We start from the raw sequence: 288,358 nt of genomic DNA on the forward strand, positions 1-288,358 counted from the left end.
TCGGGCTGGACTGCCCCTTTTGGGGTGGGACCAAGCCTGATTTGCATATGGTTTTTCCCTTCTGTAATGGCTTGGCAGGCGAAGAACGGTGGTCTGGAGGGTTGCCCAGAGCATTGCCAGTGGTTAAGATTAATTCTAAAACCTTCCAGCCATCACCTCTTTGTTTTTGCTATGTCACCCCGAGTGGGACGGGTATGCCCAGACGTGGGTCCCGTGCCTGCTGGGCCTAGAGACCCAAGCTACTCCTCACTGATGAGCCCCAACAAGGGTGAAACATGTTTGGGGATGCTTGTGGTCTCGTGCAGAGGGGATGTGGCCTAGCAGTTCGGGCTGGACTGCCCCTTTTGGGGTGGGACTAAGCCTGATTTGCATATGGGTTTTCCCCTTCTGTAATGGCTTGGCAGGCGAAGAACGGTGGTCTGGAGGGTTGCCCAGAGCATTGCCAGTGGTTAAGATTAATTCTAAAACCTTCCAGCCATCACCTCTTTGTTTTTGCTATGTCACCCCGAGTGGGACGGGTATGCCCAGACGTGGGTCCCGTGCCTGCTGGGCCTAGAGACCCAAGCTACTCCTCACTGATGAGCCCCAACAAGGGTGAAACATGTTTGGGGATGCTTGTGGTCTCGTGCAGAGGGGATGTGGCCTAGCAGTTCGGGCTGGACTGCCCCTTTTGGGGTGGGACCAAGCCTGATTTGCACATGGTTTTTCCCTTCTGTAATGGCTTGGCAGGCGAAGAACGGTGGTCTGGAGGGTTGCCCAGAGCATTGCCAGTGGTTAAGATTAATTCTAAAACCTTCCAGCCATCACCTCTTTGTTTTTGCGAGTTTTGGCTGGTGGCAGTGGAAACTACTTGTTATGTTCGACCCCGAATATAACCCTATGGGATTCTTCCCATTGTTGGAGATTGATACTGTTTCTCGTTAATCTCTAACGTACCACCGGTCCACTTATCTTAAATAAGTTTATCGGATGGTATTTTCTGCCAGAACTCGGTTATTAAAATGGCGTCTGTGTTCGTCTCTGTGACTCCTAAACCAAAGGTTGAGCCCTTTGTTCCACTTTTGGCGGGCCTCTGTACAGAGACCCTCCAAAGTGGTGCCATTCTGTCTGGGTTACCACAGGGGTGTGGGAGGGGGTTTAGGCACCCTGGACCGAGTTGCCTTGCCAACTCTGGTCGCACTCTGGTGTGATTGGCCCAAGTGGTGAGCCTCCCCGCTCACCACTTAGCGTGTGTTGATTGACAGCTAGACTGAATGAATGGGGGTTTTCTGCATAAAAGCAGGGCTTTTGGGACTGGATCTTCAGAAGTCGCCACAGGACCTAAGAATCCGACAAGGGGAAAAGTTGAGCCGGACTGCAACGACGACACCTCCGGTGGAGCCCTGCTGAACCGACTCACCACTTCCCGACGACAGAGGAGATCTCCCTGCCAGAGAGTCTCTTCCCCTGACTGGTGGGAACAACCAGTCCCCTTTGCTTTTTCTTCACCCCAGGACGCAGTGGTTGAATTGCCCGTGCAGAGCACCTCGGCAACCGGATAGCCACTACCCCTGTACCGTGACCAAAAGGTGGTGCCTTGTGATGGAGCACTCCGCGGCTGGTCTCTTCCCTGGTGGTGCACCGGACTTCACTTTTTCGACGACGAGATCATCTCTACTCTTGGCAAAGACCCGACGTGCATCCACCACCAGGAACAACTGCCCCCGCCTGAGCTGTCTCTCCACAAACAAGGTACCGTGTCTGCCTGGCTTCCCTTTCGATCGGTTCGTGGGAGGTGTCTTAATCCTCTCCTTTCCGTTGGGTCGCCTCCAAGCTTTCTCACATATTGTTCTGAACTGGTTCAATCTGCCGATAACAATTTGCTACAAAGACTCGAACACATTTCCACTAAGAGACTTTTTGGGACATATCGCCTTGCCTCTCTCCGAGTGGGCCTGGCCTCTGAACTTTATGATCTATTGTGGTTCTTGCCTTCTTGCCTTACATTTTTTTTTCCGTGAAGTATTGAACTGTGTTGATTTCGTAACCTGCTTATTTTCTCTCCCGTCCTGACTAATATTAGAGTGCCATCTAGGTTGAGGCATACACCTCTGTCTGTAAATAAGTGGTGCTGGTAGAACCTAGATTTGTCGAAGTATTGTTAGGGGGATTGATCGTTTCTTCTTCGTAGAGTAATTGTAATTGAAGTGTTTGCCGTGATAGTGCCAAAGTGTTTTCTATAGATGTGCCGTTATAAATAAATACCTTTATATCTTTACACTGAAGCCTTGTTGCGTGTTTGCTTGTCTTACTGTGAAGAATTGCCCTATCTTGTATACTCCACATACTGCTTAACTCTTCTTGAGGGAAGTCTGACTGCTCAGCCACAGCTACCAAGTGAATATGTGTGGTACAGACCGCTACCAAGTGGGTTTACTGCCAAACACCTGTAGTCCTAAATCTTTTGCAGTGGTCCCAGAGGGAACTGCACAGGTTTCCGCCTAACAGGGGGGCCTTTAATTCGATTTTTAAAATCATGCTACTCAGAGTACCCCCTTATCTGCAAGCTCTTCTTTGCTTCTAAGTAAACAAACCATTTGAATCGTCCCTTTCATTTATCTACAACTTCAAAATCCAACCTCTTCTGAATTACTATGCCCTTGTGTTCTGAATAGAAACCCTTTTGTTTCTACCAGAAACCAGTCAATTTCATTTTGATATGTCATACAAATACATAGATTTCCTAATAGCCTTCCAGGTGCATCACCTGTTCAATTAGTTTACCATAAACTAAACTGTTTAGTCCGAATCATCTGGTATTTTGAATCAGAAAGTGGAGTGTTTAGCTTTGAGGAGCTCTTGTTCCTTGTGGGTCAAGGCCTTGCACACGGGCCATGCTAAATGTTCATTCATTTGTACCAGAGAGGAGTGGTGGAACCCAACTCTCCTTACTGCCACCTTCCTTCCTCTCCATCATACAAATGCTGCTGCATTGCGCTGGCATGGATGTTCAGCGTGTCGCAAATGCAGGGGATCCCTATGTGGTCCGCCTGCTTTATGCACTAGCAGCAAAAAGCAAGAGGACCCCATAGGGATTCATTGTGCACGCTGCCTGCCATCAGAGCATGGCATGCATCTCTCACAATTAAAAGTAAATTCTGCCTGGCAAGCGAGCATGCAAGGCAGCGTTTATTCCGAGTGCAAAAGTGCAGGGCAAAATGTGGCATACAAGAATTTGCAGTGCAAACGTAACGTCTCCCCACCGTTAAATTACCCTTAGGAGCAAATTCTGCTCCTCAGTGTTTCATTTTGAATCTCCATATATTACTCAAGAAAATACTGATACAGTGTTCTCTTCAAAACAGAAGTATCAAGCAATATTTAAGTCATAAGTTAATGTAATTTTGCATTGATAATTGCTTTCCCATGTTGATATGCATCTGCATTAATTGGATTTTGCCGTGCCTCCTTTCTTCCTGGCAAAGTAGAACTGTTGACTATGTTTACGAATTGGATTTACCTTGAATATTTAAACTTTGCATGGAGAATTGTATAGTGAATGGTTGGATGTTTGTGCAAATAGGTTAAGTACATTTAATCGTCCTTGGTAAATGAAAATATGAGTGACACAAAAGCAGGTGGGCCATGTGATCATTGTAGTCTGAATTCAGCTGCATCGTTTTGTAGGTGATTTGCGAAGCGCTGTGGGTTAGGGGACAACCTATAGTTTCACCAAGTAATGTATTAATAAAAGAAAAATTGATAAAAACAGCCCGTTTCTTGGCCACATTGTAGGGCGGGATACGCGTTCCATCCTTTGTTCTGAAAGAGCCATTATACAATTAGATCAGCATCGAAAAGTAAAATAACCTGAAGAGGGCCACTTAAGACTAAAAAGAGAGAGGTAGTGCATATTGCCATCCATGTAGAAACGAGAGGGAATTCAGGACCCAGAGAAAGAGAAGTTTAAGGAGCATTAGGACATGAAGGCTGACGCACCTTGCAGGATAGGAGCAAAGGTGAAAAACTGTTGTGATCATCTATATACCGAGAAATTAAGTTCGAATCTCCAGATTCTGAGAAAAAAAAACATGTTGTTGTGGGAACTGCTGATGTTCAATGTAAATTCCCAAAGCAAACTACTTCTTGGTAAACCACCAAACTGAGGAATCCACTTGTGAATCTGCTGCATCCTGGGATCTTGAGTTCAAACTCCCAGAACGAACTACGACTTTCTATGCAACTTCTGCACAACAGGATACCGAGTTCAAAATCAGAGAAAATTACTCATTGAAAAACTGTTGCATGTTGAGACATGAAGACCAAAATTTAAGAGGATATTGAGTTAACTACTAATTGTGAAACTTCTACATACTGGCAAATTGAGGGAAACTCCCAGAGTGAGATGATGAAACTACTTGATCTGAAAGTGCTGCATACTGGAAAATGTGCCCAAATTCTGAGAGTGAATTATGGAAGCTCTTGTTCCGATAATGAATCGTACTCCATGAGCTTCCTTCTGAAAAGCTTAGATAAAATTGGACACTCAACTTCAGCACTTGGTTGCCTCGCACAATCTACTTGGAACATGCCAATTGTGCTTTTGCCTTATGCACAGTACAGAAACATCTATGCTAGACATTCAATCCAATATACTGGACATTCATGAAGGAGGCAATGCAGGGATATTGATGCTTCTAGATCCTTTAGCCCACTTTGACGTTCTGGATCATAACATTTTTATGGTACGTCGGTCTATGTTTAGGTATTTATAACGCGCACCTGGTACCCGAGGGCTAACGGACGCAGACTTACAAACAAAAAACAAAGAAAACAGGGGGAGATGGCCAGAGTCCAATTTTTTTTTAAAGCAGAGCGTGTGATATATGGATTTTAGAGAGCTCTCTAGGCGAAGAGCAGGGTCTTCAGCTGTTTCTTAAAAAGTTCTGTTGAAGCTATGGTTCTTAGCATGGGCTGAAGGGCATTCCAAGCCATTGGGGCTGCCACTCCAAAGGACCCCCGCCGTGCCTTATTAGCATTGCTGTGCGGAACCATCAAAAGATTAGCATTATCGGATCTTAAAGCCCTGATATTGTGTTTCATGACAATAGCTTCTGTCAAGTATGTTGGCATTTTTACCTATAATGCATTTGTCTAGTGATCTTAACTTGAGTCCACTGTATTTTAATTGGATTAACTTTCTGTGAAGTAGATCCGCCAAACTAGTGTTGGGCCAATCATCATCTAATGCTCACCCTATCTTGCAAGAAGTCCCACAAGGCACTTCTCTGTCTCCCTTACTATTTAACTTGTATGTTAAGCCGCTTCACAATTTACTTCTGGAAAATAAAATCATGTTTCAAAACTATGCCGATGATACACAACTGCTGATAATTTTGTCAGGCAACAAGGCTTGTGGCACCTGCCTGATTAATTACACATTCAACCGAGTTAGCAGTTGAATAAGAAAATGTGCTCCGTCCTAACAATCAGAAAACAGAGTTACTGTTGTTGGCCACTCCAACCATGTCAAAGAAACGGGGGGATGCCGATGACTTCGCCCATTCCATTCCCATTATGAAAAAGTTTAAGACTTTTGCATTTTCCTTAACTCAGATATGAGCATGGATGCTCAGATGTCCGCCACCGTCAGTGCCTGCCATTACTACATCCGGTTGCTCCAACAGATCAAGCACTTTATTACGGATACCAACGCTGCCATCATGGCTAGAGCAGCTGTAAGTTAGACTAGGGAAATGCCTGATTGTTAGGGGCTCCTGCTTATGGAGTTGCACGACTCCACTTGTGCAAAAGCGCGGCCCCTGGATTAGTGTCCAATGCTGACAGGCATTCTAACATCTCGCCTGTATTGAAAGAAGTAATTGGCTTCCAATTGTGCAGAGGATCAAATTCAAAATGTTAACCATCACACACAAATACTTATATGGCAAAGCACCCGATTATCTCAAAGAATGCCTTAAATTGTACAAGCTCATCCATGCCTTACACTCTTGCTCTCAGCACTTATTGTTCAGTAAGCGCATCAAACGCACCGGAGCGGGTGACAGATCTCTTCATGCTCTCGCATTATGGAGCAAGTTACCAATGTGCGTGAGATTTGACTATACACCCTCTACTTTCAGGGAAAAGCTGAAGACTTTTCTCTGCATTCCTCACGTAGATGTTGACTGGTCCTTTATGTATTAATCCACGGTGGACGACTTCTTGTTTTGTTTGGTGTCTCTTTGTTTTGTGTTACAGCACTTTGATGCCTACAAAGTGCTGTAACAAAATGCCGAATTCCAAAATGCCGAAAGAGAATCAAGAAAACTACTACTTGTGCAACCTTCTACATGCTGAAGTATGCAGTCAAAACTCCCAAAGAAAACTATAAAAAGTACTGCCTGGTGGTATGTTGACTCCAAATTCCCCGAGTTAACTGGAAATAAAACAATTTATTCTGAAGCAGCTACCTGCTGGGACAATGAGTCAAATATCTGATAGCGCCCTGAGAAATGGAATTTGTGCGGAAATTCATTAGATTCTGGGAGACTGACGCAAATGTCATAGAACGAACTGAGAAAGTTGAATCTGGCAACTGAACAAACACAGCCCTGACCAGTCAACTTCACAAATACCTTTTATTTTACTCAGCAAGCTGCGCACAGAAATCAGAATGAGTGCTCAACTCACTGTGCTATCTGAACGGATAACTGTATACCGGGCACAAAAAGAATGGGTTTCGGCATTTGGATGCAGCATTAAGTGCAGGGGCAACACTGATTACTCGCCATGGGTAAATTGGTCAAATTTCCTACAGCTTTAAGACACAACAATTGCTCCTTGGTTCCCTAATCACTCACGCACCTCTCAATACACATTGGGAAACATGTTAATGCTCTATACTTACCTCTATCATTATTCCAAAATCTCAGTAGCCAATGCAAGTAGCTACAGCATTGGGAGCCAACACTTTGATCCATGGTTTCCAGAAATGTAGCTTCCTAGTCGCCCCTCGGTCACATCCATCTCTGGTGTTCACCGACACATGGCAAGGGAGCCTTTGCACTCACTTTGTGCCAAGGAATCCTTTACACTCACTTTGTAGAAGCGTGAAAAGAAGTGTGAGCTGATTCTGCATATTTGTTGCGTGCATTGATTGAACTATGTAGGACATTGCATTACTAAAGACTCATCCTATACTATTCCATCACCACTGCACAAGGTAGAGTGTTCGCACACAGGCATGAGACCCACAACATGCAACAAATATTCTCTTTTTTGCATCCCATATGTTTTGAATCAACATAGACCTCTAACATGTCCTGCTTGCCAATCCATGTTAAACTTTTTAGAATATACAAGGGAGGGAATTTCTAATTGCATGGCTTCTCAACAGCTCCAATTAGCCAACCAGTGTCTCCCGCGGATGGAATTTCACTGTTGCTCAACACACATTCACCCATGCATTCAGTCATTAAATCAGGTTTTTATCGAATCATTAAAAAAAGTGGAGGCAAAACCAAGGGCAGTGCAATTAGGATACATTATATTTTACAGTTCCCCGAAGAAGCAACACAAGAAAATGTTAGACCATGCATGACTTGCAGTGATGACACAGGTCACATTTAATTTATTACAAATCTAACAGCAGAGTGAAGTTATATTGAGCAAGGAGGGATTGTTCGAAATCTTGCCATGGTGTCTCTCAATCAATGACAATGACCACTTTAGAGTTTGAGACACTAATGGTTTGGCAAAAGAGATATTGTTATCTTTTGATCCAAGAGACCCATTCATCTTCTCTTTAACTTGTGTTACAGGCCAGTTGACTGGTTAGGATTGCAATTGACTTTTGAACTATATCTCTTCTTCGAGAACATTTTGACTATCCTTACTCGAATCTGTTTCGTGTTGATGCCATAGACAATTGGGTTTAAAACTGGTGGAACCAAGAGGTAGATGTTTCCCATGTGAATGGAGATGTGAGATATGGTGCTGGGTCCAAGCCTGTGTACCACTGACAGGCCAATCAGCGGGACGTAGAATAAGACCACAGCACAGATGTGGGCCGCACATGTGCGAAATGACTTGAAGTTTGCTTCTTCGGAGGATAGACATAGTACAGTCTTGATGATTAATACATAAGACAAGGAAATGAACAGCAAGTCAATTCCCATCACTGAAATAATGACAAATAGGCCGTAAACAAAATTGACTTGGTTATCTCCACAAGCTAGCTTCATTGCATCCTGATGTAAGCAATAGGAGTGGTTAAGAACATTATGGCCACAGAAAGGCAGTATTTTAAGGAGGATGGGAAGTGGGACCATGAGCGTCACACCACGCACTAGAATGACCACTCCAATTCTTCCACTCATTCTGTTGGTTAGAATTGATGTGTATCTGAGTGGATGGCAGATAGCCGTGTAGCGATCAAAGGCCATGGCCACCAGAATCCCAGATTCTATGGCAGATAGAAAATGGATGCAAAATATCTGGATCAGGCAGGTGTCAAATGAGATTTCTCTGGAATCAAGCCACAACAGAACCAACATTCTAGGCATCGTGGTGGTGGCCAGGAGCATGTCAACAACTGAAAGCATGCAAAGAAAAATGTACATGGGTTCATGAAGGCTTGGTCCTGTCTTTATGATGAATAAGATGACGAAGTTTCCAAACAGCGCGATGATGTACATTGAGCATAAAGGGAAGGCTATCCAGAAATGGAAGTCCTCCAGGCCTGGAACTCCACTCAGCATGAAGGTGGCTGAGCTGGAGTTGGTCACATTGTATGTCATTGCTGCTTCTTGCTGCCCAATCTGGTTAGAACACAGCCTCCATTTTCTGCAAAACAAAAAAAGAAACTGGTTAATAAAAGGGTCACTGCTTTGATGCTGAATAGATTTATATAGGATTGTATGAAATTGCCTAGTATTGTTGTAGTGTAGGAATGGCTCCATATGCATAGGGACTCCCAGCAGATTATTGATTCATGTATTGATTGATTTGGAACATTTGTGTAGTGCACCAATTCCCCATGTGGTCTCTGGGCACTATGCATCAAACTGCATATGGGGACAGCTGAGTTTTGCATTGAAACCTATAGGAAATCATAGATTGATTAGGCCATACTTCTAGCAGCAGGGTGCTTCAGATACGTTTCCTTGTGCTTCCAATAGCGGGTGCCATGATGTATCGTACACTTCTTTGAAAGATAGAATCCAGCTTTTGAGTGGATGACCTGGTGGCAAGGCATCCTATAGCCCGAGCAGAGACTAGAGGATCATTTTTGCATAGTGCACAATCAAGCAGACCTCTGCATAGACCCCTGCATTTTGGGCTCTCCTCTTGGCAATGGCACAATGACAGCCATTTGCACAGTCCAACCAGTAGTTGATGGCTCGCCTACCACTAATGTTGTATTTTTCAAGGAGGGCAGGATACGACGACTCCTTAGATTTCTGACATGGAAATAGGACAAGTACTCACCACCCTATTCACATTTGGTGAACATGATAGACTTGGGAAAGAGAAAGCCAAGGTGCGTTACCTTTCTAATTAGCAGGAGTGTCAAAGTTGTGGATAAGATGGACACTCAGCACTTTTTTTGTCAGCATCTATGCATTGGGTTAGCATTTTATTAAATACTAGAGAGAAGTATAGCCACAGCCCTTATAGAAAATAGATACAATATGGGACGTTGGCTAGCTATGATGATAGCAACATAGTACCCACTTTAAGGGTCACTGACGTAGGAAAAGCTCCCTTATAAATAATTTAATAAAACTATAAATCAACTGTTTTTTGTAATACACTGCCTATTTATGCAATATTAAATTGGAATGTTTTTTTAGAACTACCAGATATGTGTATACATTTTAGGATGAATATGTGGTTTATTTTTATGAAATTGTGTGTATTATATCAATAAAATATGAATATATAACGATTATCACTGACCAAGCTTACCCTCTCTTTCACTAATAAGAGTCTATCATATATACATCACATTTGCTTGCTGTTCTGTGAGACTACCTCCCTTGGCCTTTTGATAAAATGGACTGCAACCATATGTGACCTTGTCTCAAACAGTGTGAGTTCTCTATTTCAGCTATTGAGCTGCAAGCCTTGATCTCTCATCCAGGATTAAGCAGGCTGGAGACCTTCTTGGAGGGCCTCAATTCCTGAATTATTGATGTGAATTTGCATTTGGTCTGCATACAATTGCATAGTCACATAGATAGTTTGAGCGAGATGGGCATGAGGGAACCTCTGCAGGACTCTGCAAATTGTGAATTTGATGACTGGGGAAAATTGGATATTTAATCTCCGAGTCCTACCCAGCAGAAAAGGGCAAATCCAACTATGGGTGCCACTGGACACGTGGACGAAAAAAATACCAAGTGTTGATGAAAATGGCGTGATCAACAAAAGGCAGCCCGTTAAACTGCCCACCAGCGCCCTATTTCTCTTGTCAACAGTGGTCAGGGCAACCGGACATGGCTAGGTACGGTGGTTATTCTGGCAGCCAAAAGAATGTGTTTCATGCACACATACACACACACACACATACATACATACCTATAATGCCACGTTTTAAAGTAGCAACCATGAAGGATTCCTCCCACTTCTAAGCACTGTAATATCATATAGAACAATTACCCCATTTATTGATACTCAGTTTATGGGCCTACGAAGAACGAAGGAATAAGTGAGTGCTGCCAGGACTCGAACCTGTGACTGTAGGTTGCACACAGACATCCTGGGCAAGCTTATAATGTGCTGAGATAACACATCAATATTCTCTTCCCCTCAAAACTAGATACTGCCAGGCCATGCCAGGTGCAGCTTTTATATGGGCAGGTACTCTTCAGCTATACCAGGTATTGTCGTTGCATGCTCAGGGAACGGCAGAATACGGACTTGCCATTCCTAAAAACAGCAAGCTCCAAGACACTCATCATAGGCCCCTACACGAGGCTTGGTTGTTAGACTTGTGGCAGTGCTGGAGCTGTGCTGTGGAATGACCTGCAAACGTCACCCAGCTGAAGATAACCAATGGCCTTTCAGTAAGAGACTGAAGGACCCATCTCTTCAAGAGGCCCATCTATGCCTAAACCAGTCTCCCACTTGGACCGGATGTTTGAGCTAACTGAGCTTTGACCACTCAAATTGTGTAGCACTCTTGCTAAAATGGACCATCTGGTGCTGGGTTTTGCAGCTCCAGGCCTTGAGGGCCAGATCCATGTCAGGTTTTTACGATACCTCTCATTAATGTTCATGAGATAAATTTGCATATAATGATTCTAATTGTATGCACATTTTTTCCTCAGGAATATTAATCAGGGATATCCTGAAAAAACGTCAGAATCCCAGCCCTCGAAGCCTGGAGTTGGACAACCCTGATGGGGTGTGGCACTTATGATTTTGTACTTATCACAATATATACACACTTCTCCGATTGTATTGTACTGATCTGTACACATTACTATTTATACCATGTTCTTCATATACACCATCCTTCCTGAATTTTACTCACCTGGCATGTAATAATGCTGTCCATAAGATTACCTCTCTCTTTTCTCCTGCACCTCCCAAACATTCCTTTTGGGGCTCTTCTAAGTGACTAGATAGCAGCCAGTGCCTTATACATCAATGATACTAAGTATTGCATATGGCCCAGCCTCAAATGGGAGGTACTGTATTTGGTTGTTTGGTCAGACACGTCTACCAGAAGTGTTGTGCATATTGGAGGCAGTGGAGACAGCTGGAATGTTTTCAATTAATTATATATAACCTTTGGTGGTATTCCTTCTTGCACACAAGGTTTCGAACCTAGCATTCCAGACTGGACTTCCCCCCCTTTTCCCCAGATTGTATGATGTAGATTAGAATAGTTTTCGCGAGGATTTCAGATTGGAGGGGCAGAAGAGAGGTAGGTCTATAGAAAGACAGGTTGTTTGGGTCAATGGTAGGATTTCCTATGACCAAAGCCATCTTGTAGCAAGCTCGGGAGATGCCACCTGATAGAGACAGGTTGAAGACGGAGGATGGGTGAGCAGGTGACAGGAATACGTACTTTGGGACATTTAAGAGTGAAGGAAGCGTTATCGGAGAGGAGGTTGGTTTCCAGATCGACGTGGGAAGTAGAACAGAAATGGGACAGAGAAGAGCAAGTGGGGATAAGAGTACAGGTAATAAGCTCAAAGGGAGCAGGGATAGAAGAGTGGGCATGCTGTCCCATAAGTGATATGTTTAAAAGCAAATTTGGAGAATAAGTCACGAGTAGAGAAGGAGAAGGGTAGGGATTTCCATTTAGGTGGGCAAGAATGGATTGGTGGGTCATGAACATCTTGTGGGTGTTTGAGTCAGAGATGAAATGAGATCAATGAGCAGTTCGGAGGGCAAGGAGCAAGTCCTAGTAGGCTTTAAGGAGTGGTGAGGAGCAAGGTTTGTGCCATAGTAAGGAAAACGGCAAAGTCGTCTACAATTATTGCATAAGTAGGGAGATCCATGCTTGAGTGTGGTGGTCCTAATCTCTATAAGGACAACATGGGAAAGAAGCTTCTTAGAAAATATCTAATCGGAACCTCAAAACTGACTGTAAAGCACTGTGATTGAAAACAGTCCCATATTTGAAAAGATTAGTAATGGTGTCCTGGTTTAATATTTATTTTAAAGCTAAAGCTGAAGAATTCCACAGGGACCAACTTCTCATAAACAGCTCAGGTACTCATGTCCTTCGGTACATGGGATAATGCAGTGGGAAGCCACTAAAATATATTTTGTTTCCACATAGATGTCAGATTACAGTTTTCTCTTACACATTGTTCTGTGTTTTAAGCAAAAGAGTGTGTCTGCACCTCAATCAAGCTGGCGTTTAAGAATGTCCCACACTATCGCTATAGAAGACAGTTTGTTGCACAGTAAATAAGGCCATATTTTGAGGAGAGAATATTACCCTTGTCTTTTCTGACCCTGATGAATGTGAAACATTTAGCAAACGGACAGAAACATGTAGGGTTAATTACCGAATACATTAAATTAAAGTGGTGTATCTTGTAATAGCAAACATTATTTGCATTGCTTGTATGTGTGTTTCACAATGCAATTATACGTGTTCATTATATGCATATATGAATATGTATGTTGTTTGATTTCCTTATTGAGGATCTCGGGTGGCTGTCAAAAACTATATATTTGTATACACTTTTGTTTTGATGCATATGTGACCTCCAATGGTCAGGAGGGTGATGATGAATTGTTTATATGGAAGCATGTGGGAATAGCTTCCTTCCAACAAGTTATTTGATTCTATAATAAAAATTAATACAAATATGTTTTTTGTACGTGAAATGGACTCTGAATCTTAATCAAGGCCTACCTCCATCGAATGGCGTTGTGTCAAATGGAACTGTACCTCCATGGGGATGTTTCAAGCCCTAGTTAGGCCCTGGCAAAATGTGAAAGGGTCACAAGGACAAAGAACCGCAACACAAAAGTGCAAACGCCAGAAAACCTGAAACAATGAACTAACCAACTCTGATAACACCTGTAAGCTGGGCGAGTATAGCATAAAAGGGGAGACAGGACTTCAGAAACCAAAGGAAACCAAAGAAAAGAACCGTCCATGGTGTCTCATCACAGGTCAGGTTTGTTGAAGCCCGTATTCTCAGGCTCGGCTTTCCTGCTGCAAAAAACCCACCATTTAGACCCCCACTATTATTTCAGTCTCCCACATAGCGCAGGGAAAAGCCTGGTTCTTCCCCGACCTCGCTCAACTGCTCTAGCTCTTGTTGTGTGCAGGGGACATCTTGTGCATCACCCCATTGCATTCCCTCCTGTGCACGCTCCAGAATTCGCCCCAACACGTTCTCCCCACCCTATATCTCGCCCCTGACCTTATGCCCCATCCCAGACAGCACATCCTGCGCCTGACCTCACCTCATCATCGCCCCTCTGCCAGCCAGTGTCTGCTTATCACCCGCATGTACAAAATAGCGCGCATGCACCGTTTCCAAACAGGCCGCAGTGCTGCAAAGGTGCCATGTTGGGAAGTAGCCCATGGGAAAAGTAGCCAAAACGGAAGATACAAGGCCTTCCATTCAACCCCAATAATAGAAAGGGGTGCTATTCCAAGCAAGACATATTTTGCCACACTAAAGACTCTTGGAAGCAAGTCCTGTCCCAGCCTGTCCGGTCCGTGTCCTGTATTAGCCAGTGCCGGATCTGGATGGAAATGCAGAGATATTCACGCGCCACATCTAGAAAGATTGTGGAAATCTTAGCACATATCACGTCTAGATAGCGAGGCCAATAACCAACCCACTAACATATTCCACCCTCTGCATACACCTCCCAAACCCTAACCAAACAACCACAACCCTAAAGCACAACAGACCGCACAAACTTCACTATACCACAAAAACAAAACAAAAAACACACATAGCTTTGCACAACATCACACGACGGATACTGACCAGAAGGCACCCCCAAGCTCAGCGAACTGTGTAAACCGAACTGAGGCTGCCAACAGCACATCACTGCTCTCTTGCACTTATTCTGCTCGTTCCCACTAACTCACCCCCCCCCCCAGCCCCTTTCCTTTTCAGATCCGCCAGGGCACCACTCCGGTGGTGATAGTGCATGGTACAAATATCCTTTAACATTAACTAGATTCCACCAGCAACCCACGAGAAAGTACCCTGAAACCTTCACAGAGAAAATACATTTCCTTTAAGCTGTCGGTCAGTCCAAAAGTACCGTTTACACAATAGTTGTCTGCTTTGTTAAATCCTCTGGTACTGACTTTTTTTTATCCTTTTTCTCCTTGTGTACACAGACCGAGAGATGCAAGGTTAATTTCTATTCGATCTTTGCAAGACACGCAAGTTACTCAAGTAAAGCACAGTCGCTGAAACCGTTTTCTCACACCTTTCTTTATTGTGAAAGTCACAGAGGTGCTTTCCTAGGTTGGCATTTCTAGTGATGGATATTACACATGTTCCTCTAAAAAAAAAAAAAGGACTACAATTACTTTTTCTTTCCTTCAGCAGAACCATGTATCCCCCCCCCCACCCCGCCTGCAATCTAAACCTGTCAGGGCTTTTAATGCACCCCCCTGGGGACAGCTCCTAGAAAGTAAGTCGGCAGGAGCAGACGAGATGCAGATCGCAATCCCTCCACCGCCCCAATTCACAAATGGGGTTAGCTTTAAAATGCATAGGAAGCAAATACATTCAACTGCACCTGTTTGGAACAGGTGCACGCATGTGTTTCACTGAAAAAAAGTGCAGAAAACATCACAAAGCAACCTTGCCTGTGCAATAGGAGCGAGGGGATCCGTCAGGCAAATCAGGGTCATTTCAGCTCCTCCATTTGTATTTGTTTATTTATAACGCGCAGACCATCAGGCATCAGGGCGCAATTTGTACAACAGTTGCAAGGACAAACATACAGGCAAGGAGGTTACATCACAAAAATTTAAACAATACCAGTAAATAACAATCATACTAATTACATATATTACATAGTTTACAATGCACTAGGATTAACTGAGGAAGTATCCTAGTGTGAGCAAAATCGTTAGCAGAATTAGCAGGCCAGGAATGGAGTCAAGGGGGGCAAGGCCAGGGAAAATAAGACAGAGGTGTCGGGCATGTCTTAATGCTGGTCAAAGAGCCAGGATTTGGTTTTAGTCTTGAAGGTGTTGAAGGAATCTTCAGCTCTGATAGTATCAGGGAGGGTGTTCCAGAGTTTAGAGGCTAGGACAGGGAAGCTGGTGCCTCCCGCTTTCTGAAGCTTGAACCTGGGGATAGTTAGGCATTGAGTCTGAGCAGTTCTTAGTGGTCGGGTAGTAGAGTGGCGTGAAAGCCGACTACATAGATAGATCGGGGCCTTGTTGGTTAAGCATTTGTGCGTGAGGGCAAGAGTTTTTAGGGAAATTCTCTGCTTCACCGGTAGCCACTTTAGGCTGGTTCTGGCGTCTGAGATGTGATGGTTGCGAGGGATGTTCAGGGCCGCTCGAATGGCATTGTTCTGGGTAGTTTGGAGTTTGGAAAGGTTCTCTTGGCTGGTGCCTAAGTAAAGAGCACTGCAGTAATCAATTTTTGCCATAAGTGTTCTGGCCAGTGTGACACTGTTGGGGGTAGTAAGAAATGGTCTGCAGGCAGAAATAAGTTTGCACGTGGAGGTAGACCTAACTGCATTTGTTTGTCTCGATAGGGATAGGGTCGAGTCTAGGTAAAAGCCTAATGTTTTGGTGTCTTTCGAGACACGTATGGTATTGCTGTCTATGGTGAACGACTGATAAGACGGCTCGAGTTTGCTCAGGCATTGTGAGGTACCCAAGATAAGGAGCTCCGTCTTATCGTCGTTCAGACATAGCTGGTGCTGGGCCATCCAAGCTTGGATAACCAGGTAGACGTCATTGAGGGCCTTGGTGTCTGCCAGATAATCACCTGAGATGGGAATGAGTATCTGGGTGTCGTCCGCATAATTGGTGTAGGAGACACCCAGATAATAAAGCACATCAAAGAGTGGTTTCGTAAATATTGTAAAGTGTCGGTGACACGCAGGAACCCTGAGGTACGCCGCAACGAATAGGGGAAGGATCCGCCGCTGCAGAGGGTGCAAAGACCCTCATGGATCTGTTGCTCAAGAAGGATTTGATCCAGGCCGCAGCGGACGTTGAGAAGTTGGCAGCCGAGTGGAGGTGTCTGCAAAGGATTTGGTGGTTAACCCATGTATTTGTTTTCAAGTGAAACAATGGTGGTATGAAGCATTGCTGTCCCATTTTCATTTCCATTCCCAAAATAGACAATTTTTCTTCCATGTTTTATTTCCTACAAGCAAAAAGTAACCCTAATGCGCCCGGGTTCTGTAGACAGACATGAAAACATTCATCAATTGTTGATAATCAATGATCCTGTAGGTTGCTGTTCCGAGTCGCTTATCGCTTGATGTGCTTTGCACTCTGAAGTAAACTGCACTGAGAAAGGGCGCGTGTGGCTGGCTGACATACCCCAGAACAGAAGAGAAGGGGAGGTGAGAATTGGCATTCTGCAGCATACAGGGACCTTCTGTGCTCTCTCCCCACCTGTCACCACACCCTGGCACGGTGCAGTGCATCGGAAATCTCAGATGAGGTGCATCCTACGGACTTGAAATGCATTTGAGTTGTGTTCTTCATGTGACGCTTAAAACAAGCTGTCTCCGGTCCTTCTACGACCCAATTGATGTTTTGCAGATTTCAGTCAACCGTTTCATGTGTGAAGGGGCTAAAATACAGGGAAAAGGGAGGGGTGTCCACGTGTCATGTAGTCAGTAATGTCCGGAGGGTCCCAACAGGTAGCTATGCAAAATTTGGTGCAGATCGGTCGAATGGTGTGGAATTGTATAAGGAACAAACTAACAGATTTTCCGCTTTATATATTTATAGATAGATTTCAAAATGGCGGACACCTAAATGCATTCCCACCCCCGTTGGTGCGCAGAGCTTTTAATACTTTAGTGTTGGGAGTGCAACTATATGCAACGGGGCAGGACAGTTAACCATTATTCTGCTGCCCAGACCCCCTGAAGTATGTAGATTACCTTGGAAAATACTGGAGAATAAAGTGACGTGTGCATTTCTCAATCTAACAAAAAAAGTGCAACTTCTGCACATTTTGTTATTGTATTTGCTTTTGATAATTTAAACAAGTTTCTGCTGTCCAAGAGTTGTTTGCAAAAACTAGAAAGATGTGACTGAGAGATTAGAGAGTTTAGAAAACATAATGCAGGGGTTTCTTTCTTTAAATGGCCGTTCCAACGTTGACGTGTTCTTGGGACCACCCCAAACTACAGCACTTGAACTGCGGCTGTTCGACTGCACAAAGCACCCACATTGGACCCTGCACAATGCCCATTTGCTGCAAGGGCCTCTGCGATCCCACATGCCCGGCTGACCCTGATCAGCTCTCATCAATGTTCAACCCATGTCTGATGTGTCAGCCCACCCAAGAACTGTGACACTGAACTGTACCCTCCCCAGTTTACTTGGCCCTAGAGATTCGTTAGGTTATTATTCTCTACGTCTTCACCAAGATATCCTTTTTATCCTTTTTGTTAGTACCTTACCCACCACCCCTGGTACTAAACTCGAACTGCTACTTTCTCCAGTCTGTCACATCTACCCGGTCTTTCCTCTGGAGTTGTTTTTTATCCAGTAATCTCTTTTTGTTCTACTTGCAGATGGTGCATTTTATTAATGTGTTTGTTTATTTATAAAACAATGACTGGGAATTCCCTTTATTTGTAACTGTAATGCTTTGTTGTTTAGGTCACTTCTTGTTCACCTTCACACATGTTTTGGGAGTATAGCCTGTACTCGGTCCGCATTACCCCCAAAAGGCGAAGGAGGTATAGCTCTTAACTGTCCCTGTTTTACCTTTATGATTAGATTGTGTTTTGGTGTGTGCAAGGCAGAATCCAATTCGTCACACCCGTCTGCACCGGTTTGCTCTAAGACCGGCCAAGATCGATCTTCAACCCCAGTAGTTGCAGTAGATCAATAAGCTATCATTACGGAGATCCTTGATACATTCTCGCCTCACTACTCTCTGAATGAAGAAAGTGTTGGTACTTTATGAGAAGAGAACCTGTACCACACTATCCCTTTGTGAAAAGCTTATTGTTTACGAAATTCACTCTATAAATCAGTCTACAATTAATACAACACATGCTCAATGTAGCTAGATATCTTCAATGTTTTCTGGTGAAGACAAGACCAGCGGCTACATTCATACTAACTGATGTCATACGTGATTATGACTTGGACCTGATCTGAGTTACTGAAATTTGGTTTGCTGATTCGAGTGCCTCGATCTGTAATGAGACACTACTCGAAGGGTTTAAATACATCTCAAAACCCTGCACCGTTAGGCAGGGTAGTGGACCTGCAACATAATAAGAATTGGATCTAAAACGTACAATCCTGCACACTCTATTACCTCTGCCTGCTGAAACTCTAGTTGTTCATCTTCCATTGGACTCTTTAAGAGCCCTAACTATAGTATTAAATGATAGGCCGCCTGGTGTTAAAGGTCAGTTTGCCCATGACATCTTGGAATTAATATGCGACTTACGGATAAAGAACGAGAGCCGCTCAGCGACTAACTTTTGGACTGAATGCAAGAAACATAATAATACATCTATATTATATTGAGCTCCTTACATGATTTCAATTTAATGGCTCAGGTGAATTACCCCACTCATAGAGCAGATCTTATACTAGATCTTTGCCAGAACTCATGACCAACATGTTAGCATTCCGATTAAACCTTTAGGACACACTTCCTACAATTACAAGCCTCCTCCCTTTATCCTGACCTCTAAGGAAGCACTCCTGGAACCAGCTATCCACTGAAAGTGTTAAAATGAGATTAGTCACCTCTCCAGTGCCTCTGGACTCCCTTAATGTGGACAACCCTAGCACATTTTTGAATGAGTTAGACAATCACAGGCAAAAAATGGTGGACTAAGTGTCCCCGATGAGGATACCTAACACTCGTATTTGAGGAACACAAAGTAATAAATGGTTCACATCTAATCTGAGCATTCTAATGTGTAGGTAGGAACTCAAAGACTTTGGAATCAAATGACCAGCAAAGAGGTCCTGCATAACCTTAAAATTATGCAAAGGGATACAAAAATTAGGGCTTTTTTTTTTATATGGTCGCTAAATTTCCTCTGCAGCCAACATGACAAAGAAAGTCTTAATGTGGATGAGATCAACAATGGAGCATTAATATTACTGGTACATCCATGTCAACAATTAGTGGATCAACTAATGCATTTTTGAGAAAATCAGAAATGATCTGCTTACTGTTAATGGATTCCATCCGTTTAATCCTGGATCATGCAACTTACACAGCTGACTCTTTAGATTAATTTAACCCTTATATAAAATTACCTTAGGAAAGATTTTATCCAGATTTACATTTTCAGGCTCACCATCGAATATACCTCCTCCAATAGAAGTGCACAATATTTCACCTTTGTTTTTAGATGATATTTTGAGACTATGGGCCTCATTACACGGAAGGCGGTAATCCAGGGTGCTATTAGCACCCTGGACCATGCCGGTAAATTACCGGCACCGCCTTGGCGGAAAGGGGATTTACCGCCCCATTCCAAGGTTGGAGGGGCGGTAAATCCCCCTTCCGCCATTGCCCTTCCCCATTCCCATTTCTGCCCCATAGGGCTCTATGGGAATGGGGAAGGAGCTAATTACGGCACCGCAATTTTGCGGTGCCGTAATTAGCTCCGAGGTCCCTTAGCGGGTTGGTACTTAACGCCTGCAAGAAGCAGGCGTTAATTCCTCCAACCCGCAAAGGGACCTCGTAGTACGGCGGTAAGGGTTAACGGTCACCGTTGCCATTAACGGTGACCGTTAACCCTTACCGCCGTCCGTGTAATATGTATTGCCTCACTTTCATCAGGTGTTGTGCCTTATAAATGGAAAAGCTCTAATCAAACCTCTGCTTAAATAAAAAATTAAAAAATAAAATAAAAATAAAAACATCTAGACTCCTCGGTCTTAGGAAAAATTAGGACAATTTCACGGGTCCCTTTCTTCTCTAAGCAATTGGAAAGATCAATAGTTTCACAAATTCAACCTTTTGAGAAATCCAAGGGGATCCTTGATAAAAGCCCAGTTAGCCTGCAGGATCACATAGCTAGTTACTACCTCTGTGCTAGAGTTAATAAGAGAGAAGTTCAGACCCGTTTGTCAGGGGATGTGTTTGAGGCCTGCCATTTTCTTTCAGCAACTCTGCACTTGCGTTTCAGAGAGGGTACGTCAAAAATCATACCAAGAGTTCCGCTTGGAAGCAGGCTTCATATAGATCCTCATGACAGGGGCAAGGATGTCAAGAGTGTTGAAGATGGAGAGGTGAAGTTTATAGAGGGCTTTGTCAGTGGGAGTGTCAATGGCAGGGCTGTAGTGGGATGAATGCTGAAGCTGACACTCGCTTCTTGAGTCGATTAACAGAGAAAGAAACTGGCAGCGGCTTAGCAAGGGAGCCCAAGAGCTCAAGGTGAGAGGAGAGAAGAGAACTGTCAGACCAGGAGAGAGGGGTGGTGGTTAGATAGAGAGATGTCTGATGAGGCGAGTGCATCCAAGGTGTGTACACCTGAGTGGGTCAGACCAGGGGGAGCAATGGTGAGGGAGGAAGTCACAGAAATCAGTACAGTGGGCATGTCTGAAGAGTCAAAATGAATGTTGAGGTGGAGACGCTTGGGAGGTAGAGGTCATGAGACAGGAGGTGAGGTTATCCCATTCAGAAAGGTAGAGGGGAAACCAGGCCAAGGGGTCTGTAGATGGTGGCTAGGGTAAGCAAGAGGTTAGGAGAAACACTACGCCTACAGACGAGGCATTCAAAGGAGGAATAGGATTGAATGGGTATGTTGGTAGCAGGAACGCATTCAGGGAAGATCAGAGCCACTCCGACTCCAGTTCGGTTGTGGCCTGAGCTTGGAGATGACCTTCTGGCCCTCAGGGAGGAGAGTGTCAAGAGCAGTGAGAGCTGGCATTGAACCATGTCTCTGTGAGGGTGAGAACATTGAGGTCAACATTCTCCAAGGGGACAGATGTCAGAAGAGTGTTTAATGGCGGTGCAAGCATTGAATTTGTCTAAGTGAAGCTGGTTACCCCTTTGAAGGTTTTCTATGGAGGGGTACAGGGAGAAGGTACAACCATTGGTGGTGGTGAAGGGGCCAGGGGGGTGGCAGAAGAAGGAAGGAAGTTGATGAGGGCGGGAAATCACCTATCAAGATGGAGGAGATTGGGCTGGGAGCCCTGGGTCATGACAGTGCCATTTTGATAGACATTAATTGAGAAGCCTACCAAGAGTACTTCCCATCTAGTGCCACCATTGATAGGGGAAGAAGAGAAAGGGGAGAGGATTCAGACCATATGGGAGTCCATATGTCCAGAAAGGGGATGACAAAGAGGATGTCAGTGAAAGTCTTCCTGGAGGAAGCATTTACGGAGGTGCCATTGATAGGCAGGCCTGGGTCAGAGACCAGGAGTGCTTTCTTAAATTTTCCTTCCAGGCTTCGAGAAAGCAGTAGTATAGGTGATAGAATAGCAGTTGGAGTAGATAGGGGGAGATGGAGAGCACCATGGAGGCAGGAGGAGGGGAGAGCAGACAGCAGGATCTGCACAGTGCACAAGGAACACATCAGGCACCCTAGTAGCAAGACCGGCAAAGACAAATCAAGTTAACCATACCAACAGTGTCCAGGAAGGTTATAGTAAAAAGAAAACCTCACAGAGGTGCTATTGCGCAGCGAGCCAAGATAGTGGGCCGTGTCTGAGCTCTGTATCGCGTGGGGACTTCTACACTTAAACTCAGTGTATACGGATAAAATAACATCTTAAGGTGCATGCAGGCTGGCAGACAAGGAAGCTCCCGTAGCGCTCCCGAAGGAAAACTGTGCTCCAGTGCTGAAATAGATGGAATTCTACACAGAGGCCGAAAGGCAGTGGAGTGTTGGTGGAAGCACCTGGGAGAGGGATCCCCCACACCCCCAGGCATCTGACAGAGGCAGGGATGCATGTGGTTGTCTGAAACCCCCTGGAAGTACACCATTGACGGGGGATCACCGCCGGGATCGGAAATACTGCGGATACAATATGGAAGCATCTTGGAGTCCCGCAAATGTGCAACCAGACTGATCCCATACTGCAAGACAATGCAAAGGGTCATGGAGAACCAACCGCCACCGAAGTATCAAGAGAGTGCCCCTGACTGTATGCGAATGCTGCTGTAGAAACTGAACGACCTTACAGGCGGGCCCAGAACAATAAGCCTGCTGGCACCTCATGGGCTGAGCAGTCATTTTAGTGAAGGCATAAAGACTGTCAAGTGCCTGCCCACTGTATGAACATTTACATTTTGAGGACTTGTTATTATGGAACGTGCAGCAGCCCAGGCGCTAAAGCGGCTGTGGTGGATTGATGGGGAGGAAACTGCACTGACCCATGACCGGTGGAGAACACACCCAGGGTCCTACCTGGGCACATTAACAAGCTGGTGAACCCTGCAGAATTTACTGAGCTCAGAGTCCCAGGGTGGGCACTGGTGGTGCGCCCGAGCCACATGGGGAGGAGGACGTGGGAGCCATGACAAAAGGCTCTGGGAGCAAGAAAGGGGGGCACGATGGACCGATTCACCAATCCCAGCCCGAGACCCACTGAGGCTGCTGGCAGTTTGCCCAGTGATTCAACATCAGCTGGGGAATATCAGGTATCGGTGCCCATTGACTTACAGGTCATGAGGGTTCACCGTGATCAATGACAAGCTGGATGGTAACCGCCAACTGCACCACGATCCACGCTCAACTAGAGAAGGTAACCCAGCATGTAACCGAGGCTGAAAAACGCAACACAGAAGACACTGTGGCGTTGCTGCAGGTGGCGGTACCAACACTGACCAAAGACATGAAAGAAGTAAAGGCGAAGTGTGAGGATTTAGAGTCTAGGTCACGCAGAAATTATGTGCACTTCATAGTGGTCCCTGAAGACACACTCAAAGGTAATATGGAGAAAGCAACTGAAGACCAGTTGAGACCTGCTGGGTGATCCTGGGTGGTCCCCACCTTTTACAGTTGAAAGAGCACACAGAGCACGGACAGTGAAGCCTAAACCTGGAGATCACCCGAGGCCAATAATAGCTCACCTCATGAACTACCGTGACAGAGACCTGGTACAACGAGCTGCTTGTGAGAAACAAGAACTCAAGATTGGCTCAAGTGTGGTGCGTATCTTTCCAGACTATACTGTGGCAGTCCAACAGGAGACACAGACATTCACCGGAGTGAAAAAGCTACTGAGGGAGCACAACACTGCGTACGCCATGCTATTCCCTGTGAGACACCGCATCCACCATAACAATAAGTCTAATTCCTTCACACTCTCGGAGGAGGTGACCACCGTTATAGAAGCACAGATTTCAATGCCGTCCAATCGGAGAGTACACAACACTTGACATTGCTGTCTGCCAGAATGGATCCGACTACGGGCTAATGATATCTACTGACCGTCCCAGCCGCACGCTGAGCAAATAATGATTCATTGTAGCGCTTGGCCACAGGCGGTATACTTACACCCCATTCGCTGCAATAAATTTTGGCCTCTATGGCAGTGCTCTTGCAGTGTTTGACAGTTTTGTTGGGTGGTGGGGCGGGGTGTATACAGCCAAGGTTAGGGAGGCTATGAGGGAGGGGATGGGTGTTAATGGAAAAATTCACAAAAGGCACTTGGTGATGAACTGGAGGATGAAAGACACACAGGTCGATAAATTAGCAAACATGGTGACATTCTTTGATTCCGGATTATGCAAATGGGTGACAACAACTCAGGCATCAAACTACTGAGTTGGAATGTCAGGTGCTTTGGGTGCCCGACGAAGGCGCGTGAGATTATTGCATATGCGAACAGGGTTGGGGCGTATGTATTATACCTGCAAGAGACACATGCTGAGCCATCAGGCAGACCCACTTGCACCTGAGTGGGGGGATTATACATGTTCTCCTCCAAATCGCATGGAGTTATGATACTGGTGCATCGTTCGCTCTCATTTGAGGATCTGGATTCTACAATTGATGAGCTGGGCCAATTTCTGAGAGTACATGGCCAGTTGTGTGGACAGGAGGTCTAATAAATGTATGTGGTCCCAATATAGATGACCCTGAATTTTACGATGACATACTTATCGATGTGCATTTTATCCAACTGCCTCAGTGATATGTTGGGGGGACTTCAATATCATACTTGATTTGAAATTAGATTATTCATCAACTATGACTAGACCCCTTACGAATGCAGCATGCTCCAGTCTAACACATTGAGGATCTGGGTCTAGGGGTTGTGTGGCACATTCTGAACGTGGCTGGTCACTGCTATACTTACTACTCAACAGTACACAACATGCACTCATGCATAGACATGTGATTGATTGCTAAGACATTACTGAAATGAATCGCCAGGTGTCAGAACCTACCCCACACATTTTTGGATCAATCGCAATCGTATTAGCCATACAAATGGCGTGACACACTAGGGAGAGGGCACACTTGCGATTTAAACCAGCGGCCCTGGTAGACCTAGTATTTAGGTTGAATATGAAAGAGCATATCGCGCAGTATTTTGACATTAATGAGGGCTCCATTTCGTCACATGCGACACCATAGCAGATGTTTAAAACCTATATTAGAGGAATAGCTTTTCAGCTGAATTAGGGGTCCTATGGAATATCAGGAGAGAATTAAAACAATGTGAATTAGAATTGTCTCTACTACAGCAGCAGTACGCCAGAGACCCCACCCCACTATGGTGAAGCAGACATGCCGGGCAAGCTACTAGCATGCACCGTCAGGACAGAAAGGGGTTTCTCTCTCTCTCCCCCACCCCCGCATATCCCAAGTGTTATGCGGGTCTATGGCACTGTGGCAAACCTAGATAGGGCAATAAATATGGTATATGTATTTATTGCAAACATTACAGAGTGGTACCTAACAGAGTGTACAATACCACCGGAAAAAGACAGAAAAGATTAAATAAATGAGGAGCTGAGAAACAGGGTGAGTGATCTATCTATCCAGCAATTGTCTGAGTCGTGTATGCCAGGGCTTTTTATGAATTTTTTATCTGATCTGGCGGAGCCTGCTTCGCGGAAACCCCATAAGATCCATAAACATTCTTTTAATGATCAAATCATTGCCCAAAAGATCAAAATGAGGTATCATAGATCTATCCTAAAGAATTCGGGTTTATGTAGGAAAGCTTATAGGGCAGGAGTAGTAAAGCTAAAGAATAACTATAGGAATTGGCTTCGTGCCCATAAGCATCTGGTGCTACAGCAGGATGCTGAGAGAATGCTTTGTACTTTATCTCTCAGGAATTCCCGAAACTTCTGGTTAATGGTGGGAATGAATGAGGCAATCCATCATCAGAAACAGGATTCCATAATTCAGGAGGGGGTGTGGCTTGATCATTTTGCTAAGGTTTACGACTCTGAGGCTCCAGAGTGTTTGACAATGGATTTAACGCCCAATTGGGATCTTGAATTTAATGTTTTGGACCTAGAATTGTTAATTAAGAAATCTTCAGCCTCTAGAGCGTCTGGTCCAAATGGTTTGAGTAACTCGATTCTGAAAATGGACTCAGGTCACCTGGGCAAAGGTTTTAAAATTACTCTTTGGTAACGTTATTACCCAGAAGAGATTTCCAGATTCCTGGAAACATTCCATAGATATACCTATCTATAATCGCCCTATTTCTTTGCTAGATGCTGACAGTAAAATCTTTTCAGGCATCATCTTAGGGGAATTGGAAGCCTGGGCAAAAACAAAGGGTATTATCCCTAAGCAGCAATCTGGTTTTAGGAAGGGTTTATCTACCTCACTGAATGGGCTTGTTCTAAATTGCCTTGCTGTAAAGTCATTTACCAAGGGTGGCCCTACCCTTTTTGGAGCCTGGATTGACCTTTCCCAGGCATTTGATATGGTTGATAGGAATTTACTCTGGAGAAAAGTTGATGCCTTGGGAATTCCTGCTGGCTTACTTTCTATACTGAGCGAGTTGCACTCTAATAATTACATGCGGGTCAGACTCAGTAGATCGGGCTTGCTTTCTAATCCAATTAGGATAACTAGAGGGGTACGACAAGATTGTTCACTAGCTCCTTTGCTTTTCATCCTTTTTATGGTGGATCTAACTAATTGGTTGCATGATATTGGTTTAATATCTCCATCTATTGGCAATGCTAAAATAAATTGGCTATCTTGTGCGGATGATATAGTAGTCCTGGATTATTCGCAAGTGGGGCTACAACGTCTGCTAACCGTCCTAGAATCTTATGCAAAGGAGCACTACACTAAAGATTAACCCCTCAAAATGTAAGATCCCATTATTCAAGAGACCAAATATAATAGTAAAGAATTTTGCTTGGAAGCTGGATCAGTGTCCAGTAGCGGTTGTCTCAGAATTAACATATCTTGGAGTTGTACGAAGATCTTTCCCTACAAAGAGTAATCTGCTGTCATCTATTGATCTAAAAGTAGTGAAACTGGGTGCTCAGATGAAAAAAATCAATTTTAAGTTTGGCAAATTTTCTATCCTCCCACTTGTAAGATTCTACATAGGGAAGGTAGTTCCCATAATTCTATATGGTTTGGATTATAGCAATATTGCTTTGGAGATAGATTGGGATGTAATAGAATATAGGATTTGGAAATGTACCTTGGGTTTGCCAGATTGTGTTCCCATTGTATGTTTGAGCTATGAACCTTGTCTTTCGTCACATAGATCATGGCTAGAATGGAAGTGGCTGACTCTCTACAGACTAATCCTAGATCCCCCAAAGAATTCCTTATTTGAGGAAACGGCCATAGAGCTCCAACTAGGGAACAATGACTTGTAGATTGTTGCAAAAATGCTTAGAACTTTTGTCTGGCTGTGACTGTGATGTTGAGTTGCTTCTACATAACCCACTAAAAGTGAAAGAAAAAATGAAATTGGGTAATTGGATAGACACCATTGATGACATGCAAAAAACCAAAAGATCAGCCTCTCTGACAGTACTGGATAAACGTCTTTCAAGTATGCCGACTTACTTAAAGTCGTCCCCTAATCCTCGGTTTAGATCAACTTTTTTGAGATTTTGTTTAAACTTCCTCCCTACCCTAGAATTACTAGCTACTAGAGATAAGGGGGGACTTTACCTATCTGTCATAGGTGCCCTAGTAACGAAGTCCAGACCATCAAGCATTTATTATCTAGTTGTTCTGGGACCTGGAGTACTAGGGCCGGTCATTTTAGTAGATTTGTTTATGAGTCCTATCTCAATACCGAAGATTTTTGGGCAAGATTATCTTCTGGTAATGAGTCGGATTTATCAATCGAGGTGGGAAGGTGTTTAAGGGAACTGAAGTTAGTAATAGATTGAATTATCAGTGATTTGAATTCTTGCTTCCTTTTTTTTTTTTAGGATGTTTGCTGTTTTTGTATTCAGGATATGTACATTTCTGTTGGATTTTATATTGTTTTATTATTTATTGAAATGTGTTAAGTCAAATTTTGGCTATTGCACAAATAAATAAAAAAATAAAAATATATATATATATAAATGGAAGTGGGTAAGGGGTTAAAAACGGTTCGGGATGGGGTTGGTGTGGCATTATAAGGGTAGAAAATGAGCGGGCTTGGAAGGGAATTGCGATGAAATGTACCATGCTGTAATTGTGGACGGTAAAATCACATATAATCATAAATAGAGTATTCTATGATTTTTACTCCACCCTCTACGCTCTGAAGGGAGACACAACAACTCCTGCATTAGATAATTATCTGGTGGGGGTACCAACGACACCATTATTGAACAAGGCTGGGTTGACCCTGGAGAGACAGATTAGCATTGAAGAAATCATTAATCCATGAAGGACCTTCCTAATGGGAAAACACTGGGGTCAGATGGGCTTTCCTCTGAGTTCTACAAGGAATTCTGGGAGGAGCAGGCCCCTTATCTAATGCGATGAAGTCGGAAGCATTGAGTCATTGCCCGGCTGTGCGAGGCAATTATTCTATTGCTCAAATCAGATAAGGTGGCTAATGAATGTGGATCATCCAGGCCTCTATCGTTCATCAATAGCAATACTAAGATATTTGCCAGGGTCCAAGCAAAGCAGTTAAATTCAATGATGTCATATGGTACAAGAAGAGCAAGCAGGCTTTATACCAAACAGTTCGACATCACTAAACACTTGCAGATTTCATAATATCCTTGCGCAGACTCCACAAGACAGCTACTCAGTTGCTGTAGCCTTAGACATGAGGAATGCATTTGGCACTGTCTACTGGACATTTCTTCTTTGGGTTCTGGCCAATCATGGGTTTGACCCCAATTTCATAAAGTGGGTGCAGGAATTATATGCATAGTGAATAAGGGGTGATGTCTCATTGTACGGTTGAACAGCCAATTAGTAAGCAGGGACTCGTACTAGTAAAGCAGAGAGTAAGCTTGGTCAGAAAATATCATGATGGATACATATTCAGAATTTTATTAAAATTAAAATGAAATTGTAAAACATTTTGAAAACATTCTAATTTGACACAAATCTGATAAAAAATCATCTCAGAGAATTGATATATTTTTGTGATTTTTTTACAAGAGAACTCTTCTCATACTCAATACAATCAGTGTGAAAGACGCAACTATTGCTTCAGTAGATCTCGTTTTTGACATATAACAAGAGTATGGTCCTCTATTTTGTGCTAATTAAGTGCTAAACAAACACTAAAGTGCTGCTAGTCAAACATGCTAAATGTCAGAGATGTCCTAGACCAATCAATATTGATCACGGAACCAATTATCCTTTTGAAGTAGTTTCGACAATAGATATATCTAGTTATTCAATCACAAACTGATATTCATCTTCCTCAGGACAAAAAGCGAAGAGCATATTGTGAGGGACCGGAGGGGGGGGTGTATGTACTTCCACTCTCTATTTGGTAGAGGAGAGGCGCAGAGGACCCACTCCTGCCAAGATTCTCAATATTGGTACGTGGTCGAGCAATCAAGGCCTAGCTTCTCAGGAAGGTGATGCGGGCTGATTCTTAAGCACAGTGTAGTCCCAAGCACCCACAAAGGAATGACCACACAATGTATCGGTTAAAACACAGTCTTTATATAATTAATATTCAAGGTTATATACAATATCACGATAACGCACTTTGTACTCGGTTATCTATAATGGCAAATATATACGGTACCACAATTACGATTAGATCTGCATCAACGTTACGGTTCAATGGCACACAAATCAAGTTGTAAAGGAAACCCACAGTAGAGAAAAGAGGAAAGCAGTTGATAAGAACTATGGCAGAAATACTGGTCACTACCGTTAAACACAGTTCTGTGTGGAGATCCCCCCCACCTGGGCAACCTGTAGAATAAAGATACAAGCCCAGTCCATATATTGTTCACAAGAGACTTCCCAATAGTTCTGCAACCCCAAAGTACCTGGCGTTGTAGCGTTCCTCGTCGGGGAATCGAAGGCCCTTCATGAGTGTCCTCCCTTTAAGGCAGGAGTCACGGGTCGTTGAACGTCCGATGGAGAACAGGGTGAGCTACGACAGTGAAGTGGCAGCTTCATTCCTAGCAGTGCTCGTTGACTGGGAAGCGTAAACGTCCTGCAAGGAAGAGGCGTGCGGGGCACCTCAGTGTCGAAAGTTCTGTACCGCAAAGAGTTTGAAGAACTGTGGCCCAGCAAGGGTGTAGAGTCATCGGCATCTCTGTGGTCTTTGGGTGGCGGGAAACCCACCGGTGGATACTCCTTGGCGCGTCGACGGTCAGGCCTTCTCCAGCAGGATACAGTGGCGACGGTGCGAACGAGAGCGTCCTTGGATTCGAAAGTTCTTACGCAAATTGGAGCACGGCGGCTCCGGTCGGCAACAGCGGTCATCGACAGTGGTGGACAACTGTCTGGGCGCTTCTCCTTGGGATTCCGCAGCAGTCCCCGTCTCGGGTCGGCAGCCTGTCAAAGGTCTGTCTACCAGGGAGCTCTGTCAAAGATTGGCTGGTGCACGATGGTCCCTCGTAGCTCGGGAAGAGGGAGCCTTACCAGGTCCTCTCTGTGTCAGTCCTTGGAGACACAGCAGCTTTCAGATTGTGAAGGAGAGCAACAGCAATTCTTCTCGTCCAGCATAGCTTCAAGGTCAAGCTTCAGGTTACTCCAGTTACTCGTCGTAGTGGACTTCAGCTTCTGAACACGATTCCTAGCTGTGAGAGGTCCCCAGATATACCGTTAACCTCCCATTCATTCCACTGGGTCATACTCAAGCATCCAATCACAGCAGAGGGCATTCATGCAGGCAGGCAATCAGGCACACGGTGCATTCAGGCCATTCACTTCTCTCTAGACACTCACAACAAGTTATGTGTATTGGGACAAGTACCCAGTCATTCAACACTCCACACTGCATTCATACCAGTATCAGGCAGGGCTGTCAGTCATTGTGTCAAACACCAGATACTAGACACCCACAACACAGAATGCGTATTCGTCACACTCCATTCACCCAGGTCCACCCACAGGTGTACCCACAACATACGGTCGTTGGGAAGGCTCCAGCCAGTCTGATCAGCACTTCCCCACACTACCATATATGGAACTGTCACCCAACAGCCAGTCAGGGGGAAGGCACAGAGTCAGGGCTTCCCGGGACTTCGGGAAGATCAAGGTAACAGGCGATGGAAGGCAAGAGGCCATGGGGGCCATCTTGTCTCCATAAGGAATCTACCAATTCCAATGACAGGGCCTGGGCATCCCAAAATGGAGGATGCTCAGGGCACCAGTCAATTCAGCACGGAGCTGCCACCAGCCCGTACCCTGCTATGTGGGCCACACACAGGTGCCCAAAAACATACCCTAGGGGCACAGGGTTTTACCCCTACCCATGGGCGCCACAAGGGTATCCCATGGGTCTGTTCATCAAAACCAAAAGAGAGCTGCACCACCAGGAGTCACACATGAACTCCTGCATGGAAAACATGACAGAACACATGATAAAAAGCAGTAAAGGACAAGGGTACAGAAGCCTTGTCCCTCCGATGCATTTCCAGCATCACACATATATCGTCAGTATATAAACCACATATATTACACTGCAATGGTATCCAAACTTGTTCTTATTCATCAATGTTCTTGTAACACCATTCCAAGTTGAATGTAACCAAAATGCTCCTCGTCTCTTCCAATGTAGAGGCGGAAAGCAATTGCTTCAAACTCCAGCCCAATCTGAAAAGTTAGATAATACCTAATTTATCTCAATTAATAGATAACGTCTCTCCCAGAACTAGTTTTCAAACAAACAGTAGGGGATTGTTATGAAATCCATGTATTCCAACTTTGATACCTCCAGTAACATGGCTGAAACAAGACCATATTGCTAGGGTTTCCTGTCCTTTGCTCCATAAAGTTGTCCTCCATTGTTGCAGGTTGGTTTCATTTTGGGCTTAACGCTTGATGTTAACCGGCAAAAACGTTTTTGCCGGTTTAACGTTGGAGAAGTGTGACTCCAGAAAGCTTGGTCTGTTACTACTATGAGGTCAATTACCTACTTTGGTCATGTGCTTGTACCACATGTTGTTAGACACTCGAGCAGTGTCAGTAAGATATAGGTCTACTCCCCTCAGGTCTGTCAGCACTGCGCTTACCTCTCCTTAACTTGATTTCAGTGCTCTCCTGTCCACCCATGGTCGTTCCACCTGCTGGGGTCAGGAAAATGTTAGTAGAGGATACATCGGTTTCACTGGACATAAGCGATAGCCGGTAAAACAGCACAGCGAGTAGAGCACTTGCTTTGACATCTGTGCAGAGCCTGCCGATGTAGGTTTGAATCCCAGCAGGGCCAAACTCAGCCTTTCATCCTTCTGAGGTCGATAAATGAGCACCACACACCGTGGGTAATATTAAGCAGCACTCCGATGCCTGAGTGTTTGTAGCGATATATAAATGCAAATTATTTGTATTATTATTCTCCAGAATATGAATACAAATACCCTGATGGAAATAAGAGACATGACAAAATAAGGACATTTTTTATTATTTAATTCATCTTTACCTGTGCTGCTGGATCTTTGTGCAGCTTGAACATATCAGTAGCCCGCCATAAATGCGCATAATTGGGTTGTCAGATTAGTTTTAAGCCCTGTGGACCATGTAATTGCTCATGGCGAATATGAATAGCTGTTCCCACACAGTTCTAGTTCCAGGGATTCTTAGTACAGCAAGAACTGAAGGGTTTCCTTGTTCAAAGTTTTGGGTAAGCTTTGCCAAATAGGCTATGAAAACAAGGTAATATACCTTAGGTGGACGTGCTCGGAATTGGTTGGGTCTTCTAAAAAAAACTGGACAAATTGGCCCAAAAGGGTATCAGGGTGTACATCATTGGACAACATGAACAAACATCAAATATTACAGTTGCGTTTTCATGGAGAATGTATGTAGAGAATAAATTAAACAGTGTATCCTCACTCTGGATGTGTAGGAAGTCCTTGCCCTAGCTCTGCTGCCTCGAGCGAGTAACCATTGAGTGTCTTCCACTTGGCAGTGTAAGTTCAGAATTATCTTGTTGCTCCTCTTGCTAACGATTGTTGGCCCTGTCAATCTCATTGTCAGGTGAGGCCACAGCTTTGTAGGGCTTTATGTCTTTGAGCTGGTTCCAAACAGCTGTCCCTTCTAATTTCACAGCTCTTGGCCACCGCCTCAACTGTATATAGGCTGGTGAATCTGGGTGCGTCCCATTGATGGATGAAATTTCTTAAGGAGGACATGGTCCCTGGGACAAAAAGTTGTTCCGTCAGAGAGTCATTTGGGTCGTCAACGTGGTTTGCTTCCCCGCTGGCTTCAGGGCTTCCCTGTTGTCATATCTGGCGAGTGATAAAAGAGGCACTAGCAATCAAGGAAGTAATGTAATTGAACATTTCTTGTCCTAACACAGGTTCACTACTGTTCACGTCTTTTAGTGCCCTAGTGGGAGGAGCCAGGGGAGGTTGCATGCGCCGTCCTTTCACCACTTCATGTGGGGTGAAATGGTGGTCAGACCTGGGCTTGTTGCGCAATGCAAAGAGTGCTAAGGGTAAGCAATGGAGGCAATTCATATTGGTGCTCTCCCTTAGGAGGCAGTTGAGGTGTTTACACATCCTGTTTGTCTGAGGGTGATAAGCACAGGAGAATTTGTGTGGAAAACCCAGCAATATTGTAATGTGCTTGAACATTTAATTGGCGAAGTGAGGGCAATTGTCAGACCGCAGGACCGCACACATTCCCCATCATGGGACCACTTCCCGGACCATACATTTCGCTGCCCTCAGGGCGTCAATATGGGAATAGTGGCCTGCCTCAATCCACAGAGAGGATGGGCAAACAACCGCTATCATGTAGCTGTACCCTTGGCAAACTTGGATCATGTCAACATAGTCAACATGGAGATGTTGAAATGGACCCGCTGGGCGAGGTATGGCTCCTCTCACAACTCTCAATATATGTCCTGCAGTAAACTGCAGATTAGGCAATTGGCCATAAATTCATCCATGTGTTCTGCCAAATTAGGACAGAACCTTGTTTCTCCAATGTTGTGCGGCAAGCACTTCCTTCCATGTGTGTGTTGGATAATGCAGCTGAGTCAGTGATGTGTGCAATAATGCAAGTGGCATGACCACTTTCCCTGTTTTATTCTGCAGCCGTAGGGCATCTGTTGGAGATACTGTACATCCCCTTCTAATCCATAGGTCTTTCTCCTCCTTCGGTGCAGCTCCCTGAAACTCAATTTTTTGTGTTGTTGGTAATACATTGTACCCCTCCTTCAGTATAATTGTCCTTGCATAGTCACAGGCATGTGACAAAGCCTCCATTTAAAGGAGCTCCCCAAAATATGCGGCACACTTTGCTTCTGCGTCTGATGCTTCATTTCCCCTTGAGACAGGGTCCCCCACCTGCGTGTGTGCTTGGGATTTCACTATGGCTATTTGCTTGGGATAATATATGACTTCTACTAGCCTGCCCAACAAAAGTTATTGCTGTACTGGGTTCCCGTCAACTCCCCTGAAGCCCCTCATCCATTGTGACAGTCCTGAGTGTACTGTAGACATCACATACACGGAGTCTGAATACATGGTCACCTCCTTCCTTCTGCTGCGCTCCAATGCCAATTAAGGCTACGAGTTCTACTGCCTGTGCTGAATAATCTGATGGCAAATGCGCACTGACCACTACCTCACTTGTCACTTCCTCTCTTAGCCTCAGCACTGTCGTTCCTGTATATCTGATCCCATCTGTCTGGTCAATTGTCAAAGATCTGTCAATGTAATGCACATCTACCTCCTCAAGTGCATCCTCCTGTACCTTGGAGGTGTCACTGAATTCCTGTATGTTCTCTGTGTAGCCATGTGTGTGTAAGAGGTCAGTGAGAAAAGTTACTGGGTTAACAAGTCTGCACCTCACTACCATCTCATACCCTGATGCTCTCTGTGTTGTCAATGTGCTCTTTGGTTTCTCCAGTATTGCAAAGAGGGTGTGGTCTACATAAAGAGTGGTGGTGCACCACATGGTAATACTTGCTGATTTGTGCACTGCGAACGGGGCAACAGCCAAAGTTTGTTTGCAAGGATAGTGACCTCTCATTACGGGGACAAGCTTCCCATTGTAATATGCTAGTGGCTTGAGCCCCAAGCTTGTCTTCTGTGACAGTCCTGCGGTCATCACTACTACATCGGAGTGTGAGAACAAAAATTACTATTTGTTGTAGTCTGGATAAAATGCCATGACCCCCCCCTTTTGTTTTGACTGGGTACACAACAGTGTTGCATGGAAGTTCTGATGGAACTAGAATGCCCCTCTCCACAAATGCTGCAATTGGTGTTTTCTGCACCATCAGCATCCTCTGTGGTACCTCTCTGTAGTGTATCTTTGACCAATATGTCACTCTCATTTCGAACACCAGCTCATGGTCTGATCTGTTGTCTTTGAATAGTTCTTCATCTCTCACTGTGGTCAACCTGTACCCTTCAGCTACAGCGATCACTGCTTGCCATGATCTTCCTGTGTTATCCATCCCATGTACTGCTATCCACTCGTCTCACAATAATTGCCTTGATCTCCAGAGGTATTGTCTCTAGCGCCTCAATCAATGGCATTTCTGGTCTGAACAGATACTCATTTGGAATATGGCACATCTTCCCTTGAATCCCTGGGAGCCATGAAATTGCCATCTCAGTCCCGTATTGGAGCAACTCCTCGTCCACTGGCACCCCCCTCTATACCTTCCGTCCACAATAGGCTTGAATGATTTCCCTTACGTTGAGAAAGTGTTTCCCTGGTGTAGATCAAACTACCCCTTTGTCTTTGAATGAAATTGTCATGTTGAGTCTGCTCATAATGTCTCTCCGCAGGTGTCTGTCGAGCCTGAAGTAAAGGCAAAGATAAATCGTGATCCCCTATAGAAAGGGAGATATTTTCTGTAGAAGGAACCACTTCCATAGCCCCAGAGAATCCTTGACTATTCATTGCAATGCCTGACAACCTATAAGTTCCCTCTCGAATGCAGGACCTAGTCACCTCTGTGTCTACAAGAAAGGAAAATGTTTTGTCGTCCATCACCACCTCTAAGCGTGGTTCCTCTCCAGGGTTGGGTTTGATCGACAGGATAGAACAGATCAAGTCTGTCTGTGGGCTGTCCTATTGAGGGTATAAGGACATCTTGTTCCCTGAAATTGGGTTGTTCCCCACCATGGTAACCACACAGGTTCCTAACGGGGGTTGTTGCTATGTAGTCTATTTGTGACATTGTTCCGTCATTTGGTTGTGTGCTGTTCTGTATCTATGGTACCTGCTGTGTGTTGCTTCGAGTCTGGGTTGATTGCAAATACTGTGGTATGGGTGCTTACACCTGTGGTATCTGTCATGGGCTGGTGTGTATGCGGGTGTGCACTTAGTGTCGGTCCTTGCTGTTGTGTTTGTTCCTGTGTGCAATACTCATCCTGGTCCCCTTGATATGCTTGCTGGTACTCTGCACCCCCATTCTGTCGCACCCCCTCCTTCTGCACACTCTTGAAATGTGCCCCATCTGTCTGCATGGCCAGCACTGCGGTGGCTCCCTCCCTTGCCCTTAGAACCCCCCTGCATAATCCCCTGGGCCCTGCTGCACCTGTTGCCCATATCCTCGAAACCCTCCTGGGAAACGCCCCTTGGTTGTGATATATCTGTGGCCCATACCCACGTCTCCTGTGCCCCCCCTTCCTCGAAACCCATGCTGCATTTTCCCCCACCCCATGAATCCTCCCATTGCGGGCGGCGGTGCATACTGATGCTGTGGTACTTCTTGTGCTCCTATGCTTGTCGGTACCACCCCTTCTAACGCATACTTCAATAATTTCTTTTGTACTATCTTTGCTTCCTCTTGCTTCCTTTCCTCGTTATTTTTCCTTATTTTCTCCTGCAATAGCCTACAATGGTGTATTATCATGAGCTGTATTTCTGGCCAAGGTTTTGCATTCATACCCACACATTTTTTACGCTGTTTCTGTGCCGGCTCTGGCAGCCTATGGTACAATATGTGGTAAAATAATGCTACTGTTTTGTTTCACGGTTCTCGCGTTTCAAGGAGCCAAAGCTCTTGGATTGCCTGAATATAGTGTAAGTGTTCTTCGTCCTCCACCATCTTGCGGGCCATAATCACACTAATGTCTGACGTGTCCTTAAAGCTTGCTATATGGCAGCTCTGCAATTGCAAACATTGAACCATTGTCTGCGATGTCGTGGAAAGTCACGCCTGGCAACCCAGCTCTTTTCCATGAGTCATCAGAAGCTTCTCCGAGGATTGCCACTAGTAGTGCCTTTATGTCCCTCACTGCTAATCTCTGTACCGCTGTCATTCTTTCCATTTTGTATATCCCGCGGTCAAAGTAGGTAAGTTGCATCTCACGTGTTCCTTGTCAATGTGTTTCCATGATATATATTGAGTTTGCCCCCCCCCTTTTCCAGCAGTGGCATTTGTGTGAACCCTACCTCCCCACTCGCTCCTCTAGTCAGTCAGATCTGCCTGTCTGCATCCCTAATGTCAGTGTATATGTCTATTCGCTCTCCTCTGGGAAGTCACGCACAGTTGTCAGACCCCCCCCATTATTCTAGTGTTAGAACATGCTATAGCTGTCTCCCCCTTCCTTCATCATGGGAGGTCCCTAGGTCTCTCAACGTATGGGAGTACACTGTCAGAGTTGTGCGATGTTGCACTGGTCCGTGGTGTCTGACCGTCCCAATCCTTCGTCCCTGTATTTCTGCCCCCTTCCCATGTCACACTCCTTTCCGTGCTGTTCCCCGGGACCTATACCTCGGTCGCCCTCTTTTCCCATCCCCACTTTCCCCTCTACCCCCCACCCGCGTCATCTTCTGATTCGGTCTACATATCACTGCAAAAATAGTCCACAAAGCTCAGTCTCCTAGAGGTTGTGTCTTCCCCAGCCTTCCCCCTTGGATCGATCAAGTCTAAGCCACCCTTATCTCCATAGGAGCCCATGCCTTCTGCTGCTGTCATGGCCCTGCTTGGCAGGGTTGTACTGTCTGGCTATGTGCGCCTACCTCCTCCACCCATGCTCATGCCATCTCCCGTGCCTAGTGCCCATCGTGCTCTTCTGTCTTTAAGCTCACGCTCCTCCTCCTCCTTGCGTGCGTGCTCTTGTGCTATTCGCTCTGCCACTTACTCCGTTCCCTTTCTACAAACATTTGTTTTTCCTTCTCATCTGTTTCCCTCTCGATCTATTCTTGCTCCTTCTTCCTCCTTTCTCTTTGCTCCTGCTATTTCTCTTCCTCTCTCTGCTCTCCCTCTCTAGACTCTCCTCTCTTTCCCTCTCCCTTCTGTCTGTTTCTGCCATTATCTCGGACCAGTCCTTTGCTTTTCTGCTCCCCTTAAGGCCCTCTATTTCTTTGGTTGCTGCCTCTGCCTCTCCATTCGTCTTCCCTTCCAGCTTTAGAAGAATTTTGTCCCCCTACCCACTCGTTCGAGGTGATGCCCCCTAGCCCCTCCTTCGTGCCCTTCTGCACCTTGCTGCTCGCTCCTTTTTCACTGCTCGGTTGCCCCATTCCCTTCTGTCCCTCCTCCTTGGTATACAGTGGCAGTTTGCATATCGGGTTAGAGTACCCCTCTTCTGCTTTTAGATCTTGTAATGGTTACATTCCCTGCTCATCGTCTGTGTCCTCCGAGTTCTCGCTTGCAGGAGAGGGTGCGGGAGCAGCGGGTGGGGGCATGGGCCCATGCGCCTCCTGCTGGCTCAGCAACCACCGACGCCTCGCTGCGACCACCTCATCCTCCTGAAACATCCTCCACAACTCAAATATTGCCATGCAGCTTGCTAGCTTCTTCCCCTTATAGGTACCCTGTAAGTGTGTCAGTAGTTATTGCTGCACATCCTTGAAGAACTTCTGCATGGTGGCCATGGTTTGGTTAATTTTGCCTCTATGCTTTTAGTCCTTTCTACCCTATATTTGCAAATCTTGCCTTTATACGGTGGGAGGGTCTTACACAGGTGCTGTAGGGGCGTGTAGGGCTACAGCTGATATCCCCAGGCCTGGGACTCAAATCGGTTCTCAGCTCTCTGTGCACCGCCTAAGGTGATGTGAAATGATTATGTGTCTGTATTGTAACTGGTAGTGTACCACCTTTGCCGATGAGTGCGCTCCTACATTTGCAACACTTGTTTCATTCCTCATCTGGTTTGCTCAGACTGGCTCTGCTTTCCAACCACAGGTGAATATGCCCATTGTCTGACTCGGCTGCATCATGTACTTACAGACCACAAAATCAAGCTCTTAAGCCTGCATTTATGAGGATTTATTCAATTTTTCTGCAGCTGTTCTCTTGTCGTCTAATGTTTGCAATGCAACCGTGTATCTCTGACCTTGGCTGTGAGCCTGTGCCCTGTGCAGCCTCAATCAGCTCTTCTCATTCTCTGTGGCTTAAGGCCTTCTATAATTGTCCTTAGACTTATATTATTTCTACATGCTCACGTTATGCTAGATAACCTATATATTATTCACACATTGCCCTACCAGGCTCCATATATACTCCTGCAGTTCCATAGAGTCATTTGCTTCAAGCATCTGCAACCTTGCTCTGGATCTTTTGTTGCCTTGCGCTAGTACATTTGACTAATGAAAAAAATAATAAAAGCTTTGACAGTATGTATATGAATCCGTCCTCTAGCTATAGAACTGTAAGCATCTTCTTCATGTGTGCGAATGTGCGTTAGTGTAACGCGGTGCAGGAGTACGAGTGTGCTCCCTGACTAATGCTGCTATGTCGTGGTGTCACTAATGACGTCAGCATCATGGCTTCTTGGTGCTTAATCAAGACTGCCCATTAGGGTATTCCCATCAACGATCTCCATTTCTTCCCCTATATCTGTGCAGATATGTACTGGATTAGGTCTGCATGGCTGGTTTGGAGGTTACCTTTCTGTATATCAGTAACCAATCGTGCACTTTGGATGAAGAGCCAGAAACACTTGCAGCCGGTCATGTTTCTGAGGGTGAGGAGGGGCATTCTTGGGACCCTCTATTCAGTGGTAAGGCCAGCTTGCCTCAGAGCGTGGGTGATTTCATATAAATTAAACAGGTGCTCCACCCAGATTTTGCAGTGGATCACGATGTTGTCCAGATAGACAAAGCCGAAGTGGGAAAAGGGTTGCAGTATCTGCTCCATCAGCTGCTGGAAGGTCGCTTGGGCCCCAGGAAGTCTGAAGGGAAGGACTCTGAAGGGAAATAGTCTCCTGGGACTGGAGAAAGGTGCCTTCTCTTTATCAGAGGGTTATAGTGACACCTTCCAATAGCCCTTCATTAGATCAATACTGGAGATATAGACAGCTGATCCCAGTCTGTTGATGAGGTCTTCAATCCGAGGTATACGATAGTTATCAAACTGGGATACGACTTTCAACATCTGAAGGTCTATACAGAACCTCCACAACTGATCCGGTTTGGCCACAAGCACTATTGGTGATGACCACGGACTCCGATGGGTCAATTATATCTGCAGTAAGCATTTTCTCCACCTCTTGGAGGACCACCTCCTTCCTTGCCTCTGGAATTCAGTAAGACCTCAGGTTAATCACCTTACCTGGGGGTGTGCAAATGTAATGTTTAATCCCTTTCACTCACCTGGGTGCTCTATTGAAGACATCTGGGAATTGATCTATTAAATCCTGGATATCCTGCTGTTGTTGCTCTGGTAGATCAGAGAGGACTAGACCATATTCAAATATCTCCTCTGTTAATAAGGTGACCATTAGGACAGAAGAGGATTCTACCAGGTCCTCCTTCCACTCCTTTAGAAGGTTTATATGATCTATTTGGGTTTTGAGTCTTCTGTCTGTAGTTATAGGGACCTCTCCTCTAATATTTCACAAGGTGCGTACCATCATGAAAGCATTTTGTGCTCTGAGGAATGGAAAAGGAGCGTGGTTCTGCCTTTTTGACATAATGGGTCTTTTGGCTTTCTTGGGCCTGCCCTAGATGTTTTTGGACTTGGTGCCGCACAATCGCAATGTGAATGATTAGTTTGGACGTACTGCTGACCCCTTAGGCCCAATAGCCGTAGCCAAGGTAGAATCACCGGAACCTGCCCTGCTTGCACCCTCGTGTCTTCTCTGGGTCTTCTGTACCACCAGTAACTTTCGCTAGGGCTTCGGTACATCACCAGGGCTCCCTGGGATTGACGCTTGTCTCTCAAGCTCTTCAGGCTGCTCTCCTCTGCTCTTGCTGCACTGCAGTGTCTCGGCATACAGCTCCACTTGGCTCTGCTTCTCCTCGTGCATGGTCCTTCCAGCGAGGCCACAGGAGGACTTCTCAGCAGCTCACCGGCGTCCTCCATTCTTATCTTTCTTGGGTCTGCCGACCAGGTTCAAACTGCCATGCAGGACAGTCTCTGCCTCTGCTGCTTGCAAAGTTCTTTAGTCCATCAAAATCCTTATACATAGTGGCGAGCCTCATCCTGGCAATTGTTACAGTCCTTTGTTTCTTTTGACTCCTTGATCTCTTTGCCTCCTCAAGGCAACCTGGTACCAGCACAGTCAGAAACCTTTATGTCTTCTGTGCTCTTCTTCATCCTTGTTATTTTCTATTTTGTATGTATCCCAAGTACTACAGTAATACATTTGTCTACTCTCAAAGAAGTGACTTGGAATGGAAGAGTTAGGAAAGGTTAGCGTGTGAGATTGTTCAATGGGCTGTACCCTAGGTAATCGTCCTTGTCCCATGAATGGGAGTCCCTCTCCATGAGGTCCTCTGACATTAAACCAGTCCTGGGGGCACCGTTGGGTAGTGGCTTCACCTCCCTAGCCTCATGGGAAAGGGCAATCCATGGGGAGAAGTGACAATAGCTGGCGAATCGTCTCAGCAGTGACAAAAAAGTGGAAAGGGTTGGGGGGAAGAATGTGCCGTGCCACTATGTACATTTGATCGCCCCCAACATGACGTGCCAGGGAAAAGGTGTTGGCCTACACAACTAATTGACAATATTGAGAGGGGCACTATGACAAGATACCAGGTTTCTCTCAAAGCTTGAACCCTCCAGACAAAATAGATGTTGGCCTTCATTGTGAGGTTTCGAGTAGGTCACCTGTGCTACCGGCAGCCTACCGGAACCTCTGCTTACCGTTTCCACTGCATGAGAATACCGGGATAATCCAGGCAGCGCAGGAACGGTAAGTTTCCATTCCTGCTGGAATGGGAACACTGAAGCTAGTTAGTAACGGTGCTGGTGCTTCTGTGAAAGATCTGCTGGTAGGGGCTTTAACTGCCGCAAGGTCAGGCCTGCCCGTAGTTCACTGCCCCTACCGGCAGAATTATAGTTTGCCGGTCACGAAAAGCTGTCAGTAACTGTTATTACCAACACTTTTTTCCAGACCTGCAAACTAATAATGAGGACCATAGTGACTGACCTGAATGGAAAACGGAATAGGAATTGGGCAATCACTTTCCATAAACTCAAAGAACAACCCTCACCACCTCCTTGAAGTTTATGGTCTGATTAGTGACAGAAAAAGTGGAAATTGTTGGGGGAAAGAATGTTCAAGGGGTTGCAAGAGATCACACATACATCTACCTCTTCACCCTTTCCCAATCCTAAATGTATGCACCAAAGAGGACTCTGCACAATGACCTCATTGTGAGGATACTAGACACATTGTACAATCACTTCATAGCTCGTAATTGGGTAAATCTGTTGGCTCCCAGCTTAGAGAAGAGGTGAAAGCAGCTAATCAAAATCAAATATATGTAGAGGATCCCCCATATCTTCCAATTATGCCAGAAGCTCTCCTTAGACAGATCAAGGGGTAAACAGAAATAGGACACCTTCATACATGCTCCACAAAAACAGGATAACAATGCCAAAATGGTACTTCTTAGAAATAATGCGACAACAAGGTGCACACAATCAAGCCCAGGCATACGTGAGTGTATGGAAGCCCTGGAAATGGTGGGGAAAGGGAGTAAAATAGGCGAAGAAGGAGCGGGAAAGTCCTAAGTGAAGCAGCTCGAGGCAGACTAGTTAAATTAAAAGCAACAGTGAAATGCTTAGCCCACCCCACATGAGCATCAATTAGGGAGCAAAATGGTGTCTCAAAGGAAGAAGAAACTAGAAGATAGAAGAGTGGAGAAAGAGCCATATTTGGCCCATGTGTGGGTTTATCTGTTGGGCTCTCTGTCTTTAGACATCATGGTTCTATGTATATCGATTGATAAATTGAAAACCTCTTATGAATTACAAGTTAAATAAAGAGTGGCGCCGGATGGCAAAATGTTAGAATGAGTTATGGATGAGGCAGTAGATGCAAGCAATGCAGCCAGAGTGAATAGGTAGGAATGAAGTGAAGAGAAGAGATAGATGAGACCTGTCTAGGGTGTTACAAGTATTAAGATTGAGAGCTGAGTGCAGAGGGAATGGGAGAGCATTTCAAAGTGTTTAGGCTGGTAGGGAGAAGGAACTGAAAAATGATTTATCACCGGGTTAATGAGGAACAGTTAGGAGATGATAGAACGATGAGCACAGTGAGTGTGAGAAAAAGAAAAGGGGACAAGAGATGAAAAATAGGGAGGAGAAAGAGCGCACGCACATTTAACTGCAATACAAGATTGTTAAACCAGAGCCGACTAGGAAAGGGAAGCCAATAAAAATTGCACGCTAAGGAGAGATATGGGAGTGTGGTGGGAGTGGCGGGAGTGTGGTGGAGTCAGGAATTAGACAGATGGCAGAATTCAATTTTGACTTCAAGGGGGATAGTTCAAAAGCAGGGAAACTGAGTAAAAGGTAGTCTCAGCAAGAGGATATTAAGGTGTTAAGGGCCTTAGTGGCTGAAATATAAGATAACAAAGACCACTGCAAAGGTTGTAGAGCTAAGCCCGACAGATATGATCAAGAGAGGAAATATAAATAGAAAGAGACAGATGTAATTTTTAAAAAAATAGTATATTTGGTTAAAAATAAAACCTTTATACAATATACGTTTTCCAATGCACTCCTAGAAAAAAACAGAATATGCATATCAATGAATTCCTTCATTAGGATTCATTGCGTTCCCAGGCCTTATGGGGCCTGGGACCACAATACCTTCAACTCCTTCTCCCTAAATATCTTCCTTCTCAAGCACTTCGCTCATCCGCCTCCAACTCCCTCAGGGTTAGTCGCTTCTCCAAGCAGCGAGTTGGTGGTAGATCTGCATTCTGCTGGGGCCTCCCTCTGGAACAGCCTCCCTGCCTCTTTGAAACTTGAGGAGAACCATCGCTGGGTCTATAAGCACCTCAAGACCTTCCTCTTTGCTTCCGCTTTCTCTCGCCCTCTCTCCCTTGCTGATCTCCTGGCCGAATCTGATACTGCACTGGTTTATCTGGCTAACCTCTGATCTCGGGCCCAGGTCCCCCCCCCCACTCGCAAATTGCACACCTGCACTGCCCCCTTGCCCCTGGCAACTCTTGCACTTAGGGACTGTTTCTGTATCCCTACAGCCCCTACTAGCACTAGACACCTGATGTCTGCACTTACGCTTGCACTTGCCACCAGCTGGCTGCACTTCTTATCCTATTATTCTATTTATTATCTTTATTTAATTCACTGTCATCCCATGTACTGCACCCCCCTTGCACTTTTGCCCTTCGCCCTCCACCGCACTCGCGCAATCTCAAGGTCACCTGGCCAAGTAGGATCGCTGTCTCTGTCTTCCCTCCGTTTCCCCTCCCTTGCCTCGTTGCACCTTGAAACACTTATGTATAAGCGCGTTATAAATGCCATATCATATCATTAATACAATAAAAAGCATTGAAAGTACATTACAATGGAACAATCAATAATTCAGATATCATGATAACTTAATTCTAAAAATGCATCACACATAGTTTACTTTGATCCCTCCAATAATAATTAGACCTGATTCCCCTATAATTGAATCGTCATTTCACCAAAATCCATGGGGTAGCGGAAATGAAATTATATATTCGATAACATCCTAGGAAGTGTAATCACATAACCCTTTGATCCCCAACACCACAGGAAGTCCTGCAACAGGAATGTGGATGCCAGTTGCTGTGCAGGAAGAGACATCTCTGACAGTAAATAAAAGCTATGATTTTAGTAAAATGAATCAAAATAAGAAAGGTCACTAGTGAAGAAAAATAGTCATTTTCTTTAGTGCCCTTGTTAATATATGGTTGATGCCCAGGTGCAGCAATCAATTACCCTGGCTATGCACATCAGGGCAATACAGACTAACAGATGGCTACTGCCATTCTATGCCATGCGAAGCCTCAGAAGCCAGCAAAATACAACCTCCCCTGCCCATGTCCTGCCATCAAGGATGGTTCAGCCTCCTAGGTCAAGGTGCTGCCATCATCATGTATCACATGCTACCTCAAATACCAAAGTACTGCCGCCTTATTCCAGGGAAAGCCTTATAAATCCAGGATAAGCTTTGTATGAAAGGTACAGTGTTACAGACCCAAGCCCTGCCCTCTGATGCCCAGACACCACAGGCGAGATGAAACTTCACACCCCAAATGCAGTCATCACAAGTAAGGTACAGCATCACCTAATCAGGTGCCAACATCACATACCAAGTGCCCAATGAAATGCCCAAATACTGTCATCTTAATAGCAGCACTGCCTCAAGGCATTGAGATTCTGTAGCCTATAGAACAGCCAGAGACCCAAAATCGATCGCAGCCAATACTGCCCTCCCTCCTCTGCGCAAGGACTGTTCAATCCTTAGCATGCAGGTCTAACTCACAGTGCTTGCTCAGAGTGTTTGAGTAGCTATAACTAAACAAATAGCAGCACAGCACCGATCTCATTACAACCCCATGCCCTTCCCAGCACGGTCCCCAGCAAATCTGACTGAACTATGTTGAGTTTGTAAAGTTACATCTGATTGTCCCAGCTCCTAAGGTACCGGCACATAATGTACTGGTGGGGCTTGCACCCCAATAAACGGTATAATCTGAAGCCCATGAGGCTACATCTCTACTGGGGGCAGCCCGACTCCATTTACTTCAGTTAAAATGTGTAACGAAGGTCAATAGGTTCAATAGGACCATTGTAGCAACACAGCATGCATGTGTGCAGAGCTATTGCTCAATGCAAGGTTTATTTCCAAATTCTCGGTCTTGTTCCTAAGGGGCCTTTTTGCAAGTTGTCCCAGTATACACATTCTGTGCAAAACACACATCTTGCAAATACAAGACTTCTTTGAGCAGTTCTGTAGATGTACAGCCGGGGTGCACTGCTATTGTAGGACAGCCCCCATTCACTAATCCTCACACTGATGAGCTAAGTGAACAGTTCTCCCCGCCACACCCCCTGCTGCTGTTCCAGCGGCCACCCGGCAGGAGGAAGACTGAGCACCCTGGAAGAAACTATCAAACAGGACTTAAATCTAGAGCTTCCATCATGCTCACAATGTAAGTACACAAATGGGGTGGTAGATTATGTTGATTTATACCGTGCACTGCTACCATCCCTGAACCTAGTATGATGGCCACCTCGTATGTCTCCCCCCTCCAGCACTATCTGAAATGTTGTCAGGCCTAGTACGATAGTCGCTTGTTTTGTTCCTCCCCTCCCTTTCTGCACCCCTCTCCCTCACCTCTTGTTTTTCTCCGGCTCTACCAGAAATGTTGTCGGGCCTAGTACGGTATTCGCCTGTCTGTTTCCATTTCCTTCCCACTTTCCCCCTCCCTTCCTTATCAATGTCTTAGCTCTTGCACTATATGAAATGTCGTCAGGCCTAGTACGATAGTTAATTTCACATCCTTACTGTTCATGGCCTGTAAGGTCGTCATTGGATTTTCCCTTGCTCCCTCCTTTGCCTTGAAGTGCTTTGAAACACATGGTGTATAGGCTCTATATAAATTAACTATCATATCACATAATATCACCCACGGGCAGTCTCCAGGGTATGTAAAAACAGTTATGAAAACTAATAAAAATGCACATGTACTCACATGAGATGAGCAAGACGCTTAAAAATATGAAAAGGCAAGTAGCACGGCTCATCCAAAATAAACTTGTGCACAGCAACATTATAATAATGTTTCTAAAGAAGGCAGTAACCGTAGATCATGGATGTCAATACTGTTATTAGTGCTTAGTCTGCCGCTTTTTTTTTCTCCATCTAAATAAGCGATTTTCCTTTCAGCTCTGAGGTTTCTAATGTACATTTATCGCAATAAACACCACGCAGTTCTTTTAGAGCGGTTTCCTTTCTATCTTTTGGCACAGACACTGCAACCACTGAACCAGGGGTCGCAAAGGCATGTCGCAGAGGGAGAGCCAGGGGTAGCAGCGGCTACCTCTAGCAACCTACAATGGACGTCCATGGGTCTGCATGAATCAAGTACTGGGACAAGGAAAAGTAGGGGTCGGTGTAATGAAGATTACTAGAAAGTAATCATGTCATTACTCAGCATCCCAAATGTGCTTCTGTCACTGTGAACCATCCTGCTAGCTTGAGAGGATAGCTCAAGGGCAACGCAGTCTTGCAACACGGGTTTGATCCCTGGGTCCGCGCTTAGAAACCTCTGGGTATTAAGTGCGTTATAAATAACCAATTACAATTGTGTAGTCAAATGTTTAAAACAGTATGAGAGAGAATTGGCTGTAGGAGAAATTCCAATCATTCGCAGCTACTACTTATGTCTTCAGAAATCATTTGCCTCCGTCTACTCTCCTAATTTTGCTTGGTGGATTCGCGGAGTCATGTCCCTTTCGGGTATTGAGGTCTCCTTGTTCCGATTCATTCTTACATGGGTGGCCAGGGCTCAAAAACGTCTCTTTCTCTCTCTAGTGGATTCCTTCAAGACATTCCCAGATCAGCTGATTGGTCCAGTGATTCCACTTTCAAGACGTTTCACTTCAAACGGTGGCTGTCGAGGCGCTCTGAACATGCACAATCGGAGACTCTGTGCCTTTGACCTAAAATACTGATTTTCTTAGCTAGCTTTATATGATATGATATATGATATGGCATTTGTAATGCGCCTATACACAAGTGTTTCAAGGCGCGACGAGGCAGGGAGGGGGGGAACAAGGGGAAGGCAGACAACGATCCTACTAGGCCAGGTGTCATTCAGACCGCGCAAGTGCAGGGGTAGGGGGAAGGGAAAAAGTGCAAGGGGAGGGGGGGGGGGAGTGCAGTACAAATAAGTAGAATAGAAATAAAATAATAAATAAATAGGGCCAGCTGGTGGCAAGTGCAAGGTAATTGCAGACAAGTGCTGGGGGGTGGGGGGGCTGTAGTGATACAGAGACAGTCCCGCAGTGCAGGGGTTGCCAGGGAGGCAGTGCAAGTGAAGAGTGACTGGGCCCAGGACCGAGGTCGGTGAGAGTGGCCCAGATTGCAGAATCAGTGCAGTATTGGTGAAGAATTTAGCAGGGGAGAGGGAGAGAGAAAGCAGAAGTGAAGAGGAAGGTTTTGAGGTGCTTCCGGAACCAGAGATGGTTCTCCTCAAGTTTCAGGGAGGCAGGAAGGCTGTTCCAGAGGGAGGCCCCTGCCGCGGAGAGAGATCTACCCCCAGCTCGTTGCTTCGAGAAGCGGCTGACCCTGAGGGAGTTGGAGACGGATGAGCGTAGGGCTCGGGAAGGAAGATATTTAGGAAGAGAGAGTTGAAGGTATTTGGGCCCCAGGCCCCAGAAGGCCTTGTGGACAATGCAGAGGGTTTTGAACTTAATCCTCGCAGCCACTGGGAGCCAGTGTAGAGATTTCAGTCCTGGAGAGATACGGTCCCTGGGCTTGAGGCCAAGGACAAGTCTCGCAGTTCTGTTCTGGATGAGTTGCAGAGGGCGGAGAGTGGAGGCAGGCAGATTAAGATAGAGGCTGTTACAGTAGTCCAGCTTCGAGAGAACCAGGGCTCGGGAGACAGTGAGCTTCTGGGGGAAGGAGAGGAAGGGAAGAATACCTCTGAGGAGGTGCAGCTGGTAATGTGACTTCTTAGAGACGTCAGATATATGAGGAGAGAAGGAGAGTGTGGAGTCAAAGATGACCCCGAGGTTTTTTGCCTTGCAGGTAGGAGCAGGAAGAGGGCCAAGAGAGGCCGGCCAGAGAGCTGCAGGGAAGGAGGGAGTGGGTGTGCCGATGAGTAGGATCTCAGTCTTACTAGCATTAAGGCAGAGGTCATTGGCAGCACACCATTCCTGGATAGCAGACAGACAGTCAGAGATGAGGGAGGGAGAGGAGGAGGCCGAGGGTAGCCTGAAAATGAGCTGGGTATCGTCCGCATAGCACTGAAAGTTGGGGCAGAGGGCGGCGATGCGGTGGGCAAGGAGTGCCAGATACTGGTTGAACAGCCAGGGAGAGAGATTAGATCCCTGGGGAACGCCACAGGTGGAGAAAAAGATGTCAGAGAGGAAGGACCCAAGTTGGACCTGGGAGGGTCGATTGGAAAGGAAAGAGGTCAGCCACGCCAGAGCCTGACCAGTGATACCCAGGTTATCACGGAGATGCAAATAGCAATATTGATAAAGTCACAGAGGTGTAGATTATCTCACGGTTGCTCCCTCCCTTCTTACCTCTATTCTTTCTTTGTATTATGCAGTATATGGAGATTAGTGAGGAGTTTCATGGGAAATAGCTCTATGTTGCAGGCTGTTTGATTATATTCTGCATATGTGCAAGGAAGTCCAGCTGGAGTGGCATGATTTTAAAGACTCTGGACAGTTCTAAGCACTGCCTGGATTAACGTTATGCATGTTTATTATGGTCTTTTTATTCTGAGTTTATATACTATCCTGCCAGGTACTCAGACTATGAAGATTGAATCCCAGACTCACCTTCGTGATCCTCCCTCATCTTCGCATTCCGCCAATCTTTCCGGTCTCTCCGACCTCTCTGGAGAGCTTACTGATGATTTTCTGTTTGTCTGGGCTTCTGTCCTTTACTGATTCCCTTTGCTGCTTCCAGGGATTGTGGAGTCTCTGCACGGACTCCTGGCCTCTGAGCTGCGTGTCTCAGCTTCTGCGCATGCTCCAGGCTCCGCAACTGGATGGGAGCTGAGGCTTCTGCTTCTCGCCGGTGTTAGTCTGCAACAGAGCTTTTGGGAACACCTTTACCAGCGAGTAAGCGTCCCGTTCTTGCTACTGTCAGTGTCCCGTCTCCTCTACAGCTGCCGGGATTCGAATCTCCTACGAGGGTATCTCTTCACAGTCCCTCTTCCCAGTTTATGACATGAACGGCTTTGGCCGCTCTAAGTCATCAAGTCCGTGCACCTTGGTTCTGAAGAACCTGACACATCGCTCTGTGCCTCTTGCTTGTCCCAGAAGTGAGGTTCTCACTCCTCACAAGGTTGTTGCTGCTCATCCTCGTCCCAGGAATGAGGTCTTCACTCCTCATTAGGTTGTTCTTCCTCGTCCCAGTATTAGAGTCATCCCTGTACTCAATGTTCTTCCTCGTCATAGTGTTTCTTTGGAAAGTGACATTCTGCAGACATACATGGAAGTGTGTGAGGTTCTCACTCCTCACTAGGTTGTTGTTGCTCTTCCTCGTCCCAGTATTGTAGTCATCCCTGTACTCAAGGTTCTTCCTCATCTCAGTATTTCTTGGGGGAAGCAACATTGTCTATTCTGCTGACATACATGGAAGTGTATGGGAGTCTTGTGCAGGATAACAGGGTGAGGGAGGTTCGGGTGTAGGGGAATTATACTGTCTATCTCTCAAAGTGTCATCCATCATCCCATAGGGGTATTTCCCTCCCCTTCAGATCAACCGGCTGAGTACCATCCACAGGCAGACTATCGGGTAACAACTTCTCCTCCCTAGCCTCATCGGAAGGGGCTTCCCCTGGGAAGTAGCGACGATATCCTGGGAATCTTCACATTTCCCAAAAAACGAAACAAACTGAAAAACATTTGTCTATGATATGGAAATAAATTAAATAGTTTGAAAAGGGGGCCAAGCGTCACTTCCTGAATTCTGGTAGTCAACTGGAGGAGCTGTGCGGGAGCTTCCAGATGCAAACCTCCCCAAATTTAAACCTTCTGCGATTCCCCACTTTCTATCTGACCTACAGTTCTCACTCTCCTCCTTCACACCATATGCAACTTCCACCAACACTGTTTTCTCCAGCTTCCAATCCCTACTATACGACTCATTCTCCTCTCACTGCTTAATTGCACCCCTAAGTCTCAGCATCCTCAGCCATGTATCACCCCCATTCAGACGCTCCCTCTGCACAGACGTGTGTTGGCTGCTGCGCAAATGGAGGTGTACCCACATGCATGAGGGCCTGAAACTATACCTCACTGCCCGGAACTCGCTCAAGTCCACTCTTGATGGTGCGAAAAGGGAATTCTACTTAACCCCTCATTGAGTCTCACACCACGCTTCCTCGTCGGCTACAGGGCACCCTAAACTCTACAATGCAGAATGCCACATCCCATAGAAGTGTGAAGACTCAAGGGCTTAATTAAGCCACACAAGAGACCTGTGTTGGTAAGGATTACCCCACTGAAATTCTTCAAGGACCTATAAAGTTGTGTGACAGCGATTTGAATGTTGGCACTGAGCCAGTTGGTTTAAGAATTTAGAATCTTAAACTGCGGATTAGACCATGGAACTAAGGAATAACAAATATAACTATTGATGGAATTATCGAGAATGCTTTGGAGAGGTGTGAGGTCATAGATCAGGAAGAACTCAAGTAACAGTACAATTAATCGTGTGGAAGAGATCACTTGGAACAGTCTAAACATCCTGAAGAAGACTTGTGTTTTCAAGGTCGAAACATGTGTTGGCAGTGGCTGAATGTTAATAAATATCTGTATCTACAAGATTTGAGTAGAATCCAGTATGGAGTTGGAATACATTACAAATAATAAGGATACTATATATAAATATATTTAAAAGAAGAATCATGAGCATTTGGTTTAAGAATTGAACCTTACAGCTATTTTACAAAGCAATATGAAACACAGCCTTAAAACAGATAATTAACGATGAAATTTCCAAGCAACTTCACGGGGGTCATAGCACCCACCATCAACACTTTTATGCTAGAGAACTCATCGTCACAAGGATAAAATATATACAGTTTAACTAGAATTCTGGCTTTTTGTCCATTGATAAGAATACTTCCTTCAAGAATGATAGTAAAGCCAGTGTTACCGAAACTTTCACCTAGCAGTAAAATACTCCACCATTCATCGACAGACCGCAAAAATGCAAAAAGAATTTGTCCAGTCACCTGGTTCTTTGCAATTTCAAGACCCGGCACATTAATGTCAGATGGAACAATGTTTCCCACTGGCCTTTGCATAGTTTACATTTGTAATTTCTGACATTCTTCACTTTCCTTACTTCCGTAATTTCTCGGGTAAGCATCTAATTAAAACGAAAATGCATAAATTGGCTTCCAAGGACTCTGCTAGGGAATCTTTCAAGATAGCTCAATGTTTTTTTTTGGGTCTGTGTTCCAGGCACTGATGGCCATAAAGTTTCAGTTGTCTCACGTTTTCCCGAGTGTTGATCCAGTCAAGATCGAATAATTTTAGTTTCACCTTTCCCGGGTTCCTCATTAAGGTGTCTTCAGATGTGTTCAGGTCCAACAGAACCCCAAGGCAAGATTTTTTCCATGCCATAAGGACCATTTCGGTTTTGTGCGGTAACGCTGTATTCAATAGACTGAAGCCATCCTCTGGGGTTCCCAACAAGCACTTGCGACAAAAAACGCTAAAGCTTTCCACAGAGTAATAGAGTATAATGAGGGTAAGCCCAACTCTTCTCTTATTAACTGGATGGGTAGACATAGTGGTAATGACAAAACGTATCTCCAGACAATACCCCCCAGTTTGGCCCATACCGATGCCGAGAGGGTGAATGAGGCCTCTGCTTCGTAAATCAGGTTCAGAGACAATTTCATTGTATAGAAATCGATCACGGGCGTTAGGGAGAACTTGCAGAGTTTAGAATGAATTAGACGTGCTTGAGAGGCCAAGTTTCTGGTCTTGCTTCTTAAAAACGCCTTCTCTTTGCGCGTCCACTGCACTGTTATTTACACACATCCCTAGATCGGTAATAGTTGGAACTTCCATAATGTATTCCCCCTTCAGGAACCAAGTTGTTTAGTGGTGATCTTCTGAGCAATTCTGCCCTCCAGTGTAATTCATCTTGATTTTGCTACATTTACTTTTAGCCATTTGCTTCCACATAAGCAGCTAGGCTATTCAACTGTCTTTGCAACCCCACTTGTGAATTCCCAATCCCTTAACTTCTTCTACAGCTTCGGTCTCTCAATAGTGTTGAATGCCTGGGTGAGATCAATTGAGGCTAAATACATTTTTCCCTTGCCATTTTGCTTCACTCTTGATTTTAACAGATTAATTAAGAAGAGAATAAAAGTTGTTCCTATGCCTTTGACAAAACCATTTGTCATATCTTCCAGTCTTCCAGATGCAAACCTCCCCAAATTTAAACCTTCTGCGATTCCCCACTTTCTATCTGACCTACAGTTCTCACTCTCCTCCTTCACACCATATGCAACTTCCACCAACACTGTTTTTTTTGTTCTGTTACCCTCCCTTGCCTTGTTGCGCTCTAAAACACCCATGTACGAGTGCGATATAAATAAAATATCAATCCATCAATCTGACTCCAATCTGTGAGGGCCCTCAATATTAAAGCTCCAAATTTCTTACCCATAACATCGAGAAAGGCGATAGGCCTGTAGTTACTTGGATTTGACCTATCGCCCTTCTTGAATATGGGAATGATAACGGAAGAGCGCCAAGTGTCGGGAATTATCTTTGTTCCCTTAAGTTTCATGACCAAGTCGTACATCAAAGTCGAACATTTTTCCAGATCTTTCTTTAGTTAGCAAATCATGATACCATCTAGCCCTGCCGCCCTTGATTTACTCACGGTTTTAATTAGGTTCTCAATATCACGGCTCTCCGTTGGGAAAGACCATACACCCTGCATCATTTGTTCCTCCTCGTTCCCATCAATTTCTGAAGAAAACAGGGCACTAATGTGATTCCGCCAAACCTCAGGCGGCACTGTGTTGAAAATCAACGACGCCTGTGGAGCAGTTAAATTGTTGAGCACCCTCCACATTTCACAAGTATTTTTTGCGGGCAGTATGTGCAGCATATTTTTCGCATCTCGTTGAAGTAAGATCACTTGTATCCTCTAAGCCAATTTTATGTTGCCGTTTCAATTTCTTTACTGAGTAGATAACTTTAGGATAGCTCTTAGTTTCGTTTTCAGATCTTTCTTTTTTGATGCTACCTCACAATTGGAGTGATGTTTGGCAAAACCCTGGCGGGGTTCCCTCCCCAAAATCTCTTTGAATGCTGTCAAATGTATACCCTTCTCCGTTTCTCCCACTGAGGGCTTGCAAATTTTGAGTCTGTTGCGACAAGTTTATACTTGGAGTTCATCTTGCCCCTTTGTTGACTTCACCCCCGCCCATCTCTTGATTATTTCAGTCAAGATACCATGGTCACTGGAGCTTGACATCCCCATCTGTAAATTACACAAGCTAGCATGCATAATTTCCGAGGCAAATATATAATCCAGTATCTTTTCCTCCTTTCCTCTCCTCCAAGTGACTTGGGCGGGGATGTCCCCTTCAACGTGGCCATTGACAATATGAATATTTTTATCCTCCAATTCGGCTTTCCACGAAAGCCCTCTGATGACTTGTGAGGTAGCGTTGTAAGGGTCTGTTATCAATGTAGCTCTTTCGTCAAAGCAATGGATATTAAGGTCTCCACAGATAAGAATATCCAAGTTGTTGCATGTTTCCATAGCTTCCTCAAGTAGAGCATGGACAGCTCTTACAAATCCCTCCCTCAGCTGCTGGCGAGGCGACGTTCCAATGTAAATTTAGGATAAGAAGTGAAGAATATTAGCCCTGTTTAAAATTGGGTCATCATTTATCCGTAAGATTCTTTCCAAAAGTAGACGATGGGTGGTGGTATCCTCATTTACTCCTCGATGTTGACCTCCTAGAAGGGTCTTCTACTTTTTGAAGTCATATTGTCGAGTCCTTTCCTTTGTGCCTTCGTTCGTTTCTGCTCCATTGTCAGAAAGGGGCGACTTTTGTTTGTTACTCTCCTCATCAGTAATTTCATATTCCTGTAGTCCCCGTCTTCATCCATCTCAGAGTGTGACTGTGTTCTTGTTTTAACCTGTAAATCTGGCTGTCTTAGAGTATGCACAATTTTTCTTTTTATAAGACTGTTCTCCAGGCTGATTGTAACAGCCTGCATGTTGTCTCCTTCGTCATTAGTTATCTCTTCCAATATGCTAGGGCCTTCCCGATATTCTTCAGGAGCAGGGGTTTCTGGTCTCCTCTGATCTCCCTCCAGCTGACTTTCTTCACCCTCTGTGATAGTATAAGTAGAAAGAGGAGCTTTCTTGGGAGCTCTTGGAGCTAGGTCCCTATCCCCTCCATTGGCCAATCTCCTTTTCTTGTTAACTGAACCATAGCAGGTCAATCCAAGTTTCTTCCTTCCGTTTCCGAGGGTTCCCCTTCCAATTGGGAGATGTATTGGTTCACTGGTGATGGAACCTTTGCAGAATCCAATGAGAGTCACCCTTTGTTGCAAGATTTTTCTCCGGTGCGACTAGGGTAATACTTAATTTGCTTCCTTGAAGTTGAGGCGTACTTGCATCTTTAAGTTTGTCCATATCCCCTCTTCATTTATTTTTGTCTTGAATGCTGGGGTCTGTTATACTGTGCATGATACCAGTAATCTGTTCCATATTCCTATCCAGATTACTTTGAATGGCCGTAACAAAACCCTCCACGAAGACCATCTTAGAATGGAGCATAGCTAAAATGGTCGATTGATCCCTTTTCTGGTCATTTAATGATTCATGTAATTTCATGTAAGGGTTTAAAGTTAATGTAAAGGTTGCTATTAGGTCAGCATCTATCGGGGGGTTGTTCTTTGTCTATTCTTCCATTTGTACCATGGCCATGTCCATTAGAAGATCCTCATCCAAAGGTGAAACGTCTATTACTCGGTGAGGATCCTCAGATGATGACAGAGATTTTATTAGTACAACTGAGCTCCTCTGGACGAGTATTTTGATTGGACTGTTCATCAGTTCTGTTCAGTCTAAGTTCAACTATCGCCGGGCTAATAATGGGGGCAGGCTCCCATTGCTCTTTTATTAGGTTAATGGTATTTATGTTTTTAAGCTATCCCTCGATTCTCTAACATGGGTTTTCTTTGACCCCCTCTCTCCCAGCGTCACTGATGAAGACTGTAAAGATTTATTATCAGCCTTCCAATAAAAAACATCTCTGTTTTGAGAGCAAAACCTCTGATGTGAGGGAAGGCAGCTTCCAGAATTTTTTGCCCGTCGATTCATTGGGTCTGGTTATTGCAGGACGCGAAGAGGAGATCCCAAATTTGTAAACTGTAGGATATGCTGTCATGGGTGGTGCTGTTAAATCCTCTATGGAAGATACTGCATTCACCCTATACATTTGGGTCCCTTACTGGGGCCAACAGCAGCACCCTGATCTGCTTCTGCAGAGGATTAGTGATGGCAGGTTCCTGTTCATCACTAACTAGCACTGCATCATTTATCAGCTCTTCGATCCAGGGTCTTTTGTGGTATGTCAGGTGAGGCCGTCACATGGCCTACTTCTACCCTGATGGCTATAGGGCAATGATCCTGTAGTATGGGACCCCTCGCAGCTTCCATTATTGGTACCTCGAACAGCACCTCTGATGGCACCTCAACTGAACAATTGTCCCCTCTTTTAGTCTGTTCATCCACATGGGGTGTCAGGTGGCCACCATCCAGTTCTTCCGGGCTGTAATCCATGCCTTTTTCACCACCCTGCAAACTGGAGGGAGTCAAACGCACCAGTTTTATGATCCAATCAGGGATTATTTTTATGGCACGCACAGTTCGACTGTCATGGCTTGGGAGTTTCAAATCTAGTGTTCCCCAAGTGATAGCGCAAATTAACTCAAGCGGCACTCAACTGACACTCAAGCGGCACCCAAAGTCATTCCTGGGATCAAGGGGAGATTCCCAGTCTCCCAGCGTGTAGGGGTTCAATCCACATGTGTTTGGGAAAAGATTTACCCTTGTGGGATACTACAAGGTCTAAGTTCCAATGCCCATTGATCATCAAATGATTACCCAGAGTAGCTCGGCTGCCACTGAGCGGCGCCACTGGGATCAAAGGACAAACCCCACAGTCTCCCAGCCACACGTGTCTCCAGACGGTAATGACAGAGGCCAATTCAACTTTCTTCCATGGCTGAAAGGCTGTGCACAGATGCAGCCCAGACACGAGAATAACTGATGTTTGTATTTGGGCTATATACTTACAGCTTGCTGTTCCTATACGTTGACTTAAGTGGAAATAAAATGATTTCCTTGCGGTTAGCGTTAACACTCTCTGCTGACTGCCAACTGCTTCACTTTGCCTCCACTTCATGGCCACTTCATGGTGCGGAAGTGGTTTTAGCAGAAATCAGGGGGTGGAGCACGTCCACTCTCACAGCGTTCCCTGAGGCATTAAATATAAACATGCCTTGAGGTTTTCCACGCTGTAGCATTGATGCAAGTTAATGCAAGCTCGAAACAAAAAGAACAGAATTCACAGCAAATGAAGCGGGCCACTGCTTCACTTTGCACTACATATATTTAGTGTGTTGTGTATTGGGTTGATATTACAAATCTCTTGACACCCTAAATCACTCCTCACTCATCCTAATTCTATGACTATCAACTCCACTCTCACAGCTAATGACCTAGATGAATACTTTCCAAAGTGAGAGAAACTCTCCTGACCTTCCTCACACTCCCTCCTACTACATGTTACCCTCTGCCTACTGTACCATCATCCTCTGACTCTATTTCATACTTTAGTCACACTAATACTGATGAAGCGCCATCTCTACTGATGAAGGGTACCCCCTCTTGTGCACCATCAGACCCTTTTGCTTCTCAGCTAATCAAGCCTATTGTCCAATTAGTGGCCTCTCACCTCACTGAACTCTTCAATGTCCTTTGACTCTGCTTGCTTTCCTTCTGTTTTAAAAACAGCCACGGTCATCCCACTCCTAAAAAAGCAATAGGCTGACCCGAACCTACCGGCTAACTTTTGCCCTGGGTGTCTCCTTGCGCACAAAGTGCTCAAAAGAGTTGTGTTCAACCGTTTTACCAATTTCTTACACATCCACAACCTTTGAGACCCTATACAAACAAATGTCCACTCTTGTCACTCCAAGGAAACTGCTCGCATGAATTTGCCCAACTTCATCGCTTCTGCTAAGCACTCCAACATATCCTCCATCCTAACTCTCCTTGACCCGTTTGTTGAATTGACACCGTCAATCACTCTGATCTACTTAATATTCTCTTTCTTCTTGGGATTCGTGATCAAGCAATTGCCTGTATTGAATCCTACCTTGCGCCTCACCAATTCTATGTCTCCTGGAGCAACAACACCTCTCAACTCACTCCTCTAACAGTTGGTGTTCTACAAGGCTCTGTCTTGAGTCCACTCCTCTTTACACTCTACACATCTGCTCTTGGGGCACTAATTCCTCCTTTAGGTTCTCATAGCAACTCTTCGTGGATAACAGCAAAATCATCTTCTCTTTTCCTGAATTGTCTTCTGAGAATAAATATTGGATGGCTTCACAATCTCTGATGTTAAACTATCAAAACAGAGTTGCTCTTACCTGCCAAAAATCCTCATCACTTCGTCTGCTTATCCAGTTCCCACCTGACCCTCTCCCCAACTCTTCTTCAGCTAGAAACATTGGCTTCATCTATGACCCTCACACCTGGTGAGTGGAGGCTGCGAGAACCCTAGGAGAATGAGACTGCATCTGCAGAGGTGGCCCTTGTCGTCAGCCGGCACTATGCTGAGTTCCCAAGAGGCGCTGTAAGGAACTCATGGTGGCAACAGTAAAGACAGACAAGTGATCACAGTTCAAGGGTGTTTATTAAAATGTAAATTCAGGCCGGAAAAACCCCTAAACCTAAATCTAAGATGGGAGCAAGCTTCGACCATCAAATAAAAATAAGGCAGTCCTTGTGACATTGTGTCAAAATAAAAGGGCCTATGCTAAGAAAAACCTATTGCCAATCATTACTCTAAATACAAAAAGGAAGTGTGGGATAATGTTCTCAATAAAGAAAAAAGTGTTCTGAAGACTAAGTCAGTATGTGAGTGTCAGCGGTCTCCCTTTCCCACGTTTTGAGCACGGGACAAGGTGAATCTCCGGAGCACAGCACACACTTGAGCTTTCCCAGCACGAGTCGACAGTTCCGTATCAGCTATCGGGTTCTTCAATGGTTAAGTCTCTTTTCAATAAAAGTCCCTTGCTTTCGAGGGCCTGATGCATTTAACAAATAAACACAAAGTTCAGTTCCATATATGCTTTGGGTTTCCGCTTCACACCCGAGTCTCCCTCTTCTGGGCGCAGACCCCTCACCAGTCGTATTCAACAAAACTAAACAGTTCCTTTTCTCAATGAACTTTGGGTGATGACTTTTCACCACTGGATCTCCCTCAGCTGGGCTCGGACACTTTGAGAAGGGGGACAATTCACTTCCCCTGGTCTTCCAATACTTCTTGCATTCACGATTCTTAATATCATTTTACACAGTTCTTCGGGCTTTGACCCTGGTTTTCAGCTTCCCTCTGCCAGGCTCACTTTCACCAACCTTTACAGACAGTTCACTGTGCACACCCCTTGGTCGGGTTCATTTCGGTGTACACACTATTCTGGTTGTCTGCTTCCCTCTGCCAGGTTCACTCTCTCCAACATTTATAGGCAGTTCACTGTATTTTCGGGACTTTAGACTTTGTCCCCTTTTGTTAGCATCCCTCCACCGGGTTCACTCCAGCCAACTTTTGCACTGTACTTTTCATGTACTACGTTTCACCATGCGGGATTCATTTTCCATATCTTTTACAATCTGTCGGTTTGAGACTTTCAAAAGGTACAGAGGATTTTTCAAGACCTCTGTATGACCACTTTGACCTCTCTTCACCTCTTGCCAAGGCCTTCTGGTTACAGTAGTCTGTACCATTGGGTAATCACCCCGAGTTACCTGTGTGAGTGTCCACGTGGTGCCAGACGCCTCTGTTGTGGGCTTTCAATAGTTTCTTTAACCTTTCAAAGTTCAAATTAGCCATTTGCTACTTTTGGTTCAACGCAGTTCGGTTTCTTATCGACTCTCCCCTCAACTCACCAGCTACGATGAGTCACTTGGCCTTCCTTCTCTTTGGAATCAAGGTTGGTACCACTGAGAGAAGTCTCTCTCCCTGGTTTGTTAATCAGCAGAGAAGGCTCTCGTCTACCATGCACATCTGCTGTAACACACGCAGGCTTTTGTTTGCGGCCTTATGTCTTTATCACTTCTCTGCTTCTCACCCTTCTCAGTATTCGCCGTCTTTCGCCTCCTCTTGAACCTCTGTGCCGAGTTAGCTCTCACGTCGTGCAGTCTGCCTTGCTCGTCCTCTGCTCTCGTACTCCACCTTTTATACCTGTGCGGAAAGGGCCGTCAGGTGTGTGTGATTCTGGTCAATTGCCTGACAGTGCCTCACTCTTGGGTTGGGACATGTCAGTTAAACCATTTTATCATTAGTCCCTTGTCTTCCACGGGGTACAAAGTGTTTGTGTCAAAAGGGGGGGGTTGTCCTCAGTAATTATACTCTTCATCCTTTGGCAAATTCAGAATGGTGACATGGAAAGGGTTTTTGAAACATACGAGAATGACCGGGATTATTACCATGAAATAAACAAGGTGGATTGTGGGGATGGTAATGTTTTAACTGAACAGGTTGGGATCGATATGATATTTTATTTGTATCACGCTCATACACACGTGTTTCAGAACGCGATGAGGAAAGGGAGGGGAACAAGGGAGGACAAAACAATTATCTTACTAGGCCCAGTGACATTGAGAACATGCAAGTGCAAGGGAGAGGGTAGAGGTGGAAAGTGAACAAAAACTGGTAGTGCAGCCAGCAAGGTGGCAAGTGCTGGGTTTAAAGCGCAGACAAGGGGTGTCTGATAAGTGCAGGTAAGGGGACTGTATGGTTACAGATACAGACCCAAGTGCAAGGATTGCCAGGAGGCAGTGTGGATGTGTGGCTGGGGGGGGGCAGGGACCTGGGCCCGAAATCAGAGGGTAGACAGGTGCACGGAGCCAAAGCAGACAGATCAGAAGGGGAGAGGAAGAACGAAGGCAGAAGCAAAGAGGATGGTCTTGAGATGCTTCCGGAACTGGCGATGGCTTTCCTAAAGTTTCAGAGTGGCAGGGAGGCTGTTCCAGGGGGGGGCCCCAGCCGAGGAAATAAATCTACAACCAACTTGTTTCTTGGAGAAGCGACAGACCCTGAGGGAGTTGGAGGAGCGCGTGTGCGAAGGTATTTATGGAGGAAGAGTAGAAGGTATTTTGGAGCCTGGCCCCAGAAAGCCTTGTGGACAATGCAGAGGGTCTTGAATTTAACCCTTGCAGCAACTGGGAGCCAATTAAGAGATTTCAGGGCTGGTGAGATACAATCCCAAGGCTTCCGGGAAATAATAATCAGAGGGACGGGAAGAGGAATGACCGGGAGTATTCGGGTAGGCAATAGAAAACCAAGGATTATGGGAATTGTGTTGATTGATGGCAACTGGGTTTAGGGCTCCTAGTTGGTTTACCAGGGGCATAGGGGTGGTTGGATTTATATTAAGGGAGCTTCTTTGGGTGGAAGGGGGGTAGTTGTGGAATACCCAAAGAAAACCTCAGGGACTTCACCCTACTCTACTTCCCCTACGTAGTACTGCATCTCACCTGGGGTATTTCACCGAGCATAACACCGGGTTCCCCATCCCAAGTGATCCTCGCTCGTCCACCCCAAAGGTTGGGATCTGAGGGCGCCAGCCCTCCCCTGACCTCACCGGAATAAGGGATCCCCGAGGATTATTTGGGAGAATACTCAGGTTTCTCACAGCGCCCACAAATATTCAAGGGTCACCAAAGTTAAGGATCAGTAACTCAATTTTTTTTTCTCGGGGTTTCAAACGCATCCCCTCAAGAACATTACAAGAAGCCCATCACATTCTGCAAGACAGTGTACCTATGGAGCACAGCAGTGATGTTACTCAGGACAATACCACAGCTGGCTTGTTAACTTTTTTCATTTGCATTGCCCTTTGCTCGTACAGAGAGAGCATGGTGTTCATAAGCAGTTTAAACAAAAATCCTGGCGCACGAGTAAAGGTTTTCCACGCAGTGATTGAATCTACGCCAGAGACTGTTTTGTATATCATTTGAATGGGCTGCTAAGAGGCCTACTTTGTTCTTCTAGCCATGTTACTATTGAACAAAAGCCAGCAGTATACTTAAGATTTACAATAATTATTAGTGTTCCAGAACACAGTGACACTCCTAAATAATGCAGAATTATTTCCATTGCTTTAAACTGGGTTTTATTGCTTTTCTATTATGATATGATAGGTTATTGATAATGCTCTTAATACCCAGAGGTTTCCAAGCGCGGATCCGGGATCGAACCTGCGGTGCTCTGTGACGTCTCGCTTCCAAAGGCGAGCATGTTGCCACTGAGCTACCCTCCTGAGAGTTGTGAGATAATTGCATGGGCACAATCACAATGGCTGTTAGTGGTATCGAGAGTGATCTTTGGTGCCCCCTCCCACCAAAAAAATATTCAACCCCACTTTTGTGTCAGGTGAAAGGAACGCTTCTTATTAAATCACCATCACAAACCTATTTGTCAAATTTAACAGTGTGTAGTCATTCGTATGTTGCCAAAATGCTCCGATTCCATGCAAAGCAACCAGGTGCTATTTCTCCCTCTCCCCTTTCGCTTAAGTTAGGTGGTTTATTTAATTACAGAATGTGGGAGATTTAGTCACTGGAGCTCATTTTAAAAGCTGTGGTTTTACAAAATGAGTGTAAAAAACAGGCGTGAATGGCATACTATAATTTTACACTTGTTTTACCAATCTGGGACATTTTAAAACACGTTTGCAGGCGGAGCGGGAGACAGGATGGGAAATACTTCTCCACCTCCTCATTTCCGCTACGCCTGCAAAGCCAGCTACTTTTATGCTGGCAGGAAAATCCCCTAAAACGAATGGATTCCCATAGAATCAGACTGCATTTAGCCCCTGCGAAAAGCAGTTGAAGTCCAGAGGAATCTATTGCAAATTCAGCCTGCAAAGCACACTTCGCAGATTTATTTCACATTTCTTACCAAACAGAGTGTGACATGAAAGGGGAAAGGTGTTCTGGGTAATATGTGTGAATCACAGTTGTACGGTTCAGTGTCTATGTTCCTCATTAGGAGTCCACCAGACTCGTAAAATGTTACCGGCGCCTGAATTCCTGGTACCAGGAGATTACAAGTCTGGCGGCCCAGGAAATCAGGCACTGGTAAAATCTAAGTCCCAATTCCCATAAAGTCGCATAGGATTCTATGGAAGTGGGGACTCGGAAGCGCTGGCACGGTTGTTAACGGTGTCTGCGCGTCCGTGAAGGGTCTGCCTACCATGGCCGCTGAGCCTGGCAGGGTCAGACCGGTCAGGTACAACGACCGCAGCAGGCAAACACAGTTTGCCAGTCCAGAAACAAGGGTGCCGGTGAGCTTATAATAAATATATTTTGCTTCATAACATGGATCCCTAATGACCAGTGTCATTTATTAACTTTTACATTCTCTCTGAAATATCGACAACATTGGTCTGTGAAAATATTTCCCTGGTAGTGAAGCTGCTTCCAGTTCGTTCCCTTCCCTCGTTATAGGTCTCGAATTTCTGAGCAACAATTTGTTACCCTCATTGCTGCTCAGAAATGTATGCACCCGCGAAGCATTCGAGTTGTCACCTCTGCAGGCAATTTTATGCCTTTATACGTTTGAACTACTCACTGAACCACAAGCCTCGGATGAAGAGCCGGTTGAGCTCGAAACACGTGTCAGACTGTTGTGATCTCTCTGAATAAACATCAGACCGCAGTTAATGTTCGCACTTCCTTGGCGCAGTGTATCTGTGCACCCTTTATATGTATATTGGCTTTACAGATTACAGTATGTATTCCAGTGTCTCAGTATGGTGCATAGCGTGTTTCAGTGTTGTAGGTTTTTACTGAATACCTTAGCTCTGAGTGAACTTTATTATAGATTCAAGTTTGTTAAAATAAACACAATATCACCAAAACATGTTTGACCGTTCTTTAACGCCTAATTAGGTAGCCTTCTGGTTTTAATGCACCTCCCTGCAATATCTCCATCAGCGACTGAGATGCTGCAATATAAGAACAGAGTTGGGAAAGTGGGAGTGTTGCAGCTAAAACATGAATGGAATTTTTCTTTGAAAGAACGAGGCTATTCCAAAACACAGACTGCAGACCATGAGCTGTGTTAGGACAGGCACCGCTGCACATGGTAAATATATAGGGCCTCATTACGACTTTTGCGTAATGGGTTAACGGGCTCCGCTAATGGAGGAGGACCCGTTAAACCCGTTACGCAAAATTACGAGTTCCCCTTGCGGGACCCGTTAAGGACGCCTTGTAAAACCAGGCATCCTTACCGGGTCCCGCGAGGGGACCAGGGAGCTAAGAACGGGCCGGTCGTAATCGGCCCGTTGTTAGCTCCCTCTCCCATTCCTATTGAGCCCTATGGGGGCTCAGATGGGAATGGGGAAGGTCCGGGCCCGGGTTCCCAGAGGGAGGAATTACCAGGCCCTCCGAACTCAGAATGGCCCGGTAATTCCCCATTCTGGGAACCCGGACCCGGTTTTGGTGGGCTACCGCCAAACCCGTAATGAGGCCCATAGATTTAGACCAGATATTCTGTGCAGCCAGCTGGTATTTTAAACACCTGCTTCCCAACTTGTTCACTCTGCGATTTAAGATGCTCAGCGTTACATGAGGAGACAGCTTGTGAGAATGTAGCATTCTACATGTTGCACTGTAACACTGAAACACCTCATGGAATTAGAATTCCAGTCTTTGGGAGATAAATCCCTCTACCTGCACAACTGTTACCCGAGTGTATTGCAGCGTCAGACTATGACAGAGAGGCCGAAGGTAGGTGAAATAAAATAGCAATGTCTATTTTTCAATATTGCGTTTCGGATACAAATATGACCCCGTCACAAATAAATGCACGTCAAAAAATAAGAGAACACTTCATTTCAAAATATATATTATAAAAGCACAAAATAAAAGGAATGCATTTACAAAATCATCCTCCAATTCATCAAATAATCCCAAATTACCCTTCAATAAAATTAATTTAAGATGAAACATGGAAAAATAAAGAGAAAGTCATCCAAAACATGTTAAAATATCCATCATACGTCCAGTTCACGTGCAATGTCCTTATAGTTGGTAACTTCCAAGATGTTTAGGCACTCAACATTATCTTGTACCACATTTCCTTAGGAGAAATTGTCTCATTACATGGCCAAAATAAAAGATGTCAGAGGTGTGCTAATCAGGCTCACTCAACTACTTAGTGTTCCAAGGTTTCAACCTTGTTCGTACAATTACAGAAACGACAGATTCTGAGGTCATGATCCACTTTATTCCATGCACCCAGAATCTTGGTAGTTGGAACGCGATTCAAATAAATCTTCAAGAACAATGCTCTCCAGCAAGCATCTGGAAGATGTCATGATATAACTTGGGATTTAATACAGAGGTTTCTTCTCCAAAACTATATTAGAACATAGCTTATATTTGTTACATACATTAATTGTCAATATCCAGTCATTTTGCCAAATAATCTTTTTTTATCACTTCAGACCTGGACATCATCCTATCCAGAAAAGCCCAGAATGATTAACAAACAATTATTACAAATCCTATCCGCCTTGACTTTTTAGCAGGATCAGCATGGATCCCTCCTGTGCAATCAGGATCTTTCTCAAGATGGATAGGACTTTTCATGTTGCAATTGGCCTCAAATGTATCAAGCCTAATTCAAATCTAAAGATTGGATGAAAATCACCCATTGGTAAGAAGACGCACACCAGAAGAGGCCCTCTAATTTAACCTAGGTGATTACTTCCAGGTCAAGGAGTATGCAATAAATGGGATCACCTTGGTTTTAAACAATTTCTTAACCAATAGCTTGAAAATCTTCCATATTTATTATCCACCAAACAGGCTTTGATGGTCAAACCTCTTATTGTATGTAGCAGAATAGTAATGAGATGGGAATTACTAGGATTGCCACTTCTATTAAAACCCAGGTAAGTAAAAGACTCCACCTCCAATCGGGCCCGATTCAAATACCAGCTAGCAGAGTGACTCACTCTTTTCTTGCAAGGCCTTCTAACTACAATCTTAGTTTTCTTTGTATTTAATGTTAAACCATTATTCCTCAGATATAACTGAAGAGCATCCAATTGTCTTTACAAATGTACAGGGTTTTGATTTAACAGGACTAAGTCGACCCAGTAGATCAATCAGTTCACCTCTGTCAACGACACACAGTGGAAAAGGTCTAACTTTCTCGAATACATCACCTATAATTGAGATAAAGAGGTTGACTGGGATCGGGGCTAAGACGCAACCTTGTTTTAGGCCACGACTATTGGGCACCAACAAGTATAACATACCATCCCTATTCAATCGTATCCTCATTGATGTCCCAAAGAAAGGTTTTTAATAATTTCAACATTGTAGGGACGGCACCTCCAAGTAACTGTTTCCCCCATAAAAGGTGACGATCTACACTGTCGAAAGCCATAGCAAAATAGATGAAGACTATACAAAAAATCTAGCCTTCTCGATAGGGTTGGGCATAGAATCCATTAATAATTGCTGAGTAATCATACCGAAATCCAGTATCAACAATATGCTTTGTCTTTGTCTTCCTTGTTTCTCAACACACTCCCAACACACTCCCAACTGAGATCAATTGCATGTACAAAGTTGGGGTGAGACCAAATATCAGCAGAAAAGCCTGAGCCGTTCTAAAAGGGGACTCTTTCAATTTTAGGGGTGGGGTTTAAAAAAACAGTGTAACCATCGATTAGGGGTTTCGCTAACAGCCATGTTTCCTGGGGCACAGAGTGGTTTGCCACATTTTTTACAAAAAATATGTTATTTTTGCATTGGAATCCCCTCCAGCTGCGGCACCGCTTGACTGGTCATGATCATTCCTCATGGAAGTCGGCACAGGAGTAACCGGGGATCCCAATTTACTAGTTATGGGGTGGACATATGGTCCACCAGAACCCGCAAACCCTCACCCGTCTTTGGAGCTCGGGACCCTAAGGCTTCGGGGGGGAGAGACACATCCAGTTTTGCTTCCCAACTCATACATGGAAGGCATTTCATAAAAGAAAACTGCAAATCACTCAGCGCTGGGTCAAATTGATCTGGCTGTGAGAGGTTACCTGCTGCAGACGGCTGGAGACTGCACTGTGCAACACTCTTGTGTCCTCTGTGCAGCGAGGGTTGTTTACACGATTCCAAGTGTGAAAGAGTCCACAACACAACAGCAGACTGTACTCGCCCGCATTATCTGTCCAGACTGTACTTGCCCGCATTATCTGTCCAGACTGTGCTCGCCCGCATTATCTGTCCAGACTGTGCTCGCCCGCATTATCTGTCCTTGCTCTAGAGTACATATTTAACTTTCAACAATGCTATATAATTTGCCTTCAACTCTCGCCCCTTTTTTCTGCAATACGGGGTTGAAACCTTGCAACTCACAGATCATACATTTGTGCCAATTCAATTTTCATAATCTCTTGCACAGGGAAGTAAAGTCGGAAAACTGTCAATATGTGGAGTTTCTTAAATGAATGAGACTAAAGCTAAATACCACCCAGACGAGGCAATGCTCCAGGAGTAGAGAACTCCCTCACAGATGGGTGGTTGGATAATCACTTCTGTTAACTCTCCTTTGAGATGTGGAACTCAGAGTAAGTTTAAAATGATCCACATCAGGCTTCAGAAGGACATGGGTGTGATCGAAGCATAGATTGGCACCAAACCGTTTCAATGACTGACGAATGGCAACCAAGGAAACCTACATTCCCTCACATGATACATTGAGTTAACATGCCTTAATGCCAGTAAGACCGAGATTCTACTCATTGGCACACCCACTCCCACCTTCCCTGTAGCTCTCTGGCCGGCCTCTCTTGGCCCTCTTCCTGCTCCTACCTGCAAGGCAAAAAACCTCGGGGTCATCTTCGACTCCGCACTCTCCTTCTCTCCTCACATTTCTGACGTTTCTAAGAAGTCACACTAACAGCTGCACCTCCTCAGAGGTATCCTTCCTTTCCTCTCCTCTCCTTCCCCCAGAAGCTCACTGTTTCCAGCGCCCTGGTTCTCTCGAAGCTGGACTACTGTAACAGCCTCTATCTAAATCTGCCTGCCTCTACTCTCCGCCCTCTGCAACTCATCCAGAACAGGACTGCGAGACTTGTCCGTGGCCTCAAGCCCAGGGACCGTATCTCTCCAGGACTGAAATCGCTACACTGGCTCCCTGTGGCTGCGAGGATTAAGTTCAAAACCCTCTGCATTGTCCACAAGGCCATCTGGGGCCAAATTACCTTCAACTCTCCCATCCTAAATATCTTCCTTCTCGAGCACTTCGCTCTTCCACCTCTAACTCCCTCAGGGTCAGCCGCTTCTCCAAGCAACGAGTTGGGGGGAGATCTCTCTCCGCAGCAGGCGCCTCCCTCTAGAACAGCCTTCCTGCCTCCCTGAAACTTGAGGAGAACCATCTCCTGTTCCGGAAGCACCTCAAAACCTTCCTCTTTGCTTCTGCTTTTGCTCTCCTTCTCGCCTGCTAAATCACTGAATCAGCAACTGGGCCACTCGCCAATCTCGGTCCTTGGCCCAGCCACTCTCCCCTGCACTGCCTTCCTGGCAACCCCTGCACTGCGGCGGGACTGTCTCTGTATCCCTACAGCCCCCCTTCCCAGCACTTGTCTGCACTTATCTTGCACTTGCCACCAGCTGGCCCTTATTATTTATCTTGTTCATTACTAACCCTGTACTGCACTTTCCCCTCTCCCTTTCCCCCTTGCGCGTTTCCCGTCCCCCCTACCCATGCACTTGCGCGATCTGAATGCCACCTGGCCTAGTAGGATCGTTGTCCGTCTCCCCTTGTTCCCCCCTCCCTGCCTCGTCGCGCCTTGAAACACTTGTATATAGGCGCGTTACAAATGCCATATCATATCATAACAGTGGCTTAAAGCTAAGCCACATTTAAAGCTAGGGGAGCTTCTGTTTAGCTTACATAAGGATTGTAGGGAAGCCCGACTCTCTGTAGTGGGATAACATTGAAGGTATGCTGCACAAACACCACACTCTTCTCATGAAACAAATGTTCCATCTTCACCCATCAGATCACATATGCTTCATATAAGTTAAGCCACACGTGAAGCCTTGATCAAACCTTTATCATGTGATTTGGTTGTAGTGTTTATACTTTTACTAATTATCAGCCAGATGGCCAATTATTTATTTCTAGTACATACATAATATATCTTGAAAGCAAATCTTGCCATCAGGATTTGCAGGCTTGATGGGCAGTTATGCACAGTTCTAATGTATGGAAGATTGAAAGTGGTTACAAGCACATGCGCCCTTCTTACAAATGCACCATTATGACAATTAATAAGCAGAATTTGAAAGACAAACAGATTGAAACAATGAACCATTGACGCATATAAAACCATCCACATCTCTGAACACCAGGTATCAATACATACCCCACACCACCAAATTGGCCACTCATGAATAGATTGATGCATGGAATAATGGACACATGCATGGACAATGGATGACATATGTTGGGTGGGTGAGATGTTTGAAATGATAGGTAGCAGGGGGAGTGAATGGTAAGTGCATGCATGCAAACATTATCCATTCTATTTGCGAGACAAATGTCCAGTCCTGGTTTTAACGTTGCATTCTGGGACTTACAGTAATGGGCCTAGAAACGGGCGCGTTACAAATAACTCACTTATATCATAGGTTTATAATTGGGAAATCTAGACCCAGAATGGAAAGTTAAAACAAGGACTGAACTTGTGTCCCCCCAAAAGCAAATCAATAATGTTGGCATGAATTTAAGTGGTGGGTGGATGAATGAAGCATGACTGCATAGAAGGATATGTACATAGTTGGCTGCAGGCCCGGCTCCAGGAATTTTCTTCTGGGTGGGCCAGGGTTTCGATCAGGGGGGCCCACATTTGATTGGGTGTGGGTGTATGAGTACCCTAAACAAAGTGCTGGCGTTGATCCAGATTTCCCAGATCTGTGATCCAGCTAAAAATGTCTTCCCATATCTGCAGAAATACATTGGCACTCCTCTATAAAAAATAATAGTACATAGCAAAAGAGAAGCAAGAAAAATAGTGTTGCAACATCAATCTACCTATGTTCCCTTCCCATCTGCTCTCCCCTTTCTGTTATATCTGATTCCCCTTCACCTTTCAACATCCAGTCACCTTCCTTCAGCTGCCCTGCCCACCGTTCCCATTTACCTCCCCTCCCACCTATTCACACCAGCACCCAGCTTGCCTTTCCTGGCCAGGCTTGGGAGAATTGAGGGTGATGCCTCATCTTCCTCCTCTGAGAGGGCTGAGCAGTGTGATGCCCAGTCAGATGGTGTCCGCCCAACAATACCATCCTGGGCACTGTGGCTACTCCCTGCCGGCCCGGAGGAGATGCGTGTGCTCCCTCCAACTTGTTGTGAATGATAGAGCGCGCCACAGAATACTGAAGCAAGGAATAAGAGATTTTGTTTCCTACAAAATAAAAAAAAATTCAAACTTCTTTAAATTTCAAGAACAGAACATACCATGTCCAATCAATACTAGTAGCCTTGTTGATTTTAACAATATTTTGAGCACATCATGTCCTCCAATAACATACACATGTATACAATCCTCCCTTCACCCACCGATTCCACAACCTCCTCCCCACTCCTTTCCAACTGAACCCCTACAGTAGTCCCAGTCTGAACGTTTCTCATCAATGGTTCATGTCCAAAATAACATTTTAAACAATGTTATTTTTTGTTGCATTGTTGCAGCACATTTTAATTGAGTTGACAGTGCAAGAGAGTGCTAGGGCTGTAAGAGCTGCATCAGGAGGCAGATAGTGCTGGTTGAGGGATTAGCGGCCTCCCGGTATCGCTCCTGGTGGGGCGTGCCCCTGTACATCATTGTCTGTACATACTGTTTACATACTGGATATAATATGCAATTGTACATGATGACTCTTTGTTTGATGTGTTTACTTTGATTTGCTATTGAATGACACAATTTTGTTAAATAAACGTGGCCCGGATATTTTCATAGTTGTGTGTGTGTGTGTGTGTGTGTGTGTGTGTGTCCTAATGTCTGGGCTGCCCATCTATTAAACCATGAGTGAGGCTTTTTGGAATAGCTTATAATGCGAACTGAATCACTTCTAGGGGCACCTAATTTTAACAGGTAAGGCATAGTGAAATTAAAAAATATGCCAAGGATCACACACTTTGGTCAAGTGGTAGAGCCATAATTTGAGCCTAGCCTAAAATTTAGATACTCGACCACACATCTTCAGAGCTCAAGTTGTTACAAATATGTGTTGAATTTTGGCTTTGAATACCTAAAATAATACTAAATGTTATACAGATTACTTTAAAAATGCACAAGTCACATGATAAACCAACCTGAGAATGTATTCATCACTATAGAAACATGTTGATGAAAAGATTAAGGAGGGCATTTTGTTTTGAATCCTAAATTGCACAGAGCGTAATTCTCTTGTTTGCACTTTTTTTGCAAAAGGGGCCATTCATTAATTTTAATTGTATCCACCTAGTACTGGAAAAATAAAGAGCCGAAAATTGCCTTTGCTCTTTACCACTACGTGTCTGGAAAAGCGTAAGTCACTTCAAAAATGAATGATTGTGGAAGCCATTACCAGGTGTAAATGTCAGGCAGATCCCATAGGAATCCATTGGTTTTACTCCAATGTAAAAATAAATGCTGGTGGAACACCAATAAGATTTGGAAGAGGGACCTTGTGAAGTCCGATCTGCTCGCCAACTTCGCCTGTCAAATCATACAAAATCCTTCAGCTCATAAAAAGTGGAGCTAAATGGATTTAGCACCACTTCTTCCACTCCACTTGACCTGGAAAATTACCCCCCACGACTGTAGCTTTATTTTACCCATCCTGAATGGAAGCCTACAAGCTCCATCACAGCAATTAATGAGAATTTAGGAAAAAACTCATACAGACACAAAGTGAAATGAAATGCATGACAAGGTTATTGTTCTGTATCCCCTTAATTACCAATCACCCGACAATCACAGTTAAATAGCTTCTTAAAACCCTATACAATATTTTTTTCAAAGTGCCAAAGCAATGTTTACTGCCTTTTTACCTTTTCTTCTCATCTCTAACCACTTCATGTTGTAAACAATCTGCCTCTGAGACACTTTAAAAAGATGAGATCTCACTGGTAGGACCTGATCAGACCTGGCTGTTTGTATTTGAGGGGAGAGAGTAGAGCCGGGGGCCAAGGGGCATTGGCTTTTGTCCCTTGTCCAAATACTCCACCTCCGATTAAACTCTTTAGAAAATATTTAAATACTGCTTTTTAGTTATACAAGATGTACACCTTTTATTCTTTGCCCGTAACATTATAGAAAAGGCTCTTCTTTTTTGTTCTTTTACGGGTGTTCATGTTTCATTTCCGGCACTGCCTAAACATCCAGCACCCAGGATTTACATCATACTTTCCAAACAAATCCCACAACACACGACAAATTCTGTTTGCATGCAAACTCTGTAAAGTTACTCTAACAGAATGAGGTTATCAAGTCAGTACTTAACAGTTTGAATCATGAAACGTTCTGGCAGAGTAGACTAGGCTTTCAAACAAAGATACATTCTATTTATGTCGGAGCCCCACTGGTAAGTATGCATGAGAAGATCTGAAACTGGCCAATACTTGCCAACCTAGCCTTATCATTTTCAGGTAGGGCTTTGTTGGACCAGCTTAGTGAGATGCAGCTCGATTCCCTAGGAGTAGCAAGCAAGATACCCACATCTGGGCATATACACATTCACTTAGGGAGACAAATGGAAGCCAACATGCATTGGCAAAGCTAACAGCTTGGGCTTTTCATTAGGCATGCAGAGGCATTTGCCAGGCACTGCCATAAGGGTATCACCTGGTCATAAAATGTGAAAAGCTGGAAAATGGTGTCAGTAACTGGGCATATGATCGCATGGCAAATGTCTGCTAATACCTATATGGATGCCAAAACTGCTGGCTTTATGATTGCTTGTTTAAGACAGGACTTCAGTGCAAGTCACAGAGGCATTGGCACATATATTGCTTATAAAAAACAACTGGCTGAGGACACATTAAGAGAATGTTACTACACGAGGTGCTCATAAGCCGGTAAGATAGCTCAGCAGGTTGAGCGCTCGCTGCTGCAATCTGAGCGTGATCTGCAGGTCGCAGGTTCGAATCCTGGCAAGGACAACTCAGCCTTTCATCTTTCAGAGGTCGATAAAGGAGTACTACTTTCGGTTGTGCGATATTGTATGTAAATATGTGCTCTGTAAAGCGCTTTGGATTAAGGCACTATATAAATAACGCATCAATATCATTTACAGAGGCAATTAAGTAATTAAACACTCAAAAGAATGCTTAGATATAACACTGGCAGGCCCCATACAGCAACACGTTCGGTGTTACTTTGTGATAGAGCTTGCTCAAAGAGTTCTAGAAAGGTTACGTTTTGGTGGTGAGGCATTGCCATGGCTAGTCATTAGGTGGGCAAATGACCAGACACACCCATAGGATGTGTCTTTCTCCTCACATTTTATTGCCATCCTATCTGCGTTCGACAGCATGCGTTCTGGCTGTACCTAATAGGTAAAAAGTCTCTGAATCAATTAGAACCACCGTCATTGCTCTGGACAGCCTTTTATACCATTGTTTGCATGTCAGTCTTGGCCCTGTCACTAATGTCAGAAGCCCTTCCAAATCTGCTACACCACAGGGCCAAAACGTTCATGTGGTTACTTGTGTTCCAGTGCAAATGGAACACGGCCTTGTAATTGAGATTCAACTGCACCCTTTGGTGGCAGCACCAAAAGTCATTTGCTAATGGCTTGTACCCTTCTCTAATCGCACAAACATACTACTGAATTATGGCATGGAATGTTGTGCAGAGCAACGGTAGTGGTAATGTTCAATGAAAGCATTGCATCTATCACTTTTTGATTTTACTACACTCTCCCCTCCAGAATTACATTTTTGTTACTACCAACCTTATCTTTTCACTTATACTCAAGTAGTAATGCAGCAGAATATATACTTTGAATGTAATTTGTAAGGCCCCCCCCCCCCCCCGTCTGTTGACACCTTCTGCAGAAATCTGTGTTCAAGCAACTTTATTTGTCATTTATAGTTTGAGGTAGTTAACCATTTTATTAAGCATGTTGGGAGAAACCACTATATTCCTACAAAAAACAAACAGATTGCTTGAATAAGTGTGCTACCTCACTTAGAGATGTCAATGGCCCTCCATCTCCCTGGTCAATTGTACTTTCATGGCTGTGGGGCATAAATCATTGTCTAGGGCAAGAAAACGAACCCTGGCCAGGCCTCCTGCAATTCAGCCTCTCAGAATGATGTCTCGGAGGTTGCTGCTGAATGTTTAGAGTGACATCCATCCCCACTCTCTTGGTTACCAGTGGTGTAGAACACCACTGACATGGCCTCCTTTCTAGGGGGGCCAGAGGCTGGCTCTGGGGGGGGGCCGGGCTCCCCGGCCCCTCTGCTGGAGCCGGGCCTGGTTGGCTGAGCCAAGTGTACCTATGAGCGATTTGGTGGATGCATAGGTGGATGAATATATAGGAAGATGTGTGGCTGCCTGTGGTGAGGGGAGAGTCAATGGGGAATTGAGTTAGTAGATGGTTAAATGAGTAGGTGGGTGGTAAATATGCATCCAGAAGTGATAGGATGCAATGGAGTGTGTGTGTGTGTGTGAAGGGTTAAGTGGACAAATCAATGTATAAAGAGGAGAGCAGATAACAAATGAGTGAATGGGGAATTGGATGGACGGATGAATGGACACATCCATGCATGGGTGCACGAGTGGGCAAGTAGATTTGTGAGGGAGTGGATGTCTGGGTATATGGATGGATAAGTGTATGGTTGGTTTAATGGATGATACATTGAGGTGTGGATGGATGTGCGAGTGGCTCAATGGGTCTGAGAATGGTGTAAGGGTTTGGAAGGAGATTGACACAGGTGGCATGCTTTTGGGCAAAGGCATATTTATCAACAAAAAGAAGTGGACCACCTACCTATCCCCAACTCTAAGAGGGGTTTCCCTACATCAACAAAATACGAAGTAAATGTCTGAATGTCTAACTAAAACGTCCACCATCCCGTCTGAAAACCTTATGTCTATCCCTTACACTTACAAACTATACTAAACTGGCCCTTCTGGGTCCAGTAGAATGTCTCCCTTCTTCTGAATGGGTATAGTTCACAAAGTAGGAGGAATGTCTCCATTCCCCTGGCCTTTCTCGGGCTGGTATTTACAGTTCAACAAAAGGTGGTGTAATGTCTCTCCCTTCACCTCACCTTTTTCTCAGGCTTCTCTCAGAAGTTTAACAAAGGTGGAGAGGGGATGTCTCCCTTCCCCTGGCCTCTCTCAGGCTGGTATTTACAGTTCAACAAAGCACCCTCTTAGTGGTATACTCCCCTTTGACGTACTGCATAAGGTTCCAGACCCTTTTGCTCGTGTCACAGACCCCTTCAATATGGTTTTTCGTGTTTGGGTCGGAGACCCCTTCATGGACCCAAGCAGCCCGCCGTACCGCGTCGTCAGGCTCCAGGTCTGTGACATTGGTCTGGGGCTTCTCCGAGTCTTCCAATGGCTTTTCTTTGCCTCCTAGGTTTGCACTGCCTCCAGCGGCTCCACCACACTTCCACAGAGCTGGGCTGTGTGACTCCGCTTGTCGGCGTTGCACAGCATTCTTCCAAATGTGGACTTCCTTCTCCTGCTTGTTCAATATTGCCAGTCCTTGGTAGAGCCTGTAGCGATGTTGGGTCACCACTGTCCACGTCCCGCTCAGCAGCTTCTCTGTCAGCCTTGCCGGCTGTGGTGCTGGGACCTCCCCCGCAGTGCCACTGTGGAGGAACTGTATCTCCCGTTAGTCCTCCTTCCAAATTTAAGTTGATCCGGGTCTGACGACTAGAATGTTTGGGCGAGTTCTTGGAGCAGTTGTTCAGGACTCCTCTCCTCTTCTTCGTCACAGTATCTTGAGATGACAGTTCAGTGGAGTCAACCATATTCTTGTCTCAGTAATACTAGTATTATTGGTGTGGCATAAGTACTTGAGAGAGTTTATGGGGAAAGAGGAAGGCATGGTGAGATAGGTGGGTGATGGTTGACAACACATTGGCCCATGATGTCCTCACTGTATTCAGAGGGGGAATCCCTTCCCATTAGATCCTCCCACTGAGTACCACCCCCAGGGGGACCATGGGGTAGCGCCCACATCTCCCTGTCCTTGTGGAAAGGGTCTCACCATCAGGGAGAAGGGATGATATCACATAATTCATCACAATGGGGAGGTGGGAGTGTGGATAGATGGATACAAGGTAGAGGGGTGTGGCATAATGGATGAGTGGGTGGATGTGTGAACGAGTGTTCAAGTGTAAGGGTAAATGCATGAAAGTGAATTTATATGTAGATGGATATGTGAGTGGACACATTAATGAATGCTTTGTGATTCAGTGGGTAGAACAATGTATTTGTGGAGCAGTGGGTGGATGGGTTTGTGGGTGGATGGATGGTGAACTTGTGTACAGATAAGAAATTGGCTCCACAGCAGATGTACACACCCTCCACAGAAACACCCAGAAATGCATGAAAACACACACAGGCACTCCTAGCCACAATAGTGTAACAAACACGTGGTACAACAGTGGCACCAGCAGCACAAACTTCCAGAATTGAAACCACTGGCATAACACGGTGAACATTTCTTCTGGCTTTGATCACAAGCAAAGAAAGGATTCCTACATCTACAGGTAGAGGTGAGCACTTGATTTAAATACAAAAGCATACATCACAGGCAGGAGTGAAAGTGTCCTGTGCAGCAGGAGTACAAGCACAGCACAGCTAATGCACAGCAAAACAACAATTTTCTCACACACAGAACAAGTCTAATAGGTGCAGTGGTAGTGCAGACCTCTCTCACAAACCGGGCAGGCAAAGTGTGTGAAACAGTAGTGCAGGCTTCTCTCACACAGAACAGGTACAGCATGTGCAGCAGTAGTGCAGGCATCTCTCACACAGAACAGGTACAGCATGTGCAGCAGTAGTGCAGGCATCTCTCACACAGAACAGGTACAGCATGTGCAGCAGTAGTGCAGGCATCTCTCACACAGAACAGGTACAGCATGTGCAGCAGTAGTGCAGGCTTCTCTCACACAGAACAGGCACAGCGTGTGCAGCAGTAGTGCCGGCTTCTCTCACACAGAACAGGTACAGCATGTGCAGCAGTAGTGCAGGCATCTCTCACACAGAACAGGTACAGCATGTGCAGCAGCAGTGCAGGCTTCTCTCACACAGAACAGGTACAGCATGTGCAGCAGCAGTGCAGGCTTCTCTCACACAGAACAGGTACAGCATGTGCAGCAGTAGTAGTGCAGGCGTCTCTCACACAGAACAGGTACAGCATGTGCAGCAGTAGTGCCGGCTTCTCTCACACAGAACAGGTACAGCATTTGCAGTGGCAGTGCAGGCTTCTCTCACACAGAACAGGTACAGCATGTGCAGCAGTAGTGCCGGCTTCTCTCACAGAGAACAGGTACAGCATGTGCAGCAGTAGTAGTGCAGGCTTCTCTCACACAGAACAGGTACAGCATGTGCAGCAGTAGTGCCGGCTTCTCTCACACAGAACAGGTACAGCATTTGCAGTGGCAGTGCAGGCTTCTCTCACACAGAACAGGTACAGCATGTGCAGCAGTAGTGCCGGCTTCTCTCACACAGAACAGGTACAGCATTTGCAGTGGCAGTGCAGGCTTCTCTCACACAGAACAGGTACAGCATGTGCAGCAGTAGTGCCGGCTTCTCTCACACAGAACAGGTACAGCATGTGCAGCAGTAGTGCCGGCTTCTCTCACACAGAACAGGTACAGCATGTGCAGCGGCAGTGCCTGCTTCTCTCACACAGAACAGGCACAGCATGTGCAGCGGTAGTGCAGGCTTCTCTCACACAGAACAGGTACAGCATGTGCAGCAGTAGTGCCGGCTTCTCTCACACAGAACAGGTACAGCATGTGCAGCGGCAGTGCAGGCTTCTCTTGTACAGAACAGGTACAGCATGTGCAGCTGTAGTGCAGGCTTCTCTCACACAGAACAGGCACAGCATGTGCAGCAGTAGTGCCGGCTTCTCTCACACAGAACAGGTACAGCATTTGCAGTGGCAGTGCAGGCTTCTCTCACAGAGAACAGGTACAGCATGTGCAGCAGTAGTGCCGGCTTCTCAGCATTTGCAGTGGCAGTGCAGGCTTCTCTCACACAGAACAGGTACAGCATGTGCAGTAGTAGTGCCGGCTTCTCTCACACAGAACAGGTACAGCATGTGCAGCAGTAGTGCCGGCTTCTCTCACACAGAACAGGTACAGCATGTGCAGCGGCAGTGCAGGCTTCTCTCACACAGAACAGGTACAGCATGTGCAGCGGCAGTGCAGGCTTCTCTCACACAGAACAGGCACAGCATGTGCAGCGGCAGTGCAGGCTTCTCTCACACAGAACAGGCACAGCATGTGCAGCGGCAGTGCAGGCTTCTCACACACAGAACAGGTACAGCTTGTGCAGCGGCAGTGCAGGCTTCTCTTGTACACAGAACAGGTACAGCATGTGCAGCAGTAGTGCCGGCTTCTCACACAGAACAGGCACAGCATGTGCAGCAGTAGTGCCGGCTTCTCACACAGAACAGGCACAGCATGTGCAGCAGTAGTGCCGGCTTCTCACACAGAACAGGTACAGCATGTGCAGCGGCAGTGCAGGCTTCTCTTGTACACAGAACGGGGGCAGCACAGTCTGCGTGTTGCTCTTTCATGCCTCTCAGAACGCCTTCACTCCCGTTAGTTGTTCTCACTGCTCAGCGTTCTGGTTCAGATGAACCCCCAGGGACCTGGGCTGAACCATAACCTCACTGCATGAAATTCAGACAATATCTCAAGACCCACTACTGGATACAGAATGGCACCCTGAATCAAAGAGTGTACTCAATGGTACCCCCTGCATCATTTAATTAGTTTGTAACTGCATCCCATGTATGAATAATAATGCCGTCTTCCTATTGTTCTTCTAACAAATGTGTTGTTCAAAATTATTTAATTCACTCTTAAATATCTCTCATTTCACCATCTGTATACAATAGTACAACAGCGTGGAGATGGGTGATGCTTACATGACAGTCTATTAGACATGCATCCAAAGCCGCCTACAGCATGTTCAGCTCAAAGCGTGGACTGGGAACCCAAAGTAAGAAGAGTTTCTGGGTTCTTACCCAAGAATATTGGTGCACATACTGACTGTTAAAGCACATGTGTTTCCATGTAGGTATTAAAACGTTTGTGACATAACAAACATTGGCATAGCCAACTGTTTTGGCTTTTCTGCCAGTATGAGTTGGGCATTCGTCAGCACTGCCATAATTGTACTTCATGACATAAAATGGCGACAGCTGGAAAATGGGGCAATTACCTGGGCATAAGATAGCAGTGCCGGACAAATAATACCTATACACATACTTCATCAATGCTTGTTTTAACAGGCCTTCACTGTGTTGGGGAGAATTTTTATTTTAGTGTTGCATTCCTCCTACCTTAGAGAACCCCAGTTTTTTTTGCTGGACTTTAGGACTTTTTAATTTTAACCCTGGAGTGAATGAGACCTTTTTCTCACTCTCTCAGTGTTTTGACCTGATTTGGATTATCTGTTTCCTTTGTTTTTGGAGTGTGACAAACTCAGTAGGCACCTACTTTTTGTACTGTGACACACAGCACCTTCAGTGCAGTCTCACAGAGAATTCCTTTAGATTTTTCATAAGGTTTAAATACCTTTTCTTGGGTGAACTACAGTTCCCAAGAATGGTAAAAGGAAATTGACTTTACTTACCTTTTCTCTTTGTAGGTCCAGCATACCCCATTTTATGTGGAGTGCTGGGAGGTTACTTAGTAGCCCCTACTTACGCATTTAACATTTTATATGTTACCCTCACTACTTTAAATGGCTGGTGGCAGAGGTTTAATTTTCCCACCGTTGTGCTTTTCTACCACAGGCTGAATCCTCAGCTGCAGCATAGCACCCATGGTTGACCATGGTGTCAAAATGGCCCTAGTCTTTTTTTTAACCATTTCTTGTTTTTTTTGTCTTTCTTGGGTTTTACTCTGCACACCCAACTAGGTTTCAGCCCTTTGTTCATTTTGCCTTTGGAAGGCTTCAGTACTGAAACCCACCTCTGGCTCATGGTGGCTGAAAGGGCAGGAAGTGAGGGAGGTTCCCGAAACTCCCCTGTCCTTTGTCTCCAGGGTTACCTGAATACTTCCAGTCCCGATTGGCTGGCTGGGTGTTCTTGCAGGACAGCCACCCTGCTTTGTCAGTGACAGCTGGGTTGTGCATGAATGGGAAAAACTGGCTTAAAAAGGTTCGGCTCATTGATCTGAAGACAGAATCGAACACTGGGAAGAAGAACCAAATGAAGAAACCGTGAACAAAGCTTGCTGCATCCTCCTGGACAGTTGAACTGCCAGCTGATGCCCTGCTGCTGTACTGAAATTCAGCTCTGGAGAAAACAACTTTTTCCCCTGGGTTAGTGGGATCAAGTAATCCAGAGACGAACTTGACTGCAAGACCTTACCCGAATGGCTTTACTTCTTTGTTGATGCTGGAACCGAGTGCCAGGGGTCGAGAAATCTGTAGTTCAGTGCAACATCTGTAAGCTTGACAAAAAGCACCAGGAGTCTACTGAGGATCCTCCCGAAGCAGGACGACCCAAGCTCGAGTCACCTCACCAGAGTGCTGGATTCAAGGAGTGAAGGAAGACCAACCAGTGTCCAAGATCCACAGTGGTGCTATTTCCCAAGCGCTGAAACCGGGAAGTACCACTGATCCGAAGAACACCCGTAGCTGGCGCTGACCTTTGAAGTGCTGTGCAGGAGTCCTCCAGACGTCCTCTGCTTGTCACCACGACTGAGGCCCAGGCACACGGGATCTGCATCAGTGCAACCAGACAAAAGCCAGCTGGATCTTCTTCTAACCAAAAGGTACTGTTCTGACTTTGGGGTACTTACCTCTTTGTCTGCAGCTTGATCTTCTCAGTTGAGACTTGCAGTAGCTGTTTTTGTTGAGTTGATATCAGCTCGAACGTTCAGTGATTTTTCTTCAACAAACTCTCTAACTTTGTGCAAGACTTTGACTATCTAAGACGTGTCTCAGCTCCATAGACTTTGCTGCAATTGACTTTGGCTGTCCTTGCTCCCTGCAGACTCTTCTATTCCATTGACTGATTCTTACTGTCCCTCATACGTGATGAATTGGTTTTTAACTAATATTGCTGGGAAAGGTTTTTATCTAGACTTCATTGGAAGATGTAAAGTGCTCACAGGCTCTGATAACCTGTTTAACCATTTTCCTTCCTCTAACCTGTACCTTCTACCAACCTCTGAGTTTACAAAGAGCAAAAGTGATATATAAATGCCATTACTGTCTTAGTTAGTGAAGTCACCTCAGGGTGTAAGAGGTGTGTATGAAGCATCTCTAAAGAATATCTATTTGCTTTGCCTTGATTGTGAGAAAGTATTTTGAAGTGTAATTTTATTGATGCACTTTTTAAAGAAGGCTTATTTAAAACTGACTGTGAAATAAATAATTATTTTACTAGAAAACCGTGAGTGTAAGTGTTATTTGGTTACTTGTAATTGTACTTGTTTATTCATTTATAGTGTGCAGCAGGCCCGTAGGCATCTGGGCACAGTGCAGGTTACATAGTTACACATGACAGTACATCAAGAGAACATAAATGTGTACAAATATATACAGGCAAAAAGTGACATCAATATACGCTTCTAGCTCTAATTTCTTATTTAGGTAAAGTCTTCAGAAAAGAGTACGGGCGGCAGACCCAGGGGTCACCGGTCTTGCGAGTGCAGCCACTTCTTGATGTTAATCTTGAAGCAATGGAAAGGAGATATAGCTCTTAATGGATCGGGATGGAATTCCATAATTGCACGGCCAGGACGGGAAAGCTGGCCCCTCCTGTTTTCTTACGTTTGAACTTGGGAATTCTAAGGCTGTTAGAATGTGCTGTTCTGATGGGTTCTGTAGAGGTGTGTTTGGTAAATCTGTCATTGAGGAAAAGGGGAGCCTTGCTGGACAGACATTTGTGAGTGAGGTTGAGTGATTGCACTTGATTCTGTCGTTTATGGAAAGCCAATTGGTGTCACGTCTCACGTGAGATATATGCTGAGATTTCGGCATGCCTAGAGCTGCTCTTAGGGCATTGTTTTGGATTGTCTGTAATTTGGAGGTGTTGCGTTTGCTGGTATCTAGATATAAGGCATTGCAGTAGTCCACTTTGGAGAGGATTAAGGCCCTTGCAATTGTAATACAGCTTACTGTGCACAGAAATGATTTGCATGGATGAATCAATTTACACGTATAATTGGTAGCATACGCTGTAGCGTTTATTTGTTTGATGAGGTTTAGGGCCGAGTCCAGGTAGAAGCCTAGAGTCTTCACCTCCTTAGAGATTTTGATCTTGATGCCATCAATGAGGATGGAGTTGTATTGGGTAGAGAGTTTAGACAGTCTTTTTGGGGACCCAATGATTAGAAGCTCAGTCTTTTCATCGTTGAGGCATAATCCGTGGGTGGCCATCCAGGTTTGTATAATGAGAAATATTTTGTTAATCATGGTTACATCCTTGTCATAGTCTCCTAGGATGGGGATGAGAATCTGGGTGTTGTTAGTGTATGAGACACCCAGATAGTCAAGTATGTTGAAGAGGGGCTTTGTAAATATATTGTACAGCGTTGGGGAGACGCATGAGCCCTGTGGTACTCCACATATAATAGGTACTGGGTCAGCTGCGAGTGAGGGTGAGAAGACTTGCATGGATCGGTTACCCAGGAATGAGTTTAGCCAAATGATGGCTTCCTTGAAAAAGTGGGTGGCTGTTTTAAGGTGATTGCACAAGACATTATAGTTGACAAGCTCGAACGCAGCAGACAAGTCCAGCAGGAGAAGGATGGAGGCTTCATCTTTGTCTTTCCGGTTGTCTAGTTGATTCTTCAGGTTAATGAGGGCCGTCTCAGTCCCATGTCTCGGCCTCAAACCTGACTGACGAGTGCCCAGTAGGTTATTGATCTCAAGATGAGCTTGAATCTGGAGATAGGCAGCTATAGTCAGGATTTTGAGAAGAAAAGGTACGGTTGTGATTGGCCTATAGTTGGTGGGAGTGTTGGGGTCTAGGTTAGGTATTTTTAGTAGGGGTAGAACCCAGGCATCCTTGAGGTTGGTGGGTACTGAGCATGTTTTGAAGGAGGAGTTGATAAATGTGGAGATGAAAGGAGTCAGATTTTTAGCGGCTTCTTTAACAATCGATGCTGGACATGTGTCTCCTAGGCATTTAGACCGTTTGAGGAAGGAGATGATCTTTTCAGTCTCATTGTTAAGAGTACGTTTCTCACAATATGGCTTCTTGAGTGTCTAAGGCAATTTTGTGTAAGGTGGTTTTTTTGGCATTCATTTTTTCTTGGAGCAAGGTTATTTTATTGCAGATGGTGTTTTTGATGTCTGTACACCAGGATTTATTTTTGATGCACGAGTTCCTGGGAGTGACTGTGGTTTCTAGCCCCCTTAGGATATTGTATTGGTGAATTTCAATGCTACAGCTCTACAGCTCACATTTATCCCTCTTGAGATAAGTCTGGCTGCTCAGTCACGCTACCAACTTGTGTAGTACAGACCTATACCAAAAGGTGGGTTACCTAATACAAAGAGGCCAGATGTTTTGTAGTCTCCCACAGGGCTACATCAATTCTTGCCTAACACACTGCATGCAGGAGATATAGATCAAGTGGCTGAAATTACACTTTATTGATCCAAAACAAAATGGCATGACCTGCTGAAAAGCAATGGTCTGGTGGTTTGCCAGAGATTAAGATTAATTCAAATTCTTCCAGCCATAATTTTTCTACTTTGCTAATGCCACCCAAGAGGGGTGGGTATGCCCAGACGCGGTTCCCGAGCTTGCTCTGCGTAAAGCCCCAAGCAACACCACACCACACTGACAATGGCCAATGAAACAAACATGTCTGGGGTTGTTTGTGGTTTCGTGCCGAGGGGATCCGACATCACAGTTCCCCCTTTGCGGTAGGACCAGGCCCTATTTGCACATGATCTTTTCCCTTCTGTAGCGGCTGAAAGACAATGTTCTGGAGGGTTGACCAAAGCAATGGCAGAGTTTAAGATGATTTCAGAGCCTTCTAGCAATCACCTTTCTATTTCATCAAAGGTACACCTGATTATGACTTTTATTGCACCGGTTGTACACTAAAAGCTGCAACTGAGCCATGAACTCTCAACTGAGTGCTTAGCAACAACACTGGCAGGCTACAATTTGACGTGACTCCTTTGCACAGGTAGCTAAAACTAAAATGGATGATTATGTGTTTTGGGTGGGGAGGCACTGATAGTGGATGGTAATGTCCATAGGGATTAGGTGAGCCATAGGCAGTCAACGTGGGAGTGGGGGGACAAATAACCCAACACCACCAACTTGTCCCACTTTACATGTCATCTCCGCTTAGCTGTATTTCAATTTAATAGTTTTGGCTCATAGGTGCTGCTTAAGCACCACCGATTAGTCAAAACTTAAGACTGATATAAGACACTTGTTAAGAGTCGGGGGTCTAACGTAGGGAAGCCTCCAAACAGGTTTTGCACTTCAAAAAGGATGCAGGAGAGGTTGAGAGATGGACGCACAGAGAGGTTGTGGCTGTGAGTGAGCGTAATAGCAGCAGAAAATCAGCGCAACCACACTAAAATGAGTCCAATGATGTAGAGGTAAGCTGGGTAAAATATTCAGGAGTTCCCTCTGCCAGGCCACCGCTGGCCACCACTACTCATCCCCAGCCAGCTTCCAAAGAGACTCCTCGCAACCAGACTTATTCATAAACTGGCCAAGTGAAAAACCAGCATCCCCTGGACTTTCCCATCGATGAACAGTCTGGTTTCAGTTGTGTAAATAGGAATTTTTGTCTAGGTGGGCGTGGAATCTTCTCACCTGTGCATAGGGCAGTGGTCCCCATTTGTTCTGCATGCGCCCACAAATCAGGTGGAAGTTCACACTTGTATACTCTATGATGCACTTTTAATCAAAATGATACAAGACACTATTTTAATCATGTGCCGCCTTAAATCTTGATCTTCACTCGTGCACAGGCAGTGCGTTATTAATTGCCTTTATTTATTTTAGGTGCGACACGCTGTATTTCTACCACTTCAACGTATTTGGAAGGGAACAGATGCGCCGGCGCGCGCCGCATTTCTTGGGCCACTATTTGAGAACAGGGCCAAGTGTCAGCAGGAGGTTCTTCCATTCCACTAGCAGGGGAGCTGATTTATGAATTTCCCGGTGGGTGCCCAAATGTAGGAAGAGACATCACCAGCAGTTATATGACCGCATTTGCACTTAGTCACCAACTTGGTGCAAGGGGGTGGGGCCGCAGAACAGTGGAAACATTGGCTAGCTTGTACTGCATATAATAAAGTCAAGTAAGAATGAGGTTTCAGCCTTCCAGTTGCATTCCAGTAGGCCATCATTGCCCCTACTCCACCCCTCTATAATCCTCCAGGTTGTAGTAGCCCTCAAAATGCACCGCAACACAAGTACGATGGGAGAACGACATGCCATCCCATCCTGTGAGTGTGTCAAACCTCAGAGCAAAAACTGTGCGTGTGCCTCCTACCTTGGAGCACAATCTCACTAATTTGGTGCAAATCTCGCAAGTGGGTGCATGGGAATCCCATGCGTGTGTGTGGGCTGCAGACCCGGGATCACATGCTCACTTTTTCAGTGTGAAACTCTGGCCAAAGCTCTTTGGGCAAGCATTCGGGATGGATAACAGTGTGATATATTGAGTGGGCACCTCACTCCTTGGAGCATAGTATCACCTGTTGCTGGTAATCTCACAACTGAATGTACAGTTTCACTCTTGGTAATCTCAGTGACTCCATGTATATTAATGGAGTCAGTCTCCCATCTGGAAAGACAATTATATATTCTGATATCTTACAGGCACAAGCCTTCTATCTCTTGCCCCATGCCGGCTTCTAGCATCCTGAGCGGCAGTTTATAGACAGCAGGCAGCTCGGGACATGTCTGTTGCAATTGAATGTAGCCAGATCTACTACTTAGACACTGGGAGAGTGCCATGAATCCACATTTGTGGCGCAGAAGTACTCAACATACAGAATACAATGGCATAGTGTTACAGTCCTGCTGAGAAATGACAATTCGGTCCGTTTAAATTTAAAGCAGAGTGGCTGAGAATTACACGCACTGTGCCATTAAAAATAAAGCAGCTGTGGTGGGTGGAAGTGCTGCTTCGGTGGCATCAAGAGTATGCAATTCCCTGCCGGGTAGTGTTGGTAATTTCCTATTGAAGTATAGCAGCCCTATTGAGAAGTGCCATTTAAAGTGAAGCTGTCCAGTAGAGTGCTACCCCATAAAAGGTGTAGAAGCCTCTGTGAGAAGTGGCAGTACTGTGCCAATGGTGAGAAGTCTAGTATTTCCACATTAACTATGCTTAAGCACTTTGAGTTATTGAATACTGCTGCTACATTCTGAGTAATTCCATCTCTTTAAATATATTAGCTCTTGTATAACCACGTGTAGAGTTATTCTGATCAAGACGAAATCAGACGTGCTCAATAGTTGTGGTTCTGTATCATTAAATGTACTTCAAATCTTCAGGAGGATAGCTCAGGGGCAACATGCTCGCCTTGGAAGCAAGGCGACACGGAGCAACACAGGTGCGATCCCTCGGTTCGCGCTTAGAAACCTCTGGGTATTACACGCATTATAATTAACCAATAAAAATAAATAAATTGGCCGAGAAGTGCTAAGCCTTGTCAGAGTCCAGCAGCTCAACTGAGAAGTGCTGATGTTGTCCCATCAAAAGTATAGCAGCCCCACTAAGATGAACTAGCATTGCCTCAACAAAAGCATAGTATTACCGCTGAGAAGATTCAACAATTATAGAAGCCCTGTTGGGAAACAGCAATACTACCCCATCAAGAGTATAGCGAGCTAACTGAGGAGTACCAGCATTGCCCCATTTCAAATATGGCAGCTCTACTGGAAAGTGCTGACTCATATAGATTACACATCCCTGCTGAGAAGTGCTGTTACCGTCTCTATAGAAGCCCAATAGCTCTGCACCATTAGAGTTGCAGCAGCCCTGCAAGTACTGTCCCATTGAATGGTATTACACTGAACAACGATAACAGTATGGCAAGGTCCATACTGGATTCTATGTGATAATTCCGCATTTTGAAGAACAAATCAAAAATGTGTGTGGTCTTCAAAATGCCGAATTATCACATTCTACTGCCCACCCAACCCCGCTAAAACCCCGCAGGAAGGTGATCCCCACCTAACCCCACAACCCCCCAACCCACCCCCACGCTGTTTCCTTTCTTAGAATTCAGGGGAGTTCCCTCCCTCAACGCTTCCGTTCCCCGCCCATAGCATTCACCCTCACCACGTGCACGCTCAGAGACATGCAAACAGTCTCATTTGCTCTCTCCCTGCCCCATCCCTCCGCAGATGCAATGGATGCAATGCAAGAGGGGAGCACAGATGTAAAGGTACACCCAACCCAAAACGGTTTTTAGAAATTGAGGGACAGATGCAAAGGAAGAGCCTCAGAAAAAAAAAAAAGGAGCCTCTGTCCCTCAATGTATAAAAATCGTTTTGGGTTGGGTGTACCTCTACATCTGCGCACCACTCTTGTCAAGAGGGGTGCGCAGATGTACAAATACACCCAAAACGATTTTTAGAAATGGAGGCACAGATGCAACCTCTTGCTTTGCATCTGTGCCTTAATTTCTAAAAATCGTTTTGGGTTGGGTGTACGCTTACATCTGTGTGCACCCGTGCACAGATGTAGAAGTATACTCAACCCAAAACGATTTTCAGAAATTGAGGGACAGATGCAAATTGAGGCCCGGCTTTTACCTGGGCCACCAGAGAGAGACACAGTATGGATGGAACAAAGGGCCATCCATACTGCGTCTCTTCTCTGCGGGCCGAGGAGGGGGAGGGGGCTCAGCCCAGACTTCATTCTGCCAGGTGGGTGCCCGGGCCCCAGAGCACCCGCGTACTCCGAGCCCCTGTCCACTAGCTATTGATATCAACTTAAAGGGGGAGGGTGAGGATCCCCTACGTAGCCTGTGAATATAAGCAAGCGACTGAGCAAATGGTGGAAGACGACAAATCCCTAGAGGTATTTAAGGAGATTCCCCCCAAGGAATTCCTTTTAAATAATGGTTCGAAACAAGGCATTTCACAACACTTTGTTGGATATTTTTTGTTTAAAAAATAAAATAAAAGGATTTACACACATGTGATGGCAGCAACAGTCACCCAACCTGCTGAGTTGCCATTCCAGTTTATTGCCTCAGAACTTATTACTCAATTTACAAAGAAGTCAACATGTGACGCGGATGACTTAATACTGGCCATTTTTTTTATTTTATTATTATGGTAAGTAATTTACTTCAATGTAATTACTTTGAAAATTCATCGAAGAAATATAAGGGGTTGTGGGTAAAGGGGTCGAAAGGGGGTGGGGAGGCACTTGGGGCAAAGGTAGTAGTGTAAGCATAGATGTATTTAAAAGGCCACCTAGGCCCAGACCTAGGGTGGCAAATTACTGCAATTTACTGGTTGTCATTTTTTAAATATAAAGTCAATTTTGTTTCTCCCAGTCTGGCTGATCCACAACACTGCAAGAAATATTGAGCAGTTAGCAGTCATTCGACTTTGACAGCTAAAGCTTTAGAAGGCCAAACTTGTATATACACTTGATATTTGCAAAAGCGTTATTGTTATGGTGACTTTTCTTAAAAAAAAAAAATAATAAACACGTACCAAAATAGTCGTGCTTTGGGTATTTAGTGATTCAGTCATACAACTCTCGCAGACGTATAGGACAGACAAGGCTCATACGTTTTACCAACACACTACAATATGTTCACCAAGCCACTATTCAACAATTTTGACAATTTGGGTATCACCTACACCAACTACGCAAACGATACCCAGATTATCCTACCACTTACTGGGGATTATGGAGAAGATCCGGCTATGGTGACCAGAGTCTATAGTATCGTTCAGGCATGGATAGCCAACCATGGCCTGTGTCTGAACGATGACAAAACAGAGCTCATTATCCTGGGTACCACAGCTTGGATCTCTAACCTCAACCTTAATTACTTGGTGTTCATTATCGATGGGAATACTATCAAAGTCACCAGAGAAGTAAAAACTTTAGGTTTTTACCTCGACTCAACCTTATCTTTTACCAAACAGGTAAACTCACTGGCCTCCTCTGCGGCCTACACATGTAATTTAATACGAGCAGGAAAACAATTCCTGTCAGTTGACAGCTGCTTAATCTTATCTAGAGCCCTCATCTTATCTAAACTCGATTATTGCAATGCTCTGTTCATAAGGGCAAATAAACAAACCATCAACAGAATACAAGTGCTCCAAAACAATGCTCTTAGGGCAGCCTTAAGCATCCCTAGAAGAGCACATATATCTGAAATAAGAAGGAATTACAAATGGCTCTCCAATTAATCTCAAATCGGCTTCCCTCATCCACAAATGCTTAAATAACAAAGCCCCTCGTTACCTAACAGAACGATTTATCAGAAAAAATTCCATCAGACCACCAAGAATAGCCAACCCCAATTGTCTTCAAGTGCCAAGATTTAAACTGTCCACCATTGGAGGGTCCAGCTTCCCAGTTAGGGCAGCACAACTGTGGAACTCCTTACCACACACACTCAGATCTGACCGAACGTTTATCAAATTCAGAAAGAACACAATCAATTGGCTCATAGAGAAAGACATGGAACCCACACTCTCCTTCGGCACTATCCCAGCCCTGCCTGTATGTTATGTATCTTTGATACATATCTGCTAATATGTAAATGTTTGGTAGTTATGACATGATGTCTACATACTCTATACATGTACTGTACTGTACTGTTTTACCCTCACTCTGTAACGCTGAAGAAATGGTTTTCACCTCTGCTCTGTAACATCTGTATCTAAGCTGTAAGTTCTCTTTTCACCTGCGTCCTCATACCTCGGGGTCCGTTGCGCACAACAAATAAACAAACAAAGCTCATTGGTCATTCTTATCTTCACAAAATGCTCTTTAATATGCAAGACAGCCAAAACCTTCTTGGTTTTATTGGTGCCACTTATTATCTTAGGAGTTCTTTCTAATCTGCACACACATACACTGTGTTAAGCAACCACTTTTAGATTCAAATACACAATATGCTTTTTTTAAACAGCTGCAAAAATGAGGGTTTTCCCTAAAGAAAAGTACAGGTTAAAAATGATGCATCATTTAAAAAATATGAAACGCATGCCTATGCTTAAGTCAAGCACAGGGTTCCCAAAAGGTGGCACTAAAATGATGTTCAGAGGCAAGCAATCATTTCCCTCCATGGCCCCACATGTCGGTGGTCTGGCCACCCTAAGGGTGCAAGCATGACATAGATCATAGAGAAGTTAAAATAGCGAAGAATACATCTGAATGCGCAAGTGCATCAAGAAACCTGTGAAAGGATTGCCAAAGCCATAGAAGGGTGAGAACGAAAACTGTGTGCCAAAGGTACACATTGTTGCACAGCTGCAAAGGCATCCCGTAAAGATATCCATTCAGCCATCTTTACAGAAGCTGCTCGGTAGTAAGCAGGCAAATGGCATCCTTGCTGTGTTTATCATATATCTGATGACATTCTTCTGCACGCTGTGTACTACCAGGTGAACTAACTGCAAAGTATGTCACACAATGTATAACTGCTGTGTATGAGTAATCTTTACATTCATTATATTTTAAATGCAAGGTAGGACGTTTACTGTGTAACAGTACTTCAAACGACAGCAGAACATCTATATCTATACCCACACATCTCAAAATGTTCCTATGTATAGTACAGTCCAACCAACTCTACGGAGTAAACAAATATTTTAAATTACCTTAAACGCATGCTGGCAAGACCCATCGCCTAAACCACACCCTCAAAGGTAATATTGTGCTGGAACGGCCAATCCATTGCTCAATTTTACTCTTTGTGTGTTGGGTATTTTGAACAATTGCGCAAATAGCAATGATGTACACAGTATGTACAACATCATTATGGGAAATGCTGTTGCTTCTGTGAGAAAATTGAGGGTATTCTCACTCCTAGGGAAAGGCCATCACTTTTAGATCCTGACCCTGGGGGTAGAAAAGCAAGAGAGGATTGCCTGGGTGGAGGGACCCTGAGAATTGGGAGTGGGGTGCCCTCAGGCGAGACATAGTATCCCCTTTTCCTATTAACAACCTACCTAACGCAACCCGACATCTATGGGTTATTATAAGTCAGCTCCCTTAATTTTCCCTCTTGTGACACTTGACAGTACTGAGATGAGGAAGAAGCAGCTGGGAGTAATGGACACTATACCATTTCCCCTACTTTGGTACTGAGATGAAGAAGATGTCTGCAATGTGTTGTGAAAGTCAGGCAGGTCCCCTTAATCGTGGTCAGGCAAAACTAATTGAGAAAGAACACATGCAACCTGTTAGAGGGTTGCAGGTGTATAAAAGGAGGAGGAAAAATCAATGCAGAGAGGAGCAGCACGGAGGCCTCTGATCAGCAGGGAACCTTATTGGAAGAGAAGCAAGCCGCTAGAGGGAACTGCTGTGGGACGGTCCATTGTGTTCAGCATGCCAAGACGCTGGGGCCTGCAAGGCGGAGTGGTCTGAGAAAACGTGGCGTCGGAGCTGGGTCTCCATGCTATGGACTGAAGGCAGAGAAGGGAGCCGTGCGGAGAGGCTGTCCCCTTTCCTTTATCAGAAGTACTTGTTCCCCTGTGCTAATGAGCCGACACTGGAGTGCCTAAGGGGAATGAATTGGACACCTGACAACAGAAGCAGGGGTTTGTGTTTTTTGCGCTGCTGGAAGAACTATTGCGGAGACCAGCGAGTTTCTACCAAATGAGAAATCTGGTGCGCGAATATTTGAACATTGTCATTGTCACAGAATACTTTGTATCGGGTGGTTGCATGTCTTAAGAAGAGCGTTTTTGAAGGTTTCCAGTTCAATGTCAATTCCATTGTTGAATGTTGCAGCGTACAGAAAACTTTGTATCGGAGTGGTCGCGTATCTTGAAAATAATATTTTCTTTTTTTTAACCTCTATTTTAATTTTAGAAAAATAATCCACAAAACAACAAACATTATACATTAGGTTAATAAATCAATTAACCTAATGTATAATCAAGTCATCAGAACCATACATTTGTAATCAGTATAACACTAAATGCAAAACAACTGCCTAAACAATAAGAAGAATATTTTCAAAAGATTAGAATGACAAATCTTTGATAAGATATTGTCAAGCGTACCAATAATACACACACCAACACAAGACACAACAAAACATCAAAACCACAACCCACCCCAACTTAATGAAATGAAACATAAGCAAACCTAACTCTGGTCAAATATTAAGCATATAATTCATTAAAAAGCACTCCATTGTTCATTATACACTTCATCTCTATGCAATTTACTAATTATTTTGGCAAAAAAAAATAAAAAAAAAATAAAATCAGTTGCTTATTTTGCGAGGAATGAGTTGGAGATTCCACTTTGGGCCCGGAATGAAGAGTATATGAGACTGTTCCACATTAAAAGTCTGTATTATTTCGGTAGTGTACCCAGGCAAGTTGCAAATTTGCAAGCATTGTTAGCCACTAAAGATGCCGTCACTTCATTGATATTGAGTGGTGGACAGGGATTGTTTATGTACAGGAAGGCTTCCATCTGGCAGAATCTAGGCTTACAAATTGATAATAAGATGTTGTGCTGGAGGAGTTGGATCAACAGAGGCATATTACTGGTAGAAGATATTTGGTGTGATGCGGAGATGCAAACTTTTGAACTCCTACAGAGGAAGCTCGGCTTGCAGAAATGGGAAGAAAGGAGGTATAATTTGTTAAAAACATTGTTAGTTGAAAGAGGAAACATGATAAACACTCCTCTGATTCAGAGACCTGAGAGGTGTGATTTTATTGTGGCTGTTCCCCATAAGGTGTCCAGTTTTTTTAGACTTTTCCGGTTTGATCACCATTCAATGAATTCTTGGGATAATCTGAGACTTGCATGGTCTAATGAGTTAGGAGTAAATTTATCTTTGAAGGAATGGGAAAATATTGGAAAGTTCCAATTAAAGCGAAAGTAGACCTGGATTTACATTACATTCAACAGAGGATTTTAGGGCGTCTTTTCTGGACTCCAGATAGAATGAATAGATTTGGACTGAGTGATAATGAATAGATTTGGACTGAGTGATAGTGATAAGTGTTGGGGTTGTTTCAAGGAAAAGGGTACCATGTTACACATGTTAAGAATTGTACAAAGGTAAATGGCTTTTGGAATGCTGTTTTAGATAGGGTTGACATGGTGTGGATTATTACTTTTCCAAGATGACCTTTGGCTGTACTTCTGAAGTCCCCAAGTTTTGTTTGACATTTGGACTATGTGATGTTGAGTTGGGTTACTAAAGTGCTTCTGGTGGCCACTAGACAAATCTTGCGTGTCTGGAAAACAAGGAAAAAGCCATGTGTTGAAAAGTGGCTATTGCATGTGCAGCTCCTTTCCCGTTTTGAGAACAAAAGAATATTTTCTAAAGTCTCAGAGGTCTGGGCATTTCAATTAAAGTGAAACAAACAAATATTAAACAACGGGCTGAATGAAACTGAACTTTAAGACAAAGCAATACCTATTGAATACCGAACTGAATAAAAACGTAACCATTAAGCAGAACTCTATACTTGTTGAATCCCGAAGTGAAGGGAACTTTAGAATTAAGCATAATTGCTGTATTCTGAATGTCGAAGTGAATGATTGATTGATTATTTATATAGCGCCTATAAACAATGTGTTTCAAAGCATTTCAAGGAAGGGAGGGAACATGGGAGAATACAGTGATATTCTTACAGTCCTTGAAACATATAGAATGTGAAAAATAACTATCATAATCAGCCTGGCGACATTTCAGATAGTGAAAGAGCTTTGGGAAATAAGGAGAGGAGGGAGGTGGGAAGGAGAATGAGACAGACAAGCGGCTACATTACTATGCCCGAGGACAATTGAGGTAGTGCCGGCATGTAACAATAGGTGGGGAGAGGTAGGGTTGGAGTAAGGGAGAAGGAGAAGTACAAAACAAGCGACTATCATACTAGGCCTGACGACATTTCAGATAGTGCTGGAGGGGGGGGGGGGGACACAAGTAAACAAAGGGGGGAGAAAAACCTTTAATGCTAACATACTAGGTCATGGACAATTCTGATAGAGTAAGTGCATAGAAAGTGAGGGAGGGAGACGGGAGAGGAGGAAAGATCAGAGAGTAAAATAGTGAAAGAGAGCTGGGAAGCGAAGGTGAAAGCAAAAAATTGTTGCAGAGGTTAGCAACCCAGAAGACAAGAGGGGGGGTGAAGGGAGACACCGACATCAAGGGGGACCAGAGGGTGGAGGGGGGAGACACTGACATCAAGGGGTCCAGGGAGGGTGTGGAGGAGACACAGACATCAACGGGGACAAGAGGGGGTGGGGGGGGAGACACGGACATCAAGGGGGACAAAAAGGGGGTGGGGGGAAGACACAGACATCAAGGGGGACCAGAGGGGCGTGGGTAGGGGGAGACACGGACATGAAGGGGGACCAGAGGAGGGTGGGGGGAAACACGGACATCATGGGGAACCAGAGGGGGGGTAGGGAGGAGACACAGACATCATGGGGGACCAGAGGGGGGTAGGGAGGAGACAGACATCATGGGGGACCAGAGGGGGGTAGGGAGGAGACACAGACATCATGGGGGACCAGAGGGGGGTAGGGAGGAGACACAGACATCATAGGGGACCAGAGGGGGGTGGGAAGCGTAACTGTAGTGGACAGGGAGCAGACAGGGGCATCTGTGTGGACTTTGGTGTACTGGGCCGGCTCCCGCCTCCCAGTTGCTGCGATTGGTCTATGTAGACCAGTGCAACCAATGGAAGGGGAAAACCAGTGGCAAGCCTAATGCACACCACAAATGAGAAGTTGGTGCAGCTATCTTGAAGGCCATAAACACAGTGCGGCACAATTGCAGGAAAAAAGAAAATAAAGTAAAACCCAGGGTATGGGTAGAGATCAGCAATGAAAATGCTCTTAACGCGATCAGCGCGTTGCCGGAATGAAGATAGTCAATATTGTATTTGAAAGTCACAAGCACGCCGCATGCGCAATGGATGCCAGAAATGAGGTCCTTACCAAGAAACAAATGTTCATTCAGGTGGATTGTAGCAAGCAGGCTTTGAAATCTAAGCAAAACCATTACATGTTGAATTCGGAATTTAATGGAAGATTGAACATAACTTTACAAAGATGCAATTATAGGCCAAGGAACTAGAACAAGTAGCCATGAGGCCCACCTATTTTGTGATAATGAGATGAACCCTGAGACTTAAGGAGCTACATTTTTCTGGAACGAGTTTATACTTGGGGAAGGGTGCGGAAAGAAAGCTGCAAGCTGGAAGAAGCTCAGAACTTTATTTTTTTTACACCATTTCTTTGGTTGCTGACACCCCTACACATTGTTTAGCTTAGTTGTGAGGGCAAGGATAGGTTTTGGACACAGACAGATTCTTAGGCGTTAGGGAGAACTCATTTCTGTGTTAATTCCCTTCAACCTTAGAGACCCCCAGCTCTTTTGCTGGACTGACTTTACATTTTTTATCCTGGAGAGAGTGAGCCCTTTTTCTCACCCTCTCATGTATTATTGAACTCTGTGTTTCTATAATTGTGGAGCCTGACATTCTCCATAGGCATCACCTTTGCATTGTGACACACAGCACCTTCAGTGCAGTGTCACAGAGAAGTCCTTTGGATTTCTGTTAAGGTTTAAATACCTTCTCTTAGATAAACTACTGTTTCCAAGAGCAGCAAAGCGAAATTTACTTTACTTACCTTTTTCTCTTTGTAGACCCAGCACACACCATCTTATGTGGAGTGCTGGGTGGTTACTTTGTAGCCCCTTTGTCTACTTTCTCTTGTAACAACGTTTAGCTTACCCTCACTATGATTAATGGCTGGTGGCAGTGGTTTAATTTTCCTACCACTGTGCATGTTTACCGCAGGCGAAACCCTCAGCTGCAGTATTGCACCCATGGGTGCCCATTTTGCCAAAATGGCCCCGGTCTTCTTTTCTCGCCATTTCCTGTCTGTGAGGTCCTTCTTGAGTTTTATTCTGTGCTCCAAACCAGGTTTGGTCCCTTTCCTCGCTTTGCCTTTGCCAGGCTTCAATGTTGAAACCCGCCTCTGGCTCCAGTGTATAGCAGGGCAGGAAACCAGGAAAGGCCCCCGAAACTCCCTGTGCTTAGTCTCCTTGATTACAGGAATGCACCCGAAGGTGATTGGCTGGCTGGCTGTCCTTGGAGGACAGCCACCCTGCTGTGTGAGTGAAAGGGTGAAACTTAAATAAAAGGCGAGGTCTTTTGGGACGAAGGCAGAGTCGACTACTGGACGAAGGAACCAAAGAAGAAACTGGAAGAGAAGCTTGCTGCACTCTCCTGGACCATTGGTTTTCCCGGTGAAGCACTGCTGCAGTGCTGAAGCTCCACATTTCTAATCGACTAGAGAAGCCCGCAAAGGACTACTTTTCCGCCTTGGGTTGGTGGGACACTGAACCCCAAAACAAACTTGCCTGGTACCCCTGTCCCTGCTGGCTGCACTTCCTCACTGCTGCTTGAACCAAGTGCCAGGGGTCAGAAACCCCAGAATTGAGTGCATCGTTTTTAAGCAGACCAAAGCTCCAGGAAGATTCAACTGACCCCCCTGAAGCAGGACTATCCAAGCCTGAGGTACCTGTCCAGAGTGCTACACACCAGAAGCGAGGGGAGCCCATCAAGTGTCAGAGATTACCGGTGGTACTATTGACCGTTAGCTGAAACCGCAAAGTGCCGCTGAACTGAAAAGAGCCCTTTGCTGCTGTCGACCTTTGACCGCAGTGCAGGATCCCCAGATGTCCGCCCTCTTGTCCCCATGACTGAGGCCCAGGAACACTGGATCTGCAGGACTGCAACAGGAACAGAAGCCAGCTGAAATCTCTTCTTCTAACCAAAAGGTACTGTGTTAACTAAAGGGGTGCTTACCTTTTCTCACTAGAGACCTACAGTAGCTGCTTTTTCTGCAGAGTTGCTTACATCATGGCTTTCACAAGTCTTACAGCTTGTGGCCAAATAATGATTCTTTTCTACAAACTCTTTATAACAAGACATTTGTGCCATCTTCAAGAAGTGCCTCAGCTCTTCTAGACCTTGCTCAATTGACATTGGCTGCCCTGCAGACTCTTGTGACCCTTTGACCTTGCGCGTATCTGTCCCTCCAAAACGTCATACATAAGTTACTTGTATAGCTGGGAAAGGGTTAACCTATATTTCATTGGGGGATTGCGAAAGTACTTACCAGTCAATAGAACTTGTTAACATTTGTTTCCTTCCTTAACCTATTTTTCCTTTTTGCCATAACTCCAGTATTGCATTACGTATCAAAGTCATCGATCAATGTCCACAGTGTCCTAGCTATTGAAGTCACCTGAAGGTGTAGGAAGTGTGTGTGTCATCCCAAAAGGGTATCTACTTACTTAACTAAAAGAGCATGTTTTTGAAGTTATTTTATTGTTGCAACTTGCCCTTTCTAAAGAAAGCTTACTTAAAAGAACTGACTGTTAAATCATTTTAATAAGAAACCTTGAGCATAAGCGTTATTTGAATACTTGTCACTGTGAATCTCTATGTTGCACCTCTACAGCTCACATGGACCCCTCTTTAGATAAGCCTGGCTGCTCAGTCACTCTACCAACTTGTGAAGTCGAGGCCTACATCAAAGGTTGGGTTCCCTATTGCCAAGAGGACAAGGCTGGTGTAGTCTCCAACAGGGTTACTACATACAATCTTGCCTAACATTAAGTTGAACCCTTAGGCTCAGACTTACCTTAGTTTCTTTCAGGTAGGGAAATCCCATTTTAGAATAGGGCAAGCTAGGCTTTTGTACAATCCTGACATTTATTTTAATAAACAAAGTTTATTTTGAACTTTTAATCTGTTGTCTGTATTTTGCTTCATAATACCTTTACACTTCCCACACATGAATGAATGTTCAGGGTCACCCTTATCCATTACTCCACCGTGAGAATGCACAGCCAGAGATTCCAAGCATCTTCTCCAACTGTCTTTACTCCACTGAGGTGTTTATGCCGATGCAGAGTATACACATTTCACTTGTGATTTTGCCGAATTTTAATGGTGTTCCAGCCCAAAGGGATTGGAGGTACATCGGCTGTGGCAGGTAACTTGCCTTATTTCCATTTTCGCCCTGCTGACACCAGAGCTGTAACCATAAGAAGGGGGTCGAGTTCTATTTATTCAACATTTTTATAAGATGTGCCTGTACCACTTGCATGTATTTCATATCTAAACATTACCATTTCACAAGACCGTATGTAGAAATGTAGTTATGTTGCATTCATATTACAGACCAGTCTAGGTGCTTCTCATAGAGTGACAGTGGGCAATTTGTGAGAGAAACCAGATATTAGCATTCCAACCAAAATTCCTCATTCCAACCTTCTCTCACGTATGTCCAGTTGGCACAGAGTGTATGCTCTTATCCCTTCCTCTAAAGGATTGTTTTCGCACTTAACTGAAAGTAGACAATTAGCCGTAAAAATTACCTCTAGTGCACTCAACTGTAGAACACACTGCCACCTCCAAATTGTGGGCAAAAGAGATCTGAAAGCACTCTTTCAACTAACAGAAGACGACAGGCTTGAATTAATAGAGATGAAGCAATAACTTTGTAATCCCTGCAAACCTAAAAACGCCTTTATAATGTTATGGAGCTAAAATGGGGGACAAAATGGAGGTGAATGGGCATAGTTTGGAAGTTTGTTGAAGGGGCGAAATCTGGTGAAGGTGCAGATTCTGGCAGATGGGGAGTAAAGTTGGGGTGGGCGCATGCACATATTTGGGCCTAGGGCAGCAGAAAGCCTAAATACGCCACTGAGTGTAAGGGAAGGGGGGGTCAGAGAGGAAGCCCCCCCCCCAATTTAAAGAAAATGTGACATTTCAAAGAAATTACTTTGAAGTAAAATACTTCAAAGTAATTACTGGCCTCGGAATGACATGGAATCATAGTTGAATACAATACCAAAAACTGTAAATATCTTGAAACAAATGGGCCATGTGCCAACCCGCATTTCTTTTTCCCAAAGATCTCAAGGTCTATGCCAACAGCAGACCTGGTCATAGGGCAGGGCCATAGTGGCGTGTCCAGTTTCTTGACTGGGGTGGCACTTATGCAGGGGTGGCATGAAATCAGAGTGCACACACAATGATCATAGTTTAGGATAATGGGGTGGCCAATCAGATTTCATGGGTGGTTCTTGCCAACTATGCTGCCCAGGGCTGGCGTTAGTTGTAGTCCAAAACGTATGGAGAGACAAAGGCTGCAGACCACTGTAGGCAGTTGATGGGTTAAACGTCCTCACAGGTTGACATTACCCATCTTAAGTGTTGCAGCAGGCCCATCCATTTAACCTCTTAAGTCGGTTTACATAATTGGTAACATTTGATTACCATTTTCTACAACTATTTTACTCATAACCAACACATGTAACAAGAAACACATTAAAGCACATTTAAAAAAAATTAGTTTTAAGACAATGCATCTGTTACATGGAAATTGATATTGCAGCTGATCACAAGCAGTGATGAAAAAAGAATACTGCTTCTTCACCTATGCCAAGTCTAAGTCTCACAAACACTGCAGCGTGCCGCTGCATCTATGAAACCAAGAAATGATCCAAGACACATGGGTACATATCGCACTTCATGCTTGTGGAATATAGCTGAAGGCACGGCCACCCACCCGCACGCATCTGCTATCATACACTGCTCTAAGACACATCGCACAACACCTGTGCCATAAGAATGCTGCTATCCCCCGCAACAAAAATGCAGTCTAGCTGCACACATAATGAGGCTCCTGATCTCACATACTCTCCAGACTACCGCACAGCACTCATCCACATGCCATCTCGACAGGTGTGGCTATCTGGGACTTGGCCACCCCTACCTGCCTTTGTATTGGCTAAAATGCACTCACGTCCTCTGACAAATTTCTCATACCTGGACTTCAGTCCCCCAAGGACGTTACCCAACAGCACTTTGGGACCATACCAATGGGAAAAGGTGATATACAAACAGCAATTAAATTACATTACTTGCAGTATCACAGGATTGGTGTTCCTGTGTAATGCTTGCGTTAGAGAGCTTCTTCTCCATGCAGGTGCACTGGGCTGTTACAATACGATGCATTCATGTTGCAACTCTAAGTCCGCCGCACTGCCAAATAGGGTCTTTACCTTTCAGGAAGGGACTAGAGGGGGATTCAATATGCACTATTATTTTCATGCAGGTTTCTCAGCTCATTCAATATCGCTCACCTTCACAATCATTCAACCCACCTACAAAATGACTCCCTCACCCAACCTACCCACAGCAGCGAACACCGTCTTACTCGTCTGCACATTCAGATACTTGGCCATTCATCCCACTCTCACTCACCTAACTTACCCACAAGATCACTCACTTTAATAACCAACTTGCACATTCACTCAATGATATATCAATCACTTAGCTCCACATCCACTCAAGGACCAACTTGTGTGGTTATCCCCCACCCAATGCTCTGCAGCCCTTAGTCTCGATTCGGATGCTGGACATTTTACCAAAATTTACTGCAGCAGATTTGTGAGGATGTAGAGTGAAATATGGGAGATTGTGTTGGGGTGAAGGGTATGTTTCAGGGGACGAGACAAAAGGGGTACTTAGGGCTGGACCCCGATAGAAAGGCTACTGTAAAATGCAATGAAAGGCCCGCATTGGTGAAATGGAGTAGCAGACTTGCATGTTCATGCTGCTGCAATAGGTAATATCAATAAGAACCGTATTCTACGGATGACACTAAAGGGGCAGTTGATGTTGATCAGTTGCCATGATCAGTACAGCGCCGGGCAGAGCCTAAGACGGAAGCTGGAGGACGCGAGTGAATAGATTAAAAAGAATAAGTTTTACTAAGCCACCGTCCTATGCTGACAACTAATACACCTCCGCAAGGAAAAGAGGTACCGAGGAAAAACACCAAAGGAATACTACCACCTAGGCTAGCGACATCTCACTCAAGGCACTACTCGGTGTTTAGCCACTCCACCTACCATGTAAAAACATAATTCACCGCTCTGAAACAACTAAGAGAACCAACTAATAAGGAATAACTCCACAAGGACATAGAGCCTCCTACAAGAGGTTGTTTAAAACTCAGTAAAGAGCCAAGAACAGACCAAGAGGACAAAGTCCTGCTAGATTCAGGAAACTACCTCCTAATGAGCCACTCGCCCTGACAAGACTAGCTGCAGAAAGAACATTCATGTTCGTTATCTAACACCACCAACAGGCATTATCGAATGATATATGCATTTATAGCACTTCCTGCTGATGTTTTTACTGTAACTATTTATATACAGTGACACTACTCCTGAAGAAAGTTCTGAGAAATATTAGAGAACTGAAACATGTCGAGTCTTCTCCATCTAGTTTAGCATTTACTAGTTTGATGAAATAGTTACCCCACAACAGGGGTTTATGATCAGTGCAAGGCACTAATACATTTCCTGCAGGGATCACTTAAAACTCACTATTAGCCAACTAGACATTTGCTATCAGATTGTGTTTAAATCTATATGTCACGAGTAAATTGTCTGTTTTTAGACTGCTTTTTTAAGTTTGAAATGTATTTTTCTCTAAACTATTGAATATTAAAATGTGACTTAAAATGTACCACTTACAGCATTGATGTAATGAATACGGACTGTAAACTGTTGATATGAGCCAACTACCTCTTATGTTTATAATATCACTTGCCATGGACATAACTGGAAGGGTGTAAAGAGAACTGCGGCTAACATAGACAGTATATGGATTGCTCTAGATGAAGAGGAGGGTCTCGGTGTGCTGGAGCATAAGAATCCTGTATCTTTTGCAACAAATAACTGAAGCCAGAAACACCCAAGTCGACTAGTGTAGTTAAAATGGTAAAAACTGATTGCAATATCATGTTCATCGTGCACTGCACTCTGAACTCAACCTCACTGTCCCATACACCCCTCTTGCTTCCACTCTTCCCCCCCCCCCTTCTTGACTCGCTCCACTGGAACCCACTGCTCGTAACAATCAAAGCCAGTCCAAGTGTGAATCGTCTCGGGTAATAACTTCGACGAGAAAAAGTGGCCAAGTTGGCGACTTTTTAAATAAAATTCAATTATGATGCATTTCAACCATTTTACCCAAATGTTCTAGGATTGGCGGTAATAATATATAATTATACCCTTCCTAGAATATTTGGGGAAAGAATTTTGGTAGCCAGGAAAAAGTCACCAAAACCTGGCAACTTTTTCACTGTGACATTATTACATGGAACCCTGTGGATCTCTTCAAGGTTTGGCTTGAACTTCACCTACTTGCTAAAGACGGTGCCTCCCTTTGCTCTACCCAATCTGCTCTAGCAGACCCCACCACTGCCTCCAGTGACACTTAATACTGTAGTTGTGTATATTTAATTAGTACTCCTCTTCAGTTTGAAACACTTGATCCCTGACGTTAATTTTAGTCACCAGGTTTTCTTATTTACATTTTGTTTGTTAATTTTGTCCGTTGTATATGTCTTAACTTAGACGCTTTTTTCTTGCCTTCTGCACAAGTCACTGCCTTTCAACATTGGCAACACCAGCACCTATTCTGAGACATGCCTCATTTAATTTTCTTTAGGCATAACCAGCATGTAACGGAGTAAGGGCCTGAATATAGAGACAGGCCTCACAATATCCTTTGAGCAAAAGCAATAAAGAAATGTGTTTTACAGTGACAATGCAGGCATATACTGTGACAGTGTCTTGTGGTTTTATTTGGGCCAAGTAGATGTCTAGACAAATGTCTTAATTTTGTACCCTCATCAGCTGGCACACTACTTTTTCTCATCTTTATGCTATTGCACAGGCATCCTTAGTGGGAATGTTTCCGCCATCTTCAAATGTGTTATTGTAAGCCATTTCTGATCGAAACTGACATCCCTGTTCTTCAAATAAATGCTAATATAAATCAAGAGAGGAACGCCTGACCCACTGGTGGCAATAAGTGTAAAAAGATCACAAAACATCAAGTATCGGTGTTGCCTCTAAAGTGTCAGCATAATCATAACGGCTTGTGATGAATATTGTGAAGGTGAACTAGTGGCAGCTGGTGAATCTTTATAGTGTTGTGGCATGTTCCATCTAGAAATGGGTGCCTGCTACCTTGTTTGTATTTTTGCAAGGAACTTGGGGTTGGTCACCCTAGGTTACCTGGGGGAATCCAGACGTGGACCCCTTGCTCACTGTACTCAGAGAGGCACAGCTCCACCTCACTGATGAGGCCCGATTAAGCCGAAACACGTGTATGGGGTTGCTGCTGGTACTCTTGTTCAAAGGAGGTTTGCCTGGCATTTCGGTGCTGGCTTGCCCTTGTTGGGCAGGAAAAAGACTGATATGCAAATGGATATTCCTCCTTTGTAAAAAGTACAGTGAGCAAAAAGTGATGGCTGTGGTCTCTCATGGGAACAAAACACAGAACAGGTCATCATGCCATGTTCCATCTAGAGAGGGACGCCTGCTACCTTTTTCGTATTGTGGCATAAATAGTTTGGCCGTATTGGCTCAAACAGGTGCAGAGAGTGAGCCTGACCCAAAGCAGAGAGTTTGGGGGTGTTCTACGCCCTGTGCAAACATTTCATATAAGGGGTTGAAAAGATGCATTTTGCAGTACAAATTTCAGATTGAGAGAAAATACATAGGATTTACAATTGGATTTGTAGGGGAAGACATGGGGCCAGACACGAAGACTGCAGTAGACAGGGGTGGACTGGGAACTTAAATGGGCCCTGGAAATAATTACTGGGGACCAAAAGAGGCCCTGGAAATAATGTTCAAAGTGGCCCCATATGACACTTTTTCAGCAAGCCCAATGCTTTTCCTAGGAGAAAATGTGGAAATACCACACAGAAGAGGCCAAGGGTGCAGAGGCCCACCTGGAAATCTCCAGAGTTCCCTATAGGCCAGTCCACCACTGGCAGTAGGTCACATCGCTACCACTAAGGAGCATTCTACAATCAATATTCAATCTACTTGGCCCAAATAAAACCACAAGACCCTGTCACAGTATATGCCTGCATTGTCACTGTAAAACACATTTCTTTATTGCGTTTGCTCAAAGGATATTGTGAGGCCTGTCTCAATAATATATTCAGGCCCTTACTCCGTTACATGCTGGTTATGCCTAAAGAAAATTAAATGAGGCATGTCTCAGAATAGGTGCTGGTGTTGCCAATGTTGAAAGGCAGTGACTTGTGCAGAAGTCAAGAAAAAAGCGTCTATAAGTCCAAATACCCAAATGGATACGGCAAAGCTCATTATCCTACTGCTCCCAGATTATAGGCCCCAAAATGTGTATTAGGGATATGTTGTGCAACACACTTCAATTAGTAATCCAAATGTACAGAGGGAAAGAGCACAACATGTTCTTGTTCCTCTCAGAAATGCTGGCCCTCGGCCTTGCCACCAGTACACTTTCTTTGTTCTATTTTGTTGAGGTTGCAATTGCACTATCAGGGCGATCATTGTGTCGCAGGAGGCAGAGCCACACAGAAGCTGCTGCTGATGCACTGTTGAGCCTGCTTTTTACAATGACACTACTTCTTGCCAATGGCATCCAGAAAGGCCTGGAGCTCTGCAGGTTAGGCATAGCAGCTTCAGAAGGTTCAGAGGTCACAGGTGCCCCATCTGACAGCTGGTGTGACAGCAAAGTGCAGTGGCTGCATTTAAAATCTGCACCTCTGTTCCTAAACCACATACTTACGATGAGCTGCCATCTGGCAGGCAGTTTTTCTCTAAACATCAACCATACTCGAGTTTTGGGGTATGGAGGCTTGAAGATCACATAATTATTAGTGCCACATCTGATCTGCATTATACACACACCACTGAGAGCTCAGGCCAGCTATGTACAGGATTTGTGTATTTTACCTAGACTGTCTTTGCTGCAATCACCAGCAGTACAGTAACCAGCCTCTCTTTGATCCTTTGTGAGGGCAGGTAACACCTCTCTTTAGCACAGGAAGCTCTCAGCAGGAGAAGCCTAGGGAGCAGGCTTCAGATGGCACACCAAAACAAAAAGGACCAGCCTCACACCAGGATATTGGATAGCAAATTACCTTTGATGGTGTCGGCTTGGGAAGAGGGCAGTGTTGAGGGCAGTGTTAGTCTATCGAAAGGGAGCTCACATATGTGGGGAAGGATTCCATCACCTTTCTTTTCTCTAGACTTCTTTCCTTCTTGCCTCCTCCACTTGCTGAAGTGCAAAGCACTTTGGGTAAGATGCACTATGGTAAAGACCACTTGTTATCTTAGCAGTGATTGGAAACAAAAGAGGCTTGCTTATCAAATCCCCTGTGTACTTTAGACTTAATGAGAAAGGGGTATCTCAATCTTTATTGGATTCCTTCCTAGACTGCAAGAAGAATTATTTTGGCCGCCTTCTGGGAGAGTTGTTCTTTCCAAAGTCTCAGCCATTGAGGTGAAGGAGCACTCAAAGTTAGGGGGAAGCTTGGCTCCCTAACGATACACTGGCCCGTTTGGGGTGAAGTGCTACTGGAGCAAGACCTACCTATATGCCAGCTACCCTGGTACCCAGGTTCTCACTGGTGGTGAATAACTCTTGCAGCTGTTGGCCAGCCTCCCCCAGCTTCCTAAGCCCCTGGATTGGGACTCTCAGCAACTGAAGGATCAAGACAGCTGGTCTACTGCATTTCAACCACTTTGTACCACATCAAAGCATCTTCCACTATGTACATTCGATCCAACAGGATGCATAGTATTGCCTTTGTTCTTTTTCAAACTTCAGAGAATTACCCTGGGTTAAACAAAAAGCTCACGCTGCTAAAGCCTCTGAGCAGCCACGTTCTGAACACTGCCTTGTACCATCAGCATCTTCGTCACCAAGACCATATCAAGTGCCATACTGATCCTGGTGGCCTCATGAATCTGCATCCTTTGAACGTCACATTAAACTTGGTTTGAACCACTTGCACACAATGATAAGAAGCCTGGTCGAAACCGTCAAACTGCCAATAACTGATTAAGCTGTTGTACGAAAGCTGCAGCCCCCTTGATCCATTCTTTGGGACCCTGGAAACTGGTTAAACCTTCTGTGCACATTTCCTTTTTACCAACACTGAAGTGGTGTATTGCCCTTTTCTCCCTGCTAAGTATCCGGATTGCTTGCCTCATTGCATTCTGCATTTCTCGGTCTTTCTTTTAACGGGGTGGGTATTGTTGTTTTCTAATAAATGGTATTGCATTGGTTGCGTTTATATAAAGTATATATATTTTTATAGAACTCTGATTCGTATGCATTTATTTTGGACTGTTGTACTATTGCTGTATGACTTGCTACTGTCATTACATTCACACCCCTCTTAATAGTATAGCCTGCCCTTGGCCCACGTTACCACAAAAAGCAAAGGTGGCATATCGCTTATTTGTGGCCCATTTCATTGTTAGGATTAGGATCACACTTGTTTTATAGAAATGTGAAGGCTGAATCCTTGATTCTATTTCACGCCAGCAAACCTTTCCACTCCCTGACTAGCAGCATTTCTCCAACTATGATATTCCATATGAATAGGCAAGCTTCAAATGCTTGTAGGATTGCCGATAGCAAGGCATGGCTACATGGATCCAGGGTCCTTATTTCTGATCGTGGCGAGGCGAGAATGGGGGCCACCACAGCTAGGCTTTGATGACTGCAGTGCATGGAATGTGATGACTCATGCTGGCAACATTGGCTATGTAAGCCTCACCCTTACAAGGCAGGGAGTGCACAAGAGACTGGGACCCTTTTTGGGGATGTGTGTCTATATGAGATGATTTGACGAGGCTGAAAAATGTCTGCCTTTGGTTAGTCTGTCCTGGAATGGGAAGTTTGTATCCGTTTCCTTTGCTTTTGTGGTGGGCCACCAAACTGGGTGTGGATTACCTCCCATGCAGCGTTCTACGAAAACTGGGCCAGGTCAGACGAGAATGAGCCATGGATTGTATCTTCTGATCAATATATTGAGGATTTACTATCCCCCATGGCCTTGCTAGTGTCTAGGCCTGTCCATAGAAGCCCAGGAGAGGCGAGGTGACTGTCCTGTGACCTGATCCTTCACTCCGCTCCATTCTCCAGAAGACTCTGCTGGAAGGTGTCATGCTTACTCCAATGGGCAGGTGTCCTGTAGGTGGGAAAGTGGGATAGCTACCCCTGTAAAGGAAAACATCAGTTTCTGGTATGTGTGGTTCCGTAGGTGAATTGTGTACCAATTGAACTTCTCTCCATCCCTGGCAAGACTAGCTTGGAGCCCACTCAGAAAGACTGCTTTGGTTGATATTCTCGGAAGATAAGATTGCCTAGCGTCAGAATGTTCTCTGGAAGTATTTTTAGCAATGTGTGCTAGGTATAGGGATAAGTTAACTGTGTTTTTGACTGTTTAATGTCGTTCTTTGTCCTATTCATCTGTTGTGCGTTTATGTACAGAGGATATGTTCATTAGAAGTCCTTCCTTTTCATCGGTTCTTTGAGATTTCCTGAGGTGTTCCCTGACCGTCTGGACTCCAAGGGCTAAAGTAAGCATTATTGATTAGTAGAACCCCCTTAACTCAATGTGGGAAAAGACTATTTTATTGAGGAAGGTCAACGTCATCAATTTAAGGATGGAAGAAAATACTTATTCAGGTTGAAGGAGCTCAGAATTATGTTGAATTTTGATTGATGGTTGATGTTAAAATTAAAGGGCTATAGGAAAATTGTTAGATTTCCCAACTATTTGATTTCTCTTCTATGCCTCTAAAGTTGGGGCAGCGTCCACCACATGTCCCGTGTGCTGGCTTCCTAATTCCCATGTGTCTGTGTGCCAACCTTACTGCAGGAACCAGTAGATGCCCTGGGATATGAAGCTTGAAAGAGTCCAGGCTGAGCTCGTTGGCAGTCTCCAGGGGTAGTAGCTTACATTCAACATGAAAAGAAAATGGCAAAAGCAGGGCCTTGGCCACTTATTATAATAACAACAATAGTAATAATAAGAATTGGTCTTCTGGATTGATCAGGCTTCTAATAAAATATATTATTAGCCACATTTTTTTGTACTCAATGTATTGACCTTAGTGGGATGAAATCCTAAGTCGCCCCTGCTCTGGGATTCAAACTTGCAGCTGCAACATATCAGCAACCAGCTCTTTACACACAGCTTCCATCAGACATGAAACAGAAGGTTTATTTACATACTACAACAAAATGAAATAGTACATATTATGTTTAAAAATAACGGTTTCTTTGTTTTCTTTCCTTGGTGTCTAGAACGTAGGGTCCAAAAGTTAATTAAATTTAAATGTCCAAACAAGTCATGTTGCAGTACCAAAATGGAGGCTTCCAATCATATTGGGCAATACTGGCAAGATGAAAAAGGTCAGGAACAGCATGCAGTCAACGGGAGATACAACTGTTGTATACTTCTTCCAATGGAATGCCGTACCTTGCTACACGTTGAGAGCCAGATAGTAAAGGACGCCCTATACCAACCAATGAGCCGAATGGTAACCAGTCGGCTTGTGAGGAGTTCGACCATCCGCACGGGGACTGTGTGCTCGCATGGGCTTTTTTGATTTTCTGAGAATGAAAATGAATGATGGGAGATCAACCTCTGAAAATGTGTGAGGCCATTCCGCACACATTTTCTCTGCTCATCGCAAGAAACACATAGTCACGTGAACTCCAGGAGGACACAGCCTACAGGTTCAGCTGGAATGTGACAGCCACGGGTACATCAAAGCATTTTACATGAGAAAGACTACTAACACCCTGACTGTCATACCTGCCTCCCCATCCGGCTCCGTTGCTACACCTACACGTTCCTGTTTCCCAGTGTCATCAGCTTTGAGAACGGCTAGACCATTCTATACTCAGTGGAAGCTGTCCGGGAGACGCTATTGCTAAAATCACGTATCACATGACCAGCGCAGTGACGTCTACGTACGTACGCATGTCAGCTGACACCATTTAAGGAAGCGGAAGCTTTACACATGCGCTTCTGATCGTTGTTTGTGATCCTCACGTTCCGGAGCTTGTCTGCTGTTCCTCGCAGACGCCTGCCTTTCAAGACACTTGTTTCGGAGATTTCTGCTGCTGTTTCCTTGCAGTTGCCATACTTACCAGGGTACAGTTGCCTTCCTGCGTTCTGACGCAGATTCCCGCAACTCCAGTTCCTTCTCGAGCTCGGTCCTTTCCGTGCTCTAAGCGGCACTCCTCCCCTCTCCTCTTTCCAAACAGAGTCGCCGCACAGCCCTATTCTAGGCTACACCATCATCCCGCTCTGCCTCTATCTGTTTCAGACCCTGCAGAGTCCCACTCTGCATACTGCTCTGCTTCAGACCTTGCAGAGGCCAGCTCTGCATTCCACTCCGCTCCAGTCTACCAAGACTCAGCTCTACCTCAGTCAACCATCACTGCCTTACTTACCAAACTCCTACTGCTTGGGCGTGCTTTCCTGGATCAAGACCTTCCTCACATCTCCTACATGTGCACGGGATTCTGGACGCTTTCCTGCGTGTGCACCAACCCGTCTCTAGTGCGGCCCTCGTTCCACTCGGGTTAGAACCCTCACTACCCTTCCCTTCCCTTCCCTTGCCGTTGTTTCCTTGAATTCTTTGGACTTCCTAGGACTTCCTTGGCTGCATATCCAGGTCAGTGCTTACAACGTAGGTTCATATTGTCTTACTTCTCAAACAGCATTCTAAATAGTTCCTCTTTTTCTACAGCTTGGTGAATCTTGGTCCACCCATGCCCTTCCCACTAATAGCTCTATCTGACTTTAGCTTTTACTAGTCAGAGAGTGACATTAGTTAGAAGGTTCTCTTTGATACGCTACATTCTACCTCCGACGTCTCCGTTGGAAGAAGTCTTCGAGTGTATCCTTTGCTATTACCAGCCTGTATCCTTTACAAACCTTGATTTATTCTCTGGTGTTCATTTTGTTTAATTGTCTTGAATCAAAGCTTAACACTGACCCTTATAATCACGGTCAGCCTAATTATCATCATGGCTTCCGCTACCTACAATACTAGTCCACCTACAGACAGAAACATGAGACTTCGGTCAAGACTACCCTGTATCTATGAACCAAAAAGAAATCAAACAAGTAACACCACTGGACCCTTACCGACCCCCTACTACTCGGCCAAGCAAGTGCAGGCAACTAATACAGCCACTCCAATCTTAGTGACAGATCGCTCTCACTTAATGAAGCACTCGAAACAAAATCACTTAACCAAACCTGCTCAGAATCCTAACCTCAAGAGCTCTCTAACAATAACAGGATTTCTCATTAACGCTAGATCTATGGTTGTCCATGCCACAGACATTGCAGACCTCTTAAACAATGATAACCTGGACCTACTCGCCATAACAGAGACCTGGCTCCACGAGGCTGCAGGGCCCACCCTGATGATAGCTATACCTGACAGCTACCAGATCCTTATGGTAGATAGACTGAATACTAAAGGAGGCGGCCTAGCCATTATTTATAAAAACCTCCTTGCCAATTAGGCATGTCACCTCTTAGGGATCTTTGAAGACGACCTTACCAACCTTATAACGAACAACGCTCAAAACCACTCCCAAACACTGCTGATGGGCGATTTCAATATTGGCCTCAAAGACCCTGATAACAAATATGCCTGCTCTATCGCAGCCCTACTCAATGATCACAGGCTTACCCAAAAAGTCCTCGCCCCGACTCATATGAAAGGCAGAACCCTCGACTGGGTATCAGACCTCAACTGCAATATTGCTATCACCGCCACACTTGACCTCTTGAGCCCCAAAATCATCAGCATGGCACCCCCCCTTTCTACCAGAAGCAAGAAAGACATTACTGCAGAAAAACTCACCCCTCTCCTCCTCCCAGCCATTAATAGCCTTGACAACAACACTGACCCTGACACCCTAGTGGACACCTTTAACAAAGCTATGAACTCTGCATTAGACACCATTGCCCCAATCAAATTGCGCAAAGGTAAGCAGGATGCTCACCTGAATGCCTGGTTCACACCTCAACTTAAGGACCTAAGAAAACAAAAAAGAAAGCTTCAAGCCATCTGGTGCAACTCTTCCACCGAAAACAAAGCTAAACTAACCCAACTATCCAAACTCTATAAGAAAGAAATCACTAATACAAAAAAAAAACCTCTTTAACGATAGAATTTCCAAAGCTAAATCAAATACTAAGGAACTCTTTTCCATCCTCCGGGAAATGGAATCCCCCTTACAACCTATAGACACCACTCCCAAGGATAAGATATGGTGTACTAACATACAAAACGCACTAACAAAATCACTATCCTCCAACACAAAATAATACAAAAAAAGGACTCTCTGCCTCTACCTGATCATAAACCACCACCCCCCTTCGAATCCAATACTATCCCTCCCTTCAGCTTCAAAACCATATCCATTGTTGACACTGAAAAAGTGATTCTCTCCCTGAAACTGTCTAACTGTAAGGGAGACAGCTGCCAAGCACAAATAATAAAGGGTGCAGCCAGGGATCTAGCCCCTTTCATCTCAAAGCTTATAACTCCTCCTTTAAATCTAACAGTACCAACCAACCTGAAAGAATCTTGGGTCCTCCCCTTACTTAAAAAAAAAAAAACCCTCGATCCATCCATCCGTACTAACTACAGACCCATCACAACAGTGCCTTTCCTTCTCAAAATTATTGACTAGTGGCATACTCACAAATCCAGGACTACCTGGAAGCTAACCACCTGCTAGGCACCCTGCAATCAGGCTTCCGTCTCCTCCATGGTACCGAAACAGCCTTGCTAGACCTCAAGACAAACATTGAGGAGCTGAAGGATAGTGGAAAAATGGCCCTACTTCTCCTACTGGACCTGTCTGCCGCCTTCGATCTGGTGGATCACGCAGTCCTATGCAACCACCTCAAGCTTGCTGTCAATTTCACAGGGGAAGCTATAGCATAGGTCCAGTCCTTTCTAGCTAACCTGACTATGAGAGTCTTCTCAACATCAAACTGTGCTGATCCTATCCAAATAACATGCGGAGTCCCACATGGCTCCTGTGTCTCACCCACCATGTATAACATGTTCACCAAGCCATTGTTTGACATGTTGGAGAGACTGGGCATCACCTACACAAATTATGCAGATGATACCCAGATCCTCATACCCCTTTCGGGCAACTATGAAACAGACCTGGCCTTGGTGAACAAGATATACATCCTCATTCAGGCATGGATGGCGACCCATGGCCTCTGCCTGAACGACTATAAAACTGAGATACTGCTCCTCGGATCTGCCTCCAACCTAAAAAAAAACTACCCTCAAACTACACATCCTTCAATATTGATGAGAATACCATCACAGTTTTGCCTGTAGTAAAAACTCTAGGTTTCTATCTAGACTCCGCCCTCACCCTCAAAAAGCAAGTTAGCTCCCTCGCCTCCACAACAGCTTACACTTGCAAGCTAATCCGCACTGCCAGATCTTTCCTCTCTAGCGCCAGCTGCACCACCTTGGCCAATGCATTCATTATGTCCAGACTAGATTATTGCAACGCCCTGTACTCTGGAGCTAACAAATACGTCACGGACAAACTACGACTGCAAAATAATGCCCTAAGGGCAGCACTGAATGTCCCAACCAGAGACCACATCACTAAATTCAGGAAAGAAACCGATTGGCTAAAAATAAAAGACAGAATGCTCCTCAAAACTATCTCCATAACTTCCAAATGCCTAAACAATTTAGCTCCCTCATAACTAGCAGAAAGAATTCTCAGGAGAACTACAAGCTGCCCTACCAGGTCCGCCAATTCATTCATGCTTGAAACCCCACGATTTAAGCGGTCCATGGCTGGAGGAACTTGCTTCCCAGTCAAAGCTGTGCAATATTGGAATACACTCCCAATTGACCTTAGACATCCACTACCTTACACCAGTTTCAGACTCAATGCTATCAACTGGCTTTGCACCAACGACCTATAACCCCCTGGTCATCATACTATCCCTACTTGACTCACCTAGCCCGGTCTCTAACTTGCATCTTGATCAGTGAGATCCGGTATTTCACACTGTATTATATGTTTTGCACTCACATGTATATATTGTATAAACTTATCGTAAAAAAGCGGTCTTGAGCTGTACCTAATCAGCTACACCCTTTTGTAATATACACTGTACTTTACTGCATTTATTACAGTATTTTATTTACATGTATGTACTTGCCTACAACTGGCATTGTAACCAAGACCAAGTCTCGAGAATTCTTTTACTGCTGCGCCCGTCTACCTGAGGGTTTGGTGCGCATTATCAAATTAATAAACAAACAAGAAGGCACACCTTCCTCCGGCCATGGACAGCCTAATTAAAATATCAAAATCTTCATGGATCTGCTTTCCTATTGTTTAGTTTGGCTGGTGGCAGTGCACATTAATGAGAGATAATTGAGGCAAATCTGTCGAAGAGGCTTGGTTGCCAAACAGACAACTGGAAAGCAGGGCTAACACCCCTTTGGTATGCAATGTGTCAACTTGAAGCTAGTTCCCACACCTCTGTATGAAAGGCAGTGAATGGCATGTCTGTGTCCATCAGTTACTGTAGGTACCCCTGCAGAGCGGACCCCTTTCAGAGGGGAGAAGTAGGTGAATTGAGGGAGACAGGAAGTCTGCTCTCATCACAAACTTCAAGGGAGACCTGCGCTTTAATCAAGAGTCACAGAGGGCTCAGTTAACCAGAGAGAGACACTTTGATCTACAACAGACAGGAAGATATGTGGTACTTGGGTATATGTTGTCACCCCTTACCTTTCCTGTTGCAGAGCACTCTGGTACTGACCTCATGCATAACAGAAGATTATTGGTGGGTACACAGGATTGGTTCATCAAGGTAGGCATAGCCTGCACCAATCACTATGGCCCAGTTGGCTTTAAAAGAGGGCTGAACCCCACACTTGGGGGATCACCCGACGACTTTGAAAGGTACAGTCTATCTTACATCTTCTGTTAGAGAATGATGGCCAGGAGTTCCAAGAGGGAAGGAAGATCCCTCCCCTAAACATCTCCCAGGGAACAGAGGGAAATACTGGACCTGTCGAGCAGCTCCAGAACTGTTATCCAACCAGCACACAGCATGCCCTGCTAGGTTCCGCCAGCAAGCTTCCTAGGTGGGAAGTGCCAGAGAGTATCTGAACGAAGGACAAGGCTGTTGCCTGCAAACACTCTCCTCAGCTTTGGGCCATCCACTTTTAAAGGATGACATGAGCCCTGCGAAGAAGCTAGGAGGAGTGCCCCTACAAGCATCAACCAGCATCCATCTTTTAAGGACATTTTCGAGAAGGTTGAGTCCTCGAACCGCAACAGGATGCATTGCTGACTGTTGTCACACTGCAGTCATCAGAGCTGTCCGAGACGTCTCGACCAGCACTCCAGAACCACCAACCAGCACAGAGACAACGATTCTTGACACCGAGCCACCATGTAGGCCAGCCTGCTGCCGTCTGTCCAGCCCCAAATTGCCGAAATGCCTGCCACCTGATACCCACATCCCATCTCAAACTCTCTCTTAGGAGCTATCAAGAGTCCTGGAAACACCTCAACGCTGTTGATCAAGACCTTTTTAAGCACCAGGTATATTGTTGTTCTGCCCCTGCCTCCCAACCCCGGTCCTTCTCCAAAGGCCCCGAGAGACAGTTACAATCCTTTGCTCCTGGGGGCTGAAACCAAATAACCTTTAACGTAAGACCGATTACTTTACCAACTACCCTCCTCTCAGTATACAGAGTGCATCTTTTTCCTTCGTGAAACGGTTTGTCCTGTTCCTTTTTCATGGTGGGTTGTATTTTGTAGTGTGCTAGAACTGTCTGTTGTAGTAATAGTAAAATAGAGATTGTTATACACCCTTGACTGGAGAGTCCCTTTTATCATTGAGTAATAATTGTATTTTCGCTGTGTTGCAACTAACCAACGATCCACGACCTTGTGGAGATAAGCCTGCCGTTCCGGCCACGTTACCAAAATTGGACAAGGAGGTTTATAATTGACTAGTGTTCCAACCTGTTTGGATCCCTTCTGGTGTACTTGAGGTGTGGGGCTGATTGATGGTTTAGAAACGATATTCATCCCTGGACCACTGGTGCCCCGGAAGTTGATTCGTCACAGGGCTTTTCCTTTCAGAGCCAGAGTCTGAATGGAGGATGACTCCAGTAGGGTAAGTGTGGAAAGGGAATGGTGGAAAATGGAGGCCCGATTGGAGACAGCAGGTTTGGTGGTCCTGACAGGGATCTCTGAAGAGAAGCAGAAGAACTTTTAGAACCCAGCTACAGCGGAACTGTAGGTTTAATTGCACAACTCGTAAGGCCAGGCGTATGGTTGTGAGGGGGGAGGGATGAGGGCGGGGTTAATAGTGCTCGGCTTGGGCAGACAACCAAAACAATTAAGCTAGGATCAGACGGTGGCAAAGTGTGGAAAGGTTTGGTGGCACAACTTTGAAAGTTAAGCTGGGCTCAAAAGGGGGCCATTCAAGATAGGGTTATGATGCGCAACCATGAAAGTTAAGCTGGTTGAAAGGGTGGCAAAGAGTGGCAGGCTTGATGTGAGCAACCCGCAACGTTAAGATGGGCATAAAGGGTGGCAGAGTGGCAGGCTTCCAGCGGTCAGCCGAGAAAGTTAAGCTGGGCTTAAAGGCAGGTAATGGAATGCAGGCTATTTGGAGGGGCTGGCCGGACACGTTCCTTATAATTATTTTCCTCTAAATGTGGTCATGGAATGCTTGCATGTGCACACTTTCCTTGATTGTGTATTGAACAGAAACTGGTTGTGCAACACAATGAAAGAGATGGGAATGCGAGCGTTTCGTCTACGAGGGGTAAAACAAATGCACAGCTGGAGTGCATGCGCTCGGTGCTCAGTACACTTGTTAACAGAAAGACTGAATGCTCAGGATCGCACATTTTAGTTCTGTGGGACGTGTTCGGAAGACCCCGGATCTTTTAATTTTTTTTATTCAGCGCTCCGCCGTGCATTGACAATTGTAACTGTCAGAGTACAACAACAAAAATAAATATATAATTATTCTCTCAGCCCCACTTTCAAGCAAACCCTCTCCTCCGGGCGTGGAGACAGAAAGGGCCAGACTACGAGGGGGAGGTTCAGGAGTTCAGCCATAACTACGCACTAGTGAACTCACTGGGAGGAGGAGGGATATGCACTCTTTCTTGCTTAGGCCTCTTATCAATGAAATTGAACATATCTGAGCATTGGCCCAATCAACTTTTATCTGGGTGTTTTAGGAGTTGTAAGAGATGGGAGTATATAGGACTGCCTAAAAAGCTGCCAGTACCGCGGAGAGAAAAGGAAGAGAAAAGGGACAATGGAATAAGAGAAGGAGCGAGAAAAACCTATACAGAGAGAGGCACACACGCTGGAAGCAACTATTTCCTTATGCGAGTGTTTCTATTCAAAAGTAACGTACTCAATTTTAGTGCAGAGAAATCCGCCAAAGGTGCATTAGGATCGGGTGCTGTATTGGCCTATCGTTGCAAGTTCCAGTCCTGGCAACACAATAGGGTTACATATAAAATAAAAAAGGGCTATATTTGTCCCCACAAATAAAGCCACCACATGAGAAAATGAATCGTCGTGTGGATTTCTCCTACTTCCAGGGGATCAGGGTCTGGGCTGGGAGCTCTGACTCTACAGGCGCTGTGTGCAGTGTGAGATTCTGCGAAAACTACCCTTTCTGGGTTTCAAGTCAATGGTTTGAGCCCAGCAGCAAGTGTTCACGTTTACTGATATTTTATTCACAATTAAATCCTTCTTTGGGTGTTCTTTCAAACAGTAAATGGGTGCCAGCATATAAACAGAGGAATTCTGTGTAATATTTCATGGCATTTGAATGACATTCTTCACCACAGAAGCAGGGGCAGGGACATAAAATGTCGTTTTGAGTGGTTTGAATGTTACTTTAAACTGGTGGGTGGCCAGAGGTGGGGTTGAGAGTCGAGGTGCTTTGCAGGAATAGACTTTTCCTTGGGAGGTAGGTGATGTCATCCGGGCAACAGCACTGTTTCCAGGCAGGTGGCGAGACCCGCCCACAGCTCAGTGGCGCAGCCGGTTTGCACGGGGGTGGTGGACAGTCGCCCCCATCCTTGCTCCCCCCCTGGTGCGTCCCCCAGCCTACCGCTAGCGCCCTATTATCTGCCCCCCGGCACCAAAAGCTGCCTCCCTCACTGCCATAGCTCTTGCTTAAGGACCACTGGGACACTGCACTCGGCCTACCCTTGAACATGGCTTACAGGCTGGTGTTGCGGAACACACCACCACTGCTTGGATTGCATCCTCAGAATATGAGAGTGATCAGGCTATAGAAATACCCATATTGCTTTGCAGACACACCCGATAGAAGGCACTTGAGCCTGGAATCATGGCACAGTAAGAAGAAGATGTTGTGTAGAAGGATACGCCTCACTTCTGAGAAAGCCCAGTGCAGGTTTCCATGCAAGGTGGTGCAGCAAGTTGAACTGATGTGCAAACCCCTCGGTCTGTTGTGCAATATGGATTATGGCTCCCATCTAACAGAAAGGGTTCACATTCACTAATACATTGTGCACGCTCTCAGTGCTGTGGGTTCAGAACTAGTTCAAGTGTCTGTTGGGTTTCTGGGGTACTGCTAACCGTGGAATGGAGACTTGCAACGGGCCAGTTCAGGACCCACTCTTGGCCCCGGACTAGTGGGCGGGGGTTGCAAGGCTCAGCAGTGTCCCAGTGGTAGAAGGTCTGTGTGTGCATGACCTAAAAACAGTCAATATACAACCGCCAGAATTACTGGCTTTGTCAATATTTGTTTGAGTAGTTCTGGTGAGGTTGGAGGGGCAGGGATTTATTTATTTATTTTAATTTTTGATAACGCACACGCCTGCAGGCCTCAGGGCAGATCAAAGAAAGTGTTACATTTGCGGCAGGAAATAGCCCTATGCAGCATATCATGTACAGGCCCGTGTGCTTGGAAGACCCTCAATGTAGCTTGAGCAGACCTAGCCTAGATCCATCAAGTGTGCCACTACCACACATGGATGCTTAACCTGCAATGTGCAGCAGGAGAAAAAACAGGGCAACACTGAAGAGTGATGGATGGAAAGCTTTGACGTATGACCACTGGCATTGCCCCATTCAACCCCCCAACCCAACGTTTTCCAGCCTACCCCAACATCAAAGAAGTGGGAAGAAACTTCTGGAAGTCAGACTCGGCCCCACCCCAAAGAGCCAGTCTAGCCTGAACTGCTAGGTCCCAATCCACAGGAAAATGTGTACAGCATAAACAATAGGAACTCCGCTGCCTGCTCGGCTAGATTCCTCCCCTGGATACTTGTAGATCCATTGCCGACTATTGCCACTTTCTCCCCTTGTGTTAGCTCCCAGCTCCCTCGATTCTCTGCTCCCTAACCGTATTCTTCCTCCAATGATTGTAAAGTACTCGGTTGCTTTCCAAAGCTAGATCTGCGCGCAATGCATACCCCAATAATAACAACAGATATTATTGTGCCCATAATATTCGACAAGTCATGCAACGACATTGGCATATAATTAAATCAGATGAACACTTAAATACCATTCTGGGTGATCGCATTAACATTACTTTTCGCAGATCCACTTCATTTAAGGATACACTAGTTCCTAGTTTTATGAGGCCGATTGACAATGCATTGACTAACGGAGGGTTAAACACCAAACCACGAGGCTTTCACAAATGTGCCAAGTGTAAAGCCTGCACTTATGCAGTTAATAAGACGTGTTACATGCATCCTACATACATCCTATCCTGGGTAACAATGTTCGGATCGCATCAAGAATTACTTGCGATACAGATTTTGTGGTTTATGTTTTGAATTGTCCCTGCAACATGTGGTATGTTGGCAGTACGAAAGGCAAATTGAAGCTGAGAATGCTTCAACATATTAGAGCCATAAGAAATGTTGATTCTAATTATCCAATGGCTCTGCATTTTCAGTCTCAACATGGAGGTAAATTGGAGGGTTTCTCCTTCTTTGGTATCCGGACAGTGCCTAAATCACCCAGAGGTGGTAACCGGGAGTTACTGTTGAGACAACTAGAAACCAAGTCCATTTTGGATCTTGAGACAAAAAAACCCAGGGGTCACAACCTTGATGAGGAGCTATACACGTTTTTAGGTACTGACTAGTATATTTTCTGAATTCTTTAACATATTTTTGAAATTTATGAAACCTTTAACGTTTTAGAGTGACCCTTTAGTGTTTAACATCTTTCTATCGTGGCCCACACAGTAAAATATACATATATTTTTTCCCTTTTCTCTGAGGCACTTTATTGGTTGTTTTTTCCAAACGTATGTGAAGCTTTTCTTGAATATGATTGTTTTTAACATGATTCTTAGGAGGGTGTTTTTTCTTAATATTGATTATCTTGAAGAATATGTTTTGATATAGCTTGGTTATTGGTCTCCCTATTGCTTGCTCTTTTTAACTCTTTCCCGTTCACCAGTCTCGCTTTCTTTTATTGATGATTCATTATTTTCAGTTTTTAGATGCAGTCTCGTTGAATCGGAGATTTCCCAGAGTTGGTATTTTCTTTCCTGGGTTTATCGTGCTCAGTAGGTTTTTTAAGGGAGTAGGTTGCCATTTAAGATTGGCAATTTTAAGGGTTCTTTGCACTTGCACTTTATTGGGGACAAACTTGTCGTCTACTCTCCAGTCGTCCATGTATGCATGTTTTCATGTTTTGTGACACAAGTGTATTTCTGGCAATATTTTAGAGACCATGTTATTTTACCATTTTGTGACATACATATATTTGGTATTTTTTATCCATTTGATGGTAAACTGTATGATGGCGTGATTTATATGGACTATACACTCATGAACATACTAGTGCATCCATGGACGTAGAGCACTAGGCATTATATTATTCATGTTGAGAGGACAATGTGTTCCTTTAACTCCTCCTTTGCTGCTAAAGCACTAAGCACTTTATACTGTCAAACACTGTATTATTGAGCTCGATATGTTTATTATTTCGTATACATATAGGAGTATTTAAACTCATATGACTATGCATATAGGTTTGTGCGAGACTTGTGGTGAACACTTGGAATGATCATATTTGTTCATGTATCAGCTAGTAAACTGTACGAATGATGGATGGTTGGGGGGACTGAGTTGAGGAGATGGCTATAATAGCGGGAGAAATTAGTGTGGATCTTGAATTTGGGATGTAGACTAATGGTGGATGCTTTATAACGGCATCTTCTTTAAAAAGACATAATATAATATAATATATGTTGTCACATCCCTTTAGGATTATCATGGCTCTGAAACACACATTTTCATTTTGAATGTGATGTTTTCTTTTTTTGAACTTCCATTTGACATAATTTGTTCTACTTCCGCCACTCACCCGCATGTTTTGCCATTTTCTTCTCAGTCCATGCAACTACAACATCTGCGCACTTGCTGTCATATATTGAATCATACAACATTGCTTTAATGCTTTTATGATCGTGGTGTGTTTTTACTTATAAAATACACTGCATGTCGTTATGCATTGCTGTTCTCTTACCGTTATAAGATTGCCGCCATTTGTTCACCACATTGTATTCCCTTGTGAATGGGGACATTCTATGCACTAGTATCATAGAGGTTTTAAAGCATTGATAAGGAGTCCTTCTTCCATGTAATTCCCTACCTACGTGAACAAGCGGTCAGTGTATCGCGAAACGTGTCGTTTTGTTATCCAGGCTTTTCCTTCTGCTGCACCTTTTATAAATAAAGAAAAATTCGTGCTGCCTGGACTAGTTGTCATGCCTTTTCCCTGCTGGGACTGGATTCCACGCTTCAGCTGCTCTTGGGAGTGCAACCCGTTGGATTTTGCCTTGTTTCCGGGCATTATTTTAGTTTTGAAAAAATTATATCCATCTCAGGTGAACCACCAGAAGCTGTGCAGAAATTAGACTCATGAAGGAATTAAAATGATTTTGGGTTAGTACAGCCCTACATACAATACACATTGGGCCTCATTACTAGTTAGCCGGTCCGGGTTGAACAGTGCAGGTAAAACCATACCAGCACCGTTTTCCGGACCAGCGAGTTATGTGGCCGTGTGGGGTTACCCCCGCCACGTCTGACCTGGCGTGCATAACGCCACTAGCTGCACACGGACGTGTTATCACCGGCACCATTACAGCATGGTACCGGTGTTTCCACTGCCCCCATCCACGGGAATGGGGAGTAATGGAATGCTGGCTCCGGAATTACCAGACCACGGGGACTGTGATGCCCCGGTGATTCCGGCAAGTCCGGAGCCGGTAAATCACCACGAGTCCGGTGGCAGCCTGCGGGCTACCGGCACGGCTACCGCCAGACTCGTAATGAGGCCCATTGTTTTTGATTCAGATGGGTATACATGGAGAAACCATAATATGGATTAAGTCTTTTCTTAGCAACAGGAAGAACATTTTGTTGGGTGATGCGGAGAGAGAAAATGACACATCTATGAGAAAATTCACGACTGGATAGCAACAAACTGTCTTTGCCTTAACGGTCCAAAGACTGAGCTACTTATCTCAGCCCAGGCAAGAGTTAAACTGGGAGCTCAGTCGCAGAGTTCTCTATTGACAACCATCATATCGATCTAGTAAAAAAGCTGAAAAAAATGTGAGTCTTCTTTGAAGCTTTCTTAGGGGCTGATAGGTAAATAATGTGGTGAAAAAGTCTCAATATCACCTCAGGTTGCTGCGGCTGGTCAAGCCATAAAGCTCTACCAAAGATTGTACAGCATTGGTAAGAGCAGCCATAATGCCAAGGCTTGATTACTGCAGCGTTCTGTTGAGTGGTGCTAGTAAAGGTTGCATTCAAAAATGGCAGATTTTACAGAATGTTGGTGTCTACATTATTAAGGGTGAATCCGGGAAGGAACACATCTCCACACATAGAAGGGACCTCCATTGGTTGGGGGTGGCAGCAAGAGTATGTTTTAAGATCAACACACCGATGCATAAATGCCTCTACTGACTGGCCCCATCGTATTTACGTGAGAATTTTTCACAGCAACAGTCCACCTGGATAACTATGTCTAACACCACCATGCATTGAACATGTCCTCGAAGTAAGTGTGCGAAAGGAGCTTGGCGTTCTTTTCCAGTGTATGCAGCCTTGGCCTGGAACAAGCTACCAGAGGACTTGCATAGGGAGGAGAAGTTGTCGACCTGCCGTAAGCATCTAAAAACCTGCTGCTTCGCTTTTTAGGATGTTTGTGTGTTTGTTTTCTATGCGCCCTGATGCCTGTGGACTCTGGTGTGAAATAAATAAACACACAAAAAAATAAATGGGTAATGCTTCCAACAGGTAAAGACAGCAGGGCGTCTTAAAGTAAGGATGTACACTCACTCATATACTATTCCATACCTACCTGTCCGAAAGAACCAGGTGTTTATGCTGCAGAATGTCTATTACCCATAATTTGGTCAAAAAGGCAGATCAAGCTACTAACCTATGTCAATGCTATGATCTTAAGAGGCCAGACAAGTGATGATCTTGAATACTCAAGTGTGTCTTACCAAATTACTGGATAACAAATTACCTCTTAGATAATGGATGCAGACCAACAACAGCGATGGGCAGGTAGGTATTAATACTTTACTCCAAATGGTGGATTGACAATAGACTGGAAAATGTCCACAGTTCCTATTACTTGGGATAATGGTATGGAAGTGGCATACATCCATGTAGTTAGCGCAACCACCCTCCCTACTCAGGTTCCCTGTGGAGTCCCTCAAGGCTCCTATGCATCTCCTACACTTTACAACATCTATACTGGCCCCTCTTTGACCTCATCGACTCCCTAGGTGTATTGTACACTAACTTGGCCGATGATACCAAAATACTCATCCCTTTGTCTGGCAAGTATGCACTGGACTCCGGCCACATCAACAGAATGTACGACACCATTCAAACTTGGATGGCCAATCACCAACTCTGTGTGAATGAAGACAAGATGGTGGTCCTGATTGTAGGCCCCCTCTCACGCTTAGCCAAACCTGACCCTTCCTACTGCTCCTTCACCATTGAATCCTGCACCATCACAATCTCCTCTTCAGTCAAAACGCTAGACATTTACCTGGAAATCAGCCTCAACACGACCCTCCATTTCAATGCTATTGCACCTTTAGCGGGTCTCACTCCACCAAACATCATAATGCAACCAAACACTTCCTTTCCCCACAAGATCGGCTCACAGTAACCAGGCCAGTAATTGGCTCCCGGCTTGACTACTCCAACTCCCTCTAAACTGGCACGACGGAACGCAACATTATTCAGATTATTGCCATCCGAGAATCTATCAGTCAGCGATTATGATAATTGTGTTACTTGTTCATCACCTAAAATCAACAACAATGGCTCCTTGCTCAATGTATGCATAAACTTGAAATTAAAGTCTCCGGCAAGCTACGATAACATCATAGGTTCCAACCTGTCCACTAGGAGTAACTTGGAAGATCTGGCCTCCAGCTCGGAATCCTCAGGCGACAAAAGCTACTGTGAATGCGCCATCCTATTAACATCTAAGATCAACTCCTTTGCTGCTGATGTATCCTGCTCTTCTCTAAATCAACACTTTTATCCAAAGTAAATGCCTTATTCATACTCTGCACCACACATGAATGAACAACCATTACGGCGAAAGTGGTGGACATGGTTTTGGACTGCAATTCAGATGTAAACATGCTACCAATGGTAGATGTCGAAAAGGGGAAGGTGAGGGCAATCCAGGTGAATGACCTGAGGAATGATCTATCTAATGCACATGGTTACATGTACTACGGGTGGTATTATCCATATACAAGTTTGTAAACTGGTGCGGCTGAAACCCTTGCCCCCTCACCCTCAAAAGACCTATTAAGCATAGCCGCTGGTTCTGAGGAAGAGGCGCTGGAAGCCCTATGCAAGGACATTTCACTGATGAATATTCCACCAGCTAGATGTAAAGAAGCGCAAAGTAAATGTCAGACAGTTCATAAAACTAACAATCACCACAAGGGAGTGGTATTCTTAGAGAAGACCACTGGACCACCGAGCGCACAATCCTAAAGCACGTTCCCCTAATTCTCATTTAATTACATTTTCCAAATAACAGGGGGACAGGTTGGTGCGACAAGTGTCGCTGAGAGGGCCCTTAGACGAAGGGATGAGTCCTAGTAAAAAGAGCTTGCAGGACACAGAGCATGCTTCATTAAATGGTGTGCCTGAGCCTTCTACTTCCGCTGCCAATGCCTTCCTGCATGTTGGTCGTTGTAAAGGTATTGCAGCCCTACATCACAGAGTATTGGAACATGCTGCCCCCCTGGTCTTTACATTCTTTGACACGTGGAGAACACACAGTGAGAGATTGTAACATGGTGAATGTGCTTGATGACATGCCTTTTCTCGTCAATCCTTCAATGTTGGGGGGTCACTTTCTAAGTGAGGGTAACCTAGGCAGTGAATGCATCCCAGAATTAATGTTGGGTAATTTGGTGAACATAGAAGAGCTGTCCCCCAAGGATGGACAGTCCATTCCTTAACTGCTCATTCTTATTAGTCATGTGAACAAATATCCCCTGTCTGGCTACGATTAGTAGTAAGCATCTACTGTATATCGAACTTCCCAAATGGGGTAGCATCACAAATTGGGTGTTGATAGAAGTAGACTCTCCATCCGTGGCCTCCTTGCTATGTGCAGGGATACGGTTTAAACTGAGATTCAAGCTTACAGTTTGTTGCAAGCAGCCTGAAGGGGCAGCCAAGGTTAACAAGTTTGTGAATAGAATATTCAACCCCCTGGTGATGTGCCGAAATGGTTATGCCACCCTGTATGTGGCAAGGCACTGCTTGTACGACAAGCCTGGCAGTGATGTGAGACTGCATAATGGGTACCTAAAACCTGCAATTTGGGTAGATTCTCAAGTCAGCAGGTCCGAGACAAATTAACCTCCAGTGTTTAAAGCCGGAATACGAGGTGGCATAAACACTACTTGCATAGCAAGGAATATATGTCCCTGCTAACCAATTACGACATGTTCTTGCTGCAAGCAACGTGTCGTGACTCGCCAGTACATTACGATGGTTACCATCTGTATCAAGCAATGACAGGTAAAGGACCATGTGGTAGAGCATATTGAGGTTTGATTATTTGGGTCAGTCACAGATTGGTATCTCGCAGCATTGTCTACACTTCTAACAGCACCGTATTGGCGGTGGAGCTGAAATTAGATGAGAATACGGAGAAAATGTAACATGCTTATAATGAACGTATGCATCCCTGCAGATATTACTAGTTTTGAAGCTGCATACGACCACCTGGAGGAGATGTAAGCAGAATGGGTTGGCATACCGCCCACTGCATGGATGATGAAGTGTCCTTCCTACAAGAATATGTATGAGAAAAGTGTCATGCTGCAGAAAAAAGGTAACAGCAAAGCCAGGCAGTGGCTCAAATGTTTGAAGGACTGGGACCTTATATTACTTAATGGAAGAACTAAGGGTGATTGTCCGGGTCAATTTACATGGGGTATGGATAGTAAGGAAGCCACATTAGATTTTTCTTGCAACAACGCATGTCTGGAGAATGTGGTCGAATTGAAGGTACTTTCGAAAACCTTCAGTGATCACGCAATTCTAGCAATGACCAGGATAGGGCCTTGCCAAAAGCATTAAACCTCAGGCTGTAGTGGTCTTGACATGAACCATGCGGGTAATTGCATTCGCTGGACCGCTAGCCACATTCTAAAAGCCACCTCTCTTCTCTCTCAGTTTGATGTTGGAGATATGTACTGTTTGGCAGCATTAAGTGTGAATGAACTAGAGGAGTGGCTAAAAAACCTACCCACTAAAACGGACTCTTGTAAAGAAAGATATTTGGTGGTCGGAGATAATACACACACTAACACGTTAGATATTGCTATACTGGATGCCAATGCCCTGTGGCCTGGCCACGTCTAGTGACTTCGAATGATACTGAATTGACCATACTGAAACTAAAGAGCTCTAGGGCGTAAATAAATAAAATGGCATCAATCAAATATAGGCTGTTATTTCACTATTTGATGTGACTGGGAAAATCTTTGCGTCTTTTGTCTTGAAGGCCCCACAGGCATGGGTGGAAGAAAACAATGTTCTCCAGCCTACCCAGACTGGGTTTGACCTGAGTGTGCGAAGGGTCTTGGGCAGGTTGATTCAGGCAGCAGTAACTAAAGGAAGGCCTGCTTTATACATTATCGTTGTAGTGCTGCGTTGTGTCAACCGTGACACGTTGTGGCGTAACATGGAGGGCTTGGGATGCCCACTGTGGCTTATGTGCATTTTAAAGGTTTGCACTCACACTGGGGGGCGAGTGAAGATCGACGATACTGGCGTTTTGTCTGCCTAGGAGCCGATCAACAGGGGAGTCAAGCAAGGATGTGTGCTGGCTCCCCTGTTGTTCAACATCTACCTGCCACCACCGTTTACTACTGCAAATGGATGTAGCCCTCAAATTGGTGGAGTTACTGTGTCGTGCATGTTATTTGCGGGTGGCTTAGTGCTGCTCAACCACACCTATAGTGGCGCAAGGGGTATGTTTGAGGAGCTTACATCGTTTGCGGTAGATAATGACATGTTGATCAGCATTGGCCAAAACTAAGGTAATGTTGGCAGCATCTAGGGAGGTGAACCGCCCAGTTTGTTACGATAAGCCTGGGTATTCTGGAGTACGTAGAGAAGTATGTTTATCTTGGTCTTGAAATGAGTGCTCGTACGGATTATGCGTATATTAAAAATGGCGAAAAAGAGGAAGGCCCACCAGTTAACATATATGATTGACAAATTCGCAAGACAAACTGCTTGATATTAACTGGAGGACATCATCACTTTATATAAACAGAGCTCTTGCCCTATGGTGTTGTATGTCCTTGAGGCAATAACCATGTATGATTTGAATTGGCTCAACATACTTGATGGCCACTTTTGTAAAAAAAGATTCTAAAATTGGCTCCGTCAGTCTTGGTAGAGTATCTCAGACTAGAATTGGGTTGGTTATCTGAAAGGCCAGCTTCTGGCTAGAAGAGGTGAATTGTATTTGAAATCCAAGTCTAGCCCAAAGTGCCTGCTTCTATTTATGGCTGGAAGAGTTAGTCTGACTGAGCCGGAAGACGTAGGTTGTAAGTTTGATGTTCATTTATTTATTGTTAGCTTGAGTTGGGGCAATGCCAATGTATTCAGAAGTATCCCCAGGAAGGGGGTGATGGAAATAGGGCAGTAGTTGGCTGGGCAGGTAGGGTCTGATGAAGGTTTTTTTTTTAAGAAAGGGCAACTTGTGAGTGCTTGAAGGAGAAGGGGAAAGATCCCATGGCAAATGAGTGGTTGCAGAGATCAGCGAGTGATGGGGTAAGAGAGCCAATGTTGTCCTTGATGGTTCTGGATGAGCAAGGGGAGACCTGTTTGGAAGAGACCTTCATAGAGCGGACAACTCTGGTGACTTCTTCAGGTGTGACAAGGGAGAAGGAGGCGGGTGAGGGGCAAAGGGAGGAAACAGGGCGTGGGATGGGTTGGGAGGGTGAGCAACAAGGCTGATCGGGATGTCCTGTGTTTTGGAGGCAAAGTGAGTAGCCAGTGCATTGCAGAGACCCTGGGATGGTAGAAGGGAGTAGGAGACTGCAGTAATGTTGGCTAGTTACCGGCATGTTCTGAATGAAAAGTTATTTCCACACCTGGGGTGGTGCCAAGATTTTAATCGAGGAACACATTATGAAACTCTGAAGGCTCTATTTAAGAGGAAGGTTGAGCAGTGTGACTGGGTTAACAATTATCAATATCTAACAAACCTACGGACGTATAAATAGGATTCAAATGTCACACATCCATACCTAAAAACACAAACTTGCTTACTTCAGAGCTCTAGCCCTGAGGTGAGAAATCTAATGCTGAGACTGCAAACTCACCAATTACATCTGCTGGTCTTCCACTAGAAAAAAGGGTATGTCATATTTGCAAAAGACCACAAATGATAGAGACCGCGAGACACGTCTTTACAGAATGCATATATCTAGGGGCTACTTAAATGCGTGTATGATACCATTAAAATCTGCAGGATTCTGGCCCCATTGCCTGAACTCTGACTCAGAGAACCTGCACATAGCATTGCATCAGTTGTGGCGTATTATTGGCAAGCTGCTTTTCTAAAACTTGGTATCCATTTATGCATTCTAATATTGTATTAACTCTTAGTACACTATAGTGTATACTTTAGTGTTTGTAATGAAAGTATTTTATATCTTTCTTATTTGGCATTGGAAATGAGTTACATATGTATTAATTTATCCAATTGAGTAGTTATGTGTGTATTTGTGAGATAATATTGCATATGTATTGTTGATGTTTTGTAAAGGTTCTTTTAGAACTAAAACAAATGAATAATAAAACATTAAACTGAACTTTTATTCAGCTACAGAGCCATTGTATTGTCTTCCTTTCAGGCAGGAAAATGGAATATGGGTTTACATTGATATAAATCATATATATTTATGTAAAAGGTTTGTTATGGAATAATCATTTCTACAAGTATAAAGTGGGGTCAAGTAATGCTTCTGGAAAAAAATTGGCTTAACTTTGCACTCGTCTGTAAAGTCCAGAGATGCACATGGGTTATTCATCTAGCTGAAATTCGGAATGTATAAACTGAATGAAATATGGATGACTCTCAATGGTGTTTTTGTATCTGGTCATTTTTTTTAGTTTGGTAAATTATTGCATACTTATTTTTAAATGTACTCACTTATTTTGAGTATTCGGTTGTGCTGTTTACGTGGATCACCGTCAACCTGTCCTAAAATAAAACATTAATTTAAAATGTGTAATGGCAGCAGAATGGCTTCAAAAGGCCACAAAAGATGTCACTTGCAGACAAAGGCAACACACTTGCAGTTAGTACACCACACACCGCCGGTACAATTTCCAGTGGGCTTGGTTATGAAACTAAAAGGACACCTCTTTATCTCTAACCAGCTTTCAAGTATAACACCACACCAAAAGAAAAAGTTCTTCGGCAGTGCTCCACAAGAAAATTAGGCTGCAAAGGGGATAGATGGTGAGCATGCAAAAGTCCCTGCTTAAGCTATAAAAAAACCCATCGACCTATAACATACAAAAGTGCCAATGTACAACAGTCTGGCAACACATTCTAGAGTCATGGAGTTGTTATGATCCAGTAAAACATGGCTGGATAGCAGAAATAGGTGTACGAGTACGTGTGGTATTCCAAACACCAAAAAATGACTATGTATTTGAAAACGTGGTTAAATCCTGGTCTTGTAGATCCCACCGGACAGAGAGTCCCCTTCTCTAGGGGTTCAACAAGAACAGAACACAGGCTTCATGACTTGGGGTTTCACAGAATATACTCAGAATAGCTCTAGCACAGATCACCAGTGGAGGCGAACAGCAGCCGCAAACCCCCATTAAAAACTTCAGCCTCCCACACTCATGCTGGGATTACAGGCACGCCACCACCACCAAATCCTGGTCTTTAAGAATTTGGAATAGTCGTGGGATAGTTTTAGAGATTGCAAACCGCCTTCAGCCTTTGGCAACAAGAACTGTGTAGGTGTACTACATTCAGGGGTGTTAGAGGTGAGTAATTATTGGCAAAACACTTTGGGAGTTTCATGGATGGCTCAAAAGCTTAAAACCAAGCATCGGGAACGTCAAAGATTTTGAAGGATTCGAAAGAGCACCATGGAAAAATTGGTGATAACCAACCAAACCTAAGGCCCGATAACAAGACATTGATTAAATTTATATTACAAAGATATGGGGAAAACACAACAAGCTAAACAGAATATTTTTAAAACGGTTTCAGAATTTATTTGGTTCTTACAACAAGCGAAGGTGTAAGCAGTCTATTACTCAATGGGTTGACGATGAATCGAAGGTTGGGGTATGGTTTACTCTCCCAGTTCTCCCTCGCTTGAAAGATAGAACCATGAATTTTCTGGTCTCTGGAGTACTACAGGACTATTGGTTAACTTGCACCCTTTCTTCCCTTCAGGAGTCCCTCTCCGCTCCTCCTCTGAACCATCCCAGCTCCTCTGCTACACCATCACGCTACTTTTAAGCCCCTGGGTGTTTCTCCTTTGTACAGAGTGCCTTTGCTTCCCCCTCCCAGCTATGTTCGTCGAGTAAAATTCCCATACTTTCATACGTACATAAACCGTCCCCATGGTATCTGGATCGCCTTGCTAGGTCTGCTAAGTTTCCTGTTTGCCCATGGAAAAGAGACCTGTTTGGTAGTCCCCAAAGTATCATGTAGCCTCGCGTGTCCTTTAGATCCATCAGGAGCGGACACCATAAATCAAGTAACTTTTGATAAGACAAAAAGTCTCTGCTACAGGTGATTTCTTCACCACAACCATAGTCTCTCTACATAATCAAAGGACAAAGGATTCTCCTCCAGAAAGATGAGTTTCTTTGTGCCTTTCCTCGGCATCGCACACAGTCTTGGGCTTGCAAGGTTTGGCATGCTGGACTCGGTTAGTTTTCCTACTTTGGCCACAAGGTAATGAACATCCTAGTAAAGAAAGCCTTTACGCTGAAGTATCAGAGTCGGCTGTTTCTCAGCGATGAGGCAGACCAGGAGCTTTACTTTGGACCTGGGTAGGTGCTTTTGGGGATGAATGGCCGATGGTTCCTTATCCTGTCACCACCTGCCACCTTGCTACCCTCGTCACTGATCCGACACTCGCTCATTTCTGGAAATGTGATTTTCAACATGGGTGCTGGTACTTGAGCTAATTGTTGCACAATCATCTTACCAATATGCCACCTACTCAATCCTCCACCCAGACACTGCAGACAAGGTCTCTGCAGGTGTAACTGTTGCTGGCCCTTTGTCTCCAGTTAGCCCACAATCTCCATTTCCCCCTCCTCCAGCGTCTCCTTTCTTCTTCCAACTGTCCTTACGTCTAGAATGACAGGCTTTGCTCTTCTTTATCATCCTCCACTCTACCCTCTTGACAATAACAACCTTCCTCAAGCCCTTTCATCTTTTCCCATTCTGCTTTATGTTTTCTTTCAACCTCTCCAGTCTGATGTTTTTTCTTTCCGACCACTCTTGTCCTTTCTCCTGCTGACCGATGGTCTTCTGGTCCAACCACTTCTGTCTTCTCTTCTCCTTTCTGATGTTCTTCTCCTACAGCCTTCTCTCCGTGCAGGGTCTCTTCACCACCACCTCCCCTTTTACCTCCTCCTTACAACTCCTGCTCCTCCCCATTCTCTTCCTCCTCCTCCTCCAACTTCAACTCTCTGCTCCACTTCCACATCCTTCTCATGTGTCATCCTTGTCCTCCTCCCAAACCTTTAGTTCTCTCTGTGCACCAACTCCATCCCCCGCAACTTTACTTCTCTCTGCACCGCTATGTTTCCGCTTCCACTCGCTCTAAACAACCACTCTCACTAAAGAGCTCTATTATGGCCTTCCAGTTTCACCCCCTGGGCCAGACGTGCGCCTATAACCTGCATGATTGGGAGTAAGTATGCTTTGGGATTAGTTGTAGGCTAAGTATTCAGCTGAACATAATTTGTGTCCACTTGCTCCTGCTATAGATCACCTGCCGTCTTGGAATTGGCAACTGTGCACATGTCTTTTATTAATGTAGTCAAATTGATTTACAATAACACATTTACAGATGGCAGAGGCATTCCCATGAAGGGTACCCGTACTATAGCACAAAGATGAGAACAAGTGTTGAGCCAGTTTATGATGGTGTAAAAATTGGAACATTATTATTACTGTATTTAGTGAGGGCGGACAGGACTTCGAGAAGCAATGGAGCATTTGACAGAGGCATGCACCAATACAGATACATAACGGAATGCTTTATAGAGGTTTACGAAATACAGATGCATAACAGAGAACTTTCAGATGTAACAGCAGAGCAGATGGGGGTAGGATGCAGAGGGGCACAGAGGAGGGGCACAGCTTTATATGGTGGCGGGGGGGGTGAGCGGCATCTAGAGTGTCAGGTGGCGTGAGGGGCGATGTAATGGCCTAGGTGTTGAGGAGGAGAGACTCCTTGAAAAGGTGGTTCTCAAGTTCTTTTCTGAGTTGCAGGAGCATGGGCCGGGTCTGATGCAGACAGGGAGGATGTTTCGTAGTCTTAAGGTGTAGGCAGAGAAGGCTTGTTTTGTGGTCCTTTCCTTTTTGCAGCGGCGGAATTCAGTCTGCACGTGTCCTGGCTTCTGTTGGTGCAATGTCCGCCGGAGGTGCAGAGTTTCTCCACAAGAAAGCTGGGTGGCTTCCTTATAGATGATACAGCAAGACTTGAAGGTGATTTGTGCATGCAGTGGGAGCCAGTGGAGGTCGATGAGAGCTGGGATGAAGTGGTCGTAGCTGCATAGACCCCTTATTAGGTTTACGGCCACATGTAGGCCACTTAAAGGGCACAAAGGAGGACTACGGGAGGTCTTAGAGGAGTGCAGTGCTGCTATCCAGGTGGGATAATGTCAGTGCTTGAAAGGTAGATCTAAAACTGTCCAAAGGGAGTAAGGGCTGCTTTACTTTTTGCAGGAGGGAGAGCTGAAATCAAGCTGTCTGAGATTTCTTAGTTATGCGTGTCTTCATGGAGAGGCGTTTGTCGATATGTTCCCAAAGGACTTGGTGCAGGAGTTGAGCTTGGGTGTGAAGCCCTCAGAGTTCATGGTTAATAGCAAGGTCTGCATGTCTGGGTGTTCGGTGTTGTTGGTGAGGAGTAGGAATTTGGTCTTGGAGGGGTTGAGCTTCAAGTATGCACTGGACATCTAAGACTGGATCAACAAGAGGCAGGTTGAGCCTATGGATGTCCTTAATGGAGTCGATCTTGAGGTATAGCTGTTTGTGGTCGGTGTATTGGTGAATGTGGATGTTGTGTGTGGCTAGGAGAGCTCCCAGTGGCATCATGTATAGATTGACAGATCACTGGAGAGAGGATGAAACCCTGCAGGACTCCACAGGTGACAGGTAGCATTGGCGATCTACAGGAGCCCATCTGAACTGCTTGAGGTTGGCGAGGTAGGACTTGAATCAGCGTAGGACAAGGTTGGTTATCCCCATGCACCAATGTAGGTCATCCATAAGTGACTGGTGGTCTACTGTGTCAAAAACAGCCAAGAGGTCGAGTAGAAACCGGAGGCAGGGTTGGCCGCTGTCAAGGATTTTGAGGGCGTTGACGACCTGTATGGTTGCAGTCTCTGTGCTGCATCTGGGTCTGAATCCAGATTGGTACATTTGAAGGAGATGGTTGGTGTCGATATGTTTGTGCAGCGGTGTGGCTACCACTTTCTCGATGATACCTAGAAATGGAAGATGGGTGATGGAACACAAGAGGGCACAAACATCTTCATTCCTCTTTTAAAGAAATGCCTTTGTTATACCATCTCATCGCTTTACAAGAGGTATGGCTCACCAAAGCTCCGATATGGGACAGCTATGAAATAGCCTTGATCCCTGCAGTATTGACTGCAGGCAGACCGGCATCAGGATTGCTGGTGGCTGTTAACATTAAATTAGGGTTTTCAGTCACTGCCTGGGCATCTGTAGGCGCTCACATACAGCTTGTAAAAATCCGTAATAAAGTCCTAGTCTTTGCTGTAGTAAATATTTACCGTAATCCGCTCAGCATGCCTGATGGACCCTTTTTTGCAGGACTACATGACATGCTTGATCTAATCTCACTTGATAAATCAATTATGTATACCATCATACTTGGTGATTTGAACCTCAACTGTTGGAAGATGGGTGCCAAAACTCAAGGTGCTCGCAAATGGGAGTTGATTATGTCCGAACGCAACTATCACATGGTGAATGGCTCAGTACATAATGATGTCCCTTCGCATTACACTTGGCATAGAGGGCAATAAAATAGTATCATAGATTATATCTATGTCGACACCAGGCTTTTCCAACAAATAGACCACCTTGAGATTATTGACCATCCTAAAAGTGATCATTGCCTCCTGTCCTTACAGTGCACGTTCCAATATACAATGCCATCTAGAGATTCTTATTATTGTGGCAACGTGGGAGTAAACAACTCACGCACACGTCTCAAGTGGACTGCAAACTCCCTGAACCAGTATGAACATCTCATAATGAACAGGGCCCTCCATTGTAATAGCATCGAATACATAGATTTGCTACGTTCATTTGCTCAGACTATAAATATACCGAAATCCGACTCGATCAAACATTCACATACCTTTGATCTGGTGGTTTCCAAAAGAAGGACAGAATTTAGGATGCTTAAAAGGAATATTTTACTCTCAATTAGTGCGGACAAGTGGCAGGCATTAAAATCTGCAAAATGCCAATATAAGAACTGGCTCAGTGGGCGCAAGTCCTTGTTATTCCAACGAGATAGTGAAGCCATGAGTAGGGCTAGGAGTAATAAAAATTCGGCTGGCATGTGGTCGCTGCTGAATAGTCATTCATACCATCACCAAGCAGATGCTCAACTGAATGGGGTCTCTGAACATATGTGGATCAAGCATTTTTCAACACTATATGCTGACCCTTGTTATAACCACACTAAATATTTGCCAGTGTCAACATCTATTTGGAATTTAAAAGTCTCGGTTGAGCAAATTTTTGATTTAATCAAAAAATGGAGTTCTTCAAGAGCAGGACCAGACGGGTTGTCAAACCATATGTTTAAAAATCATCCAGACAATTGGTCCAAGATCTTATTCACAATCTTTAGTGACATATTACGCACCCGTTTGATTCCTACATCATGGAAGTCCTCAAACATAATTCCAATCTTTAAAAAAGGCGACCGATCACTACCTGCAAACTATCGACCGATTGCGTTACTAGATGCCCCAGGGAAAATCTTTACTAAATTGGTACTAGCTGAATTCAATACTTTTACAGGAAATAATAAATTCAGGGATTCCAACCAAACTGGCTTCATGGCAGGAATGGGAACCAACATCAATCTCATGACCTTGAATGCAATCAAAGCTCAGTGCCAAGAGACAAAGCAACAGTTGTTCTTGGCTTTTATTGATCTAAATGCAGCCTTTGACTCTGTGAGTCGTCCTTTATTATTAAGAAAACTCTTAAGAGACGATTGCCCAGCGACCCTGTACGATATTATACATTCTTTGCACCATGACACGTCCATACGAATACGCATTACACTAGATGGTCTTTTAACAGACAATATATCGACCTATCGTGGTCTAAAACAGGGCTGCTCTTTAGCCTCAGCGGTGTTCAATTATTACATCCACGATGTTAAATTTGCCTTTTCAAAGGTTATCTCCGATTCTCCCAGACTGTTGACCCAGGATGTTCAATCGCTTATGTACGCAGACGATCTAGTGCTTATCTCTAGAACTCAGGTGGGGCTACAACGGCTTTTAGATACGTTCTATCAGTACGTACGTACGTACGTACGTACAATCTAATGAACTAGCTGTCAACACGTCTAAAACTCAGATCATTCAATATTCGCCCAGGCGCTCAGGCCCAGTCTCATTTGTGTGGTCTATAGGCTGCACCCCACTCGGCGTAATTCCAAGTTATTGCTACCTAGGCATGATCTTTGAGGGTCAGTTGAAACCCCATGGGCAGCTGGAGAGGATTGAGTCCAAGCTACTTTCATCCATTTCACAAGCCCGTGTCATCATGTATAAATATGGCAAATTTTCCATCCTCCCAGCATGGCATTATTGGACCAAGAAAGTCATTCCTATGCTATTATATGGCTTGGAGACTCTTCCCGCAGATACTGCATTCAAGTTCGAGCAGTGGGAAGCAAAATATTGGCGCACAATTCTTTATTTACCGCAATGCATCCCTACCTCATGGATGAGATATGAGCTTGGCCTAACCTCTCTAGAAGCCCATTACAACTGGCGTTTATGTTCACTTTTTGGGAAATGCCTGCGGTCGACCACCGCAAATGTTTTGCTTAAAACACTTTCTTGTTACATCTTCTCAGCAAAGAAATCTAGTTATATCAAAGACTGGCTAAATCGTGTGTATTTGATAATGGCTAAAGCAGAAGTTACAATTGATCTGTTGTTGTTGAATCCTGATAAAGCCAAATCTAAAATTCATCAAATAGATTGGATCAACACATGTGAATTATGCATAATGTATCGAGACAATGACATTGCACGCTGCCCACCAAAAAAACTTAGAACATTACCACCGTATCTAATACGTTCACCAGCCCTAAAATATAGATCAGGAATAATGCGTTTTCGTTTTAATTTATGGGCAACTTTGGAAGTAAGGGCAAAACGTAGATTGGCAAGCCCAGAACAAAATGTTTGCAGATTCTGTCAAGAATCGCCTAGAAGTGAAACATTAGTTCATCTATTAACAGAATGTGCCCCACTTACCTCCAAAAGACAAATAGCCTTTGCAAGACATTGTCAATATCTCGTAAACATCACACAGGTCGAATGCTGGTCGGTCCTGTTGGGGTCAAATAACATAGCAATCCAGATAGCAGCTGTTAATTTTCTCACCAGTCTCAAATTAGATATTTACAGAAGGGAGCATTTAATTAATTGTTGTATGTGAATTTTCTTCTATTTCTTCCTTTGTTTTATTCATGTAATAATTAATGTAAATAATGCAAATAAGTTTTTATTTATTGTGACATGTTTGATTTTTAATGTATGTTAAACTATGTTAATTGCTGTTTTTTTATTTGTCTTTTTGAAAGGTTGATTAAATTCAACCAAATCAATAAAAAAAATAAAAAAAAAATTGTAGAGATCCAGAGTGGGTTTCTTTAGTAGAGGGAGGACTTGTCCTGTTTTTAGGGTCGATGGGAAGGTGCCTTGAACTAGGGAGCTGTTGATCTCCAGGTAGGGAAGGAAATCTTTTGCCGGGAGGGTCTTGAAAATGGATGCTGGGAGGATGTCGTCTGTATACAATGTGACTTTGAGGGCTGCCAGAATTTCTACCAGGTCCTCTGTTGAGAGGATGGACGTGAGGTGGGTCTGTGGATGCAGAGCTGGCATCTATATGCTGGTGAATCGTGCCTATTTTGTCGATGAAGGTGTTGATGGCGATGGATATATTTTGATATATTTTGATGCAGTGTGGTATGGCAGGGTTGGGTAGTGGGTTGATGCAGTGCTGGACCACTTTAAAGAGGGCTCTGCTTTTGTTGATGGCTTCCGCTATGGTATTCGGATATTATGAGGCCTTGACTGCGTTGATTAGTTGTGGTGGGTTGCTCAGAGTTCCTTGAGAAGTGCAAGGTCAGATGCGGTCTTGGGGCGGTGCCAGGTTTTCTCTCGTTTCCCGATTACTCTTTTACTGAGGTTGAGTTCTTGAGTGTACAGGGTTCTGACAGTATCGGTTTGCAGGTGTGTTATATCAGAGGCAGGTGTCGGTTAATGGAGGATGCGAGGGTGGCGTTTAAGTGCTTCCAGTAGAGAGTTGCAGTTTGGTTGGGGGTGTTCGGTCCATGTAAGGTGTAGGTTGGTGAGGTCTTCAGTGAGGGCTTCCACTAGGAAGTTCTGAAGGTTTAGCTGCTGGGTTTCTGCTGAGAGTGCTGGACTGGGGTGGTGTGCAGGATGTTGGAAGGCAAGGCTAGGTGGGTGATCAATACACTGAGCACACCTTCTTCTGTAGTTTAGTTTTAGCCATACGGATTTGTTTGGCACTTTAGGTTAGTGTTATGTTAAGTACAGGTGCGGGGGAGAGGTACTCGGCCTTGGTATCTAGGCCGGAGGGGAGAGAAAAGAAAAAATGCTTTCCTATTTAGGAAAGCTTCGTCCCCTGCACACTATCTGCGAGGCCAAGACCTAATGGTTGCTTAAGAATTAGGTGGAAAGAAACCTATTAAGAGGTCCCTAAACAATGGAGGCACACTAAACAGGTTACCACCCTTGGTTAATTGAAATAGAAGACATTTTTTAGGCATTTTCAAACATATTTGTTCTGGGATATAGACCTTCCCCAATAAATTCTATTTGACAACTTATAGATCAATTCAAAACAATACAATTTATTATTCATACAAAATAATGGGAGTTGGCCCAATGCGTTTCGAGTTCAAAAAAGACTCATCAGGGGCATCTTTTCATTTTCAATTACATTTCTATAAAGAAAAGAAACATTTTAAATTTAAACAATATAAATGAATGTCTGTACATATATATAGTGCCAAAAGACAATTTTCAAAACAACTTGAGTGTGAACAACATCTCAAAATCACAAAGTAACGCTCAATTCCTCAAGTTTAAGGGTTTAAATGTAGAGTATATATTTTACATCAAGAATCTAGTGACCTGTGGAGCTTCTTTCGAACTCAGTAACATATACAAACAAACTAGTCAGGTCACTAGATTCTTGATGTAAAATATATACTCTACATTTAAACCCTTAAACTCAAGGAATTGAGCGTTACTTTGTGATTTTGAGATGTTGTTCACACTCAGTTGTTTTGAAAATTGTCTTTTGGCACTATATATATGTACAGACATTCATTTATATTGTTTAAATTTAAAATGTTTCTTTTCTTTATAGAAATGTAATTGAAAATGAAAAGATGCCCCTGATGAAGAGCCTTTTTTTAACTCGAAGCGCGTTGGGCCAACTCCCATTATTTTGTATGAATAATAAATTGTATTGATCTATAAGTTGTCAAATAGAATTTATTGGGGAAGATCTATATCCCAGAACAAATATGTTTGAAAATGCCTAAAAAATGTCTTCTATTTCAATTAACCAAGGGTGGTAACCTGTTTAGTGTGCTTCCATTGTTTAGGAACCTCTTAATAGGTTTCTTTCCACCTAATTCTTAAGCAACCATTAGGCCTTGGCCTCGCAGATAATGTGCAGGGGACGAAGCTTTCCTAAATAGGAAAGCATTTTTACTTTAGGCAAGGCTAGGTGGTCAGACCAGGCAAATGGGAAAGGAGAGCTGTAGTGGAGGGAAGACAGTGCAGTGATGATTAGGTCAAGGATTTTACCTTTCTCGTGTGTTGGATTTTCAGTGTGCTGTGTGAGGCTGAGGGTGTTGAGAAGACAGAAAAGAGCTAACTCCATCAGTTTGGTGGCCTTGTTGCCTGGGAGGTAAAGTGGCCTAGGAAGACATTTGCTTGCGCTAGGTACATGGTGGTGACTAGGTCAGTGAAGTCTCTAATGATGGCGGTGTTTGGTTTGGGTGGTTTGTAGATGAGATGGAAGGTGAATGTCCATTGGGGAGAGCTTTAAGTCGCAGGAGACGACTATGAATGAGCCAATGTTGTCAATGTCAAGTCTGGTGCAGGGCCATGCGTTCTTGTGTATGACTAAGTCCTCCACCGGTCTTGTTCAGCCGGTCTCTGTGTTGAATGCTTTAGACATCGGGGACAAGGTAGTCTAAGATGAGGATCTAACTTTTTGAACATATCCGCTACCCAACTGCTTAAAAAAATAAAAGACAAAAATGAAGTTTTGCAGTCAAGTATCACAAATCTCTTGGCAAACGAAAGAATACTGGTTCCGACGTCACGCTGATGTAGGTTGTATGTACATCAGAGTCTGTAAGTGACATATTCGGTCTTCTTTCAACATCTTGTAAAACCCGACCAGAAATGTCAATGTCCTCTTTAAGGTCAATTACCAACCCGACATCAAAGAGACAGATGTAGCAGGTTTGGATCGATTCGATTGCAGGGCAAGACCGTATAACTTTGGTGGGCATTGCACATGTTTGTTCCATGCTTCGTAAATCACATTGTTCAGGCTTCCTTCGCATTATGTTGGCAGCAATTGCCTGAAACTCAAGTTAACGTCCAGTTCTCATAGGAACAGTACGTGTGTGTAATGAAGCATGTGAATTGGTCTCACAGCAACCTCCCACACTCTCGCCAGTTATGCTGGTACTATTAGCCGTTACTACCGCTACTAGAGGTGCTGCTTGGAGACCCACAACTCGTGCAAGCCCCACCAATACCCAGCTTTCTCGAGTCATTGGGTGGTTTAGGTCGAATACAGAGTAGCACCGGCGGCCAGCCTGGTCTCAGCAGCGCGTCACATGGTAACTCCCTTAACTTCTGAGACAGCAATGTAGACCCTGAAAACGCGACTCTGGACTTCAGGATCTCCGTGCCACAACAACAGTAACATGCCTCCTGACTTCATGTGCCTGAGAGATGCAGGGTTCAGAGACTGAGCGAGCCACAACAAGCCTCCAGCTAGAAGGTTTTAGAGTAAAGGACCTCACTACGCTCTGACACAGATTGTCAAGCTGCACTCGAGAACACGATATAGGAACGAGAAACGAAAGACCAGACACTTACGACAATCCGTTGATAAAACAGGAGCACTCTACCAAATCGCATGATGCAAAGACGGTAAATGCATATGATGTATTCAACAAAATATAGGGTAAAACATTGCCATATTAAATATATAGATAGTAAAGATGGAAAGATAGATGGATTGTTCAGATGGATGGAAGTTTACAATGGCTAGATCACACTAATCAATAGATACCACGGGTTGATAGCAGGGAAAGATAGATCTGTTGAATTGATAAATAGACGAACAGATGGATGAACATATAGATGAAGCTCCTGGGCTGTGGCCAATACGATGTGGCACTTTATTTCAAGAGTGCTTGGCATTCTTGTTCAGGCTTCTTAAAAATAAGAAAACAAAAACAAAAACAAAAAAACACAGGGGGTTCCACAAGTGTAACACTTTGAGCAGTGACACTAAATAAGAAAGTATAGGAATAACAAATAAGTTGTCTTTCTGGAAATCTATACAATAATTGCTGGACTCATTAAAGGTTTATTTCAGGCACACTTCAGGGGGCGAGTAACTAATTTTCAGGCCGATTCATGGAATAAATGTGCGCCGAAAAAGGGAGGTGTGAAAATTGCAGCGCATGCGTGCCAAAGCCGCGCACATCGATTCATGGAATTCATCACAAGTGTAAATCCTGGGATGTGCGGTAAAATCATGGGTGGCGCACGCGGGCGCACACGTCATTAAACCCGGTGCTCTACATGCACAGGGAAAGCACACATAGCGCAGCGCACACAAAAAAAGTGGGCGTAACACGGGGCGTAACACGCAGAATGGGAAACACCACGTGAACATGTGGGTGTTACGGGGCAAGTACAGGAGGTAAATGCTTGCAACGCCCACACGCGCGCCAACGACACATTCAAGGAATCGAACAAGGGAAAGGTGTGCGCCAAAAAAGACGTGCTAATCCGGAAACACGTACGCCAGCAGGAAGCAGGCGTAAGCGGCCCCGCGCAGCATAAATGTGTGCACACAACAACAAACAAGCTCAGACGCTACGATGAATATACCGTTCCTCGCAGCAGTGGTCGTGGGACACCGCAGGAGGAGGAGGATAGCCAGGACCCGCATTTTTTTTACCCAGGACCAGCCTTTTTGGGATGCCTGATGACCAGGTGTATAGGAGGTACAGGTTTCCACCACACATAATCCTAGACCTGGTGAGGGAGTGGGAGGATGACTTCACATCACCCACCCTGTGCTTGCAAGCACTGAGCCCCTTGGAAAAGGTGATCAATGTACTGCACTTCTTGGCTACTGGTTCATTTCAGCGGACAGGTGCCATAGTGGGGGGTCTCACAGGCCACACAGTCTTCCTACACCAGGTGTTGGCCATCATGACTGCACGTCCCTCAGTCCGCAGGCACATATACATGCCCAGAACACCTGCAGAAAAGCAGGCTGTTGACCAGCAATTTTATGGGGTGGGACACTTCACCCAAAGTCCTAGGTGCCATTGATTGCACCTATGTGGCGCTACGTCCACCCAGGGCCACTGAGCACATCTATCGGAACCGCAAGCACTGGCATTCCATCAACCTGCAGGTTGTATGTGATGCCAAGGGAATCATCACCTCAGTATATGCCAACTGTCCAGGGTCCAGCCATGATAGTTTCATATTCAGAATGACACCCCTAAACTGGGACCTGGAAGCTGGCCGGCATGGCGACACATGGCTAATTGGTGAGTATAAATGCCTCTGCACATGCATGCATGTCAGAAACTGAGAAATGGGAAAACCCCACTAATGATAACCATTATCACCTCCCCAAGGGACAGTGCCTACCCTCCGAGCACCTACATGAGGACGCCTATTCAGAACCCCACCACACCACCCAAGGTAAGATACAACACAGCCCATATTGCAACCCGGGGCATAGTGGAGCGCACATTCGGAGTGCTCAAGTCAAGCTTTTGCTCCCTTGACCGCTCTGGTGGGCAGCTGCTATATGCGCCCCCAGTAGTGTGCAGGATCATAGTGGCAGCATGTGTCCTGCACAACGTTGCAACCTGCCGGGGCGTGCCGGTGGACATGGTGGTGCCCCCACATCCCCAACCACATGCACGGCCGCTGCGCATGGGAGGTGAAAGGGCACGTGGTGAGGCAGCCCGTACCCAGCTTGTGGCAAATTACTTCACCTAAAATCCCACCCCTGTGGAGTGTACACAGGCCTGGCACATACCAGCTGACAATCAATGATGATGACAAAAGGGACAGTCAACTGTCACAACCATACCAGCCTGAGATTGTTCACCTGGAAGTGTTACTTTGTGTGCATCCCTACCTACATAAAAACACCCAATGCTGCGTCACAAAAAGACACATTCATGCAGCAGGAATGACTACCCCCTTGCAAAATACCACATCAAAATAGTACCATGTCACCCAACCCCTCCCCATCTCAGCTACCCAATACACCATGGCATGGCATGTAATGTGAAAACAACCAAATTAATGAGCAACACATGACACAAGTGTCACAAATTGCAATGTCCCTAATGTAAACAGGCCACAGACAATATGCGCTCAGCAATCAATAAGAAACAGCACACGTGAACAAATACTTACCAGCAACACAAAACATCAGTTCAGGGTGTCAATATATGACAGTAAAAAATTGAAGTAGTGCAAGTCTCACAACCTGACTAAGGCAGCACATTGACCCCTTCCAACTGCAGAGTGTTGCTGTCAGGGCAATGTCTCAGTGTACTGCATACAACAGGAACTGCATCTGCAAAGGAGACGGCCTTGTGAAGACATGAAGAACCTACATGTATATAAGGAGAAAGACATGGATGCACAAGCACATATCAATACACCATGCAGTGTAGAATCCAACAACAATCCCCACTAGGGATGTACACACAGTTTTGACTTCAGGACTGCCCACACAACTCATGGGAGCCCAATGTCACTGTGTAAGTTACTGTCACTTGGTCACACCTTTTGCAAGCCCATGGAAAGGGGAAGCAGGAGGGGTGTGTGTGTGTGTGTGTCAGGAAACCAGGCATCTAACCCAAAGACAGGACAAGCCTGCATGTGCCCAGCTGGAATACACAGTGGATGCCCACAGGAGCCACACAAAGCAACACACTAAAACATTTTTTTTAAATAAATCAAAAATGGCCATGTGTGGACCAGTGGGGGGAGGGGGGGGCATCCAGGAGGTTCGAGGTACAGGGTGCACCACAACACCCACATGCGTGGATGTTGAGTGAAAAAAATACCTCCATGGGCTCATGGCCTGCCTGGCTACGCTACAGTGGGAGAACTGCCGTCGCTCTCTTCACCCTCTGCTGCTCCATCAGGTAGGCCGTGATATGGGAGGCAGCCCACGCAAAGCCCTGGTATAGTCCTCCATGGCAGCAAGCATGCGGGTCTGGAAGGTTTGGTTCTGCAGGATGATGGTACGGAGCTCTCCATGCAGCACCTCATGGGTTGCCCGCATTTCTGCCTGCATGGCCACGCGTGATGCCCGGATCTTCGCATGGGTTGCCTGGAGCTCAACTGAGAGTGAACGTGTGAGCTGCTCCAGCTGCTGTTCTGACCTAAAATTCTGAGAAGTCTCAAGTTCACCCAGAGTATCTCTGAGGAACCCGTGTTCTAACCTCAGGGCTTCCCTGTGGGCCTGTGACTCTACAGATATGACTTCGCGCAGAGCCTCCAGTCCAGCCCGTCGGTCCCTGTTGGACGCCAACATGTCCTCCCTGTGTGAGATGCAAATGGAGTCTGTTGCCTGCTGCTGGAGCTCCATCTGCCTTTCAGGGGGGAGAATGGAAGTGGCCACCCTCTCCATTGCCTGAGCCATCATTTCACACGATGCTCCCTGTTGTGCTGCAATACTGTACATGGAGTTCTCCCACACTGTATTGCCTGGTGGCGCACGGCCACCGCGTTGACGGGCACCACACCTGTTTGGGGCAAAGCGATCTGCACCTTGCTGTGCTGGCACTGCCTGAGGCTGCAGGACTGCATTCCTCCTTTGATCTGCTGGCCCAGGAACAGGAGCAAATATTGTGGAGTGTGACCCTGCATCCGTATCCGCCAAAGGCAGACTTACCAACACTGAAATCCCCATAGAGGGGTCTACCCCCGGTGCAGGTGGGTTGGACAGAACAGCATCCCTGCCAGAAACACTCACCTGCGATCGCACATGTGTCTCACTGTCCGATTCAGCACCTGATTCATAGAGGTCTGCGGAGGTGTACCCAGAGACACCCCTGGACAACATGGTCTGTAGGACAAATGGGTTTTCACCCACCACCACCCCACGGTCTCCAGTGGTGCCCAGTTGTGGCTGTGATTCCTCTTGGGTCTGCACCATCTCCTCTTCCTCAACAGCATCAAGTGCCTCATCACCTGCAAAAACATAAAAGATAACGAATGGAAACAGGCATGAGCACCATAGCACACAAATAGGCCTGACGAGGCAGAGATCCAGTACATAAATTACACATGACTATAACCCTGGCATGCATGCACTGTCAATGAGTTGGAAAGGGAGGCAAGAAGCAGACACCGAGGACTCCAAGATGGAAAAGCAACACATATGCTGCATGCTGGATAGCACTGGCATCACACATTAACCTGTGAGTGGCATGTCCAATACACATACATGACAGCACACAGATGGCATGTGGCATAGCCATGGTACATTTGACAAGTACAGCCATGTGGTAGGAGATAAGTACTGTCACCCATCCATGCGAGATGGACATCATGAGATACAAGATGCAAAATAGTGTGACAAAACACGCATGTGCCACACGCTGCAACAGATCCAGTGTTCAATTATACAGTGATGGCAAGCAGATGGATACATCAATGGTTGGTCACTTCAACATGACAGAAGGTAACAGTCATGTTCAACATTCAAACAGCGCCCAAAAATGATCGTGTGCAGGCCATTACTCAATCAGCCCGAATGGTTAACTCATTCCCATAACAAGGTAATAAATGTTGGCCATTGTGGGGTGTAATCTATGACAGAAGTATGTCACATTTGTGGCGGTAGAGCAGAAACATGTGTCGTAAAAATGGCAAGGATTGAAGCAATTAGGCTGAATGAACAGGAAAACATTTTGAACAATGTTGTTGCAAGATGACAGTTGAAGGGCAACTGCAGTAATCTGGTGCAAAGTGGCTTCTGTGGTCAGAAGGGATACTGTCATATCCAAACCCAAGGCCGGTGAATGGTTTGGAGGAACCACATGGGTGACCCATACCAGTCATGACTACACAGCCTCACCTGGCACTCACTCAGAACACATCACCCAAGCAACATGCACATGGATTGCACACACATGCATGGGCACTCACCGGACAATGGTTCAAGATCTGGTAGGTCTCCCACACCTCGGATCTGTTCCTCTGTGATGAAGGTTCCAGCGACCGACTCATGTGCAGTGAGTTGGTCGTCCTCTGGTGGAGACCCACCACCAGTCACCAGAGTAGAGGCATGATTGGAAGCCAGCTTGTTCTTTGCTCTGCGTTTCAGGTCATTCCACCGCTTATAGCAACCACAGCTGTGCGCTTCCCAACTATATTGGGAAACCCTTAGATGCTAAATGCAACAGTTCAATGATTTATCATAAGATATTTCAGTGTAAACATAGATCAGGATTTTTGAAATGCAGCAGATCAGCAGTACATTCAGCCTCATTATGAGTTTCCATTATAATTGGAACGCTCAAGCGAACGGACGAGCAAGTGACTTTGCAGGTGGGATTAACGCGGGACTGAGGACCAAGCTAAGACAAAAGAAACCAAAAGAAGGCAACACCTAAGCCAACACGGACAAGAGAAGCAATGCAACACAATGTGATTTTTCTAACAATTGATTTGCCCTGGTTTGAAGAAGGCATAGTTTGTCCCGAAACACGCGTCTCACAAAAGGGCCCTCCTACAGGAGTTCTAAAAATAAATCAATAAAACCAGAAAAGGCTCTGTACATTTTTGTGGTGCAGTTCTTGTGTGAAAGTATTATTCATCTCATTACGAGGTGAAATGACGTCCATGCATATCCTTCCTCATTTCCTCCGTTTTTATGACATTACTTCCTGTGATGTCAGAGGTCAAGGGTCATGTGATGTCACTTCCGCTACCCCAGGCCTTTTGGTGAAATTACGTCCCTGCATATCCTCCCTCAATTCCTCGGTTTCTATTACTGTATTTCTTCAACAAATAAAACCAGAAAAGGCTCTGTACAGTTTGTGGCACAGTTCTGGTGTGAAAGTATTATTCATCTCATTAAGAGTATAGCCGTAAGTGGTACAATTGGAGGTAACCCAGTTACCTCCAATTTTACCACTATGCCAAATTATGAGTTTTGGTTTTCAGTGGAATATTTACCTTCAGCAAAACCCTGGAGGTTAATCTTGCCAGCTAACGAAAACATTAAAAACAAATAAACAGGCAGAATTGGCGGAATTAGCGCAGCAGTCATTCAGCAGCAATAATTCCGCAAAAAAAGCCCCATTGCGTCCAATGGACCCAAAATAAGTGGGGATTTACACCGCTATTATCACTTCTGATCAGGCAGAAATTCCACCTGACCAAATGGTGGCATCTCTAAATCCGTTTATTGACATTTCAGAGGATTTACCTCTGAAATACCTCCAAACTCGTAATGAGGCCTCCAGAACTATGATTTTTTAATGTATCTATGATTTAAGGCGCGTTTTACTTCCTGTGTTAGAGGACTAGTTCAAGGTGTGTCCTTCTTGTCCACGGCTAGTACAAAGGATAAGCTTCAACTCAGAAGGTGATTGGCGCTGAAGGGAAGAGACAGGGGAAAACGAGGCAATATAGATTTTAATGGTCATTGTACGGCCGGGGGTAGAGGAGTTGTGAAGATGGAATTTCAAGGCATGCCAGAGTACAATAGGAAAACTCTGATAGACACATCCTGGAAGAATTGAGGAGTGGCATCATGAAGGAGAAAAGCAGATGTGTCGAATAAAATATATGCTAGGCAGGGAAGGGAGCGAATAGGGTTGAGGGAGGAGCAGGTGAAAGAATTATCGATGCAGGTACTACCTTGAGAAGAAAAATGTAATTGCCAACCCCACCACTGCCCTCTTGAACGGATGCAAGCACTGTTCCCATATCAGACCTATCCCTACCACATTTGTATGTACTTGCATGCTCTTCTGTACAGTGCAACATAGGTGTGCCCTGCTTAGATCCCTGTACATACATATAAGGGTTTGCCTCGTCAGTGATAAAAGAAACACATGGAATCTATAAGATGAAATAGAGCGCAGAACGGTGACGGGAAACGGGGAAAAAGGGCAGCATGAACGACGAAACAGGAAAGGGATTAGGATTTGAGGGAGCCAGACATTACGCACAACCATAGCCATGGGGGTGGGGGGCGATCTCCTTACAAGGGGATCATTTCTTCCTACTTCACTCCCCACCCACACACACACATTCTGCCACTGTGAGCACCAGAGCTGGTGTATACAGGACCACGGAAGGTATGTCACTCCTCCCCAACCTAGGTGGTGCGCGGGACCCCCTCTTAATTGGGCCCCATGTAGAGCCAAGGAGGCAACGTATGTGTGCAGGGACCTGAAAGATACGACAGTAGGTATGTTACACATGTCAGGATTCTTACTGCTTCTTAGGGAAGGAGACAAGACTTGTAACAACCCTATGGGAGAATTATCAGTCAATCATGAAACACAAATCGCGGTCATGTAATTTGTTTTTTTGTCATAGAGAGCTGGCACATGCAGCTGGGCTTTGCGGCTTTCGTGTTAGGGTATGTATAACACTATTCAAAAAATGACTCTGTATGTACCATCTAGCCACAGAGAAACTGGTTAACGAATGAAAGGGGCACAGTTGATGCTTGAAAAAGGTCAGTTCAGGCTTCAAATGCCCAAGAAAGGAGGACAATTGGAATTGGTGAGTGAAGAGTATTTATATATTAGTCAGGTGATCTCCGCAAATGAGGCGATCAATTACTGGCGTGCACTTGAATATGTTAGGGACAAGTTACAATCCTGGGCACTGTGAGGTCCCTGAAGGGGTTAACTAGAGGAATTCTAAAATTGGATCAATTGGCGATCTGATGCATTATATACTGACCTGCACAAAGCATTTGGGGGTGAAGGAAAGGTTGTATTGGGCCATATGTGCGCAGGCTTGCATTTAGATTGAGTGCGGAGGATATCCATGTGTTTCTCTCCTCCCAGGATGTTGGATTGTGGTGTGGCGCGTTTTATTCGCGAGGAGACTTTCATGAGGCCCTTTGTGAATTTTATGCAGGGAACACACTTCATCCTTGTGTTTTGGCTGTTATTTTCTGTTGTATTTAAAAGAAAATATGTTGACGTGTTTAAGATTTTAACATTATGATTATGTTAATATGTTTAAGGGTGAACGTTAAATAAACTATGTTGACCTAGTGATTGAAATAAGTTTCAGCTGAGGTATTTGGAGGACAATGAGGGTGACTGGAGTGCCCTAACGCCTAACCGAGACATACCTCGTTTTTTGTCCTCAGAGATAGTGGGGTCTGAATTGCCGGTCCGTCCCTTTACTGACTATTGAAGGGGTGCACTGTACCAATCATACAGGTCTATTGCTGGCGAGTAGCTTTTTGTTTGTAGGTATATGGTGTGGGTCAGGTTTTCTTTATTCGGCATAAAGCCTTAAAAGATCCTCATAGGTACGTGTGCACTCAAATAACATGGAAAAAGACAATGACAAAGCAATATTGCATATTAAAAGCATAGAATACACTAACACTATCAATACACTGCGCCATCTTTAGCATATAACAACATGTCAGGAACAGACAACAAACAATCTGATCAGAGTTGATGGTCTTTTTTTTATTATTTTATTTTTAAAAAGGACAACACCTGGCTGAAATGTGTTAGTAAACATTGGTTTTTAACGTGCACACAAATCCAGCTGCCAAAACGAAGGCTGAAGTCCCTCCTGAAACAGAAGAGGTCAGACTGGATAAATCAGAGAGGCGGCATTGCAGTCTGCATGTTTGCTGGCAGCTGGATAAGGGTACAAACTGCCATCCATAGTTACCCCCTAAATGTCACCCTTGGCTTTGTAAACCAGTGCCAGGGATGCGATTACTTTCTGGCCGGACACAATCGAAGCGGACGTGACATTGCAGTCCGTTGAACTGTTTCTGACAGACCCCTTAAGTGCCAGGCTATTATGGAAGTCTATGCAAACAGGACCAGTATATTCGTCCTTGGCACTTTTAGGGATGGGGGACGGGTTAGGGAGGAAGGGGTGATGAAATCGATGTCAGCAGTGCAAAGCCTTTAAGGGGCCTCAAAAGAGGCGTATTAAGGAATGAGACTGGTCTCTTTAAGTAGGTCCCTAAACCGGAGGTTATGGATTTGGAGGTGGGGGTGGTGGGGGTTGTGGGGGCTGGGGGGGGGGGTTGTGGAGGTTTGGAGAAGAACGAAGATGAAGGCTGTGCTAATATACGTGCCCGGGAGACGGCGCCTGGCAAATTGCTTTGTTATTGTGTGGTCACAAAAAGGTCCCCAGGAAGTAGTCAATTTGAAACCATGTATCAAAATGATGGATTGCCCTTAAACGAGCCAATGAGGAGTACCCTTGGCTATAGGCAAAGAGGCTAAACCTTTCTGGATTGCGCGCCTAATGCATTCAATTCAAGCAGTCGGGAAGATAGCATTAGGGACGAGGCTATGCATTTAGTGACCGGCACCAGGAGCTTGGGGCTTCAAGGTGCTATCTCATGTCGCCGCTCCATTTACAGGATGGTTACAGACAGAAGAGCGACCAGGGCATTTCAAATATGTATGTTTAACCCCATAAGTTCCGAGTATCATGCTTGTCCTTTTTGCATAGATTTGCAGAATACCCTAGCAGTTAAGGTGAAGAGGTGGCTTGTGGAATCGAGGGTTACAATTTCGTATGCAGTGTAATAATGGTGTGTCATAGCAATACCGGCGTCCAGTCTCTCCGCAAGGGACCAGGATTCGAGCCCGAGGTGCTCTGCGTGGTCTTGCTTCCAAGGCAAACGTTAGCCCTCCCGGCCTATACTGACATTATTTTAGAGGCGTGCGAATAGACATTATTTCAGTGCTTGTTTGCACCTGTTTGGCCTGATGCTAGTGTTTGGTTAGCCCTGGTGCAAACTACCATTCAATGGATGTGTTTCGCTCCCGCCAACTGCCCTTGCACGTATGCACGGTGCTCTGACTCTCAAGGAGGGAGTTTTGCTTCACATGCAGGTAAATAACGTGGCCAACTTTGGACGGTATGGATGGCACACAGCAAAGATACGCAACAAGGAAGGACAGCATCCAGTGGAAGAGTGGGTGACGCCGAAACCCTGCATTAATAGATGTTAATAGAACCTTGCTCACTGGTACTCGTTTCAAGGATCCCGGCTGTATAAAAGGCTGGGTTAGCCATGTCTCACTTGAAAGGTGTGCGTGATCTGCAACTAAATAAGCTCTCTGCAGCAGGCACGTTAACTCACTGAGCTATCAGACCACCCAGGTAACCTTTCCTTGCTAAAACGAGCACAAGCACAGCCTTGGGGTACAGCACCCAAAGGCTCCGTGCAGCTCTGAAATGTGTGCTTAGTCGTAACCCACATCCTATGTGATGCAGAATAAAAGCAGAGAGTTTTATATCACCACACACCACTCAAACGAGTTGGAGTTGACGTTTTAGCTGCCAACATGGGAAAGGGGTTCACACTATGCAAATTGTACAAGGCCTTGGTGTGGTTGGGTTAGATTTGATGTTGCAACTAAAAATGTGTTCGATGTCGTTAGAAGAATTGAAAAGAGTGTTACTTTGTGTTTTAGTTGGATACATGTTAGAGTCTCAGTAGGCAGCAACATGACTAGCAATAGCCTGGATACAATGTATTGTGCAATGTATAATTTGTAGCGCTGAGAAGTATGTAGTGGGCAGCTTTATGCGTGTAAGGGAGGAGTTAATTGAAGGGGGAAACTAGCATGTGGGAATTTGACAATGGTTTAGATTGCAGACACATTTAGGGCACCAGGAAATATGTGTTCATTGTGGGTACACAGAGACATCAGAGAATGCAGGTTTCGTCTACTTGGAGTTTTATTAGACCGTAGAGACCCTGGATTTGGAGGAATTCATTTTTTCCCGATTTGGAGGGATGTGACAACATTGCAAAGAAATTAATAAGAGAACGGAATGGAAAGCCAATTGTAGATTTATTTGTGGCCAGATTGGGTTCTTAGATGCAAAGTTGTTGCTGCTGTATTACCCTGGTTGTATCTACCTGTGCCGTATTCATGTAACCAGCACCCTGGTGGCTATGGACATGGCAAGCTCTACAAATGTTAAAGTGTTCTTTCCCTGGGAGTACCAATGCTTGTTTTTTTATGGCCAGAAATCTCTAGTTACATAGAGGGTTTACTTGGGAGCTGATGGTGTATGGGCTTGCAGGGAAATAAGGAGAACGTATGTCAAAGGCAATATGACTTGAGATGTCATTCGCAATGCAGGGAAAACAATATGCATCACCAGAGCATCCGAGAGGAGCGGGATTTACTGCAGCTTCAAAGGAGTGCTTATTTATTTCTCCCCCTCTCCTTGACATGTTGATGGATACCCTGCAAAATCACCATCTGGGTTAAAGGGTTTCTGTCACATGGTCTGAATAATAAACTGAGTTATTCATGAATGATACATGTATTATGTGGAATACGTCATAACAGACTATGGAAGAAGATCACATGTTAAAGGGTTGTACTTTGTGAATGTATCCAATCGGGTTTTAGAGCTAGGGGGATTACATTACATTGTATTAGAGTTAGCCAATGGGAAGGTTGGCAGATTTTTTTAAAAACAAAATATGTGTGATTATGTAACATGTCGAACAGGCAACTCTGCCATTTGGGATGTGTACGCTTTAAATGCGTATAGGCTCTTGTATCCTTGAATTCAAAGTGCATTAAATGGGCATTTATGCAGCTGGGCCCCCGATTGGGGGGAAGGGGGGCGGGGGAGTATGTACAGGGTGCACTTCTTCCCTACTTAATACTGACAGGTAACCAGAGGACAAATCAATCCTGGGCAGAAAGGAGGGTGTGGAAGTGGGAGACTTGAAAGTTGATGCGTTTGAATAATTTAAATCATGTTAAGGCAAATAGGTGTGGGTTGGGTATTTCTAGGATTATTAGCCGTTTTGCTTATGAAAAAACAGCAGGCAGTCTCAGAACCAAGTCCAGCTTTGTTTAAACAGCCAAACATAAAACATCATAATAACAATGGATGGATGGATGTTCCCCGAGCCAAGTCCAATATAAGACCTGTATTGTTATTATACCAGCAGCGGGTTTACAACTCCAATTAAGTCAATGGGGTCATTACAAGTTTGCTGATATTCCGCTGGTGGTACCGGCGGGATACAGGCATTCCCACCACCTGATATCCCAGTATTACTCTGATATTACAGGTGGTGGGAATACCAGTAGTTCCCCATTCCATGGAGTCTCACAGGGCTCCATTTGGGAGGAGCGGGGGGTGAGGGGGGGGGGGGGGGACTACCTGTACCTGAATTACTGCACCAGTATTGCCAGTGCTGGTAATTCTGGCTGTTTATTGCTGGCGGGCCCGATTTACCTCAAGCTCTAGGCAAAGCTATAGTTTGGCAGGCGGTTAAAGGGCCAGCAATGGATTTCCCAGCATTTTTACTGCCACTTTTACCACACTTGTAATTACCTTCATTTACTCGCTCGAAGACTGCTGTGAACAAACACTGGCAGGCACTTAGAAAGCAAAGTCTGACGGTAAGGCTTGCTTAAAATGAGCTCAAAGAGTTCCCAGGAGGCAGTGTTTTGGGCCAGCAGAGTCAGGAATGAGTGGGAACAGCATAGGGGTTAGCATGGCCATGTGCAGGCAATTAGGTGGGCGCATAGCCAGTAAACACCTTCTTGCTGTGTGTCCCGCCTCACATGCCCCATTCCTCCCTATCTGTATCCCAATGCAATAGTTTGGCATGTAGGTGTTGCAAGCGACACCTAATATCCCAAAATAAAACTGACGGTACAAAACACTGCCAAAACTAATGTCCCGGGAGGATAGCTCAGCAGCAACGTGCTCGCCTTGGAAACAAGCAAAAACGAGGCAACACAGGTTCGAACCCCGGGTCCACGCTTAGAAACCTCTGGGTATTAAGCGTGTTAGAAATACGCAACTAAGACATATTCCTGTAACAGCGCCTCGATGCCCGCGGGCTGTCTGAGCGCTTTAAAAATACAAATAAAAAAATAATAATAAAAGTTATGATTAATTCAAAACCTTTAATCCATCACTTTTGTGGTGCCAAGAGGCCACCAAAATGGCAGATTTCTGTCCCTAAAAGACCCATAAACATTGCATTAAATTCTGATTGCACTGTCCTTTATCGTCTGTAGCTGTCCTGTACCCACCATCCTTGTTTCACTCATCCCTTGGTAGATAAGTCACAGAATAGCCATTTGAACATAATTTGTAAGTTACTACAGTTGCTTGACGGACATGCAGCAGCAATCTACGCGCATGCTGCAGGTCACACGTTTGCAAAAAAGCATCGTATAATGGAGCCGGATAACATGAATAACATGTATTGGTTTATGCTATCCTGTGTATTTAAAGTGAGGAATCAGCACGCAGAACAGGCTTAAGCCCTAGGGAAGGAGATTCCCCCAGGACTCTGGCAGGCAGTAGGTGTCACCGCTACGTTCTGAATGGGGCCGAGAGGGGAGACAAGAAAGATCAAAGAATATGTGGCCGGTAGAGAGCCTCAGCTATAGACAAGTATGCCCCTTGTAGAATACCAGTATGCCCACACCAACACCACCCCAGTCCCAAACTGCGTTGCAGACGGACGTCTCATGGCCCAGTCCAAGGATGAGGGGGAATGCGGAAACAGGAAAAGTAAGTCTGCTGCCACAATTACATCTCAGTGAAGCCTCTTCACACTTAAAACATTGAATTACAACATGCATTTTACTTTTCTATATTTCACTTGTCCGTTAATAGACTAGTATTGCTCATACTAATGATTACGTGAACATGATCATGCTAAGGGCCACTTCAGCCTATGAGACGGGCTATATAAATAAGGGTATTATGCATGAGGCAAACATTGAAACCTTATAAACCATGTAAGCAATGGACATAATCCATTAACCTATGTATGTATGTCAACCAAATAAACAAAGACAATGGGCCTCATTCTGACCCTGCCGGTCAGCTTACCCGTACCATTGTTTCCAGACCGGCATATTACAGGTCTGCCTGCCGGAGCCGCTGTGCCCGACTGGTATGACACTGCCGGGCACAGCAGCCACGTCACGGAAGCACCGGCACGGTTAACAACGGTGCTGGTGCTTCCGTATCCCCATTCCCATAGAGTCCCATGGGACTGAACAAGAACGGGGAACAATATTTTACCAGTGCTTGATTTTCCCAGCCGCCGGGGTTGTAATCTCCCGGGTTGTATACGAATTGTTTGTTTTGCAATTTTTCGAATTACAATGGGCCTTTTCACAATTGACCAAATTGTGAAGGCCAACTGTAACATATATGCAGGGGGAAAAGCCCCCGCAATCACCCACCCAATGCAAACCCTACCCAACCATATATATATATAAATATATATATATGGTCAATTGTGAAAAGGTCAATTGTGACCCTTTAAAACCGGTCAATTGTTCATTCGAACAATTGTAAACGAACAATTTGGGTAATACCATCTCCCGGTAGCACCGAAAGTCAGGTGCCAGTAAATATTTACAGGTCGGGGGGCAACCCACTGGTAGCATCGACACATTGACACATTTATCGCAGGACCCGTAATAATCCAAAATGAACCATTTGATTAGAACTAGATGCCCCAGATCAAAGTGTGAGTTCTGGTTTTCTGGCCACACAGTTTACACATGTTTAGACTTCATACTACACCTTATGCTGTTGCTTCTGTACTTATGCTGGGTAAAGCTTGAGTTTTTTTGTGCAAATACTGGTATTTTAGTTCAAATATGCATTCACGTACAGCATTTACCAGAGTATATATGGTACCTGTAAAATGCAGGCCTACAAGTATGATGCAATGGGAGCTGATACACCATGTCTGGGCCAACTTGAGATGTTAATTTGCGTTTGTGATAACATCACCTGCTCTTCGTTGTTGTTTTATGTGGTCTTGTATTTTTATTACTATGAGGTGTGAATTGCTCCCATCCCGCCTTTGATGACACACTATTCTCTATTCCATCTGTGTCCGGCCAAATGAATCATTGACCACGGGGGCTGGGAGCAATGGGTATTCCAAGCTTCTAAACGTTTAGACCCTGCTATGGATGTATGGTTCTGAGAATGCAATAACCAGTGGGATCCATGCCCTCCTCCTCGTTCACAGAGTTTCCCAGAGGTGCGAAAACATTCACCCGCCCCGCCACGATCGGCACCACTGGTCCTCAAGCATAAATGTGATGACTCCAGCCAAGGAACACATTTTTCAACTTTCCAAGCATGGCTTAGCTACAATGCCATGTAATAATACAATCATAATTGTATACAGCGCTTTATCATGTATTGCTTTGTTTCTAAGTGCAGTTATATTACCCAATTACATGTTGTTAAATACATAAACCGAAGGAAGGCTGAAGTGCACCCAATCACTTGTACTGTTGGCCGAGGAGCTCTAGCATATTTATCTGGCAGACCACAGTCTGCTGAATAGTCAGTGGCAAGGAGCCTCCCCATGTAGGCATTGAAGACAACTTTGTCTATGGAATAGTTGGCCTACACCGACTCCACATCACCTGCTGCATCAGTAAGGAACCAGATACCTGTTGCCCAAGTGGTAAAATCACTGCCAGAGAAAAGCTACTGTTCAGCAGCCATTCCTGGGTTTCATGAGGTTGAGGAGTGGGTCCCACAAAAGCCCCTCACCCCCAGATCCAGGTCAAGACGAAGAACCAGAAATTCTTGCAGCCACCCATCTCATTTCGGAAGAATCCGGAGAGCACCAATGATCCACAAGTACACAGAAAGGTATTCCTCTCAGCCCACAATACAGATCGAATCCCATACACATCTTGACAGGTATAGGAGAAGAAACAGATCATAGACAGAAACACCTATATGAACAGTCTCGACTAAGCACCAAGAAGCCACAATGCTGACGTCATTAGAATATACATACTATCAATGCTTTTATTATTTTTATTAGCCAAATGCAATAACGCAGAACTGCAAGGCACAAGATATCCTGAGCAAGCTTGCAGATGCTTAACGTGCACAACCCTATGGGACTACTGGGATATATATGGCACCTGATAGGACCATGTGTGACTAACGTATAGAGTACTTAGAATAACGAACATGTAGAATTTATATTATACATCTAAGGAAAATTACAGAAGGCCCAAAAGCCACCGAGCCGAAGACGAGGAGAGCGGATTCAGGCGGCACATAGCATGAAGCAGGCTCACAGCCAAGGTCAGAGATACACTGACACATTCCAATCACCATACAACAAGGGGACCAGCTGCAGAGAAACAGAATAAATACTCATAAATGCAAGTTGAAGAGCTCAATTTTGTGGTCCCTAAGCGCGTGGGTACAGGCAACCAAGACAATGGACAGTCACCCATGGTGGGATAGAGGGACTGATCCCAGCAAGTCAGGCGCAGACGGCAAAAGGTGTTGCAACATAAGGAGCGTATTCTCATAGGCAAATGTGGTACACACAAGTTACAATGCTGACACATCATACACACACCTTGAAGAGGTGCATAGAGGGCTGAGAACCAAATCGAGTCCCAGGCCTTGGGAGATCAGCTCTACCCAATCACAGTTTAGAAAGCCAGTGGTGGATGACAAAGGGTACAAACTAATAGTAAGCCCATTACGCTGCAACAATGTAATAGCTAGTTTCTTGGGGACGGGACAGGCCAGCCACCCGACATGCAAGGACCAATAAAATAACCCCTGTAGGGTAAACCTATAGGTAGTAGTACTCTCAATACCCAATCCTCTGATGATAGGTTTTTTGGGGGGGGGGGTGAAGGGCCCAGGTGATGACGCCACACTTGTACAAAACTGTACCGCATGCCATGGAGAGCTGAGATGTACGGGAGAATGTTCATTGTCTTGCATTTATCCCTGTTGGTTTTATTTGCAATAAACCGCAGTTCCAACTTGTAGTTGGCCGAGTGCCCCGTTTATTCAGGGGGAATGCTGTGGGGCCCTTGTGAGTCAGGCAGACCCCCAGACTTCTGGTATACCATGGGAGAATCTCCCCCAACAAGTTAGTAGTAGAGTTGATGGTTGACTACGCCAGCCTGGCATGAAGCCGACTCCACCGCCACAGAACCCAGAGGCTGCAGGACCCCTTAACGTCTTTTGAGAAGATGAAAAAAGCATGCCCTGCTGAAAGGCCGTCAGGAGCCACCCTTGGACATATCCTGCCTGAGATCCTTTAGGTATCCACCAGACCAGGAAGGGGTAAGTGGCAGCTTTGGGGGACGTGGCAGCCGAGCAGCATCAGCAAACCACGAAGTTTAAGTATTGACCCACTCACATGGCAACAGTGGGTATGGGCAGGGTATTGAGTGTTGTGAAGGCATTGTCAAACTTAGTAGGGACAGGAGTGGAGGTAGATGTCATTATCTGTGGTTAGCTACACAAAATGTATAAACCCAAGGCCATATACAGACTTTCATGGCATTTGGTGTTTATTATTTTCTTCAGCAATCTTTTTACATAGAAACCAATTTTTAAATCTATATCAGAATATTCTTTTTTATATATGTAATGCATGAAAGGGAAGTGAAAAAATATATTAAAACGTTTTCATTTGTTAAAATTACATGACTGAATCTGATTCAACAAAATTATTACAATTTGAAAACACGCATAAACACCTGTGACCAACTCTGTAACCCATACAAACCTACCACATTCATTCTCATACATAATCCATTCATGCAGTGCAAACGATGCAAAGTAAACAAACAATCTGTAAAGAACAATGTGTCTTACAATGCGACCGAAAGTGCAAAGTGCTATTTTAACATTGAATGGACCAAATAATGTAAATGCTGGCATGTATCAATTATCTAGTTCAGATACAAATAATTCTCCACAAGAGTCATGTAGGCTATCCAGCTTTTGTGGTTCGGTGGAGCTTGTGACAGAAGAGTGTTGAATCTAGTTTCAGCTCGGTAATCTGAATGACTTTCATACCAAAGCCATCTTCAGGACATAAAACAACCTTTTTTGTGATCAAGTGAGTGTGTTTAACAATTTGACATACTGAATGTCTAATAAATGCAGTGGCAACAATCGGAAGTGTGATCCCATCCGTCCCTGAAGCTCAGGGTCTGCATCGGGATGCTTCTGGTGCCGGTGCGTCGGTCTTCCGGGTAGCGCGCTAGCACTCCCAGCGGTTCAAATTTCTGAAAAAGTGTGATCTCCTATTCCAATTAGGTGTTACCGGGATACCTTGCAGAACCACCTCTTCAAAATTGTATGATGGCATCTTTACGTCTGATTTGCATTGTTCACATCAGATTTGTTCGTTTGGACTTCTTTAGTTTTGTACATAGGACACAGAGAATGCGAGACACTGAGGATCTAGCAGTGGAAAACCTGAGAGTGGCAGGCTAGGTGAACGAGTGGCGGTGTGTGGAAGGCGCACCAGCAGGTTTGTGGTTGTCCCAAGGAGCAGCGATTGTGAAAGGGGCGGTGTGCAGAGCACACCCGACAGGCTGGGGAGCCAGAGAGGCTTGTAGTGAGTTAAAAAGGTAGTGTGACTACATTGTGTTTCTCCCTTAACATCGGACTATCAAAACCCTCAACTTGAGGTCAGGTAAAAGCAAGAACAATGTATCAAGGGAAGTGTGCAGGCGTCATGGCCCTAGACCACCTGTGTAAGACCCTCTCTCCTTAAAAAGACAAGATTTGCAAATACAGTATAGAATGGACTAAGGGAAAATTAACTAAACCATGGCCTCATTGCAGAGGTTTCTCCAAGGATGTGCAGCTATCACTCGACACACATACAAGGTGAAAAAGCTAGTAAGCCGTATGGCAATATTCGAGTTGTGGAGAAGGTTTCAGGAGGGTGAGGGGGACGCAACGAGGAGTCAGTGGATGCTGAGACAACAGGAGGTGCAGGGGCTCGCTCCTGCAAGCGAGAACTCTGAAGACACGGATGATGAGCAGGGGATGTACCGATTACGAGAGCTAAGAGCAGCAGAGGGATGTTCAAACCCGACATATGAACTGCTACCATATACTAGGGAAGAGGGACAGAGAGGTACATGGCAGCTGACCATTGACAGAGGAGCGAGAACCTAGGCACAGAAGGGCATGAAGAAGGGGCTAGAGGGCATAGCAACGAACAAGTGGATAGGGGGACAGAGCCTCCTGAAGCTGGAAGGAAAGAAGAATGGGGAGGCAGAAGTAGCAACCAAGGCAATAGAATGCCTTAAGAACAGCAGGGAATGGAGAAGAGAGGAAGAGAAAGAGCAGGGGTAGAGGGAGAGAGTAGAGAGGCTAGAGAGGGAGCGCAGAGAGAGGAAGAGAGGAGTTTGAGCAGCAGGATAGGAGGAGACAAGAACAAGAAGAGATCAAGAGACTGAGGGAGGCAGAGGAGAAGGAAATATGCAGAGAGGGGAAAAAATACATTTGAAGGTGGAGAGGCTAGCGAGAGAGAGCGTACGCAAGGAGGAGGGTGTGTGCACAACTAGGGATATAAAGACACAATGGATTGTGGACCAGGGAAATGACAGAGTTGGCGAGGGCAGACGAGCAGAACCATGCAGCACAGTCACACATGGTAGGATTACCACGGTATTGGACAGAGCGGGCCAAGGGTTCTGGGGGTGTGGAACGACCTTACCATAAAGCCCAACATGGATGCAACCACCAGGAGACTGAGCTTTGTGGACAACTTTTGCATGTGCTCGGGCCAGATAATGAAGGAAGAAACAGTGGGGACGAGGGAGGTGAGCGACGTAGGCCTCAATCCACGGAGTCAGTTGCGGACAAACGGGTGACATGGGGTAGAGAGTCTGGTTCAGGGGGAGCAGAAGGGGGCAAGGAGGAATTAACACCATGGTCGGTGGACAAGTTATGCAACATCAACAACCTAGTACCATACGTAGAGAGACTTAGAGACCTCCCAGGATGAAGAAAGGGGAGACAGCTGTAGTATGTTCAAGAGAAAGAATCACGGGGGAATCTGATGACTGTCCTCGAATACCCATAACAGAACCAATAGACGTGTACAACAATATTAGAAACACTGACAGGCAGATCAGAATGACGAGAAGTGTGAATGGGAGCTAGAGTTCACACAAATGCCCCTACTGGAGAAGGGAGGGGGACAACCTCAATATATACCATGGAAGCATATTGACAAAGAAAATGTGAGATGTAGGTTACCATTGTTGTCCATGGGCGCATGGAAAATGTGTATATGACATGGAAAAGATGACAGCGGGCCAGAGGTTAGCAGTGGGGGACATAAAAGGACTATTTGTGGCGATGCTCGGGAAAGCTGCTGATGACGTATGGAAAAGGGTGGGATTTCCCCAGGGCGACCACATAGAAAACGGCACGCAAAGATTCACTGTTTACAAAGTGCGGTGCTGCCGTATGGCAAGTCTTAAGGATGCAATACCCCAACACGTCAGACATTGATGCAATTATGTCTTGCAAAATGGAAATAGACGAAGACCCCTTCCACTAAATTCAGGCGATCCAAGAGCTTTGGCGCCTTGAAACTTGAGGACCGTATTTTACCACATATTGTGCAAGGGTTTGCCAGAACATGTCCAAAAGCAGGTGAGCAAGTTGGTAGGCATGGATGTGAAATCTTGGCCAGAAATACAGCTTACGATCGTTCACCATTGTAGGCTATTGCAAGAGAAAATAAGGAAGACAGGGGAGAAAAGTAAGCTAAAGGAAGCAGAACTAGCGCAGAAAAAAAAATATCAAAGTATGCCATGGAAGGGGTGGTGCTGACAAGCACAAGCGCACAGGGTACACAACTGCAGCAGTACACACTTCAGCCCATGGGGGTCGGGGGGGGTTTCATGGGATGAGGTAACATGTAGCAAGGGTTCTGAGGAAGAGGGGGGCCACAGAGAAGACACGGGTACTGGCCACAGATAATCACAACCAAGGGGGTTTCGAGGATACGGGCCACAGGTGCAGCAGGGCCCAGGGGATTATGTGGATGGTTTCTAGGGGCAAGGGAGGAAGTCACCACAGTGCTGGTCATGTGGGCAGATTTCAAGTGCTTGCAGAAATAGGGGGATGCAGCAGAATCGGGGAGCGCAATACCAAACACATCGTGGGGCCGGGATGACTATTACACACAGGGCCAACCACAGCAACAGCAAGGACAGGCACTGAGGGCACACTCGCAGTCACACCAGCCTATGACACATACCACAGATGCAAGCACCGGCACCACAATATTTGCAATCACCACAGATTAGAGGCAGCACACAGCAGGTACCACATATGCAGAACAGCAAACAGCCAAACGATGCCCCAGTGTCGCGCATAGACTCCATGGCAACAACCCCCATTAGAAAACCTGGGAGGGGTCACCATGGTGGGGAACAATCCATTTTCTGGGTATGGGCTGTCCTTATACTATCAATAGGACAACCCACAGACAGACTTGATGTATTCCATCCTGTCGATCACACCCAATCCTGCTGAGCAACCTTGCATAGGGGTGGCAATAGGTGACAAAACATTTTCCATTCTTGTAGACAGAGCGGTGACTAGGTCCTGAATTTGAGAGGGAAGATTTAGATTGTCAGGTGATGCCATGAATATTCAAGTATTCCCTGGGGCTCAGGAAGTGGTTCGTTTTACAGACAACATCTCCCTTTCTATAGGAGAACATGATTTATCACTACCCTTCCTTTACTCTCGACAGACACCTGTAACTATACTGGAGCGAGACATTATGAGCAGAGTAAACATGACAATTTTGTTCACAAACAAGGGGATAGTGTGCTCAACGTACGGGAGATCCTTCAAGCCTATGTGGACGGAAGTTACAGGGGGGGGGGGGGTGACAGTGGACGAGGAGCTGTTCCAGTAAGGGACTGAGATTGCAATTGCATGGCTCCCAGGGATTTAAGGAAAGCTGTGGCAAGTAACAAATGAGTTTTTTTTCAGACCAGATAAACCATGGATGAGGCAGAAAGGACAATAGTGCCAATAGAAATTGAGGCAGTGATTAGGAGGGACGAATGTATAGCAGTACATGGGATGGACGACAAAGGACGATCATGGCAAGCAGTTATCGCTGTGGCAGAAGGGTACAGGCTAACCACAGTGACAGACAAAGAACTATTCAAAGACGAACGGTCCGAGCATGAGATGGTGTTTGAAATAAGTGGCAAATTGGTTGAAGATACACTGTATTGGTTGAAGATACATTGGAGAGAGGTACCAAAGAGGATGGCAAATGCGCTCACGACCCTTCTGCAGGGAGGATTTGGCCAAGGTGTCCACTATGGACCACTTGTGCCTATGATGTTGGGCTTCTGAAAGGAGTGTGGGGGGGGGGGGGGGAGTTAAGACAAAGATGAAACCAGGAGCAATTTTACCTACAGTGAAACAGTACCCACTATCAAAAGAGGGAGATGAGGGCATTTACGAGACGATTGTAGCACTAGTGGAGTGAGGAATTCTAGTACCATCAGAGTCCCCATGCAACACGGCTGTGTACCCAGTCAAGAAAGCATAAGGGGGGGTCATGATGTTTTATCCAGGACTTGCGCCCCCTCAATCACATTGTAGAAGCAGAGTATCCTCTGGTTCCAAATCTAGCAACCATTTTATGTGGTATTCCAGTGGAAGCGGCCTGCTTCACAGTCACAGACTTGAAGAATGCATTCTTCTCAGTACCATTACACCCAGACTCACAATACATGACTTCCTTTATGTATAGAAAACAGAAGTGGAAACACACAAGACTTCCTCAAGGGTACTGCGAGTCACCACCTATATTCAATAGCGTCCGCCAGATGGACCTAAGCAATGTACAGATGGAGAGCACGGTCCTACACCAGTACGTAGATGACATTTTGATCTTCAGCACGACAGAGGACCAGTGCAGAAAAGACTCAGTACACATGACTTTGTTGGCAGACAAGGGATACAAGGGAGAATTACAGTACTTCCAGAAGGGCGTGCTATACATTGGCCAGATATCCCAAAATGGTTGACAGATAATGCCAGAATGGGCAGAGACAATACGCAAGACAGCAAAACCTGCAACAGTGAGAGAGATGCAGCAATTATTGGGGTTGGGCAATTAGTGCAGGGAATGGGCTTTTGATTACAGCACATACACCAGGCCTTTGCTAGGTGCTCTGAAGGAAGCACAACAAGGGACACAAGACAAACTGGACAACAGAGATGTCCGAGACATTTTATGAGTTGAAAGAAGCAATATGCACAGCTGCAGTGTTAGGGATCCCAGACTATAAAAAGATTCTTCCTCTTCTCACACTGATGGAGTAGTGATGAAAGCAGTACTGACACAGAAGCCAAGCTACTATCAAACCCATCACTGAAGGTGGTGAGGTGCAAAGTTGTTAACCCAGTGGTCTCTCTAGCAGACGTCTTACAGGAAGGTGACTAAGCACGTGATTGCAGAAAACATACAGGAATTCAGCGACACCCACAAAGTACATGAGGATGCACTTGAGCGGGGAAGAGGTGCTTTACATTGACGGTTCTTCGACAATTGACCAGACAGATGAGGTCAGGCATACATGAACTGCAGTGGTGAGGTTGAGGGGAGATGGAACAAGTGCACGATTGCCATCACATTATTTGGCACAAGCAGCAGAATTAGTTGCCCTATTACTATCATTGGAGCACAGCAGAGGAAAGGATATGAGGGTGTACTCAGACTCTGCATACGTGATGTCAACAGTACATTCAGGACTGTCACGATGGATGAGCAGGGGTTTCAGGAGGGCAGAAAGTTCACCAGTACAGCATGCACCTCTATTTGGTAGATTAATTGAAGTTATACAGTACTCCGCGCAGATAGCCAAAGTGAAGTGCCAGGCAGACACGCGAGGGGAACATGCTATCTCAAGGGGAAACGAAGCAGCAGGATCAGAAGCAAAATGTGCTGCATATTTTGGAGAGCCACTAGAAATGGAGACCGCATCACGTGCACATGACTATGCAAGGACAATGGTACTAAAGGAAGGGTACAATGCATTACCAGAAACACAAATAATGGAGTTGCAGGGAGCTGCACCCAGGGAGGAGAAAGACCTGTGCAGTAGGAAGGGGATGTACAATATCTCCGACAGACGCCCTATGGTGGCAGAACACCACAAAGTGGTTATGCCACTAGCATTATTACACACAGCACTGTCAGTTACACTATCCAACGCACGCAAGGAAGGAAGTCATTGCTGTCGATATTGGAGAACCATGGTTCTGTCCTAATTTGGTGGAACATGTGGCTGAATTTGTAAGCAACTGTTTGACATGCAAGCAGTTCACTGCAGAACATTCATTGAGAGTTGTGAGAGGAGCCATACCTCACCCAGCAGGCCCATTCCAGCTTCACCACGTCGACTTTGTCGACATGACCCAAGTTTGCCAAGGATACCAGTACACGATAGTGGTTGTGTGTCCATTCTCTCAGTGGATTGAGGCAGGTCCCTCTTCCCATCCTGATGCCCTCAGGGCAGCGAAGTTCTTGGTCCAGTAAGTTTTCCCGGAATGAGGCATGTATGAGGTCCTGCGGTTTTGCAATGGCCCTCACTTCGCCAATGAGATGTTCAAGCACATTACTACATTGCTGAGCATTCAACATAAGTTCTCTTGAGCTTATCACACGCAAGCAAATGGAATGTGGGAATGCCTAACGGCCTTTTGAAGAAAAGGATTGCAAAAACCAAACGGAGCACAAAGAAAAACTGTCTCCATTGCTTACCCCTTGCACTCTTTGCATTTCACAACAAGCCCACGTCCGACCACCATTTAATGCGCCATGAGGTGGTGACATGACAGTGCATGCAATTTTCTGTGGCTCCTCCCACTACAGCACTGAAAGATGCTGACAGTAGCGAAGATGTGTTAGGGCAGGAAATGTATGATTACATAACTTCCTTGATTGCTAGTGCCTCTTTTACCTCTCGCCAGATATGACACCGGGAGGCCCAGAAGACAGCGGAGAAAGCAACAGTGACAACAAACTAAAGGACTCTAGGACAGAAAGGCTTGTCAGCGTTGGTGACACTGTAGTATTGAGCAATTTTGCAAGGAGGTGGGACAGACCCAGATTCACGGGGCCCCACATCGTCGAGGCAGTAGCAGACAAAGCCATCAGATTAGCAGGAAATACAGTTTTGAATTACATTGCAGACATCAAGTCCCATCAAGCCCTACCAAGCCACAGCCTCATCTGGCAATGAGACCAACAGAGCCAACGAACAGCAGCAAGAGGAGCCGAACATTTTGAATGTGCACTGCCGATTGGAGGACACCCAATGGTTACTCACTTAGGGCAGCAGAGTTAGGGCAAGGACTGCCGACACATCCAGAGCGAGGATACACTGTTGGTTATTTTGATGCTCTACATACATTTGTCTAGAAAGATGGATATTTAATGACGGTTTATGTTACCCACCGATTTCAACCCTGATACTTTCTCAAACCAATTTGTCCACAATGTTAGGAGACGAGCAGATTTCGGGCCAGTTCACCTAGAGTATATATACTATATTGTTTTTGTAGCATATATGGGCCAAGTGGACCCACAACTTGGACAGAGAAACCCTTCTGTTCTCTCCATACTGAGGGGCCCGGGAATTAGAAATGTGTGGGAGCAGTTATTCGTCTTCGCAATTAAGGATTATGGGTTTACAGGGTTTACGGATTAACTTGATACTAACACAGTAACACTTACTTTTTTGCATTTCAGGCGGGCAACTTATATCTTCAAGCTGCACAAGGATCCAGCAGCACACGTAAAGATGGGTGAAATAATAAAAACATTTTCTTATCTTGTGTCTCTTATTTCCAAGTGGATTATTTGTATTCATATTCAGTAGAATTTAGCTTGTTGCTAGCAAATCGACTATATCCTCTAACATTACTCTGACTCCAGCAAGTGGAATGATCATGTCAGGTGAGAGCAGTGCAAGTACAGTAAGGAAAGGTAAATGCAGTGTTGACACAGACATGACGTGGGTGGATCTTTAGCTCACAGACACTGCTCGAATGTCTAATAACATGTGGTACATGTACATGACAAAAGTACGTAAGGAAACCACCGGGGAGAGCTGTTCTGTCTGCTCATTAATTCCCTAAACCATGAGTGCCTCCAGAACATTTATAGCAACTGGAATACCAGCAGCAAGAGCACAGTGCCTGATGTATCTGTCTATGGTAACAACTTGAGGGAGATTTCAAGGGAAACGGCAAAATTGAGATGGATTTCCCAGGAGACGTTCCCATATGAAGACACTTGACATGATGAACAATTATTGGAAGTAAGACGAAGCAATACAATATATAACTGACAGGCCACAGAGAGGAGACACAAGGACTATAAGGTTAAAACAATTTCCCTGCCCATGAAAAAGGGTGAAAGAGATAGGAGGAGAAAGACCACAGATGCTTGTGTATGGTTATGTGTACACAGAGGATGGATGGAAAGATGGTGTAGTGGGAAGCAAGGCACACACCTTAGCACAATCACCAGTGACTAAACCACAAGAGGAAAATGACAAGTGCCTGAAGGAGTGGGATGCAAGTGCGAAGTTGCTCACTTTGGTGGAGAATGAAGCTGGACCGATGCCTACAATACCCTGAAAAAGCCAGCACTTGGTTACCAGAATGGCGGTGAAGAAAGAGTTGAAGAAAACACATGGTGCCGTAGCATAGAAAAGCATGCAGCAATGAAAATAGGCACTGCAGTACTGATGGGCCACTACTGGGCATTTGGATCCAAGGCGTACGAGAAGCTACCACCCAACTGCTCATTGGTACATATCAGTTTGCCATCACTGGTCATGGCACAGAAGCATATAAAGATCAACTGTGTATTGGATATAAAGTGTTTTCTAATTGATATTAGTTGTGATATAAAGTGAATTATGCATTTAATATAAAATCTATATATAGATGGGAGTGGTGGTCACTGATGTTGTTCAGTCGGGCGTGGAGTGGAAATTGAGCTCTGAAGACAGGGACTATGAAACTAGGGTTTTGCACAGTGATGAAGTCACAGAGGGGTTCTGCCCCGCTGCGATATACATTTTATATCAAATTGATATGCCCCCCACCTCACCCGGAGTACTCGCACATAGACATATGTGCATTGTTTGTTAGCGAACTCAAATATATCGCTGGTGTTAATTCATAATGTCATCTAGTTAAATAACATATAGCATTCATAGTTAATTGGCCCTAAATAGATATGTTCCACTTTTGTATATGCTATTTGTATGTTGCTAAATACATGTCTAATAAAGTGCATTGAAAACAAGCTCTGAGCACACCCACATTGGATGCAACATCTACTACCCTAAAGATTTCTGTTTTCATGAACGCTAGTAAGAAAATACCTGGACGTAACAAAATAGATATTGGGTCTCATTACGCCAGTCCGGAAACAAGGGTGCCAGCATCCTTGTTTCAGGACCAGCAAACTATGTGTCTGCCTGCCATGGCCGCTGTGCCCGATAGGTCTGACCCTGCCAGGCGCAGCGGCCATGGTAGGCAGACCCTTCACAGAAGCACCAGCACTGTTAACAATGGTGCCGGTGCTTCCGAGTCCACAGAGTCCTATGGGAATCTATGGTAATGGGGACTTACATTTTACCAGCATCTGAATTCCAGGGGCGCCAGACTTGTAATTTCCTGGTGGTACCAAGAAGTCAGGCGCTGATATAATTTTACAGCTCCAGTGGCACCCCGCTGGTAGCACCGGCAGGGTTACCGGACTCATAATGAGGCCCCTCGTCTTTAAATGTTTAGAGCCTCCCTGCCAAAGCTTTCTTCTCACAAATCAGGTGTGCCAAACAAAAGACCATCTCGGATGGAACAGGCCCTTCAACTCCCATCTTCAGGCTCCCCACACAGAGTACACAATGCATTCACAAATTAAAACAAGGTAGCCAATGTAGTGAGCATGCAAATGTACCAATTGAAGCAAAACCATAGAAATAAACAGCAAGCTTAACATGATTTGTTAAACATGTTAAGCCGAGTCAAAATAATTGTTTCTGCAAACATCCCATAATAAATCATTCAGCGTCCTTTCTGACTGGCGCAGAGCACTGCCACACTTTACTTATTTGCACAAGAATATTTCTTTCCACTGCCTAAGAAGTGCACTGGCCAGTAATATATATTATTATGCTTTTAATGTTCATAGATCAGTGGTGTGGTCCACAGAAGGTGGTTTTGAATCCACTCCATTCAACTTTACAAATGAGCCAAAGACCCCTGAAATGAAAACCTTGTTTTCTTTAAACGCAAATTATAAGCAAATCTATAGAAGCTGCACTATTCAAAGAAATAGGCTTGTGCTGATCCTACCACCTTACACTGTGGTCAAACCATACTTATCCACAACAAATTGCCAGAGCCACCATTGGAGCCAAATTAGACTACTGTCATTTGCTGGCACCTCCTCCAAAAATCAGAACCGACTCCAAGTCATACAAAATAGTGTGCTTAGGGCTGCCCTTAGCATTCCCAAAAGAGAGCACATTGCCAGTGCCAGACAAAAGGCACACCTGCTACCAGTCAAAGAAAGGATACTCTACAAGACTCTGTCCTTAACACACATATGCCTCTCCCTCACAGCCCCCCTACCTGGCAGAAATAAATCACTAGAGTAAACCCTCCAGACCTAAAAAGACACTACTCCAACCAGCTAAAAATCCCTACCTTCAAAAAGGGCCAAAGCAGGAGGGGCCCGTTTCACGTTCCTTGCTCCCAAATGCTGGAAAGCCCTCCCGCCAACCCTTTGAAATGAGACATCCTATCTAGCACTCTGCAAATCGCTCAAAATGGAACTCTTGAACTAGCTCACCAGATACCCTCTGCCCAGCACGCTCTACCCCTACATGAGGAACGGCCGTCTCGAATGGCGTTTTGCATGTGGTATTCACTTACCCTGCACCCTTAATATCTCCTGCCCGCTAGCTCTCTGCCTCTTACCTCAACCCTATTGCCTGTATGCCGACACTTTTTGCTGGTCTTTGTTACTGCTGCCTTTTGTCATTGTATCTCACACCTGTCTGGCAACAGGTTCAATGTAACCAAGAGCCACACATAGGTGCAGCTCATGTTTTTCTCTGTGTAAGTAAGCACTGCTATAACATTACCAGAACGCCGCACAACCGCTTTGTGTGCTTTATATATTCAAATAAATACAATGTAACAATAGATCACTTAATTCACACTGCTCTTCCTCAGTCTCCTCTTTTACAGTCTGTGATGTGTGAAAAAAGTCCGATTCAGGCTGGGGCCGAAGGAGGCACACTCAAGATTTAAAATATGGTTCTTCCATAGAGATGAAAATTATACTCAAAGATGTAAAAACAGATGTTTGCATTGACTGACTAATAGGAGCATCCTTTACACAATACAATTGCTCATCTGTTGGTGAATCTTTGAGGCCACTTAGCTCACCTGTCTGAGGCTCATGTGTAAAGATGTGCTCTCACAGCCTCTAAACTATTCGGTCAACGAGCATCAAAATGATACTGTATGACTTTTCTATTGCAAGCTCACCATGCAAGGTATGCAGCATACATAAATTAACACTTTCTATGATCACTTTCCATAAGAGATTGTTGAGGTATGTTGTGAACAGGGTGTGTTAACAGTGGTAAAGCATTTGGCTCTGGGACATTTTTTACAACATGAAAATATAAGACCTCAGAGTTTTACATTTACTTTTATGCTTATACTGCAACACATGAATCATAAAGAGACAGACCAACAAACACACTTTAGACATGAAGCCTGAACATTTTGGAATCTATGGTGAACGCTTTGAAAATCCCTATTTTCCACCGATTTTCGACTAATACCTACATGGGGTAGTGGCTGAAGTAGACAATCGAGCTCAGAGGCATCCCCTATTTAAAATATTGAAAAAGTCCACATTGGTTATATCAAGATATGATTAAGCTAGCACACTACAGGCATCAACAACCCAGACACTGAAATCTCCCATCAAAGAATGTATAAAACATTCTCAACTATGAAGCATTATGAGGAGTTCAGATTCATGAACTTGAACTATTTGCGCTCCCTGGGGCATGGGCTAACAGTTATAACTAAGGCTGTGGAAACACTGGTCCAACAAATACTGGAACCTGTTGGTTCCAATGTTGTTGTTGAAATACGAATGGGAGGGTGAGGGTTTAAACAGACCCTTGTTTACAAGGCAATCCCCTCTGGGTACTTTCTGCATTTTGCAGAATTTGTGGAGGCTTCTACAGAGCTAAACTGAGATTTTGTGTTTTGTGCCACTACAAAATGTGGCGCTAGTTGTCAGTCCACAATCCAGCGGGGCTTATAAACCTTTCAGCAAAATTCTGCCTAGGCACTTCATAAAATCCAGGGGCAGATGGTTATTACATTTCAATCACGGACCCCTAAATCTCTGCCTGGCATCTATTCTCATAGGTTTAATCAAACCGGGAAGCAAAGCAGATGCTGATATACGTGAAATACTCTGAAAGTACAAGTGAAATGCTCTGAACCTACACAAGAAGCTAGGGCCTCTGCCAGACACTCCTGTAAAATGTGGACAGCTGAATCTCTTGAAAAGTACGTTGATATACCCAGCAAGTAAATAATGGGGTATGGCAGTATTTCCCACTAACGGCTTAAACGCCCAGAAACACTTTGTATGGTTTACATCACAAAATCCATTCCTATGTTATAATCAATTTAAAAGCTTTCCTGCGGGCTAAACATCTTGGTCAGCACTGCCATCACATATCCAAAAACAAACAGACACAGTTGTCAATATCACTGTCATTTGTGTTTAAGAGAAGTGTGTCAAACATTTAATGAAAAACCTGAAAAATGTCCTCACATTCACATGTTTGCGAGGTCTCGGAGCAGTCTAGACATGCACAATCAACAAGCGGTATTGGGGTCAGATGCGTGCAAGCCACGCATCGATTGCCCACATGCAAATGATTTCTTCCTGAGAGCCATAATTCAATAAACTGTAAGTGCGTACATTTTCTGTTGTAAATACACATGTGCTACATAACACCTGGTTGACCTCAAACTAAACATGAGAACTACATAGTATATGACATGGATGCTCGCCAAGAGAATGTAACCCACTACCAAACTAATCTATGTCAGACATTTAACATGGAAGAGCTATTGAAAATGTGTGGCTGGCTGGTTACCAGAAATATAGGTCCTATTTCAACCCCGGACCAGTATGGCATTCAATACATGATGCCTAGCGAACAAGACAAGGTTATGTCATAGTATGAGCACAGCGTGTTAGACTTTTGCCAAGAGTGAAGGACCTACTGTCAAGAAGGTAAGACAGGCTTGTAATTTGTTCAGGGATGGGATCATTCAAATGACTCGTCATGAAACACATGTATAGGGTCAAGTATCAAAGCACTAGGTTGGCTAAAACCTAAAACAATTGCGCTCATGCCCTATGATTTATATCATGGACATCAAAAATGTTATTAGACGCCATCTATTCAGTGGCTCTTAAACATCTAAGAAACAGACCAACATATCTACACAGTACATCCCAAGTGGCGGTGTTGAAAAACGCTTTGAACAATATTGTTTGGATTATGAGGTAGTTCAGGGAGTAGGCTTACATTGATTATTATAAACATCAGGGCATACGCATCCATATGGAACACATTAAGGACAACCCAGTTTGGCGGATGTTGGCAAAATGATGCCTTAATTCTTTGTGGGATAAGTTTTCACAATGAGTTAATTTACCCAACACATCCATCATCACAGAACCCGATGTGCTTGACACCTACCTATTTGATTATGACGTGAGCCACTGCTTGTTGAAAGATGATGAAATAGCTTGTCTGTGCTGGCACTATGCTATGGAATATCCAACATCTTCAGACAACAAACATATTCATAGCAACATTCACAACTGCTCATGCATGCTTAAACTGTTTGGTGTGACGGAACAATTACAAGAGTGGGTTCTGTATCACGATACCAATAGCATTATTTTTGTCAGCCGCCCTAGAAATGTCAACTTGCCCACCAGCAATTATCTAGGGGGAGAGGGGGGTTTACCTTCTGAGCTAGCTCCTGAAGAATATATTGTGGAGTGTGTATCTGCTGGGCCAAAAAAAAAAAAAAAAAAAAAACATATGCTTATCGCACATCTCTATGAACCGTCAGCATGAAAGTAAAAGGTATAACGTTAAATGTCAACACACCCACAAAACATTTTGATAGTTTGAACGAGTAGGTGCAATCCTTTATACAAAAAGGTGCGTGTAACACCCCACAGTCTATCATCGTTACACATCTGGGTATAGTGCGCAATAGACAACAGTGAAATATTTAGCACTGTTACTCTACAAAAGATGCTGAGGGCCAATTCTCAACTTGGTCTTCAGTACCGAAAAGGTTGTTAAAAGGGTTAATGACCTTTTCGGTACTTAAGACCCATTCTGAAGGTGGCGCATTCTTCTGAAGTCGGTAGGAATGCGCCACTTTCGGAATACATGTAGCAGTTTCTAGGATGAGTTGGAAACCAACCTAGCAAACGCCACATTAGTTACCTGGATTTTTAGAAGGGGATTCTTGTGGCACTCCTCCAGTTTATATGTGCGCTAAAATCGCGCACATATACGGTACCATATAGAAGAAGCCTTGTTTGGTGTACATGAAAGTGTTCATACACCCATGTATATGAGCACTTTCATATACACCACACGGGTGTATATGAACATTTTCATTTACACCAACGCAAGCAGATTCAACGTGGAAACTGCTTACTTTGGTGTAAATGAATGAACGCGTTCATCTACACACGTGTATATGAACACTTTCCTATACACCAAAGTAAGCAACCTCAACGTTGAAGCTGCTTACTTTGGGGCATAGGAAAGTGTTCATATACACCTGTGTTCTCAGCAGCATTTTTTGTAAAATAACGAACATGTCGTTATTTTACAAAAATGCTGCCAGGATTGCGCCCGTTATAACTAAAACAGGCGCAATCTAGAAGGTGCACTGTTGTGCACTACGAGGACGCACAGGCCCACTTGAGAATACTGGTGGAGCCTGGGCGACCTCATTTGGTGCAGTGAATCGTGCTCTTTAGCATGTTCACTGCACCAAGTTATGAATCGGGTCCTCAGTGTTGCGTTTGATAAAAGAACACTCACACCGGGTGGATTGATGCACCCTTATTGGTGTTCATTTACACCAGCCTCTTCACTATTCCACAGCGCTGCTGCCATCTCTCGACCTCTAAATCATCTACACCACATAAGTGTCTGACAGTTGTGTATTTGAATGTGGATGTTTATTTTTTCCTTTTGCCTTAAATAGCTTTTACACTTATCTTCTTTCCTGTCTGCATTGAACTGTTTGTGCATAACTTTCTTTTCCTTTATGTATTAAATATATCTTTTTTATAAATAAAAATATTTGTTCAAAATCATACAATGGTCTGGTTCTTTATTATGTGTTCCTTTTTTAGTATGTATAATAACACCCATTGCTTGTTGGTTTTAAAAACAATGTTATTTTATTCAGAATTGTAACATTGGTCTGCGACAGGGGAAACATTTATTTTTAGAGAAAGTTTCTATGTTTTTAATCACTCATTGTAAGTAAAGAGAGTAGAACTCTCTTGCTGTTCCAGATGCTGGCTTTTTTATTTTCACAGATATTGCCACAAGTTCTTAAATGGCCCTTTGGTTATATTTCCAAGAACGTCATGCCCAGGCATGTTCACCCCCATAACCATTGAACATAAAGACACAATTGTGTATTACAAACACATTTTTATTAACACAGTGGTTTTTATTCAGATTTTATTCACAATAGTTTGCGTTATCAGATGATACACGACAATCCTATGCGCAACAAATTCTGATGTATCAGCAATTACTTCATAGACACACTGGCCCTCAGTAGGAGTTTGGCGGCAGCCGTGCCTGTAAGAAAGGCACAGCTACTGTCAAACTTGCATACAACACCGACACCCGCGAATGGGCAATTACCGGTCCATTCCGAGTTCGGCAGGCCGGTAATTGCCCATTTGCGGGTGTCGGTGTGGACGCACTCCCCATCCGGCCCCATAGGGCTGAATGGGAATGGGGAGTGCAGATGCACCAGCACTGTTTATAACAGTGCATTCGCGAGTTGTGCTCGCGGGTGTCTACAGCCCACCAGGTCAGACCTGGCGGCCTGTCAGGCACCCGGGAGCACAACTCGGAATATGGTGGTGCAGTAGCACGTTGTTACCGTACCACCATACTCTTAATGAGGCCCACTGTCTTTCACTGTGTCAATAAGCAAACATACATAGCAGAGAAACGGTTGACAAAAATTCATAAAGTTCCCTGTCAAACAGCCAGTGTCCTTTAATGCATTGAAAACTGTTGCAGGTTCACCGCCTTCAATCACAATGAGTGGCGCAACAGAGTCCTTAAATCGCAAAATAATCCTTTGTGGTGCTTTTGCCAGTAGTTGTCCATTAGCGGTGGCTGGTGTCGGCTCATATGTTTGCGATACATAAAAGACTGTTCAATTCCCTTCTGTATATCTCTGTTGGTGCTTCCAGATAACACAGCAGACTTGGACATAAATACTGAAATGCTCCTTAAGTAAATCCAGCAATAAACGCTGTACACATCCAACGGTGGGTTACACATTAAATTGATTGCTTTCCAACAGGTATTAATTTTTTATTTCCTACTCATAATCGCAAATATATATGAAATCAACAGTCTCGATCCTTGTTGGTCAGTTTATGGGGCTCTGTGCATGTTGATCTACCATACTGTCTTTGATATACTTTATCCCCGCACGTGTGAACTTTTTTCTCACATTGCTTCTAACACACATCGGCCCCCACAGTCTAAACGGCTTCATTTTAAAAAGGGGGTTACACACCAATTGTATTGCTCATAATGCTTTAGATATGCATCGTTCAGTCCCTATGCCAACCCTTCGCTGTGTTAATGGCTGAGTGGCTGTGTCACTCGCATCATTTCTACAAAGTGTTTAGAGCTCAACGTGCAATATAGTTTACATAGCGTATTATCCATACAAGATATTTCCAAACACTCATGAGCATCCTATCAGGCGTCATCAATTATATGTCCTGAGCACCAACTGAGAAAAGATGAAAGTGTTGTTTTAAAGCACATTTTCACCACTATGGCCATAAAACCTTGCAAGGACAGAATATCAATCCAGGTCACAGCCGATGTGACTGTCATCTTTAATGCTGTTGGTCTCCATTAGCAAAACACAGGCTTTACACAGGCTATTATTGCGACTCCCCAGGTTTTAAATTTGGTTTGGGCAGCAAACATAATAAATATTGATAGTTTCTGCTACAACTTCGCTCTCCTCAACGTTGTCCACTTTATCGGTTAGAAGCTGTATAAAAACAGATGCATGGCTTTAACTATAGTTAGTTCCTATGCCATACAAAATACAAATGCTTGCTTTAAAATATACCCACTGGAAAACAGGCCGTCCGATAGCCAGGGAGCTTGGACCCCCGTTTGTCCCAATGCGATGAAGTCACTCCCCAGCATCATGGCCAATTACAGAACCATAGATTCAAATCCATGGTCTTCAAAAGCCACAATGGCCACGGATGGTCACCCCGGTACCATGCCCATCGGCTGCTCCAGAAGCAGGTCATCGCCATTCCAGGGGGACATTTCCAGATTAGCAACTGTTAAGGGCACATGCTCCTTAATGTTTTGAATGCAGTCTCCAACAGAGTGCCCCATAACTAACAGTGAATGGCGGCTCGTTACTGACAGAGTGTTAACATGTTCTCACAGAGCTCACCAGCCTTGTGTACCGCCATCAAGTCCTGCACATTTTCCAGCTCATCACTCCCCATTAAACAATAAGGGGGGAAAACTATCCTCGGAACCCCCATGGCTTCCAGGGGCTGTTTTCCCCTTGCCATAACTGTAGCTGTCATGAATCTTCATTTCCTGAATAGTCCCTGGAAAGCTGAAAGAGCGCCTGTGCATCTCAAGCCAACCACAAAGACCATACCTCTGGGATATAAGCACCTCCCCCCACGCCATCATAGCCTTAGGGCCGTCCCTTTAGATCAAAATTGTTATCAAACATTCTTGGGATACTTAAAATATGTAAAATATATATAAACATTATAGGGGTTCAATAAAATAGCTATCAAAATCTTTGGAGGGCTTATTCAATATAAAATGTATATCCCCTTCCTATCACAGCGGGACGGAACTCCACTGTGACATTGTCACTGTGTCACTCTGAAAAACCCTCGCTTCACAGTTCCTGTCTTCAGAGCTCACTTTGCTCCCCGCGCTCGACAGAGCAACATCGGCGCACGCCGCTCCAATCGAAATATAGATTTCATATAAAATTTCTATTCACGTTATGTCAAAAGTGATATAAATTAGAAAACACTTTATATCCAATTTACATTGGATATAAATTCAATATCAAGTATTTTGTATATCCTTTTTATATCAAATGTATATTAAGTTTATATCAAAGTGCATCAAAAGGGGCATGACCACCCATCAACATTTTTGTGCAAAAGGAGAACCCTTCTACTACTCATCTCCCACCTTCTAGAAGCAGGCAGGCCAAGCCAGACAGGTTCATGCTACGATGCACAAACAATACAGGAAATCAAGCTCTGATGGTTCCTGCATTCTTCAGCCAATTACGGAGCAAGACTCCTTACACTTTGGCACCTTGACATCTAAGTGTCGAGACTCTAGTTGCTAGCTTGAGCTGTACAAGCTCTGTTGCTATGACAAACATTGACCCCTCCTACACATGCATTTCTCAGCCACAATGGCAGTATACAGTGACATGGTCCATTACACATCATAAACAGCACCTTGACCTTGCACATAACATCACTCCACATCACAGCACTCTTAAAAACAAAGCTTCTAGGGCAAGGTAAAATGGAACCTACACTGTACAGTGAGGAACTACAAGGACAAACCAATGACTAATCCATGGGGCAGCAAGTCCGAAATATAACAAAAGGGAATATCCAATAGGGTGAAATTGAGGTACAGATCATTGTAGATTGTGTACCTTAGAATATTATTGGATATGGCATTTATAATGTGCCTATACACAAGTGTTTCAAGGCGCAACAAGGCAAGGGAGGGGGAACAGAGGGAAGACAGACATCGATCCTAGGCCAGGTGTCATTCAGATCGTGCAAGTGAATGGGAAGGGGGAAGAGTGCGGGGGGAAAGGGGATGGGACAGTGCAGTACATTGGATAAAAGAATAAATAACAATAAGTAGAAGTACAACCAGCAGGTGGCACGGGTAAGTAAAGACAACATGTGTCAAGTGCTGGTAGTGGGACTGTAGGAATACAGAAAACAGTCCCCAAGTGCAGGGTTTACCAGGAAGGCAGTGCAGGTGTGTGACTGGCATGGGAGGGAACCTGGGCCCCGAGAACAGAGGGTGGCCAGGTAACCAGTGCAGTTTTGGCTTTCTGCCAGGAAGTCAGCAGGATAGAGGAGGAGAAAAAGCAGAAGCAAAGTGAAAGGTTTTGAGGTGCTTCAGGAACCAGAGATGATTCTCCTCAGGTTCCAGGGAGGCTGTTCTAGAGGGAGGCCCCAGCCGAAGAAAGATCTACCACAAACTCATTGCATGGAGAAGCAACTGACCCTGAGGGAGTTGGAGGCGAAAGAGCGAAGAGCTCGAGACAGAAGATATTTAGGAAGAGAGGGTTGAAGGTATTGAGGCCACAAGCCCCAGAAGGCCTTGTGGACAAGGGAGAGGGTTTTGAACTTAATCCTCACAGCCACTGAGAGCCAGTGCAGAGACTTCAGTCCTGGAGAGATACGATCCCTGGGCTTGAGACTAAGGACAAGTCTTGCAGTCCTGTTCTGGATGAGTTGCAGAGGGCTGAGAGTAGAAGCAAGCAGATTTAGAAAGGCTGTTGCAATAGTGCAGCCTAGAGAGAACCAGAGCTCTGGAGATAGTGAGCTTCTAAGGGAAGGAGAGGAAAGGAAGGATACCTCTGGAGGAGGTGTAGCTGGTAGCGTGACTTCTTAGAGACATCAGAGATGTGGGGAGAGAAGGAGAGTGGGGAGTCGAAGATGACACCGAGGTTTTTGGCCTCACAGGTGGGAGCAGGAAGAGGGCCAAGAGAGGCCATCCAGAGAGTGACAGGGAGGGAGCGGGTGTGCCGATGAGGAGAATCTCGGTCTTAAAGGCATTAAGGCAGAGATCATTGGTGGCACACTACTCCTGGATGCTGGACAGAGACAGTGATTAGAGAGAGAGAGAAGAGGTGGCTGAGGGTAACCTGAAAATGAGCTGAGTCATTGGTTACATTGGCCCCTCAGCATTTTGGCCCGTGGCCAGGCCGAAATCATCCCTGGGGAGTGGGGGCCAGTTTCTGGCCATGCCTGGGCCGGTTTGGGGAGAAAAGAGAAATTGGAAAAAAATATTTTTCTTTTTCAATTTTTCTTTTTATTTCTCAAAAAGCCTTTCATCCTTCTTAGGTCAATAAATGAGTACCAACATAGGTTGGGTGATATTGTATGCATATTTGTTGTATAAAAAAACAGCTTAAGCATAAGTGCTATAAAATAACATCTTTTGGCCTTGGACGTCTGCTTGGATTCACAGTAATTTGACAATATGGATCCATACACACAAATATTAATGATACATATGGTGATCCATTCTTGTTTGAAATGTATATCACATTAGTGAAATCATAACCATATTTTTTGTAGTGTACTTAGGAACAATGCTATTTGATGCCACTTCCTGTTTTGTCAAGTGGTGAAAGATCCTGTTTCATCGCTTCCCAGGATGTCACTTTGGGGTTGGGTCAAATGACATCACTTCTGATGATGTCATCAGAGGTCAAGGTTCATGAGGCAAGGGATGGGCCACTTTCATTTGGGTGACCGGGCCCATTTCTTGTCTCAGTCAAACCATGGCCGAGTCATCCGCATAGCACTGGAAGTTGGGCAAAAGTGCAGAAATGAGGTATGCCAGAAGTGCCAGGTATTGGTTGAACAGCCAGGGAGAGAGGTTAGACCCCTGGGGAATACCACAGGTTGAGAGAAGAGAGGAGAGGAGAGGAGAGGAGAGGAGAGGAGAGGAGAGGAGAGGAGAGGAGAGGAGAGGAGAGGAGAGGAGAGGAGAGGAGAGGAGAGGAGAGGAGAGGAGAGGAGAGGAGAGGAGAGGAGAGGAGAGGAGAGGAGAGGAGAGGAGAGGAGAGGAGAGGAGAGGAGAGGAGAGGAGAGGAGAGGAGAGGAGAGGAGAGGAGAGGAGAGGAGAGGAGAGGAGAGGAGAGGAGAGGAGAGGAGAGGAGAGGAGAGGAGAGGAGAGGAGAGGAGAGGAGAGGAGAGGAGAGGAGAGGAGAGGAGAGGAGAGGAGAGGAGAGGAGAGGAGAGGAGAGGAGAGGAGAGGAGAGGAGAGGAGAGGAGAGGAGAGGAGAGGAGAGGAGAGAAGTCAGTCATGCCAGGGCCTGACCGGTGATCCCCAGGTTATCACGGAGATGGTTGAGCAGGATGGCATGGTTAATTTTGTCAAAGGCAGAAGAGGGATCAAGTAAGATGAGGACACAGGGGGTGTTGGAATCAAGGTTGGAGAGCAGGTCTTCGCGGATGTTCAATAGAGCAGTTTCCATGCTTCTGCCAGCTCTGAAGCCAGACTGATTATCATGGAGACAGCCAACAGATTCAGTGTGGAGATTGAGATGGGCGATCGCCAGCTTTTCCAAGAGTTTGCCCAGGAAAGGAGTGATAGAGTTTGGGTGATAGTTAGCCGGCATAGGGTTTCTTAAGAAGAGGGTGCACAAGGGAGTGCTTCATGGGGGAAGAGAAGACTTCAGTGGCGAAGGAGTGGTTGCAGAAGTCGGCCAGTGCAAGAGCCAGGGAGTCAATGTGGTCCTTGATGGTTTTGGAGGAACAGGGATGAACCTGTTTTGACAAGACTTTCATAGAAACCTCTTCTGGGGAGAACAGGGGAAAGGCAGAGAAGGAGGGAGGAGAGGTGGCAGAAGAAGAGCCAGATGAATAGCAGGGAGTAGGGGGTACGGGGTAGGGGAAGGAAGGGGAGAGGAGGAGAGAGAGGACAGGATGTCCTGAGTTTTAGAGATGAAATGAGAAGTCAGTGCTGTGCAGAGGGCCTGAGAAGGGACAGGAGAGGTAGAGATTGTGGCAGGATTGGCCAGTTCCTTGCAGATTTTAAAGAGTTCAGCCGAGTTGTTAGATGCCACAGAGACGCAGGCTTGGATGTGAGCTCTCTTCTTGGTGAGGACAGAGAGCCTGTATTGCCTTTGGAGCAGGCGGCAGGTCAGTTTGTCAGGGGATGTACATGAAGCACGCCATTTCCTCTCAGCCACCCTGCACTTGCGTTTAACGGTGACAAGGTCTGAGTCATGCCAGGAGTTGCACTTGGCTTTGGGCTTCAGGCAGATCCTCATGACAGGGGCAAGAACAGAGAGTATCGGATATAGCAGAGTGGAACATGGAAAGGGTAGTATCAGGGTGCGAGTCAGCCAAAGTGGGAAGGGGTGAGAAAGTGGCGGTGAAAGCCTCAACTGACACGCGCTTCATGAGTCGGATGACCGAGAAGGTGGGTGGCAGTGATGGAGTTGGCTTGGCTTGAGGTGTCAAGGGGGTGAACTGGGAGGAAATGAGAAAGTGATCACTCCAGGAGAGGAGTGTTGAGAGGGATAGAAAGGCAAAGGTCTGAGGAGATCATAACATCTAGAGTGTGCCCTGCAGAGTGAGTCGGGCTAGAGGGGAGAATAGAGAGTGAGAGAGAGAGAGAGTCGCAAAGGTCGTGAAAGAGTCCAGAGGAAGGAAAGGAAGCATGCAGGTGGATGTTGAAGCCTCCAAGAAGGAGGAGTTGAGAGGTCGAGACCAGGAGGGAAGAGGAGGGGTCCGCCCACTCCGAGAGGAAGGAGGATATCTGGCCAGGTGGCCGATAGATAGTAGCCACAGTAAGGGAATGGCTAGGAGAGTGAGAGAGACTGCAGACCAGGCATTCCAAAGAGTAGGCCTGCGAGGAAGATCAGGACTAGACCCCCTTCAGAGTGGTTGGACCTGGACATGGAGAGGATCTTGTAGCTGTCAGGGAGGAGAGTGTCAAAGCTTGTGAGAGAGCTGGCCGTGAACCACGTCTCGGTGAGACCGAGGACATTGAGGTCAAGTTTCTCCAGAAGGTGGCAGATGTCGGAGGAGTGTTTGACAGCTGAGCGAGAGTTTGTAGTGGCAATATGGAGACGGTTGCCATCCTTGAAAGACTTCCTGGGAGGGGTACAAATCAGAGATATGCCCTGCGGAGGGGCAGAAGAAGCCCTGGGGGGGGCAGAAAGGGAAGAGGGCAAGGTAGCCAATGAGGGGGCAGCAGGGGAGGCGAGGAAGCTGTGAAGGGGGTAGAAGGGACAGCAGGAGAAGAAAGGAAATTGATGAGAGACTGGAAGAGAGCACCACAGAGTAGGATTGGAGAGGAGAGACGATGAAGGGAGAGGGAAGGGGGGGGAACACTAGGGAAGGACACAGGGCAGGGTGCAACCAGGCGAGACAAGCTGAACAATTGGACAAGACAACAGACACTCAGATTTAAAATACTTTCACAGTGCAATTTTTAAAACAGGAGAAACACACCTAAGTTTGAGAGTTTGCTAAATGGTCAGGTTTGCAGGGTAGAGTGAGGTTCTGAACCAACCCCGGCCACACTTTCCTGCCCTAGTTGCAGATGGTTGACTGCTGGCAACTGGCTTCCCCTGCTGACACCTGAAGACACTGTTGGGAGCCGCCTTGTGCAAGAGCTGCCCTTTGCCTAGGGCCCTTAGCCGCAGGGCTGCACGGGTAGGGGGCTGCCCAGGGTGGGTTCTTCAAAGCTAGGAAAGAGGAGCAATCGGGAGGGAAAAGGAAGTCCGGGGTCAGGGAGGGAGGTGCACAGCGAGGCTAGGATGGCAAAACAGGCACAAGTAGGTAAAATGGCCCAGAGGGTCTTCCCAAGGCATCCGCTCACCTGCTCAGCTCGATGGAAATGTGAGCAGGGAGCACACGTTAGACCCAGGCAGCAGCTAACAGAAGTCACAGACCAATCAGGGTGGGGGAGGATTTGGGAGGTGGAGGGTATGGAGGAGAATATGGCGATAGTGTTTCAAAAATCTGAAATGCATGCATTTGCCAGCGCACTGGTTCTCATTCCTACTGCACAGTGCTGGTCCTCCCAAAGTATTTCACCCTTGTTTACAAGGGCTGGCCTAGTACACTCATGGTATGCTTCCACTGGACATTTGGCACCACCCCAGCGATGCAATGCTACCAGGGTGGACTGGCCTATTTTTTTATTTTTACATTAGTAGAGCACACAAAACAAACAAGCATAAAGGCAACGCCGAAGGTCAGGCCCAACGTAATAGTGTGGGCAGGTGTGATGCGATTAATTCTGCCTCGCTGGAGTACAGGGATGAGTAGGGGTAAAATGGCCCATTTAGCCCTCACACTTCCACAAACCAAAACACAACGCAATCAAGGTAAAAACGGGCAAAGCAAGAGATATTCCTCCTTTGCCTTCATGGTGACATGGGTTGAGAGATGAAAAGGTGAACCAGTACTGACCCAAACAACATAGTATTACAGTCCAAAATAAAGGGAATGCCCAGTCAAAGTTCTATAAAAATATAAACACCTTTAATAAAACACACAATCTGCAAATGGAACAAAAAGAGATTGCTATACAAAACTCACTCACCCCAAAGGAAAGAACAGGGAAGATGCAACAGACTGGAGGAAGTAGCACAGAACATAGTTCCAGGGGTGGTAGGTACGGTACCATCATAAAATGGATATTGGGTTGAAAACTGGAGCAACCGTGACCTAACCAGTCTCTAGGGTTCCAGTGGACCCTGGGGGCAGTTAACTAACTCTCACAGTGCCTAGATACAGATCTTGGTGGGCTGATGCATCAGACCCGGTTTGGAACATGGATGTGAGCTGATTAGGATTGGTCAGGCACATAGGATTGTGGAGGCCCTGGCAGCAAGTGGGAGTCGAGACGGGCAAATACAGGTTATCTGTGCAGTTGAACAGCAGCAGTTCAAGTGATACAGGTTGGTGGGGTCCCCAAGAACGCTGTTCAGTTGGCCAGGCCAGGTTAAGCTTTAGCCGCTTGGAGAGGTCAACGATTCACGCTCCAGTGGTTTGAATTTGCAGGCGACGGTCGAAGTGGTGATTGAGGGTGTGTCGGTGTGCAGTCAATGACTAGGTGGTTCTCAGGCTAGCTAGGCCAAGTCTCATTTCTAACCCCTGGTTACAGTCGGCAAATGACACTCCAGATGGTTCAGTTTCTGGTGCTGAGCAGAGGCTAGCGGGTGATGTGATTTGCTAGGACACGATAAAGTGTTCAGCTGGTCTAGAAGCAGAGCAATAGTTTGTCTCGTTGGAGGAACACAGACAAGCACCAGCACCTTCCCTATGGTTCAGGATGTGGGGAATATGGAACGACTGGTTCAGAGGAAGAGCAAAGGGAGCCCTGGCTGGTTTGGTCCTCTGGCTGCAGTGAGGCCTTCACAAAGAACTCAAGAGCAAGATACTCCAGTTCAGGGTCTGCGCTTCCGGCACAGAAGATGGTTGGTCCACAGCACTGGTCACTCCCGATGTTTCCTGAGAGCGAGTAGAGGACAGATCTTCCTTCAGTCTTGGAGGGCTCCTTGTTCATCTCTGTCAGTGGCTTTAGAGAGTGCAACTGTCCCAAAGGCCGTCCAGGTGAGAATATTCAGAATGTATATTCATCCTTTAACGATCTTTGAGGAACTGAGGGAATTCTGTTGAAAGGGTGCAAGACTTCTTCTGTTAAAAGGGACACATTTTCTTGGGATTGGTCTAAAGATATCCTGCTTTAGGGGTCCAATCCCTGCTCCTGGCTGGAGTGAACTTTGCATGTTATTCATGCACCCAAAGTGCTTTGCTCCAGAGGATGTGGAGGGAACAGGAAATGGAGACGGTGTGAAGGAAGATGGTGGAAGGCTTCTTCCGGTGTCCCAAGTAATCTGCCTATCCTACTCCGAACCCCTTCCATACTGCTGGACACAAAGACCTTTGGATATGCAACACCCTGGTGTGAGGCAACTCCTCCTGAATGGATGTGCGCCTTTGTTACCTGGACCAATGACAGCTGCCTGATGTGCAGCTGTCTCTGGGGGAGCGGGTTACCTGCCCCCAAAGAGAATCAAGGAGACACTGGGTCCTCTAGGTTTCTGTCTTGCCGTGAGGCAGTATCGGCCCATCTGACCCAAATACATCTTCCACAGCCGAGTGGACTCACAGAAGCCGACATGTACAATAATAATTTATTTCTTACATAGCGCTACACACCCATAGATCTGAAAGCGCTGAAGTAACAGAAGACATTATTATCCCACAGAATGCTACTCATTATACCGACCTCGGAAGGATGAAAGGCTGAGTTGACCCTGCCGGGATTTGAACCTGTCACAGCAGGCTGCACACAGATATCAGGGATGAGCGCTTAGCTTGCTGTGTTATCTGACCAGCTAATACCAATTGGGATGTGGCGGCCATGGTCATAAGTATCGCCATGCACTATGCCTAATCTCAGTCATAGCTTATTCTTAGCGATTACCCTGCTGCCAGCATAGGGTAGTCATAGTCATCGTAGTTTAGGGGGAGGGGATGTATCTTAGATGTTGCCCTTGTGCTGCAGTGACTTTGCTGTTGGCTGCGGTGTTCGAGTGGGCATCTTGTGAACTTTGAACATGCTCTGCGCCACCAGCAGAGCGGGTCCTGCAGATCTGTCTGAGGCAGAGGGCACCCGTGCACTATGCTTTTGGCATGAAGTTGCGACAAAGAGTGATCTGGTTAGCAGACTACTCCTTTGGAGAAAGAATCATCCTCATTTTATGTATTCAAAAATAAAAAATGCGAGGGTTTTGCACCCTTGCCAGGTAGCAATTCCTCACAGCAAGCTACTGTGGTCAGAGTGGGACGCGTTGGAGAGAGCTATTTCTCCGTGCAGCTAGTCGTTTTGTTCTATGTTACTGATCAAATACAAGGCAAAATATTAAACAATTTACAACAAAGAAATCCCCCTTGGGTAGTGCTGTGTCACTCACAAAGGTACAAATTGCTATTTGCGACTGGGGGGGGCACTTTGTCATTGATACCCAAGTCAAATGTATGCTCCAGTCCTAGCCCGTCTGCTACGCTCACACTAAAACATCGCACTGCCCCAGAAATGTGCTAGCTAGTACTCCACCACTGGATGGGTCCCGGCTTGAAACTCCCCCTCTAAAAGTAAACCACCCCCTGGGAGAAGGAGGGCCGTATCCTAACAGAGGTATGGCATGCTTGCTGAGAAGGGCTGGTACTGCCCCAGTGGAAGGACTATATCCCTGTCAACATGTACTGATGGCCAACCTTTGAAAGTAAAGCACAATTGCAGAGAAGTCCCAGAAATGTCTCACAGGAAGCAGTGCATTGCTTCTACGGGGTTTCATTAAAAAAAAATAATAACTTTTCTGCGTAACAATTCGAGGTACGTGTCTTCATTTGTTTATTTTAATAGGTGTGTCCCTCATGCCCCCAATACCTGCCTGCCCATCCCCACACATTTCCTCTCCTCTGTAACTCCTACCACTCTACTTAAAATTAACTATTTTACCGCCACAATAGTACTTTACCTCTATCACCGACTCATTTATTTCAGTTTACATCACGGCACAGCGCTAACAGACAGTACCCTCCTAGTGAAATGGCCGCGCCTCTCCAATGGCGAGATGTCGGTACAATACATTTTTCAACTAAAGTTGGGGAGGCCTAGCGCCCCACACTAGCACCGTGACGTTTTAGTACTGAATGAGGTTAGGTGAACTGACCTGCGTTTCATTTGTGGGCTTCGAGCTCCGGGGTTTGGTGCACTGCACGAGCGCCTGCCTGTGTTCTGTGGCAGCCGACCGCATCCGAAACGCAACAGTGACGCAAAGGGATTCCTTGCTGCGCATCCGCATTAGTCCACCGTGACGCAAAGGGATTCCTTGCTGCGCAACCGCATTACTTGGTCCGTCAAACGCATGCATCCTTTAGGCAAACTTTCTTCAAAAGGCTGGATGGGGAGACCAATTATCAGCAGACAACGCTCTGCAGGGGAGCTCCAGAGTCCGCCAAGCCGACCTTGGAGCCGACCCCCTGCCCTAGCGCTAGGGCCGAATTCCAGGCCATTATCACCCCCACCCCCACCAACACAAACACACCAATAAGGGTGCAGTCTGGGCATTCGACCCCGGGTGACCTGGTAAACCGACCCAACTCACCGGAGCCGTGCAGAGGCGGCACAGGAAACCGCTCCGGTGCCCAGAGGATGGAAATACTAGAGTGCCCTGCCCCCAAAGTGTTAAGCTCACAGCGTGGGAATATTTACACAATATCCTTCCTAGGAACCCCCAGTAGGGTCAGACAGCAACTGGTAATCTCATCTTGCACGGTATGTGGAAGCGTAAACATGTGGAGTGCTTAAGGAAAGGCGTGTCGAGGATTCGCAGCACTACGTCTCCGTGAGCAGACAGCAGCAGGACTAATGACTGCCTGTTAGGTGAGCCGCCAAGGAAAAGTCTATCTAACACGCTGCTGCTTTACTGAGTCCAGCCAACGCCATCTCAGGGCTTAGATCATACCTCCCAACACTCCCAGTCCATGCCGGTCTCTTCGAGTCAGTCCTGTTCTTCCCCCTTAAACTGCATGCTGGGACTTGCAGGCCCACCCTTACAATGAGAAACTACAAGTTCCAGCATGCAATTGGAAGCCAAAACCAGAGATCCATATGGAACTGGAAAAGTTGGCAGTTATGCTCGGGAGGATAGCTCAGGGGCAACGTACTGTAACGACTCAGAGCAACACAGGTTCGATCCCTGAGTCCGAGTTTAGAAACCTCTGGGTAAATAACCTATCATACCATATGCTACAGCAAAATGAGAGACGGACCAAGCCAATAAGTCTGGTGTTTTAAAAATAAAAAGAATATTCTCTCTATTGATGGGTCAGTATTTGAGTTGCTGGGTGCCAGTTCCATGTCTTTAGACACAGAGCTTTGATATCTGTATGCTTTTTCATCTGCTATATTTGAATACCCGCACTTGTACGTTTTCTATTTCTTTTTTAAAGGGAAGGGTTTAAGCCCCCATACCTCCTTGCATTTACTGTTTTCTATTCCAGTATTGTTTTATTGTAGAGGTGTTTTACGTGTTCACTTGAAAGGGAGCAAACGCGATATAAGCAGGGAAGTCATTCAGGGGTCTCCAGAAGTCAAGAGTGCCTGCTGCTGATTGGCCAACAACCTGTGGCAATCTCTTGTGACCTCTGGCATTCCTCCAATCAGAGGAGGGGCGTGGCCACAGCTAGCTACCAAGCAGAGCCGCGTGCCTGGTTCCTCCATTTTGTGAGAGCAGGAGCACGTGAGGTTTGTTTCTCCGGCGCTCCTGAGTTCTGTCCCCTGCTGCTGTCTGTGAAAGCCTGACAGTAAACACAGTAAGTGTGAGTGAGTGACTGAGGTGGGTTGGGGGTGCTGCTGGGTTGTGGCACGCTAATGCCGAGTTGCTGCGCTATTCCAAGTGGGCGTGCTGCGCCATCCGCCACATGCCCAGGCTGAGGGGCGTGCTGCTCATGCTCACCAACTCGCCTGTACGCGCGGCGGCAGTACTCTTTGCCTGCATCTGCCAATGCTATTTCTGCAGGGACGGCCTCTCTACTGTCCTGGTGGAGTTCGGGCCCTCACTTCTCCACCCAAAGCTTTTGATCTTGCTCTCCATACGCCTCATCCTGGCACTCTCAGGTCACAGGGACAGTCAGGTTAGGGCTGAGGACTAGGCCTCTCGGACCCTTGCTTGATTTTTCCCTCATGTCCACATTCATCTCCTTTTTAACACCTTGATACCGGGAGCCTTGCTAGTAACTATGGGTTTCTAATGACCCTGTCTCCATAAGCCCTCCCCTCATCTCTCCCTCCATTTCCGATCTATCTTTCCCCCTTATTCCAACTTAACTCCCACATCTCCTCTCGTTCTACTTTCTTTCTTCCCTTCCTATCCTGTACTGTCTCACCATCTGTCTATTCCTGTTCCTCTTCTCAAGCGCCCGATCTTCAAATTCTTTTCAAAACCCCTCTACCCTTTTTCTCGCCCTCCCTCTCCATGCTGTCTGGTGGACTCTGTGTCCTAGTGTCCCCCCTCATCTTTTGATCTTCTTCCTTTCCATACACCTCACACTGTGTCCCCCTAAACTCACCTACTTCATCATTCTCCTTCGCTTCCATGTTCCATCCCTCCCCTCGCCTCCACCAACTCATTCCACCACAGCATGCTCTATCGCCCGCGTTCATTTAAACTCTCCTTCTTTTAGTCTCTCTTCCTCTCTTGAACTCTCTACGCGTTTCACCCTAACTTATGTTGATTCTCTCTTTCGCGTCCTCTTTCACACACCTTCCCAGATTCCAAAACCCAGTAGGCACTGCCCAGAGTCCCTCAACCTGTGCTAAAGTGGTGATGTGGTTCTCTCGTGCCATGGGCACGCTATTCCAGGTTGGGAGAGTGTTTGGCATTAATTTGATAATTTGATATGGGAAATCATGCATGTTTTGAAAAGTAACTGCAGAACACTTCTCACACATAAACCATGGACATTGAGGAATATATTAATAATAAAACAAGAGTGTGATTTTTTAACCCAAACTGACTTCAAGACTACAATAACCAGAATGCAGTTCGCCGGGAAATGGCTTGTGGGTTTTTGTAAATGTATTTAGTAGACTTAGGCTCGCAACAAAAGGTAACTTGGTTGTTTTTCTTTCTTTGAGGTGACGGTGATGGAATGGTAAAAGAGTGGGGATCAGTAGGATCATTGAGGCACATTGAGGGGCAAAAACAGAAGTGTTGCTTCACTTGGTCCACAGACCACTTGTTGGCAGTCTTGACAGCTGACTTTCCTCCCAGTTTGGTTCCCCAAACAACAAATGTGCCGCACAAATGCTTAAAGTGTGCTTTGCAGTGGCTGTTCAGGCACTTCCCTTATGTTACTCTCTCCCCGCACATCACACTCTTCCCTCCAGCACTTTGTCTCCCCCTATGTCGCTTTAAGCCTCTCTTTTCTCCCCATGGACTCTGTCCTCCTTCCTGTTGCCTAGTGCAGAGCTAGTGATGTCTCCCTAAACACGTATACTATCTCTGCACCAATCCGTCTGTTTGTCTCTCCGTGACCATGAACCTCTTCACACCTATGCGTGACCTTTTCTCACAGTTCCACTGCTTCCTTCTCTTCACACCAGTCCTTTCTTCCACGGACCACTCCATCCTGAGAAAGGACACCTGTGTCCCATGCTCCAGAATTTCTCTCTGATCCTGCACCCTGCTCCCTGCTCTCATGCACACCTCTATATATGTGCTGCCCCGTCCAGCCTATATCTCCCCCAAAGGCACTCCTTTCAACTAGAACCTCACTCTTCAGAACCCCCATGACTTCATCCCTCTCCTCCTCAACTCTCCCGATGTTCTCCACATCTCTAAAAATGAATATGGTGTGGTGTTGCACAAATCATTCTTCCATTCTGATATTTCGTTTTTTTTTTCAGACCTGCATCATCCAGGCCTGTATCTTCACGTGGGAGTTCTTTCTTCCTTTCTGTGTTCTCAACAGTACCACCATTGAGCAGCTGACATCCAGCCTTATCTGTGACCGCTGTGGGAAGGAAATGAACATGAAGCAACATATTGAAAATGGACAGCATATGCTAAAGATCTGATCTGTTAGTCTTTATCTATTTGTGCATTGCGGCCTTGTCCTAGTTGTTCCAACACTAAAGATTGCTGTCTCCCTTTCATTGATTCAGAGAATGCCACAAAATGAACTTAACACTGTATGACACTGAACGCATGCTGCACTTCAGTTCTTTTTCAGGATCTAGGGGTTTCCTTCTTTTTAGGGGCAGAGTTTGAACAGGTTGCAACTGTTAATCTCTCAAATCTAAACTATAACCCTGACAGATAGGACTGGCCTAAAAGTAAGCTACAAACATAAATACTTGAAATCACTGCTTAGGTATATACTCAGTGCTCCAGAGAAGATTTTTGAAGTGGGACTATTTTACTATTTATTTTGTAAATTTGCGAGTGAAATTATTTTTAGGGAGAAAAAATGTAAATCAAATTCCCCATGGCAGTATTTTGTAAGCAAGTAAAAATGCTTTAACTGAAAAACAGAAATGTTTTTTCTAATAATTATGTTGCACCTAGTTACTCATACACACTAAAACATACATGTGCATGTCTACCGATCGGGTAGTAATAATAGTACTTTCTTCCTTTGGTACTACGTGCGCTACCTCTCCAAACATCCATGGGGCCGTGTGTGTGTGAAAGCGGGGGCTCAGGGTCCACTGTGTTTGTTTCCTATTTTTTGTTGGGAGTATTTGTAATCTCTATTTTGATTTTTGGGGAGTATTAGCTTATTTTCAGGGAGTACAGTGATATATTTCTAAGCCAAAGCAATACATTTCAGATTTGTCTCCTCTTTGGTATGCAGCAGAAGTGGTCCTCCAAAGAACAGTGAAGAACAAAACAAGTCAGGAGGACACCCAGGAATCCATCATTTGCTTGAGTAGCTTTGTATTTAGCCGTGCTAAAAGAACGACCAAGGGGAGCTGGCCCTACTCCAGGCCCTGATTCAAGCAAGCAAAAGAAATTGTCTTCTGATGATACCTCGAGTGGCAGTTCAATCACAGTTGTACATGTTGTCCAACTATTGGCCACCACATCAACTCTTGCTTGCAGCAGAGCTGCTTCTTCAGGTGCAGACAGTGCATCTACATGTGCTGACATTGGTCCGATATCTTCACATGCTGACTCTTTGTCTACAGCTCCACCTTCCTTGTCTGACATAGCATCTCCTTCATTTGTAGTGGCCACTGAAGGCTCTTGTTCATGTGCAGACATTGCTGTGATGGTTTCTTGTGATGCTGGTCTAAGCAATACTTCACCTTTCCTGGATAACGCTGAAGGTTCTTTCAATCCTGATATTGAGTATTGTTCTTCCTGTGTTAGCGTGTTTGATGATCCCCCACTGTTACTTGCTCTCCTGACATTTTATTCCTCGGGGAGAGCACTGGCAGCTCTTGCAGAGCGATGACAGTATGCAGATGCGTCAATCTGAGCAGGGCATTCCAAGATCTCCAGCTCTCAATTTAGATGACAGGGTGGTGACTGATCTGTCACCAAATCAATACAGTCACCCTGTACAGCCAAAACATCCTACATACCCTGTAACTGGTTCCGTGTAATGTTAATGGAGATTACAAAACATATACTTGGGTGGAGTATTCAGTTTTGAAAGATAAAGTATACTGCTTTGCATGCAGACATTTTGATTCTACTTCTGGCTGAGGGGGGTGTGCACGTGACAATGTTCCATTTGTTGACATTGGCTTCAGTAAATGGGAAAGGACGGGTCATGCGTTAAAGATGCACTCAGATTCTGATAAGCATAAATCTTCGGTTGTAACTTGGGCAGCCTTTAAGCTTGTAGAACAGACTGCAGACCCTCAACACTCAATTGTTTCCATGCTAGAAAAGGTTGGGGACCAAGAGATTGAAGAGACGCGTCATGTGCTGCAGTCACTAAAGGTTGTATGTCTTTTGGGTTGAGCCACAGATGAATCACAACATTCCCACAATAAGGGGAACTTCATCGAAATATTGTGTTTGCTGTCTGATAATGAACTTCTTAAAGTAAACATGGCTACAAGATATGGGCACTAGACATCTCCTGAGTATCAAAATTACATGATGCTAGTTGTGGCAAATCTTGTTACGTCAGAATATCGTTAGGAAAGTGACAAAGCACTTTCCAGTGTTGGTTGATGAATCCAAAGACATTTCACAAAAAGAATAGATGAGCTCTGTGATCCGGTTTGTAGATTAAGATGAGAACATTCAGGAAAGAGCCATGGGATGTTAGCATGGCTGGAGGAAGTTGGAGGTCTCCAGTTTAGTTGCATCCATTGACAATTCTGTACGCTAAGCTGGCCTTGACTGGAAGAACTGTGTGGCACAATGCTATGATGGGGCATCAGTTATGAGTGGCTGTTTCAATGGAGTGCAAGTGAAAATAAAAGAAATTGCTCAAGAGGCAGTTTACATTCACTGTCATGCACATTGTATAAACCTTGCGTTAATGCAAACTATCACTAACATACAAACAGTGAAAGATTTTGCCTCAGCTTTGCAGGCTGTGTATGTGTTCCTTTCACAACGTTCTCCTCGATACAAACACTTTGTAAAAGCTCAAAAAGAAAGCAGTATGGCAGTATACGATTTAGAAAGACTTTCTGGCACTATATGTTTGTATTGATACGCTTGTGTTAAAAAAAAAAATACAGGCTCGATTTGAGACCATTGTAGTTCTCAATGCAATAGAATCACAACAACGTGACAAGCATGCTTTTTCAGAAGCCAGAGGACTTCTCCAAAATATGCAGAGGTTTACATTTTTGCTAACTTTGCTTAGTATGTCCGCAATTCTGAACAAGATCCATGTGGTCTTATCTGAAGAACTTCAGAGAAAGGATCTTGATTTGCCAAATGCGATTGAACTAATTCAAGTGATAAGAACTGACTTTGTTAACCTTCAACAAGAATGCCATTGGGTGCAAATCGTCAATGACGCAACAGAATTGTCAGAAAAATGTGCTATTGAAACAGTTGAAGACCACAACTGAAGACATTTACCATTAAGGCAGCACCAACTGAGCAGCAAACTAAAAGAATACCTTGTTGGTACTACAGTAGGGAAGAGGACTGGACATTATAAGCACTCTGAGGATAGAATGCCACAGACTGGACGGTTAAAGCAAGAGGTGTTTTTCTCCGCCTTGGAGAGGTTTGTAAGAGAGTTGGATGCTCGTTTTAAAAATAACATGGGGCTTATTAAGGCTGCCGGCATGTTCAATCCAAGGGCTAAAAATGTCTTGGATGACTCGTCTACAGATGTTCCTGCTGAGCACTAACTAGGGCCCCAAGTAAATTACATTGGATTGCATTCAGGCCTTGCCACTGCAAGGAGCTTTTTATCTGACAAGACTATAGCAGGTATTCACTCTGTCAGATACTATCTCCATACATCCCCAAGAGGCTTTTCTGAGGTCCTAAACCTGTCGGATCTGGTCCTTGCATTGCCGATTACAACTGCTACAAATGAGAGGTTGTTCTCTTGTTTGAAAAGAGTTAACAACTATTTGCAAAATAGATGCGGAGACAAGAGACTAAGTGATTTGTTGATAATGTCATGTGAATCTATGGAGGTTGATGAGGTAAATTTGAGTGATACCATTGACAGATTTCCTGACATGCAGCACAGAAGGTATCCTCTGAAAAGATTAACCATTATCTTCTTTGACTCTGCTAGGTTATAGCTCACTGTTCCAGTTAGTTCCTTCTTTTCAAGTCACGCAGACCTAATCAGCACCACATAAAGTTTTCAAAACCATCTGCTACTGTCCTACACTACCAGCCTCTTCACCTCATGAGGCAGCCATGATACATCACCGATGCACTACAAACAGTTTCTGTGCCTTACCTATAAAACACTGCATGCTATGCTGTTGAGTTTTGTCAGCATCCTATTGTTTACCAGTCAGCTAGGCAACAATGGACCATTAAATCAGAAACATTCCAGTTAAGAAGGGCACCACACACACTTACAGCCAGTCATGTGTGTCCTCAAAATGGCAGCATCTACCACACTGCCGGCATCCTACCGATGATTTTCAGTCTAAGCATCAGCAAGACATTCAATCAGTATTTTCTTATGAAGCCAGACAGCCACTACTAGTAGCACAGACACAAGCATCTGCCAAATGCCAGTCTCTTCGAATTTGAGTAGCCTCCATCAGCGTCTTCTTGATGAGTCAGCCAGAAGCTGCAGCACAGCCGGAATTTTGTGTCATGAAAAACATTTGCTATCCCGCCTGGCTCTTCTTGATTTCCAGTCAATGAAGCAATGATGAACCATCTAAGCAGTATCTTCCTTTTAAGCCAGTATGCAGCTGCCCCACAGCTACCGATCTGTCTTCAAAACACCACAATGCCAGCACCTTATCCTTGATTAGTAGTAGTTAGTAGTCTAATCAAAAACTAGTCTTCCAGTCACAATCTCCGCCTTACATGATGAAAGGCATGCACCATTTGTTCTGCAGCCCAACTCTTTTGTCACTGAAACAGCAGCACCGGACACGCCTGTCAAGCCATTGTTCTGCTCAATCTGGTAAGAAACTACATAACTACTTATGATCAGAGTGAAGGAAGAGCAACTGTTGGCCATTATCCCAAAATCTATACAATAGTACTAATTGTTGGAGTGTGTACCATTGTGGAGAGGTGCGGGGTATGGAAGACAGTGAACATGTAGGAACAGAAACCTAGGCACATAAAGAGTGTTGGTTTGTGTGGGAGTAATGCAAAATGCAGACAGGATTTTTCCCCCATAAAGTATGGGGACAGGAGTCATGAGACTTTTGGTACAGAAGTTGGCATCACTCAGTAATGCACTGTATGCCTTGAACATATTTTGAACTATTCTGTTGGCAGGCAAAATAACACAAGAAGTAGTGCTACACCAGAAGCCTCATGATAGTACAAGGCGGAAGATGGAGTCTTGATCTCTGTTTTCTGGATGTGAGCATAATACCTAACCATCCTTTAAATGTGTGATGGACACTGCAGGTTTGCATGCAGAGTACTACATGCACTCTCCTTTTCAGATTTTAGGTAAGAATGAAGCACTAGAATGGCAATGCTGAAGCACTGCATAAGTGGAATAACAGGTTTCAATGTTGGTAATTAGGTTTTGTTACACACCAAACCTCTGCAGACCTTGTATGATAGGACGAGTACCTGAAGCAAACAAATTATACTTGTTTGAAAGTGTGAGAGCGCGATGCTAGTAATGTATAGAAAAAAGAACATGAAATGTTTTTTCCTCTTGAGTTATGCAAGCACTTTGAAGAGATTCACGAAGATGATCAGGGAGCAGTATTTGCCAATACACTAACCAAACCCATTTTAAACTTATCTCTAGGTTCTGAAGGAGATAGAAATCAGAGACGTCTGGCTGTTTTGTGCAGGAGTAATGAAGTCCATGAAACAACTGCAAACAGTACAACACAACAATGAAGGTAACTTGTCGAATCAGAAGAAAATGGAGTAAGCGCCAAAGACTATGGATGCCTTTGACTAGAAGAATACATGTTCTCTGGTGAAATATTCTCCCTCTCCCCTTTTATCCTGGCTTTCCCCTATCCCTATACCCGCCTATCCACCCTGTTCCTCCAAGAATGTGATTATGCTCTGTAGTCCTGTTGAAGTAACAGGGCGGATCCACATAAAGAGTGGATTTGGGTTCATACACTTCCCACGGCAACATGCGCCTTGACACACTGCTACATATGATGATCCATTCTTGTATGAAATGTCACACAATACAGTGACATCGTAACAATATTATTCTTAGTGTACTGAGGGATAATGCTTTATGATGCCACTTCCTGTGATGTCACGTGGGGGTGTGGTCAAATGGCATCACTTCATGTGATGTCACACGGGCGTGTGGTCAAATGACATAACCTCCTGTGATGTCACTCGTGGGGCATGGCATTGTGAAAATAAATAAATTACTGATGAGTGTGTACATGAAAGAGTGGAGTATACAAGTGGATACTTGAGGTGGATAAGTGAAGAGTTGATATGTGAGTGAGTAACAAATGGAAGCGTGAATGTGTGGGTGAGGGGAATATTTGGGGCAATGCGTAATTGGTACATTGCCTTCCCTGATTCTTAACTGGGCAGAACTCTTGTTTTTGCACTCCTAAAATTTGCGAGTATTGTTATGTTGCTTCGTAACGCACACCGCTACCACGAGTGGCGTCTCCAGGAATCAAATTTAGGGGCGGGGCACAGAGGGGGCCACAGACAAAAGTACTGGGGCTGCCTATAAAAGGGCAATGTGTATGCTTTTCCCAAATTGACGCGGGCAAAGTAGTCCAAAGTGGCCCAGGGGAGGTACATATTGTTAATTTATACAGCAAGCAATTCTATTGCATATATGTATATATCTTAATGTTAACGATATTGTCTCACCCTATATCGATATTGGAAATATATATCGGTATATCTCAAACCCTATGTATCGCCCAGCACACACAAAGCACTGGTTAAGTACACTCCTGCTTTCGTGCCTTCATGGGCAATTTGTTCAATGTTTCCTGTTGTCATTGGCTGGTAGTGGACACCTGCCATTTTATGCACTTTGAAATAATACAGTGTCCATATTGTGTCCCAATCGCATCTTCTGCAGGTGGCCTTTCCCAAGTGTGCCATTAATACCCACGGTTCGTGATGCCTTTTTGTGTATCTCACATCTGGCTGCGGATGCTTTTCTGGAAGGTCTGTGCAGATCGCAATTGGTCTGTGGGTTTCTTTCTCAGCAGTGTTTTTGTGTGGACATTTTATAGTGCAAATGTAGCAAAAGCATCAAGAATATCCAGAGCCGGCATGTGAACTACAAGAGCACAGTGTGTGTCAGTGTGCGTGCTATAACAGCGGTCAACTAGCAACAACATATGATCCTTTAAAGCAGTGTCTTCTGCAGAGGTGGTGCCCCTCTGATGTCTTGAGGGCAGTGTGTCCCCCTTTCTGGCCAGAAGAAAAAAAACAGGCTGAGCAAAAAGCTTGCAAACACGCAAGTGACGGCTGAGGAAAGGAGGACAGCAGATTAGATCACAGAGCGAAGCTAGGGGCTCGGCCATGAAACACTTGTCAGGGGTGAGCTATCCACCTAGAGCCCAATTTGAATTTTAACAATTGGCGGTTGGCCCGGCCCGATTGTTCAAATTCAAAGTGGGGTATTTTTTCACTGTGCCCTCACTCCCTCAGGCAGGGCATGGGGCAGGGCTTGCCTTTTCACCTAGCTGCGCATGTGTGCGCATGCATGCAGTAGCAATGGCAAGCCGTGGACCCCGACTGCTGACCCTCACCCCTATGCCGCTGTCCTGTGTGTACCTTTATGGTGCATTCTTCACTGCATTTGCTTAACCCGTAGCCGGCCCAGGCGGTGGCATTGCGGCCCTGTGTGTTTTTCGTGCAGGTGGATGCCAGGCAGCACTGCAAAGAGGGCCCCGGTAGGGGGCAGGGGAGTATTCAGCATTGCAAGAGTGGTGGGGCGAGCCACTAAAAAAGTCCTGCTACCCCCCCCAAATGCAGTACTCGCAATTCCATATGGTCTCATTCACGCCCCTAAACCACCCGCCCCTACCCCAATCGACTTTTTTGTTAACATTAGTGGCTGATGTCATTTGAACAAAACAACAAACAAAAAAAGCTCTAAGATCATTACAAATGCAGGAAACTGATCTATTAGAGCTCTGTCCAGGTGATCTGGGGCACACCTCGTAAATTTGAATATGGATTGCACCAACAGAAATAACTTCACAGAAAAGGACATCGCAAGGAGCATCATCAGTCTTTGATTCTTGGAGGCACCATGGAAGTGACTTTAGAATAAGTTGCCATAGGTAAGCCACGTGGCAAATAACTTTCTGCTGCAAAAAACCTGAATTGCACTATTAATATAAATGGAGCAACTCTATAGTCAATAGGTTTTTTTTAAATAACAGCATGATATTTTAACATAACCTATGAAGTGAATCACTTACAGAGCTGCAGATAAGACTCAGTGCAATTAAATGATTTAGCCAGGATCACACACTTTGGTTAAATGGTGAAACCAGGATGCGGACCAATCTGATTCTTGGAAGCTGGAGGATTCCTACAACTAATATGTGTGAACATGGGGGCACCCACCTCAAAGACTAAGCTACCAACACAAAGACTGATAAAGGCACAGGCGGACCCAGGGAAAACAAATTGGCGGAAGACAGGAGGCAGGACCATTTCTCCCACATGAATATCCACAATTTATTTAAAAGGACTACCATCATTTAGGCCTTTTTCTCAGCCATCATAAGGCGGATGGATTTCTTCGATTTACCATTTTGTTATGAAATTTACAGGCAATCTTGGGGATATAAAATTAATCTTCCTGTGACTGTGGGAATTGTAATGGCCAGTTACACTAGGTTTTGGACTGATCGGAACATGTTCCAAGTGTGAGGGTTGGTAAGTGGGTGGAAAATTAAATTAGGGATATGCTTAATAACTTAAATATTCATAACTTGTGACTATTTAATGGAAATGGCCTGGTGGCTGTTTTGCTTTTTTTGGACCCGCGTAATGACTTCAGAACTACTGAGCCTATGTTAGGGAGTATTCTCACCCAAGTGATAAATTCCCTCTACCTTAGAGTCCTCCAGTTCTTTTGCTATATTTTGGGACTTTGAACTTTTCATTTTCAATGTGTTTTCTGTGTTTGTGTTCTTTGGATATGGAGTTTTAGACAAACTCCATAGGCATCATCTTTTTCTTGTGTGTCACACAACACCTTCAGGTCTCCCAGTGCATGTAAAGTTAAATTGGCATTGCTAGTCTTTTTAAATTCATAGACCCAGCACAAACTATCTTCCTATAGAGTGCTAGAGGGGTTGCCTAGCATCCCCTATGTCTAAACACTCATGTAACAGTCAAATGTTACCCTTTCCTCTTGAAATGGCTGGTGGCAGTGGTTTTAGAACAAACTACCATGTTTTTTCTGACCACGAACACCGGTAGCTAAAAATCAGGTTATCAATATTTTTCAATATGGCGCCCAAGACCCCTCTGTAAAGACAGACTCTGGTCATCTTTTTTTGCCGTTTCTTTTAGGAAAGGTCCTTCTAGTGTTTGCCTTTGTGTGCCAAACCAGGTCTGGTCCCTTTGTTGGTTGGCCTTTGGCAGGCTTCAGTGCTGAAGCCCTCCTCTGGCGCCTGAGTGTCTGGGGTGGACAGGATGTGAGGGAGGTGCCCAAAACTCCCTGTGCTTAGTCTCCTAGGAGACCTGAATGCACTCTGGTGTGATTGGCTGGCTGACTGTCTGGCAAGGACAGCCACCCTGCTGGGTGAGTGACAGATAGGCTGGAATGAATGGGAGAAAACTGTTTAAAAGCAGGTCTATGGGACTTTGAAGGCAGAGTCGACCACTGGAACGAAAGAACAGAAGACGAGCTGAAGGAAAACAACTGCTGCAACTCCTAGACCATTGGTTTGCCCAGTGAAGTCCTGCTGCAGGTCCGAATTGCCTGAAACTCCCTCGACACAGGAGGCCCTTCAAGGATGACTTTTTCCCTTCAGCTGGTTGGAACAACCACCTGGAAACCACCTCCATACTGGTTGAATCTGGTGTTGCTCGATAAGGAGCTAGTGCTACAGGTGACATTTCCCAGTACATCAATGTTTCAAGTGCTCTATTCAGTTTCATTTGGAAGGCTGGTATTGGCATACACATCAATGGGGTCTAGCCATTGGCTGTTGGTCTGTTATTTAGCACCTGCACTGCATCCAAAACACGCTCACGCCACCCCTTCGGATTACCCTCACCAGTTTTTCTCAATTTTTCTTTTAACAAACCATTAATTCTCTCAATCCCGAAGCCTCGGGGTGATAAGGGATGTGAAAGACCCATTCAAAGCCCTTTTCCTGACATTAGCCCTGAATCAATTTTCCTTTGAAATGTGACCCATTATCACTCTGAATCTGTAAAGGAATTCCATAATACACTGCCACTTGATCTAACAATTTGATAGTATTCAATTGATTGGCTCTCTTACATGGTAGAACCACCAAATATCCTGAATACCTGTCCTCAATCGTTCACGCATACTGACATCCTCTGCTATTTGGCATTGGACCAATATAATCAATCTGCCAAATGTAACCAGGTAAAGTACCTTGTTTTAGTGCACCACAAATGACATGTGGAATAGATCTCTGTTTCTGATGCTGACACACTGGACACTGCCAAATTACTGTTTTTACTAGTTCTGAAGGAATGCAAATTCTTCGATCGTGTTCCTTTTCTCCGAGGTGCCCACTTTTCTGGTGTGCCCACTTAGCAATCCCTTCCAGATAATTTTCCTCAGACATCACGTCCATAGCTGACATTTTGGCTTGTTCATCTGCAACAGAATTGAGCCAACGTTCTAATGCGTCTGTCGCGCAGTGTGCATCTACGTGATATACAGTTACTGTGCTTTGCATAAACATGTCGGCAATATCTTGCCACAGTTCTTTTCCCCCACAATTCTTTTGCATGAATCTTCCATCCATTCTATTACCATGTTGGCAGCCAAACAGCAAGCCCATTCGCAACGGACCATTAGTCCGTATATATATATATATAACAGCCAGGTGCTTCCTGTTTTAACGCTTGGTAGACTGCATACAATTACACAAATTGACTACTCCTTTTTCCTGATGTTAGAATTTTATTTGTTTTGGGATTGTACGACACTGCTTTCCATTATCGCTCAGTTCCCACATATTTAACAGAACCATCGGTGAAGCAAGCATGTTCGGTTTGTTCATTAGTTAACTCTCCTTACAGAACTCCCCATTTGAGGGTTCTATATCAACCAGTGGAACACCAGCCACCTGCAATTGTAATTTCGCAACTCCACCCTTCCCTGTTTTGGCACAATTTTGTATGAACCATTTCCATTTGATGATACTAGCCTCTTGGGCATGTCCTATTTGATTTGTTTTAGGAGAGCACAGAATTTCTGGTCCGTTCAATACATCATGACCCATGGTCATTTGCTTTTTATCTTCAAGAGCCCAATAACATGCCAACAACTGCTTTTCAAAGGGAGTATTTCGGTCACCAGCTTCGGGTAACTTACTACCTCAAAATCCCAAAGGAACCCACTTTCTGTCCTGTTTCTGCCATGAACTCCAATTGGCATAGTTTTCCTAGGTATTTAGTCATTGAATCGAATGAAATAGCATCGAATGCCATACCAGAGAAAAAAATGCATCGAAAAAAAAAAACATCAAATGCTTTTTTTTAACCCTTTAACTGCCATGGGTTTTCCCGCCCAGTGCCAAGACCTATTTTGGTATGTCGCCATTCAATGCCTTGTTACCTTTTTGTTACATGAGATATCTCGGCCAAATTTGGCCCTTTTTTTCCCACATGTAGGTGATCGTAACGCCACCCAGGAATCCTAGATTGCTGTAGGGCGGTGAGAGAAAATAACCAAAAAGGGCAAATATCCTGGCTTTCCACTCAAACGAGTGGAAAAATAAAATATTATTTTGATGTGGTTATCAACCATGTTGTGAGAGGTAGGCGATTTTGGCCATTTTTGCCAAATGGACATGCGTGGATGGAATGGAAGAAAAGGGTAGAAAAGCCGAATTGGAGGACAGAAAGACGTACATTTCTGAAAAGTAGACAAAATTCCAACTTTGGGAAGGGGCAACAACTAGGTAGGGGAAAATTCCATGGTTTGGGGAAAAACGCGGGAAAATGGCTGAAAAAAAAGGTATATGGTGGACATGGTTGGCCTGGTACGGCAATGGCTCCTATGGATTTTGAGAAAAAAACAATGCCCAACTACATTACCCCGACTCATGCAGTTAGAAAATCACACACTTTTTGTAGTGTTTCACAAAACAAGCAATACCACAAGCCAAAAACTGAGCTATGGTACACAGGAGTTTTATGCCTATGGCATGAACAGACGTATTTAGCATGTGTAAATCAGGAAAACCAATGTGGTGAGGAAGGACAAGCACACATTTTCTGAAAGAGCACAGGTAGACCTTTCCAAGGGTAGGTGACTTGTGCAGGTTACAAAAGTGTATGGTGCCTAAAGCAGCGACTAAATGTAGGTCACATTTGGGAAATGAAAGGGTTGTGTGACAAAGGGCAGCAGCAAATGGGTCGAAATGTTATGAAAACCACGCAAACCCAACAAATGTCATACCTTCCCATGCTTCCACAGGTGTCCCGATGAAAACAGTACCTCACATGTATGGGTGCAGCTACCTGGGCGCCAAGGGGAAAGCCGAAAATGCGACTAACCCAAGTCTTTTCAGACAGCAGAATTTGTGGAATTCTGCTGAAGCGCACACCATACAGATGTGGGGCTAGGGAGTCCAAGCTACCAAGGAAAACAGGGAACCCCATGCATTTCCGAAAATAGGACACCCGTGGGAATCCGCAGAGGTCTCACTTGCGCAAATCAGCCCAGAATTTCAGACCTAGAACCCCCGGCAAAGTCCGAAATGTGACGAAAAAAATACAATTTCTGCACATTTCACTCAGCTCACTCACCGAAACACGCTGTCAACAACACATGGCCTACCTTCCCGCGTTCCCACAGGTGTCTCGACAATAACGGTACCTCACATCTGTGGGTGCAGCTACCTGGGCACCAAGGGGAAAGCCGAAAACACGGCTAACCCCAAGTCTTTTCAGACAGCAGAATTTGTGGAATGTTGCTCAAGCGCACACCATACAGATATGGGCCTAGGGGGTCCAAGCCACCAAGGAAAGCAGGGAACCCTATGCATTTCTGAAAAGAGGACACCTGTGGGAATCCAGAGGTCTGACTTGGGCAAATCGCCCCAGAATATTTTACCCAGAACCCCCGGCAAAGTCCAAAATGTGGCAAAAAAAACTAGATTTCTGCATATTTCACTTGGCTCACCCACCGAAACACGCTGTCAACAACACATGGCCTACCTTCCTGCATTCCCACAGGTGTCCCGATGAAAAAGGTACCTCATATGTGTGGGTGCACCTACCTGGAGGCAAAAGAAAAAAGGCTAAACCACTTGTAACCCCCAAAGGGTTTGGAGAGACAACCTACAGATTTGGGCCTAGGGTGTCAAAGCCAGCAAGGAAAACCAGGAACCCCATGCATTTCTGAAAAGAGGACATCTGTGGGAATCCACAGAGGTCTGACTTGCACAAATCTTCCCAGAATGTAATACCCAGAACCCCTGACAAAGTGAAAATAGTGTTTTTTCCCACCAAATATCAAACTTTGTTGTGGATTGTGGTTAATAAATAAATTAGCCGTGTTTTAGGCTTTCCCCTTTGGGCCCAGGTAGGTGCACCCACATATGTGAGATACCATTTTCATCAGGACACGTGTGGGGACAGGGGAAGGTGGGCCATGTGCTGTTGGCGGCGTGTTTCGGTGGGTGGCCAGAGCAAAACGTCTGAGAATTGTGTTTATTTCCAGCAAATTTCAGAGACATTTCCCTCTGTCCACTCACCGAAACATGTCGCCAACAACAGATGTCATACCTTCCTGCGTTCCCACAGGTGTCCCGACAAAAACGGTACCTCACATGTGTGGGTGCACCTACCTGGGCGCAAGAGGAAAAGGCTAACCCACTTATAAACCCCAAGCCTTTTGGCACAGCACATTTTGTTCATGTGGGCAACCTACAGATTTGGGCCTAGGGTGTCGAAGCCAGCAAGGAAAAAAGGGAACCCCATGCTTTTCCCGAAAGAGGACACCCGTGGGAATCCACGGAGGTCTGACTTGCGCATATTGGCCCAGAATGCATTACCCAGAATCCCAGACAAAGTGAAAATTGTGTTTCTTCCCACCAAATATCAAACTTTGTTGTGGATTGTGGTTAATAAATAAATCAGCCGTGTTTTAGGCTTTCCCCTTTGGGCCCAGGTAGGTGCACCCACACATGTGAGGTACCGTTTTTGTCAGGTCACCTTTGGGAACGCGGGACTGTAGGCCATGTGTTTGGCGGTGTGTTTCGGTGGGTAAGAAGAGTGAAATATGCGGAAATTGTGGGTTTTTCCTGAAATTTCTACTTTTCCGGGGGTTCTGGGTGATACATTCTGGGCCGATTTGCGCAAGTCAGACCTCTGTGGATTCCCACGGGTGTCCTCTTTTCAGATATCCATCGGTTTCCCAGTTGTCCTTGGTGGTTTGCCCACCCTAAGCCCAAATCTGTATGGTGTGTGCTTGAGCAAAATTCCTGAAATTCTGCTGTGCGAAAAGACTTGGGGTTAGTGTCATAAACTCCTTCACATACACACACAGGTAAGTGGAATAATGTGTATTTATTGCGAGACCCCGCAGCCTGCTGCTACGGCTCCCTCAGCTCAACGGCCACTGTGGAATGTTGATTGCCAAACATGCATCAACATTCCACCAGTGTGCCTATGCACGAGCCCGTGCATATTACAACATATCCTCTTCCCTTGGATAAAAATGTTAACACCAAATTGAACAAATGGAAAAATGAACAAAATATTACATGACTTGTCATAAATACAACTTTCACCTAGATAAAGACAAAAATAACATGGGTGCGATTAAATGTACTTTCACCTTTAACAAATGTAATCTCTAAGTCTTATGGGAGGACCACAGCTCCTACCCGCACGACCCCTTTGTTGTCCTACATCAGGTTGCTGATCAATAGCATTTTGACATTCCACATTCACCTCTGGACCAACAGGACCTGGAATTGGGACAATCTCTTCCTGTTCAAACCTGATTGCTTGTGAACCCACAGGATCATAATCCAGCACTGTTTCCTGCGATTCCAAATCAGATTCCACACCTGCCCTGTCCACACGTTTGCAGCCATCCACCACCACCCGTCTCTTACTCCAGACAGAGCCATCCTCCAAGTGCACATGCCCTTTTCCGACCTTAACAACTCTCCTTGAGGGCATAAAAGTGCTGTATCCTTTGTGAACCATCCTAGGATTCTTTATGTACACTTCATCCCCAGGCTTAACATTCAACTCCTTCCTAGACTTTTGTGAAGACACCGTGCTCTGCTGGCGCTCCAAAATACTGCGATGAAGAGCACTGTGGGAGTAACCATTATGTCATTCTCTCCCGCTCCCTCCATGACACTTAGAACCGGTTCCTTTTCAGCTGGATGAATTTGTATTTTTAGTGCAGCCTGCTCATCCCAACCCAACACACTTGTGCCTTTTGAAGCCACATACAATTTACCCGAAGTTTGCCTCTCTTTGAAAGAGAAATTCGACCAATTATAACCAAGCAGGTCGATGGAATTCTGCCCATAAGCATATGGTCTGATATCCGGAATCAACAAAGTAGAGATCTGTTTACCCAAAACCTCTTGATACACTTCCGGAGACACCAGGGTATAAGGTGACCCTGAATCCACCAGCATATCCACGGGATGCTGGTCCACCAATACCGACACCCATGGACCCTTCCGCCCACATCCCTCAACATGTAATATGACACTCTGATTAGAGCCACCGCCTGATGCCCCTTCTAGCCCTATGGGAGAGTCCAATGTAGCTACACTAGCGACCACCTGCCCCTTACACATGCGTGCAAAATGGCCCAAACGTTTACATTTCCTGCATTCAACATTGCTAGCAGGACAGGATTTCGAATCAGCAGTGTGACTCGACCAGCCACAATTTTTGCACCCCTGCTTACCCTTAGATACTCTATTCCCTTGTACCACAACTTTATCCAAACCTTTCTTGCTCCTTGGCACCAAACCATGCACCATCTCCCTATTCCCATCCCTTTCAGTTACCATTTGTACGCTCGCCTTTGAGGCTTCAATTGCTCTGGCAATCTCCAAAACCTTATCAAGAGAAGGATCGCTCTCAATCCACAATCTCTCGGAATGTTGATGCATGTTTGGCAATCAACATTCCACAGTGGCCGTTGAGCTGAGGGAGCCGTAGCAGCAGGCTGTGGGGTCTCGCAATAAAGACACATTGAGTTCACGAGGTGTGAGCCCAAAAAGGGAGTTAGTACAAGTGTTGAGGGATACGCCAGCTCCGGTCAATAAGGATCAGCTAATGGCTTTTCTGGGTCTTGCGGATCATAAACTCCTTCACACACACATAAGTAAGTGGAATAATGTGTCTTTATTGCGAGACCCCGCAGCCTGCTGCTACGGCTCCCTCAGCTCAACGGCCGCTGTGGAATGCTGATTGCCAAACATGCATCAACATTCCACCAGTGTGCCTATGCACGAGCCTGTGCATATTACAACAGTTAGCTATGTTTTAGGCTGTCCCCTTTGTGCCCAGGTAGGTGCGCCCACACATGTGATGTACCTTTTTCATCGGGACACCTGAGTGAAGGTAGGACATGTGGTGTTGGCGGGGTGCTTTCGTGGGTGGCCAGAGTGAAATGTCTGAAAATTGAATTTTTTCAACAAAGTTTAGACTTTGCCAGGGATGTGGGTAATACATTCTGGAGCAATTCGCGCAAAGGCAGACCTCTGTGGATTCCCACGGGGGTCCGCTTTGGGAAATGCATGGAGTTCCCGGTTTTCCTTGCTGGCTTCGATACCCTATGCCCAAACATGGTTGCCCACATGAACAAAATGTGCTGTGCCGTAAGGTTTGGGGTTACTAGTGGGTTAGCCTTTTCCCTTTGCGCTGAGGGTGGTGCACCCACACATGTGAGGTACCATTTTCATCGGGACATGTGTGGAGAGGCGGGATGGTGGACCATGCGTTGTTGGTGGCGTGTTTCGCTGAGTGGAGAGGAAGTTGTCTCTGAAATTTGCTGGAAATTAAGACATTCCTCAGATATTTTGTTCTGGCCATCCACTGAAACACACCGCCAACACCACGTGGCCTACCTTCCCGCGTCCCCACACATGTCCCAATGAAAACGGTACCTCACATGTGTGGGTGCGCCTACCTGGGGCGCAAAAGGAAAAGGCTAATCAACACCCCAAGTCTTTCGGGTTGCACTTTAGGGGGGCTGAGGGACACCCTAAACCGCTGGGGAATTTTGTAATGCAAAGGGGGGTGCACCTCTCCACCCCCACCCCAAATGGAAGGGCAGGCCATCTCATATAGCCCTCCCTGGGGGCAGATAAGGGGGGGCTGTCATACACTCACCCCTGGGGTCAGGTGTCCATTCCTAGGAGCAGATATCTGCCCCCAGCGAGGGCTGCATGACATGGCCCCCACTCCATTGTGGGTGGAAAGCAGGGGGTCACCACCCCTTCCCATTAGAACATTTCCTGGCAGTTTGTGGTGCCCCACAGCCCCACCTAAAATGCTGTCTACCATTTTCACTTTTTTCCTTTGTTTACCCAACTCCCCTTGGGGCAGGTGGGCACAATAGTGTGCCATTCTGCCCCCATGGTGCCCAAAACCTACTGCCCCACCCATTGGGTACCTGTCTGACATTTTGTGGTGGCCCCCTCACCCCAAATGGGTGGGGGGGCCTCATTCAGGCCTCCCTCGGCCTCCTACAAACGGCTGTGTGAGGTACACCCTCTTCCATTTGGGTGGGGAGAGGGCCACCAAAAAATGTGGAACAGGCCCCCCAGTGGGTGGGGCAGTAAGGTTTGGGCACCCTGGGGGCAGATTGGCACACAAATGTGCCCATATGCACCAAGGCAAGTTTGGTAAACAAAGAAAAAAATTGAAAATGGCAAGCTGCACTTTAGGGGGGATGAGGGGTACCCTACACCGCCGGGGAATTTTGTAATGTGAAGGGGGGTGCATCTCTCCACCCTGCCCCCAAATGGAGGGGCGGGCCATCTGATGTAGCCATCACTGATGGCAGATAAGGGGGGGGGGCTGTAATACATTCCTCCCTGGGGTCAGGTGTCCCTTCCTAGGAGCAGATATCTGTCCCCAGGGAGGGCTGCATGACATGGCCCCCACTCCATTGTGGGTGGGGGGGAGGAGGGAGCCACCACCCCTTCTCATTAGAAAATTCCCTGGCAGTTTGGGGTGCCCCACGGCCCCCCTAAAATGCTGTCTATCATTTTGACTTGTTTCCTTTGTTTACCCAACTCCCCTTGGCACAAATGGGCTCAATAGTGTGCCATTCTGCCCCCAGGGTGCCCAAAACCTGCTGCCCCACCCATTGGGCGGCCTGTCGGCCATTTTGTGGTGGCCCTCTCCCCCATCACCCCAAATGGGTGGGGGGCACCTCATGCAGGCCTCCCTGGTACTCCTACAAATGGCTGCGTGAGGTACACCCCCTCTTCCATTTGGGTGGGGAGGGGAGAGGGCCACCAAAAAATGTGACACAGGCCCCCCCCAGTGGGTGAGGCAGTAAGGTTTGGGCACTGTGGGGACAGATTGCCACACCAATGTGCCCCTCTGCGCTAAGGCAAGTTTGGTAACTTTAGGGGGGGGCTGAGGGGCACCCTAAACCGCCAGGGAATTTTCTAATGTAAAGGGGGGTGGCCCTCTCCCACCCACATCAAATGCAAGGGGGGCGCATCTCATTCAGCTCTCCCTGGGGGCGGATAAGAGGGGGTCCATCTCATGCAGCCCTCCCTGGGGTCAGATGCCCCTTCCTAGGAGCAGATAACTGCCCCCAGGGAGGGCTGCATGACATGGACCCCAGTCCATTTTGGGTGTGGGGGAAAGGGACAGCCCCTTTTCATAAAAACAATTCCCTGGTGGTCTAGTGGGGGGGGGCACTCCTCCCAAAACCATCCATGGAGTTTCCTTTTTTGTTTCTGGGGCCCATTGCCTAGGAGCAGATGGGGGCAGATGGGCACCCATCTGCCCCAGGGGGGCTCTAACCTGCAGGCCCCATCCTTTGGGGGGCCAGCCCACACATTCCTGGTGGCCCTCTTCCCCACTAAATTGGATGGGGGGCCACCTCATGTACACCTCCCTGGGGGCAAATTCTGCCCACAGGGAGGGCTACAAGGGGTGCCCCCTTGCCACTTGGGGTGAGAGGGAGAGGGCCACCACCCTTTCATGTCCGAAATAAGTCTCCCCATTTCGTTCATATTTCTTTTTTCCATTATCCCCACCCCTGGGGGCAGATGATCACCCATCTGCCCTCAGGGGTCTCCATACCTGTGGGCCCATGCTTTGGGGCCTCGGGTTGGAGGGGGCCGCTTACCTAGTAAGCAGCCCCCCCATGCGTTCCAAACCCATCCCTGGCAGTCCAGTGGCATTGCTGGCCACGGATCGAGCGCTCTGGTCTCACAAAAGGTGTAGTTGGAAAGGGAACCGTGAGCCTGCAGGAGCTGCCAGGAATGTCTGCCTCAGCTAGAGCCTTCTTCTTCATTTAAGGTACTGTTCAAATCTGGTTGTTCGTTTCGTCCAGCCACGGAGAAAGTGTGTGAAACCTTTCGCCAATCCGAGGGCTTGTCCTGCTCCATTCTTTAAGCTAACTTTTCTGCCGACCAACTTCGTTCTGAACTCTTGGCAAAGACTTAACCGCGAACTACACTGAACTGTGTGATCTTGAGCAAAAGACTCTGACCCATTGACTTTGGGCCAGGCCCCTTTTTAATCTGATTTCCTCACTATAGTTCCTTTTTCTAGATTGCCCTGCTTACTTAGTTGTTGGTGTTTCTCGTTTCTGCCTAACTTTGTCTTTCCCTCCCTTTTAAATTACTGGAGTGCCATTTTGCTCACACTTCATTTTGAGCCTAACTTGTCCAGAATCGATTGGGTGTGGTGTAGTGTGATTTTTCAACTGCTTTACTTTAGTGAAATGTTTTACAACTGATGTGTAAATAAATGTATATTCTTTTATTCAAAAACCTTGAGTCAGTGTTTGTTTGAATCATAGTAATTGCTGTCCTTTGTGTAACTATTGATACTGCTCACTTACTCTTGAGATAAGTCTGGCTTCTCAGCCATCGCTACCATTTTACTGTGTAGTACAGGCTTGTAGCAAAGGTGAATTTGTACGGTCACTTGTAGTCTTAATTGTGTGTGGTGTTCCCAAAGGGTACTGCATATAATTCTGCCTAACAACTGTTGAGCTTGTTTCTTTGTCACTGGTGTGGCAAACTCATAGATCTTTTGTTTAGCCTTTGGCACCATCTCACGATGCCCATTGTGCCACTGGATTTCCAGAGGAATCCCAGTCTCTGCTGGATCTTGGGTTTTTGGCTCATTTATTTCCCACCCTTCCTTTTTCAACCTCTCAATAATTGTGTTTAGGTGTGTCTGCACACTCTGCTCGTCCTTTCCCTGTATCAGAATGTCATCAATGTAGTGTGAAATCTGCACATTAGGTTTGAACGGGATCTTATCCAAATGTTCCGCCACCAGCTGGTTACAAATGGTTGGACTATGCATGTACCCCATGGGCAGATGTTGAAACGTATACTGCCTCCCATTCCAAGAAAATGTAAACTGTTCTTGACATTCTTCTGCAATCGGCACAGTGAAGAATTCTTTAGCCAAATCTATTACCGCGTACCAAGTTCTTTCCAACCTCTGCACATTTTCGATCAAAGTAACTGCATCTGGAACTGCATTTATTAACGGAGGAGTGTACCTATTCAACTCACGATAATCTACAGTCATCCTACAGCTTCCGTCCGGATTGTTCCGAGCTGCGGTTACAGGACATGGCACGCCTGCTTCAACATACCCCTTAATTGTGTCTGAAATCTCCTTTTGCCCCCCCCCCAGAATACAGTATTATTTCATAGATACCCGCTTAACGGAACCTGTATGGGTGGCATTTTCGATTTTACTACAATGACGGACGTACATGTCCATGCACTCACCCCAAACCGATACATTTTACCTTCCAATACTAACATTAAACCCCTCAGAATATCAAAGTCAATAATAGATTCAGGTATGGGAACAGTGAACATTTTGTATTTATTCTTTTTTAAATTACCAATTATCATATACCAAACTTTTGTTTGAACTGCAGGGAAATCTTTCCCTTCCAGTCCTGTGCTGGTAAAATGTCTGCCATTAAATCTCAAAGGATTACCATGAATCAATGAGGCCTCCGCCCCGCTATGAATCAAAGGTCGTATTGCCTGATTGCCAAAATAATTTTACATTCACATGAGGTCATCGGTCTACCTTTATTCGGGCAGACACTACTGGAGTCTGACCCCGATCCTATTCGTATTTCGAATGCGTGTATTTGCACTCTGTCTCCAACATCGCGCTCACAACCTTTCACAAATCAGCATAGGTAGGCTGGTATGTTGAAGGCATTCCCTTCGAGCCATCATCAATTTCTCTTCTGGCGACGCTGAAGGGGACTTATCCCCACTTTGCTTGTTCACTTCCTGCCTTTTCACATTTGTATACCTCTTTCCCTTCAAGCCCTCGCTTTTTATACAACTGATACATTTTGCGAGTCTCAATTCCATCAATATCCTCGTACGGCACTACATCTTTTAGCAGTTAACAAAACCGATTTTTTCCCATGCGATTGCTTTCATTATAAAATCCCACTGTCACCCCATAAGTCATCCCTCCACTTCAGTATTCTATCTGTTATGTACCTTTTGTACCTCATCAGAAAAAAACGATTTCCGATTTTGATTGCTAAACTCATTTCCTTTGCTGTCTGCTTGTTTAAAATCTGTGAAAAATAAGAAATTGCAATTCTGCACGTATGATTTTTGCTGCACTGTTTTCATTCCCAAAGTCGATTAACTCACCTGTGTTCATGTTGCTTTAGTACCTTGCACTGTAGCTTGTAAGTCTTCTTGCCTCTTTAGTACAGCCACACAAATTCCTGTCCTATCAATTCTACCGCACATGTAGACTGACCTCTAATTATCCAGTGAACTTCGAGTGCCATTTTGCTCCTTTTTCAAGGTTTTCATTTAGTTTTGGCCTCCTATTCTGGGGTGTTAAGTCGAATTTGCAATCTGATTTTCCCTCTTATCTGTGACTCCTTGCCACACATATCCACCCACACAGTATTTAGTCAGCAGGAGCTTGGGGGAGAGTTGCAGGGGGAGTACCTAACACAAGTGCTATCTATGAGTGGGACAAACAGTGATGTTGCTTCCATTCATATTTACATTGATGTATCTGTTGTCGGAAAGTTAAATTAAGTGTATTATAACATTTTGCTGTATATTATCACCACACTGGTGATTGCTGCCCTACATTTGATTTGTTTGATTCTGCATTTGAATTTTAAAATAAATAAATATTTCCTTATTGCACACCAGCCTGGTTCATCGTCCTTTGCGACAGAGGGTGTTTGTCAAGGAGGCTGTGAGACGGGTTGGCTGCCTTCTCAAAGCACAAATCCAATAACCAATAAAAATTAAAAGCGTGTTTATTGTGCGCCACATCCCATGCCAGTGGAAAGAGTCCTGGTCTGGACGGTGCTGTGTCGTAAATTACGTTACAATGTAAGCCTATTAACATAGTCTTCACAGGCTGGTAGAACTGAGCTCTAGTGTTATTAAATGTATCAGTTAGGTTTGTTCCTATAATTCCTGCACTGCATACAGGCCTGCTGGACGGGGTCCAGGCCTCATTAACATATACAGAAGCATTGATATATAATACGGAACTGAGGCCACAGTCTGTAGTTGAAATTCCAGTGTCATTTCTGCAGATAATGTATGGGATCATTGAAAAGTAATAGACATTTGTTCTGATCCTGTTTTTCCAATCTTCTGTAATCTGTTTATGTCCTAGTTTTTGGAGCTGCCCTAATTTTTCTTATAAATTATTAATGACCATTTCAGTTTATGAAAATTCCTTTTCAAAAACTGATATGTTTAATCTAACAGTCCCGATTTCCCCTGAGACGACATAGTCAAGTGAGCAAACACATGACTGTTCCAGGATCTATTTCCTTAATGGTGTGTAGCTCAGGTTAAGCTATTACGTGCGGCATGAGGGAGCAAACAAAACAAGAATTGTTGGTATTCTGTCTTCCAATCTTTGCATGCTCCTAGATCACAAATGATCTTCAATATGCAAATGTGAATCCTCAGATCTATCAATGATTAAATGAGGATCTTCAATAATACATCTAAATCTAGTGGCCAAACAATCCTGACCGATAGCAGCCTCCATATTGTATTCTGCTCCCCATGATTAATAATAGGCTGTTCCATATCACATTCTTAAGTATTACATTCATAAAATTCAAAACAGGCAATACATAAAAGACAACCAGAAAAAAGGAAGCCCAATAAAACATAAAAAAGTGAAATAAGAACTGTGAAAAGAAGAATTTTAGTCTGTCTTTTTGCACACTGCCTTCTTCCGCCCCGCTACCCCCCACACTTTTCTTCCTCTTCTGATGGAGGGGGAATGGCTGGGTCCTGTCTGAGATCTGTCAAATGGAACTATGGCCTCTTATTCTTCAACTGGCTCCTGGTGGCTACAAGGATCAAGTTCACAAGGCTTACTGGGGCTGGGGCATCCAACATTCTCTTCTTTAATACCTTCCTGCTCGAGCCCTTAACTAAAACTTGCTGGTCTTGAGAAAACTCAACCATGTTGACCTTCTGGTCATGCCAATGTTTCACCAGAGCCTGACCTGCTTTCAAGTTATCTGATGCTTCTGCCATCATGTGTGACATTCTCCTCTGGAGACCTGTCACATAGTCAGTGACTCTCACTGGCTTGTGGGAAGGAGCACTCTCCAACCCCTCCTTAATTAGGGCCAAGGGGCCTCTAACTGGATGGCCATAGAGAAGTTCAAAGAGACTAAATCCAACTCCCTCCTGAGGGACTTCTCTATAAGCAAATAGAAGGCATGGCAGTAGAAGGTCCCACTTTCTCCTAAGGGGTTACTCTAAAGCACCTATCATGATCTTCATTGTACGGTTGAACCTCTCTACCAATCCATTTGTCTGAGGATGGTAGGCAGTTCAGCATTTGTAAGTTACTCCACAGTTTTTCCACATGGCCTGCATTTAGTGGGACATAAAATGAGATACCCTGTCAGAGATAACTAATACCAAGTAGGGCCTTAGCAACAGCCTGAGCTGTAACTGTCCTCATAGGTATGGCTTCAGGATACCTAGTAGCAAGGTTTACTACAACCAGGATAAACCTGTTTCCTGAAGATGTTGGAGGGTCTAAGGGACCAACAATGTCGATTCCTACACTCTCAAAAGGGACTCTCAAAAGGGACCACATTCTTGGCTCCACTCTTGCCAGAGGTTTGGCAAGTGTGACAGCTCCTACAGAACTTATCTACATCAGACCCTAACTTAGGCCAGTAGAAATATAAAGAGAGCCTTTCCTTGGTCTTCTTGAAACTCAAGTGACCAGCCAAAGGTATTTCATGGGCTAAATGTAGGAACTGGAGTCTGCTTTCCAGAGGCACTACAAGTCTACTGTAGTCCCCTGGGATGGACTCAGTCGGTTTGCTGTAGAAGAGGCCATCTTCCCAGTTCAACCAATGCTTCCCTGGTTCTTGCCCATCCAACTGGGAAGCTGCCTGTTGGCGAAGACCTTCAAGAGTAGGACACTCTCTTTGACCTCTGCTGAAGTCTGCCCTACAGGGTCCACCTTCTGCCAGTAAAGACTGCAGCTCAGGATGGTCTGCAGGATACAGGTCTCCAACAGGAGCAAGGTCAACCTCCAGCTCTGATTCCTCAGCAGCTGATTCAAGCACACAAGGTTGTTCTACACACTCAGTCTCAGCTGGTGGAGGAGTCACAGGTGTGACTTTGGAGAGTCCTCTCAGGGATGTCCTTTTTGGTAGCACAGGATTGCTGGCTGGTTTCCTCCTGGGGGTTTAAGGTTTCCCCTTTTCTTCCTTCTTCTTTGAAATTGCAGTCAGTAAGTCCTGTTAACTGGGAGTTATATTTTCTTCTATAATCTCCTCTTGAGAGCCTTTTAAGGTACTCTCTTTGGCCTACCTAGTCCGGTCCTGTTTCCTTTTGCTGGGAGGCCTGGGGGTGCTTGATACAACTCCAAGAGTCTTTAAGTCATTCCCCAACAGGACTCTCTCAGGTACTTTACTCTGCACACTTACAGGTATCTTGACAGTCATGTCATTGCACTAGATGAGAGCTGGTAACTGTGGAAGCATTTGGACAGGGCCTCCAGCCAGCTTAGTTAGGTATTTAGGTGCCTTAGCAACATTGAAAAGAGATTAATCAACTACAGTAATGCTGGCCCAAGTGTCTCTGATGGCAGGGGTCTCCTGACCATTCACAAGAACACTGTCTTTGTAGTACTGTGCAAATGCTTTATCGGGAATTATCTCTGGTTCATTCTCTGAAGCACGTGGATTCGTTATTTCTACTTTAGGGGAAGGATCTTTATCAGCTTCTCGAAAGTGTGAGGGGTCAGAATTGCAAGGCGGACAACTGCTGTATAGTTCTTAGGGTTAAACATTTTAACAAAAAAATAATGTAAATAAATCCTTGCTAAACCTACTCTATCATGGAGTTCCCTACCTAGTTTAAGAACAAAGGGAATCACTCCTAACAGAAACAAACTGGCCCTCACACTAAACAACAAAACATATAAAACCAATGCCCAACAACATATATGAGAAAACAATAAATAACCAGCAATTTGGTTAACAATTTCACTTGTCCTGTGTAAGTCCCTTCCCCAGGATTATTCACAGTCAATTTCCCCAAATGTTTATACAATAAAATAAAGTCTTGAACCAGTTTTTGTGAATTCTGTAAGGGAGGCATGTTATCACAAGCATGACACTGACACAAAAGGTACAAGTTGTAAAAACGTGTATTGAAGTTTCAATGGGTTTGGAGAAACTCCTACTTTGCCCTATAGCTAAAATGGGAGTCGTCTCAACTATCAAATAATAAATAAAACAGTCCTAGTGGAGTCTGTGCAATCAAAATGGCCTACACTAACAAAGACCTAATGCCTGCCCTTTATCTTGTACAACATGTGTGAAAAGGAGAATATGTATGCAAAAGAAAGTCATTGTTCAAATATAAAGAATAAATGTGGCTGAGCCAGCTCTCCTCCCCACGTTGGACAGCACAGAGTAAGGTGGTTCCTATAGGCAAGATGATACACTCTGGCTCAAGCTCTTAACACAAAGGCAGTTCAAGACATGGATTGAGGCCCACCTGGCCTTCCACGTTGAAGTCTTACTTTCCAATTTCAAAAACATAGTTCACCAAAAAGTTCACATCGGTCCCCCTCAGTCAGGCACAGACCCTTCACAGCAAAACATCCAATCAGTCTCCCTCAGTCGGGCTCAGACCTTTCACAGCAAATGTTTACATTGGTCGCCCTCAGTCAGACTCAGACCTTTCACAGCAAACGTTTACGTCAGTCTCCCTCAGCCTGGCTCAGACCTTTCACAGCAAAACAAAACACTTGCAGGTATTCCCTTCACCAAGCTTAGTTCACCTCCTCTAGGGGTTCCCTCACATAACTTATTACACCTTCTGTCTTCCTCAGTCTGGCTTGGAACGTTTCCAGATGTCGAAGATTTTCGAATGTGCGTGGCTTTTTTCTACAGACCTGCGCTTTGACTTTCAGCTTTCAACTCACACTTCTATGTTATTTGCACCAGTGCTTCCTGGTCTTTGTAGTTCACTGTATCATGCACCAAAGTTCAACGTTCACCTTTTTACTGTCCCCTTTTCTCAGGGTTTTTTTCAATCACCTCGCTTTTACAGTTCCTTCACTTTATCGCTACAAACTTTTCACCTTTCTCAGAGACTTTCGTGTGGGCTTCTTCCTTTCGCCAGACCACTCCGTTAATCGGCATTATTACTCTCAGTCGCTTCCTTCTTCCTCAGCCCAGTGTTTGTGTGGAAATGGGGGAGTTGGGATATCAGAGAATCCTAGGTAATAGGAGGGATCATGGGTATGGGAAAGTGAGGAATACATTGTCTCACCACCAGCTGCCTCACCCCCACTCCCCGAAGACCCCTCATCCTGGTGATCCTCCCGCACCGGTCCACCCCCAGGGTGTGGATTCAAAGGCGATGGCCGTGACCTGGCCACCTGATTGAGAGACCCCGGGGAATAGCAGGTGAGACACCCTGGTTTCTCACAGTTCAAAAATGGAATAAAAGTTCACCAAACACGAATCCACTGTGTGAGAAACCTGACGGTGTCTCCATGGCTCATCCCAAGGGATCTGCCATCCAGGTGGCCAGGACATGGCCATCGCTATTGTATCCAGTTCCTGGGGGTGGACCAGTGAGGGAGGATCACCTGGATGGGGGGTCTTCGGGGAGTGGAAGTGGGACACTGAGGGGTGAGACGCAGTATCCCCCTTCTTACAACACCTTTCCCCCATCCTACTCCGTAGGATACTTAATACTCTATCCACCCCCCTTTTCTGACACAAAAACTTTTGCACACCACGAATGACGATGGACAAACACCAGAGCCGTCTACCTGACATGTCCCATCACAAGGGGCAGGCAAAGTCAGGCAATTGACCAGAATCGCACACACTTGATGGCACTTTCCCTTCCCCACAGGGATAAAAGGTGGAGCATGAGAGCACAATACAAGCAAGGCAGATTACATGATATGAGAGTTAACTCAGCATGGCAGTTCAAGAGAAGGAGAAAGACGGCACAAACCGAGAGGGTGACAAGGAGAGAAGCGACCTTACCCTTTCCGTGCCAGGCCTGTAAACCTCCACAGAAGGAATCGCAAGAACGCAAACAAAAGCCATTGTGTGTTGCAGCAAGTGTCAACGGTACACAAGACCCTCCTCCGCTGATAAACAAGCTGAGGGGAGACGCCTGCCACTGTGGTACCGGCCTTGACTCCAGAGACAAGAAAAGCGAAATGGTTCATCACAGCCGGTGAGTCGAGGGGAGAGGCGATAAGGAACTGAACTCTGTTGAACAAAAGTAGCAAGCGGCTGATTAAAGAAAGTACAAAGAACTATTGATACGCAAGGGGAAAGCCAGCTATAGAAGGGTTAAGCACCATGTGGGTGCTCAATCAGGAACATCTGGGTGATTACCCTGTTGAAACTACCGTTACCCCAAGGCCTTGGGAGAAAGGCGAGAAGGGGGTCAAAGTGCTCATACAGGGGTCTAGTAAAATCCTCTGTACAGTCAAAAGCCTTTGACCGACAGAGGATTGTGAAGCTAAGGGAAGTGAATACTGCATCGTAAAGTTGGCAAGAATGAAGCCGATGGAGGGATGCCGATAAAGAAGGGGTATAGCTAAATGTCCCGATTAACAGTGTGTTGACAAGAGTGAACCTGGCAGAGGGATGTCCACAGTGAACTGTTAAAAAAGACATTAAGATTTGTGAATTTCACAGATGAAATGGTGTTAAAAGCTGTAGTGAACCTGACGGAGTGAAGAAAACATTTGAGAAGGGTTTGAGGCCGAAAGAGGGGGTTCCAGGGGTGAAAAGGCATCATCCAACATGCAAGCAGAAAGGAACTTTTGTTTATTATTTTGTTGAAGACATCAGGTCCTTGGAGGCAAGAGACTTTTTGTAGAAAAGAGACGTAACCACCGAAGGCCCTGAGGAGCTGAGAGAAGAACTGTTAGCTCATGCTTGGGAAGCTCAAGCATCTGCTGTGCTCGATAGTCCCACCTTGTCCCATGCTCAAAATGTGAGGAAGGGAGACCTTACTACCGCATCCTGATGTATTATTTGTAAACACTTCTTCTTTCCTGTGAATCCTATCCCACACTCTTTGTTTGTATTTAGCGTAAGGATTGGCAATAGGTTTTTCTTAGTATAGGCCATTTTATTTTGACGAGACGCCACAGGACTGCCTTATTATTATTTGAAGTTCATAGCTGCTTGCTCCCATCTTAGATTTAGGTTTATAACAGGCTATTTCCAACCTGTCATGATGCCTACCCCCGGAGCACCAGGCCAGGCCCAGCACCCCCGGAAGCAGGCATCATGCCCTCGGGTAAAAGCCCAGCGGCCCCTTATAGGGGCTCTTTGGACTCAGTCCTGGGGCCTTTGGCGCCAGGCTCATGTTGGACTTCAGTCCTGGCGCCATAGGCGCCAGGCTCATAAAGGGAGGTGTTTTGTGCACTTACCTGATGCAGACCATGCTGCACGCCTCAGGCCTCTCTGAGACCTGAAAGGGACTATTTTTTCATAGGGACTATTTTTTCACTCGGGCGTGGCCAGGGAAGGATACATACCTAGTTGGGGAAGGATACATACCTGGGACTTCTTTGGAGGCTATTTAAGCCACGCCCAGACAGCAGCTCATGCTTCGCGTTGTTCTGCTTCCTGCAGCTTAACGCTCACCGTGTCTGCTCCTGCTCCTGGACTCCAGCCACGCCCGCCTCGAACCTGGAAGACCTGCAAGGAAGGAAGAGAAGAGAAAGGTGAAAACCAAGGACTATTTCAAACTTCTTACCTGCATCCGGAATCTTCTCGCCAGCATCCCTGAAGAAAGACTTCCATTTAAAAGCATCCCATTGCTCGCTGCAGCGCCACGCTTCACTCACCTGTCCTCGAGACATCTCCCGGCTCCATCGCGGCTGTCAGCATCGGACGCCACATCTCTGCACCTAGGGGAGAGAGGAAGAAACAAAAGGTGAGCAGAAGGAACACAGAAGGAAAGCCTGATTAACAGCCATAATACTTACCGGCTTTTCTTCCACATTTTGGGTCGGCGCCGCCCCCTTGGCAGGTACCGTACCCCGGCCCCTATGGGGAAAGGACAAGAGACATTTCTGGGGAATGATAAGGACATTTAGAGGGATCGCCCTCATCACTACGCACCTCGGCAGTTTAACCCTTCGACGCATCGCCTTCATTCTGCACCTGAAATAAAGGACAGATCACAGGTTAGAAAGACAACATAAAGGGGGCCTCACTTGAACTTTGAACTTTCATACTTACGGCGCATCGCTCAGGAAAGTCAAGTGGATTTTGCCAGCGCCATTCTGAAAACCAGTGAAGTAACTGGACGAACGCGCGCCCCTGCACCAGAAGCAGGATGAAGAGTTCATCCTTCCAAACCATAAGGTGAGCTTAAACCGGGGTTTGGAGGAAGTTAGAGAGGAACGAAGGGGGAAAGGGGGGAGCTAGCACACTATTCTGCAGACTGTTAATCCCCTTTCTCATCTGCAGAAGGATATTCCTACGGGCCAGGCAAGCACGATTTGGAGGTTCTGTCCAATCGGTGTTCCGGGTCCTGCGCATCACGCTAGAAGAGGCTACAGCAATCCAGACTAGACCAGCGCCCCCGTGGGAACCAGGTGAGCGTTACACAACCCGCATATAGAGTTTACTAAACACCCTTGAACTGTGATCCCTTGTGTCTGTCTTTACTGTTGCCACCATGAGTTCCTTAAAACTGGTAACATTTCTTCAGCTTCTAGTTGAAAAGATCCCGTTCCAATTTTAGACAAGGAAATGGGACCGATGGTAATCCTGGATGACTTCCTTTCAGGATTGCTTGCCACAGTTCAGAAAACAGATTAGTCAATTCTCCTTCTACAATTCTACAAATGTTTGCAACCTCTGCAGTACCCCTGGAGTATTTGTCAGGATGCTTCTTCTTGGGTTGTTCTTCACCTTTCAACAACCAACCCTTTTTACTACTGTCACTATAGAAACCGACTCCTTGGTTCCACAGTGTTTTACTACTCCAACTACTTTTAATGTGACATCGACTAACAGTCTTATACAAAATCACAGTTCAGTTTACATCAACCTCAGCTTCATATGTGCGAATAGTTAGGCAAAAGACAAGACACTTCAACCTCTACAGGTAGGCAAGGCACTCTTCTTTTCCCTGCTTCAACAAAAGGGATGCCTCTTTGCCTCTCCAGTCTGCCTTTCTGCCACCAGGATAACCTGACTCTGCTTCCAAACTGACTTCCTCTCCACCTCAACAGTCTCAGCATTAAAGGCTACTGGATAAGTCTTACCACAAGCACCCAGCTCTCATCCCAGCTATGTACACATTGTCTAGGTTCCAGTAAATTACCTGTAAATTGAATTGCCAGACTTCCAACTGCAGGTAATCATGTCTCGCTTGTATCAGAGGACAATGGTCATTTAACAGCTTTGCCCGTTAGATGGTTTGCTTTCGACAGGGTTTTCTTTACCATGGAAAGGGTTTCACCTTTTAGCTTGGGGTAATGCTTGTCTTCCTTCTTAATATAACAACTTCACTTTTGAAGAATGTTTGCTCTCATTGTACAAGGCTCAGTCTTCAAAGGAAAACCACTTTCAGGTATATGCAACTACTCTTTACAGTGTCTGTAAAAGTCTGTATCCCATGCATTATCACAGTGACAGTTCCTTCTCCAGTTGGGAATCTAAATTGGCCCCACACTGCCTTCCTTTGATGTTAAACAGTCAGTTTTCAAGATTTCTGAGACTTTGGAAAAGATTTTGCTTATTAATTGGAGACACGTGACCACTCTGGTATTAGATAATCGTGCAATAATGGGAAATGAAAAGGCTTTTTCCATATGTGAGCACTCTAGCTTTTATCAGAAGTGCGCGCAATATACTTCCATTGTCAAACGTCTGCTTCCTCAATAAAGAACAAGATCGGTTTGCTTCTTCTCTTACGCAAGACACTTTAGAGCCGGTTACAGTTACTGGCAAGAGTTTAGAAGTGAACCTGAACACCAAGCCTCACTCACCGTCTTCAGGAACACTGCAGCTGTGGGCTGCTTCCACTTCCCAACTTCTATTTATTCTTCCACGCTCTAGGCACACTTGGGACCCACACCCTTCTACAGCCCAGGTGTTTCTGGTCTGGCCCCGCCAACTTGGAGTCTCCTGCACTCCTCTGTCCCTCAGCTTGCTTCTTGCTATGGGCCTTAGACTTCAGCACGGCTCTGCAATTACAGCCCCTAAGCACGCCTGTAAAGACCTTCATGTTCAGAACATCTCTCTCAGTGCAGCCACTGCAAGGCAGGATTTTTGAACACTGGACACTCTCAGAACTTGCAGGTGAAATCTGCTCTCTCCTTGTCCCGACATCCCTCAAGTGAATACATTTCCTCATGAACTGCCAGCCTCATGCTCCTCTCCTTCTTCTACTAATGCTACCCTTCCAGCTCCTTATCTCTGCTCCTCCTTGCTGCAAACTTGTATGCCTCCTAGGTGGGGCAATTACTTTCAGGTGCAGGCTGTCATTGTTAATTGTCTGACTCTGGTAAAAACTGTTAGGACTGATTGCCTGGCCTCTACTTCCACACACCTCTTTAGCACTCTTCTTCGTCTCAGTCCCTATGGGATACAGGGGCATAAAGTTCACTTTGGCAAAGTATTTCCACTTCTTTAATTTGATAAAAGGCCATAAAAAGGGATGGATTACGGGGCAAGTTAATAAGGGGTTCCTTCCAGTCTTTCTGGTTTGATTTCCCCCCTTCATGTGATCCTCCCGCAGTACACCACCCCCACGGTCGGGATCAGAGAGTGCCTGCCTTTCCCTGGCCACATGAGAAGGGCCGAGACCAGGTTCCTGGGGGGAATCCCATCAGATTCTCCACAAAACCCCTTTGTCCCTCTTTCCATCAGGTCTTGGTTTTGGATTGCTACAGGTTTGGGAAATAGGGCAGTTTTCTAAAATCCCCATGATAATTTTCTCCCCTGTCTTTACCTCATGAGAGCATTTACCATTTTTCTAGAGGAGAACTTTAGCATCACACTGGTAGTCTGCGACCACAACCCTGGCCATCACATCCAGACCATGTTTCCAAGCAAGACCTGACTTGGACACCAACCAGATGTATGTACCCTTGCGAGTGCTAAGATTAAGGGCCTCATTACACGGAAGACGGTAAGGGTTAACGGTCACCGGTAAGGGTACCGGTGACCGTTAACCCTTACCACCTTACTACGAGGTCCCTTTGCGGGACCCGACCTTAACGCCTGGTGTAGACCAGCCGTTAAAGTTGGGTCCCGCAAAGGGATCTTGGTGCTAATTACGGTACCGCAATTTGCGGTACCGTAATTAGCTCCTTCCCCATTCCCATTATGCCCTATGGGGCAAAAATGGGAATGGGGAAGGGCCATGGAGAAAGGGGGAATTACTGCTCCGCCAACCTTGGAATGGGGTGGTAATTCCCCTTTTCTCCATGGTGGTGCCGGTATGGTACCAGCGGCGACCATGGTGCTAATAGCACCATGGTTTACCGCCTTCCGTGTAATGAGGCCCTAAGTCATTTGGTATGAGCTGCCTTTCTGAAGGCGATATTGTAACATTGTGGCCACAGTAGAAGACAAATTCAATGGAATCACTGGTAACTACTGAGGGGTCGGAGTCTCGATTAGTGAACTTGGAAAATGTCAGGGTTTCCCAATTTGCATCAACCAGTTCAGATACCACCCTGAAACCATATTTAAGGGTGCAGAACAAGGAGGCTGAAAGAAAGGTGGCATGTTTGTGCAGGGTTTCCCTGCCTCAACTAATATATCTCAGGTGACTGTCAGGATGTCTGCAACTCCAAAGTGTCCACCGTCATGTGTCAAGAAAGCCTGCTTCGGTTCTTTACACTAGAAACTATAACTAAAGTAGTACTGTTCTGGCCAGTCCTAGGAGAATGATTCCCTTCTCCTGGGTTAAAGAGCCTGGTTTGTTGTAACAGTTCTATTCATTTCAAAAACAGTCCTGTGTCTCACAAGTTGTCATGGGGAATAGCTCCCATCCCCTGATGGTAATGTTTATAACAATACTTCTAACATGTTTTCAGGGGGAATGTCTCCCTTCCCCTGGAAGTAGTGTCCCAAGTATTTTGGTATTCCCTCTTGGTGGGTGATACAAATGTCTCCCTTCTCCTGACGTCCGGTTTCAGTGCCTGTGAGAATGACTCTCTTCTTCAGACCCTTTTCGACTGTACTGCCAGTCTGCGGTACCAGGAGAATGACTCCTTCGCCTTGTATCTTGTTATCTGTTCTTTCACATAGTCTGGGGGAATTACCCCTCTCCCCCCATCTAGGCCTTCTTGGATCATACTGCCAGTGCGGGCTACCAGGAGAATGGTTTCACCTCTTCTTTGAATTGGTTCACTTCTCTGCCACATGCAACAAGGAAGATGACTCTCATCTCTTGCTCATTTTGGGGGACCAACCCTACTTTCTGTTCCACCTCTTCTTTGACTTGGTCCACTTGGTTCACTTCTTTGCCAAGTACTGCCACAAGGAAGATGACTTGTTTCTCTTTATTGTTTTGGGTCACAGACACTGACTTCTGTTTCACCCCTTCTTTGACTTGATCAAACGGTATTCAGTTTGGGATTTTTCCTTTTCGAAGTACCAACACTTGGTACTTGAAGAAAATCTGTCTTCAATTTCACCAGTAATGAAACCTGAGGACGTGGGCTAGATTGAGAGTGATGCAATTGGTTAGAATTAGTTTCTATTACATTTATCAGCAATGACAAGGGGGACAGTTCCTCCTAATTACCCGAGGTTATTTCATCAGGTTACCCAATGCTCTTCACAAGATGTTTAGATTTGTTTTTCCTGGGTGATAACACTGATTTAGCTGCATCCACCTCTATCTGATGTGTGCCAATTTCCTCTGAAGATCAAGAATCCTCAAGTGGTAGGATGATCGGCTCTTCCTGAGTGGGACTTAAGGTTAAAACCCTGCCTCAAGTTCCTCAAGAATTGCTGGGATCTCTTATTATGTTCAGTGGATTTGTCATGTTTTTAAGTTTTGTTTCAGTGATATAAGGCACAGACGCTGTGCTTGTAGATATGGTATGATGTGATAAGTCATTTATAAAGTGCCTGTACACAAGTGTTTTCAGGCGCGACAAGACAAGGGAGGGAAGACAGAGGGAGGACAAGACAAGCAATCTTACTAGGCCTTGTGTCATTCAGATCGTGCAAGTGAGAGAACGAGAAGTGCAAGGGGAAAGGGAGGGGGCAGTGTAAGGGAAAGGGGAGGAGGAAACAGGGCAGCAATGCTCTGAGTAACTGCAGCCAGGGTAGCGTGGCTCTGTGTAGTGGAAGAAGAACTGGCTTTCCTGTGTTACCAGGTGAACGATTTTAGGAATGTCCTTCTCATGTGACATTTGCCGCACTGAATCGCAGGGAAAGCCGGGACAGGAAAAGGCAAAGTAGTGCCCCATTGGAGGGCTTGATTGTCTCACATGGTCTCTCATCATCATTTGCTATATGCAACCAGCTGCCACAGAAGATCGGTCAACACGAACATCCCGAAAGGAGAATATATCAGAGTGAGGCGCAATTGCAATACAAACAAAGCACTCAAACAGGAATGCGAGTAATTTGAAACTTACGTAAGAGAAAGCTACAACGAATGACAGACCCTCCTCATACCAAGGAAAAAGAAGCAAACTGATGACAGAACTATTAGATTTGTAACCAGATACAATTCTAATAGTTATGAAATACAAAAAAGTTTGAAGAAACACTGTTCACTACTACTCATGGACCAAGATATCACATCTGCCTTTCATTTAGCAGAGCACCAAATTTGCGCAATATTCTCAGCCCTCTTATATGGCTCAGAAACATATCTCTGCAACAGAATGGCTTAGACAAACTAAACCAATAGGATTCACCAAATGTGGAACATGTTCCATGTGTGGGTATGCGTAAAGAATTCAACGGTTGTAAAGATTTTGTTATTAAAGAGCAGATCAATTGTCGCACAAATATGTGATTTACTCTATCATTTGCATTTGTGACAAAGTATATATAGGGAGTACTTTCAGGGAACTCGGCATCAGGATTAGAGAACATCTGAACAGTATACAATCACAAGACCAGAAACTCCCTTTGGTGAATCATTGGCAACTGAACCATCAGCTTGATGACAAAAGGAAGATCTGTTTTGTGGGACTACAAACTGTGAAATGTGGAGCCAGGAGTGGCAACAGGAGGTGCATGCTGAGACAACAGGAATCTAGGATGCGTAATGAAAGGCCTGAACATGGATCATGACTTCAAAGTATTTCTATAAAATGTATTTATGCATGTGGTCAACATTTCCCCACCATCTTGTCATCCAGCCATATTGGACCTCCCCAGTCCCTACCACTACAACTGACTGGGATCCTTAACAATCCAAACGATTGACCACATATTTTACTATGCGCCTATGGACTCCCACTCACTAATTAAAGCTGCCCGAGCACCCACGCCCTCCCCTTCCACCATCAGCATCCAAACCCCCCTCAAAAAAGAAAAACCATAATACTTGTCCATGCAACCCATGGGGTTCCAACCAACCAGAATATTGAGACATGCCAATGGACTACACTGCTCACTGCTGTATGCATGCATTGACATATAGCCTAGTCAACATCATGACAATAGGCACGGAATAGACCACCCTCCTACGGGCTCTAGGAAAGGACCTCAGCAATACATACACCGTCAATACGGCAACAGGCAAGCACATGCATCAATGAGGGCCGTCTCCACTGTGAAGCCTCAACAGGCACTCGACGCATGCGCCCGCTCGCCAACACTACCCGAGTATGAAGGCATGCGCGCATCTATAGTGTAAACAGTGCGCATGTACAATATATAGAGTGCTAATGTCCCAACACTTAGGCTCGGGTAGCAATCTATGTCACCACCTTATCACTATGCAATGGTCACCATTTACTCTGGCGAGGCTTCCTCCGCTCCCCTCACCCATTGCCCCTTAAAATCACTGTCATAGATGCACGTGGGTGCACACGGTGTAAACCGGGAATGGGTCTGCGACAGGAGCTTTAGTTCATAGTTCATAGGCTTGTGGCAAAACCAACTTTATGGATTATATGACCATGGCAGTGGCAAGGCAACCTTCAGGCTGCAACCCCCTACCATCCCACTATTGCTGCACATCTCCTGTAACACAATGGGCCATATGATCACGCTTAAAGGCAACACTATGCAACAGTAATAACCCGTTATCAACTCACATCGCTACCACATGCACAAATACACCTGGCACCTCCATAGGAACAGGCAGAACACAGGGTAATAGGGATAACATAGCCCTCCACCCAATTGACCCAACGTATGCATACTATTTCTCCCCAGCCTAAGCATTATAGCTACCAGCCCAGACTCAAAGAGGGCGGATATAAGCATTGCTCTAGCCTGAAGAGGACATGACATAATAATTGCTAGGTAAGAACAGAACATGAGTACTGCGTACTATCAGTCATGCTGGCAATATGCACCATAAAACCCCAAGACACTACTCTAAACAATCACCACCTCTGAAAATTGTATCTTCTCTCCCCTCCTCTCCTTTTCTCCCCTTTCACCACCTCTGAAAATTGTATTGTTTTGAACTCTAAACATGGATGATTATATTATAAGATGGTTCTCTTTTTGGAATACGTGTCAAACAACTGTATGACTGACATATTCTAGTTTGTTATGGCAAATGGGGCAGTGACAGCCTTGAAAAGGACCCTAGAGATCGAAACACGTGTCGGCTGACCCACTAAGACTACATGCTTCACTACAATAATAAAACCACATTGGTTTCAGAATCAAACTACTTTGTAGATATCTACCTTTTTTTAATTAAAAAGTGCAAGGTATCTCGGACTCTACCAATTTCACTCTACCCAAAGAGGTGTGGGCACCACCTCCACTCACCCGTAACCATGCTGCTACATAACTAACTCAGTGAATTATAGAGCGAAGCGCAAGGATCGTTTCAGTCTAGGGTCCTACCTCTCTGTGTCCATATATACATACCCCTCCAAAAAAGCTAATTTGGCCGCCATTTAATTACTTGTACATCTGTGTGGGGTAAGGTAAGATTTAAGGCATCAAGAGCAGTTCCTGGGTTATTTGGTAACTCATGCAAAGATTTACCCTCCATCTCTTGCCCACCTATACTTGGGGTTGAAGGTTGAAAAGAACGATCCAGCGGGGAGCCTGTTTCTACCTCTGGTTTCAAAGATTCAGACCTAAACCGAGATGGTGATCGTGATACGTTTGAGTCTGGAATAATGCACACCCCCGAGAAAAATGAGATCTGATGATTTTCCGGGGACCCACGTGTTGTTAACGAGGGGCCGTCTGGAACATCAAAATCCAAAGAGCTCCCCTTTGATGGCACCATATTTAACATAGCAGTGACCGTCGGGGAGAGCATTACTAGTAAGTCTCTTAAATAACAAATCAGTAGGCTTGGATACATGGCAATGGTGACTGTAGTTGAAGGAAATTCAAATGCTTTATCTGTCAATGGCTTTTTTGGCAAGGCCATTCATTTGTGACCATGATCCAGCCCCAACGCTACCTTCGCATTACTTCATAGTGAAGAAACATTCATTTAAAGACTAATTTCTACAGAGTACACAAGTAGTGCTCAGTAAACTTGGTGAACTATGTGAAGTGCTATAAGAGGCCGGTACACACACCCTCTCCAAAGGCCAAATACACTCCACAAAGTATATAAATAAGTAGACAGATACACACTTCCTAAGGGGACCCTTCAAAGGGAACCCCGACGTTGCTGCGTCTGCTTTGTAGAAGAATGTAGAAGAAAACAGCAATACGGCCCAGGCAGAAAACCAGCCGCTCCAAGCAGCAACTGACCCACAGATGACTATAACGACCGCCCGCACGCACCCCGTCCCAAGTGGTCCGTGCCCTGCAGGGTGCCGAATGCACTAACATCTTGACACAACATGCCGGTAGAGCGGGGGAAGCGGGGAGGGCCAAGCACACCAGTAGCCAGTTACCTGAATAATGGTCTGCCTCGTTACCTGGATAATCGATGTCCTCTGCTCTGGGCCTCACTCGCTTGAAGGCTCACCGGCTTGCCTCTGGGTAGCAACGCTGTCCTCCCCCATAAAGCATCTGTAAGGGGGAAATGTGGAAAGCTCTCAAGCCAAGCTGCGAGCTGTCTGGAGCTTAGAGGAAAGAACCTAACAGTGTTCAGGGAGTGTGTCAAGCCGCACAACAGCTAGTCTGAAGCCACCTCCGACACACTTTGAGATGTATTTTTATCTTGCTCTCTACCGTTGGAGTCATCAATGGCTTTCTGACATTCAGTTGCCTTGGGGATAAAACCAACACGACAAAGACATCCTTAGATGCAAAAGTCACACTGTCTTACATTGGGGTCTTAGACCCTTCTGTGGTGGTCAGTGGTTTCCCTTAGGAAGAGCTTACAACTGATGTAAAAAACTGGATGCTCTATCCCATCATATTCTTGGGAAGAATGCAGACTTTCTATATGAAACACCACTATTGTACTGGGATGAAAAATATGCGAACACCAGCATACCCTCATACTCAAAGGACATGTCCTAGTAACAAGGACAGGCAAGGTCAGGCAATGGAAATCAAGCAGACCAACCTGCAACCTGCTTAGTACCCAGGAAAGTATAAAAAGGGTGCACCTTTTCAGCAAAGAGAGCGAGTTGGTAGGAGAGCTGAGGAGCCGTGGCTACCCCAGACCGGATGGGAGACGTCCGAAAGCCAAGACGCTGAGAGTCTGTATATAGAAATACTCTGGACTGGAATAGCTAAAGTACTGTATCTCCAACAGGTTAAAAAGGTCCATGGAAGGGAGCCAGGAGGATTGCTGATTCCTCTTGAAGTGTGTCATGGTGAATGCTTGTTCTCATAAGCCAGAACAGGAGCCCAGGAGTGTCTGAGGGGCAGGTGGTGAGATCCTGACCTCAGACGGTAAAGACACTGATACTAAACCTGGAAAAAGCACAACCAGTGAGTCAATCGCAGCGGAGGCCCGAAGTGTGCTTGTAAAGTGATTGAGATAAAATGTAGCAACTTGGACGCGTAAGACAGGATTTTCTTCGGGTGAAACTGAAAAACAGTGAAGTGAACAATGCAGTGAAACATAATCGCAGAGTGGTTGCGTGCATAATTGCACGTTGTCCAAAGACTCTGGGGGTCATTACGACACCCGGAAATGGGGATTTCCCAAGGCATTCCAGCCCCGGCGGACCCAGTAATTCCCCTTTGCTGGGTGCCCGTAATAATTAGTCCCCATTCACATTTGTGCCCCATAGAGCTCAATGGGAATGGGGGGGACAATAGCACCGGCACCATTAAGAATGGAGCCGGTGCTACCATCGGGGTCTGCAAGCGGGTGCCTTTCCGCCTGCCAGGTCAGACCTGACAGGCAGAAGGGCACCCACTCGCAGTCTCGTAGTTTGGCGGTCCGGTAACAACGGTACCGGCAAGCTTACCGGTACTGTTGTTACCGGACCGGTAAACTTGTAATGAGGCCCTCTGTATGGAGGAAAGAAGCTCCTGCAAGCAGGGGAGCTGTGTGAATGTCAGAAGTGTGAGACTTTTACCCATTTTTTTCACAGAAAGTGTGCTGTATAATGCATAATTTTAGCCCATAATTTAAAAAAATGATCTCAGAGGAAGAACACTACCAAAATTCCCTGGGTCGGTTCGGGTTTCCTCGTTACGCTCAGTCACTTGTGCACATTTCTGGCAAATATTTACATCCCTACAACTAAGAAATTCACCAACCACCACTACAACTGACCAGGCTCACTGTTTGGCGAATGCAGAATCTTGTAACCTTGGTTTTACTGGATTTACAAAGCTCCATAAAGCTGCTTTATCGCAGCCTCGGAGTGGAACAACAAAAGTGTGGTGATGGATTATCTGGTAATGTGTATGAGAGTGGACAAAAGGTAACCCGCAAGGAGTTGAGGTAGTGATCCACAGCTGCCTTGCCTTTCCTTTGTATCTCTCTAGCTTTCACATAGAGGGGTGAAAAGCCATATGTTGAGTAAAGTGCTCCATAGTGTGAAACAGCTTCTGCAAGTGCTTTGTAAGCACGAGTGGTGGAGGCCCACTTGACAGGCAGGGCGACAGCCATAATTACCGGCACATTACAGTTCCTCTGGCACGCGGACATCCTCTTTCGGTAATGGCATGCCAGAATTACTGGCATCAGAAGGAATGTGCCGGTAATAGGTATACCGGCATCCAAACTGCTCGAATTAATTGCACCGGAAAGAGCATCACCGCCGAAACGGGAAGCTCAAGAAAGCCAAAGTTTTGTGCAGGCAGAGCTGGCTGCACTTGCAGACACAGTGGTGCAGCATGCAAAGGCCCTCTTTGGGGCTGGCCACAGGAGAACCAGCCAAAGGAGGAAGATGGCCATCTGAACCTCCTAGCCACACACGTGAGGGAATCGGCTGCCACAGGAGGGACGGTGGCACTCACCTCATGCCATGGGAGGAGAGGTGCAGCTCCATCATTCACATGGAGGGAGTCGGGACTGCAGATGCTGGAGCTGGGACTCAAGGTGATAGTATTAAGTACAGCAAACCCCATGTAAATGGAAATGTTGAATACAAATGCATACATCCCCAGGCAGAGAAACACCAACTGGGCAAGGGAACAGGTCCAACACATGTCAGTCACAGCAAATTACCTGATCACACACATACACACATGCCAGGGGATGCGGGCAGATGTAGCCATTCATAAGCACTGCTGCCAAAACGCCAAGCCCCACACATGGACACATGACGAGCGCCCATATGTACCAAGGGAGAACAGGACAGGAATCATTGCACAACAAGCCACCTTGGCACACCAACAGTCAATGTGCACTCACACCACCCACATGTAGAAGCACACATCGAAGCAAACAGACCAAAGAAGCTGCATGACAAGAGCAGGAACACATAGTGTAGCATGCGTGCAATGCAAGCCTGCAGATACCACTCCCAGAAGACTAACAGTATGCTAATTTCTCCCCAACAAGCACACAGTCCTCTGACAGCGATGTGCCTGGACCATCAACATCAGGCCCAGCAGGTGCAGGCAGACCTGGGAAGGCCACACCACCACCTCCAGCTGTGCCAGCATCATCACCTCCAGCTGCTGCCATCACCACACCCATGGTGAGTGGCCCCACTGTCCCTCCTGTGCCCTCCACACCACCATTGGCACAGCAGCCACCAGGCCATCATGGCAAGTACAGCAGAGATGAGGGCGAGAGGATGCGGCTGATGATATCCCCCTACCCGACCTTGTGTTTCAGCCCAACAACACTGCACATCCCCCTGCACTGTCATAGCCCATCATCTGTTCCCTTGACGAATGCCAGCATGCAAATGAGGAGGGCCATGCCGAGCTCTGGCCTGTACATGAACACTCCCCCAGACCAGTGTAGACCTCTGAAGCGTGCATTAAAGAGCCCAAAAGCTGCATGATGGTCACCCTGGTGCTCACATCAGCCCTGTTGTATGCTACTTCTTGCAGCATCTGGGGATTCCTCACAGAGGTCATCAGCTACAGAAGCAGCGGGTAGCCAGAATCACATAGAAGGGGTAAGGACAAAGGTGTGAATTATGGTGTTCAGCAGTGGTGATTCCTGTGACGGCGCAATCTCAACGGTCAGTCTGCTTTCTATAAGGAGTGGGACTGTGATAGGATCTCTACTCTCAGGTGGCCAAATTATGCCAAAACATTTAATCTCCAGCTTTGTTAAGTGAACGATATATCATTGGCTCTCAAACTATAAGGCTCTCTGTATACATCCCACTACATTTGGTTGGCACGCTCGTGCCATGTCTGGAACATTCAGTTCACTTAGCAGCACGTAAGCTCATACCCAGGTGCCAGGAGGTCGACTTGACTTCACCTCCCCACCCAACTAGCCCATCGTCTATCATCACCCATGCCTTCTGCCATGAAGATTGTCTGTCTTTGAACTTGGCCTTGAAGTTTATTCTTGACTCTGGGAATATAAGGGAGTGTTAGCACGTGCTATTGGTGTTCTAGAACGCCAATCTCAACACTAGCTCCATATTCAGCTCACGTGACTGATGACCACGATTTGGTCAATTTTGCAGCATTTAATTGTCTTAATTGATTAAAACTTGGCATGCTTAGTGTTCTTCCTTTGTACCTTAAAAAGGGAAAATTCAGCTTCTCACATTCACCACCTTCAAGAATAGATAACAGAACTTGGCTTGTTCAACTATGATTCCAGTCCAGATATCCTCGCCGTTCTTGTCCACAGACTTCAGCCAATTCTTGCTGCAACACAGCTCTCAGCCTTTCTCTCTATGGGTTCTGGCTTGCTAAAATTCATGACACCGATGTCCAGATTCTATACAATGGTGGCTTTGCCTTCTGTCTATTCATTACGTATAGCCAGCGTCTCTGATTGCTTAGTCTACTTGCATTACAGCATCCGTACAGTTATTAAACGACTTGGATTTTGTTGAGTGCGTCACACGCATGCAGTCTTCTTTCCGCATACAAACGTTTACTCGATTCTTGACTTTGTCATCAGTTTCTAAAATGTCCATGCATTCTCTTCAGCCAGTATCTTCAGGGCGTCACACTCGTCACTTTCACTCTTTTTCATATTCCTTCAGGGAGTTGCTCCCTCCAATTATCCTCTCTTCGGCGCTACATTTGATAAGGTTTTCTCAGTGGATATCTTCTTTCGAGCACTGGTCGTGGAATTGTCACAACAACTGGTGTCAAGCATGCACAATCTCAGGCTTCCAACAAACAGGAAGTAAGGGCACAGGATTTCATGGAGAGGCATGCAGCTGCTCCTCTACACTGTGCATGCATGTCCCATGTGTCATTGTGCCACACTGTTTCATGTTGCATTCCCTGCATGTGTATTGCACTACTCACTGGGGCATTGCATTATGGTACCTGCAGTGCATTGTGCGTGGATGGACTGTTGGGTTTGAAATGGTCAGTGACTGCTACGTCTCCAGTCATGTGATAATCCTGTGGTTTGTGGCCTGTGAATTTAGGGGTGCGCTGGTGTGTCCTACATATGCAGGGTGCTCTCCGGACATGCATTTGTGACACTGTTGCATCCCCTCCACTTTGCCTGTCACTGCTAGGTAGATGGTATTGTACATGTACTCACCCAACATCAAAGTCCTTTGTCCTCTGCGATGCTCCATGTAGGGCAGCAGCATGCTGCTCTGAAGGACCATTGCATCGTCGGTTGAACTGTGAATCGTGCACAGCAGTGTATGATGGTAAGGTCGGTTTCACAGGTGATCTGGACATTCAGAAAACTAAACTGCTTCTGGTTCCTGTAGACCTCCTCGGCGGCATGGGGACCCCCTGCTCAACATTTGTGCAGTCCAATGCTGCCATCACATTGGGCATACCTGCAATTGCATAGAAACAGGCCGTGGTGGCATTTAACTGTGCCTGACTGGTGGGCAGGGTGGATCTGCTGTCCCACAAGGCACAGGAGGGCTTCCAGAACCTGCACCAGCACTCTGGAGCAGGTAGGCTGTGAAATGGCATGCAGATGGCTCACAGTGTTCTGGAACATGCCATTGGCCAGGAAGTGCAGGACCAACACCAGCTTTAGCAGCGGTGGTATGGAAGACCTGATGCCGATTCTGCTCTCAATGATCTCCTGGATGTGGGTCAGGAGTTCATGTTTAGCTGGTACAGGGTTAGTATCTGCCTGTCATTGAGGGTCCCGGGTGTGGCCCTTATGCCAGGGATCACAGCATGCCTCCACCTTTCCACCTGAATCCCCATCATCCTCCTCCTCCTCCTCTTTCTGTTCTCCCTGGCCTCCTGTTGCTTCTACTGGTACTCTATGCCCTTGAGCTGTAGATTGGCATGTAGCACTTCAGCTCCATGTTTGTTGCAATGAGTGGCAGCATGGTTGTGTTGGGAAGTGTTTTTGGGCTAGGTTTGGCCCTTTTGTACTCTTCCTGTGTGCATCAGGTGCACATGGGTGTATTGGGTGCACCTGTGACCTTACTACCTTCACCTGTGTCCATTTACCGGCTGCTCTAAATCTGGCGGTATTACTGGAGAATCCAATTTTGTGATATGCCGGTGATACCATTGTGCTGGTATTACTGGTGCAGGTTTATGGCATTGCCAGTGTTTTCATTGCCTTGTTAGTTGTGCAGGCAATTATAGATGTGGTGGTATCTCCGCTGATAATTCCGGCAACTTTTTTTCAGCAAATTCCTACTTTTCCTGACCGGTAAAAGCACCGGTAAATGGTATTACCAGCACTGTGTACCAGAAAACTTGTAATGAGGGCCAATGTTTTACAGTGCGGTGACACTAAAGGGATGAGGGTAAGCCAAGGATATCGGTTTGGTGGTTCATGAAGACAAGAGTGGGGACTGTTGCAGTGTGTTCCAAAAGTACACGTTCACACAGGCACTGTGGCCATGGGACATGTGCACCTTTAACTGTATGGTCTTGCTTTTGATTTCATGTCGATTCATTTCTTTGTGTATTGGGCAATGTGAAGCTGTCGCAGCTGTGCGTGCCTTAGATATGTAGAACCTGCATTGTCATGATTTGTCGCTTGATGATATGGACTCACCCAGTATTCCTCTGTAGTGCTTGAGTGCCTGCTGATTTTATGAATGGGAAACCATGGCATTGCACAGCTGTCCAGTTTCACATTGGCCTTCACAGGAATTTGAAAATGGCCCTTTGCCTCGTACAATAGTGAGAAATGCAGGGAATTATTGGTGAGCAATTAATGGAGGGCTTTATTTTCTGGTAATGTTGGGCGGGTTTTATAGGATGGGAAAGGGGGTTACTGACAGGTCTGCGGTAGGCGCACAGAGGAGAATGTCTTAATTTGTGCTAAGCTGTGTCTGCGGCAAACTCTAATGCACTTTGCTTGGGTTGGAGACCATGCTAGCTTTGAAACTGCTAGCGGTGATGCACGGGATGGAAAGTGGAAAGTGGATGCAGGGAAAAATGTGCACCTACATAAAGATGTCCCATATATCTGAATGTCTTTGGAGTAATTCAACGCCAACCTCAAAGGGATCGGTAATTGCCGGATGGCCTTCTGAAGAGATTTCTGCAGCTGATGAGATCCTGAAGTTGAGATGTTTGTAACAAAATAGTCTTTCGTGGGTGGAGAAAGTCATGGTTATCCTGGACTCGGGGTGTAATTCCAACTGATGATACCCCTGGTTGAGGTCTAGTATGGAGAACCTGGTGGTGCGATTTGGTTGGACAATCATATATTCTATTTTAGGTCCTGTGCATCTCTTCCTTTCTATCTCGGTGTTGTTCACTCTCATTTCAATAGTCTTATTTTATTTCCTTCCTTTGGCACTACGGATAAAGGTGAAATCCACGGTGTGGGACCTGCCGCCCTCTCGATTATATCATTGTCCATCGACTGTTGTAGTTCTCGGGATACTGCCTGCTGCAAGTGAAAACCTACCCTCCTGGGATGCTGTGGGACAGGTCTAATGTTCCAGTCAATATGCAGCCATGTTACAGTGTCTTTTAACTTGGCCTGCCCTTGAAATAGTTTTGGAAATACTTGTTTGATCACCTCTTTCCCCATCATCTCTCTGGTCATGTGGGCAACGTACTGTCTTGCAGCTGGGTCTGCACTACACCGGACCACCTCATTGTCCCAATAGTGGTTATCAATCAGCCCCAGCGCCTTTGCCGTCCAGTAGCTGAACAGACACTTCCCACTGACGAGGCTCCGGAGCACGTGGATGCTGGTATTGGTTGTTTTCCATTGTACGAGAGCATCCTCTGATACTGCCCCAGTGATGGTAGTGGCGTGTTGGCTCCCCACTGTAAGATTCGCACCTTTGACTGGGTACGATCTCTCCTGTCTCCCGCTTGTAAATATTCCTGCTCTCCCATTATGTTGACGGTGGTGACTGTGTCTATCAGGAAGCAGCATGTCACCTCTCCCAATTTTGACCATTGCCTTCGGAGCGTCAGCCCCTTCTTGCTCGCCATTCATTAAATTGACAAAATCGTCAGTATATTATGGGTATCGTTGTTGTGAATATTCGTCGTAGTCATTGTACACGTCCCTGGGGTATTCAAACTGTGCTGTGCAATATCCCTCCTACGGCAGCTGCTTTTCACCTGGGATTTCTCCGTACTCCACGGCATGGTCTGTGGTTCTTACCATGCTCCTCGGTAACTGTGGTACAAAGGCAGTGGTCTGCACTTCTGTTTTAATATCTTTGGTGAATGGCTGGGCACATACCAATATGCGGGAATGCCTGGCCACAGCAAAATCCCAACCTCTTTGGGCTCAGACCCACCTGTGCCTGCATGAACCCATCTCTCTGCGGACCTCTTGATGCATTGTGACGGAGTCCCCTTTCAATGTCCCTTGTTGTCGAAAATGCAGCCACATTCTCCTCCTTCTCACCTTTCTTCCTGGGAGCCTCCATAGTGGTCGCTTGGATCTTGACCCTTTCGTGGACTCACCATCTCTGACCTCATCAATTGTTAGCGGCTTCTTTAGGAGTTGTTTCCAGAGTGCAGACGACACACAGCTCTCTATGACTCTCAGATGGACAGCCTCGTCATCAGAAAAGTCTGGGAAGTAGCTTCTGCCGAAGTCGCATGATGAATTCCTCCACAGTCTCATGCAGCGATGTTGTCATTGATTGAAGACATAGCTCTCATAGTCTCTATTGGGTTGTATGACAAGCTTTTTTTTGAGTGCAGTCACAAGATCATCATGAGTGGTACTCCCCCCTTGCCGTGATTGTCTTGATGATACCTTTAATTTCTTTCCCAGCAAGGTTAATGAAGATGTCCTTCAGGACCCGGCGACTTCTCTTCCCCAGCGGCCCTGGTGAAGTCGTCGAAGTCTTCGACCCATTCGGTCCATCATGGTCCTTAATCATGTTGGAGTTGTAGATTGAAGGGGCATGGTTTCCTCAAAAAGGCCACGTTTGGGCTGCTCTGTTGCAGCACCCCCTGAATATCAGGCTGGTCCACATTGTTCCTCCTTATAAATTATCTACCACCCTCGGCATGCTCCTTCCCTTGCTGTGGAGTGTTCTCGGGTTTAAGTGCCCTTGTCAGCGGGCATACAGGTGGTCATCTTCTTTGACTTGCAAATCCTCTACTGTGCTGTCCCACGCTACAAACCAGTGTGCAGTTGGTGGTGTGGACAGGCCTTCTCTAGGTGTGTAAAAACATGTGCTGTGGTGGAAGGCCACACTGGCCTTCTAGTGTACACTATTCAGACAGTGCACTCCATGGCAGCACTCCATTCACATCCTATAACGTCCTGCAGCATGTGTACATGGCGTCTCATGGAAAGTTCAGGCTCTGCAGGTGTTTATTTGTTGCTGGGCAGCTTGGTCCGCTGGTGTTACCGCTGGCTGAGACATGATGTCTTCTTCTTGGAAAGCCCGCCCGTGTAGCAGCACGGTCTGTGCAGTCTTTGGGGCTACTTAGTTGGGAATCCCTTGGGTTGTGTCTTGGGATGTTGCAACTCCCTTTTTTCAGTGGGGTTTATGTGTGCCTTTGGCACCTTGTTGGCAAAACCACTTGCACGTGGCGTTTATGTAGGTGGCTCTTACAGTGTATGGTTTCACGTGCTGATCCTCCTGTTCTAGTGACGTTGTGTGGCCATGCGATGCGTCCGTCAATCACTCCTCGCGTTCTATTGTGTTGAGCCAATGCTTCATTGTAAATCCTCGCATTCTATTGGGTTAGTGTGGCTTTAGATGTTATGTTCATCAAGCCGTCCTCGCGTTCTAGTGGGTTTGGACAAAGTCTCATGCAAAATCCTCGCTTTCTAGTGGTTTGGATGTGCTGCATACCTGTAAGCTGCAGGCGTTGTCCCTTGGGCGGCATCCGACTGCTATGCTCCTCGTTAGCAGCCGTTGGGCCCACCTCCGTTCCTCGCTTTGCTCTTCTTCACGTGGCGGGGTTCTCCGCACCCTCCTCGCCTCTCCTTCACGTCGCGGTGTCTCTGCACCATCCCGTAGCTGGTCCAGGCCCCAATGTTCCACAGCGCTGGTCCCCTCGTGGGCTCCTGGTTCATCGCCAGTTGTTGCATCTCGCTCATGCCTATATTAAATTGCACACACAAAGAGGGACGTGCTTCTTGCTTCCATCATTCACTAACCATTACTGACTTGTTCCCGTGCTTCCTTACCCTCCACTCCTTCCCTCCTCCAGTCCTCTGTTTGTTCCCCTTAGCTTGTAAGAGGGCTGGGGAGGGGAGGAGCCTGCAATGTATCCACTACCCGCTTTGGATTTTCTTGCATTCAGAGAATGAGTGGTGTAGAACGTGGCAGCTCTTAAACTGTGGGCGTTATCAGACTGGTGAACTAATTGTTTCATTCATTTCCGTTTAGAAATGAAGACCGGCAAGATGAAGTAAAACACAATAATACAAAAACCCCATTGGGGAATCGAAACATTAAACGAATATGTCAACTTCATAGAGGCATTTTTCCATTTGCTCCATGCTGGCCCCAATGAACGTCGCGCTTGTTCAGTCGGGGGTGCGGCACAAGTTGATTCGAGCTTTCTGTAGGTGTTCATGTTCAACAAGGTTTAATGGTTTGCTGTCACCTACCGACATAAATTTCTTGAACAGTCTGATGGCAATACAAGCAATGTAAATGACTGCAAGGTATTTCCCAGAGTTTTGAATTATGTACAGTCAGTGGCTACTGGACATTTCTAGAAAGCACTAGCGTTATATTTGACGTACTTTACAGTATATAACATATTGTAAATTGCAGATTTCTAGAAACTCTGACACCCCCTTACAGAAACGCCTGGCTCTTTACACCTTACACAATAATTTTCATATGAGAAAGTATATATCTGATATATTCTGTTATGCTAACAATAAACATCTATGGCCATTGATATATAGGACGATCCTAGACTGGCTAATTCTGCTTGATCTACCCACATGACAAGCCGCCTCCTTGGGGAGGAGATGTTCATTACCTCGACGTGTGTCTTCCTTGTCCCAGTACTTAGTTATGAGGTAACCTTACCTCTCGTCTGGAACCCCTTTTCACGTTTTCGTTCTCTCCCGGCCCTACCTCTTCTCATAGGAACATAGATCTCCCCATTGCCTGACATCATTCCCTCTACCCCACCCACTCTACCACCATTCTCTCTACTATTCCCCCACCAACGCTACCCAATTCTCTCTACCCCACCCGCCCTACTGTCACTTTCTCTACCCCGTCCCTACTCTCTCTTCACTCTCTACCCCTCCCCTCCACCCTTACTCTCTCTTCCCACCTATCCTACCCCCACTCTCTTCCCCCACTTGCTACCTCCACACTCTCTACCCCACCAAATCGCCTCCACTCTATCTACCCTCACCAACCCACCCTACTGCCACTCTCTGCCCTGCTCATCCTTCCTTTCACACACTTGCTTTATTTCTTAACCTTTCATTCTTAACCTTTCTCACTCTATTTCCTCTTGTTCATCATCGATGGCACCCTCTCTCAATCATTTCCTCCATTGCTCTATTTTCCTTCCTTATCTCTTTCACACCCATGCCCCTTATCGCATCCTCCTTTGAAAATGTCCACCCTCCTCCTTGAACCCTGGTACCAATAAATGCAAAATGCAAATAACAGCAGTAAACGCCAAAACTATTGACATTGCCAATGCTTGTTTTTTTGTTGAAATGATAGTTCAAAACTGGGGCATGTTCTCCTCGAGAGTGCGTGGGCAAAATGTAATGGTGATCCATAGATTTACATGCAGTCTGACACTCGTACACAAAATGCGTTAGTTAAAATTGTCCTGGTCTTGTACACAATGCCCACTGTGACATTGTCATTACATGAATGGGATTGGGTAACTTGATTGATGGCAACACGTAGGTTTTGCCATTCTTTCTGGCATGGTGGAGAGTTGGTGCTGCACGTCTTTGTTGTGACGACCACGGTGGTGCTGATCTCATGGCATATATCATCATTGGCCTGCAGTTATTCCCTCTCGGTTACAGTGCATCATGTCATCTGTGGTGATTTTCATAAATGCCCCGTTTAGGGTCCACAAACAGATTGTGTTTACTCTGAGCATGCTGCGCTCATTTATAGACCCAGGGAGGCCCTGAGTCTTTGTTGTGTATGTGATGGGGGCCGCTGTTGTCGCAGCCCCCGGCTGGATAGCCGACTGTCTGACCCCCTGGTGGGGACAGATCTTTGAACCTGGGCCCTGCCTGATGGTTGTTTCCTTGTGGTGCTTTAGCACCTTGCTGTTTGGAGGAAGGGTGCGATGACTGTTCGCACCTTACCCTTCCGTGGCTTTTGTGCTGCCGAGACTGCGTGTCTCCGTAGCTGGGGGGAAGGAGAGGAGCAGGCGCGGGGGGTTGGGGCTGCCCCTCTCCCAGCTGCCGATGGTAACTGCAGTTACCCTGCCTCGCTTGTGGGATGCCCATGCAGCATTGCCCATACAGAGGAGTTTAGGAAGCAGTGCACAGGCCCATCTTATGAAAGGGTGCACTCACATATCGAGACACCCCAGTCTATGTATACTCTGCTCAATAAAGAAATTCCTAATGTATTCACCTGCCCGACATGCATTGATTCATTAGGAGTTTTGCTCTCTGGTAGTGTTTTTCTACGGCAGGTTACTTTGGCAGGAGCCGGCAAAGTTGTGAGTGTGCATACGCCGTGTCCTCACGGTGAGGGCCTCAATCTGACAGTGTCTTTTGAGGAGGGCATTAGCTAAGTAAGCACTGGGTCACCCTCAATCTTCTGCTATGCTGTCACTGTTTGTCCTCATCAATTTTCATTGTATTTGACTTTTTTGTAGCTGTTTTCCAGATTTTCGTAGGTGTAACATAAGGTCAGTGTATAATTGATGAATGTCCTTATGCCTGTTGATGAATTTCCGTAACTTCCACATATATAATTTACTCCATTTACCAAGGTGTAAATCATAGATAGTCCAAAAAAATGTTTTGTAAATAAGGCCAAAATTTGCTTAATTCAAAAATAGATTATGTTACAAATTAGAAGCCGATTTATGTTGGCCCTGATGTTGTTGGGGACACAATGTGAAGTATAGGCCAAATGTAAAGATCTTTGTTCCAAATGATCTGGATGCCTCTTCTGTGAAATCGGATTGCCTTGCATCTTCAAGGAGACTCGCCTCCTCAACATCTAGGCCATCACGTCGCGCCCGTGCTACTTGACTCGCTGGACGCTTCCCCCCCCTTTCCTCCCCACCATCCTGTACAGCTGTACCCCTCCTCTTTGCCCCTGTGTATCCTAATGCCACCACTGTATATCTGTTTTGTTACCTCTGAAAAGCGCTACATTATGCATCTACACTCTTGTATACCTCTGTAAAGCGCGGTGTTGCGCTGTGTTGCTTCTCAAAGCTAGGCCCTTACTCATTAAATACGGATCTATGTGATTACTACGACCCCCAGAATTCAGACGGCAAAAAATGCTGATTTTCTTTTACCCCCTTTACACCACATGCATATGCGAGGGAGACCACCTGCATCTCCCCCACACTACTATTATATCCCAATCCCCAGATATATATATATATATATATATATATATATATTACACTGCCACAATATTGGCAGTGTAGTAATGGTTAAGTTGCTGTTTCCATAGGAAGAGCACTTTTTGGGCGGCTTATAACTTCGCTACCCCTGGCGAATCCTCACCAAACTTTGCAAAAAAAGTATATGGCCCACTCTGCAAAGTTTGGTGAGGATTCGTGCAGGGGGGGAAAAGTTATAGGGGGGGGACCCAAAATTTCTGTTTTTCCCATAGACTGAATGGGAAAAGAATGTTGCTCACGCCTACAGCCCAAACCGCTGGACGGATTTTCACCAGATTTGTACCAGGAGCAGCGGCTTGGTCCCGAAAGCATGCTTTTGCAAATTCGGTGAAAATCCGTCCTGTAGTTTTTTTTAAAATGACCAAAAAGTAGGGCAAAAAAAATTAGTGATATCTGTATTCGGTCCGCAGACGGACCTCCCTGTTCGCTCCGCGGACGGGACGGTGATTGGGCCAGCAGCTTGCGTGATGTCCGCGGACATCTGACATGCTCTCTCATTGGATGCGGTGAAAGCGTGCAGTGCGTCTGGCTACAGAGACGCCCGCCATCTTTCTTTCCCGCATGAGAGGCGTTGTCAGGTCAGCAGGAGCATGTCTGTCCCCTGTTCCTCCAGCCCCCCGCTCACGCCATCGCACACGGTGGCCAGCGGAGGGCCGAGGAGCGGGATCTGCCGCACGAACTCATGTCTGTGTGGCATGTCCGTGTTTTTGTTTGTCTCCCCCACCCCCCGCTCATGCCTCGTGTGTCTCTCTCCATCCACCCGCCCCCCGCTCATGCCCCGTGTGTCTCTCCCCCCCACCCTCCGCTCATGCCCCGTGTGTCTCTCTCCCTCCCCCCCACCCCCGCTCATGCCCCGTGTGTTTCTCTTCCTCCCCCCCACCCCGCTAATGCCCCGTGTGTGTCTCTCCCTCCCCCCGACCCCCGCTCATGCCCCGTGTGTCTCTCTCCCTCCCCCATCCCCCGCTCATGCCCCGTGTGTCTCTCTCCCTCCCACCCACCCCCCACTCATGCCCCGTGTGTCTCTAGCCCTCCCCCTCACCCCCGCTCATGCCCCGTGTGTCTCTCTCCCCCCCCACCCCTGCTCATGCCCCGTGTGTTTCTCTCCCTCCCCCCACCCCCGCTCATGCCACGTATGATTCTCTCCCTTCCCCACACCCCCCGCTCATGCCCTGTGTGTCTCTCCCCCTCCCACCCACCCCCCGCTCATGTCTCGTGTCTCTCTCCCACCCACCCCCCGCTCATGCCTCGTGTGTCTCTCGCCCTCCCACCCACCCCCGCTCATGCCCCTTGTGTCTCTCCCCTCCCACCCACCCCCCGCTCATGCCCCGTGTGTCTCTCCCCCCACCCCCCACTCATGGCCTGTGTGTCTCTCCCCTGCCCCCCACCCCCTGTTCATGCTCCGTGTGTCTCTCTCCCTCCCCCCGCTCATGCCCCGTGTGTTTCTCTCCCTCCCACCCCACCCCTGCTCATGCCCCGTGTGGGTCTCTCCCTCCCACCCCACCCACCCCCCACTCATGCCCCGTCTGTCTCTAGCCCTCCCACCCACCCCCCGCTCATGCCCCGTGTGTCTCTAGCCCTCCCACCCACCCCCCGCTCATGCCCCATGTGTCTCTCAACTCCCATCCACCCCCCGCTCATGCCCCGTGTGTCTCTCCCCCCACCCCCCGCTCATGCCCCGTGTGTCTCTCCCCTGCCCCCCACCCCCTGCCCCGTGTGTCTCTATCTCTCCCACCCACCCCCTGCTCATGCCCCGTGTGTCTCTAGCGCTCCCACCCACCCCCCGCTCATGCCCCGTGTGTCTCTCCCCTCCCACCCACCCCCCGCTCATGCCCCGTGTGTCTCTCCCCCCACCCCCCGCTCATGCCCCGTGTCTCTCCCCTCCCCCCCGACCCCCTGCTCATGCCCCGTGTGTCTCTATCCCCCCTGCCCCCGCTCATGCCCCGTGTGTCTCTCTCCTCCCACCCACCCCCCGCTCATGCCCCGAATGTCTCTCCCCTCCCACCACCCTCCGCTCATGCGCCGTGTGTCTCTCCCCTCCCACCCACCCCCCGCTCATGCCCCGTGAGTCTCTATCCCTCCCACCCACCCCCCGCTCATGCCCCGTGTGTCTCTATCCCTCCCACCCACCCCCTGCTCATGCCCCGTGTGTCTCTCCCCTCCCCACACGCCCTGCTCATGCCCCGTGTGTCTCTCCCCTCCCCCCACCCCCTGCTCATGCCCCGTGTGTCTCTATCCCTCCCACCCACCACCCGCTCATGCCCCGTGTGTCTCTATCCCTCCCACCCACCCCCCGCTCATGCCCCGTGTGTCTCTATCCCTCCAACCCACCCCCCGCTCATGCCCCGTGTGTCTCTCCCCTCCCCCACCCCCCGCTCATGCCCCGTGTGTCTCTATCCCTCCCGCCCATCCCCCGCTCATGCCCCGTGTGTGTCTATCCCTCCCACCCACCCCCCGCTCATGCCCCTATCCCTCCAACCCACCCGCCGCTTATGCCCCGTGTGTCTCTATCCCTCCCACCCACCCCCCGCTCATGCCCCGTGTGTCTCTATCCCTCCCACCCACCCCCCGCTCATGCCCCGTGTGTCTCTATTACTCCCACCCACCCCCCGCTCATGACCCCTGTGTCTCTCCCCTCCCACCGCTCATGCCCCGTGTGTCTCTCCCCTGCCGCCCACCCCCTGCTCATGCCCCGTGTGTCTCTCCCCTCCACCCCACCCCCTGCTCATGCCCCGTGTGTCTCTCCTCTCCCACACACCCCCGCTCATGCCCCATGTGTCTGTATCCCTCCCACCCACCGCCCGCTCAGGCCCCGTGTGTCTGTATCCCTCCCACCCACCCCCCGCTCATGCCCCGTGTGTCTCTCCCCTCCCCCCCACCCCCCGCTCATGCCCCGTGTGTCTCTATCCCCCCCAGCCCCTGCTCATGCCCCGTGTGTCTCTAAAACCTGCTCATGCCCCGGGTGTCTCTCCCCCTCCCCTCCACCCCCGCTCATGCCCCGTGTGCCTCTATCCCCTCCCGCCCACCCCCCACTCATGCCCCGTGTCTCTCTCCTGTTACCCCCCACCCCCCTCTCATGCCCCGTGTCTCTCTCCTGTTGCCCCCACCCCTGATCATGCCCCTTGTCTCCCTGCTGTTTCCCCCCACCCCCCTCTCATGCCCTGTGTCTCTCTCCTGTTACCCCCACCCCCCTCTCATGCCCCGTGTCTCTCTCCTGTTGCCCCCCACCCCCCGGTCATGCCCCGTGTCTCCCTTCTGTTGCCCGCCACCCCCGGTCATGCCCCATGTCTTTCTGCTGTTGCCCCCCATCCCCCGGTCATGCCCGTGTCTCTCTCCTGTTACCCCCACCCCCCTCTCATGCCCCGTGTCTCCCTCGTGTTCCCTCCACCCTCCGCTCATGCCCCGTGTCTCCCTGCTGTTGCCCCCCGCTCATGCCCCGTGTCTCTCTCATGTTACCCCCTACCCCCCGCTCATGCCCCGCGTCTCTCTCCTGTTGCCCCCCACCCCCGGTCATGCCCCGTGTCTCCCTCCTGTTGCCCCCATCCTCCGCTCATGCCCCGTGTGTCTCTATCCCTCCCACCCACCCCCCGCTCATGCCCTGTGTGTCTCTATCCCACCCACCCACCCCCCGCTCATGCCCCGTGTGTCTCTATGCCTCCCCCCACCCTCCGCTCATGCCCCATGTGTCTCTCTCCCTCCCCCCACCCCCGCTCATGCCCCGTGTGTCTCTATCCCTCACACCCACCCCCCGCTCATGCCCCGTGTGTCTCTATCCCTCTCCCTCCGCTCATGCCCCGTGTGTCTCTCCCCTCCCACCCACCCCCCGCTCATGCCCCGTGTGTCTCTCCCCTCCCACCCACCCCCCGCTCATGCCCCGTGTCTCTCCCCTCCCACCCACCCCCCGCTCATGCCCCGTGTGTCTCTATCACTCCCACCCACCCCCCGCTCATGCCCCGTGTGTCTCTATCCCTCCCACCCACCCCCCGCTCATGCCCCGTGTGTCTCTATCCCTCCCCCCCACCCTCCGCTCATGCCCCGTGTGTTTCTCTCCCTCCCCCCACCCCCGCTCATGCCCGTGTGTGTCTCTCCCTCCCGCCCACCCCCGCTCATGCCCCGTGTGTCTCTCTCCCTCCCCCCACCCCCGCTCATGCCCCGTGTGTCTCTCCCCTCCCACCCACCCCCCGCTCATGCCCCGTGTGTCTCTCCCCTGCCCCCACCCCCTGCTCATGCCCCGTGTGTCTCTATCTATCCCCCCCACCCCCCGCTCATGCCTGTGTGTCTCTAGCCCTCCCACCCACCCCCCGCTCACGCCTGTGTGTCTCTCACCTCCCACCCACCCCTGCTCATGCCCCGTGTGTCTCTCCCCCCACCCATGCCCCGTGTGTCTCTCCCCTCCCCCCACCCCCTGCCCCGTGTGTCTCTATCCCTCCCACCCACCCCCTGCTCATGCCCCGTGTGTCTCTCCCCTCCCCCACCCCCTGCTCATGCCCCGTGTGTCTGTATCCCTCCCACCCACCCCCCGCTCATGCCCCGTGTGTCTCTATCCCTCCCACCCACCCCCCGCTCATGCCCTGTGTGTCTCTCCCCTCCCCCCCACTCCCCGCTCATGCCCCGTGTGTCTCTATCCCTCCCGCCCACCCCCCGCTCATGCCTTGTGTGTCTCTCTCCCTCCCCCCCACCCCAGCTCACACCCCGTGTGTTTCTCTCCCTCCCCCCACCCCCCGCTCATGCCCCGTGTGTCTCTCCCCCTCCCCCCACCCTCCGCTCATGCCCCGTGTGTCTCTCTCCCTCCCCCCACCCCCGCTCATGCCCCGTGTGTTTCTCTCCCCCCCACCCCCACTCATGCCCTGTGTGTGTCTCTCCCTCCCCCCCACCCCCGCTCATGCCCCGTGTGTCTCTCTCCCTCCCCCCCACCCCCCCTCATGCCCCGTGTGTCTCTCCCCTCCCACCCACCTCCTGCTCATGCCTCGTGTGTCTCTATCCCTCCCGCCCACCCCCCGCTCATGCCCCGTGTGTGTCTATCCCTCCCACCCACCCCCCGCTCATGCCCCTATCCCTCCCACCCACCCCCCGCTTATGCCCCGTGTGTCTCTCCCCTCCCACCCACCCCCTGCTCATGCCTCGTGTGTCTCTATCCCTCCCGCCCACCCCCCGCTCATGCCCCGTGTGTCTGTATCCCTCCCACCCACCCCCCGCTCATGCCCCGTGTGTCTGTATTGCTCCCACCCACCCCCCGCTCATGCCCCGTGTGTTTCTCTCCCCCCCCCCCACTCATGCCCCGTGTGTGTCTCTCCCTCCCCCCCACCCCCGCTCATGCCCCGTGTGTCTCTCTCCCTCCCCCCCACCCCCGCTCATGCCCCGTGTGTCTCTCCCCTCCCACCCACCCCCTGCTCATGCCCCGTGTGTCTCTATCCCTCCCGCCCACCCCCTGCTCATGCCCCGTGTGTGTCTATCCCTCCCACCCACCCCCCGCTCATGCCCCTATCCCTCCCACCCACCCCCCGCTTATGCTCCGTGTGTCTCTATCCCTCCCACCCACCCCCTGCTCATGCACCGTGTGGCTCTATCCCTCCCACCCACCCCCCGCTCATGCCCCATGTGTCTCTATCCCTCCCACCCACCGCCAGCTCATGACCCCTGTGTCTCTCCCCTCCCCCCCTGCTCATGCCCCGTGTGTCTCTCCCATCCCCCACCCCCTGCTCATGCCCCGTGTGTCTCTCCCCTCCCCCCCACCCCCTGCTCATGCCCCGTGTGTCTCTCCCCTCCTACACACCCCCCGCTCATGCCCCGTGTGTCTGTATCCCTCCCACCCACGCCCCGCTCATGCCCCGTGTGTCTGTATCCCTCCCACACACCCCCCGCTCATGCCCCGTGTGTCTCTCCCCTTCCCCCCACCCCCCACTCATGCCCCATGTGTCTCTATCCCTCACTCCCACCCCCTGCTCATGCCCCGTGTGTCTCTAAAACCTGCTCATGCCCCGTGTGTCTCTATCCCTCCCACCCACCCCCCGCTCATGCCCCGTGTGTCTCTATCGCTACCCACCCACCCCCCGCTCATGCCCCGTGAGTCTCTCCCCTCCCCCCCACCCCCCGCTCATGCCCTGTGTGTCTCTATCCCTCCCCCCCACCCTCCGCTCATGCCCCGTGTGTTTCTCTCCCTCCCCCCACCCCCGCTCATGCCCGTGTGTGTCTCTCCCTCCCGCCCACCCCCGCTCATGCCCCGTGTGTCTCTCTCCCTCCCCCCACCCCCGCTCATGCCCTGTGTGTCTCTCCCCTCCCACCCACCCCCCGCTCATGCCCCGTGTGTCTCTCCCCTGCCCCCACCCCCTGCTCATGCCCCGTGTGTCTCTATCTATCCCCCCCACCCCCCGCTCATGCCTGTGTGTCTCTAGCCCTCCCACCCACCCCCCGCTCACGCCTGTGTGTCTCTCACCTCCCACCCACCCCTGCTCATGCCCCGTGTGTCTCTCCCCCCACCCATGCCCCGTGTGTCTCTCCCCTCCCCCCACCCCCTGCCCCGTGTGTCTCTATCCCTCCCACCCACCCCCTGCTCATGCCCCGTGTGTCTCTCCCCTCCCCCACCCCCTGCTCATGCCCCGTGTGTCTGTATCCCTCCCACCCACCCCCCGCTCATGCCCCGTGTGTCTCTATCCCTCCCACCCACCCCCCGCTCATGCCCTGTGTGTCTCTCCCCTCCCCCCCACTCCCCGCTCATGCCCCGTGTGTCTCTATCCCTCCCGCCCACCCCCCGCTCATGCCTTGTGTGTCTCTCTCCCTCCCCCCCACCCCCGCTCACACCCCGTGTGTTTCTCTCCCTCCCCCCACCCCCCGCTCATGCCCCGTGTGTCTCTCCCCCTCCCCCCACCCTCCGCTCATGCCCCGTGTGTCTCTCTCCCTCCCCCCACCCCCGCTCATGCCCCGTGTGTTTCTCTCCCCCCCACCCCCACTCATGCCCTGTGTGTGTCTCTCCCTCCCCCCCACCCCCGCTCATGCCCCGTGTGTCTCTCTCCCTCCCCCCCACCCCCCCTCATGCCCCGTGTGTCTCTCCCCTCCCACCCACCCCCTGCTCATGCCTCGTGTGTCTCTATCCCTCCCGCCCACCCCCCGCTCATGCCCCGTGTGTGTCTATCCCTCCCACCCACCCCCCGCTCATGCCCCTATCCCTCCCACCCACCCCCCGCTTATGCCCCGTGTGTCTCTCCCCTCCCACCCACCCCCTGCTCATGCCTCGTGTGTCTCTATCCCTCCCGCCCACCCCCCGCTCATGCCCCGTGTGTCTGTATCCCTCCCACCCACCCCCCGCTCATGCCCCGTGTGTCTGTATTACTCCCACCCACCCACCGCTCATGCCCCGTGTGTTTCTCTCCCCCCCCACCCCCACTCATGCCCCGTGTGTGTCTCTCCCTCCCCCCCACCCCCGCTCATGCCCCGTGTGTCTCTCTCCCTCCCCCCCACCCCCGCTCATGCCCCGTGTGTCTCTCCCCTCCCACCCACCCCCTGCTCATGCCCCGTGTGTCTCTATCCCTCCCGCCCACCCCCTGCTCATGCCCCGTGTGTGTCTATCCCTCCCACCCACCCCCCGCTCATGCCCCTATCCCTCCCACCCACCCCCCGCTTATGCTCCGTGTGTCTCTATCCCTCCCACCCACCCCCTGCTCATGCACCGTGTGGCTCTATCCCTCCCACCCACCCCCCGCTCATGCCCCATGTGTCTCTATCCCTCCCACCCACCGCCAGCTCATGACCCCTGTGTCTCTCCCCTCCCCCCCTGCTCATGCCCCGTGTGTCTCTCCCATCCCCCACCCCCTGCTCATGCCCCGTGTGTCTCTCCCCTCCCCCCCACCCCCTGCTCATGCCCCGTGTGTCTCTCCCCTCCTACACACCCCCCGCTCATGCCCCGTGTGTCTGTATCCCTCCCACCCACCCCCCGCTCATGCCCCGTGTGTCTGTATCCCTCCCACACACCCCCCGCTCATGCCCCGTGTGTCTCTCCCCTTCCCCCCACCCCCCACTCATGCCCCATGTGTCTCTATCCCTCACTCCCAGCCCCTGCTCATGCCCCGTGTGTCTCTAAAACCTGCTCATGCCCCGTGTGTCTCTATCCCTCCCACCCACCCCCCGCTCATGCCCCGTGTGTCTCTATCGCTACCCACCCACCCCCCGCTCATGCCCCGTGAGTCTCTCCCCTCCCCCCCACCCCCCGCTCATGCCCTGTGTGTCTCTATCCCTCCCACCCACCCCCCGCTCATGCCCCGTGTGTCTATCCCCTCCCGCCCACCCCCGCTCATGCCCTGTGTGTCTCTCCCCCTCCCCCACCCCCCCGCTCATGCCCCGTGTGTCTCAATCCCCTCCCGCCCACCCCCCACTCATGCCCCATGTGTCTATCTCCTGTTACCCCCACCCCCCTCTCATGCCCCGTGTCTCTCTCCTGTTACCCCCCACTCCCCTCTCATGCCCTAAGTCTCTTTCCTGTTACCCCCCACCGCCTCTCATGCCCTGTGTCTCTCTCCTGTTGCCCCCCACCCCCGATCATGCCCCCGTGTCTCCCTGCTGTTTCTCCCCACCCCCCTCTCATGCCCCGTGTCTCTCTCCTGTTCCCCCCACCCCCCTCTCATGCCCAGTGTCTCTCTCCTGTTGCCCCCCCACCCCCCGGTCATGCCCCGTGTCTCCCTTCTGTTGCCCCCCACCCCCGGTCATGCCCCGTGTCATTCTGCTGTTGCCCCCCACCCCCCGGTCATGCCCCGTGTCTCTCTCCTGTTAGCCCCCACCCCCTCTCATGCCCCGTGTCTCCCTCGTGTTCCCTCCACCCCCCGCTCATGCCCCATGTCTCTCTGCTGTTGCCTCCGCTCATGCCCCGTGTCTCTCTCATGTTACCCCCCACCCCCTGCTCATGCCCTGTGTCTCTCTCCTGTTGCCCCCCACCCACCGGTCATGCCCCGTGTCTCCCTCCTGTTGCCCCCCACCCCCGCTCATGCCCCATGTCTCTCTCCTGTTGCCCCCCACCCCCCGTCATGTCTCGTGTCTCCCTTCTGTTGCCCCCCACCCCCCGGTCATGTCCCGTGTCTCCCTGCTGTTGCCCTTCCACCCCCCTCTCATGCCCTGTGTCTCTCTCCTGTTACCCCCCACCCCCTCTCATGCCCTGTGTCTCCCTGCTGTTGCCCCCACCCCCTGCTCATGCCCCGTGTCTCCCTGCTGTTGCCCCCCACCCCCCGGTCATGTCCCGTGTCTCCCCTGTTCCACCCCACCCCCGCTCATGCCGTGTCTCCCTCCTTTTCTCCCCCACCCCCCGCTCATGCCCCGTGTTTTCCCTGTTCCCCCCACCCCACGCTCATGCCCCGTGTCTCCCCTTTTCCCCCCACCCCCTACTCATGCCCCGTGTCTCCCCTTTTCCCCCCACCCCCTGCTCATGCCCTGTGTCTCCCTGCTGTTGCCCCCCCTCTCATGCCCCGTGTCTCTCTCCTGTTACCCCCCACCCTCCGTCTCATGCCCCGTGTCTCTCTCCTGTTCCCCCCACTCCCTGGTCATGCCCCGTGTCTCCCTGCTGTTGCCCCCCACCCCCCGCTCATGCCCCGTGTCTCTCTCCTGTTACCCCCCACCCCCCGCTCATGCCCCGTGTCTCCCTGCTGTTGCCCCCCACCCCCCGCTCATGCCCCGTGTCTCTCTCCTGTTGCCCCCCACCCCCGGTCATGCCCTGTGTCTCCCTGCTGTTGCTCCCCACCCCCCGCTCATGCCCCGTGTATCCCTGCTGTTGCCCCTGCTCATGCCCCGTGTCTGTCTCCTGTTACCCCCCAACCCCCTCTCATGCCCTGTGTCTCTCTCCTGTTACCCCCACCCCCCTCTAATGCCCCCTGTCTCTCTCCTGTTACCGCCCACCCCCCTCTCATGCCCGTGTCTCCCTGCTGTTGCCCCCACCCCCCGCTCATGCCCCGTGTCTCTCCCCTGTTACCCCCCACCCCCCGCTCATGCCCCGTGTCTCCCTGCTGTTGCCCCCAAACCCCTCTCATGCCTCGAGTCTCTCTCCTGTTACCCCCACCCCCTCTCATGCCCCTTGTCTCTCTCCTGTTCCCCCCACCCCCGGTCATGCCCCTTGTCTCCTTGCTGTTGCTCCCCGCTCATGCCCCGTGTCTGTCTCCTGTTACCCCCCAACCCCCTCTCATGCCCTGTGTCTCTCTCCTGTTACCCCCACTCCCCTCTAATGCCACCTGTCTCTCTCCTGTTACCCCCCACCCCCCTCTCATGCCCCGTGTCTCCCTGCTGTTGCCCCCACCCCTCACTCATGCCCCGTGTCTCTCCCCTGTTACCCCCCACCCCTTGCTCATGCCCCGTGTCTCTCTGCTGTTGCCCCCCAACCCCCTCTCATGCCTCGTGTCTCCCTCCTGTTACCCTCACCCCCTCTCATGCCCCTTGTCTCTCTCCTGTTCCCCCCACCCTCTGGTCATGCCCCGTGTCTCCCTGCTGTTGCCCCCTGCTCATGCCCCGTGTCTCTCTCCTGTTATCCCCACCCCCAGGTCATGCCCTGTGTCTCCCTGGTGTTGCCCCCCACCCCCCGCTCATGCCCCGTGTCTCTCTCCTGTTACCCCCCACCCCCCTCTCATGCCTCGTGTCTCCCTGCTGTTGCCCCCACCCCACGGTCATGCCCTGTGTCTCCCTGCTGTTGTCCCCCATCCCCCGCTCATGCCCTGTGTCTCCCTGCTGTTGCCCCCGCTCATGCCCCGTGTCTCCCTGCTGTTGCCCCCTACCCCTGCTCATGCCCCACGTCTCTCTCTCCTTTTACCCCCCAACCCCCTCTCATGCCCCATGTCTCTCTCCTGTTACCCCCACCCCCTCTCATGCCCCATGTCTCTCTCCTTTTGCCCCCACCCCCTGATCATGCCCCGTGTCTCCCTGCTGTTTCACCCCACCCCCGCTCATGCCCCGTGTCTCTCTCCTGTTACCCCCACCCCCCTCTCATGCCCCATGTCTCTCTCCTGTTACCCCCACCCCCTCTCATGCCCCATGTCTCTCTCCTTTTGCCCCCACCCCCTGATCATGCCCCGTGTCTCCCTGCTGTTTCACCCCACCCCCCGCTCATGCCCCGTGTCTCTCTCCTGTTACCCCCACCCCCCTCTCATGCCCCGTGTCTCCCTCGTGTTCCCCCCACCTCCCTCTCATGCCCCGTGTCTCCCTGCTGTTGCCCCCCACCCCCTGCTCATGCCCCGTGTCTCTCTCCTGTCCCCCCTGCTCATGCCCTGTTGTGTTCTCCCCGCCTTCCCTTTCCATGGTGGCCATCTTGGTAAAAGATTTTCCTTCCTGCATCGGGACGCCCAGGCGTCTCGGTTTGGGAAGAAAAATCTTTTTTTTACCACCTGGGGTTCCCACTTTGAGGACCTAAGATGCTAGTGGTCTTCATCTATTGAAAAGGATGTTATGGTGACGTTGCACTAATAAAAACCTATGAAATGCAGTGAAAAAAAGTTGTGTTACAGGGACGTTATGGTTAAGTTGCACTAATAAAAACCTATGAAATTCAATGAAAAAACTTTGTTAAAGGGACGTTATGGTTAAGTTGCACTAATAAAAACCTATGAAATTCAATGAAAAAACTTTGTTAAAGGGACGTTATGGTTAAGTTGCGCTACTAAAAACCTATGAAATTCAGTGAAAAAACGTTGTTAAAGGGACGTTATGGTTAAGTTGCGCTACTAAAAACCTATGAAATTCAGTGAAAAAACTTTGTTAAAGGGACGTTATGGTTCCAAGTAAAACCGAAAAACCCTTGAAATTCGCCAGTTATGGTAAGCTAAGCAACCATAACTCACGCCACCACCGTGCACTGCTAAGACTAACACCCACGACATCAAAGATGACATCACAAATGTCATTGATGGCATCACTGATGACATCACATGTCTGGCTTACTCTTTTTTCTTTTGCTGAAATATCTAGGCCACATGGTTTTCTTCAGTAACAGTCAGAAACTAACAAATGTATTTTATTTGTAGACGTATCCTTCAAGTAGGTTCTTACAGTAATTCCGTTGGAGTCCAGTCACATCATATTAAACATATACATAGGGGAAGACACAAGCTTGAAAGACAGCAATCCTTTTTGTGCATAAAGATAATCAATAGACTTATCAGCACTTTCTGATAGTTCTGTTGTTTTTTTATGGCTGTACTTTCCCTGTATATGGTCATATTTGTATACATTGTACTCACACTACTTTCCTTAGGGTCCAATCACATCAAGTGATACATATACATAGGGTAAATAGCAGCTTTGAAACAGCAATCATTTATTTGCATGAAAATAATCAGTTAGGTTATGAATTGTTTCTGCTACTACTTGTGCTTTTTTGCTAACTTCACTTTCCCTGTATATACCCATATTGCTATGTGTTCTTGTCTCTCTGTGTTTTGTCTATAGTAATGCAATTATGTAATACATGGGTTTTATTAGCTACTTATTACATATTTCACAGTACACAAAAATCTATTAAGAAAACAATTATCATTTAATTATTCAACATATTAACTTTACGAATATTATACCTTCATCTTGTACGCTGCACACAATGCTATGTTTCTGCATGAGTAGCTTAGTATACTAGATAGAACCCCATAATAGAATGCTATTTATAGCAATGCATCGTTCAATGCACTAATTAGGGTATGATATTTATTGCAATGATCCTTGACACTTTTTTTCGCAACATTATAATAAGAATCCCTTGTACTCTTATTTCATGAAAAGTACATACACATGTGATGTCATCAATGACATTTGTGATGTCATCTTTGATGTCGTGGGTGTTAGTCTTAGCAGTGCACCGTGGTGGCGCGAGTTATGGTTGCTTAGCTTACCATAACTGGCGAATTTCAAGGGTTTTTCGGTTTTTATATATATATATATATATATATATATAGAGTACGGGGGGGTCAGAAAAACAAAAAAGTCCACATTTTTTGCTGTCGGAATTCTGAGGGCGACATTTTGTGCTGTTACCTTAAATACCATAATAATATTATTCTGCTCCTTGAGAGGGCAGGAGGAAAATTTGGCATTTCCTTGTACCTAAAGCGGCCGCCATGACTGTTGCAAATGAAAAATGTCTGCAGGCCTCTGAAAAGGTGCTGGGTCAGAGAGAATTTGAACTGCTACACCTGGGGATTGGCCCATCCTCTCTAGAGGTAGGTATCCCAGGTCAGAAGGGCCAACAAAGTGCAGATAGAGTCAGAGTTCAGGCAAGATAACCACTTTAATTTGTTTTATGTACTGACACACTCTGTGTTGTGGAAAAAACAAGGCATCCCCTACCAAGTCAGGAAAATAAATTTCATCATGAACCATGTTTGGATAGAAATTCCTTACAATGCATGCAAGTGACCTACAAAATATGTGTTTGTGTACAATGAACAGTACAGTAACAGTACAGTACTGTTTGTGTACATGAACAGATACATGTTGGTGTACATATCTTGTATGTAATGCAACATTCATGTCATAGGATAGTTTTTACATCAACTGTGCAATTGAATGTCATAATTGAATTGTTTTGGGAGGATAGTTCAGGGGCAACGTGCTCGCAGTGGAAGCAAGATGACACAGAGTACCACAGGTTCGATTCCCGGTGCCGCGCTTAGCAACCTCCGGGTATTAAGCCTGTTATAAATAACCTATCATATCACATGTAACATTCATGGAATACAATGATCTTTTCACATCAACTGTACAATTTGTACATTAGATGCACGATTACAGTACTCAAAAATAATGTTAACAATATAAATTGCATATAAAGTCGCACAGTAAAATGGTATACATCTGGTGTACTTATGTTTCGACAACTAGGTAGTTAAAATATTGCCCTACTTCACTGTCCACTGTCATGTCTTCTTCATGACAGCTATCTATACTGACACATAGTATTGTCTTTATACCACGGATCACACATCCATATGTGTATTCTGGACCTCATTTTTCTGGGCTCTTCCTGGTTCAGTTGAGTCAGTTATCCATTGCTCATGCTTCTTGCATCCCAGCTGTGTCAATTGGGTCAAGGGATGAAAGCATTGGTTCCTCAGTACTCTTTGTTCAGTTGAGAAGTCTGGTGTCCGTTGATTCTAGCAGAGCTCAATCGTCAGTCCTGAAAAGATGCATCCATGGGGTAGTGGCGGTGCCATCTTCTCACACAGATTTGTAAATAAGGTCTATTTATTTTGTTCTGCAAAGTACTGGGAAAATAGGGAATTTGGTAACTGAGTAGTCATTGAGTTGCCAATCCAGAGTGTGCATCTATTCAAACCTTTCATGGCTACCCAATCACTCAATCATCTGACTGCTATCCTTCAATGTCTTGCATATATGTCCTCATGGGTCCCATGCCTGCTGCGCCTAGAGACTGAAGCTTCTCCTCACTGATGACACCCAATAAGGCCAGAACATGTCTGGGGATGCTTGTGGTCTCGTGCAGAAAGGATCTGACCTAGTAGTTTGAGCTGGACTTCATCTTTTTGGTGGGTTGAAGCCTGATTTGCATATGGTCATTCCCGTTTCTGTAATGGCTTGGCAGGTGAATAAGGATGGTCGGGAGGGTTGCCCAGAGCAATTTCCAGAGGTTTCAGATTAATTCTAAACCTTCCAGCTATCACCTGTTTTTTTTGCTTTGTCACCCAGAGTGGTACCGGTATGCCCAGACGTGGGTCCCATGCCTGCTAGGCCTAGAGACTCAAGCTACTCCTCTCTGATGATGACCAATATGGGCGAAGCATTTCTGGGAATGCTTGTGGTCTCGTCATGCAGAAGGGATGTGACTGCCATTTCGGGCTGGACTACCCCTTTGGGGGTAGGACCCAGCTTGATTTGCATATGGTCTTTCCTCTTTCTGTTAATTGCTTGGTAGGCGAAGAGCAATGGTTAGGAGGGTTGCACAGAGCACTTACCAGAGATCTAAGATGAATTCTAAACCTTCCATCCATCACCTCTTTGTTTTGCTCTACAGGTTTCCAGCAGCAGATGTGTCGGTGAAGGTTTCCTGCCAATAGTGACAAAGCTTCACCGTTAAAGCCATTAACATGCTAATTGTGGTTCCTGGGAACAGTGCAGTTATTTCCTAATGCTCTGTTTACTACTCAATGATGCCACAAGCCAAGATGACATTCCAAAAGATAGCATCTGCACCCTCCAAGGCAGAGATGTTTTTAGCAGCTCATCATAAAATGCATGTTAGAGTCACAGGGGCTGCTTGCTGTCACCACTCTCAGAAGCCTGAAATCATTACCTCCCCTTGCCAGGATCCATGCAGGAGTCCCTTTCTGGTAATTGAAAGAACGTTGGTGTGCACACACTTTGGCAGGATGGAGTCTCACAGAGCTTGCATGTCATTTGTCATGGGTAAGCTTCTTCGACTCATCCCCAGGCTCTATGACAAGTTATAGCTTTACATTGTACATAGCTCAGCTTCTAAATATAGGGTTTTTTCTATTATCATTATTATTATCATTTATTATTATTATTGTATTCATATTATTGACACAGACCCAGTTTTGGGAAGTGTCATAGTACTTTTTAAGTCATTGGGGAAAGTGCACAACAAGGGAATCAGAAATACACAGGAGCCTGGAGATAATCACGGGGGAGATGGAGGGCGGTAAATTTGGCAATCTGGGATCTACAAGTAACTAGGGGCGTAAACAGGGTGGAGGAGATCCCCCAGTGTCAGGTTAGGTGGGGAGAAGATGGGGTGTTGACCGACAAGTCCAGGAGGAGCCATTCTTTGATGAGGAGAGTCTTGAACTCCTTCCTAAAATGTAGAAGATGACAATTCTGGCCCCGAATACAGGCACCATGCAAGTATACAGCCATATCTGGCCCTGGCTCTGAAACCCTAGTTCTTCCAAGCATGTTTAAGCCAAGACCATATGTGAGGAACTTACCCTAGTTTTTCATTTAATTTGTATTAATTCATCAGTAATTTTGGTAAAAAAATTGGTTGAAAGCTAATCAGAAACCCCTTTCATAAGCTTCATGCCAAAATAATAGAATATACTTCTTCCCTAATGCATAAGTAACCTCATTTGCAGTTCAAGCTCTCCAGTGGAACAGGGCAGGCTCAGGGGCCCGTAATACCCTGTTGACAGCTGCTTTGACAGCCAAGTCACGGCTGTATAGGGGGTCTCATTTCAATCTGCACCTCTGTTCCAAAACCTAATAATTTTGATAGTTACTAACCTGGTAGCAGCAGTAAAATTTCGAAATAAGTCATGCCGAAGTTTAGGCTATGTTGGCTAGGATTCCTCAGAATGATTAAAGTCAAATCTGATTGGTGTCATACATATGTCAACACTGAAAGCCCAGGCCAGCTGTAGAAAGGCTTTGTGTATTCCCCCCCAGACTGTCTGTCTCTGCTGTACTCAGCAGGACTGGAACCCTGGGGGTACCTTTCTTTGATCCTTTGTCAGGTTTTTTAACATCTCTCTTCAGCAAGACAGATCTTCACCACAAGCTGTCCTGGGAAACAGTAATCAAAGGGCACACCCTTCACAAAAGGACTGGCCTTGAACTGGGCCACTGCATTCCCAAGGGCCTTTAATGCTGTGAGCAAGTGAAGGGGGTGAAGTTAGTTTGGACAGAGGGAGATCAAAATAATTGGAGGAGGGTTGCACCATCTTGTTTCTCTCTTTCCTCCTTGTCAACTCTACTTCCTGCACTTTGGGTATCATGTCAGAAGGCAAAGATGACTTGTCTCAAAAACAGGCATTGGACTCCTTAAAGAAGGCTTGCTTTTGTTCAATTATCGGTGGACTTTTGCCAATGAAAGAGGGTGTCTATCGCCCCTTGATGATTCTTCTCAGGACTTCAACCCTTCAGGAAGAATTTATTCAACCTTTTTGGGAAAGTAGTCCTTTCCAACGTCCTCCATTTGTGAGGTGAAGGCAGCGGCAAGCTCTGCTCCCTAGCCATCTCCAGGACACATTGAGGGTGACCTACTTCTTCTACAAGACCTGCCTCTGTGTCAGCTACACCGGTACCTAATACCTCACTGGCGGGGAAGGACCCCTTCAGGTGTCTTATGGCCGCTCCTTGGTCATATGGTTCGCTCATAAGGACACTCAGGATACTCAGGACAGGTACTCTTAGTGGTTACTTTATTAGCTTCTTGGTTACAAGGATCAGATGTCACCAAGTAATTGAGAGATCAAGAGGAATGAGGGATAAGAGCCCACTGGCTCCCACCACCCAAGCTCACATCTTCTAACTGCCTGGGTCAGAACCAATTCAACTCTAAACATTCCAACCTCACACTCCACACTCACAACCTACATTCTGTAGATGACATCAGTCCTAGACTTCACACATACAGAAAGAGGAAAAACCCTAACAAGGTTTTTAGCCAGCTTATCCATATTTGGGAAAACAAAGACCTGTCTTGTCCCTGAGCCCTTGAATTGGGACTCAGAGCAAGTGAAGAAGCAAAATAGCAATTCTTCTGTATTTCAATCACATTCAAACAAACAGAACCTGTGGTCCTGCCATTGTCCCTTCTTCAAACTCTTTGGTCCGCTGTTGCTGCATCCTTAAAAGAGTTTGCTGCACCGCACCAGCAGAGCATTGTTTCCTGGCTCGACAAGAAGCTTTCTGACTGTGAGGGATTTTGTAATAAAAATGAGGCCTAGAATAAATAAAATGAGAAAGGTCTTCCTGGCAAGAACCTAGAGAAATTGTCACGACCCACATCCAGAAATCCTCCTGGCAAACCCATGGGCCAGGAGGGGTCTTGGCTCGGGTCTCCAACAAACATAGGCATCCTTTGCCTAGGCCCTCTTGGAGCCAGTCCTGGCGCCTTTGGCGCCAAGCTCATACTTAATAAAGACTTGTGTTTAGGGAACTACTTTATTTCAAGTGCCAGCCAACATGGAGGCATCCACATAGCTTGGCTCCTTGGAACCAAGCTATGCGGTATAGTGTTTTGGGTGTGGTGGCCTAGGAACTACTTTACCTGGACTACTTTCTTGAAGCTATTTAAACCACACCTAACTTGGATAACACGCGTCGCGTTACTTTGCAATCCTGCAACGTGACACTCATCGTGTTCAGCTGTACCCGCAAACCTCGGAAGAACAGCATCTGTAAAGAGACAAAAGGACATTGTTAACAGCAGCAGCTTACCTGTAATTTCATCGTTAGCTCCCCACAGCTCCTGCGAACAGCTTCCTAGGATCAGCGCATCTACCAGACCGGCGGATCTGCAAAAAAGGAAGACACAAGACATTAGACACTTTTACAACATAACGAATTGTGCCGAAAATCTTACCTCGCAAGTCGCCCCTCGACCAGCATCACCTCGGGATTTCATACACCGGGTGAGCACCACAATCTATGGGAAAGAAAAGACAACAGGTTAGCAAAGGCAAGGCATCATAGCTCTGCGCATAGCGCCTACTTACCGCATCAAGGCACTCTTAATACGCCATCATTTACCGGCGAGACCCAATTCAGCCAATGCATCACATTGGACTTCCGCGCACATAAGGAAGAGAAAAAGACATTATTTAAACCAAGAAAGGCATGCAAGAATAACAACAATATACAACAGCAATAAGACCTACCTGAAAGACTCAAAACGGGCCAGCATCAGTGAAGTAACTAGATTGCATTCTCCCACAAAGGACAACGCGCCCCGGCCAAGAAGGCAGGATGGAGAGCACACCTGAATTAACAACAAGGTAAGGAGAGGTCCAGAGGGGCTGCGGGCATACGGGGTGGTGGGGGGTTGCTTACCCCAGTTGCCCAGTCTTGAACATTGCCCACCTGTATTCCAGGCAGAACTTCCCCGCTGGTCACACCTGGGAACCGCAGAGAAGGATACCAGAGTCTCTACGGCTGGGTGGTGTCCCCATGGATACAGGTGAGCGTAACAGAAATTACATGTGCATTGGCATTTATTGGGGATTTTTGCCTCCTGCTAAACTTCATGTTTAAATGGACTGCATAATACACATGTACAGTCATATATGTCCCTTCATCCATTGTAAGCAATTCAAAGGACGGAGCTGGGATTTCTACAAAAACACTGTTACATTTTTTAAAGTACATTTATTTCCCAAGGAATACAATCATCCACTGATGCCCATCTTTAATATGTGTTGTGGAGTACACAGATAAATATTGTCAAAAGTACATTTCTGTTGTGTCTGAATTCCTGAGCCCAAAATATCAAGTACAGATAATATGGAAAGCCTATTATGTAATTGCACCATTGCATGTTATGCAGAATTAATCTTTATCATAGAGGGCCTTAAATGAAAGAACAAAAGTGACATTTTCATTGAAAAGGATGCTGAGGAACACACAGGTGTTTCTGTCTGGTTGGAGCCTTTTAGAAAATCATTACATTCAAAGGTCAGGCCAGATGACTTTTAGACCACACCGAAATGCATCTCTATTGTGTGCCAGGTAGGTGTTCAAAGCAGATACACTCTATACATCTACCTCAGTCATTCATTAATTAAATTATTGTTTGACTTCAAAGAAGACATTTCACATAAGTCAGTTCCCATAAGCTTGTTAAATGCATTAGTAATGGAAGATCAACAGAAGAGGTGAATGACATTCAGATACACTGCAGACAAACAACTGCCTTAAATTAGTTAAGGTGCAAGGTCATTTAGAATATGAACACCAAGTGTATTTCTCTGGTTTGGATGTTGGTGACAGGGAAAGGGAATATTTTGGTGTGGCATCATCTCTGCCCTCTTGTGGAAAACTGCACAATACAAGAAACAAATGCATTTACAAAAGAAAATACAACAATAAAATGTGTGATCCCGAATTTGATCAGTGCCATTGCCATGCAGCTTCATATAAATCTGAACTTTTAATATGTTGTAGATGAAAAAATACATATCATATTATGTAAAATAAATTGGGGGTGGTCATTTATTTTAAATGCCAGAAACAGAGAAATCCTCTAATATCGTCAGAAAAGTTGTCAGAATTCGATTAACATTTTAAAATGTTCGCCCTGAATCGCAGAATCTAAAAATATAAATGTATCAAGCACAGATGAGTCAGAAATTAGAGTATACAAACTAAATTAGTATTTCTTCAGAATGAGTGCAACATCCCTCCCACCTTTTTGGTCAGGTAGTTGGAAACCATACCTATGACAAACCTGTGAGGGCATTAAAGGGAAATATAATGGCAAACCCTTAAAACAGAAGGATACAATTATGGAAAAGGAATTTGGGTGATGGAAAATGGGGAACAAAAGGACTGATTTTCCCTGATGGAAGATGTGTCTATTGAGAAAAGGAAGCTAGAGCAGTTATTGAAGGGTGATCAGTCAGAGCATGGGAATTGACCTCCAAATAAGCCATCTGAACATAGGATGTACTAAAGGAATGATTTCTGCCATGCGGGTACTAGTACATTCAAAAGTGCATCTTAAAAAGTAAATTATAAGAAACTCCCACCAATTCTCTAAATTGTCCAACTTGATCAGGGTGAAATCTGGGAAGGCAATAGGACAGGGAATTCATGGAGGTGCAATTCAAAAACAGGGGCAAATATGCTAATATCACAATATTATGTGTTCCTTCTATGTGTCCATTCAAAAGTGAGATTTGGTTTCTTTAAGGCCCAGTCATCTTACCTGTGAACATTGAAAATCCAAATCTGAAGGTGCTTTGGTTGCAAATTTAAAGTGGGAGTGCCTTTTGTAGGAGGTAGAGGATAGAGGCAGACAAAGGGGTGACATTTTGATCAGTGCTTTTATTTAAATACTAGAAAAAGGCATATCTATCCCTATCAAAAAGGGGGTTTCCCTGACTAACACAAATCTAAGTGGGGTGCTCATCGTCAGTGATTTGTCCAAATCAAGTTAGACCATCATCCATCCAAAAAACTAACCTACTCTGACCCTACCACTAAAGAAAAGGTTCACAAAACAAAAAGGGGGGTCCAGGAGAATGAATGCCTTCTCCTGGAGAGGCGTACTCTGACTTAGTAGATTGTCTTCATATGGTTCCTTTCAATACTTTGGATTAACCCCTTTAGTTCCTCACGGGAACTGTTCCACCCTTTCATGGGTAATTGATTCCCTTTCTCTATTGTACCTTGTTTCAGTCTGTACCAGTTTTCCCTCTGGGTTTCTGACAGTGGGCCTCATTACGACCCTGCCAGTCCGGAAAGAATGGTGGCGGTAAAAACGCTGCCACTGTTCTTTCCGGACCGGCTGATTCAGAGTCCTCTTACCATCCCCAGGGTACATTGGAGGCTACCTGCTGTTCGTCAAGATCTACTTTCCTGCCAGCTATACTGTACCAGGACCTCAGTGGATGTGAAATACCCATGCAGTGGAGGTTTTGCCAGCCTCCCCTGTGTTTGGGAGTACAGAAATAAGGACCTATCTTGTCCCTGAGCACCTCGATTGGGACTCAGAGTACCTGAAGAAGCAAGCAGCTGGTCTCCTGCATTTTGAGTGCATTCAAATATATCTAACCCAACAGAACCTGTGATACTGCCTTTGGCAAGTATTCAAACTCTTTGCACACCTAATTCTGCATCCTTGAACCACTTCACCACCGCACCAAGCCAGCTCAGTGCATCGCTTCCTTGTCTCAAAGCAGAAGCTCTCCACCATGGAGGAATTTGAAAGGCTGCATCTCAACCAAGCACCTCAAGCCCCCGCTCATCTTCGTCTTTGACCCGTGAGCCAACATTGAATTGACCCTGGTGGCCTCCATCGATCATTAGTTTGCTGCATTGAACCACAATGAGCCTCACTTCGAAGCTGACTCGATACCTGTTCCTTGTCTGGATCACTGCGACTCCTTGATTTTGAACTGTTGTACTATGCTGTTTGAGGTGCTACTGTTTCACATTCTCATCCCTCTTAAGAGTATAGACTGCCTTCGGACCATGTTAACACAAAACGTGAAGGAGGTATTTCTCTTACATGTGCCTTTTTCACCTTCGTGATTGGGATCGTCCCTGTTTTGTACAAATGTGAGGACTGAGTAGGCGATATAGCCACTACTCCTACTTGTATGCCTGTGGGGCAGAAATTATTTCATCACACCACATATCTTGCCTTCATCTTGCGTAACTGTTGTACTTGATATTGTAAAAAGATTCCCTGTACAACAGGATGTGCTCCAGTACTAAAGTTGTACAAATGTAGTATAGAAAGTCATCAACCATTGGTTCTGACAAAGCTAATTTTATGACGTTACTCTCACGGGAAACAATTTACCTTTAGCCCACTCTGACACCTACGATTTAGGATCTTCGGGGGCACATCACAGAGTCAATCCTGGAAAAGATGGTAAACCATTCAGGGAAAAACTAAAAAAGTACAGGGATCTCTCGACAGAGTGGTCCCTGACAGCTGGGCAATTGGTGGAAAAGGGACTAGTTAAGAGCCTTTGTGATGGGCGCAACTGCAATGATTTGATTGTTGCCAGTAGGGGGATTGCTGATGGACAAAAGGTAAGTATGGATTCAATGTCATTTTAGAAAACCATAATGCATTTTTTCTTGGCTTCAGGGGTTTCTTAAATATACTGATGCCCACACAAGTTTAAGCAAGTATCGTTGAACGGATAGAATGTGTGCTGCATTCAGATTCCTTTTGGAATATATACTCTTAGGTTTCTATTGGCAGCTTAACTCTGTATTCTGTGGTGAATGCTACAGAAGCCCAGTCAAATTTAGGGTATCCAGTCATTTTTTCGAAAACATAGTCTCGAATGACAAAAGTTTCGAAAAAAATGCATCGAAAAAATGCATTTTTTTGCAGGTAAAGTTTTTTTTACTAAAATGGGTGTTAAGGGGTAAAAAAAACCAGGGGTTTGGGGGGACCCCCCATTATTATTTTTTAAATGCATTTTTTCGACACATTTTAATTTGAAACTTTGCCATTGGAAACTATGGCATTCGAAACTATCTCTATAAACCAAATTTAGTACAATGGATGACCATAATGTTTGTATCAAACATCTTACTTCTATGAAATTCTGGGTTTTAACATTAGACATTTACATGTTTTTATTCGTTGTCACTATTGTATTAATATTGTAGGATTGATATAAGTAGTGATAAAAATGAAGACTCATTTGATTATGTGTGCAATTAACGTTGTGCACTTCGGTGTGTGTCTTATGATTCTTCACCAAGACATTAGCCATCTTTTCTATAAATATAAGGGGATTGATACAATGGTTTGAATCTCAAAGCCCAACATATTCCCACTCACCATTCCTTTGATGTGGTAGTCTAGTTTCAATTCTGCTTATTTATTTGTATTTTGTATTTATTAAATTTTATATAGCGCTTTATGCCAAAGTGCTTTACATTACAACAACAAGAATTCATTAGAAGCATGAGTACCAAACATGAGTCAAATAATTGAGAACAGTATGCAGAACAATTTGCTGAGAACTAAGAACAAGATAAAAATAGAGTAAGAGTAAGAAGGAAGTAATAAGGAGCTGTCAGGAGGGAGGATGAAGAAGGTGAGATTTTAAGGAGTACAAGAATATGGAGCGGATAAGGAGAGGTAGAGAGTTCCAGTGTAGAGCTGAAAGCATCAGAAGCGGGAAGGGGCGCAAGGTGATGGTGGAACAGTGAGGAGGAAGAGGTCAGCAGAACGGAGGGGGCGAGAGGGGGTGTAGAAAGAGAGGTGGGAGGCAAGGTAGGGAGTGGCAAGAACATGAAGAGATATTTAAAAACGAGGCAGAGGAAGTTGAATTTACGTTGTGAATGAAAGGGAAGCCAACTAAGAGAAGAAAGCAAAGAGGAGATGGAGTCATTAGGAGAGAGAAAGCAAAGAGTACAGATAGCAGAGTGATATAGGGATTTGAGGGGGGCAAGATGAGAGGCAGGGAGGCGAAAGGGGAGAGCAGAACAGTAGAATAGACAGGAAAAGATAAGGGATGAAATTAAGAGTTGGTAGCGTGGAAGGTGAGGGACGATCGGATTTTGCGAACATTGAAGAGGTGATAGCGACAGACTCGGGAGGTAAGAGAAATGTGGTGAGTAAATGAGAGGTTAGAGTCGAGGTTGGAGGCTAAGATTGCGGGCAGAGGTTGAGAAAGCAAGATTGGTAGGGGGAGACGGAGGAAGAAGTGTGTTGGCAGGAAAGAATAAGACTTCAGTCTTGTCAGTGTTAAGGGTTAAGCACTGTAAGCACTGTTAAGCAAGGTTTATGGCTTAAGCATTATAAGTTGGACGTCAATGTTGGGGGAGCGTAGGTTACCTTTAATTCTTCAGCAAGAGTGATACATTCTGGGGGTATCTCGGCCATTACAAGCTCTTAATGATCTCATTATTCTGCTCAGTAGATGAGTGACAACATATACAGGGTGATGGTGCACCTTAGAAATTGGTCGTATAGGAGACAAGTGGACCTCAGGCTGAATAAGGAGGACCATTGACTTCACCATTTATTATTATTATTATTACTGCATTTATTGAGGGCGGACCTAGCTTCGAGAAGCAATGGAGCGCTTTGCAGAGGTATACAACAGTACAGATGCATAACAGAGCGCTTTTCAGAAGTAACAACAAAAAAGATATACAGTGGCGGGAAGGATACAGAGGGGCACAGAGGAGGGGTACATCATCTTGGACAGTTGCTAATAAGACCTCTCCTGAATTATCCTATTACTTTGAAATGTCTTCAGTATCCTTGTACGGATCTCCTTTGTTTTTATACTGTATATTACGGGGTTTAGTACCGGTGGAAGTAAAAGGTAAACATTGGCCATGAGCACTGGGACCAGGGGAGAGCTGTGTGCTCCGAATCTGTGGACCACCGATAAACCAATTAGAGGAATATAAAAGATCAGGACAGCACAGATGTGGGAGATACATGTACTAAAAGCCTTAAGTCGTGCGTCAGTGGTCGTGATTCTCAGGACTGCCCGGATGATCACAATATAGGATATTATAATAAAGACAGAATCAAAACCCTTAGTGAAAAGGACAGCAGTGAGGCCATATATACTGTTAACCTTTATGTCTGCACATGCAAGTCTAATGACATCCTGATGCAAACAGTATGAATGTGACAGCAGATGGGTTTTGCAATAAGGAAATCTTATTGTGAGAAAGGGAATAGGGAACACCACACAGATGCCTCGAGTTAATATCAAGAGACCGATCTTTGCCAGAACTGAGTTGGTTAGGATGGAAGTGTATCTGAGTGGCTCACAAATGGCCATGCAGCGGTCAAAGGCCATGGCGACCAGGACACCTGATTCCATGGCTGCGAAGCAATGGACGAAGAACATCTGGATGAGGCAGGCTTCAATGGTGATTTCCCCAGAATGGAAGCAGAATATCCTTAGGACAGTGGGCAGTGTGGTCAGAGACACTCCAAGGTCAGTGACTGCCAGCATGGAAAGGAAAAAGTACATAGGTGTGTGGAGGCTGCGCTCGGTCCAGATGAAGAAGAGGATGATACAGTTCCCCACGAGTGCTATGAAGTATAGTGAGCAGAGTGGAAAAGAGAGCCACCTTTGGCTCTCTTCCATTCCAGGAATTCCAATCAAAATGAAGGTCACAGGAGCCGAATAGGTGTTATTAGACAACGCCATTATCTGATTCGGGCGTACTCCTAAAATCATCAGAAAATCCTGTGAGGAAATACATTATGATAAAATTAGCATACATGTAGATTAACATACTGATTGATTAAATAAAGAAACATATGCCCTGTGAGGGCACGGGTGGGGTGCATTTCTAACAATATAATAAAATGTCAGATGTATGTTTGTCCCTGCATATTTGTCTGATACATTCTTAGTTTTGCCTGTTGTCACCGCTAGAGGGAGCTGTTGTGTTAGGAAATACAGTGGTCCAATTTGAATAGCTGCTCCTGTTTTCACCACCAGAGGGAGCTGTTGGCTTAGGATATATAGTGGTCCTGTAGGGATAATTAGTACATGAATTTCAGCCGTGCACTAACCTTAACAGCACCACTGAATTCAATAGGGGTAATGTGCACCATGCACAAATGGTTCTAATGCCGTTCTAGGCGTGTGACTTAGTGCTAATGTGAGGCATGGTTTTGGATTTAGCTCAGCACAGCGTAGTGTAGGCTGCTAATAATTAATAGGACTAAACACTAACCAACTAATGACTAACCTTAGCAAAACGAATGCTAGTGGCTATTGGTAATTAGACTGGGGTTTGCTTAGGCCATAGACTAGCTGTAAACTGGGGGTACAGGTACTTTCACACTGCAATTTGGCTTAGAAAATAAATGTGAACATTGAAAGCTGCTTTGCAGTGTGCTTGAGGGTAGTGGAACTCAGAGCGCAATGAGACAGCAGAATCCATTTTTGCAAACCCAGCTCATTTGTTCAAACAGGAATGCTTGAGAGGAACGCTGTACAAAGGTCATTTGGAAGAATCAGCAAAGGGGTTTTGGAAAGATACTGGGGAATTGGGTAGAAAGGGGAGGTGATGATTGACTGATGACATGGGAGTGGCGTCCGAGAATAGGTGCTGAAAGAAGTAAGGAATCCATACGGGATATAAGAGGAAGGGGAGCTGAACGGAGAAAGGCTTATAAGCCAGTGAAGGAGGAGTGTCGGGGGTTGGCCACGAGATGAGCAAGGGTGAGCAGAAGGGGAGAAAGAAACAATTGAAAAGAGAAAACAGCCTATCTGTAGCTGAGCCGAGCTGTGCAGAAAGGAAGGAGCCGGGGGTCTTTGCTGAGTCTCCGCAGGGAGATGACAGTGGGAGAGACTGAATGCTTCATAGAAGATATCGCTAATGAAGGCCAAATTCCCCTTTACGGGGCTCATGGTGAGTATGACTCCAAAATAATAATAATAATGAATAAAACAATTAGGATAATCCCTGGTCTGGCTTGGGAAGTGCTAAATTGAGATAAAATATAAACCGGGGACATGAACAACTGAAGGGCAACTGTGTTTTTCTGGTGCAAAGAGATAGATTCTGCAGGAACGCTAAGGAGTGCCCGTTTGACTGCTGTGGTTATACATTCAACAAATGCATGTCTCTTGCTTAATGCTGATGTTTAAAAATCAAAAGAGAAAAGAAAAGTCTTTTTTGTGGGTCGGGGGGGGGGGGGGTTGTGTACATGGGCATTGACGTGTGTTTACATCACTGAGCTGTATGTGAATATATTTCTCAGCTTTATCATCAGTCCAGAAATGGTAAATGGTAAATGAGGTTGATTTGGCCTGCAAAATATAGATTGTTTTTCTTTTCTCCAATGTAAAATTTGAAATTTCATGTTGTTTTGTTCCTCCAGTTTCTTATGAGTGCAACAGGCACATCCAAGTTGATGCACTGCTAATGGTGTTTTTTCTCTTGCATGTGAATGTTTCATTGTGTACTGGTGTGTTCAAATGAGCATATAAAGTACGTGATAAAATAAAGATGTGTGCTGGTCCATTTCTAGCGTGGCCGGGTAAATTGTGCACATGCAATAATAAGCCTGATTTGTTGGTTTATTTGTTGATCCAATACAAATGATGCGAAAACTGAGCATTATTCTAAGCCTGGTGTTGCCCTAGCTAAGGTCCCCCCACAAAAGATATAAAAGTGAGTTAGTTCCCCACATTTTAGAAAACTAAAATCAGAGAAGCACATGCTCTTGCGCATGGTGAAGGGGGCATAGATACAATTCCCTACAATCCTACTGTGTCAGTGAAAACCTGCACGTAGGCCCTTGTACACTGGCCTGCACACTAGTAAAGCATCAAGCGAAAAAGTACCCCAACTGTATATTATAAGGATATTTCAAGTACCCTAAAAGGTAAAGTACCATATAGAAGCACATCCTATACACCAATCATTATAAGATTTTATAGCTCCCATTTGAATAGCAATATCCTTTTACATACATGTTGGGTGTATTATACTCTTTATAATATATGGATGTCAGTTCCAGAACCCAAACAACTAGTGCCATTTTCTTTTCCCCATCTTTAAAATTGTCTTCAGTTTTCTTTTTTCCTTTTAAAAATGTTGTCTTAACTTTTCTGTCTCGATTTGTCCATCAGAAACATGACAAATACCACCATAACCATTTGGTCATCTTATCTTTTTTATATCAGCAGATCTCTTTCCATGTCTCTCTTCTTTTGCCATTTGTGCATATTCCTGCAGGTTCTTCTTTCTACATGTACTCTCTCTCAGCTGTTATATACCACATTGTATGTGTTTTTATCTATTTTCCTTAAGCTAGGCTGCGGGTGCATCAGTGATTATTTTCTCATTTCTGTAATGCTTTATATTGTTAGTGGAATCTCACTGGTTGCTATTCCTCTTGCACCTGTAACCTAAGTGTAGTGACCAGGTACTTAGTCTATGTGAGCCGAGTGCCGCGCAGAGTGGTGTCTTGGAATGCCATGAGGTACTTGGAACCTGGGCATGCTTTAGGTTCCAGAAGTGACGGTTGGGAATTGTGGGGGAGATGGAGAACTGAACAAAAAAGATGTGTTGACCCTACTCTCCTAACCTACCTTCCCTTCTGTAACTGAAACAATAAAGCAACCTTCCTTTTTCATATACCTTGGTCACACCTGGTTCCTGCTTCTTCTTCAACAATGACTTACCTGTGACCCAGGTCCATCAGTAAGCTTGGTGCAAAGGGTGACATGGGTAAAGTTTCTACATATCTCATTCAATGAATCAGTGAGAAGAGAAGCCCAATGAGCTATATAGTCTGCTCAGAAACACTGGACTGCACACCAGATATTTAGTATACGTACTGTTTTTCCATTTTCCTCCCCTCCAGGGAATACTCTTGTTCCTTTACATAAATGATCACTCTTCACCTTGCCGATAACTATTCTTTTATATCGAATTCACCTTGAATGTGTGGTATGTATATCACACGTATGTCATCACAGTTCACATATTGCAACTCTACTTCTGTACTGGGGCAAATTATTTGTTCTGTGTTACTTTCCCCGTTATTCTTCCCATGCCTGCCCAGCCCCCTGTTATCTTCTTCGGAAACAGTTCTGGGACTCTTACGGGTCTGGCAGCAGTTCCTTTTCTTCGTTGCGAGCCAGCATTGTTGGCTTCCCCTACCAGCAGTCCTTCCTCTTCTTCAACTGGTTTTGGTCTTTCACCAGGGAGCCGCGTCCCCTGCAGCTGTGTTTCTCCACATGCACGCTGCCCACCATGGCTCTTCCAGGATCCTGCCTGCCAACACTGATTCTTTCTCTTTCCAACGCATTGGTGTGCTGACAGTTCAGGGCTCATTCACTTGCCCGACAGCAAGTTTGGATTTTGCAGGTTACGTGTCCAATTATAGCTCCGTTCTTCCCCTGCGTGGGGACGTACTGCTCTCTATTCTTCCATAGTCATTCTCTTTCCTTATGTGATGAGTGTTTTCTTCTCAGTCTACTGATTTCAGTGGATCGGTCGATCCTCATTAAAGTGATCTGTTCTTTTTCTCATGAAGAACACAATTCTTCAGCATTTTATTCGTCTCAGTCTTTGTGTTTAGCAGCACTTGATAGTCCCATTTATGCCATTAGGCTTACTGGTGAAGGGAGTTCCTGGGAGGAATGGGAGTCATTATCCCCAAAGGGGGGCTCTCTCCCGGTGAGGTCCTACTTGCTGCAACCCCTAGGGTATGGTGGTTCAGAGTGCACTCACCTCCTTAGCCTCACAGGGAGGCTCCCCCTTAGGGAGAAGGGATGAATTCACTCAATTGGTCACAGGAAGGATACTTAGGAGACCCCTCTCCACAAGTAGCAGAAAGAGGACCCAGCGCTCTGAAAAGTGGAGTCCTACAGTCAGAGGCTACTGCACTGGTATATTACCTAGTTCACCACTGGAACACTATCCATTCTCCATCTCTCCCACTTCTGATTCACTCCTTTTCTGCTGTAGCTCTTATCACTTCTTACTTTAAGTTTCCACCCCAAGCTGTCAAGTCACCACTCTCTGCTTCTCAAATCCTCCTGGCCTGGCCCCTTAAAGGGCGCCTAGAGGTTACTTTAAAAAATGTATCCTTTTAGATGTGCAAAAGTGCAAGCCGACTGAACACAGGAGTCAACCTATATTGCATATTTTTAATTGACCTCATTTCTCATGCAAAATTTGCAAACTTACTGGGCTCTGTTTACCATGATCCATGGTAACTAATACACACTACAAACTCCAAAGGGTGTAGGGAAGCAGTGTTGATTTATGTGTGTTGGTGTCTTGCCACCTCTAAAATGGTCAAGGAGATGGTAATGCAGTGAAAGATGATGGTGGCCGTTCAATGTGCAGGTAATGCACTGCAGTGGGAACTCACACACAGGGACTATCAGAGTCTGAACATCCAGGTTCACTCGGGAACGGGAGATTGATGCAGCCACATATTCACTCATGCACACACACACACACACACACACACACACACTCACTCAGTCGTCAAACACTTGCTCACTCATTCAGGAATTCCTTACATTGGATTCTCCCCCATAGCTATTGTTGTTGTTGCTTACATCTTGCTAAGGGAATAGCAGATTGGAGACAAAGTACGATTCGTTGACACAATGGTCTTGTGTTTTCAGTAGACAACAAAAGGTTGGCGTAGACGTGGTCGCTTTGCAATCCTGAGTCTGAACCATAGCTGTCACTGTTCCTCGCTTACTCCCTCATCCACTAGATCACATGTCCTCACAAATCTCCAAACATGGAGGACTGCGATATCGGGAAGGTGTTACAGCCAGTATTTCTCGCTAAGAGTGCAGTGCATGGAACAGGACACATGAGTACTACCCTACAGGATTGGGAACCATTTTCACTTATTAGGACTGGAACACCACTTCTCTCTCGTTAAAACTCTACTACGAGGCCTAAGACGCTACCATCGTTTCCCTCTTGAATTGCAGTACTCGAAATGGGAACCTAACAGTAACAGTACTTCTTTGCAAGATTATATTGTAATTAATTGAGAAAGTACAGACACTTTAGGAACTTTGCAGTGCTTACAATTCACAAAAACACAGGAATACAGTACTATTGGAAAATGTAACCTCACTGCAACTAATGTTATGCATTTATTGTGTGTATGGGCACTAATGAAACTAGGCTGTATTTAGAGCACAGTTTGCACTGTCCTTGAATGTGCTGTACCTTTTCTATGTATCATTGTAATTTGCACTCCTGCTGTTTGTTTTGTATCTTTCCTGTGATTATATGTTGTATGGATAACTGTTCCCATTCTTAAATTGTTTTAATAGTCCATCAACAAGTAGAGAAAATATAATGGTCCTTGAAGGAAATTAATATTTTGAATACATATTGTTGACCTTGTTAATCCTTTATTATCATATAGCAGCATTATAATGATAGATAAGGTAAACAGGACAGACTAACAACATCAGGTTCTCAAGAGTGTGTACTAAATGTGGTTGCACCTATGGTAACACAGACGGACTATGTGCGCAAACAGGGATGTAAACTGATTTAAGTGTGTGATAGGCATTTCATGTCTATAATGAATAGCAGACGAGAATGGGATCAATCAGCCTGAGTTACCTATACAGGATCACCTCTGGGAACAACGGACTACATCATTGTTAGACTGATGGATTGGTGTAAGGTTGGGAAATGTGTTGGGAAATTTTCTGTCGAAATTAGAGCAGTGAGTGATCACTACCCATTAACCAGTAACACATGGAGTTGTTGAACCATAAGAGACAGTTCAAGTGGTCCTCACATGATGCCACCGAGCATATGCCGCACATTGCAATGGCTCTGGACCTATTTGTCTGATTGTGGTTAATGAATCAAGTTTTGTGATAACATCATTTGGCCAATTAAACGAAACAATTAATAACTGACAGTGAAATCATCAAGTCCATTACATTGAGAATTATTGATTTGACAAAGGCTGCAGGGAATCTGCACAGAATTTGTCAGTAATCTTGAAATCCCAATCAGCTATGCGGCAGGATACAGTTGGTGCTCGCATGGGTACAGACTTTATCAAGAATGATCCAAGAGAGAGTGGCAACTAAAAGCATAGGATGAATTATGGAAAATCTATGAAGATAGGCATTCTAAACATGTTTGGATATTGTTGACGAAAGGTATGACTTGTGATTTCAAGTCTGGCGGTCCAGTATACATTTCTGGACCGCCAGAATACGAGAATGCCTGCAATGTTAGGCCAGAAAAGTAATCCCATAGTCGAATGATACGTATAGCATGTTGGCCAGAAGCGAATCACATCATGTGACAAACATTGCAATCCAAGAAACGTCAATGTAACCAAAGGGAGTCCATTTTGTGAAATGTCGGCCATTTGCTTTTTTATTTCTGTTAAACGGTTTGCAAATGTATTCTATGCTTTAGATCTGCACACAGTGCAAGGCCACGGCTTGAACACCGAAATGCTAATGCAGACAGGAATGTCGAACTGTGCAGAAATACATTGTTTTCATCCACCATGTTAAGTCCTTGAAGTCGAGCAGAAGCCGCATCTTATCAGTAGTCCAGGTGCCGGTTTGTCTTGCAAGCACTGTTGTAAAAGGTAGTTAAACATGAATTATATTCTCCTAGCGGTGCTCCTTCACAGAGAATGGTATTCTCTGCTTTAGAACTATCTGACCCTTTGCTCATGAGCCGTAACACATAGATAATATAGTGTGGAATGTTTCTCTGCTAAGAACAAGATATCCTTACCGAGCAAGAGCTCCATTTTCCCCATAACAGAAAGCTGTCTCTGCTGCCTTTGCTAGAATAACTATGTTTAGACTGAATAAAGACTTGTCATAACGTGTCATAATTGTCAATCACTGAACCCTAGCCTGTATGACATGTATGAGGGCGGGTCGATTTGCCTTAACAAAAGATAATGTATGATGTATATATATTGCTGCTGGAGCGCTGTTCGCTCTGTCGCATCTCAGTGTCTGGGAACACACATCCTGAGGCGTTGAGACCCAGTCTGCCGACTGAGAAAATCTGAATAAAACCAGACTTGTTTGGAAATCGAACCTCGCGTCTGACGTGCCGTTTTAGTATCTGGTTATTGTGCCTTAGTTTCCATATGCGGTCTTTATGGCCTAGCAGCAAGGGCCAGTGCTCTTGGCAGGTCTGCCCGCTGGGAGTACCGGCCCCTGCAGGCATGTTTTTCACAGGAGCACCAGCACACTATTTGCCACATGACATCCCAGGCCATCTCCACTTGGAATATCCGGGTGGCACCGGGATATCAGGCAGCGGAACAGTATTATGACATCAGCGGCAACCTTTCAGTAGCACTGGCGGGTTACTGCCGACCTCGTAATAAGGCCCCATGTCTCTTTCTCAATAAAGTCTAACATCACAGGCCATAATGGCATACCTTGTATAGCAACATCTACAAGGGAACTAATATGAAATGTGCAAACAAATCTGTTAGAGAAGGTTTTGCCACTTTTTTCAACCTTTTATTATGGTATTAATTCACTAGTCCAAAGGTTTTATAAGTGAGTTATCCTGGAAGAAAGCTCCTGGCCTGGATGGTGTTCCAGATGATGTAAACAAATTGGACCCAAGTTTATGGGCTAAGATCTTATCCAATTTGCTTACATTTCTGCTATTAACCCATGAATGACCAATATCCTGGTTATCCAGTGCTATGGTTCCAATTTGTAAAAAGAAAGGCCACTATTAGTGCAAGTATTACAGACCAAAAATCTCTGAGCAATGTCACTCTTACATTTTTAGGGAAGTTTGTTTTAGAGAAGTTGCTTGTGTGAGGGTGCAAAAGTAAGGCTCGTACAGAAAGGTGGCATGTTTTTGGGTAGAAACTTTATTCGCTGAAAAAGGGTTGAAAAAATGCCTCTCTGTCCATAAAACTATGAGGGATTTCCATTCATTTAAGGAAACTAATGAACCTGTCAGAATGTCCAAATTATAAAGTCTGTACCAGTTGTGTCTCAAAAGGCCTACTTCTTTCTATCCTTAACACTAATAACATGAACTAATTGTGCAAGGATGATCTCTTCCCAAAGTAAAGATGTTCTTCATGAATCCAAGAAACTATAAAGTTTCCAGACTCTTGGGTAAAAAGTGGAAATAGAGACATTTTCAAAATGTAAACTTCCAAGGTTAGGGTCCTACGCCTTTCCCATAGATTCCTTATTGTTGTGTTCCTATCCTTTTAGAGCCTTTCGAGCCTGTAGTTACTTAACCAAATGTCAATAGGTGGTTATAAGGGAGGCATGGTATGACACTGACACAAAAGGTACAATTTGTAAAACATTTATTCAATTCTCTGGGTTTGGAAAAACTCCTACAATGCCCTATAGCTAAGATGGGAGTAATTGTTACCATCAAATAATAAAAAAACACAATCCTAGTCAGTCTCTGTAAAATCAAAATGGCCTATACAAATAAAACTTAATGACTGCCCTATCTCTTATTCAAAAAGTGTGCAAAGGGGAATATGTATGCAAAGGAAAGTCAGTGTTAGAATATAAAGAATCAAAGTGGCTGAGGCAGCTCTCCTCCCCACATTGGACAGCAACACCCCCTTAGACAGGATGACACACTCTGGCTCAGGTTCTCAAAACAAAGCAGTTCAAAACGTAGATTGAGACCTGCCTGGCCGTCCACGCTAAAGTCACTTTTCCAGTATTCCAAAAGTGCCTTCACAGTTCAACAAAAGCATTCAGGGTTCAAGCAAAAGTTCACAGTTCTGCAAAAGGGTTAATGTAGGTCTCCCTTGATCGTCCTTGGACCTCTCAATGTAAAGGTTCACGTAGGCCTCCCTCTGTTGGGCTCAGATCTCTCAAAGTATAAACAAAAAGGTTCACGTAAGACGCCCTCTGTCGGGCTCGGACCTCTCAATCACAGCACTTGTAGTGGTTCCCTTCCCCAAGCATTATTCACATTTGTTAAGGGTTCCCTTGCCCTTATTTGTCACACTTCCAGTCTCCCTCAGTCAGACTCAGACCTTTCCTGATGTCAAAGACTTTTGAATGTGTGAGGCTTTTACTACAGACCTCTGCAGGACCATTTCGACTTTCCCTTCAACTCACACTATTGTGTTATTTGCCCCAGTGTTTCTTGGTCTATGTAGTTCAATATCCTGAGCACAAGAGTTCAATATTCACTTTCCACTTCCCCTTTTGCCAGGGTCAATCTTGATCATCACACTTTTTAAAGTTGATTCACTTGGTGGAGTCATAATAAACTGCTTCAGTTTTCACAGAGACCTTCGAGTGGGCTACTTCCTTTCGCCAGACCACTCAGCTACTCTGTATCATGGGCTTCACAGTTATCAGTAATTCTAAAGATCACCACAGGTCTGCATTTCTTTGCATCTCATCCACACGCAAGCAGCCTTCAATTGCAAGATATTTTGTTGCTACTTCAATCTTTTCTTAACACACACTGGTCTTTCATCTTGCTTGCCAACTCAAGGGCTGTGTGCATTCCATTCTTCTCTTTGCCGTTTTAATTCACAAGTCAAGGTTAATACCACAGGCTTGGCCTCGCCGCCCCAGATCTGTCGTTCACTTGGGTGGGTTGTAGGCATCTTTGAAACACTATGCAGTCTTCTTGTCTGGGATTTGGCTTTCTCCACATATCTCTTATGGTTCTTTGCAGGCAACAACCTCCTGGGGGAACTCCTGGGTTCCTTTACTCTTGGTTCTCGTACCTCAATCAGTCTTTTTGCTCCAGAAAGATCGCCTTCGCCCCTGAAGTTCTGGTGCTTCTCGTGTTCCACCTTGCTCGGAGTGTATCTCTATGTTCTGCCTTTTATCCATGTGGGGAGAGCTACTGGCACTCAGATGTATGTGATTAAAGGTGTGTGATATTTTGCCTCATCCGATTAGCGGGAGATATCCAATGATATATGTAAGGGTTAGTCTTGTTGCTCTCAGTCGCCCTCTTCCTCGGCCCAGTATTTGTGTAGAAAAGGGGAGTAGGGGTGTTGGAACATCGGAGAATCCTACGAAAAAGGAGGGGTCATTGGTAGGGAAAAGGGGGGGATACCACGTATCACCATCGGTCGCCTCACCCCCACTACCCGAAGACCCTTCACCCAGGTGTTCCTCCTGCACTGATCCAGCCCCAGGGTCTGGATCCAAAGGCGATGGCCGTGCTCTGGCCAACTGAGCGAGAGATCCCCCGGGACTAGTAGGTGAGATTCCCTTTGGTTTCTCACATAGTTCACAATAACATCTTCCTTATGCTTCAATTATTTATCCTACCAACTTGGCACGCTCCATTTGCCAAGTATAGGATTGGTTGTACTGTATTCTATTCTGGGTGTGAATCCCCGACTTGCAATATAATTACTTGGTTCACTCTCTTAACAAGCAGTTATGCTTTCATGGAATTTCTCATTTGGGTGCGGGTCTCAGACTCGCAACCTTCAATTTGCCTTGGTATACCCTTCTGCCAAGCTAAACCTCTCCTTTGGGTGCGGGTTCCTGACTCGCAACATTCAATTTGGCTTTGTATACGCTTCTGCCAAGCCTTCTCAAGGTATACCGTTTTATAAATGAGTCCTAGACTAGTAACATTCATTGTTGCATGGTTTATTCTCCTGCCAAGCAACAGTTACAATATGGACAGTCTCTCTCTGGATGTGGCTCCCAGACTTGCGATATATAATTTGGCGTTGTTTCAGTTTCTCACATGGGTTCAGGTCCTAGACTCACAATGTTTGGATTCGCTTCTGTTTCTGACTTTCAAATGGGTGTATGTCCCAGACTTGCACTGTTCAGTTTCCAAGGTCCCTGACCCTCTTATTTTTGCCTCTGCCTTCATCCCATATCTCCCACGGATCTCCTGAACCACTCGGGCAACCTGTGTACCTGTTTGCTTCTCTCTGGAAGGTGCAAGAGTTTCATGAGAGTCTAAAGCTTCTCTGGAGGCTTTGTCATGTTCAGGGCTTTGTTGTGATCAGCAGCAGCTTTCTTGAAATTTGATTCTTCCTGGCAGTTTGTCCTCTCTGCTGGGCGCTTCACCAGTGCTCAGAGCGCGCGCAGGTATGAGACAGCAGTAGCGTGAGTTGCCTGTATCTTGCTCACGTTCTCCTCCGCTTTCAACTTCCCTCCAGCTGGATTTCGCTCTTCTCATCACTACCTGCTTTGCCGGTTTCCTCGAAGGAGGATCGATTTCCTTTCCCAACTCAGCTGTCTGATGTTTAATCTCCTGCATTGGGAAAGGGAGTTGCTTTGGACCAATCACGTTTGCTGGAAAACTAGATGCTCATTCTGGTCCACGATAGTGATCTTTGGACTCCAGATCATCTTCCCTTTCTTAGTCCTTAAGAAGCCAGAATGTTTATTCTGTTTCTCTACAGTGATACTTGGACTCCTGATCATCTTCTTCTTCCCATTATATGTCAAAGAGTAAGATGTGAGATATTCTGCATTTCCTACAGTCTGAACCCCGGTCAAGTATGTTAGATTGACTAGCTTGACAGTAATATATATTGGCCTTATCATAAAGAGGGAGGGGAGATAAAACCCTGGAGAGGGATCTAGGGGTACTGTTACGGGGGCGTCATCCCTAATCCTCCCCCATGTGAGCCTCCCTCGGTGCAGTACTGATCCTATGACTCCCTTGTGAGCTATTGGGGTTCTCCTTCATCACAGTACTAGGAAAGGGATCTTCATTTAGGTAAGTTCTATTCTTCCTCATACCAGTACTTTCTAGGTGAAGGGAATGGAAACAACAACTCATGAGCCTATTAGGGAAGGGGTTGTTGGAACGTGGTCCAGGGTCAGGTGACTGGTGGGGATACCACATTCTCTGGGAGGGTCATCCCTAATCACATAAGTGGCTCCGTCTCCCATGCAATCCTCCCCCAGTATACCACCCCCAGAGGGATTATTGTTCTGTGGACGCACCACCCTGGCCCCATAGGAAAGGTCTCTCCATAGGGGAGAAGGGATGACATCCTCAGATTTGTCACACTTGCCTGGGTTGAAGACTGGTAGACCTATAAAATCAACTGGAGTCCTTCGGAGATGAAGTCAAGCCCACACTCCTGCATTTTGTTAGATCTATCTTCTGCCTTCGACCTAGTCAATCACACCATCCTATGCCAGCATCTCTCTTCAGCAGCCTAATTCTCAAAAGAAGCTACATCCTGGGCTGCCTCATTTTTGGCTGATACAACAATTAGAGTTTTCTCAGAAGTTGCCTGTTCCCCAATGCTCATGTGTCTCCCTGACACTATACAATATTTTCACTAAACCCCTCTATGACTCATGGACTCCCACACCCTCAACTCAATCTACTCAGCTATCCAGGCCTGGATGGCCGCCAATGGCCTCTGTTTAAATGATGAAAAAACAGAGATCCTGATGGTCAGGTCTTCAGATAGTGATTGTTATGTAAAGAAAACTTTCCAACAATGTAATTTAAAATCATTTGAAACTTCCTTGGAAAAACCTGAAGTGCTGAGATGAGGAAGATGAACAAGGAGTCAATGTGGGGGGAATGTGACACCAAATACAATGTGCAGTCTAGTTTCCAAGATCCAAGTCAGCTGCGCGGGACATTTGAACAGGGAAATCACCTGCAGCTGACAGACCGAAGAAGGAGAGAGGAGAAAGACTGCAGAGTGTGCAGAGCGGGAAGCGAGTCCAGAGGCAGAGGCAAACCCACAGAGAAGAGACGTGGGACGATCAGGAAACATCTGCCGGTCACGACCTGGAGGCGTTCTAGACCAGAGAGGAGAAACTCCAGTGAAGTCAGGGTGAGCTATCCACACCAGCACCAGGATACACATGGTCCTGCAGAGCGGCAGTGGTTCAATCAGCGAGGGACTGACACGCCAAAGCGGGAGCCAAGAGAGACTCTGCTCAGAAGGGAACATTTGCCTGACAGAACATCCTTGCAGCAGCCGCATGATAAACTGGTGTGTCAACCTAAATGAGTAGGGGGCCCGGGACGTGCAAATACATTAGTGAACATTTGTGAAGCAATTTCTGAATACTGACCAAACAGAATTAAACAGCAAAGGCAAATATGGTACAATTCTCCTGACATGAGATGTCAGTTTGGAGAAACCTGGAACAAGCATTGCCAAGAGCTAAGAGGTGTTGAATGAAAGGTTGACAGAGCTTGAAATAACCTCATATACGGATGTCAGTATGGGGAGGTTTGAACAAGTAATAACTGAAGTAAACAATGTTTTACTATGGAAGAGCTACAATTGTGTAATACCATAGAGGAATGTGAATGTTGCAGAGAGACCTGATAAGAGCATCAGGTAGTGAACCTATTTTGGAAAGAGATTCCTGGCAGGAAAGTACACCAGGGGATCAGCATGAGCCAAAAGGGAGATTTTCCTGGCTGGAGAGTAAACCAAGATATCAAGAGTTTTAGTTTAAAGGTTTTCTGGCTGGAGAGTATTCCAGGAAACCCATTTTCAACTGGTGTGTTAAAGAGAAACTTTGCCATATTAAGATGTTGTTTCAATTGAAAAAAACTTACCTTTTGCATACTTTTACTTAGATTGGAGAAAGGCACTTGTTTAAACATCCTGAACAGTTGGAAAGACTTTGCTTTGCTATTTTCCAACCAAGGTTGCAGAAAAGATATTCTGTGTTGCCATCCTGAAAGATGAGGAGAGATGTTCTCTTTGTTAAATTCCAAACAGGGTTTTGGAAGAGACATTTGTTTTGTCATCCTAAGGAAAGTATTGGCGGAAAGAGACATTTTCATTGCCTTTTAGAGACTATTGTTTAAACGTAACATTTTGATTAGTTGTCCTGAAATTATCCAGGAGAAGGGAGCCAACCCCTCGACTAAAAACATTTACCTTGCACCTTTTGGTTGTGTATGTTAGTTTGAGGGTCAGATTTAGTTTGGAAACAAGGTCAGCCTGCTTTAGTTTTAGTTTCATAGGAAGGGACATTCACTTTGGGATAGGGAAAGTTAAGCCTATATCCAGACCCCTTTTGGTTAATGCTGAGAATATTACCACTTTGTGTCTGCCTCTCATGCCTGCCCCCTCACAATAATCTACCAAGAGGATAAAGCATATCTTAATCCTAACAAAGAGATTGACAAGGATTCTCTAAATCCAAAGAGAAATAAGGATTTCTTCATATTTTCCGTGCACAGCGTTTTCTGCCAATGCATGAAATGTGAATTCAGGTAATTACTGTAGAACTCAATTTCTCATTATTAATTACAAAATCAACATAAAAACAAATTGTGTTGAATACAACAATGTTTTCCAACCATTATTGGCACAGCTGTTCTTCAACATCTTTTTTTTTTGATGACACAACCATTTTGCTTTCATTTAGAAGAACTTGAAGAGGTTGATGCCTTTAACTATTTGGGTATTTTCTTTAACAAAAATCGACCATGGTTGAAGCGTGCCCAGAATCTTTCAACATGCATGGTGCAATCAAATGTTTATGTCAAATTATGGTGGCAATGCAATAATCCCAGTTGTATATTTATATAACGGCAAAACGTGAGGCCAAGCGAATTAGGATCAACTCCTAACAATGCAGACTTGGAGAGAGGGTCACAGAGGTACTTCATTAGAGATTTAGAAGTTCTATAGATTGAGAGTGGTGTTTTAGAGGTGGGGAGAGGGGTGCCCTATTAAGCAGCTTGATCACAAATATGTCGCCTAGATTTCCAACTCGTATGGGTGTCATAGAATATTAGCCTCCCTATAAAAGGTGATCAAGGACAAAAGTCCTCTAAAAACGATTAAAGTGCCAGAGCAATGGGCCACAGAAATAGAAGTTAAAATTACAGATGACATTTGGGGGAAGATTTGTTCACTCACTATGTCTGTATCAATGAACTCTAGGTTCAAGTGGATCCAATTCAAGATCCTGAACAGATTGGACTATAAAACAAGCACCAAAAAATATATATCTATCCCGAGACTGATGTACAATGCCTGTGTTGTCGATGTGAAAACGCAGGCCACTTACACATGCTATGGTGCTGCCCGGGTCTCTTGGAATTCCTGAGTCATATATATGAAACATTGGCAGAGGTGATAGACCACTTGCTAGAGCCATCCCGAAAAATGGTCTCTTTGGGATATGGAACAGTGTCTCTGAAAAATGTAAAAGATGGTTTCTTAATATAGTATGCATGCTGACTAAACAGTGCATTCTGAGGAGGTGGAAAGACCATAGTGCATTGCATAAAGAGGAATGGTTGCAGCACCTTTTATGGGCAAATGATTGTGAGGAATTATTTGTGACAATGTTACCTATGAAATCTAGACCTATTTGGATGGAATTTTGTAATTTTCTATCTCTAACACAACCTGTGTAATAGGTGGACTGTGTGTAAACTTGGGCCGTGGGGGATGAAAGGAGGAGAACCTGGAGGACAGTAGTATTAGCCCCTACATCATGTACAATGTACCCATGACAACTGTCACAATGCACTCAATTAGGACATGCTGTCATTTACAATATAATGCATTGAAAGTTGCCATCTATGTTGCTATGAATAAAGAGTTTTTTTAAAAAAAGGAATAGTAAGCCAAATTGCATCTATACTGCCCCCACTTATTCCCCATATAGTCTTTTGTCTCTGATTGTGTTTCTATATCTGAATTTCCTCCACAGAATTATGAGGAATTTTCTGAGAGTATTTAAAGGCCAGACCATAAGTTCTTTTTCAACATAATGGGGAAACGAAAGAGGATGTAATGTTTCCTAGACCACTACCAGAGTTATTTACTGGATCTTATTGTTTCTTTCTTGTCAATAAGGAATAATCTTTACTAAAGCATTTCCACTATTAAAACTATTTTCTAAGGCATGAACCCACTGCAGACCCACATTTCCATCTAGCTGTCAGCTGAGTCTGACGGTAGCTGTAAGCTGGTCTCAAGCCTTCAAAAATTATTAGAGTAACAGTTTGTCTAGAATAAATACTGTGATACAAAAATTTGAAAATGTCCTACTTTAGTAAAATAACACATTTGTAGAAGCACATTGTCATAGTCTTATTAATGTGGCGTCAACAAATAATCCAAACCTTTTCTGGTGTGTCTACAAATAAGGGTTTTCGGGCCCCTTTACAGAATACATTATTTAATGTACCAAGTGATCACTGGGACATAGGTATATACATGTGGTAAACATTTTACCCAGAGAGTTCAAGCATGAACAAAGATTCATTAAGATTCCTTATAAAAAATGAAAAGATCTAGGCCATCGGCGCATCAGGGGTTTTTGCTCCTCTGTTCAGTTAATTTGATGAATATAAGATGATCCCGAATAGTTGGAATGGGAGCATATTGGTTCTCATCTATAAAGGCAGGGAGAACATATTTACCAAAGTACTATAGTTTAATAGCTTTACAAGACCGTGCAGAAAATATTTTTAGTAAAATAATCCTGGGAAAAGGTATGGATTAGGTATATTTCCAACCAAACAAAATTCATAAAAAGATCTAGCATTTCTGACAATATTGTTTTTTTTAATCATTTCATAATAAATTATTATAAGGAAAAGAATAGATCATTGTAAGTAGGATTTTTCCAATACCTTTAATTGGGCAGATTGAGCGACCCTCTGGTGGATATTAGACAAGTCTTTTATGCTGTGGCAGTTATTATCAATCATAATGAATTACATTTAGATACAAGGAAACAAATGACAATCTCACAAAATGGTGGCTTAGGAGAAAATTTGGAGAGAAATAATGGTCTAAAACTGGGCTCCGTATATCTCCCAATTACATTTTGTTGCTAACAGACTATAATTTTTGAGATTGTACTTTTTTTTAAACATTTGTTATATATGACATGCCAATGAGACAGGGATTTTTTTGTATTTAACTCGCAGTGATTTACAAACATAGTTAAACATTTTTCAGTATTATTTCCAAACATTGAATTTAGAAACAATTCTAAATACAATCTGTAATTATGATCTTTAAGAATATGTGTATAATAAAAAAACAAAAAATACATGATCGGATGTTAGGTGACAATATAATACATGCAGTTGATACATTTATTTAGGAGTATGTTTTGATGATAAAATAAACTGGTCCATACATTTTCTGCTGTTAATATATTCAAATTTCATGAAAGAGTTAGCTGTAAATCAAGGACACATTTTATCAAACCGTCTATATAAAGAATGAAGTGGTTCTTTTTAAAATTTAGAATGGGACCTCTTCCAGTTTTGGCATAGGATGTTGCAATGGCAAGGGTCCTAAGATGTAAGAAAATGTTTGTAAATGTAAAAAATGGGAGTGTGGTTATTAGCACATATAGTACTCAGCCAAATACTGAATAGTTTGTCAAGTATTTGGTCGAATATGACACCAAATCATTTTTATTTAATATTTCATATTTTATCCTTAAATACATTTAATAATAAATTGAAGCATTATTTTTTTAATAGATTTTCCCATATTTAATTTTTCACTATTTTATCAGCATCTCATCCTTTTTCAAAGCACACAAGTCATAAAAGAATAGATAAACAAAAAAGTGGGTATCAAATGTACTAAGCAATGGTGCACATTCTACGTGAGTGGTACTGAAAGTCCAGTGTTGCAACGATCAAAATGGATGCATCAATTTTCAACTGCCATTGTGAATCACACACATTGCAGTCTATTGCGATTTGCAAGGAAGGTACTAAGTGAATTTTCAACCTTCATTTGAAGCTCACGCAGAAATGTATACATTGTTTGTCCCCCGATGCAAGACATAAGGTGAGGGTACATGTGAGGTGATTGTACTTCATCTACCTACATTTCTAAAGAGGGGACACCCTCCACCATATGCCCAAAAATTGAAGAAGACTATCCTAGAGTGACTGATAGTGTTGGCATAGGAATAATCACACATAAGGCATTCTGTTATGTGACTGAATTTGCCCAAATCTGACAAGCTCTAAAAAAGCACATGCCTGTTGGGCAGTCAACCAATTTCACCAATTCTCAATCCATGTTCACCCCAACCCCCCCCCCCCACCTTCTTCCCACTACAGGATGCCAGGCCCTATGTTTATTTCTATTTCTCTCACTCTGGAACACCAATGTTAACATCTTGCTCTCTATTACTCTCTGTCCTCTCTCACATGATTGCTGTTGAGACAGACTAGCCTACAATATCAGTCTAGAGGTTTCCGAATAATTGACTTCTCCTAAGAAGAAGTGATATCAGAAATGTTGGACATATCTTGCACTTTGTGACATGGAATTGACTCATCCCCAGTTCTAATTGACATACAAGGTGTAGACCACCTGTTGGAGAGTCTTCTGTTATCTAAACATAGTGCCATCCCACCAGTTTTATTACCAGAGCATAGACCTTTCTCTGTGTCCTATAAAAGTCATCAGACCTATCTCTCTATGCTCCCGCTGACAGACTCGCCCACTTTAGAACTAGAGAGATTTTTCAACATGAACGTCCTACGAGAGGCCTATTGGGTGGAGGGTGTCACTCTGCTTGACAGTCTGCACGCAATACCTGCCCCTCTGAATGGTTGCATTTATTTATGTAGTTATTTATTTATTGTTTGCTTGTTAGGCGCTTATGCAGCAAGTACATTCTGTTTCAAAGCGCCCACAGGGCAAAGCGAGGGAACGAGGAAGTGATACATATTGATTACACAACAGAGGAGGGGAAAGGAAAATAGGGCAAACCTACTATACCTTGTGAGTATTCAGAACATGCAAGGGCAGCAAAGAAGAGGGCAGAGGGGGTAGGTGCTGGAGTGTCCATGCTCATGAGTGAGCAAGAGATGAAGTGCATGGTGTGGGAAGTGTTACATAGCCTAGAGCCGTGTTGGGTGTAAGTGTGAGACTCCAAGGCAGAGGGAGTGCCAAGTCAAGTGCAGAGAGTAGATAGAATCTGGGTAATTGGGTGTGGGAGGTCAGTGGCCCCGAGGATGCATAAGGGCCCAGGATACCAATGAAAGCAACTGTGAGATTAGCAGGGGAGAGAAGATGGGAAGGAGGAGGTAAAGAGGAAAGTCTTGAGGAGCTTCTGGAATTTAAGGAAGACCTCCTGGTGAAGTCACAGTGGGAGGGGGAGGTTGTTCCATAGTAGGGAGCAAGCTGAGGAAAGTGATCAACCCCCTTCCCTCTGTTTAGCAAAATACTTTACACACAGAGAGTTGGTGCCTGA

The 288,358-nt window shown here is 45.8% G+C and overlaps 2 protein-coding genes across 2 annotated transcripts; both read right to left on the reverse strand.

Annotated features, from left to right (window-relative positions):
- Nucleotides 1-7,545: 7,545 nt before the first annotated feature.
- LOC138527953 (olfactory receptor 51E1-like) lies at nucleotides 7,546-188,024 on the reverse strand. The gene is made up of 2 exons (XM_069639349.1): nucleotides 187,262-188,024; nucleotides 7,546-8,826 (listed from the first exon to the last, which is right to left on the reverse strand). The coding sequence occupies exons 1-2, from the start codon at nucleotides 187,270-187,272 to the stop codon at nucleotides 7,797-7,799; spliced, it is 1,041 nt and encodes a 346-aa protein (XP_069495450.1). The 5' UTR covers nucleotides 187,273-188,024; the 3' UTR covers nucleotides 7,546-7,796.
- A 79,874-nt stretch (nucleotides 188,025-267,898) lies between these two features.
- LOC138528118 (olfactory receptor 51G2-like) lies at nucleotides 267,899-268,861 on the reverse strand. Its single transcript, XM_069639570.1, has one exon. The coding sequence runs from the start codon at nucleotides 268,859-268,861 to the stop codon at nucleotides 267,899-267,901; it is 963 nt and encodes a 320-aa protein (XP_069495671.1).
- Nucleotides 268,862-288,358: the final 19,497 nt, after the last annotated feature.

Source organism: Ambystoma mexicanum, chromosome 7q (assembly GCF_040938575.1).
Source record: "Ambystoma mexicanum isolate Mex_15411 chromosome 7q, UKY_AmexF1_1, whole genome shotgun sequence".
Lineage (NCBI taxonomy): Eukaryota > Metazoa > Chordata > Amphibia > Caudata > Ambystomatidae > Ambystoma > Ambystoma mexicanum.

Coding starts and splice junctions, on each gene's coding strand:
- LOC138528118 (XM_069639570.1), bottom strand. CDS start 268,861: ATGGCGTTGTCTAATAACACCTATTCGGCTCCTGTGACCTTCATTTTG.